At 38.3% G+C, this 267,761-nt stretch overlaps 5 protein-coding genes across 8 annotated transcripts in view; 4 read left to right on the top strand and 1 right to left on the bottom strand.

The window, feature by feature from the left end:
- Window positions 1–2,056, top strand: part of LOC115436949 (C-C motif chemokine 20-like) — a 3,384-nt gene extending 1,328 nt beyond the window's left edge. Inside the window, exons 3-4 of the mRNA XM_030159973.1 lie at window positions 193–270; window positions 369–2,056. Of these exons, the coding sequence (XP_030015833.1) occupies window positions 193–270; window positions 369–495 (205 nt within the window). The 3' untranslated portion in view covers window positions 496–2,056. The remainder of the gene's footprint in view (window positions 1–192; window positions 271–368) is intronic.
- A 9,139-nt stretch (window positions 2,057–11,195) lies between these two features.
- On the top strand, window positions 11,196–12,205 carry LOC115436952 (eotaxin-like). Its single transcript, XM_030159978.1, has 3 exons — window positions 11,196–11,378; window positions 11,490–11,598; window positions 11,778–12,205. The coding sequence occupies exons 1-3, from the start codon at window positions 11,312–11,314 to the stop codon at window positions 11,902–11,904; spliced, it is 303 nt and encodes a 100-aa protein (XP_030015838.1). The 5' UTR covers window positions 11,196–11,311; the 3' UTR covers window positions 11,905–12,205.
- A 916-nt stretch (window positions 12,206–13,121) lies between these two features.
- Window positions 13,122–16,150, top strand: LOC115436951 (C-C motif chemokine 2-like). 3 transcript variants are annotated; one of them, XM_030159975.1, is made up of 3 exons: window positions 13,122–13,275; window positions 13,387–13,495; window positions 15,529–16,150. In XM_030159975.1, exons 1-3 carry the CDS (start codon window positions 13,209–13,211, stop codon window positions 15,767–15,769), a joined length of 417 nt encoding a protein of 138 aa, XP_030015835.1. In that variant the 5' UTR covers window positions 13,122–13,208; the 3' UTR covers window positions 15,770–16,150. The 3 variants fall into 3 exon arrangements, 2 of the variants coding, with proteins under 2 accessions (XP_030015835.1, XP_030015836.1); XR_003937888.1 differs by lacking the exon at window positions 15,529–16,150 and adding an exon at window positions 13,674–13,686 and having other exon boundaries at window positions 13,126–13,275; XM_030159976.1 differs by lacking the exons at window positions 13,122–13,275; window positions 13,387–13,495 and adding exons at window positions 14,873–15,129; window positions 15,241–15,349.
- An 8,169-nt stretch (window positions 16,151–24,319) lies between these two features.
- Window positions 24,320–25,795, bottom strand: LOC115436950 (eotaxin-like). The gene is made up of 3 exons (XM_030159974.1): window positions 25,445–25,795; window positions 25,248–25,362; window positions 24,320–25,135 (listed from the first exon to the last, which is right to left on the bottom strand). The coding sequence occupies exons 1-3, from the start codon at window positions 25,509–25,511 to the stop codon at window positions 24,898–24,900; spliced, it is 420 nt and encodes a 139-aa protein (XP_030015834.1). The 5' UTR covers window positions 25,512–25,795; the 3' UTR covers window positions 24,320–24,897.
- Window positions 25,796–44,651: 18,856 nt separating this feature from the next.
- LOC115436924 (ephrin type-A receptor 3-like) lies at window positions 44,652–172,366 on the top strand. 2 transcript variants are annotated; one of them, XM_030159928.1, is made up of 19 exons: window positions 44,652–44,822; window positions 70,842–70,906; window positions 80,339–80,539; window positions 82,255–82,362; window positions 82,960–83,311; window positions 107,280–107,435; window positions 114,172–114,507; window positions 117,238–117,350; window positions 122,260–122,425; window positions 125,928–126,036; window positions 145,955–146,022; window positions 146,944–147,069; window positions 147,434–147,619; window positions 159,020–159,081; window positions 162,815–163,024; window positions 164,912–165,061; window positions 167,011–167,204; window positions 168,869–169,006; window positions 169,191–172,366. In XM_030159928.1, the coding sequence occupies exons 1-19, from the start codon at window positions 44,708–44,710 to the stop codon at window positions 169,288–169,290; spliced, it is 2,955 nt and encodes a 984-aa protein (XP_030015788.1). In that variant the 5' UTR covers window positions 44,652–44,707; the 3' UTR covers window positions 169,291–172,366. The 2 variants fall into 2 exon arrangements, with proteins under 2 accessions (XP_030015788.1, XP_030015787.1); XM_030159927.1 differs by having other exon boundaries at window positions 168,866–169,006.
- Window positions 172,367–267,761: the final 95,395 nt, after the last annotated feature.

Raw genomic sequence — 267,761 nt, 5'->3', positions numbered from 1 at the left:
CTCTAAACAGGCTGCAGTTTGGTTTGTTTTATTCAATCAACCTTATTTTCTTATTTATCATTTAACAATTTCTTGTTTTAATAACTCTAAAAGATAAAGGAATAAATAGTTAAAATCCTCATGAATTCTAACCATTTCAAAGCTTTCATCATACATTTTTACATATTTCTATATTTGTCTGATCCATTACAGTTTCTACACAGTTATGAAGAAAGAAATATGTGCGACTCGAGAGGATGAGTGGGTGAGGAAAATTCTGGCATCACTCAGGTATGGCACTAAAACCCACTTTACTTTCAATTTTCACTTTACATATTAAATGTTGCGTAAAGAATTGTGAGTACATTTTTTTTTTTTTTTTTTTATAGCACAAGACTGAAGAAGATGTCAAAGGATGGCAAGGATGAAAAGGAAAATGCGATCAAGAAGAATCGCAAAGAAGCTTTCCTCACCACCACGGAGAGCTTCCTGAACACAACTTATAGTTTCTATTAGCCCAAACTTTGAACAAATGCAGCTAAATAATATGATTCACAAAGAAGGCAGCTTAATGTGGTCCAATTTTGTTGGACTAAGCAAATAAAAGAAGACCTGAAAGTATCGCACTGTCGCACTGAAAAAAACAGCTTTAGATAGATTTGCTTAATCATTCAGCATCTGTGAAAAGTTTATTTTTTCACAATCATATTTTTATCACTGCCTTATTTGCTTATTTACTTAATTAATCATGAGTATGTGCTAGAATATTCCTATAGCCATAAACAAAACTTATTTACCCTAAAGCTTCAGAAATCTTGCTGTTCAGGAATAAACTATTGACCAGATGTTAAGTCAAATAAAAGAATGAGACTCCAATTATTAGAAATGGATTAAACTGCTTCTTTGCTTTGTATGTCATTTATTTATATGACCTGCGCTTATTGGACATGTAAAGATGCAACCAGTACATGAGCTGGAAGGTGTCATTCAGATGAACCATCCCATCCCCCGAGCTCATGTTAAAGCATTGCATGAGTGACAGGGAAGCAGACTCTTGTGCTATTTCAGATCAACACCCAAAGGGGCTGATGCTCCACTCAGACAAGGTGACTCCCTCAATAACACATTTCACTACAAGACCTGCAATAATAACAATCCTCCACTAGATGGCAGAGTCAACCTATAAAACGACTACTTCTGTCAGACATACCATGAAATCTTGACCATCACCCCATCAAGTATTTGTGAGCTCTAGTATTAAACAAAAACACCAACAAATTGCATAGTGAATAATAACATTTATTGAATTTGTTCAGCTCTATATATAAAAAAAAACTGCACAGAAGGAAAATAAAAATAAAGAAATTCAGAAATATAAAGACAAGACAATAAATACACTAATAAATATTAAATATCACAGATGAACATCACAAAGCATTTTAAATATATTATGTTATTTCAAGACAAATGGCATTAGATATAAATGATGTTATGCTGTGGTTTCATGGGCTCAAGGTTGTAGCGGCCATGGTGGTGTTCTTCTTTGCTCTGCGGGCTTGCCTGTTAAAACACACAAAAGTCAGCATTTCAAAACAGAAAATTGTCAAAAATTTGTATATTCAGTCTCAGAGCAACCCAGTGTCATGAATTAGGTCTAAAGAATGAAAGGCCAACTTACTCTAATTCCCTGATCCTGTCAAAGACCCAGTCCTGTTTCCAGTGGCTGCAAACATCTCCTTCTGTGGTCTCAAAGCTAAACAGAAAAAAGAAATACATTCAGTCTCAATTTCTGGTTCATTTTCTTTTTCATATTAAAAATTTTGGATGATCGCTGTTTGTAATGGACGCTGGCTCTTACATGACGGCACGGACACATGGTGGGTTCCTCCTCTGGATCCTATAGCCAATGATGGGAGCAGTGATGTTCTGCGAACTGACCTGAGTACAGCACTTGCTTATCTTGATTTCTGTTTAAGAAGAATCAAATATGATGTTCTGTTATGAGTAAACATCTTTCATATGTAATTTAAAACAAATTAATAAATGAGACATGAATTTTTACGTTTCTTATCAAGCATTGTTGATGTTCAGGATGAGTCTTACCTGTATTTGCTGCTACTATTGCAAGAAATCCAGCAAAAAGAGTGAGGCACGCCAGTTGTCTGATGGACATCTGCATGGTTCCTGTGTGAGATGATCCAGAGGGTCTTTGCAGAGACTGAGTGTCTGGTCTCGCAGAAGGAGATGGCTGATCTCCTCTGGCCAAATGTTCAAGTTTTATTCCGTAAAAAGAGGAACTAGGAAAAATAACCGGATGCATTGTTTGTTAAGGTTTTCTTCGTAAGTGTCAGGGTGGGGGCAAAGAGTGTAGCTGATCATTTCCTTTTTTTTCCCTTTTTTTGTAAATTCGTGATGACACTGGCAGATCCATATGAGAAATTTATGGTATGATTGAGGCCTCTTCTTAGGAAAGTATCTGACCTGGTGCAAAAGCTTTCCTTATGATCACTGTTCAAAACCTCCAATAAGTGTTCAATAAATAATATTAATCAATAATAAATGAGCTACTGCTGATCTACCCAATGCATATAAATGCTGCAGATACAGATAAGGCAGTTCCATAGGTCTCTGTGGCCTTTGGGTGTACCCCACAGCTGCCATGGGGGATGTTCCTCATAGAAAATTGATGTTCTTTAAGTATTTTATTACTGAATGTCTGAGTATGAGAAGACCCAAACATATCACTAAGGGAGTGGGGATGCTCCTGCAAGGCCAATTTATGTACTATTGTTTAGGGCTATAATAATAATTTCTATTATCATTACCTGTCTTGGAAAGTTAAAGTACATAGTAAATAAGCATCTTAAAAATTTAATAACAAAATTTGCTTAGGCAGTCATCTACAGCCATTCAATCTGGGAAATGCAATTTAGTTTTCATGCTCCACAGGTTGATTTTTCAGTGATCTCTGTGGCAAAAATTGCTTTGGTTCCATGGATTAGCCTAATAATACTATGGGAAACCTTGAACCAAGTGGTCGATATTAAGTATATTTACCTCAGATTCATATTATTGTATTATATTTTATGAAGTTAATTATGGCATTAGGATGTGAGCTTGTTCCACTTTCTCACACAGCCTCCAGGTATGACCACCACTTCAATATACTGTCTCTGTGTGAACTAATCCATTTGTATTGTTATCCTGATACTCTGGTTCTGAAGAAACAATATGTAGGATACTTATATTTACTGTAAATTACTGCCTTATGTTACATATGTTGCTGAACTCAGCAATAAGTACAGGAAGCATCATGTGCTGGCCACTCTGCCCAATGTGTCATCTTTTTCAGCCAGTGCGGAGGTCAGAAAGAGGAAGGAGATCCCAAGGCTTTCCACCACAAACCACAGTTTCCGATCATCCCCCAGCCAAACTTGGTCATTTGTCCCTGCATGCCTTTCCTCTTAAATTACAAGTCTCAACTTGTTTAACGGCCATTTGTGGTTGAGTCGATAATATTGATTTAAAAAAAAAATTAAAAAAAATCAAAGTTACTTGGCAAACAGACATGAATTTCCTGATATAGTGAAAATCCTGGACATGTGGTTCACAACTATGTAGGTGTTGTGAGATTTTTGTTAGAAATAAAAAGCTATTATTGGCTGCCAAAAAGAACAATCTGCTGTTTTGCTCCCAGTTAAATAGTTTTGCCAGTTATTTATTGTCATACAAGGCCAAAATATTTTTTTGAGAATCATTAACACATATTATGTCTTTAATACATTAGTAATTATGTGTATTATTATGATGGCATTCAATAAAACCAAATATTATAGTCTTAAATAAGGGTTTTGAAAGGACATGTGATTAAATTATTTTATTTGCCTCGCGGAGCTGATTCACAACTGATCAGTCCATTTGGTCTCACTCTTAAGTAGGAAAATATGTAAAGTATTTGTTGCTCCTGTGTGAAATGACTATGTTTATCAATGTTCACCTGTTGATATAAAGAGTAGCCCCTTTTTTTGTATCTAAGCCCCACGTCATTTACAAACTTATCTACTTTTTACCAAAGCACATTTTAGATAATCACCGTCCAACATACAATACTTTTGTCAGTGTTTGCTCATACTATAGGAGTACAGACAACTAATTCACAGTCATAGAATGAGGTGAAGAGGGAGACGACACCCTTTCACTGATGGAATATTTATGAATTCTAACAATCTGACAACTGCACTTAAAAATAATGTACTCTTGCTTTTGTAAATGGACAATTTTGTATAATACACTTTTAAGCCAATACTGGCATTCACAGAAATAACTTTACTGGATTTTGTATTTTTGAATAAAACATGAGAATCTTTGTCTGTGGAAAGCAGAAATGATCTCTCAAAATGAGGAAGGAAGCATGAACTGTCTGATTAACACTGAAATGAAGAGTTGCTTTCGAAACCGACTACAAAAGTCCCCTTTTTTATATGCTTCATTCACAAGTTTCTCCAATTGAACAATGTGGGCAAATTGCTAAATTATTAATACTAATCTGAGAGACTCCATGTGCTGCCACATACTGGTACATAACAAAACTCAGTGTTCAAGCAGTTATATGTAGCATTTCTACTTCAAAATATTCAAAAATGTCCTAAAAGTATTATTGCAGTGTTTGGAATATAAGGTTAGAGGGAGTAGTGAATCCCTCTGCCAGTCTCCCATGATGCTTAAAACTAACACAAAGGCCACGCTGAAGATCAGAACCACTAAGAAGCAACTTTCAGAGACTGACAAAATGTCAATGTGATGCTGAAATCACAACATTTTTTTCTCCACTAGTGAGTTTGACTATGAAGTTTACAAAGATATAAAGTTACAATGTTGGACAGTGCAAAATGGATCTTTAGTCCAACTACTGACAACACGAACTGCACAGAAAACAGAGGCGATTTGTTGTTTTACTGTGGATGATTTCCACCTTAAAACAGAGCTCATTTAACAGAGTTATAATGTGAACTATCATCTGACACAGCTCAAGAAGACTGTTAAACAGCAGTGCTAATTTGACCAACTGAGACAGTGACTGAAACAGAAAACAATGTATGAACAATGAACTTCAGGCTTTATTCAGTGTGTGATACACTCTGTGGAGACATGGCGTCAATCCATTGGTGGTTTTAGTAGCTGTGGGTGCATTCTGGCACAGGACTTACACATACGGTTGATAAATGTACACTACATACTATATGCACTGATCAGCCATAACATTATGACCACTGACAGGCAAAATGGTATTAATTTTGATAATGCCATTCCAATGGGGCCTGTCAGTGGATGGCATATATTAGGCAGCAAGTGAACATTTAATAGGGCGTCTCATTTTTGGGACTTCTTTTCCAATCAAGCTCTTAATTTGACCAGTTAATCTCTTATATATTAGTAACTCCCCCCAAAAATTTTGGCCCAATCCATAAAATTTTAGACCCCCACCCCACCCCCACCCCCGCTATCTTTAGGGTGCCCGTTAGCTGAGTGCAGAAAACCCATTTTTCAGTGGAAAATCATGCATTTGTCGGTTAGTTATGCCATATTTTCTCATGCAAATGTCATATTAGAGGTTTTGGGGCATGCTACTGTCATTTATGAAGGTCTCAAATCATGTATAGGTCAAGGTCACATGATTTTAGGCAAGGTCAAGGTCATTTGACACTGAAAAATGGGTAAAATCACACGTTTTTGCTGATTTCTTTATTGCCTAGTCTTATTTCACAGATATCCACTCAGGGCTTTCACTGGAGATCATTTTATCCTAGATTACCCATCTGGTAGCCTGCCTTTTCTTCAGTTCAGCAGGTACCAGATCTCTTTTTCCAGAGAAGGGTAACACATTTTCAGTGCAAATATGCCAAGTCATCCTAAAGGCAAAACACCCAAGAGTAGTGAAGAGAAGAAGGTGAAGCACCCTGGGGGCCCTTTGAAGAGAAAAGGTGGCCCTGCAGATGAATGGGAAGAAGTTATTAGCCCTTCACTGAATGCTATTCCAGCCACTCAGCTTCCTTTGGTAAGAAAAAGAAATCTGGAATCTGCTGAACTGAAGAAAAGGCAGGCTACCAGATGGGTAATCTAGGATAAAATGGTCTCCAGTGAAAGGCCTGAGTGGATATCTTTGAAATAAGACTAGGCAATAAAGAAATCAGCAAAAATGTGTGATTTTACCCATTTTTCAGTGTCAAATGACCTTGACCTTGTCTAAAATCATGTGACCTTGACATGATTTGAGACCTTCATAAACGACAGTAGCATCCCCCAAAACCTCTATTATGACATTTGCATGAGCAAATATGGCATAACTAACCGACAAATGCATGATTTTCTATTGAAAAATGGGTTTTCTGCACTCGGCTAATGGGCACACTAAAGATGGCGGTGGGGTGGGGGAGGTGGGGGGGGGGGTCTAAAACTTTACGAACTGGGACAAATTTATAGGGGGGGAGTTATTAATATATAAGAGATTAACTGGTCAAATTAAGAACTTGATCGAAAAAGAAGTCCCAAAAATGAGACGCCCTAACATTTAGTCCTTGTAGTTGATGTGTTAGAAACAGCAAAATGGGCAAGAGTAGGGATCTGAGAAACTTTGACAAAGGAGAAATTATGATGGTCAAATGACTGAGTCAGAGAATCTCCAGATCTTGTTGTTCATTAGAAATGACCAAAAGCATCTAAAGAACAACAGGATTTCAACCAATCAAGCATCTGTGGGTGCATAACATTATTACAGGTATAAATAAAGTCACCTTGAACCTTACCCCATGTACTGTGTAGTTCCTCTTTTTCCACAAAGACAGCTCTGACCCGAGGCCTAGACTCCACCAGACCTCTGATGGTGTGCTGTGGTATCTGGACCAAGATTAGCAGCAGATCCCTGAAGTCCTGGAATTAGAAATGGACCTCCATGGATCAGATTTATACATGCATCTCCCATAGATGATCAATAGACCTAAGATTGGGATGTCCTTTCTTAGTCTATTTTTGGTCGGTACTAACAATTGCAGACCAGGAACAAACAACAAGACCTGCAGCTGTGGAGATGCTCTGACTCAGTCATCACTGTTACAATATGGACCTGGTCAAAGGCACTCCGTTCCTTATGTTGCTCATTTTGCTGCTTCCAACACATCAGCTTCAAGGACTAAACGTTCACTTGCTGTCTCATATATCCAAGCCAGTGAAAGGTAGTAATGTGATGTAAGTACCAATATTATTACCACTTCTCCTGTCAGTGATCAGAATATTATGGCTAATCACAGTGTATAATCCCTTCAAAGTGAAATTCTCTACTGCATCCTTTGCATGCAAAGTGTATTTACACTCTTTGTATAAGTTTACTAGTGAGGCTTTTGTAGTTACAGTAATAGAGCTTTATCTAAGTGCAATAAAGAAGATGGTAAATTTTATAACCTACTAATCTACAAAAATAACTGTATACAATAACAAGTGGTGCCAAGCACAACAAACCCCACCCCTCGAACATATTGTAACTTATTTTGGCATCGATCCAGCTGATGTCAACATGTCTATGCATGTGCTGATGTTAGCCTATCAATTGCCTCTATATACAGGGTGGGGAAGCAAAATTTACAATATTTTGAGACAGGGATTGAAAGACAGTGTATGACCAATTAGTTTATTGAAAGTCATGAGAATTTAAATCTTAAAATCATATTTTACTGCATTTCTAACGGTCTTGTTGTCTACCTCAAGTTCAATTGCCATTTTTCTCATGGATTTGGTTGGACCCTTTAGGATTTTGGATTTGAGAGCTTTAATAAAAGCTTTGGTCCATTTTTTGTTGCTTCCTCCACTTCCAGACTTTCTTGAAATAGTTTTGCTCATAGTCATTCTTTTCTTTACATAATAAACTGTCTTTATGGACACTCCAACTATTTTTGAAATCTCCTTTGGTGTGACGAGTGCATTCAGCAAATCACACACTCTTTGACGTTTGCTTTCCTGATTACTCATATGGGCAAAAGTTTCTGAAAAGGTATGGATAATAGTGTTAGGTATGATTATGACTTCAATATATGTTTGGTTTCAAAACAATTGACGTAGTGCCTGCTGAGAAAAAAACAACTAAATGTTCACTGTAAATTTTGCTTCCCCACCCTGTATGTGCCAAGTTTGAAGTAAACTGAAACAAAATTGATGTTTTAATAGACATGTGAAATCTCGCCCATTCTAAGTAAATGGCAGGGGGAAAAAAAGATGTAAAAAATTCATAAAAAAATGTGAACTTTGACCTACTTTTCCCAAAATGTAATGACATCTATTCTGGGTCACTGGCAATCTGTAAACCCAATTTGGCATGAATTCAACCAATAGTTTTGCTGCTACAGACATTTGAAATGTTGCCATTATAAGCAAATGGGGAGGAAAAAAAGATTTTAAAAAATTCCTAAAAAATTGAAAATTTGACCTATTTTTCCCTAAATGTAATGACATTTATTCTGGATGACTGGTAATATATAAACCACATTTGGTATGAATTCAACCAACTGTTTTGCTGTTATAGTGTTAACAAATAAACAAACAAATTAGCAAACAAACAAACTGAAACCAAAACAATACCCATTGCCTCCCCTTCAGGGGGCAGGGTAAATAATGTTTATGAGGATATTGTACCAATAAATCATGTGAGGCAGAAAACCACATAAGTTAAACTATCTGAACTGGTATAAGGTTTTACTTGACTGAACCAGTTCTGATGCTGTAATTTTAGAAGCAGACATGTGTGTTTAAAGCTTACTCATCATCCTAGTGAAGAATCCAGGTTCACCACATCCAAACCATGGGATCAGGTGTTGTCCTCATCATGTGGCATCATCAGCTGGCATCTGTCTTACAACAGGTTCCAAACAACAATATGTAAACCATACAGGTACAGTCATTACCTATTACAACCAACAGCTCTATGAATATTGCATTACATCATCATTTTATTGCCTTCTGTTCTTTTTTTTTTATTAACAACTTTATTAACAACATTTAAGTATACAGTACAAAATTTTAAACATACATCAAGAAGTCAAAAGAGAAAAAGCATTTGAACATATAAGTTTAAGAAAATAATGCATAGATTTAAAAATACAAAGCATAAAATACAAATAATAATTTTTAAAAAAGTAAATAAGTAAATAAATAATACATCTAACAAATATAAATAAGTAAATGCAACAGAGAGTTCAGTCAGAATTGAAAAATTGTTTATAAATAGCCAATGTGTTAGTGCTTTTTTTTATTATTATTATTATATATGAATTCTAAAGATTTAATATAAATTTCAAATTCTAATAGGAAGATTTTAAAATGTGGGTGTGTTTTAGTATATTTGTTTTTTTGTATATGACATTTTCCAAATAATATAAATAAATTTACAATAAATTCTAGATTGTTAGTAACATGTTTAAAATAAGTAATTACATTTTGGGATGTTATATTTATTTTATTGTTACTTTTAGATATGATATAATTTTCAATTTTGGACCAAAAATTAGAAGAACGTTCACATAAAAAGAATAAGTGTAAAGTAGATTCAGATTCAGATTGACAAAAGTTACATATTCCCTCTGTTCTATTTTTCCAAGCTAACAGGAATGGAATTACATCATATGGTATGCTAGGCTACAAATGGCTAATAACACACATTTCACTCTCTTAACCTCTAATTCTTCAGAAACAGCTAATGCTTGCAACATTTTATTTTTCACCCCATTTCCACCAATACACTGCATGTTAACACTATGCTAAGCTAAATTTAGCACATATACTTACAATTAAAAAATAAGGTAAATGTGTATCATGATGCACAATACAGAAAATCTTTGATGACCTCAATATTTACCTGAATCTCAAAGTCTTTCCTGTACTATAATATTATATTATTTTTATATTATATATGTTTTAGCCACATTCTATGTCTGGTTTTAGCTAATTTACATCCATATGGAGTCATTTGCTTCCCCCTGAATGACTGTGGATATAACACCACCTGTTGGCCATTCATGAGTACTGCAACATCAATTCATTTAATCTCTTGTTACTGCTGAGAAAAAAGCAGTGAATTGTGTATGTTTTTCCAGTTCAGATAAATTATTAATATTAATCTGATGCTGTTACATATTGTTACAGTATTTAGTGCAAAATAAGTTTAAATTAATAGTCATCTACCTTATGCTGGAGGGATTTGAGTACTTGTACCATATGTGCTGTGTGTTTACCGGACATACGTAGATGATAAGATACCTCTCATTTAAAGGCTGTTATTTTACATATGATTGAACACTAGGCAACTTTATGAGCAGTCGTGGGTAAAACCAGGGATCCTCCACCTTTCAGCATAAAAAAAGAAAATGAAAAAATCTGTCAGCTGCCATGCTTTTCCTCTCCTGCATGAAAGAACAGCTGACCACATGCCGTGTGGTTTACAGTGGAACAGTGCAACAGTTTAGTGTATTTCTGTACGTAGGCACATCCAACATTGTTTATAAAACTGTGTGCCTCTAAATGCCATGGGACCAACATTTGAGTATACACTTTCTCTTTCTACATTCACTGTGGTTGTAGAAAAGCACATATCAGCGTCAGTAGCACACAGAAGCACTAACCTCAGAAACCTAACAGTAGAAAACTGAAAAGTGAGATTAGTAATATTCTTTTTTTTTTTTTTTAGGAGTTCAACGTCGACTTTGACAAGTTACCCTTTGTTGAAATCGTTTTTTAGATGCATTAAATTTGACTTTCTCTGTTAACTGAAGCATGTTCTGCAGTGGATCAGAGTTAACAAAGAGGCTCAGTAGAGTCCACAGTAACTATTAGCTGTTTTAATATACATATCAAAGCGCATCCACCTATTTAGAGTAAAAGCAGATGAGTTTCAGTCAGTTATGTCATAACCTTGACTGACCATAGCAATCAAACTCAAGTCTGACAGTGTGTAATTTTAACAGTTTTCCATTCTTCAAGGTGTTTCCAGTTGTATGTTATATATTACAGAACAGTTACTATGACCAGTAAAGACCACATCCTGTAGAAGTGGAAACTGTACTAACACCTTCAGACCACTGATAATGGATGAGTTAAGAGGCGAAAACCACACCGTACTGATGAGCCGAGGCAAGAGGAAACATGTACTACTTTTCCACCCGTGTGCGTGTCTGTGGGTGCAGTACGCCTGAGTTGCAATGAGCACAAATGAATGTCTCCGCTGTGTTGATGGGCTTAAAAGAGCTCGCTGCAAAGACATACAGCTCATATCTGTTTTAGGCAGAGACCAGCAATGGCACATCTTACCCTTTTCTCTCTTCTCCTTGTAACTATCTTGGTGTCCAGCGTTGCATCTCAAGGTAATAATTTGTTTGTGTGGTGTATTTATTTATATATTTTTGTTGTAAATATTGCACTTCAATAGATTCTATAATAGTAGTGATGATGACTTTTGTGTCTTTATCTAACAGGTGGGATAGCGAGCTGTTGTCGAACAACCTCAAACACTCAAACCAATAGAGACCGGCTGAAGAGTTACTACATACAATATCCACCAGCCTGTCATCTGCATGCAGTTGTGTAAGTTATATTTTATTATAAATACAGAATTTTATTTGTATTTTTTAACATAATAACAGGCCTTTTATTGCACTGCTTTGTTGTTAGCCGAATGCACTCCAATCTGCGCTATTTTCAGATAATTATTCACTCCTTGAAATTGTATTTTTGATCAGTCTCTATGTTTTCATTTACAACAGATTCACAACAGTGAGTGATCGCAGAATCTGTGCAGATCCAGAGAAGGTATGGACAAAGACAAGCATGGCGTACCTAGATGGAAAGAACTGGCACATCCAGAAATTCATCTCAAAGCACCATTCGTGAGACAGCACTCTTCAAGTACCTTTCACTGGAAGCTCATGAAACCCTCTATAACTGTTTGGATTTTAAAGACTTTGAATGTTTCCTGCAAATATGTGACCTCATTTTATTAATGCCTATTTTTCAGTTTCCTTTCTTATCATATATGATCCGGTTACAAATATATATATATATATATTTTTATATGTAATGCTTACTTGATATTTCTCTTTGAATGTAAACATGTAAGTGTCTTATTACTACATCAAAATACAACTGACTGGCATAACCAAATAAAATATTAAAGCTTTACAATGGTTATCAGTTGTTTATTATGACCAAAAGCATGAGATCAAGTTTAGATGATCAACTTGAACAAACAACAAGACCTGCCGTTGTGGAGATGCTCTAACCCAGTCATCACCGTTACAATATGGACCTGGTCAAAGTCACTCTGTTCCTTATGTTGCTCATTTTGCTGCTTCTAACACATCAGCTTCGAGGACTAAACGTTCACTTGCTGCCTCATATATCCAAGCCAGTGAAAGGTAATAATGTGATGCAAGTACCAATATTATTACCACTTCTCCTGTCAGTGATCAGAATATTATGTCTAATCAGTGTATAATCCCTTCAAAGTGAAAAACTCCACTGCACTCCTTGTATAAGTTTACTAGTGATGTTGCTGTTACACACTGAGGCTTTTGTAGTAATAGTAATATAGCTTTATCTAGGTGCAGTAAAGAAGATGGTACATTTTATAACCTACTAATCTACAAAAATAACTACATGCAATTACAAGTGGTGCCAGGCAAAACAAACACCACCCCTCGCACGTATTGTAGCTTATTTTGGCATCGATCCAGCTCATGCTGATAGACATGTGAAATCTTGCCCATTATAAGTAAATGGGAGAAAAAAAAAAGATGCAAAAAAAAATTCATGAAAAATTTGAACTTTTACCAAAATGTAAAGACATCAATTCTGGGTCACTGGCAATCTATAAACCTAGTTTGGTATGAATTCAACCAACAGTTTTGCAGCTACAGACATTTGAAATGTCGCCCATTATAAGTAAATGGGGAAAAAAAAAAAGATTTGAAAAATTCATAAAAAATTGAAACTTTGATCTATTTTTCCCAAAATGTAATGACATTTATTCTGGGTGACTGGCAACTCCTACTACTTTTCCAGCCATGGGCGTGTCTGTGGGTGCAGTACACCTGACTTGCAATGAGCACAAATGAATGTCTCTGCTGTGTTGGTGGGCTTAAAAGAGCTCGCTGCAAAGACGTACAGTTCATATCTGTTTTAGGCAGAGACCAGCAATGGCACATCTTACCCTTTTCTCTCTTCTCCTTGTAACTATCTTGGTGTCCAGCGTTGCATCTCAAGGTAATAATTTGTTTGTGTGGTGTATTTATTTATATATTTTTGTTGTAAATATTGCACTTCAGTAGATTATATAATAGTAGTGATGATGACTTTTGTGTCTTTATCTAACAGGTGGGATAGCGAGTTGTTGTCGAACAACCTCAAACACTCAAATCCATAGAGACCGGCTGAAGAGTTACTACATACAATATCCACCAACCTGTCATCTGCATGCAGTTGTGTAAGTTATGTTTTATTGTAAATACAGAATTTTATTTGTATTTTTTAACATAATAACAGGCCTTTCATTGCACTGCTGTGTTGTTAGCCGAATGCACTCCAATTGGTGCTATTTTCAGATAATTATTACTCCTCGAAATTGTATTTTTGATCAGTCTCTATGTTTTCATTTATAACAGATTCACAACAGTGTATAATCGCAGAATCTGTGCAGATCCAGATAAGCTATGGACAAAGACAAGCATGGCGTACCTAGATGGAAAGAACTGGTACATCCAGAAATTCATCCCAAAGCCCCATTCGTGAGACAGCACACTTCAAATACCTTTCACTGGAAGCTCATGAAACCCTCTACAATTGTTTGGATTTTAAAGACTTTGAATGTTTCCTGCAAATATGTGACCTCATTTTATTAATGCCTATTTTTTCAGTTTCCTTTCTTATATGATCTGGTTACAAATATATATATATATATATATTTTTTTTAAATGTAATGCTTACTTGATATTTCTCTTTGAATGTAAACATGTAAGTGTCTTATTACTACATCAAAATACAACTGACTGGCATAACCAAATAAAATATTAGAGCTTTACAAGGGTTATCAGTTGTTTATTATGGGCCCAACAAGACCTGCCGTTGTGGAGATGCTCTAACCCAGTCATCACCGTTACAATATGGACCTGGTCAAAGTCACTCTGTTCCTTATGTTGCTCATTTTGCTGCTTCTAACACATCAGCTTCGAGGACTAAACGTTCACTTGCTGCCTCATATATCCAAGCCAGTGAAAGGTAATAATGTGATGCAAGTACCAATATTATTACCACTTCTCCTGTCAGTGATCAGAATATTATGTCTAATCAGTGTATAATCCCTTCAAAGTGAAAAACTCCACTGCACTCCTTGTATAAGTTTACTAGTGATGTTGCTGTTACACACTGAGGCTTTTGTAGTAATAGTAATATAGCTTTATCTAGGTGCAGTAAAGAAGATGGTACATTTTATAACCTACTAATCTACAAAAATAACTACATGCAATTACAAGTGGTGCCAGGCAAAACAAACACCACCCCTCGCATGTATTGTAGCTTATTTTGGCATCGATCCAGCTCATGCTGATAGACATGTGAAATCTTGCCCATTATAAGTATATGGGAGAAAAAAAAAAGATGCAAAAAAATTCATGAAAAATTTGAACTTTTACCAAAATGTAAAGACATCTATTCTGGGTCACTGGCAATCTATAAACCTAGTTTGGTATGAATTCAACCAATAGTTTTGCAGCTACAGAGATTTGAAATGTCGCCCATTATAAGTAAATGGGGAAAAAAAAAGATTTCAAAAATTCCTAAAAAATTGAAACTTTGATCTATTTTTCCCAAAATGTAATGACATTTATTCTGAGTGACTGACAACTCCCACTACTTTTCCAGCCATGGGCATGTCTGTGGGTGTAGTACACCTGACTTGCAATGAGCACAAATGAATGTCTCTGCTGTGTTGGTGGGCTTAAAAGAGCTCGCTGCAAAGACGTACAGTTCATATCTGTTTTAGGCAGAGACCAGCAATGGCACATCTTACCCTTTTCTCTCTTCTCCTTGTAATTATCTTGGTGTCCAGCGTTGCATCTCAAGGTAATAATTTGTTTGTGTGGTGTATTTATTTATATATTTTTTCTGTAAATATTGCACTTCAATAGATTATACAATAGTAGTGATGATGACTTTTGTGTCTTTATCTAACAGGTGGGATAATGAGTTGTTGTCGAACAACCTCAAACACTCAAACCAATAGAGACCGGCTGAAGAGTTACTACATACAATTTCCACCAGCCTGTCATCTGCATGCAGTTGTGTAAGTTATATTTTATTGTAAATACAGAATTTTATTTGTATTTTTTAACATAATAACAGGCCTTTTATTGCACTGCTTTGTTGTTAGCCAAATGCACTCCAGTCGGTGCTATTTTCAGATAATTATTCACTCCTTGAAATTGTATTTTTGATCAGTCTCTATGTTTTCATTTACAACAGATTCACAACAGTGAAAAATGTCAGAATCTGTGCAGATCCAGAGAAGGTATGGACAAAGACAAGCATGGCGTACCTAGATGGAAAGAACTGGCACATCCAGAAATTCATCTCAAAGCACCACTCATTTGACGACCGTGGCTCAGCTGGTAGAGCAGGTCGTCCAATGACCACAGGTCGTCCAATGAATGCAGGTCGTCCAATGACCACAGGTCGTCCATTGACCACAGGGTTGACGGTTTGAATCCTGGCTCCAACTGTCCACATGTCGAAGTGTCCTTTGGTAAGACACTGAACCCTACATTTCTCTCAGTAGGGCCTGGCAGCATCTTGCATGGCAGCAGCCACCCACTGGTGTATGAATGTGTGTGTGAATGTGAGGAATTGTAAAGCACTTTGGTCACCATGAAGGTGTAGAAAATATGCTATATAAGTTCAGTCCATTTACCATTTATACATCAGTACTCTTAAAGTATCTTTCACTGGAAGCTCATAAAACCCTCTACAACTGTTTGGATATGAAAGACTTTGAATGTTTCCTGCAAATATGTGACCTCATTTTATTAATGCCTATTTTCTCAGTTTTCTTTCTTATCATATGTGATCCAGTTACAAATATATATATATATATATATATATATATATATATATATATATATATATATATATATATATATATATATATATATATATATGTATGTATGTATGTATATATATGTATGTATATGTGTGTGTGTGTGTGTATATATATATATATATATATATATATATATATATATATTTTTTTTTTTTTTTTTTTTTTTTTTTTTTTTTTTTTAATGTAACACATACTTGATGTTTCTCTTTGAATGTAAACATGTAAGTGTCTTATTACTACATCAAAATACAACTGACTGGCATAATCAAATAAAATATTAAAGCATTACAATGGTTTTCAGTTGTTTCTTATGGGCTCCAAAAACATAGGGTCAAGTTTAGATGATCTTTTTCTTCTTCATGTTCCATCTCAGCATACAGAAACCACATCAGCTTGTCTCCATATCCCATCTTCCATCACAATATAGATGACTATTTTCAGTCAAACACAACAGAAACATCTGCCTCAGTAAGACAGGAGGCTTTCAAAGCTTGTATTAGGGGTCAAATGATAGGATACACAAGAAGTAAATCTAATAAACAATATTTTGAGATATTGGAGCTGGAAAGGGATATAAAGGAACTTGAATTGAATTGGAAATAACTGGTGATAACAGTAGACAACAACAATGGAAATGAGCAATTCTAAAAGCAAAGTATAACAGGTTATCTACTAATAAAGGCCTGGCAGGCTTAATTAGACTGAAGCAGACCTACTATGATCAGAGAGAGAAGGCAGGGAAACTACTTGCACGGTGCTTAAAACACAACAAAATGAACAAATTATCACAGAGACTGTGACTGTTAACAGAGATAAAAGATCAGATCCTCAAATAATTAACACACTTTTTGAATCATATGACTCATTACTCATCGGAGTGTTTACTAATGAATCTCTTCAAGATTTTTTCATCAGTTTACACTCCCTTTACTTAGTGAAGAAGATTGACTGATTGACTGATTTAGATTCCCCTACCACATGAGCTGAAATGTCTAAACCAGTGGTTCTTAACCTTATTGGAGGTACTGAACCCCACCAGTTTCATATGCGCATTCACCGAACCCTTCTTTATTAAAAAATACAATATGATTTTTTTCCAAATTCAAGACACAGGTATATGTTTTACTGGTGCACAAAATGAACCGTGCATTAACATCACTGTGTTCAAAGAACAAAACCAATACAGTGCATGAACTCACAACAAATTACATACCTTTTCACAAAGACATGACCTTTTTTAATACTACCACACTGAAATGGTTTTAATTTTTGTATTCCAATAATGAACTTACTGTATTTATGCTATTTATCATTTTTAACATTTTAACACACACCCATCACCTAATTTCCATCAGGCTACAATAATAATGAATATTTACTGCAAATCAGTGTGACTTCTGCTGTTGCCTTTGAGAGACCAGTTCAGAAATGCGTGGCTTCACCTTGGTAAGTGCCACTCTCTTGCCATTTTCACAGCAAAGTCTGTTCCTTTTCTTCGTTTTTATGTCCAGCATCCTTATTACGGCACTAGCTCGGCTTTAGTGTAATATGATTTCTCCATCCGCGACGGTGCGTCGGTCGTCACATGATTGTAACTGACCAGTGCAGTGACCGAGAAATGTAAACAAACGCTACACATGGCTGCCTCCGTGGTTAACAGGAAGTAGCAAAAGTCATAACAACGATGTGGAACATACTCAAATAATTCATCGTCAGACGAGTGGAAGAGATTATAAACACTTCCGGATGTGTTGTAGTGCTATAAGCAACAACAATACACCGCGTATATTGGATGTCAATCAGAGAAAGAGTCTCCGAAGCCGTTTGTTTACATACATGGACCTAGCCCGACACACACACCTGACTAATGAGTCGAGTGTGTGTCTTGACCTCCGCCGAACCCCTGAGACTGACTCACCGAACCCCTAGGGTTCGATCGAACCCAGGTTAAGAACCACTGGTCTAAACCAACTGACAAAATGAAGGCAGGAAAAGCCCCTGGCCCAAATGGGCAAATTGACGTCTATAATGTTTTTAAGAACAATTATTATTATCATCGTTAGATGTATTTGTAGAAAGCATTAATTCCAGCAAACTTCCACCATCCTTGCGTAATGCACTTATAATTTTGATACTGAAACCTGGGAATTCAGCAACAAAATGTGATAACTTTCGACCAATGTCACTGGTTAATTCTGATGCTAAAATAAGAGCTAAAATATTGACATGAAGGCTTGAAAAATACCTGCCTTGTCTCTGATCCAGACCAAAATGGTTTCGTTAGGGGATGTCAAGCTTTCCACTGTGTCCACAGGGTTCTAAATATTATTTATTCAAAGACAGAACATCCAGATACAGCAGTACTATTGTTGGACGCAGAGAAAGTGTTTGATCAACTTTGAACATCGGTATCTCTCAATAAGTACTTGCACGTTTTGGCTCTGGTAACTATTTTTCTAATTGTATTAAAGTTTTGTATAATAACTCGGTTGCATCAGTATTAACTAATGACATTACATTCAAACCCTATATTCTTTCAAGAGACACATGCCTAGGCTGTCCCCTTTCACCTCTTCTGTTTGTGATAGCAATCAAGGCCCTTTGCTATTGACATGAGGAGTAATCAGAATATTACCGACATTAAAATAAATGAGACTGACAGCAAAAAAGGCTTATTCGCAGGTGATATCTCTTTTCTTGCCGAATGCCATTAGCTCCTTTAGTAAGCTCTCTGGTTCCAAAATTAATGAATCAAAATCTGCTATTCTTTTCCTTAAGCATCCTGAAAGAGTAAATCCCCCAGTTCAAACACCATTCAAAATAGTTAGAGCTAGCTTCACTTATCCTGGTTTTAGAATTACCTCTAAAATTGACAATTTATTAGAGGCAAATTATAATCCAGTGATAGAGTCAGTTTGTGAATCTAATAATAGATTGCCCATGTTGCCAATTCCCACTATAGGGCGTATCAATATACTTAAAATGAATGTTCTTCTGAGATTTCTTTACCTCTTTCATTCCATTCTTCTTGGTCCTCCTATTCATTTTTTTTCAAAGGTGAAAAGCATGTTTTGTAATTTCATTTGGAACAACAGATGGGTTAGGCTTTGCTTTTCTTTGCTTTACCTCCCCTATGGTAGAGGAGGCTTGAAACTCCCAAACCCCCAGTGGTATTATGGGGCTGTCCAACTTACTACTGCCCCTTATTGGTTCTCTCAAGAAACACCATGCTCCTGGATGAGTATGAAAATAAATGTGATATCCCCTCTAGTGCTTAATTCATATTTATATTCAGCTAAATGAAATAACTAAATAAAGGTCAATTTCAAAAGATCTTTTTCTTTTTTCATGTTCCATCTCAGCATACAGAAACCACATCAGCTTGTCTCCATATCACGTCCTCCATCTCTTTTCACAGGTCCTTAACCTTCATAGCTTGCAAAACACAAAATTTCCCCGTGGTTACATTGTTGACCTGATGCACACAGACACAATGAGTCTTGAGTTGTCATCACAGAGAGTTGTTGATAACTATTGGTGAGTTAAAGGCAAATATATTTTAAGTCTGCTGTCAGAATGCCAACATGTGTACAGCATATAAGAAAAGTAAATCTAATTTATGAAAGAATAAAGGTTTCTTTGCTTTAAATCTATAGATCTAATGGATCTAATTATAGAGCAAAGTCCAGATGTGGCAGCTGTACTCGATTTAGACTCCATAATGATGTTTATTTATATAGAAGTCTATGCACTTATTGAGGGCATGATTTATAGTATAAAAAAATTATAATATGTCCATAAATATAAATAACTGACACAATAAAGCACCCACACTCAATCCTGAAGTCAGACATACTTTAAAAATAGACATTACCTTTAAATGTTAATAAAATGTCAAGCCCAAACAGAATTTTCCTCAAAGTAACGTTTAAAGTCTGTGCTATTTTCATTAAACTATGACTGAGTCATTCTGTACAGTCATTTTAATCATTTTCACATAGCCTGGTGACCACCATGTTCCATCTCCCCTCATAGTGATACATGGTGGGCTTCTCATTGACCAGGTGGAAGCTTTAGGAGATTCTAATTAGCGTGTCTTCATTATTTCCATCGTTTGGTAACAAGCCAACGGGTGCCAAAAAAAAAAACATTAAACAAGCTGCTGTTTACTATGCGTAGGCGGAAAGAAAAAGTACATTTCCGTTTCAATGTGTTACAGCTGGGGGATGTTCGGGGGGTAGAGAATGGAGAGTCCTTTGTGGTTGCTGCAACATACTTGAACCACAAAGCAATGGTTTTCCCCCACCCATCGGGTAAATTAGTGGTCCACACTTAGTGATGCATGCATGGGGGAGCTGTTGAACACAAAGGTATAACAGCTTTAGCTTTGACTACATCAGGGTGTGAAGTAAAAGTGTTAAAACATTTTTTGTTCTTTTCTTCATTATCTATTTTGTACATGTTTTCTACTGGCATATATCATTATTTATTATATTGTTAAATTACACAGCAGCGTATACAGAATATGCATTAGCTTCTGTGGTGTTTAGAACATATTTTAATTGTTTACATGACTGCAATTGAAACAGTTATGGATTATGAAATATACTGTCACATGGGAGCTGTGGGATGGGAATATTCAGATACTTTTGTGTACAAAAGTGATGAACATATACAATACACTGTATCTTCCCATGCCCACGTGTGGAGTTCAAAGAATCAGCATGAAACTGTACTTTCCTCCAAGTAAACCACAATCTCCTGTACCTACACACGACCATGTCTTACACACAGCAGCGTACACAGAATACGCATTAGCTTCTGTGGTGTTTATAACATATTTCAATTGTTTACATGACTACAGTTGAAACAGTTATGGATAATGAAATATACTGTCACGTGGGAGCTGTGGAATGGGAATATTCAGATACTTTTGTGTACAAAAGTGATGAACATATACAATACGCTGTATCTTCCCATGGCCACGTGTGGAGTTCAAAGAATCAGCATGAAACTGTACTTTCCTCCAGATGAGTAAACCACAATCTCCTGTACCTACACACGACCATGTCTTATACGCATGACGTGAATATCAGAGTAACAAGTTGTATTATGTCTTTGAAATTATCTGTAAAAGTATCTGTAAAAGTGAAAGTTCATCTATACAATTATGACTCTAATCTCAGTACAGTGCCCACGTTTCCAGAGCTTTTAACACATTCACTGACAGAAGAAAGAGGCGCCCCCTACAACAAAACATACCCCGGCTATTAAAAGGTTTTGTTTGCCTGGCAAAGGAGTCACCTTTTGTGTGTTCTTATTTAGTTTGGGGACAATGCCTTAGCACGATTGGCTGAAGGCCAAGAGTGATTGACTGGGTAAATATGTGTATTGACAAATATGAAATGGTTTACATGAGTTTGTCCTATATGTGTAACTCAACTTAAATGGAACCTTGTTCATGCTGTTTGGTGTGAACCCAGAGCTCTGTAAAGGTACTAAAAAGGACACATGACAATATCTTGCTCCTTGGTAATTATTTCTGACATTCACTTTATCAGTGTATGTGAAGTTAACTGTGTGTACTTTTCTATTGTACTGATGCAAATGCATTTATTCACCACTTCTTCCAAAACATATGAATGCCTCTTTGAATAGCAGGTGAAGTCTGTAGAAATACAACAGGTTAGAGTTCAGTTTATGTTCAAGATCACTGCTGATGGAAACTGGCATCTATACAAACAGGAATGTATTTGCTTTGATATGTGAAAGTAAAAAATGGAAATGTAGTTGTAGTTGTAGCAGCTTTACTTGAATTATTAGTGGATGATTGTAGAGATGGATGCAACAGGATGTACTTAAGAACTTTCAAAGATATTTTGAGGGCATTTTTATGCTTCTACTTGATTGTTGAAAGCAGAAAAAGACAGGAAATGTGGAAATGACGTACAGAAAATGGTCCTGGCTGGATTCGAACATGGACTTACTGCTCAGGGCATTTGCCCCCATGTTACATGCACTCTAACCACTTGACATTCAAGACTGGATGAGCTCTGATTAATGTATTTTGAAGGTTCAAGGCAAAGGATAACTTCAGTGTAAAGGAGATTATTCATGTAAAAATTTGACCCCAGATCCTGTGGGGGGAGGTTTTCCAGTGTTGATTCTGCATGCTTATTGTTCAGCTATAGTACACGACAGGATATGTTTCCCAGAGCAGTTTCACATTTACGATATTTGTTTTGTCATTTCAATGTACTTCTGTAAGAACTGTCAGACATGTAACACATTTATTCTGCAGTGCTTTGAGTTGTTCGTGTTTTGTAGCTCATTGCACATTGAGTGTCACTGCAGCTTTATGACATGAGTCACCTGTGGGTGAAATGTGACAGTGGTTTAACATATCAGTGTGCATACTGATATGTTCAGGTGTATGCTTGTAAACCATACTGAGAAACAGTGAAGACTTTTGGGAAATTGGTCCATGTTGTTCAGCTGAGTGTGAAGTAAGTGTGAAGAGTGAAGAAATGCTAAAGTAATGATGAAGTTTCAGTTATTATTGTGGTCAGCTGTTTTATTACATGGCTTTAGAGGTGTGCTACAGCTGAAAAATGGCTTCAGTTTTCTTAGAAGTGAGGAAACGGTACCACTAGAGGACTTCAGCTGAACTAGGGCCGCAACAAACATAAGCATGGTAAACTATGTGAGTGTTCAGGAAGTGGTGACTGTGGTGGCATGGCAGCCTCAGAGTTTAAATAAAACCAAACACAACACCGAAACAGAACAGTATAATATAACAAAAGTGTCACTATGCACTATTCATTACTACATACACTACATCACTATTCTATTCCAGATACAACCTTACTTTTTCTGCTTTGTTCTTATTAATAAACCTGAATGTCTTTACCTCTTTGCATCTTTCAGCATGTTTATTTTTTTATTATTCCTGTTACAGTTTGTTGCAGCCTCAGATACCATATTTTACCTTTACGATCTTATGAACTGAAAAATAAAAGCAACTTGAAGATGAATTAAATCTAAATTTGTTATCAGATGCATTAAAACGCATGTTGTTTTGTTTATGGTTACATGTACAGTTATAATCGAATTTAATATTCATTCAGTCAAACATTTTCAGTGTAGCCACGTTAAAGGAGCACACATGACACACATGCGCAATATTAAAATTATTAGGCAATTAAAAAATAATAAAGCTTTAAAACCAAGAACACTTGTAAAATGTGATGACTAACTCTCCAAATGGGACATGAGTAAACTATGCACCTACATAATGTCAACTTTTACGTTTAGTCCCCCCCCCCCCCCTTTAGGAAAGTGTTGCGTTTTTTCACGTAGTGTTTTCACATTTAGTTTGGTTATGTTCCCAGTCTAAAGTGATGTTGAGCCTATCAGGTTTGAAATAATCAGACTGGGCCTGCTGATACATTTGTCAGTTCATACTCTGTACTTGAAGTTGAGTCGATTTGATTTTGCAACCACATTCAAGGTTTTGCGTCACCTCCTGCTAATGATCGTGTGTTGGGGACTTTTACAGTCAGAGGGAGTTCTTTTTTTTTTTGAGTTCTTTAGCAATGAGATCAAGATCTGATATGCCTGTGGTTAATACCTAATATAAATATTAGTGATAATGCGTTGCAGCATTTTCCAGCATACCTCAACAGAGAACAGTCACATTTACTGCAGTCGCCTCTTGAAACCTCATACAATCTGTTAACGGAGTATAAACACTCTTAGCTTGGATTCTAACCCAGACAGAAACAGACTAGAACAGGTTTTTAGAAATGATCCACTCTCATCTGTCCCCTGTGAGATGTTAATATGACTGTCAGTCAGAAATCATTGATCAATGCAATAAAACTGCGATCAATTACAGACCTCTAGCACTTTGGATCCCAACACCTCATGCCTACATTTTCTTTTTTTCTTTTCTTTTCTTTTCTTTTCTTTTCTTTTCTTTTCTTTTCTTTTCTTTTCTTTTCTTTTCTTTTTTCTTTTCTTTTCTGAAAGCACTGCACAGTTTGCTTCCATGTTATATAAATTCATGTTCAAAATATATAACATCACGTTGTAAAAGGATGGCGCACCATGCTAGAAATAATAACACAGGGTACCCATGCTCTCTTGTGCATTACTTACTTTTTATTGTAGCAAAATCTGTTGGACTTTGGTCAGTTTTCTTTACATTGCCATACACTACTTGCACAGTACGACTTCAAAGCAAATTACCATCCTTTTTCATGTTTATCTGGCTGTTCTTGTCTATTACTATGTGCATAACTATTACACTCATGGTGCATTACATCTCCTATCTGTTCATCATTGCATGTCTTTGTTATCTCTGTTTGGATGTATGTCTGCGTTGATTTCCTTCCTGTATGTTGAACAAAAACCAGAAACAAACGCGTTGTCACACAACTGACAGATTATCTGATTTACAACCATTTCTTCACAACAAAATCATAATTTTGTATAAGACTTTATTTACAATATTCAGTGGGAAAGTTCAACATATATGATCTTTATGAATACATACGAACAGTTATGAAAAAGGTACAAGTCAATATATGTATATTTAAATATATAGTGATCTACCAGAATAATAGGATGTTTGTATAGTTATAAAATACAGTAGGAAAGGTTCAATAATTGCAATAATAGTATATTTTCTGACTGCAGTGCCTTATTTGGTTAATGATTCCTCAGGCACCTTTTCACTGCATCTTCCTCCCTTTCCTTTTCTTCTGCCTTCTCTTTCCATTCCTGCCTTTTCTCTGTGGTGTGTTTTTTGATGAAATGGCCATAGCTGGTGTTATGATGCCACTTGCTGATCCTTCTTGATTCTGTCCCTTCTCCAACAGGGCTTTTGTGTCCTTGTCCACCTTCATCATGGCCCTTTTTGCCCAATCAGTGCTGGGGTCGGAGCAAATTCTTTTGGTCTTCGTATAAAACCTGGAATTGGTTGACATTTGTTAAAGTCAATGCAGTTTTTAAAGTTACATTGTTAAATTATGTGAAAAAAGGTGTTTAAAAAAAGGAAAAAAAAAAAAGCAGGATCACTTACACAATAGCAGTGATAGGACAGGGGCTTTCAGGCTGAACAGTGTAGTTCATAATTTTCTTCGGATGAACTCTCGTGGTTGACCAGAACGTACAACAATTCGCTGCAGGTCCATTTACTAACAAGAAAAACAGTTTTAGTTTTTATGCATCACTCATATTCAGAAACTCATTAAAAAAAATCCTGCTCCTTCTACTCACTTGTGTGGACTGAGCTCATCCATGTGGTGAAGCACAGAAGAGTGGCTAGAACCAGGCTGAATGTCATCTTCACAAAAACCCTCCGGCGTCGTCAGTTAACGGCTGAGTGTAGTATATCTCAGCCCAAACCTTTATGATCTAATTCGCTCACAGAAAATGATCTCACTGGCTGACTGATAGATATCAGAGCCCTGGATAAAACCAGTCTTACTCACACAGCAGCAGCAAAAGCGTCTTACCCACTTGTAGCGTTTGTCTGTATGATCATACACGTTTAAGACTAGACTCTTATAGAACTCAACCCTTCCGTCTCTTACCTCTCTCACCAGTCGCAATGGAGAGCAGTGACAGTGACCACAATGTGGGGAGGGGAAAGTATGAGTTCACCTTTAAAGTGTAAAAAATAACAAACGGACCCCACCACAGTTCTACCCACAATGCATCTGTAGCATCATTCACTCAGTGGTATGTATACACACACATTTATATTACAGGCTTTAGGACTTTCATTCTTACTCATGCTAGAAGCCACAAGTTGTAGGCATGTTGAGAAATACTGCAGTTTGGAAATGGTGGGGTTTTTTTAGTTGGTAACCGAGTAAAATGCATGAATTACTTGTTCATTACTTTTAAACCACTGAAGTGCTTAAAACTTGTGACTAAATTTACTTTTGGCATCTTGGATTATTTTTGGACTCTTCAAAATAATAGGTGGACGTGCCATCTCTGTTGTCCCAGACTGTTTGTAATTTGTTGGAAACAAGTGTTTGAGAAAAGCTAAAAAAAAAAAAAAAAAAAAAAAAAAAACCCAAAACAAAACAAAAAAAAAAAAAACAGGTGTGAATCATGAAGAAACCAAAACCTGAAACAGAAACAGGGCCATTGGCAGATGCCAGCCAGCAGATCATTATACCATTTCTACAATGACAGCCAAAGTAAACACCTGACTGGCCATCCACCTGCTGTCAGGATGGAAGGCAAATGTTTGCTTCTTGCCCTTGACTCTTTTAGTCTACAACAGCAATTCCCCCAAGACACACAAATGGCTGTTGTCTCACATGTCCATTAAAATCAGTGAAACTTGGCTGGTGTATGCCTTTATAAACAAACACATAATGCATACAAAATATGTACAACATATACAAACTCTCAAAGACATTCAGGCACGCATTGTAGGAAGTATACACATAACCCACCAGCACTGATGTTCTTGGCACACACACATACACACACACACATACACATTTCTCCACACCCAATATCCCATGCTCATCATTACCATCCCTGTGGCAACCTGTTTGTCAGAGGAGAAATGCCTCGCTGGATTATTCGTTCCTCTCTTATTCATTAGTTGTTGTCCTGGGCAGCAGCCAGAGCTGTTGGTTGGCCGACAGCGTAGCTGATAGGAATTAGTCTCCTGATAAAGCAAGAGAGTGGAATGTGGCGTCGCAGGAAATTACAATCAATACTGACTCTCATATCCTCATCCTATATCGACCGCAAATAAGAATAAGCAACACACTGTCAAGACCCTATACATGGACACGAGGGCACGCTTAAGAACATACACACAAACTAAAACAAGCAAACACAGAGAAGTTCCCATTCAGGCTGGAATATGAATAATGCATTGCAGAATTCCATTTAATAATCATTCACACAGGAAAGGTGACAAGACGAATAAAGGAGTCAAATTTCTTCTGCCTCAAACCACAACTTTCTGAGCTGTGGACGATTCACACCCACTCAGACATGATTCACACACCCTCGACAGCAGTTGTATCCTGTGTGTTCATTACTGTGCTACTCTATTGCAGTAGATGTAGGCTTTTAGCATCAGATTGGGGAGGTAGAGGAGCCATTCTCGATATGAAAGACTGTTTGGTGTATGGTTCAAGGCAAACACACCTGAAGTACCTAAAGGCAGACACACACGTGAGAGGCATCTCATAAATGAAAGCACTAATTAAAGAATGTTTCATCAGATGGATATATTTTTCTGTCTGCTCACTCTGTTTAATAAAGAATCAAATCCAGACAGATCAAGGTTTCATTTTATCCTTTATCAAACAGTGATGAATTTTATTGATTAATTTTCGAAGCTAGAGATAAGTTGATTTTTTTTGATCAAACAATCTGATTAACTCCGTCTTTCAACTGCCCTTTTCTGTGTCTGTGTACATACATTGATAAGTTAATACTGAGACAGGAAAAACAGCCAGAAAACTTCTATAAAGAACAAAGTGGCTGTAACAAAGACTTATGTGTCTGGGTTTGATTCTGAAAGACATCAGTTCATGAGCGTGACAGGCCAAACGTCTGTCTGGGGATGGACTGTTGTAAAGAGCAGAGTACGTCAGGTCAGTGTTGGAACTAGAGGAGTGTTGAGAAGAGCAGAGATGTTTTGATATGTAATAGTGGAGCTATACACACCGATCAATACACCGACCTTTTTCAGACTGATTGGATGATGTTCTGCTGTGCCTCCACTACCAGCACCCACCAGAGGTCCATCAACCGTCAACCATTGTAATTCTGTTCCAATAGTCCAGATATAGGCTTAGCTCTGGTCTCTTATTACTGTTAAGGACTGTTTCTTTGATTTTCATGGTTACACCACTATGCTTTTGCAAACTTCAGAAAAAAAGAAACCAGAATAGGTTGAGCCTCAACAAATGAGGGTCTCTGACCAAGTCCCTGAGGCATCTATAGATAGATCACATAGATGAAATTCTGCTTGATAACAAGGGGATTAATAGAAATCCCATGTGGAGTTGAAAAATGCCATTTAGTTTCCAATTAATATTTCAATTAACTATGTCATTTGCAATCATTTCCTGAGACCGGTGAGGTTGAAATGAAACTGACCTCCTGCCCTGGTATCAATCTCCTTGTTATTGACCCTTTAACACAAAGCTTCAATTGTGGATCAACCGTCCATTTAGGAAGGCGTCAATAATCGACTTAAACCGGGGGCTATATTACCATAGACATTAGCATAGACATTGGTGTCGTGGCTGTGAGTCGTTGTGGATGTCTGTGAGAGGGACTGACCCGCCCCCACCCCTGCGCCTCTGGCTCACGGTTCAGAGGACGCAGGAGCGCGTAAAGTCTAATCAATAAGCGCTTTAATTACAGCGGCTCTAGGCCCGCACTTCTTCACGGTTGGGAGACGCGCAATGCCACAGCTGATCCGACGCGATCATTTCAGATGGAGTGGGTTTTCACCGCTTCACTAACCTGTCTCTTTTGGCCAGTGCCATTATAGACAGCAAATTGTCCACTCCTTTCCTCAGCTGTGTTAAAAGAGGCCCATTAGTAGGGAGGTGGCTGCCGCTACTTCCATTGTACTGCAGCTTAGTGCTGTTAGTATGTATTAGAATTATAATTTCTTCCTTAAAAATGTTACTATTGGTCAAATTCTGAAATGATTCTGAAACCATTACAGTTATGTCATTGTGTATTTTATAGAAGAATGGAGCCTACAAAGTACTGGTTCATATATAGACTCATAAATGCATTGGATGTCAGATCTCTGAATGGTAATGCAATGAAAGAAAGTAATATTTTAGACTAATTATAGGGTGGGGAAGCAAAATTTACAATGAACATTTAGTTGTTTTTTCTCAGCAGGCACTACGTCAATTGTTTTGAAACCAAACATATATTGATGTCATAATCATACCTAACACTATTATCCATACCTTTTCAGACACTTTTGCCCATATGAGTAATCAGGAAAGCAAACGTCAAAGAGTGTGTGATTTGCTGAATGCACTCGTCACACCAAAGGAGATTTCAAAAATAGTTGGAGTGTCCATAAAGACTGTTTATAATGTAAAGAAGAGAATGACTATGAGCAAAACTATTACGAGAAAGTCTGGAAGATACTATTAAAGAAGAATGGGAGAAGCTGTCACCCGAATATTTGAGGAACACTTGCACAAGTTTCAGGAAGCGTGTGAAGGCAGTTATTGAGAAAGAAGGAGGACACATAGAGTAAACATTTTCTATTATGTCAATTTTCTTGTGGCAAATAAATTCTCATGACTTTCAATAAACTAATTGGTCATAAACTGTCTTTCAATCCCTGCCTCAAAATATTGTAAATTTTGCTTCCCCACCCTGTATATGAGTTGTAGTCGTTTTACCAGTATCGTTACACAAGTTTTATTTACAGTGCTTATGTTCACTGATTCCGGTTGAGGCAGCATTTTAATTTTACCATCTAAACCAGTGTTTTTCAACCTTGGGGTCGGGACCCCATGTGGGGTCGCCTGAAATTTCTAGTAATTGATAAAAATAAAAAAAAACTTACCAATAAAAAATATATGGTGAGTTGACGGAGACAATCCCAATCCATAAAAGACATGACAAACTGTGAAGCTGAAACTGAAGCACTGTGGTTCTGTTTATCTGTCAAATGATCATTGTCGTCAGTTTCAGATGCTGCAGCTCTTTCATAATTCATAGTTTTTTGAGTTATTGTTTGTTCAGTATTAATTGTCAGCCTTATAAATACAAGATGGACTGACTGTACATATCCTGACCAAGGAAAATAAAATTCTCACTTTGTGCAGTAATCTACGCCTGGCTTTTCTGCCTCCGTCCAGAATAATATACATTATATAGCCTAAATGTCATCTAAAATTAACAGTTATTTGCAACATAGCATAGCAAACTATTACATGATCAAAACAAATTAATTTTAGCAAAAAAAAAAGTAAAATTCTCCGTTTTGAATGTCTGGGGTCGCCAGAAATTTGTGATGTTAAAATGGGGTCACGAGCCAAAAAAGGTTGGGAACCACTGATCTAAACCTTTATGTTCTTTTTTCCACTGATTGGCAACTTCTGTCTTAGACTTATACCATAACCACACTCAGATGGATATTTTTATAAAAAGATATTTTTTTTCCACTGTACACATGACCTTTGTTTTATAAGCTATCGCTATCCACTTGGCAGTTGGTACAAACCTACAGGCTGTGTTCACACTGCAGCCAAAAGTAGCTCAAATCTGACTTTTTTGTCCATATGTGACTCATGTCTGATTTTTTATGAATGTCTGAACAGCACAAATCCATTTTTTTTTTTAAATCAGACAGTCTATCTTCATATGTGGTCCTAAATTGGATAAATATCTGTTGTTTTTCAATGTGACTTCAATGGTAATGTCGCATTTCAGTGATGTAAAAGTTCTAATCATTCTGTGCTTGAGAATGTGGGATCCAGCAAGATCCAAACTTACTTGAATAAACACAGTGAATTGCATGTGTTACATCTTCTCTGCATATGGGTCACAGACTGGTCATACATGACTCTAATGCTGGTTAAATGATAATGCGAACAACCACACACAAAAAAAAAAAAAAAAAAAAAAAAAATCCTATTTAAGTAAAAAATTTAGACCTGCCAAGTGAACATAGACAAACCATTGGATAACACTGGACATAACAGATGGATATATCATTTATAAAATCCTCTCTCTTCCCACACATGAGAAAGAAACTGGAGCCCTTTGCCAAGTTGTAATGTTATATATATTCAGTGAATTAACAGGTTTTTGTTGAACATCAAATTGTAATCCAGTATAGATGAACCTGATGTTGTTTCATGTTGTAATGGAAAAGCCACTTTTCCAAGATTCCATGTCAAGACACAGCAGCAGAGTCGCATCCAGGTCACGTCTCACACAATACGATCAGCAATAACTAATTAGAGCTGTCAATCACAAATTTATACCCCCTACCTGTCTGAAAACGCTTGTGATTACCTAAAATCAGGGCACCACAGGGTAGGTTCTCTACATCCCAAAAACACAGGCAAGAAATAGATGTAGGAGTCTCACATTATCTCAGACCACTTGAATTCCAAAATGCAGAAAGGTAATTATAGGATTTTTGCTCAGTGATGCTAAATGCAGTGTGGTTTTATATAATGACCAATTCCTGCTGGTATATTTTCAGTTTCTTTTGTGTGCTTCTTGGCGATACACTAGATGGCGTCCTGTCCCTGCAGTGACTGAAAGGGGCGCGCGAGCATGACAGGCTCTAAGAGAGTCATCCAAATTTAGCCCTGTACTCTATAGAGTGGCAAAAACACAACTACTGCAACCCCTAGGCAACAGTTGACATTATTCTGCTCTTCATGGTAATACACTAAGTTGCAAGGCTAAAGTGATAAAATGTCAGCTGTGCCTGAATAATTTAGAGCTCCATTCTTCACACTACAGATCTTAAATATAGCATACTTTGACATATTAATTAGAAAATCCACATCTTTTAGTTAGGTTTCTATTTTTTTTTTTTCTTGTTTGCTTTTTACAGTCAGGTAACAAATCTACCGATTGATTTTTCTGTCTGATCATCAGTCGTTTCTCCCCCTTTTGTGGTGGCATTTGAGATATGGCGCTTGAGTAACATTATTAGAAGAGGATCAAAGACCATGTGTCCTTTTTAGACCAACAAGCTCATTCATGACTCATGAGTGCAGTAAGGTCTGCCTCTCTCTTCATGTCTCTATTTATTTGTCTGCTTTGATCATACAGTCCACTCTGTCCATATCTCACCCTCCTCTATGTTTCACTGGGCATGCATAAGCTTTCTGTCTGTCAAGCACATGTCCTATGATTGTCCTTTTCATCCCCCCACCGTCATATTTTGTCTTTCTGCCCACGTAGACTCCCCCACCCTTTGAAACTTTTTCTCCTGCATTTCATCCCCCTCTTCATGCAACCTCTTTCCCCCCTTGTGACATCCTACCATTCGCTCCTCTATTGGGTTAAGCAGGGTCGTATCAAAGCCTTAATCCCTAAATGTGTGTGTGTGTGTGCAGGAGAAACCATTGTCCCTCCTGTTTGAGCTAGATTATTCTAAGTTTCTGACCTCTGGGTGGTGAGAGGGGCCCATGTTTGGAAACACAGGCACTTGTCTTTGTCTCCCGAGCCCAGTGGGGGAGCTCCGCCAGGGGCCTCTCTTGTCAGGCGAGTGCATGGACGCTCTCTCAGCCCGTTCAGGGGGCTGCAGGTCTGTCTTCTGATCCTTACCGCCATCTTATTATTAATATGCCGTGAATAAACGGACAGCTGGTTGGGCAGGCAAACACTCCCCGGACACACACTTTTAAACACACACACACAACAACAGGATGAGTTTGGCTTGCAAGCAAAAACATTGATCCTGACTTCCCTCACTGTGAGTCAATCTGGCCCCAATACCCATTCAAGTGTATCTGCTTGATCTGATGTTTCCCGATAAGAGAGATTCCTCCCGGGGTGTGTGTACATGTGTGTGTAAGTTTATGTGAGGAAGATATTGATTGTTGAGTGACACGGCACTATAGATCCAAGGCAGCTGCTAAGAGTTTAAATTAGGCCTATAGCATATCATTAAATCTTTGCGATAACGTCAAAGGAGACCACAATTAAATGTTTTCCTTTTTTTCAACAGAATAATGCATCACGTTGCAGATGGCATCCTCTCCTCATTGCTAACTCTCATGGCGTAAATCCACCCGTACTAAGGTTACCATTAAGAAAGACCAGTTATAACAGGTCCAGATTGATTGCCCCCTATCCGATTAGGTCACTGTGGCCTTCACCTTATAGGTTCAGAGGCTCCGTTCACTCTGACCTTCATTTTGTCTGCTGCGTTTAGCAAGAGAAGCACAAATCGAGCTTTGTAACGTTCGAGGCAGACACAGAATCAGATTTAGTCCCAAGCCCCATCAACTTCAGTCAGTCCCACATCATGAACACGCTTTATCACAGCGGTGTCATTCATTCTACACATTCTGTCCTCCTACTACATCAGGTCCATCTCCCCGGCCTCATTAGCAAAATTGTCGTCTTTGTTTATGTGTCTCTTCCTTCAAACAGTGTGAATGTCAGGCTCTTTTGGGGGTTTTGTGATGTGAAAGGCTGTCTGTGTTATGCTTGGTCAGATTGTTACATCATTTCACTTGAGCAGAGTCACTATAAATGAAAACTGATGTCAGTCTGTGCATGGTAATGGTACGTCTGATGTACAAAATTCAGATCTATATGCTCCAAAAGTCCCTAAGTGCTCAGACAGACACTGTGAGTGACACCTTTCTCTGCATTAGATCAGTCAACAGGCCGTACTGTTCAGTCTGTGAAAATCTCTCTATAATTTCTTCAGTTGCTCTGGAGAAAATCTGACAAAAGTAACTAAAGATGGAGCTTGGGTGATAGGCATGAAAAGTCAGGATATCTCAGCCTCTGCTCTGACAGATTCTGATTCTACTTTCAAATATGTCTTTGTGGAACCCCCTCCCCCCCCCCCCCCAAACTTTGGAGGCACAGTACTAAACTGCTGGAGCATCCCTTGAAGGTGTAATATGTGAGAACAGCTTGTGCTAATGTGAAGTTTGTGTTGGAGTCTGTGTTGTGCATGGAGCTGACTGTTCAATATTAGTTGGCTCCTTATTTAAACCAACAGTAGAAACACAGAAGCAGATGTCCTCCACATAAAAATCACTATACATATACATTACTATCCATTCACAAGTGGAATAAATTAATCAAAAACAATTTAGGATTTTTTTTTGTAGATGTAACACATTGAACCTTAATGTATTGTTTTAGTTTTAGACAAGCCCTTTTAAGACTAATTGATATGATTGTGACTTTCAAAAGCTTGTAATTTAATCAAAACATGAACATCACAGCACTACTCTACAAACACCGCCTTATGCAGCAACAGGCTTTTATGAAAACCTGATGATACAACTCTGCACTCACATTATGAAACTATATTTAACACAGCATTTTCATTGGATGGTCTACATGAATTCATTCAGTACGTGAGCGCTTAAAAGCATCAACCTTTCACTTTATACAACACAACTACAACACTATTTGACTGTAGTAATTCCAGAGAAAACATTCAAGGCCACTACAGAGGGAAGTCTTTATACTTCTGCTTCTATTCACAGTGTCTGTGCTGGGAACACATTTATGAAGGAGCTTGAGCACACACTGACACGCACACACACTTCCAGATGGCGTAGGTGCTGTGGTTATGAGTGGTGTTACCACAGGTAATATGATCACAGTACAGACAGAATGATGTGTTTATATTATCAACAGTGAGGCAGGGTGGAGAATGTATAGAAAGGAGAGGAGGAGAGGAGGAGAGGGGAGGAGAAGTATGATGTTAGAAAGAGGTGAAGGGATTGAAAGGAGTAAGTGACAAGAGGAGGTGAGAGGGCATAAAACGAAGCCACAAATGTATTCAGCAGAGGGAGACATGAGAAATGGGATGAGGAGGAATGAAGATGATAAATGATGGCAGAGAGAGGAGAAGACAGAGGAGCAAAGGAGGAGGAGGGAGGCTGCTTGTCAATCAGATTATGAACCAATCATTTGACTGAGAATTGGTTTGACCTGAAACCTGGCAGATCACATTCACTTCTACACACATACACATCTTTGCAGATGCACTCAGTATCGTTTCCACACAGTTGCATGGAGATAAATGTGTCTCGCTCTCTTCCAGTCTGGTGTTAAGTGCACGTATTAGGGCGTATCAGCATTCATGTATGTGCCTGGTGCATGTGTATGTGTGTGTCTGAGTGTAAGTAAGTGAATGAGTAATGAGTGAGTGATGGATGGACGATAATGCACATTTACCCACTCTCACGAGGACTCGAAGCGCTTAGATGTCTAGTCTGGCTCACACACTTAGTGTCTCCTTGACACACATGCACAACATAGTGTTCGATGGCAAAATTCCTGTCTCACTCATTGTAAACTATGCCTAATTCTCATCTTCTCCTTTTTCTTCCTATGATTGCTTTTCGGTACATTTACCCTGCTCTGTATCCCTTATCTTGGATATTTGGTTCCCTCTCTCTGTCTCTCTCACCCTCGCTGTCTGTCTCTTCGTAATGGAGCTAATTTGTTTAGCACACAGAGTGTCTGTCCATTAGTGTGGGCCTGTCTGTGCCAAGAGAGATGGTGACAAATCACACACATGTGTATCTACTGCATGTTTATTTATGTGTGTAGGAGAGGCAGAAGAGGGGCGCCCGATTCCTTTGTGAAGAATAACTGTGATTTTGTCACATTAAATGTTATGTAATGTTAATGGGATTTTTTAAAATTTGTTTTGCGATACGCAGATATTTGCAGACAGACGAGTGTTTTCCACACCTGCACTCCATTGTATTGAATTAGGATGACAAGCAGGAAATCCAGCTGCTACTGCATTTGCAACATATCAGTCATTTTCACAATCTACTGTTGCTTCAATAACTGCTGTTTGCTGCATTTTAACAGACAGAAATGACTTAGAACAGATTTAGTGACTCAAAACAACACTTCGTATTGTTCGGTACAACATATTTATCCAAAGTCAAATGTTTCTAACTGAACATGTAAAGCACAAAGTGTGTTTATAAAGGATTTCTTATAACTACTGGAGGAGTTAGATATAAAATCACTAATCTTTCATTTAACGAAAAACTTTGCAAGACACAGTGGCCTCAACTTGCTGTTTTTGTACTTCAGGGTCATATCATTAAAGAAGTTTCTCAAGTTCTTGTTCTAAGAATAAAGAATTACTGTTTCCTTTAACTTCTTTGCTTAGTTTACTTTAGTTGTGAGTAAGTTTCAGTCAATATGACTGTACTTTTCCGGCAGCTACAATGCACATTCCAAAGAAAACAGAGAGACCTTGAGGTTTCTTATAAAGACTTGAATACTAATGCTCTGTTTATTCAGTCCTATTTTTCTATGACTGGGAATAATGCGTATAGCCCGGCTCTTTCCTCAACATGTTTGAGAAATTTAAAAACAAGTTAGGGGCTAAAAAGGTTCATATGTTTAAATGATCTTTTACTGCTCACTGGACACGTTCTGCAGACAATCATGATTCCATTACCAGTAAAGTGTGAATTCATCTAAAACATTTCCCTAGTGGCTGGTGCACTCTCTGTCATTGAGGTGGGCACTATTGGACAAAGGATTAACTGTCACTAGGGGATCAGGTAAGGCAGATCCTAATAAGTCCAGAGAGATATTAAACAGCTGCAGCATATACACGGTTGTGAAGTGAAGTCTAAATCCTTATACGATTCTCGATCTCGGTCAGACTATACGGCATTAAGCAAGCTGGAAATGATTGAGTTGGGCATCTCTCCCTCCTCTCCCTGCCAACCGACTGTCATTGTTTGGGTGATCTCCAATTCATCATGATGACTCCATCTTTCTTTATATCCCTCATTTCCTCCCCTTTAATGCCTTTTATATGATGTGGCACTGGCTGAATCAAATTCCACACATTTCCCATCTTGACAAAAGATTTAGAATTTTCTTTTTAATTGGACAATAGTTTTGCTAAAGGCCTTGTTTGTTCTTAAAATTTAGTTCACCTTCCCAGTGAATCTGCATGTTTTTCTCATCATCGGCTAATAGGTCAGCTCCTGTGGGAATGTGATACAGGAAGGCAAGGTCAGTTTTCATTGATTGTGAAATCATTCCTCTGTTTGAGAAGGACACAAATTGAGACGGTAAGACACTGACTGCTCTTCCCCCGTAGACTTACGGTAAATATCTTTCCTCTGCCCTCAGCTATAAGCCAGACAACATTCACTTTGCCTAAGAGTCAGCATTAAGTCTGTGTGTATATGTGTGTGTATATGTGTGTGCGTGTGTGTGTGTGTACCCCAACAGTTCGGCCTGGAGAAAATCAGGTGCACAAATAGGGCTCAGATGAGAAAACACTTGGAACAGTGTGAATATCCTCTTTTTTCAGCCTCTCTATCTGTCTGTCTGTTTGTTTGCCTTGCTGTCTGTGGAGCTGGCGTCAGTCTCAATGAGAGCCTCCTTCTCTTTCCCGTTCTCTTTTTGTGGGCAGAGCTGGCAGAGACCGGCTGATTTTCCTCCCTGAATAGCTGTTTTTATCTCCTCCTCCCTCCCTCTGTTCCTCCGTGTCTTCCTCCCTCTATCTGTTTGGCTGAACGGCTGTCTGGACTGAACTAAAGGGTTTTTTAGGAGCTCTGGGGACCTGATGTTTGAGATATTTGGTGCATATTGTACATGAACTCATATATTTTAAGATTGGTAGCCACAGTAAAAACCTCCCTCCTGGCAGTGTTAGCACCTTGAGATACGGTATTCAGCACTACAAAATGAATTAGTAAGACCGGGGTATTAAGGTATATGCATAGATTCAGAGAGATTGGCTGTGTTTTTAGAGATGGGGGCCTTAAGAGACTGGGTGGGGGATGCTACTGGGGATCCTGGCCTGCGTATGCAACTGAGACAGTGAGACAGACGGGGGCAGGGAAGGCTTTGTGCACCAGCCCTTTCCCACACTCCCTTTCACCTTTTGTTGTATGGCAGCACCAGGGCTCTCTGACATGACGAATCGCTCTGCCTGCTTAACTGAGACGGTAGTGGTAGGAAGTAAGAGTGCAGAGATGAGGAATGATGTGAATGTAATTGTGTGTGGAGTCCTGTCCTCTAATCTTGAAACTGTCCCCGCTTTTCCATTCCCTGTCCTGCATTTTTCTGCTCATCTGTCACTGGTGTGGAGCAGATGAGCTGAGGTCTCAGTGCTTCAAGCTGTAGATGGGCAGATTCCACAGCGGATGAGCCAGACCCAAGTACACACACTCGTGCACAAGCTCATATACACACACATGCCTCTGCCCAAATGCCAGCACCAAGCTGTTGCCCATAAAGCGTTCAGGCTGTCACAATAGAGACATTACCACATGAGTGAGTGGCTTTGAATAGGGCTAAGGGTGAGTGTGTATATAGAGAGTGGTGGCTATGGGGGGAGTTCCTGGCAAGGCAGACGACCCTGTCATCACCTCTGCCCCTTGTCAAACAAGCGATCACCGTCAATGGCACACGCATGCACCACAAGCATTTATACCCACTCCTGCTGCTCTCATTGTTACATTTATCAAACCTCACATTTAACTTCTGCTTTTTTACACAGAAGCCCTGAGTATGTATATGTAAGTAAACAACTGTGAATGAAGAAACAGAGTAAAAAGGTGGCTGGTTAGCTGAGCAACGCAGAGAATGTGAATAGTTGACCCAAACAGGCCAAGCAAGGTGAGAGGTGAGAGTCTAGGGGTCGAAAGAGGAGGGAAAGCGGGTGAAAGAAGAACTTTTTCAAAATGATTCAAGAGAAAGGAAGAAATATGGCCTTCCTCACAGGAAGCTGTAAAAAGGGGGAAAAAACAGACAACATGTAACATGTTTGTCTGAAGCTACTGTCAGTGGATTGTCACTGGCATGTGTGTGCCTGCGTAGTCTTGAAATGTTATTATGCAAAAGTGATGGTTTACACTGGCGAGATCACTCTTCCACAAGGCATGCAGCATGTGTGTGCATGTTAGGGTGCATGCACATGTGTGTGGCAGAGGGAGTGACAAGGGTTTAAGGGGCCATGTCACATTGTCACTTCAGGAATGCATGACAGCAGTGTTTTGTCACCGTACGGATCAATGCAGTGTCATGGCAGCAGAAGAAGAAGAAAGGAAAAGGAGGACGGAATGAGAGGAAGGAGAAGAGAAAAAAGGACTAGTATTTTTCCCCCCACTCTACACTCTGTGAGGAAATTAGGTCATCCAAGTAAAGCCATTGCGGGGAACAAATCATCACCATAATTGGACTCTTAACAAATCGGTGGAGGTGGCTGCTTCACGCACACACACATAGAAAAAAAAAAAATACTAAAGCTGACACACGCTTCTGTAGCTACATGCGTGGCCGGGAGGGGGTAAAACGGAATTCCAGCATAAATCAGGGTTTGTGCATGACAGTTTTATAGCTCTTTCAGGAGCCTCATTTGGGACAGAAGTGTGATAGAGGAACGTTACTCGTGGTAAATATAATTGTGGTCATGATCTCGCCATAAATCATGATGTGGTTACATCACATCTGCCTGGTGGCTGAAGGGATAAATCCCAGTGCATCAGGTGACCTATAGGTCTGTTACTCAGTTTCTTCAGCTGTGTTGGCAGTGTAAGAAACTACCAAATTAGATATTAATTGGTTCTAATTTCTCCCAATTTATATTCCAGACTAAATAAATATGTTTAACCTGTGGTGGAGACAGTTGAATAAAGACAAATGGTTTTCAGGTTTTTCAGTGTAATGTTGAATATCTCAACCTGTTGGTAATTAAACTGATTTGAGCAGAGCCAGAATCTAAAAGAGGAGGGACCAAATGTGCTTCTCCGAATAAGGACACAGACACAGGCATGCACTCAAAAACACAAGCTTTTAAGTGGGAGAGGTAACATGTTCCTGCTTAAAGGCTTCTACTCTGGTCTGTGAAAGGGTTTTAACACACTGACATGAGCTTTGTCAATGTGTTAAAGACGTAGAAGATTGAGAGGTTGACCTTGCATACTCTTAGCTCTTCCTCACACATTTCATATGACAGGCTGTCCACATCATTTATTCATGTGTAAAGACAGTTTCCCCAACACACAAACACACACATCGCCGGCATCTAAAATACAGTCAAATGCATGCAATGTAGTCTGAATAAATCTCCATAAAGTGTTTTATTAGAATCTGCTGTGCGTGTCAGTGCTGGTTGCATCTGCAGGGACAACATCAACAACTAGGCAAAGACAGAGGCAAGCCAGAGTGACACTAATCCAGTAATTGCCATGTGCCCATGTCGCTTATCAAAATAATTGACAGAATTTTCTACAGTGATATACAAGTGTTTATCCTAGTGCTATACCCAGACTGTGGATCCCAACAACTCTGGATCAGTAATGAGATGGCTGGCTTTGTTGCGTTTTGTTCCACCCACGGATGGTGCTGAGTAAAGTTAATTTAGTCAATGAACATATTTTTTTTCTCTTCAAAATGACTTCACAAGGACACTCTACATATTCTAATGCAGTCACTACTATTATTTATTTATGCATTTTTATACTGTGAATTTGGTGTTTTAAAATATATAAGTAGATATTGTATTTTATTTATTTGCAGTGAATGGAAGTTGCTTGTTGTGTCTTGATTTGTTGATTTTTAATCTCAGAGAGGTTTAGAATAAATGCACTGATGCCCTTGAAGTTGGAATCAAATATTTTAACCTCTTTTTGTGGAATAATTGCAAGAATGTTATTTATAGTTGATAAATAAAGTGTAAATAGGACTCATTACGTCATCATTGCACCCGGTTAAATGTGATTACTGATGTGTATGAATACGAATAAAAAGAGGAATGTGTCCGAAAACAAAATGAGTCCAAATTTATGGGCAACAGTGTATTATAAATGACATGCATGTATAAAATCTTCACTTGTGGGATGCCATAGTTAACCTCAGCCATTAACATTGCTCAAAAATGTGTCTGAGTGTGTTTCATTTTCATTAATTTTAGTTCAGGGGTCACATTCAACCCAATATGGTTCCAAGTGGGTCAGACCAGTAAAAAAATAACATAAGAACCTATAAATGACAACTCCAACCTTTTCACTCTACATGTACAAATTATTCTTTAAAAATGTTTTTTTTAAGAAAAATAAATCCAATTATAACAGTATTATGCCTCAGGTTATCATATATACATGTGCATTACAATTTACTGATTGCAGCAGATCTACAAAGGCACAAAACATTTAGTGACAGGCATAATATTGCTAAAATTGTGCTTATTTTTTGTAACCCATAAAGACCTAAACAGCCACCGGCGACCAAAACCATCTATTGATCTTAAATATTTAATACCTGTTGATCCATTAATCCTAACAATACATAGGAATAATTCAGGTAAAATAAAGTTTGTCATCTTTTCATGGTCATCAGATATGACCCATTTGGATGTTCAGAGGCTCCGTAGTGAACATGGAAACATCATCATCTTCTACAGCATTGATTCACCAGTAAAACCCATGGACTTTGATCAATGACAGTGGATGGAGACACTTGTTTTAACATTCAGTTAATTAGATATTTGGTGTAAAAGTCCCTTTTTCTTCAGTTTTCTTTGTTTTTTGTTTTTTTTTATATAATAACCCTTGACTTTAATCTGAGCTTTTATGAACATTTACATGATCAACAAATTGAATATTGGAAAAAAAACTGATTTTGACTGAAAATACAGAGAATTACACTATAATAAACGGTGATAAATAACTTAAGAAAGGTTAAATAGAGAGAAACATTCCTTCACTAATGTAGCACGGTTCTTTATGGGTTACGACATTTCAGATTGTACATGGTTGTTCATCTTATTCCCTTTTTTGTGAAAGGCTAGTAGCCCATGCAAGTGTAAACATTTTTATGTCTTTACTTTTTTTTCACTAAAACAAAGAGAAAAAAATTGTGTTGTCATTATTAACAGGTTACTTTATTGGTCTGACCTACTTGTGATCCCATTTGGTTGTATGTGACCTCTTCATTGTTATTGTCTTGAGTGTACTTTTTGCAAAAACTAACCCATAAAGACCCAGATATCCACCATCAACCAAAAGCATCTACTGATCTCAACTGTTGCTCCATTACTGCTATCAATACATGTAAATAATTGGTGTAGAATACATTTTGTCATCTTTTCATGGTCATCACATATGACCCATTTGGATGTTCAGAGGTTCTGTAGCTACTGTGGAAACACCGTCATCTTCTACAACATTGATTCACCAGTAAAACCCATGGAGTTGGATCAATGACAGTGGATGGAGACACTGGGTTTATGTTCAGTTAATGAGAGATTTGACTGAAAAAGTCACCTTTTCTTCAGTTTTTTCTGTTTTGATACAATAACCTTTGACTTTAATCTAAACTTCTATGAACATCTACATCACAGGCGTCAAACATGCGGCCCGGGGGCCAAATCCGGCCCGCCAAAGACTTCAATCTGGCCTGTGGGTTGAATTTGTGAAATGCAAAAATCACACTGAAAATATTAACGATCAAAGATGTTAGAATCATTTCAGGTCAATTCAATCTAAAGTGGGTCAGACCAGTAAAATACTATCATAATTACCTATAAATAATGAAAACTGCTAATTTTTATCTTTGTTTTACTGTAAAAAAAAAAGTTACATTTTGCAAAAATATTTACTTTTACAGACTAGCCTTTTACAAAAAATATGAATAACCTGAAATGTCTTAATAGACGTATGTGGATTTTTAAAAATATTCTCCGTTATTAAATGTTTTGTGTATTTGTAGAAAAACTGATCTGTATGTTGTGATGTACATCTATAAATGATAAACTAAGGTGTAATATTGTTAACATTGCACCTTGAATTTTCAGGTTGTTCATATTTGTTAATGTTATGTTCAAGTACAGTTCGTAGATTTAAACATTTTCATTACAGAATTTTACTTTTTTCACTCAAAAGTTCTTATCCTATTATTTATATTATTTTATGGTCTGGCCCACTTTATATCATATTAGGGTGTATGTGGTCGCTGAACTAAAATGAGTTTGACACCCCTGATCTACATGATCAGTCAATCATATCAATATTTTCACAGAAAAAAAAGCTGAATTCAGAGGACAATATTATAATAAAAAGTGATAAATCACTTAAGGAAAGGCTAAATACAGAGAAAAATTCATTTGAGAACTGCCATAAAAGTCACACTGGGTCTTTATGGGTTAATACCATGGGCCTAATTCACTGTTTTTCAACCTTGGGGTTGGGACCCCACATGGGGTTGCCTGAAATTTCTAGTAATTCATTAAAAAAAAAAAACAAAAAAAACTTACTAATAAAAAGTATATGTTGAGGTGAGAGAGACAATCACAATACATAAAAGACATGACAAACTCTGAAGCTGAAACTGAAGCACTGTGGTACTGTTTATCTGTCAAATGTTCATTGTGGTTGGATTCAGATGCTGCAGCTCTTTCATAATTCATAGTTTGAGTTCTTGTTTGTTCAGTATTAACTGTCAGCCTTGTAAATCCAAGCTGGACTGACTGTACACATCCTGACCAAGGAAAATCAAATTCTCACTTTGTGCAGTAATCTACACCTGGCTTTACTGCCTCCGTCCATAATAATATATATTACAGGGTGAGGAAGCAAAATTTACAATGAACATTTAGTTGTTTTTTCTCAGCAGGCACTACGTCAATTGTTTTGAAACCAAACATATATTGATGTCATAATCATACCTAACACTATTATCCATACCTTTTCAGAAACTTTTGCCCATATGAGTAATCAGGAAAGGAAACCAAAGAAAGGAGATTTCAAAAATAGTTGGAGTGTCCATAAAGACTGTTTATAATGTAAAGAAGAGAATGACTATGAGCAAAACTATTACGAGAAAGTCTGGAAGATACTATTAAAGAAGAATGGGAGAAGTTGTCGCCCGAATATTTCAGGAACACTTGCGCAAGTTTCAGGAAGCATGTGAAGGCAGTTATTGAGAAAGAAGGAGGACACATAGAATAAAAACATTTTCTATTATGTACATTTTCTTGTGGCAAATAAATTCTCATGACTTTCAATAAACTAATTGGTCATACACTGTCTTTCAATCCCTGCCTCAAAATATTGTAAATTTTGCTTCCTCACCCTGTATATAGCCTAAATGTTGGCTAAAATTAACATTTATTTGCAACATAGTACAACAAACTATTACATGATCAAAAACAAATTCATTTTAGAAAAAAAAAAAAAAAAAAGTCTCTGTTTTGAATGTCTGGGGTCACCAGAAATCTGTGATGTTAAAATGGGGTCACGAGCCAAAAAAGGTTGAGAACTACTGGCCTAATTGGTTTTGGTCCGCTTGCCATATATTTGACAGCTCTGTTGTAAGGGTTTGGGAAATTACACCTTTTATTTATGAAGGTTGAGTTGGTTTGATCAAGAGGAAAATAGTTGACACACTGCACAATAATAACACAGACTGCAAGAAAAAAACAGAGTCAAAACCACTTCTCCTGTGCTCCTCTATTTAGGACAAACTATTTTGTCAAATAACTGGTTTTCAGGCTAAAGGATGCGTTCAGATGAGTGTTTTTTCCACTATGTCCCTGTGTGCTCAGTCTCCACAGGCCCACTCTCTTCCACCCAGGAACCAGGCGACTGATTGACAGAACTTGGCTGGCTGAGGACCCTCCTTCCCAGCGTCTCCTCCTCTCTCTCTCTCTCTCTCTCTCTCTCTCTCTCTCTCTCTCCTCTCCTGTCCTCTCTCCCCCGCTCTCTCTCTCTCTCTCCTCAATCGCAGGGCTGCGCTCACCGACTCGACACCGCCAACAGGGATGCAGCCAGGGCGCAGCGCAGCCTGAAAATGGCACCACCACGCGTCCTGTGGATCTATCCATCCTTTTTCCTCTACTCTACCCTGCTTCTTTTTCACGCGTTGTCACCGTGTCGAGCCTTAAGGAATTACCCGGAGAATGAAGGTGGGTGTCAGGCAAGGTTGTGTGAATCCATAAGGAAAAAAAAAAAAAAAAAAAAAAAGTGGAGTGGTATCCTGGTGGGTTGCGCGCTGAGCTGGCGGATGAGGAGCTCCATCCGCCGGGGAAGGAGCGGCGGTGACTCCCGTTAAGTGCTCGGCTTGGGTATGAATCATGCATAAAGAAAAGCAGAGAGAGGGAGAAAAGAAAAAAAAAAACTGTTAGTCACGTTTTTCTTTTCCCAGCATATTGGCATTAAATTTGTATGACATATACACACACAGCCATGCTGAAGATGGAGAAGGCTGATGTGGATATTTCACTTTCTGACATCTGAAAAGCTTCCTCACGTTTTATATTCTTGCAGAGAAGTCTCCCAACTTATAATGATTAAGACATAACAGCATTAGTGACTGCCATCTCTGTATTAATTAGGTTATATATACACATCTAACATTAAACTGTTTTTTTTCCCCCTAATGTAGACTATACTCAGTCTGCAAATGAGCAGCAGCAATTACATTAAATTTGTCACACGCTGCTGCTGAGCCTCTCTCTGTTATTGTATTAACATTGATGCTCAGCCTGAAATTACCCAATGTATTTACTTACTAACTACTCCTGACTGCTTGCTGGGCTGAATCATGGATGCAGGCTTGTTTAATAGAAACTTGACCATGCACTAAATGGAGAACTCAGTGGACAGAAGTTTTTACTTGTAATACAGTCTGTATGTGTTTAGATCTTACTGGAAATATATGTATTTTTTTGCTTTCTTAGTGTTAGACAGTTGTGATGTGACTGTCATTGTGTGAGTCATTTCATTCAGGGTCCCCCAAAGCTCCAGTCAGTCCTGTTCTGTAGCTCAACAAAGCTCCATGTCTGTTATGAGTTGGATGATCTGCCGTTCTCTATCTCAGTGCTTCTCAAAGACACACATACGCACACAGACTTCAACTCTACACAATTGCCGGGGACAGACAGACAGCACAATCGAATGACACAAAGTTAAATCAAACATACAAACGCAAAGCGACAGACCGCGCGAAGGTTGGTTGGACCTCCTGCCTCTGGGTGATTAAACAGTATAGGCTGCATGTACATACATCGTTCCAAATGTATGTCACAGCCCTGAGGACTTCACACAGAACAAAGACTCAAGAGGGTAGATAGGCAGCGAGCGAGATAGAGGAGAACAGAGCAGAGAGGAGAGGAGAGACAGTGGAGGAGGAGTGTTTTAACAGAAGGAGACAATGCATGTGAGAGACACTAACACACTGTTGAAATATTCATTGAAATTAGCATGAATGATGAAACCAACTGGAAGCCAAAGGAAACTCCTGTTGATTTAGATAAACACCAGGGTATCTGAGTCGCTCTGTGTGCAGTTACATGTGTTCATCTTTATTTTTGAGGTGGCTGAAAGGTAGGAAGTAATTCAATTAGTAATACACAAAACAGACGGTCTTTGCTGGCATTACTGAGTGAGTCACTTGTCTTTCATCCTGCAGCCATGTCTGTGTCCTGCTGTGTCAGGCCACTGGCCTAATTGGCACTTTTAGGGCTAATGCCCGATGTGTGGGCGTCTGTGTGTAGATAGAGGGTGTGTGCATGTTTCCATTGGGACTGTCATCAAATGAAGTCCTATTGGTCAGCCACTCTGTGCCCTGCTTTTTACCTTTCGGCCTCCTCTCTCTCTCTTTACCTTTGCCACTTTCCCTGCTGTGACCGAACATTTAACAGAGGGATTGCTCTCTTCTTTGTGTCAGTGTGTGGGTATGTGTGTGGATGTGCACCTTGTGTTTGTCTGTGAGTGTGCATATTCTCTACCCACGCATCATGGTAGTTGTGTTATTCCAGGAAATCCTCCCTCTGAGTCTGTCTAGTAGCAGAAGCAAGACTGTCATAAAAAGAGAGATACAGCTCTCAAGGCTCAATTAAGAACACAGTCCCTTTGATAGAGCGGATAACAGTAGCAGAAAGCAGTGTTAAGTTGTCAACAAGCTTAGTTTACTACCAGAGCTATTGATCGCCTCCAAAATTGTTGGCATTTACAAGAAATGCTGTTATGAGGACAGACTTGGAGAATTGATAGAATTTCTCAAAATTGCTGCTAAGTGGGGAACACAATCCATTGTGCAAATGGATTCATTCACAAGTTGCTGTTATGAAGAACATCCTCAAACAGCCTTTGTTATGATGAGTGTGAATGGATCAGTCTGTGTGTGCCAGTAGAGGGAGCTGTGCTCATCCTCAGTCTGAACCCTGAGGGCATACTGATGTAACAGCAGGGTCGATGCTCACAGGTCTTCCCTGGGCTTTTTTTTTTTTTTTTTGCCTACACTGTCCTTCCTCATATGTCTATTCTATTTCTCTATTCACATGCACACAGTGACATAACACACCTTCTTATGATCTTGCTGCACCTTCTCTTTTGTGCAGAATCAGAAGAGCAGACTATCACTGCTGTCTATTTTTGTGTCTCGCCCCTGTCTCTAAATATACCTCCTCAATCCTAGAAAATATTGAACGTGATTAGGGGGCGCTAATGCTTTCCTCCACTGCAACTGAATGTGGATTAGAGCGTACTAACAGAGAAAAATGAACAATGTAATGTTTAATTCCAACTGAGAACTGCAGTCAAAAGGACCTACTGTACAACTGAATCGATTACTAAGTAAGGACACAGAACCAGAAGAGAAACAACAAAACATGGAGAAAATCATGACTCAACTGTGGTTTATTTTATAGTCCTGAGGTTTACTGTAATCTCTAATTCATCTTGGAACTACACGTGAAGGTTTTCATTGGATTGGCCTAAGGGGGCTGTGGGAAAATTGCTTATTGCTTCTGAGGGTTAACATGAGGGTGAGCAGTTAGTGCAGAGGCAAGCATATGTAAAGTGTGTCCTCTACTTATACACACACATACACACACACACACACACACATACACACAACTTATGATTCACACAAGATCCTGACTGCGGTATAATGTTGGGTCAAAGGTCTCCTCTGGTTTAATTGCTTTAATCTATAATGGTTGCTTGTAGTTATCGGCAGAACCATACCTCACTAAGTGTGTGTGTCCGTGTGTGTGCGTCCGAGAGATTGCCGTGCTCCCATGTAACAACCGTGACCTTGGACAGAAGAGGATATAGATCTCCGCTTCCATCAGAGAGCAGCAAAGAGAGACAGCAAGGGAGCGCACCCTCCTGTTTTCTGTTTTCTACCTCCTCCTCTCTGTTATATCTCTAATCAATTCCTTCATATCAGCCTCCCTCCAAGGCTCCATCTCTCTCCCTCTCTCTCCTTGGTTGTTTTTCTTTTAGTCTCCTTTTTTTCCCTGTCACTCCGACTCTGGCTCTGACCCCGAATAGCAGCGTAACAGTTGGACAGGAGCCTCAAGCCACTGTATGTTTTCTGTAATGAGGTGGAGCTCCTATATCTGCTTAACACAGGCCCATTCACAAGCACACATACGCACACATACGCACACACAGGCACACACAGGCACACACAGGCACACACAGCCGCATACACTCATCCTCTCCTAATGTATGACTGGGGGGCAGTTTGGTGGTCTTGGTCCAGAGAATAGTGTCACGTATTCCCGGGGCTGGCTGATAGATGGGGTTATAAATACAGCACAGTGACAGAGAATGATTCTGCTACAACGGCTTCACCTTATGGATCACTTTTGTGTGAGTGTGAGTGAGAGAAGGAAACAGAAACCTCAAAATGAGAATATAAACAACAAGCGATGAGGTAAAAAAAAAAAAGCGGAAAAGCCTTTCTGTAATATTTGACTTGTAGCAGAAAGAGATGGGGAGTGAAATCTAACAAAGGTCATTTGGAGTTGGAGTAAAAACAGCAGTGTTAGTGCGCTGAACCACTCAACTCCCATCCCTAAACTTTTCTTTTTTTTACTTTAAGTCTGACACAATTAACATTTTAACCTATTTCTTAAAATTAAAGTGAATTTGAACAACATTTACTGTTTTTAAAGTTTCTACCATTTTCCCCTACTGTTAATGGCTTTTATTTGGAGGCATTTTCCTCTAATGAAAGGGGGTGTTGTATTTGTTTTTGTATTTTTAAAAAAAAATCTTTCTTTTTTTGTTACAAATTGTGATGCTCTTTGAGGCAAATCAAAGTATAAATAACATTTTAAGCATGTATGCATTAAAAAAAAACAAAAAAAAACATTTGTTCTTTTTAATTCTAGGTGTAAAACTGTGCTAAAGTAAAGACGTAAAATACAAGTTGTGCTTTTAAAGAGTGTGCATGTATACATAGTATCTACTGTACATGCAATTGTAAAACAAACGGAAGCGAAGATGAAAAAAAATGTCCCAGAAAAAAATTCAGTTATTTTTCCTTTTTTCCTAAGAGCAGTAGATTTAGTGAATTGCAGATTAAATAAATCTATAACTGAGCATCGGTTTAGCCATGGAAAATGTGGGTGGAGAAATGTTTATCGTTTGCGGTCAAATTGTTAGTAATTGCAGATGAGAAGCCTGATATTGACCACAATTGGAGCCAATGATCAATCAATCTGTCTCTGGAAAGAACTCAGTTAACTTCAGGATTGCATTGTATCAGTTGGACTGTGGAGACACTGTGAACATCATGTCACATGGTTGCACATGCCAGTTGGATGACATTACAACATAAGCACTGCAAAATTTTACCAAGTGTATTTTTCAAATTTCTAGTCAAAATATCTCATCACACTTAAAATAAGACATAATCACCTAAAGAGTAACTTCTAAGTGAGATGTAATAACTTATTTTTAGACAATAGATCTTGAAAATCTTATCTCAAGAAATCTTACCAAGATATTTTTCACTTGTTTCATTGGCAGATTTTTTTTTGCTTGAATTAAGCAAAAAAAAATCTTGAATTAAGCAAAAAAAAAAAAAAAAAAAAAAGCCAATGGAACAAGTGAAAATGATCTTGGTAAGATTTCTTGAAATAAGATTTTCAAGATCTATTGTCTGAAAATTAGTTCTTATATCTCACTTACTCTTTAGGTGATTATGTCATATTTTAAGTGTGATGAGATAGAAATGAGAAAAATACACTTGGTAAGATTTAGATTTTTGCAGAGAGGCAGCATTACCCCTCAAATACAAATATTTGTATTTATTAGAGCATGAAGGACTTTCCCAAAAAGAAATGGATAGGATAGAATATAATAAAAAATATATATATATATACAAGGGAAAAAATATTCGAACAGAGCTTGGAACAAGAACAGATAAAATGTAGATAGTTGTAAAGGTACTGGACTGAAATGTTCCTGTATCGCTTGTATGGTGCATCATACTGCAGAAAAACTCTTGGAGGATGATCTGTAGAGACCACTAGGAGCACTAGGAGTACATTGCGTTTGTCTAACTCACAGTGAACTGAACCACCAGAATATTTTCCACCCCTTGCATTATTTCAGCTCTGTATATGTGGATGAGCATCTGTATCCTCAGATTGAACTATTTGGAGGCTTGAGTGATTCTTGTTGGATTTGGAGTTCATTAATGTCAAAGCAAACCTTCCCTCAGTGTATGATGGCTGTAGTGAAGTTTGGGTGTAAGTGGACCCCCCACCGCCGCCGTCACTACAGCCTGACAACCCTTAACAAACGATCGCTGGGCCTTGACCCCACACTCCCTTTCTCCTCAGTTTCCTCTCACTTCCCCCCTCAAACCTCACATATCCCACCTCTGCACCTCCTGCTCTGACCTTTAATTTGGCTAAATGCAGTTTAGTCGTTTCTTTACCTCCACCCTCTTCCTCCGTCGCTCCTTGTTTCTGTTTTTGTTTGCTCTGTGGGCTTGGCTCATGCTGCGGCTGTGAAAGACAGCATTAGGCAGCTTTACAAACAGGCCAAGATTTAGGTCAGCTGTAGATATCTAATGTTTGCTGACCAGTGCTCCGATCTTTTTCTCTGCTGATGAATGACTGTGAAGATATTATGAAAATAAAATACCTGAGATTCTTTTTTCTTTCCTTTTACAGAGCTATTTTCTATATCTTTACACAGTTTTCAGCTAGAATCAATCTCACAGTGTTAGATGAGATATGCAGTAGGTGATAAATCAGAAAATGCTTGTGCTAACACTTTTATAACCTTAGATACAAATGAAGTGATATCAGGGCACTTGAAACGTACTGAAGTCAATAGTAAACATGATTGAAATGATTTTTTATTATTTTGATAGAAGAACTCCTGCGAGCCAAGTTACTATCATGCTTTTTGATCTGTCATTTACAAACCGCTGATGTGGAGAACTTAAATTACACAGCCATAATATTAAATGGGATTTAGAGTCCTGCTGTTTGTCAGAACGGCAGCAAACAATCTAGTACCCCTCTCACACTGGACCCAAAACCCCTAACACAGTGTTTTTCAACCTTATGTGGGGTCACCTGGAATTCAAATGGGGTTGCCTGAAATTTCTAGTAATTGATCAAATAAAAATAAAGAACTTATTCATAAAAAAAAAAAAAAAAAAAATATGGGGAGTTAACAAAGACAATCACAGTGCATAAAAGACAAGACAAACTCTGAAGCTGAAACTGAAGCACTGTGGTACTGTTTATCTTTCAAATGTTCATTGTGGTAAGTTTCAGATGCTGCAGCTCTTTCATAATTCATCGTTTTTTGAGTTATTGTTTGTTCAGTATTACTTTGCAGCCTTGTAAATCCAAGCTGGACTGACTGTACATATCCTGACCAAGGAAAATAAAATTCTCACTTTGTGCAGTAATCTCAACCTGGCTTTTCTGCTTCCGTCCACAGTAATATACATTATATAGCCTAAATGTCATCTAAAATTAACATTTATTTGCAACATAGAAGAGCAAACTATTACATAATCAAAAAAAAATTTAATTTTAGCAAAAAAAAAAAAAAAAGTCAGTCTCCGTTTTGAATGCCTGGGGTCATCAGAAACTCATAATGTTAAAATGGGGTCACAAGCCAAAAAAGGTTGGGAACCACTGCCCTAACATTTGGCTTTTATCGTCAGTGTGAAAGTGTAATCACCATTTATTCCTGCTAGAAATACTCTGCAGCCATTACATGCACTTTTTCAGCTCCAGTATAGCCAACATTTGCGATCCTATATCATGCATTAAAGTTCAGTGTCATGTATGGAAGTGTAACATTATTGTTCTGTTGGCGATTTTCTTCTACATATTGTGCAACATTCAACACTAGTAAAACAGTGAGGTGAAAGAGCTAGTCATGGCTCAAGGGCATCATGTATCCAAGGTTTAACATGTTAATCTCTGGTGTAAAAAGGGTAGACAAAAGGGATGCACCGATACCGATACCAGTACCGGGTATCGGTCCGATACTGAGTGTGTGTACTAATACTCGTACTTATAAAAGTGCTCCGATACAGACACACTTATACCACTTGACGGTAGCATGATGTTCACCTGATAGTGCAGCAGGTATGCGGCGGAGGAGTAATGTCAGCAATGTGGAGATTTTTTAAAATAAACAACGGTGACTTCAAGTTACGGTAAAGACACAGACGGATACGATGGAGTGTATTGTCTGTCCTCTGTGTACATTCCACATATAATTCTGTCCATTTTCCGGGAGGCTACGAATGCGTACCCAGAACCATATAAAGATCATCATATTATCTTATATATAAGGCTCTGGGCGTACCCAGATGGAGAAGCAGTACCACCGGGAACCGTGGAGGAAGTGGATATTTTCAAAGAGCGACTGTGTGAGTTAGTGAAAAACTACTGACATATGTATGAAAACTATCCTCGTCAGTATCAATATTAGTATCCACATTAGTATTACCTCCTCTGTCGTCACCATGTTTGTTATTACTGATTTTCTTCTTCTCAAAAAAATTTTACTTTTCTTCGTGGTATTCTGTCAGTGTGGTTAATTAAGAGTGGCGCCCCCTGGTGGATTAATTGAAAAACGCTCATTCCAACGCATTAAATGTCAGTGGCAGCACTTTGTTACAGTCAGACTAATAACAACGACAATAAAGCACATTTACAAAAGTAACTAAGAACTGTAATGGTATTATTAAGTACTCATATCGGTACTTGGTATCAAGCAAGTAATCAAATGTAAGTACTTGTACTCGGTCTGGAAAAAAGTGGTATCGGTGCATCCCTAGTATAAAGTCTTCTGATCACACATGTCCATGTCTGAAAAACATCCTTTCACAGTTAGGCTCGTTAGGCTTTTTCAGTCTGCCTGTTTTCCAGCTGGTGATGTTTACAACAGTGCAAATTGGTTTATGTTTGACGTGATAAGAGCATCACTGCAGACTTGACAATTACAGCAGATGTGTCACACCTAGAGAAGCTGAAGTGCACATATAGTCTGTATGTTATATTTTTGTGTGTGCGAACAGTAGGGACCCGTCGAAGTACTCCTGGATCTGACATGTCTGACATGTTGTTTCCTGCCCATCTCACTCCTCTTATTCCAGGCCAATTTACCCTCCTGTGACCAACCACTGTGTGAAGGCTGCATGTGTGTGTCCACTGAGTTTCTTTGTTGCTGTCATCAGAAGGAATGACTTAACCCTATAACGCCAAATGTATAATATTTAATACATGAGTTTTGAAGCACTCTACATGATCACTGTGATATTTTTTTCAAAGTGGCTATTGACACAGTACTGTGGTACGAAATATTGGTTTGTCTATTACCGCAGAGCCAATCAGTGCCCTCCTTATATCATGTCTAGACCATCATGTATGCCCCGAAAAGTACCAAGGCAATCATATGGCAAATAGGTCAGTTCTAGATACAGTGGATGTTTAGCTCATTTGGTAATGTATGGGACTACAATGTGGAAGACTTGGGTTCAATTCATGGTCAGAGTAGCTTTTTTTTTTTTTTTTCTTTTTTCCTTAAAGATTTTCAAACAGAACTGAGAAGTCACACTGCACACTACCACATCTAACATGTAGCTCCACCCACTTTCTCCAGCCTCCAGAGCAAAGAACACCATAAAACAACATATAGAGTATTTACAACAATAATTCCTATTCTATACTATATATTATCACTAATTTGTTTTTTCTTCCATCAACTGCCACAGTATTGTGATAGCAAAATGCGTAAAAGAATGCACTGAAGTATATGCTAAATATCACCACAGTACTGTGGCAACAAGAGGCTAATGAGCAAAACAAAAAACAAAAAAACAAGAGGCGAATGAGTTCATGTAACAGTATCCCTGATTAGCTCTAGTACAAATGCTAACATTTGATCTGTCTGTGGCAATAGACAAACTGATATTTTGTGCCACAGTACTGTGGCAGTAGTCACTGCCTATTTTTTTTCTTGAAAAACCTGATGTATACTATTAGATACATGTAATACACAGATAATCCACCAGGGGGGAGGAATTTGTTCACCAAACGCCTTTGCAGGGACACTACAAGAGTGTGATTAATGAGGAAGGAGGCAGAACTTTGCCAATTTTTAAAAATAATTACCAATTTGTTCAACATGTTTGTGTTATATTATGTTTTTGTTTGTTCAAAAATAATAATATTTGAGCATTGAGACCCAATGTATCAAATATGATACAAAATTGAAACTCATACATGGAAATTGATATTTGAAAAAAAAAAAAAAATAGGTTGTTCAGAAGGACCAGTAAAGGCTCTAGTTTCAAAAAACTGGAATTTTCTGTCAGTGATTTAATGGTTCAGGCTTTACAGGGTTAAACACTAACAGAGCAAAAAAAAAAGTGTTATAATACTCATACTTAAAAAGCAAGACACTGTTTCAGATTCAGCTTTTTGGTATCTTGTTAAAATAAAAAAGGCTTTATCTATCACTGCTCATTCACTCTATTCATCCTTCTGAAGATATTTTAATTCATGTCTTTAAATGAATGATGGGATGCGTCACAGTTTGAGTGTGTGGGTAGGTGCATGTGTGGAGGCGTCTGTGTCTGTGTTTTGTACTGCCGGTTGTTTCTGGATCCTCAAGGTCTTTTGAGTGCGCTCGACTCTATGCTCGTGTCTGCGTTTGCTGCTCTTTGCCCTTGATGAGTTGTTGGCATACTGGTGGAAGAAGCTTATTAAAAAAAAAACAAGTGTCTAGATGTGACTGGGTGTCACAGTTCAACACTGTAAGCATTCAACCAATGCGCACAGACAAACCACACACTCACACACACTCCAGAGCCTCTTCAAGCGACAAACTAGGGCAGTGCTCTTGTCATAGTGTGTCAGAATGGCATCTTTTCTCATCTGCTCGTGCTGCCACTGTACGTGAAACAGCAGCGTAGACTAATATACTTTCTGCCATGGTGTAAAGGAGAGGAGGCTGGTTCAAAAACCACCGAGTCAGTTGACGAGGTAGAGTTCATAATGTATTTTAAAAGAATATTTTCACATGAACATTTTTATATTTTTAGCTTGCTGCAACATCTGCCTTTGGGTTGCTGAGTTTTTTTCAAAGCGTTGGAGAAAGGTTTTCAATAAACCATGTGCAAAAAGGAAAAAAAAAAAAAACAACAACAACACCAAAGCAGTTACTTTGAGTGGGAGCTTCTTAACAATCATCACATTTTTTCCCATTTGACTTCAGTGTAGAAGACATCTTAAGGCTGTTATCTTGAAAAAATATAGACTGTAGATTTGTACATATGCAAATCTTGTTTTTTTTTTCTGTTTTTTCAGTGTATTTTATTTATAGTATTTATTGCTTTTATCGCTTCACATTTACTTTCCTTTTTTGTTTTCTGCTAGTGTTTTTTCAATAGTGTTTTTGTACGCAGCTGAGCTATTATGACCAAGTATTTTCCCTTGTGGATCAATAAAGTTGGTCTAAGTGTAAAATATACTCTTTTTGCCCAAATGAGATTAAATATGTCTTATATCTGTGATGGCTTATTTAATATTCAGTCCACACTGTGTAGATGTATAGTCAATGTTTTTGCCTCGTCTATAAAAATCTGGTGTGTTAGTACTGGATTTAACCCATAAAGACCCAAACATACTCTGGCCATCATTATTATTACTGATATAAAAGGTTAAATAACTGTTAATACACTGATCTTATCAATACATGTAAACACTTGGTGTAAAATGCAGTTTGTCGTCTTCTCATGGTCATCAGATATGACCCATTTGGACGTTCAGAGGCTCCGTAGTGAACGTGGAAACACCGTCATCTTCTACAACACTGATGGCATTTGATAAATAACAGTGGCTGGAGACGCTTGTTTTTCTGATAGATTTTACTGAAAAAGTCACATTTTCTTCCATTTTCACTGTTTTTGATATAATAACTCTTAACTTTAATTTGAGCACTTATGGACAAAAATCATAACCAGTAAATTAAATATAGGAAAAAATGTTATTTTCACTCAAGAATGCAAAAATACTGAACATAATATTAGAATAAATGGTGATAAATCACTTAAGAAAAGTTAAAAATAGAGAAAAAATAATTTAGGAACTGCCACAAAAGTAACACTGGGTCCTTATGGGTTAAATGTGTCGAAATAACTGCACTAAAATAAAAAAATAAAAAATAAAAAAAAAACATGAACAGAAATAAATGAGTATGATTAAAAGTTATATGTTTATTACAGAAACAAAGGGGTAAACTAGTCATCTCACAATTTATACATGAACATTATTTAGCCGTTTTCTGCTTTTATTGCATTTCAATCCCTGACATCAGCTGCTATCTGTCATTTCTGCTCCAGCTCAGTCAGCACTTCAGATTTATGCACTTTGGTTTTCTGGCTGCGGCATAAATAAACTCAGCTGGAATTGAAGTTTTTCATCTTATCATACGTTGGAAAACAGCAAGAGCAGGTGATGAATTGTTTTCAGCAATATGGCTTCAGACTTGTTCTAGAGGATTGTTTTAATGTTAATATCGCTTATTTTTTAAAAATAGTGTAGAGCAGTGGTTCCCAAACTTTTTTGGCTCCTGACCCCATTTTAACATCACAAATTTCTGGCAACCCCAGACATTAAAACCAGAGACATTTTTTGCTAAAATTAATTTGTTTTTGATGATGTAATAGTTTACTATACAATGTTGCAAATAAACGTTAATTTTAGACAACATTTAGTCTATATAATGTATATTATTATGGGGAATCAGTGGAAAAAAGAACATAAAGGTTTAGATCAGTGGTTCCCAACCTTTTTTGGCTTGTGACTCCATTTTTAGATCACAAATTTCGGCGACCCCAGACATTCAAAATGGAGACTTTTACTTTTTTTTTTTTGCTATGCTATGTTGCAAATAAATGTTAATTTTAGATGACATTTAGGCTATATACTGTATATTATTCTGGACGGAAGCAGAAAAGCCAGGTGTAGATTACTGCACAAAGTGAGAATTTTATTTTCCTTGGTCAGGATATGTACAGTCAGTCCAGCTTGGATTTACAAGGCTGACAATTAATACTGAACAAACAAGAACTCAAACTATGAATTATGAAAGAGCTGCAGCATCTGAAACCGACCATAATGAACATTTGACAGATAAACAGTACCACAGTGCTTCACTTTCAGCTTTACAGTTTGCTATGTCTTTTATGTATTGGGATTGTCTCTCTAAACTCACCTTAACCTCCTGAGACCCAGCAATGCATTTTTGTCCTCTGTAGGGGACAAGAGTTTCTCACCTTTACTTAGAAAACAAAATCCTGTTCACCACAAAGGACATTTCATAAAAAAAATTCAATAAAAATAAAAATAGTATCTGAAAAAACTGTTGGATTATGCTTCTTCCCATCAAGACAATAATTTAATGTAATTTACTTTCCTGGGTCTCAGAAGGATATATTTTTTTCATCAGTCAGTTTTTTTTTTTTTTTTTTTATCAGTTACTAGAAATTTCAGGTGACCCCATTTGAATTCTAGGCAACCCCACATGGGGTCCGGACCCCAAGGTTGAAAAACACTGGTTTAGAGACTTGGTGTTGGAACATTCATTCACTCATTCATTCATTATCTGAACCCACTTTATCCTCACTAGAGTCATGGGGGGGTTGCTGGAGCCTATCCCAGCTACTGGGCCAAGGTGGAGTACACCCTGGACATGTCACCAGTTCATCGCAGGGCTGACTTCAGTGTAGAATGAATGAATGAATGCTTACTGTGTTGGAACATGATTCAAAGATTTTTTATTGTTAATTCACTAGATCACAGGTGTCAAACATGCGGCCCGGGGGCCAAATCCGGCCCGCCAAAGGGTCTTGTCCGGCCCTTAGGATGAATTTGGGAAATTCAAAAATTACACTAAGATATTAACAATCCTTTTAGTTCAGGTTCCACATTCAGACCAATTCAATCTCAAATGGGCAGTATTCAGTAAAATACTATCATAATAACATATAAATAATGACAACTCTAAACTTTTCCCTTTGTAAATGTAAATATTTTCATGTATTTACACTAAAACAAAGTATAATTTCACAAAAAATGTGAATAACCTGAACAAATATGAACAACCTGAAATGTCTTCAGAGAAGTAAGTACAATTTAAACAAGATTCTGCCTGATACTAAATGTTTTTGTGTATTTGTAGATCCACTGTGATCTGTAAGTTATAATGTACATATGTAAATGATAAACTGAGGCAGAATATTGTTCAAATTACACTTATGTTTTTCAGTTTTTTCATGTTATTCACATCTTTTGAAAAGGTAGTTTGCAGAAGTAAACCTTTTCATAATGTAAATCATCTTTTTTTGCTCTAAAACATAGGAAAGTTTGGAGTTGACATTATTTATATATAATTATGTTATTATTTTAAAGGTTCGGCCCACATCAGATCAAATTTAGCTGAATGTGGCCCCTGAAATAAAATGAGTTTGACAGCCCTGCACTAGATGCACAGGACGTACAGAGAATGAGATGCTGTTTCTCTCACTTTGTTATTAAAAAAGAGGTAAAACTAGAACATGAATATATAGGACGTTTAAAGAATAAACTATAATAGAATATAAAGTGTATGCATTAGTATATTTACTATGGCAGTAGTAGTGTGATGCCGTAATGGTTATGAGGTGAATAATGAATCAAAACAGCAGCAGATATGACAATAGTGCAATATTTGTAATAAAGTGCAGTAGAAAGTAATATGAACTGATATCCTATGAATCGCAGGGCTGACATATAGAGTCAAACAACCATTCACTCTCACATTCACACCTACAGATAAATAAGAATGACCAATTAACCTCTTAACCGTATCTTTAGTCTGTGGAAGGAAACCACAGTACCAGACTGCGTTACCCTGAGTTACCCCTATGGAGTATCAGATGTGAAAAAGTTCAATTAAAATGAATGAAAATAAAAGTTTAAGCTTTTATTCTACTGATGAAAAATGAAAAAATGGCACGATACATGATGTATGAGTTCAATAATTCCTGTTACACTGACCAATTTAATGAGAGAATTCCACTATGAGAGAGGCTTGTGTTTAATATAATAATGGAAAGCGAAGGATGCAGACGATAAGGATAAGAAGGACATAAAACATAGTTTCAATAAAAGAAGTGGAAGAGGGCAGATGGAGAAAGAAAACTAGAGAAAGAACAACTGATCGAGAGCCTCTGGTGTTTTGCGGATGAGTGGAGAGATGACTGATGAAAAGACAGAAAGTGAGAAAGTGCAGCCGCCTGGTACGAGGCCAGTTTGTTCCTAAAGTTCAGAGCTCAACTCCTCTCACTCCTTCATCCTGCTCTTCGTCCGATTGTTGCCCTGACAACACTCTCGCTCATCGAGCTGCACTCTCAGTGGAGTGGAGGACGAGGAAGGTCTGTGTTTGAGGACGCACAAATGCTGATACGGTGTGTGTGTGTGCAGAGTTGTATAGCTGTTTTAGTTTCTGCATCTCGGCGCGTGTGAATCATAGTGCATCAAGTTCCTCTCCAGACTTTATTCATCACTTACTGTTGTGCTTTAGGAGCTGTATAGTCAATCAAGCTTTTTAGAGATAGACGGAGTTAATTAATCTGTGCTGATAGGATGTTTTACCGTTCGAATCAGCAGAACTTCTCTCCAAAAGCAACGGCTGATGGCTAATATTAGGCTTTTAAGTAGAATTACTGACTTTGACTAAAAACTTGGCCTCACAAAACAATTACTTCCTAACGGCTTCCTCTTTTGCAGATTTGTTCGCATCTGAATTGCTTTAACTGAGATGTTAAATTTGACAGTTTTCAAATTTGTTATAGTCAAAAACTTTTTTTGGGGGGGGGGGTTGAAAGTGGGTAATAGCAGAATATTCAAACTCTAAACCAGGGGTCTCAAACTCACTTTCTTTCAGGGGCCACATTCAGCCAGATTTGATCTCCAGTGGGCCGGATCAGTGAAATACAGGGTGTCCCAGAAGTCTCCATACATAGGAGACATAATACATATGGTTCTAACATGTATTTCTTTATATTTCTTCTTTATAGTTCTTCAGCAGTGGAGGAAACGCATTAAAATGTGTTCCCGACAAAATGGTAGTCATATAGAGCATATTATATAAATAAAAATGGTTTATGTAAAGAAACATTTATTTTTCCTATGTATGGAGACTTATGGGACACCCTGTAATAACATAATAACCTCTAGATAATGACAACTCCAAATATTTGTCTTTGTTTTAGTGCAAAAAAACCCCATGAAATTATGAAAATACTTACTTTTAGAAACTATTCAAACAAATAAGATGTGAATAACCTGAAAAAACTGAAATTTCTTAAGAAAAATAAGTGCAATTTTAACAAAATTATGTCTCAGTTTACCAATTCTACATGTGCATTATGGATCGGATCTACAAAGACACTAAACACTTAGTAATAGACAGAAAACTGTTAAAATTGTGCTTAATTTTCTTTAGACATTTCAGATTGTTCATAGTTTTTCAGGCTATTCACATTTTATTGTTACAGGATAGTTTGTAAATGTAAATATTTGCATAATTTAATGTTATTTTTTGCACTAAAACAGACTAAAATTTGAAGTTGTCATTATTTATAGACATGACGTAATATTATTTTTTTTCACATCAAACCGAGAATCAAACATGGAGTCATTATTTTTTGTAGGTTATTTTGCTGTTATTATTTTATTGTAGCTCATATTGGTCTGTGTGTGGAACTTGAACTAAAATGAGTTCCACAGCCTTGACTGTGGAATTTTTGCACTTTGCAAATTCATCCCACGGGCCAGATTGGAATCTTTGGCGGGCCGTATTTGGCCCCCAGGCCGCATGTTTGAGACCCCTGCTCTAAACTGTTGTTATTATGTCAGATTTTAATTGTCCAATATTGGCAGACCACTACTATTTCTCAATCTAAAGAGTAACAAAAGACATTGTGGTAGATGACGTATCATATATAATTATATTTAATGATTTATATGAACATTGTGTCATTTCAGAGTCTTATATTAATGTTAATGAAGGGGATTTAGCGTCATTGACTAATGGAAAAATGAAACAAGACTTTACATAATACACATATAAGCTCACAAGTCAACAAAATATGAAACACAGGCCTCGTAAATTTTTAGATGAATTTAATATTGAGGTGTGACATATGTATTAACTGAGTTTTGAAAGACAGATGGATGTATATGTTGAACAGATTGTAAAGCCCATAGAGGCAAATGTGTGATTTGTGATGCTGTTTATAAATACTTGACTTCATATTATAACTTCAATGGCTCTTACACTTGTACACAGATAGTTTATACATTATAAAGTGTGAACCTTTTTTAATGTTTAAGTCTTAGTGTGTTTGTAGGCTTTATTGTGAAGCTTTTCTTCTGTTAAACCTTAAAATATAAAGAAAACAAGGTAAAATCTTATTTCAAGGCTGAGTTTATACCTAAATCATTCGGGAATCATTATTTATCTTGTATTTTCTCTCCACTTTTCTTTTTCCAGGAGATTTTCAGGCTATATTTTTAACAAGAGGCTTACGGTTGCTGTGAGACACGTACTATTAAAGGTCAACCAGTGGTGTTTGTTGAAGGCAGATATAATAAGATGGTTTGGAACAGGCAAAAGCAGATACAAAATGAATCATCTGATATCCTTACTATACCTCCACCTAAAAGATTTTGACACAAAATGTTTGATGCATGCCCAAAATCTTTCATTTTATTAGATACTGGTTAATTCACAGCAATTAATTAATAAGCATGGAACTGATTATCAAACTTACCAACTAATTTAAGTGGGACTGAGTTTTATCTTTTGAGCTATTATTATTTCCCTCACAATCTGTATTTCCAGTTTATGTGGGTATAGATCAGTGTTTCTCAAACTGTGGGGCGGGCCCCCCAGGGAGGGCGCAAAGACGTGCAAGGGGGGTCATGGTATCTCTCATGGGTGTTTTTTTTTGTTCTTCAGGTTAGAACATGTGGCAGGTGGAACTAATGTTTTAGCGTTGGAGCACCCTGGACTCATTTTAGGAACGTAAAACAAACAAATCTACTGCCATGGTGATCTGTCACTAGACCAGACAAAGAGTTTAGGTTTGGACAATGGACAAGGACTGGACTGGAAAAGAAAAATGTGCAGTGTTTTTTTTGCACAGTTTGGACTTTAATGTTCCGAAATGTGCAATGGAAACGGGCTCATTGCAGCAATTGATACTGTTCAAATGTTCATCGTTATTACCAAGATGAGTTTGTTCTAAAAAAGTAACTTGATTGTCATATTTGTAAGATAATTGCTCATTTCCTATTTTTATTTGGAAAAACATTGTCTCAGGGAGCAGTCTGGTTGAGTTTATCTGAACTGTTGAAGCAAAAATCTAAGTAATTTTTTCATTTTGCACAACAAATTATTCAAGGAAAACTAAAAAAGTATTGTTATGATGTTGATGTCTCTTTCAATAAAAGTTATAATTGCAGCACTGTTACAATGTTGTTGGGGTTGAGGGGGGGCCTGGAGATTTTTTGTCCTCCAAAGGGGGGCCCCACAGAAAAAGCTTAAGAACCACTGGTATAGATAATTTGTAAAATGTGAGCAGAAACTCTGGGTATGTAGGGACGTATGTAGAACTGCAACAATTAATGATTTGATATTTAAAAAAAAAAAAAAGTTGTCACCTTTTAGATGAACAGTTGATCAGTTTGACTGATTTTTTTTTTTAAGGGAAATAAAAAAGCTTTCTGGTTTCCCTTCACCTCTATTACACACAGACTAAATATCTTGGGGAGTTTGAGACCAACTAAGACATCTGAGGATATTATGGGCTTTGGGAAATATTGATTGGCATTTTCTGACATTTTATAGACAGAACAATTAATTGAGAAAAGAATCTGCAGATAAACCAACAAAGAAAATAATAATAATAAAAAAAAAAAAATTAAACAAAAACAAGCTGTAGCCTGAATGAGGACACCTGGGTGGAAGTCTGTTAGTTGATATCTGTTTCCTATTAAAGCAATATTGGTTTTACAAGCCCTTAAATGAGCACTATCAACATGTTAAATATAGTGACAGCAGCTTTTCATTATGGAGTATAATATGAACTCTGTATGCATGTGTGTGTTTCATTATGTAGTCACATATTGTTTCCTGTACTGAGTGTGTTTGGTGGTCTTATTTCGCCGGGCTTGTCTTTGTGGCACTGGCACTGAAAGGTGTGTGTGTGTGAGTTTTGTGTGTCTAAGTGTAAGCTTCCTGGTGTCTTTGTGTGCCAGTCTGGCTGTTGGCAGCGCTGTTTGATTCTTGGCAGGTGGATCACAGCTTCTTGCAGCCCAGCTGAAGTAGTGGATGCCGACCAGCGAGAGAGTGGCAGAGACATTACTAGTCTGAGAAAGACAGAGAAAAAGAAACAGAAACAGACACCCCAGAGGGAGGAAACAGAAGTGAGAAGAAAAATAGACAGACACAGAAGGAGATGGAGAGACAAAGAGGGGGGGGGGGATGTTTTAGTTCTGTATATGGCTCTATAAGAAAATCATGGTTTCAGCATTTTACTGCAATTATGGAGGAATTTCTGATCCAGGAATTTACACCGCTCAACCTTCCGCCTACTCATCTTTCACTCTGAAAATGTAAACCTAACAGTTTGGTGCTGAAAATCAATACGACAGCATGTCTCCCTGTAACCGAACAACTCTCACAGTAATCGGGTCACATGTGTGAGTGAGTGTGGATCTGTACATTTGGGTCCGTCGATGAAAGTGTGGGAAACATTTCTGCGTATGTTTCCATGTTTTAATGTCTTGCTGTAGATGGAGTATTTTTAGGTACAGCGGTTGGGTAAAGCCAAAGTAGATAGATTTTTTCCGGTGATGTTTCGCAAGCAGTGAAATTTGGAAATTGCTCCATTGTGGGAATGAAATGTCATATTTGGCGTTCCTACGTGTGTGAGCGAGAGACCGGTCATTAGACTGAATGAGAGCCCATCCTGAGTGACTGAGTGATGAGCTTGGTGTTTTTGTTCCGGCCCAAATCAGGCCAACACCGGGTTTAGATTTCACACACACACAATTTAGCCTATTCCCAGGAGAAAGACAGAAAAAAACAGAGGAAGAAACAAAGAGTTGAGCAGAGTAACGAATGGAAACACGGACTGAGTTGTGGCTTCATGTTTCTTTTGCTTTCTCTTCTGCGTTCACACCAAGGTTATAATAGTTTTGGATTTTTCATTATAGTTTACTTTTATTTAGTTTGACTTTTTTTTCCCCTCTAATTCAGTTAGTTTTAATTAGTTTTTAGAGCAGGATTGCTAGTTTTTATTAGTTTCCGTTATTTTCTAAATGCTTTGTTTTAGTTTAGTTTTAGTTTCTTTATATCTTTTATCTTCTTCGCCGTCGAATTCAAATAAATCCCAGACAGGACTCTGCTGCTTTCTCCCAACTTTAGTCTCCATGTTTCCAGGTAGAGTGGGGATGAAAAGACGACTGTAAACCACAAATGACGAGAAGTGACGGACCGTTAAATATCATATGGTGCCATATCATATGAGGGAAATGAATCGATTTTATATCAATCCGACATTGACAAAGACGAAAACAAAGGAAATTTTATCCAGAATTTTTATACATTTTAGTTAGTTTTGTAAACACACAATACAGTTTCAGTTAGTTATAGTTTTTTTCTTTTAATTATAGTTTTTATTTATTTCAGTTAACGAAAATGTTTTTACAATTCTAGTTTTCGTCATTTTGTTAGTTTTCGTTAACGATAATAACCTTGGTTCACACACACGCACATATACACACAGACACATATACATACTAGTCGCGTCAGCATGCAGGAAGCTATAGTTAATACATAATTGATGAGCCAAGTCATTGATTACGAGTGATAAGTGGTATTGACAAGAGGTGTGAGGAGAGGAAAAAAAGTGTCGATGCATAGGTTTATGTATATGTGCGTTTTCCCAGTGGGCAGGAAAATGGCTTTAGAGGATATAATAGCTTCGATAACACATTAGCTTACTTGTCAGAACTGAAATGTGTGGTCCCTTCAATGAAAAACACCATGACACCAGACATAAAAAGGTCTCTTAATGGATTAATGTAACAAAATTGATTCGGTTGATGTTTTAGTCTCTTAAAGTAAATTTATACAGCATGCACCTTAATTTAAAGTAAATTATTCCTAAGGATGTGCAGATGTATTGGCGGAACATCAGTTGATGACTAATATCAGCTGTTGGTAAATAAGATCCCATTTTATAGATGGAAGTGACTGATGTTCATCTGTTATGTTAACCCTTAAAGATCCAAACATCCACTGGTGAGCAAAATCATTTACTGATATAAAATGTTAAATAGCTGCTGATCCACTAATCCTATCAATATACTGTATGTAAATAATTGGTCTAAAATGCAGTTTGTCATCTTTTCATGGTCATCAGATATGACCCATTTGGACGTTCAGAGGCTCTGTAGTGAATGTGAAAACACTGTCATTTTCTACAACAGTAGTGGCTTTTCCATTGGACATATGCGCAAAACTTTACCGATATTTACTAAATGTCGAAAAAACAGAAGTGCGTAATGTCAGTTTTTCCCTTAAATCACAAATGCAATGATTTGTTTATTTATTATCGCAAGATGACACGAGAAGTCATTCCATAAACATGGCGTTGAACGTAAATATGCTGTTGATTTACAGATATATTCATTATTATTATACATTACCCCTCTATCTCGTACTAAATTAAAAAATGATTGAGTTTCCTGGTGTGTCCACACATACCGTGACATGTTTCTTCTTCTTCTTCTTCACTTGTTGTAATGTCCGTCAACATCTGTTTTTTTTTATTCACCTGACACCTGAAAAACCACCTCCTGCCAGCGCAAAAAGTTTTAATCGAAAAATGAGACTTTTGGCGAAATTGTCGTTTTTCCATTAGGTTAATTTTTATGTGCAAGTTATATTTGCGCAATTTGAGGGTCAATGGAAAAGCGACTATTGATTATCCGGGTAAAACCCATAGAGTTTGATCAATAACAGTGGATGGACACACTTGTTTTTATGTTCAGTTAATGATATATTTTGTTGAAAAAGTCACTTTTTCCTCCATTTTCTCTCTTTTTGATATAATAACCCTCGACTTTAATTTCAGCTTTTATGGACATCAATCATGATTAAATTAAATGTAGAAAAATACCTGATTTTCACTTAAGACTGCAAAATACTGACCAGATTATTAGAGAAAGTATAAAAAAAATATATATAGGAAAAAATCATTTAGGAACTGCCACAAAAGTAGCACTGGGTCTTTATGGGTTAAAGTCAAAGTTGTTTATTGTCATGTTTGATTGAATTTGTGCTCATTCAGAGATAGTGTGAAGAAGGCTTGAAACATTCCAGAGAAGATTTCTTTTACTTGACAGACAGAGGTAATAAATATCGACAAAAACAAACTAAACAAACTGACTTACAACTCTGATTTGTACTGGCATTTGTCCTGAACTTCACACTTGGTACATTTTTTAGGATTCTGATTATCTGTATACTTTGATCCAGTATCTGATAAAATGAATTACAAATGCCCTGCCTATACCATCCATTTAGCAGAACTTATTTATAATTCTTCCAGTTAAGTTACATTTGAGCTGGGAGATTGGACTAAAATATTAAATATAGATATTTTTTCTGGTGCTATGGATGATTTACAATTTTGATCTTTTTCGCAGCTACGTGAACTGACAAAATCTGATTCAAAAATGCTTTTTCTTTACTAAAGCTATATACCATATAGGACTGAAGAAACACATATACAGTTACATTTACAAGAAACAAAGCACAAGAGCAAGAAATGTCTCCAGAGGAATGATCCTGATTTTGCAATTCAAGCATGTTTCACATTTCTCAGCAAGAAAAACCCAAGTTAATTGATTTAATGTGATATATTACAGAGCCCTAAATGACCCCTCATTCAGACATCAGGCAGCAGAAGTGAATAAACATGCTCAATTATTTCTTTAAACAACTAGGCAGCAACTTCACTTCCACATTCAGTGTTGCCCTTTTAGAAACACAAACAAATGAAACAAATCTGCCTTGTCTGAAACAAGACCTGAAGCTATCAAGACTATACTCTGTTATATCTGATATGAGCCTGGCTTGAAAAGTAGTAAATAGTAATTCAGTTAAAGAGAATATTACTGGAATAAATGACCATATTGGTACAATTTAGTAATATCCATATATGTTGTTGAGAGCTTGTAGGCATGCATGAAAATATGTGTGCAAGTCTCTCCATTGGATCCTGAAATCACACGTTATTATGCTATTATGTCCCATTTCTGTATGTCACTCAAATGCCAGTGAACTGAGAACAGTAGAGGTCTGCATGGTCTTTAGTTTCTGTGAATACACACATGGGCTGGACACCTCTGACCTTTTGCTCCTCAGCACCTCTCCTCCTCTGTTTCCTGTTCATCTCATTTAATCATCCATCACTTTATTCTCTTTCACCCTGCTCTGTAGCCTCTCTCTGTTTTATTACACCATTATTTTCTCGCTTTTCTCACACAGATGCCGCAGCGTAGACCCAGGTTGCACGCATGTGCACATAAACACACGCTAATACAGCATGACATGCCACCCCGCTGTCACGGTGTGCTGAGCTGAGGCGAACGGCTAGGATTCAGTTAGGGCTGATGAACAGCATGAGTGTAAGAGGAAAAGAAAGAAGAGGCAAAGATAGAAAAAGAGGAGGCTGGGCCGATTTTACAGTTCCTCTGTTATACCTACAGGCAGTATGGAAACATGGAGAGGCTTGTAAACAGGCACTTTCAACCACTTTCAGTTAATTGATTAGTCTCATTTGCATTCAGGAGCACAAACTCTGTTTATGTTTTACTTTGCAATAGTTTTTATTTCCAGGTCAGTGCTGTTACCTTATAAAAATTGGATAGAATATCAAAGTGTGTCGCTCTAAAGTGATGAAGTTAAATCAGTGATTCAGATGTCTGATCTGATGAGTGGATTGAAAGGATATGTTATGATGGAGGAAGGATAACCTGGGTGAGTCACAGTGTGTGTGTGTGTGTGTGTGTGTGTGTGTGTGTGTGTGTGTGTGTGTGTGTGTGTGTGTGTGTGTGTGTGTGTGATTGAGAGAGAAGAAAGAAAGAAGCAGCGGTCTCTGCAGATGGATACTGATTAAATATTGATGGTCAGCAATGTTGAAGGCTTGATTACGACCTGACTGAGCCAAGCCTCAACAAGCACACACATACGTGCATGCACACTAAAACATGACTCACACACACATACACACACACAGGTGGAGAACCTTTTTCCACATTCTTAGCAGGTTTTCATTATGCCTCCTGCTTGGTCAACCGGCATCTTTCCTCTCTTCACTTTTCATTCTCACCTCCCTACATCCTCCTGCCACTTCCTCTGTCACACTGTTACCGCCAACAGGAAACAACATGTGCATTTCAGAGTCAAAAGTAAATCCACTTTACTGCTGCACATGGCCCCAGATGACCTGCAATGGAAATGCAATGAAAAAATGTTCGCTTGTGTGCGTGATTAAGTTGTTGAAGAACATATTTAACTACTAATGCTAGCCATGAATTTACCAACTAATTCTTTGGTCATGCGTTCATAGAAAGAGAAAAAGGATTTTCCAGATTATCTAAACTACGTGAAACAACTGTTTCTGTTTACTCTTGAAACAATTGCTTTCAAAGCTGTGAGCACCGTGGTTATAATCCTATCCGACTTACACGAAAGTCAGACTGTATTTTTATGGCCACGTGTACATGAATGCCACACAGTCAGGAAATGAAAATGAATTTGATCCACATGAGCATTTTCAAAAAGTTGCAGGAATAATCTCAGAACATTTTAAAACACCAGAAACACAGATCAGATAACCTACTGGACACAGGAATTATCGCAAATTACTCAAATAACTCGCCATCTGAGAATGTACCTAGGAGATAAAATGCAAGAATAGAATCGGCTGTAATTTAGTATTCCTGTTGAATTTACAGTCAATAGTCAAGGGTGACGTCATCTATGCCTCCCAAAAGGTTCATGTGAAAGGGGTGCAACGAATTAGAAAAGTACATGAGCCAGTCAGATAGCAAGTGCGAGTGTCTACATCAGTGATTCTATAAGTCTAATTTTTATCTGTTCATATTATTTCCAAACTAAAACAGTGTCAGCACCATGTGAGAACGTAAGAACACCAGAATAGAGCAGCTGTCGGTACTAAAATCCAAAAAAAAGTGATGCCTTTTGGAACAAAAGTCTATTAATGTGGACACATAGCCCAAGAGAGAAGGTATATATGCCATATATTTCAAGAAATGTGTAAAATTATTTTAAAACATATAGACATATACTTTGGAGTTTTAAAAAAAATTGGGAATAGGTGTGGGTAAGGTGTTTTTTTATACCTTAAACCTTACTCAGGAGAACTAAAAATGGGATGCTAGTGTTTCAGGTACTAACTTTACTGAAACAACAGCAGAAACCTTGGATACATACAGTACCTTATGCAGTACATGGCATCTCTCAGTTAATATGTTTTTGTGAATTATGTGAACTGATCCTTTAACGGACAGTCACTGTGGTCAGCTGGGATACAAAACAGCAACAGATTTCTGTATTGTATTGTTTTATTTTTTTGAATGACAGCAGCTCTGACCAAAATGTGCTGAAATTTAGCCAAACCAACACATGTCTGCTCATAGGCTTAACCGGATTGTGCATGACAGTTAAGACAAAACCTGTGTATTTACCCATATTTTGGTAAAAATGAGACTGTTTGGAACTTAATAATACAAAATAGATGTTTATTATGAGGTAGAAATGGTTTAGGATTTTCCTATCACCAAACACCTGTCACTACTGGAATCCACCAGCTCACCTTAGCATTTGTTCCTGAGGAATGAAACTGCAAAATCACAGTCACTAAATAATAATATACAAGGACTGATATGAGGGCTTATTTCAGTTGTTTCATCAGTTTAATGTTTAGAGAATAAAATCAACTTTTTTGTGTTGATGTTGCTTCCTTTTTGGTGACTTTTGGTCCCCTTGAATCCTCACAGCTGCAGCACAACCAGTAATCCTAAAGTTGAAATTATAGGTTTACCACTTCTTGGTGATTCCACTGCTGTTGTACTTAAACACAACAAAGGACACTTGTAGAAGTTTATTCAGTGTGTTCAACGCATCAATATGTCTGCACTAGCCTTGAAAGAAATACTGTCAGAGAAATAAAAGTGAACTTAAAGACTTTTTTACCTCTGCCAAGGAGGTTATATTTTTGCCAGGGTTTGTTTGTTTGTTTGTTTGTTTGTTTGTCTGTCCATTAGTGTGCAACATAACTCAAAAAGTTATGGACAGATTTGGATGAAATTTTCAGGGTTTGCTGGAAATGGGATAAGGAAGAAATTATTAAATTTTGGTGGTGATCAGGAGTGGGGGGGCCCACGGGGGGGCCACTGATCAGCCTTGGCGGAGGTCTGCGCTCTCCGAGTGCTTCTAGTTTCAGTATGTGAATGCTCATGTATTTCTTTTCTATCCTCTTCTTACAGTTACGTTGCTGGACTCCATGTCAGCTTTGGCCGACCTGGGCTGGGAGGCTTACCCTAATGAGGGGGTGAGTATATGCAGCACAAACCAAACACACACAAACACCCAAACCAAAATCATCCCTGGCACTACAAGTATAAATCTGATCACAACGAGCAGTTGCGTTGTCATGTTTTATTTTCAGGGAACAAACCAGGGCTCCGACAGCACTGGAGTGTGTGTTCTACTGTAGAGAGTGCTGGGTTGTTGTGCACTCCCTGCTAAATCGGGAGTCTGCAGGGGGAATTTACAAATTATTTCCGCTGCGCTGAAATCACTGTGGCACTGGAGCCTCTATTTATTACGGGTTGCGATTTTGGGATGGAGCGAGGGGACGGGGTGTAGGGGTAAATATTCTTACGTAAGAGATGATGGTCTGTGCATGTTGGGGTTATTTGCATGTGTGCATGTGTGTGTGGTGGGGGTTGTGTAACCAGGCTTTTGCAGGTAGAGAGACCAAGGGAGTCTGGAGTGCAGCCACGATGCATCAGAAAATGACAACAGAGACATGAGAGGACAGGAAGGGGGTGAGAGCGTAGAGAGTGAGAGCGATGCAGAGTATTCATTGCACAACCTAAGAGTGGGTTGTGTATGTCACTCAACACAGCAACTAGCACAGGAAGCTGTTGAATGCACTGAATTAATTCTATTTCCCCTTGAGCCACACTGCCTCTCCGCCATTCAGCATCAGTGTGTTAAATTGCAGCATGCCACACGCAGTTTCATGGTTGTGCGCAGCAGAGAAGCAGGGTTAGAGCTAAAGTAAGCAGAGCTGAGAGAGGTTGTTTTCTCACAATCAAGGGTATCAAGTTCACGTAATTGAAATGGTCTGATTGTGTAGCCGTATAGTGTTTGTTTATGTTTTCTTCGCTTACAGAAGTACAAAATGTATTCCATCTGGAGCTAAGCTAAGAACTTCAATCTAATTTTGAAAACCAAAGAGGACACAAGTTATTTTTATTGGAAGTATGGTTCACTGAGGTTGCTTAAGCATGCCATCGAAAGGAACATATGTTGTTAGTTTACCCTCAGAGTAAAGTTTTGCCCGAATCGGATACGTATACTATATAAACTGTCCTGCATATCTTATTAACTGTCAGGTAGTCAGGCCTCTACCTGGAAAAAAGAAAACTTTATAAAATGTTAAGTACCATTACCAATAAAACTAGACATTTCAGGACTTGATGAGTCTGTTAAATAAATCCTGAGATCACAGAGTATCCATGGAGACTTTGTTAGAGGAAACATTGTTTGTTTGAGTTTACTCTTGGTTGGGTCAAGAACCGGCTCTATCAGCTGCTTTATCTGACTGAGGAAATTGTTATATTGAATAAAGCTGGTTAAGCCTTTGCTTTCATGGTTGTAGTCATTCGGTCTTGCGGTACATGAAAGTGATGCTATCTTCTTCCTAAAATAAGCATGATCCTCCTCCTCTTTATTTTTATTTTTTTCTGTGCGGCTGCTAATAGAGGCACGCAGACTTTCAAAGTGAGCTATGACTTTGCCATGAAATTAAAGTCATGCTTCTTTTTAACAGCTAGAAGGCAGACATGCTTGAAAAAACTTTAACTAATGACAAGCAAACTGCTAGAGGTGAACTGAAAGAGTAGAAATAAGAATCTGCTGTGTACTGATTTAGACAGTCGGTAAAAAAAATTACAAATTAGTTGTGACACGGCACTATTTTTACAGCTCAACTGCTGTTAGAACTGAAAGCTCTGCTGTAAGAAACCTCTTCCTTATAGAAATATTTTCATTTTTCAGTGCCCTTTGGTTTAGATGGAACTTGGTTGTGCATGTATCTCTGTTGTGCTATGAATGAAACAGGTTCCCTCAGAGATCTAAGACGATGCCAGACAAAATATATAAGAGTTAGTCTGCTGGAGACAGGAGCTGGTGCTTAGGTATGTGTTAGGGCTGGGCGATCTGGCCAAATGATCATATGATGATGTAGAATTGGGATGTAATATCTGAATATTTTTTTAACCAGAAGTGAGAAAGTGAGTAAGTTACAGATGGTACGGGGTCTCTGGTGGGCTTAGGCTTTAGTATGATGCCTTTTTGTAGATAATTGACTCTTAAAACTCTCCTTTTTTAAACCATCTGGACTTATTTGATTAATTGAAGTTTTGCTTTATGAAAATAGCAAAAAATACATAAATGTCAAATGTCTGGAGACTTTTCTTACGCCATAGAACTTGAAATTGCCATCTGTTTTCTTCTTGTAATATACTAATTGTGAGTATGTTCGTACAGTTGAATATGGCATATATACAGTTTTAGTCAAGAAAGTGCATTTTTATTAGGGATGCACCGATACCGATACCAGTATCGGGCATCGGCTCCGATACTCAGTGTGTGTACTCGTATTCGTACTCGTAAAAGTAATCCGATACAAATGCACCAATACCACTTACGGCCGTGTGACATTCACAGTTCAGTGCAGCAGGTACACAGCGGTGGAATAATGTGAGGGGAGTGTGAAGAGTGTGGAGATTTTTCAAAATAAATAACGGTGATAAAAGTAACGCTGACTGCAAGTAACGTTACAGACACAGACAGATACGGACGCAGAGTTCTGTCCGTCCTCTGCGTACATTCCATCCGTTTTCCAGGTACTGGCGGATGCGTACCCAGACGGAGAATACCACCGGGAGTATGGAGCGGTGCGGACCACCGCCAGCGGAAGTGAAAACGAAACTTATCACTTATTTCTCTTTTCTCTACCTGCTGAAGCTAAGCTGTTAAACCTTATCAGAGAAAACGTTGCAATATTAGTATCACATTAGTGTTGCTTCTGTCGTCTCTTTACTCTTCTTCGTGGTATTTGTCCAGTATGGTTAATTAAGAGCGGCGCCCCCTGGTGGATTAATTGAGAAACGTTCATTCCAACACATTAAATGTCAGTAGCAGCACTTTGTTCCAGTCAGACTAATGACAACGACAATAAAGCACATTTACAAAAGGAACTAAGAACTGGAATGGGATTATTAAGTACTCGTATCGGTACTCGGTATCAGCAAGTACTCAAATGTAAGTACTCATACTCGTACTTGGTCTGGAAAAAAGTGGTATTGGTGCATCCCTAATTTTTATTCTAGTTGTGGATTCAGTTCATGATGATTCGTGATAGTCGAAGTAAACTCTGTTCACATTTTCTTAACTGTGCTCCATACATCTGTGCTGCGGGGGTTTCCATTGAATATCTAGACTATAATGGCCTGCTATAGTCTAATTTCTCTCTACAGTTTCATAATAACCAGAACATATTCTTACATTTCTCATAATAACCTAAAAGTTCTCTAATGTTGTGTTTCACATCATTGCTTCTGTATCTGCATAAACCAGACTTACTGCATATTGGACATCTACAACCACATAGTGTTTGTCTCTCGCTATGTGAAGTCCACATTTTGTCATTATTTCCTCAGTGGTAGCACATCTTTACTCAAGCTCCTGCAGGTTAAAGTAGACTTTTTGTGCTGACAGACTCCAAGGAATCACTATAAACAGACTTAGACTTTGTAGCTCTGCAACATTAATGCTACAAATGTGATCTGTATGATGCTTCTTCAGTAAAGGAGATCAAATGGTGAATTAAGATTTTCCACTATATAAGATTATGTGTTAATTTGGATCTAATGCTGTATTCATGGACATGCTTTGTGAATCACATTTGATGAGGAGAAAAGGGAAACAGAGTGATGTAGGAGCGAGAAGGGAAGGTGGCAGGGATACAAGGTCTTATGTTTCATATAAGGAGGGATTATCTAGTTGACCTTTGAACTTTAAGACTGAAGATTTGGCTCAACAAGAGGCATTTCCCACCAATCCGAGCCCACTGTCTACCCGAATTTGTGTAAAACCACACTTGACCCTCGGAGGTCACATTTAATCCAAGCCGTGCAGGGCCGGATATGCCTGAGACTGAGTGGAGCGACCCACTTCTGTCACCAGGCAGGGGTGTTCCTCGTGAGGGACATAAAACAGATACGTCCTAATGATGTTTGAAAATGGGAGGCCCCACAGCATCTCTCCTCAGCCCACATGGTTCCCCCTTTACTCCGTCCTCATCTTCCATTTCTGTTTTCTCTCCCTCCCCTTCCCGTCACTAAGCCAGAGCGTGTTCCAAAGTTTTTAGGCCAATTATGTCCTCGTAGGTGTACCCATCAGATGATTGCAAAAAGGAGGGATATTATGTTGAGCTGGTGAATGGTTGAACTTAAACCCTGATCCGACGTCTCTGCTTCACTTCAAAGCAATCAGGCAGGTTCGACGCTGATTGGCTGAGGTGATTGAGGGTTCAGGGAGGAGGGTTATTTTCTGAATGCTAATTGGTATTCAGACTGAACCAACGCAGCCCTGCTTTACTTAATGTGTGTGTTTATGTGTGTGTGTGTGTGTGTGTGCATATATAGACATGTGGATTCCGACTTAAATTTAGAGAGCAAGAGAGGGGGCTTAACCTCTTCAGCCATGTGTTTTCAGTAGGATTTTCCCTCTTGGGGCTGGTGTATCATGAGCAAATCTGCAGAAGAACAGGTTGTGTTGGTGTTCATAAACACACCTGTGCTTTTCACCAGGCAAAGTGACAATGAACAGACTCGCCAACAAGGGAAATAAGTCGCTCACCAGGAAGTGGCAGTAATCCAGCCACTCCAAACTCTGCGTACAAAGAAATAAACAAAGACATCATAAAGCCCTCTTTATCCCTCAATGACTATTCCCATAAATGCTTTAATCACCACTCCCTGGGGACTTAGTTTGGTGTGCATGTGTGTGTATAGTGTGTGCATGTGTGGGTGGGTGTGTGTGACCGTCCTGTGATGTCCGACTGGTCTCAGCTCTGCACAGATGGGTCTATTTAGCTGCCAGGCGCGCCTGTAATTTTCAAACATTCATTCCTCTCTTTTCTTTTCTTTCTCTCTCTTTCTCTGTCTTAGTCCCTCTGTCTCCTGTTTTGTTTTTTATTGAATCACATGCGGTTGATCACAGTGACTCTCAGTTGTTGTGTACACATAATGTCGAGCAGCATTTCAGTGATACGTCCTTTATATGTAATCTTCAAACTCTGAATTGGCTGTCAGAGACATTTGTCCCAGCTGACTTCAGCAGCTTAAACAATCTTCAGCCTCCTCTTCCTCTCCGTCTATTCCCATTTCTTTGTTTCTGTATTTGAAGGACTGTTGGGTCAGGATCAAGAGAGAGCTGGTTTTGTTCAAGCTCCAAAGCATACACAGTAGACCTTTCAGTGAGCGCTATAGAGATTAAAAGCATCTGAGTGTTTGAGGGAGCTGGAGAGTGTATGCAAGTCAATGTGAGAATGTATGTTTTTCTGCTCAGGACTTTGAAATGCACCAAGCTTTTGCCGGTTTGTTGGGCCATCGCATCATATTAACATCAAGAATCCAAACGTAGATTGAACCCCACTTGTCTCATAGATTCTTTTTGCCTTTTTGCTGAGTTGTTTGCATTTATGTTGGACTGTCTTCTCTCTTTCCATCTCTGCGCATCTACCTACTTTTGCATCGGTAAGGGTGAGAGGTAGTTACTCCTGTAGGGCTTGGTATGCATCAGGTGTGTATGATGCACATATATGTATGATGTATGTTTTCAGAGCCGTATTTGGACGTGTATTTGCATGGCTGAACTTCTGTAAGATGATATGTGCTCATCACTCTGGAGCTTAAAGTCTCAGTCTTAAGATGATGACAGGAGCTCAGAACAAAGATGGTGGTCCTCTCATCCCTAACCACAATTGAGGACTCATCCAGTTGTGTGTGTGTGTGTGTGTGTGTGTGTGTCTGTGCACATCTGTGTGGAGACTTTGGAGTGTGTATCCAAGAGAATCCAGTTAGCTTCCCCTTGAATGGATCAGATATCTTGAGACACTGAAACCACATTGGTTTATTTTCATTTTCTTTAAGGAATAGAAATATGCTTTCTGTGTGTGTGTCTATGGTATATCTGCGTATATGTGTGTATGTGTGTGTGTCTATGTGTGTGCAGATAGAAATGTTTTCCTGCTCATGCGAGAAGTGTTCTCAATTACTGCCTTAGTCAGAAGTGGAAACAGATGGTAGCAGATGACGGGAGACAAAGTAGCTCTGTCCTACCTACTCCTTCTCACTCGCTCTCTACTTCTTTCTCTCTGTCTCTCTTGCATACACACTTATACACACACTCCTACCTCTTAAGTGCTAAATAACGCATTCCCTTTACAAAAATATACTCACTCAATGCGCACGTGCAGCAGAGACAAAGACAGTCCTTCAGTCATCTGGACACAGATCATCACTCATAATCACTCAGACATGAAAACAGAACATGCAGGATAGGATTGGTTTGCACTGAAGCAAACTTCATTGAACCAGAGCCCAGTTTCTCATGAGTAGTCACTAGTCAGAGCTCTCCTTTGTCCATTGACCAGTAATTAAACCAGATGATCTTACAGCTGAGTTGTGTTGATGTCAAACTGGCCCTCTGCTTCTTGAATGAAACTCTACTCCGGCTGGAGGGTTGAGTCTCGGTCTTTGATTTGAAATTTATGCTTTAGTTGAATGGATTTTCCAGTCAGTGCAAACAGTCCTCAGCAGCCCTCACTTTTCCTGTTTCCTTTTTTCTTTCATTGCATTTTTTCAATCCTCTCATGCATTTTCTGCCCCTTCACTTCCTTTACTTCTCTGCTATATCACTTTCCTAACTTCTCAATCGAGTATATTTTCTTCCCCTCTCTTTCTTACTGCTGTCACAACATCGAAATTTGAGATGATGATGGATTGTCATACAAAAAAATTGCAGTTTAAAATATTTTCTACCCCCTTAACTTTGTCATCTCTTTAGTATCAGAGTAATGCTGCTTTTCAACCTTCACTGAGGTTTAAGTGAGCCAAAGTGATGCTAAACATGATGTAAAATCATTGTGGGTTAACCTCAAATTGTTGCTGCATCAATATGTATGTTTATCAGTATCTTCTGATGTGCCAAGTTAGCAGAAAATCTTTGAAAATGTCAGGGCAAATTTCCAAGTAGTCTCTATCTGATAAAACGACAGCAAATTTGAAGTCTACAAAACACTTTTCTTACTTGGAAAAAAAAGGAAAAGGAATTCTAATTTAGAGTTAGAAGTCAATCCTGGTGCTGCGGTTGAGCTGAAGACAATCTGATGAAAGTTTATGTGTGTTGCTATGACGATCAGCTGTTCTGATAAACGTGCAACGTGCTGATTCCAAAACGTGCCAAATCGAGCTACGTGTAGGTGTGCTAAGGTGATTCCATCAGTGGCACAATAATAGTTCGAGAAAGGAAGTGCCATTTATAGACATACAGTATGACAAATGACAAATGACAAAGACGTTCATTCATTTGTTCATCTTTCATTTTCCCAACTGCTTAGTCCTCAATAAGGTCACAGGGCTGCTGGAGCCTATCCCAGCTACCAGTAGGTGAAGGCGGGGGACACCCTGAACGTGTCGTCAGTTCATCACAGGGTCAATACATACAGATGAACAAACATTCACACCTACATTTGACTTAGAATGACCGATTAACCCATTAACGTGCATGTCTTTGGATGGTGAGAAGAAGCTGGAGAACCCAGGGAGACACAAAGAGAACATGCAAACTCTAGACAGAAAGGGAAAAAAAAAGACAAATGAATTATATTTTTGTTTAGTGATCCATTTAACTCATGATTAGAGGAATGGAGTGCAACAAGATGATGTAATTAACCCTCAAAGATTCAAACAGCTACTGGGAACCAAAACCAACCGAAAATCTACTGATCTAAAATGATTAACAACTATTGATCCACTAATCCTATCAATACATGTAAATAATTAAGGTAAAATGCAGCTTGTCATCTTTTCATGGTCATCACATATGACCCATTTGGACGTTCAGAGGCTCTGAAGTGAGCGTGGAAACACCGTTATCTGCTGCAACATTGATTCACCATTAAAACCCATGGAGTTTGATAAATGGCAGAGGTTGTAGGTGGTTGTTTTTATATTCAGTTAATGATATATTTTGCTGAAAAAGTCACTTTTTCTTAAGCTTTCTATGATATAATAACCTTTGAATTTATTGTGAGTTTTTATGAATATCTACATGATCAGTGAATTAAATATAGGAAAATACATGTTTTACACTGAAAAATGGTAAAAAAAAAAAAAAACACCAAAAAAAAAAAAAAAGGATAATGTAATAAATGGTGACAAATCACTTAAGAAAGGTTAAATGGAGAGAAAAAAATAATTTGGGAGCTGCCACAAAAGTACCACTGTCTTTATGGGTTAAAAGAGCCCTTGTAAATAATCAATCAAAATGTTTTCCTGAGTGTTTTTATTCCTCTTTAGGCATGAAAAAAACAAGGCAATTGAAAATGTTCTTCTGAAAATAAATAAATTAAAGAATTAAATAAAAATAACAAAAAAAATTAAAAATTAAAAAAAAAAAAAAAAAAACATTAAAAAAATAATAATAATGAAAAAAAAAATCTTATGAACCTATTTTTCATGAAGTTGCAAAAATGTCCACTCAGCTGGACACCACACGTTTAATTTTTGACACACAGAAACATGTATTTACTGATAAATTGTGTGAAAACTATGGGGAGGGCTTGTGATTCTGGGGGTTTATGCTGAGGAGAGATCTACATAATGTTACCAATTCATGTCAGAAAAGATATATAGTGTCTTAAAACTTTAATAAAGATATGTGTAAAATAAAACAAACAAACAAAAAAAACAACGAAAAGAACAACAAAATCCATGAATATACAAGAGAACAGCTGTAGAATAGCTGTCTACTGTGGTGACCAGTATGCATGAAAGGGTTAATTTTTGATGCAAAGAAATATGTATTTACTGATACTCTGTGTGAAAACTATGACATAATTTCTTAAATGTTTTTAATCTGATGTTTTGTCACATTTTAACATACTTTATGGAGATTATATGCAAAAAAAAAAAAAAAAATAATGTTAATGACAGTCTAACAGCAATAACAGCCGCCTGATTCACACTCAAACATGTTACTACAGGTCAGGTTTATCAAAAACAGCAAAGTTACAGTACTGGGATGAATGGCAGTGTATGAGATGATGCATAAGCTTCCATTGTGTTGGCTGATATGGAACTAAAACTAAATCCATGAAAATACAATAAGAGAACAGCTGTACAATAGCTGTCCACTGTAGTGACCACTATGCATGAAAGGGTTAATTGAGGTGAAATGAGACGGTTATGTGAAATAATCAGAATTATTTCAAACAACTGTGTCACGGAAATAATATAATAGTCACACACCCTACTTATCTGTTACTATGTGTTTTAAAATGATATTGACCATTCCGAAATTGTGGTGAAGACACGAAAGTAAAGGTATTCCAGTACGCGTACATGTTTCATCTAATATTCACAACTTTTTCCTTTGTCTTTCTATCTCCTTTGTCTCTCAGTGGGAGGAGATCAGCGTGATGGATGAGAGGAACACCCCGATGAGAACCTATCAGGTGTGTAATGTGATGGAGGCCAATCAGAATAACTGGCTGAGGACACGCCACATCAGCCGAGAAGGAGCACAGCGGGTCTACATTGAGATCAAATTCACCCTGAGGGACTGCAACAGCCTGCCTGGGGTCCCTGGTACCTGCAAGGAGGTCGGCATCATTTAACACACTCTGCATACTCAATTTTTAACACAAAGGCACGACGAGACAGACACTTTTGAATTCTTTGGAGATGTCATAGAAGTGATTAATGTTATTCATGATTTTTTTCAGTTCATTTTATGCCACTAATAACGGATAAACGTAAAAAAAAAGTGCCACTGTGGTTAAATCAATGATGTTAAAATGTGGTTTTGTCAAATATTAAAAGCTAAGCACCAACAACGTCTCAAATGATGGAAAATAATGTGGAATTTAAGCAGCTCTGTTAGTTTCATCCAGTTGTTTTTATACAGGGGAATGAAAATGCAAAATGATCACAGTCAACCCAACTGTACGTGTAGATTAAAGGGCTGCTGTTTTGCTGCTGCATTTGTGCTGCAGGGCATTTTTGCTCTTGGCAAACAAGACATCAACTAGTATTATGGCTGTTTTCTACCTGTGTGGAAAATCTTTTTCAGGAAGCAAGGAAGTAAACAGATACAGTCCTTTTTTTGGAGCCCAATAGTACAGTCTTAGAGAATATATTTTTACTCTGCAGTACATCCTTTGGGATAAAAATAAGAATGTTATCTGCATTTCCATGTATTTTTTTGTAAAGTACAGCTTAATAGTTGCACATTGAAGTTTTGATTAAATTAACTACATTAATCTCTTGTAATTGTATTTAGAGTTTGAGCAAACCCACTAAAACCGCTAATTTACTTTAATCTAGTTTTATTAAAACGCCTGATCTTCATGTTTTTTCTGATTCAATTACTCTGTATTGTTTATTTTGCCGTTTCTTTTTGCCAGTGCTCAACATGCAGACATTTATGACAGAATGTAGTCTAACCTCAAGAAAGAGAGCCTGTCAAGTGATTTTTGTCTTCCAAGTAAGGCTGATTACAAGACTGTTTCTTGTGGAATGCCTAAATTGTATTTAGATAATAGCTCATACATATGAACATCTTGGAAGTGGTAGTGAAGTGAAAACTCACATTTCACAGCCAAAGCCGCCCACAACAGCAAAGTATGGGTTACGAGATTGAAAGATGTAAACAATATGAATTGCTAGTCGTAAATTCAGTGCTTAAAATAGACTTTACTATTAAAAAGCTAGACAACTGGACCCTTTAAATACAGACATTAAAATGGAAAAACAGAAAATAGAAAAAGGCGTTTCTCATTTATAGTGCACAAAACAAACTGAGGTTATTACACGTTAAAGGTTGAGAAAAAGATAAACAGAGAAGACGGGATAAGAATAACATGAGAGAACAGGAAAGGCTGAAACAGACGATGCTCCAGAGGTTTTTTTGTGGCTCCTCATATATTTTAACTTGTGATATACTTTTTTTTACAGTCCCCCTTTCTCTCATATCAGCCTGATATGACTCCTCTGTATTCATTCGTCTATCCTTTGTGTGCTTTCTGCACCTTGTCACTCTCATTACTTCTGCAGAATGAACGGTGGGAATCATATGAGACAGAATAGAGCTGCAGTTTTGTGAAACTTCAGTGCTGCTGACTGGTCATCGAGACAGATGGACTGAGATTTGAAGAGAAACAGCAGAATAACTAGCGCACCACTGGGGCCCTGTTAAATTCTCACACTGGAAGGACTTTCTCACTTTAATCTGTCTTGTTTTACTTTGCATTTTATTTTCTTGTCTGAAAACGTCCATTTCTAAAGTCTGACAAATGGCTGACACTTTGTTCTGCAGACATTCAACATGTACTACTATGAGTCCAACAATGCCAACCTATGGTTCATCAAGGAAAGCCAGTATATGAAGATTGATACGATCGCTGCTGATGAAAGCTTTACACAGGTATTAACTGTACACACGGACATACTTTACATCGACTGTTTGCACATATGAAGGCACAATATAAAACTCAGAATAACTTCGCAAAATAATGCATTTAATGTCAGTATGGCCTATTAACTGTCTATGAATTAAATGTCACCATCCATTATAGTCTGCCAATTTATACCATGGCAGATTTTGTCTATCTTTCCCCCATTTTTTAGAAAAAAGAATGACTGTCTATCACTCACATAATTATACTTATTTTGGAATTGAGCTCTGTCTGTCTGCATATCCCATTTCAGAGTAACAGTTCATTTTCATTAACAGATAGTCACTATTTGCCACCTACTCTAAGGAAATTAATATGGGTTTAAATCTGGGTTAAATTTAAGTAGTTATTTTACTCAGTCTTCTTGGGAGTATGTCAGGATAGAGAGAACATAATGATTTCATAATGTTTCTGAAATGCAGACAGCTGAGTCACAGACTGCAGCATTCTACAAATTTAGAATAATATCTTTTTAGGAATGAAACCCCACAGTATATGATTCCAGTAATATCTGTGCCACTTCCTTTCAAATGGAGTAATGCAAGTGTAACAAACCCTGTCCACAGGTGGACGTAGGTGACCGTGTGTTGAAGCTGAACACCGAGGTGCGGGACATCAGCAACCTGAGTAAAAAGGGTTTCTACTTGGCCTTCCAGGACCTGGGGGCCTGTATCGCCCTGGTCTCGGTCAGGGTCTTCTACAAGAAGTGTCCTCTCACTGTGCTTAACTTGGCCCAGTTCCCTGACACAATAACAGGCGGAGACACAGCACTGGTGGAGGTCCACGGTGTGTGCGTGAATGCCTCTGAGGAGTTTGAGGCTCCCAAAATGTACTGCAGTGCAGATGGAGGTTGGCTTGTTCCTATCGGGAGGTGTGTGTGCAAACCAGGCTTCGAAGAAAACAAGGACGTCTGCCAACGTAAGTGGGCTGGGAAGTATTTGTAATGTGTGAATATGTGTGTGTTGGTGACGGCATGTGTGCAACAAAGAACAAAGAAGGACAAATTAAGAAACCTAAAGATAGAAACCTGCGTATGGTGCTGTCATGTGTTTGTGTTTGTGCCTGTGTGTAAAGAAAGTGCCTTTTCTACTCAATGAACACCTGCAGGTCGTGTTCTACAGTGTGTAGCAGTGTGTTGTACGCAAGAAAGGCCGTTGACATATGAGGATTCCTCAGGAGACAGACGGTCTATGAAGTTTTGCTGTGACACTGAATGATTTATGAATGGTGTGTAATGATATGTAATGGGTTGTGATTTAATTTTATTGACTTTGATTAACTTAATTGATTCCTTAGAGAAAATCCAATTGCATTTTGGCTCAAATGAGATCAAATATAATTAAAGTTAAAACAAGTGATTATATGATTTACAGAACAGTTATAGACATAAGAAGAAACATACACACTAAGTCATGTCTGTTTCAGATGTTCAGTCTATCTGTTATACAGTCTAATGCATAGGTGTCAAACATGTAGCCCGGGGGCCAAATCCGGCCCCCCTAAAGGGTCCAGTCCGGCCCCTGGGATGAATTTGTGAAATGAAAAAAATTACACTAAGACATTAACAATTATTTTAGTTCAGGTTCCACATTCAGACCAATTCAGTCTCATAATAACCTATAAATACTCACAACTTTAAATTTTCTCTTTGTAAATGTAAATGTTTTCATGTATTTACACTGAAACTAAGTATAGTTTTGCAAAAAATCTGAATAACCTGAACAAATATGAACAACCTGAAATGTCTTAAGAGAAGTGCAATTTTAATAATATTCCACCTGTTACTAAATATTTTGTGTATCTGTAGATTCACTGTGATCTGGAAGTTATAATGAACATGTGGAAATGAAAAACTAAAGCATAATAGTGTTAAAATTACAATTTTTTTCAGTTTGTTCATGTTATTCACATTGTTTGAAAGGATACTTTGTACATGTAAACATTTTCATAATGTAATTTTACTTTTCTTACTGTAAAACATAAAGAAAAGTTTGGAGTTGACATTATTTATATATTATTATGTTATTATTTTACTGGTTCGGCTCACTTCAGATCAAATTTAGCTGAATGTGGCTCCTGAACTAAAATGAGTTCGACATCCCTGGTCTAATGGCATATTTACTGCTGTCCTTTTGACTGTTTCAGACTAGTATGAGGTTAGGAAGTCCGGGTTTAACCCTGAATTTTCAGTGTCACAATAGTGTTCCACTTTTTTTACTCATGTAAATCGTCATGCCAACTTATGCTACGCACCCACCCTTATTGAGACAGGTTATGTTTGAGAAAGTGTAAAGAAGCCATTCAGTTCTCTTGGGAAATGGCCTTACCATTCTTAGCAGATCCGTCATATCTCAGTGAAAAGATCTGAAAGAGTCTTACAGGAAGGCACTTCTTAGACCAGGGGTGTCCAATCCTGGTCCTAGAGGGCCGGTATCTTGCATGTTTTAGATATTTCCGTCTTCCAGCACACCTGATGGTCATTATCAGGCTTCTACAGAGCTGGATGATAGGCTTATCATTTGAATCAGCTGTGTCGGAAGAGGGATACATCTAAAACATGCAGGATACCGGCCCTCGAGGACCAGGATTGGACACCCCTGTCTTAGACGGTCTCTGTATGTGCAATAAAACACTAAAACAGAGGCTTTTTAATATTTTTTTCTATTTGTTTGTAGACTGTTTAACACCTCCAGGGTTGCAGCTGAAGGAATAAAACTCAAATTGTTTCACACATCATAAGAATACTTACAAAAACATTTAATTTAACGGCGTACACACTTGAATTTCTAGTCAGATCTACTTGTGCCTTAATCATGGGGCAGTGATATCAATAAGCCTATTAACTTAACTTGGGCATTCACACATTTGACACTTTTCTTCATGGCCCTCTGGCTTTAACTCAGCATTAAATGTAAAAATCCTCAACTTTTTAAGCTTATAGTTTATTCTTATGGGAAATATTTTTGCTCTAGACTTGTTTGGGTTTTATTTTCTGATGCCAACACTTGCCTTTTTACATGAACATCTTCACAGTTAGATTCAGAAAACTGGGGGTTGACTTAATGAGCTGATCACCTCAACACCGCATGTGTGATTGCCGTTGTTAGGCCTTAGTGATGCCGCCTAATGAAAAGATATCATGGGTGTGCTGCACTCACTTTGCTGTATAGGCCTGTGGTGAGTCAGTGTGGTTGTCATCACTGTCAGCGACTTTTACACAGCTCCCAACACTGTGAGGACAGTTCTTGCCAAGAAAAGGGTAGGAGTTGCTTTGAGGCATCTCCTCTTATTCTGAGTGTGTGTTTGTCAGAAGCGAATATCTCTTTTTCCCTGCTGAGTATGAGTGTAGGGGTATGAGTATGTGTGAGAAAGTGCTTATTGATGTGTGTTTGTGTTGTAGGGGGTGAGGAAAAGGTATGCCTTAGGTAGCAGATTATTGAGTCGTAAAGCTCCACAGATGGCGTGTGCAGTATGTGTGTGTGTGTTTGTACGTGTGCTATGTGTGTATATTCTGTGGGTGCATGCATTTGAGAGAGCAAGCTGTATTAGACTCATGCCGTCACCTGTCCCCATGGGCTCACTTCCTTCCCGAAAAGAAAATAGATTCATAGATATTCATCACGGCAAACTTGGAATTGCTGCACATAATGCAATTTCAGTTGTTTTGGAGAAGCAGCCGCCAAGACGCCCAGAAAACTTGGCAGTTGGGCCTTGGAGACAAGTGAATAAGAACAAGCTGTACTCTGCAGTTTGCAGACTGGTAATGCGCACAGATTGTGGCAGAACTCTGGCTGAATCTCAATCAAGAAAACACAACTGTTGTGTTACATGTCTGTGTTATAAAATGACATGTTGTGGTTATTTGATATGTAGCTGAGAGTTCTCAAGTGATCTCAGTCCTGCTTGAACCGAACAATTAATTGAAATATTGAAATGGCAATATGGTCAAGTGCAATAGCCAATCACAGGACTTGCTATCTTTTAATGAAGCTAAAATGTATCACAGTAATGTAGAGCTGCACAATATATCATTTGAGCATCGTCATCATGATGTACGTGTGCGCAATAGTCACATTGCAGGTCCTACAATGTAGGAGCCAAATGAACTCAACATGTTCTTATCTAATTTCAAGGGTACTTGACACACTGCACGCAGCGATCCACCAATCACAATCGTTCTTAATCAGTTTGGAGTGAGTGTCTGGTAACAATATTGAAAAATGAGCAACGAACAAGAGCAAATCACCGTAAATGAAGACTTGGTGCCAAAAAGAAAAGCAACATCAATTATCTGGAATTATTTCAGCTACAAGAAAGATGATATTGAAACATGAGTTCTGTGTCGACAGTGCTTTGTATCTGTTGCCACAACAAGAGGAAACACAACTAATTTTTTTGACCATTTATGTCGGCAAAACACAGCTATTATATCCTCCTGAGTATTTTTTTTATATCGCAATATATACCGCAGGGTTAATAAAATCACAATGTCAGTTTTTTCCAATATTGTGCAGCCCTACAGTATAGTATTACATTAACCACCGTAGTGTTATGACAAATCATATTCCAGGACACAGGAGAATGTATCTCTTTTGTACAACAAACAAACAACCCTGCAAAAATTACATCTCTGACAGCTTTAGACATATATATATGAAATTTTTACCTCCACCAAGGAGGTTATGTTTTTTGCCGGCGCTGGTTTGTCTGTCTGTTTGTCTGTCCATGTGCAAGATAACTCATAAAGTTATGGACAGATTTGTTTGAAAATTTCAGGAAATGTTGATACTGGCACAAGGAACAAATTATTAAATTTTGGTTGTGATCAGGTGGGGGGCACTGATCTGCCTTGGTGGAGGTATGTGCTCTCCGAATGCTTCTAGTTTAATTTAATTTTTTATTTTTACATATATATATATATATATATATATATATATACATATATGTTGACCAGTCTCACTGAACCTGCAGCTGATGTAGCAATCATATCAGTTAAAATAAGAACTCTTTAATGAAAAAAAAAATCCATATTATTCGTCCCTACTACCCTACTATTAGTCACTGACACAGATCTGTATTTAAACTTTATTAATAGTCAGTCTGTCTGACACAGCAAAACGGTTGACCTCTGTGATCTCCATGACCTCATCAGTCTGCTGTGTGAGTTTTATCTCTCTGCAGAGAATAAGTTGAGCAATGTAAGCATGTTTAACAAGCTAGGTTCAACTCAATAACACTGTGTTTGTGTGTATGTGGAAGTGTGTCTGTGTGCTGTCGTCGTGGGCAGAGGTAATGATGGAGTCTTCTTGACAGTCTGAGGTCAGAGGTCGTAAAATATATGTGTCCCTCGTCTTGTGTAATAAGTTATGGTCAACACAGATGTGGATGCATGATGTCCGTCTGTGTCTGCTGGTGAAACAGACCCCAGAACAGGAAGGAACACCATTTTTGTTTATTTCAGGCACTTATTCTGGAAGCAACTGTACTGTATTTTTCAATAGATTGTAATCCCTTTGAGCTGAATTCTCTGCAGCAGGCTCATATGAACCACCTACTCAGCATTAGGAAAAACACTTTAATGGGATGTAAAGAGGGATTGGCGTAGTATTCTCATCCTCAAAGGGGAATTTGTCCCACGTATGTCAGTCACACAGTTACACTTCACATTTATTTTCGGTCGGTGAAATAATACCAAATTCACGCGCTAAACCATCTTTCTTTTGTTAAAATTACTTCGCTGCCTGTGCTATTTAATCGGCTTGTGCCTCTCTTCTAATAGAATTCCCTTTCCTCGTCCAAATTTCACCTCGCCACCTAATGTAACTGCATCTGTAATCAGCCCGCTTTTAACAAAGACACAGGAGGGCACAGTGAAGTACGACAACACAGTGTGTTGTGTTTTAATGTGTTCCTGAGAGAACAAGGGCCAGGCTTTTAAAGAGTCCTCTCAGCGCTCGGCATCGGGTCCCAACAAAAGGTCCCTGCCCTGACACAGTCTGAAGGTCTTCCATAGGGAAAACACACTCTGCTAATGCATTTAAATCACCCTCTCTTGTTTGCTGTCACACAAAGAGATGATGGGGTGAAGTGGGGGAGAGAGCTGGGTAAAAAAGACTGGAGGGGCATTTGTAATTATCATCACCACCCAGGTGAACAAGCCTTTTAATGGACGCCTTGGAGTCCCTTTTTGTGTTCTCTTTTTCTTTTCTTTCTTTTTTCATCATTTACCTGTGCTTATGCTCATTTTCTTGCTCTGATATTCAGTGTGATTCCTGTAGTGTTTTGCCTTTGCTCTTCTACTCTTTTTGTCTCTGTCATACCCATTCTCTCCCTCTCTCTCGCTCTTTCTATGCCCCTGTCTCTCTCTCTCTCTTGGTGTGAGGCGCTAATGGAATCATTACAAGCCTCTCCGTGTTAGACAAACACCAGACACCTCCAATTACAGACCTTTTTTCTCAATCTCTAGCTTACTCCCCTCCTCGCTGCTATTTTCTAACCTTGCTCTGGTGTCTGTTTCTATAATGGGACTGTTCTTCCTTCTCTCCCACTACATAACCCCCCCCCCCCCCATCCCCATTTTACTCCTCACCCATCCTTTCTGATACTGTCTTCCTTTTACACCTTACCATTTTTCTTTCTGTCTCCCTACCTCCTCCTCCTCCTCCTCCTCCTCCTCTTCCTCCTTGCTGCCCTCATCTCCTCTGTCTGCACTCGTTAAACATTTATAGATCACGGGTTCATCTTTCTCTTTTTCTATTTTCCCACCCCTTGCCTGTTATTCCCCAAAGTGAAGCGCAAAGTGTGTTTAAATGTGAGTCTATGTTTTGATGTTGTTAATGTTGGGCATTGGATTGGATTAAATCTGATATTTTATGGGAAAAAGGGATGCTGACAGTCTCTTTAGTGCAACCAAAGCAGCAGACTGTCTGACAGAATTCATGCATTTTTCAGAATGCGTTTTGTCTTTTGTTCTTAGTTAAAAGACGAAAACCAGTAGTGTGTTAGTCAGTCACGTATTCTGGACAAGATAATGTTTCTATGTTCATTGTAGAGAAGAAACATGTTTCCAGTCCAATAGTGTGGCTAACTCATGCACTTTGACAGCAGGTCCAAAGACATAGAGAATGATCATGCAAATTGGACTAAACGTCTAATTCATTGTACTTGTTAAGGGTGAAAACACGGTATTCGAGATCTCTCTGACAAGACATTTTAGAGACAATTTGACAGATTAGTGTTGCTAAATGACCCACATTTTTACTTTTAAATTCATTTTTGCTTTAGTTAGACCATAAGGGATTATCCAAAACAAGGAGCTACTTTATATTGAAATAAATGTTGGAATGGCAATCAATTCAAGTTCGCGCTCTGACGGGACATTACTGTGCTTTGACCCTTAAACAGAATAATGTTGAATTGAGACTTAAAATTGTGTTTATCTTTAGGCTAGTCCTGAATCTCTCAAGGTTCTAAAGAGGTGAAATCCTGTTCATTCTGGTTGTTTCCTATGGGGTTTCATATCGGAAAAAATGAAATTACAGTCAGTGGTGAGAAACAAGTACATTTTTGATCCCATATGAATAATGCCATCATTTACACATACAGTGCTTATCAGCTCTAAAAAGGTACCTTGTGAAGAAAAGTGAAGAAAATCACAGTTTGAGGTAAAGCTGTCTAGTTATCAACCTGTGAAAATATATTGAAATTCTACACACATGAATGTTGTGCAGATGATGTAACTGTGTCTCATAACTGTGTCTCTGTTCAGAGCAGTTGAAAAGGTTTCTGCAGCTTCAACATGATCAGACATGTAGTGATTTGCACTTATTTTAATACTTTCTTGCCTCCCTCTGGAAAAAACGAGGTGAAAAATGTGAAGCAACAGAGGTTTTAGTGTTGGTGACATGTATCACATGCAGAGAGAGATTCAGTCCACTGAGCTGTTTAACACAAAACAAGATGTTACTTCATTATTTTTATCTAATACGTGATCTAAATTGCATTTTAAACTAGAAGCACTCGGAGAGCGCAGACCTCCGCCAAGGCTGATCAGTGGGCCCCCCCGTGGGCCCCCCCACCCCCGATCACCACCAAAATTTAATCATTTCTTCCTTATCCCATTTCCAACAAACCCTGAAAATTTCATCCAAATTTGTCCATAACTTTTTGAGTTATGTTGCACACTAACGGACAGACAAACAAACAAACAAACAAACAGACAAACAAACAAACCCTGGCAAAAACATAACCTCCTTGGCGGAGGTAATTAACAAAAATATGTGTAAATGGAGGAACAGTTCTTACGGCATCACCTCTGATCGCTGTTCACATTTTTTGGGTCACGCCAGAAGGGGCACTACAAGAAATGTTGACAGCTGAAGTGAATTGACTACATTTACCAGCAAAAGTTTTGAAGTAATAAAGATATAAGCGAATGCTCATCGGCTAAAATTTGCTAAGAGATCTTATTTATGTCTTTGTGCATAAGAAATCAATATAAGTGAATCCCCAGAGGAACTTTGTGTTGGTAAATGCAAGTTATGCAAATTTACAGGATTTCAGTTCTGTTGCAACATGTTGATGGTCATATGAACTATGTTTTCAGCTCAAAAATGTCCAATTTCATCACAATTAATGCTATATTTTCATGTCACAAATGGCCAAGTTATATTTTAACTGAATTTACCTGAAAAACAAATATTCTGTTCTTTTAGATTCCCCATTTTTTCTTACAAGATTATATACTACATATCACATTTTATTTTTACAGGTTGCAATATGGAGTATGGTGCTGATCCATCCTGCTTATGTTACACAAATACATACATTAAGAATGTCACATGTCACTTTTTAAATCAACAGTTTTCTAATAATAAGCATTTTTATAAAGAAATAACAATTCTATATTGTTATTTACTCTTTAGTATGATGATAAACTATACAATAAATAATTATGATCCTAGTTTTTGCACAGGGATCATTAGTGTAAACGGTGACATGGCTGCCGAGCATCAGTATGATGGGATCCGTAATGACCATGTCACATCCGTCCACTGCCACATTTTGTGTTTTTGTGTCAGCTGTTATTGTTTTAGATCCACAATACTAACATTTATGAATAAGAGGAGAATTAGCAATAGTAAGTATATAAGTTTATTACTAATAAAGTACTGGTACTGACCAGATCATCATGGGTAATGTCACGTCCGTCCACCAGCAAAAGTTTTCACATACACGTGCTATTCAAAATCCAATATTTCTGAAAATAGAGCTTCCACTGTCAAATAATATCAGTAGTCTGTGCACAAATGTATTAGCATTATTTCAACACAGTTCTATGCATTTCTTACAACTTTTTTTTTTGACAAAAATGGCCACTCATTTGACCCCCTAAGTAAATTTTAGTCGTCATACATAAAATGTTTAGACAAATCGAAAGGTCCCGTGTAATTTATAGGTAGTTTTGGTATTTATGGTCAAGATGGAAATACCTGTAATATCTAAAATTAGACCGCTGATTTCTCGTCATATGGCCTCATGTTGCCTCATTCATCATTGTTTTCTTGAACGGAACACACTCATGCTCAGATGGCCACCGCTCTTCTGTTCATTCACATCAAATAACACTCATCTGCTTTGTCATTGCTGGAGTTACATAATCTCTTTCTTTCAAACACATACAGCCTTGTCACTTCTCCTCCATCTCTCCCCACCCCATGCAGAGCCCTCTGTAGCTGAAACCCCCTGCCTCGTTTGGATTTCTTTTCGCTGTGTGTCTTTGTCTCCTGTGCATTCGGTTTCTGTTCTGCTTCTCTGTGTCTGTCTGCCACTGTTTCCTCTACCCCTTCCATTTCCACCTCGTACTCCCTTGCCCTCCCCCGCTGTCTCTCACAGCTGGTAGGGAATGTAGTGAATTCTCCTCTCAAACATCTCCTGCCTTAAGCCCTAGGGGTACATGCTGAAGGGCATGGAGTGTGTTTGTGTGTGTATGTGTGAGCAGCTGTGACTAGGTGTGTGTCTGTGTGTGTGTGTCCTGTCCTTCTCTGTGTGTCTGACAGCACCAATTACTGCCTCAGATGCCTGAGAGATGGAGGAGACGAAGTGGAGAAGGACAGACACCTGTCACCTCGACACAAGTTCTCCTGCTCTCATCCCTTCCCTCTCTCCCTCTCTTTCTCTTTCTCTCTCTCTTTCTATGGGCAATAGTAATATAGGTCAGCATGACATGTTTCCAGTCTGCCTGTCTGTGCAATGGTCTTCTCTCACTTTCTTCTTATTCATTTGTCTGTTTGATGCTGCCAATACAAGGTTTACTTAGTTTACCAGAGGAACTTTTCAAAGTCACACAACACTTTTTCATACAGCTCTCACATAGGCCTCCTGCTGTTCTTTTCACTTCTCACATTGGACCATAACCAAGACTGTGAATCACTGAGAAACAAGTCCAATGTGAATTCAATCCAGTGTGAATTGGTTTATTGACAGTATGTTCATTTCAAATAGAAACACGATGGGTAAGATTTTAAGACTGCTACATGTCATTACTATTACTTGGAGAGCAAGTGTGTTTACAAATTGGAGAAAAAAAAAAAAACGCACTGGTGGGTTATCCAAATCTGGTGCCATGATGCTATGGAGAGATCATAAACAAAACCTTTATTCACCAAATATGCTGGGTTAGTCACACTATATCTTAAAGCACAGCTCAGAGGTAGTTCCAACGGTAAAACATATCCAAGAACAAAGCCAGGAAAACTTGTTTTAGTCCCTTACAGACTTGACACCCCATTTCACCACTGCTATGAGATCATACATTTTGAGAGGTGCAACTAAGGCCTGTACAATATCGTTTTCAGAAGTAAAAAAAAATCGGATTCGCTTGATATTTCTGGAAAACATTGCTCAACATAAGAAGGGTAATTCAGCTTTCTGTCTGCCAGTGACAAGCAGTGATCAAAGGCTTGTGGCTGAGCCATTCAGTTGATCAGACCTGGCCTTGACCACAGTCCAGCAACAGCAGATTTCAACTAAAAGTATGTTTGTTCACTGCAAAAAAAAAGAAAAAAAAGAAGGAGAAGCACATTCTATAACAATAAATCAAGTTATATGATACAAGCTATTCACTGAGATTCATATAATGAACAAAACAATATGACCATGCATAAAGACACGAGCTTAAAAAGACTAAATGCACATACACACACACAATGCATCCTTACGCTTCATAAGAGGATTGCAGCCTCTGTTCATAATAAAAGGTTTGAGCAGGGAACAGATGTAGGAAAGGCTAATCTTTGCACCTGTGAAAGAGATTGAGCTCATTTAAAGGGCGCAGTGTGTGTGGAAGTGTGTGTGCTGAAGGCTCTGCAGGGATCCTGCCTGTCTTTATTGCCTCTCCAACACAGAGCTTGATCTCTGGCTAAGTCCTTACAGAAGTGTGTGTGCACATGAACATAGGTGTGTGTATGTGTGAGAGAGAGAAAGAGAGAGAGATAGAATGTGGACAGTTGAGATTGGTAAAGGGAGCATTTTTATGTTGATCACATACAGACTTCTGAAGGTCAAGGGCTCCCTCCTGCATGTAGTATGTTCACATGCACACACACATATACACTCACACACAGTTTCTCATTTCTTTGCTCTTCTCCTGGTGGCAGCTCAGGGAGCTTGAGAGCATGAAGGTGTGGGTCGGCGCAGAGTGGGCGGCTAACAGAAGGATTTAGACAGCGAGTCAAAAGATTTTTGTGGGTATGCAGTGTGTGTTTGTATGTGCATGTATGCCCCTTGCTGCAGGCGTTAGGGTGTTAAGCTGCTGAAGTGTAGGGCAGCAGGGTGTTATATTACCAGCCAGATGTTCTGAAAGGACAAATGGATATATGGGCCAAGTAAAGGCCGGTCATCATTTCCTCTACCTGTCTGTGTCAGTGTGATCCTTTCTGCCTTTGGACCTGATCTCCTTCTTCACTTCAGTTTTCATTTATTCAGATAATGACGGCCACCCTTTCCTTCATTTTTCCTTTATTTGCTTTTATCTCTTCTCTCTCACATGTCCCCCCCAAATTCCATCCCTTTTCCTTCCCTCCTTTTCTCATCTCCTCTCTTTTGTGTTTGAATAAATGACACACAAAATCACAAAGACTTAACACTCACTATATCCTCTACACACCATAGTCCCTTTCTACATACCCACACAGCACTGACCCAGATAATGTGTATTCACACAGAGGCTCCCAGCACAGTTTCTCCTGCCATGGCGGATCACTTGCCAGACAGAAGCTGAGTTGCCAAAAAAACACCTTAGCGCCAAGACGGTGTCCACACTGTTTATAAGTGTTAGCCTCAACAGGCCCGGAGACATAAGGCGTCGTAGGGAAAGACAGGACCTAGTCAGCTGAGTCTGGTGCAGTGGGGTGAGCTCTGCAAGCAAACCTTAAGAGACATTAAGGAAAAGCAGGCCAAGGACTGAGAAACTGTGAATGCATGTTTCAACTCTTCAGATCCTTATTTAGCACTATTCCCAAAAGACAGAGGAGAGGAGAGAGGGTTGTAGAGGGGAAAGTGTGTCCTTTGGGTACAGTTTCTATTAATTGGCTGTGTTCCATATGCAGTTGAGTTTCACTTAGGGATAAACATGTGTGCACTTGTGGAAAAGTAGGAGATCGTACTTTTTGCATTTCTCAGTCAATGCTGAGATTGTTCCATTTAAGATCCAAAGGTTTCAAGAAAGGTGTGTGTCTGTGTGCAGCAGAGAGCAGACGCTACATGCAGGAAGCCAGCCGGCCTGCTGAACTGAACAGGAAACACAGGAACAGGAAAACAGCCATTGACCCTTCCCCTCACCCCCTCCTGCTCTTTCTTTCTAGTTTATGGATGGCTTCCAGATGTACGATCAGCCTGTCAGACTGATTGGGTCTGCGCGTACAGGCATTAGTGCTCAGTTCCAAACGTGACATACAGATGTGGTCAAAGACCAATTTGTCGGTGCTTTTGTATGTAGTACAGCTGCACTATTGTTCTACGGCCAAGAGTAACCATTCACAGAATTCAAATAGACTTTTCAGCTCCAGCCTCGGGCACAACAAAGAACGGTTACGTAGAACCTGATGAATGATGTGACAGATTAGTTTCAGTTCATGAAATTGCTGTTTACGCGAGCAGCTGCGATGACACACATACAGCGTAAATGGGAAATGTCTATAGTGTCTGCATGTTGGAGGAACATCCACACACCTGCTATCAAAAGAGTTCTGCTGACAATGATTTCCTGCTCTAAAAACAGACCTGAATGGCTCTATTCTTTTTTTTTTTTTTTTCAACCTGTCACCACTACCACCCCTCTTCGGAGGACAACTTTATTTTTAATTACAGCTTGTATTTAAGTAACAATCTCAAACTTTATATCAAGGTTATAATAGTTTTGGATTTTTCATTATAGTTTACTTTTATTTAGTTTGGACTTTTTTTTTTCTCTAATTCAGTTAGTTTTAATTAGTTTTTAGAGCAGGTTTGCTAGTCTTTATTTGTTTTCATTTTTTTCTAAATGCTTAGTTTTAGTTTAGTTTTAGTATTAATTTTAGTTTTTTTCATATCTTTTCTCTTCTTCTCCGTCGTATTCAAATAAATCCCAGACAGGACTCTGCTGCTTTCTCCTAACTTTAGTCTGCATGTTTCCAGGTAGAGTGGGGACGAGAAACCGACTTTGAACGACAAGTGACGAGAAATGCCGGACCGTGAAGTACCCTACGGTGCCAGCAGCTAAAATTGCTAGAGCGAAATAAATCGCTTTCGTATCAATCTGACATTGACAAAGACAAAAACGAAGGGAATTTTATCCATAATTTTTATACATTTCAGTTAGTTTTGTAAACACACAATACAGTTTCAGTTAGTTATCGTTTTTGTCTTTTAATTATAGTTTTTATTTATTTCAGTTAACGAAAATGCTTTTTCAATTCTAGTTTTCGTCATTTCGTTAGTTTTCGTTAACGACAATGACCTTGCTTTATATTCACATGTTCATCCATTCCTTGCTTGTATACATATATATAGACGGAGGGCTCATATAGATGAAAGTGCACAGGGACAGGACGAGATGAGATGCAAATAAACTCAGATAACACATTCGTACTCAAACATCACAAAGATCTTTGCTCTGTACTTGCTCTTTAGCTCCATCCAGTGCTGTAATGAAAGGGCAACTTTTAGGTCTGTGACTGCCATTACCTTTCAAGGCTGCTCCATAATCACGACAGCCTATAAAAGTGAGTGTTTTTTTGTTATTTTTATGTGTCAGTTGAAAAGTTCCTGCAACTAAAAGCAGCACATAGTGGAGAATTTTTGTGCAGAACACTTGGTGATAGTAGGAGGTGTGAGAGGGGAAATATTATTAATAGATAATAGAATACTTTACTCATAAGAGGATATAAGCAATCTGTTAGTCATAGAGGGAACATGGGGATATGTAAATATATTGTACATGTATTATTTATACTGCTTTGAAGATATTACGGACTTGAATTGTATTTCTTTCAAAAACCACTGACTAAAGTTTTTGTAATCTCCTGTGAACAAGAATAAAACACACAAGCACAAATTGTCCTGCTGCCGTCAATTTTCCGTGAAGTTGGCTGATGAAGTCGGGCCACTGCCCACCCACAGTTCCAAGGCAGTGAGTATACAGCCTCCCACTTGACAGGTACATCTGCACATGTGTGTGTGTGTGTGTGTGTGTGTGTGTGTAAAAGACAGCAATAAGTGTGTGACTGACACACACACAAAGAAAGAGACAGAGAGAGAGAGAGAGAAAGAGAGAGAGGGAGGGAAAAAAAAGGGCACGGGGCTCTCCTTTTCCTCCTCTGCCTGAGAGAATGAATTATTGAGAGTGATGAACTGAAAATAACGTGGGTGAGGAAAAGAGGTGCACAGTTCCTCCTACACACACTCAGCTGGTCACGGGGCCGGTCGATGTGGGCACGTTTACTGCTGGGCTGTGTGTGTCTGCGAGTGTATCTGGGGAGATGAGATCTGTGTGTGTGTTTATAGTGTGTTAAAAGTCTGTGGGATGGGTTTTATAGAAGATGTTTAAGCTACGCGTGTCTAGGGAAAGAGAATTGGAGGTTATAGCGGCGGTTTAAACCTATATGTGCCTGTGTCGTGTGTGTGTGTGTGTGTGTGTGTGTGTACGCCGATTGGCCTGGCTGTGTTTATAAAGTGATGCTTTGTGCTCCTCTGGCCTTTTTATCTGGATAGCAAAACAGACAGACAGAAGAGTAAGTTATTCAGACTGCGAAGCAAACTCCCAGTAGACTCCTTCCAAAGGCCTGTCATGCTCTTTCCCCCTCTCTCTCTCTTTCTCTCTCTCTGTATCTCGCTCTCCGTCCCTCGCCCATGACCTATCTCACACTGAAACACACATGCACCTGGTATCTATTTAATCTGTTTTTAGACTGCAGGATAATCACCCCCGCTCAACATTAGTGAGCCATCAGCTTGGGTTACCACTAGAAACGTGTGAGTGTGTTTGTGTGTAGATGTGTGTTAGATTTAATTGCACTGAAAATGAGACACCATGACCCTCTACTTTTTTTTTTTTTTTTTTTGGATGGGTTTGTGTCTATGTGTGCGTGTGCCTGTCAGCGAAAGAGTAAATATTTGCGCAGGAGCTCTGGAGAAGGTCAGGGTCAACGTATGACAGACAGCCCACTGGGAAATAAGACACACATACAGAGACACACACACACACACACACACACACACGGACATAGACATAAATAAGAGGATAAAGTGGAGATGGTGAGTGGGAAAAGAAGAATGTCAGGGAGCAAAGAGATAGAGGACAGAGGCAAGAAAGTAGAAATAAAGAGACATGAAAGGAAAACAGAGCTATGGACGGTAAAAAGAAAGAACAGGGAAACAGGGGAAAGACAGAGATGGACACAATGAGGAGGGGGCCGAGCATCATCCCATAGTTCCCCTTCACCGCTTTCAGTAATTGGCCAGTATCCAAAGGACAGAGAGTAGATCAGAAAGCAGGCAGAGTGTACTCATGTGCTTCATGTACTGGACATTGCAAACCATTTCATATCCGGTCTGATCGTGTGTGTATGTGTGTGTGTATGCGTGTGTGTTTGTGTTTGTGGTGGAGAAATCATAAGATCCTATAAATACACCAAGGGTCTGTCCTAAGCTGTCAATCATAGAGGCCTGTATCTTCTGTGTGGTCACGGCTCACATCTCACGTCCTCACTTCAACCATGTGGCGTGATGCTGCCTTTTCTTTCTGTAGTAAAACTCAAGAAAAAGTACTCAGTTCAGAATTTGAGCTTTCAGTGAGTTCATTCACTGCATTCCTCACCATGTGTCACTGTGTGATAAGTGTTAGGTTGTGTGGAAAAAGATTCTCTTTCTGTTTCTAAGGTTAATGCTTAAAACCTTGAACTATCTTTGTGGCAAGTTGTAAAGGATTTTTTCTTTTTTTTTTCTTTGTGACTTATCACCGTTTATTATAATATATTATACTATCCTCTACATTTTGCATTTTTCAGTCTAAATCAAACATTTTCCTGTATTTAACTTACTGACCATATAAATGTTCATTATATAAAAATGGAGAAAAATAACTTTTTCAGCAAAATGTATCCTTTAATGAACATAAAATCAAGAATCTACAACCACGGAATTGGTGAAGCAATGTTGCAAAAGATGACAGTGTTTTCATGTTTAGAGAAACTATATTTTATGTGATATATATATTTAACTGCATTGACTGGATTAGTGGTTCAAAAGTTATTAAACATTTGAGATAAGTGAATGCTTTTGATCACTTGCAGCTTGTAGGTCTTTAAGGGTTAAGGGGTTTCTGTAAATGTATAGTTTTTAGACAAAAGTCACTTACGGCAGCAGAGTAATAATACGATTTAAAACAATTTAGTCATAATTACTGTATTTTTTACATTTTATACATGAATCATTCTTACTCTAAAAACCTTCCTCCAAATTGGGTTCATACATTTTAAGATTACTTAACCATGGAGTAAAGCAGCTCCATTTTCTGACTGCTGGGATAATGATTGTCTTTTGGCATCACTTTACATAATCCATGCTTCAATGTTAGTAGTAAACGGCAGCAGACGAATGATCCTGATGTCTGGGTCTATTGCTAATTTAATCGCAAAGTCAATCAAAAGGGCATTCCCTCCAAAATGTGGAACATTAGTGGAGAACGGACGCTCATGATGCTGCTTTCTGATTGTTTATACAGGGCAAACAATATGAGGTAATAAAAAAAGGAGAGCAAGGAGTAAAGGTAAAAAAGTTGGGAAGTGGAAGGAAAGGAGGAAACAGATGTACGATACAGTGTAAGCAAGTATGAGCAGGACCTGTGTGTTATGTGTGTGTGTGTGTGTGTGTTTGTGGGATTAGTAATGATAGCGAATATTAACTCTGATGTGGGATTAGAGCAGGGGTGTCAAACTCATTTTAGTTCAAGGGCCACATTCATCTAAATTTGATCTGAAATGGGCCGAACCAGTAAAATACTAACATAATAATAGATAAATAATGTCAACTCCAAACTTTTCTCTATGTTTTAAAGTAAAATTAAACAATGAAAATGTTTACATCTACACACTATTCTTTCAAACAATGTGAATAACATGAACAAACTCAAAAAATGAGTGTAATTTTAACAATATTATGCTTCAGTTTATCATTGTCAAGTGTTCATTATAACTTACAGATCACAGCAGGTCTACAAATACACAAGGCATTCAATATCAGGCAGAATATTATTAAAATTTTACGTACTTCTCTTAAAACATTTCAGGTTGTTCATATTTGTTCAGGTTATTCACATTTTTTGTGAAATTATATTTTATTTTAGTGTAAATACATGAAAATATTTACATTTACAAAGAGAGAGATTTGGAGTTGTGAGTATTTATACATTATTATGACAGTATTTTACTGATCCGACCCACTTGAGATTGAATTGGTCTAAATGTGGAACCTGAACTAAAATGTTTATCAGTATCTTCAGTGTAATTTTTGCATTTCACAAATTCATCCCAAGGGCCGGACTGGACCCTTTGGTGGGCTGGATTTGGCCCCTGGGCTGCAGGGTTAACACCTGTGGATTAGAGGGTCTCAGCAGGGGTGGACATCACTATTACACACACACAAATGCATTTACATTGTTTCAGCATCAACATCACAATACAAAATGTCATATCAGGCAAACAAGTAATGCTCGGTTTTTGCTTCCTGATGAAAAAAACACAGGTTCTCACATTCCAACTACTTCACAAGAGAAGTCTGATATAACATAATTTAGTCTAATTTAACAGTTTATGGATCAGGGTCCCTACAGGTTTCTATAAGTTAAAGGCTAAGACTTTTCAAGACCTTTTTTTTTTTTTTTTTTTTTTTTAACTTTATTGCCATTATCAGCAAAAGACAGGTAATGACCAGTATACAAGATTGCCTTGTGTAGCTTTCACCTTACATAAATGTATGGATGAGATGTCATCATACAATAAGAAAAAAAAAAAAAAGAAAAAAAGAAAAACAGCCTTTCATGTATATATCTCCCATTCATGTAACTGTACATTCCTCCGGATTACAGTGTGAAGATAAATGTACATTCCCATTATATATATTTCTACATTGTCCACATTTAGACATACATATTATAGTTATGATGAAACCTATATGTACATATACCATCATAAATATATATATATATATATATATATATATATATATATATATATATATATATATCCACCTTGGATTACATCAATGGGAAGAGAAAGAGGCAAAAAAAAAAAAAAAAACCCTAACTGAGATAATCAAGGATTAGAGCCCATCTCCTTTTAAAAGTAAGGAGTTTTATTTGTAACTGGGCTGTTAAGCACTCCATCATATACACACGTTTGACTTTTTGTAACCATTGAACAGTTGAGGGGGGGTTGAGCTTCATCCAGTTGATAGTGACTATTTTTCTTGCAGTCATCAGAAGAATGTGTAGACTATAACATTCATCTTCAGTGAACCTGTGATCCAGAATTTTCAAGACCTTTTTCAGACTACTTATAACAGAATTTAATGCCCTTGTCACGTTCATACTGGCAAAAATTTGTGACACCTCATATTTAGGAAAATATATTAATTCACTCCATCGCCACCATTCCGAGTGTTTTCTCACTAGGGGCTGCAAAGTTAGTGATAACTGGTTCCTTTTTTCAATATAAATTGTTGGATTGGAGCTGAGTCAAACAAAAGTTCCTTTCTTTGCAGCTTGGACATTTAACAGACACATTTAAACACAATACAGTGAACAAGTTTATGGCAACATAACTTAACCGACCATATCAAATTTAACACCTTTTAAAGACTTTTTTTAAGATATTAATTGCAGATTTGTAAATCCAAGACTTTTAAGACTTTTTAAGACCCTGCGGGAACCCTGATGGATTCATGGAGTGACATCAGTGTTACTAACAAAACTCATAATCTTATTTGTCCTGCCACAGTCTCATAATCATACAAGAACATTTTTACACTTCTCATAATAACATAAAACATCTCTAATGCCATTTTCTTAACTAGTTACCTAATTTGCATCTATAAAATCCCTTCAAAAACCTTGTCACAGCACTCAGATGCTCTTGTGTTTGATGGGTTGAAACTAAGAGTAGAGCATTAAAGCTTTTAAAAATGATTATTCTTATTTTTCATGCAGATGTACTCCCACAAAATCACCCGTGGAATGATTAAAATACAGTTGAGCAAGTTATCTGGTAAAAATTCCCATGCTTTTGGAATTGCAATAGCTTATGGGTTTCAGACAAATAAAAATAATGCTGCAATGTGTATTTTATTTTAATATCATGCAGCTTTATGTCCACATATATGACAAAAAGACTTTCATTCTGTTCCACTTTCATGCTTCAGCAGATATTTGTCCCTTTATTTTTCCCTGAATATATGTTTTTTTTTTTCCCTTAAAGGTACAGTTTTGTTTACCATGAAAACATGTCAATTCAACTGAGTGCATGTTTCACGGGCATGTACACATGAGCACAAACACACAAACACACATACAGATGCGACCCTGCATAGGACGTCAGATTCAATCTCGTCACATTTCTCCGCTGACGCTTGATGTATCAATTTTTTAAGTAGCTGGCCTCAGAGAGCGCCTGGATAGCCTACACACACACACACACACACACACACACACACACACACAGGCTGCTCTGTGCTCCAGGAGCTGTGGCACTCGAGGGGTACTAGAAGGGTTCCATCTTGAAAGCCTGTTGCCATGGTGACCATTATGGAGTTCATCTCCCGTGGGCCAGCAAGCTTTACACAACTTTGCTCTCAAAAGAACACACACATGCACACACACAAATACTCACTATATCCCACCACCCACCCACCCACAGACACAGAGTTTTCTCGTGTCTCTGCCCTTTATGTTCAGGTCGGATCGGAGCCAATGTTTGACTTGAACTAAGTGTGGCAGAAAGCAAAAGAACAGAGCAATTAAGAGTTAAACCAGCAAGAACATTTGAAAGGGGACGTGGAGGAGAGGAGAAGGCGCACCGCCAGGCAGAGGAAGTGTTTGTTTCAGCAAAGTGCAGCTGATGTGATTTTGCATACTTACAGAGCAGCCTTGTTGAATGTAATTAGAATGTAATGGCCGCAGCTATGAGACGCTTGCATTGTGTTTTGTTTTTGTCTAAATCTGCACAGGCCCTTTCGAACAAAACAATACAGCAGAATACTTTTCCTCTTATTCTAAGCTTATTTTACCCTGCTGTTACTATATATCTGAGTGTCATCCATCGTGACCATAAATATCTCCATTTCAAGCAACCTATCAACTGAAATTAAAAGTAAAAAGGACAGCTTTAATCCATAAAGACCCAAACATCCACCAGCGACCAAAACCATCTATTGATCTATAACACAGATGTCAAATATGCGGCTCGGGGGCCAAATCCGGCCCTCCAAAGGGTCCAGTCCAGCCCTTGAGATGAAATTGTGAAATGCAAAAATTACACTAAGATATTAACAATCCTTTTAGTTCAAGGTTCCACATTCAGAACAATTCAATCTCAAGTGGGTCAAACCAGTATAATACTATCATAATAATCTATAAATACTCACAACTCCAAATTTTTTTCTCTTAGTAAATGTAAATATTTCCATGTATTTACACTAAAACACAGTATAATTTCACAAAAAATATGAACAACCTGAAATGTTTTAAGAGAAGTAAGTACAATTTTAACAATATTCTGCCTGGTATTAAATGTTTTGTGTGTTTGTAGATCCACTGTGTTCTGTAAGTTATAATGAACATGTGGAAATAATAAACTGAGGCAGAATATTGTTAAAATTACACTTATTGTTTCAGTTTGTTCATGTTATTCACATTATTTGAAAGGATAGTTTGTAGATGTAAACATTTTCATTGTTTAATTTTACTTTTTTTACTCTAAAACATAGAGAAAATTTTGGAGATGACATTATTTATATATTATTATGTTATTATTTTACTGGCTTGGCCCACTTCAGATCAAACTCAGCTGAATGTGGCCCCTGGAATTAAATGAGTTTGACACCCTTGATCTAAAATGTGTAATAGCTGTTCATCCACTAATCCTATCAATACATGTAAATAATTGGTGCAAAATGCAGTCTGTCATCTTTTCACGGTCATCAGATATGACCCATTTAGACGTTCAGAGGTTCTGTAGTGAACGTGGAAACACCATCATCTTCTACAACATTGATTCCCCAGTAAAACCCATGGAGTTTAATAAATAGCAGTGGATGAATACACTTGTTTTATGTTCATTTAATATATTTTGATGAAAAGGTCAAGTTTTTTTATATATATGTATATATAATAACCCTCAACTTTAATCTGAGCTTTTATGAACATCTGTATGATCAGTAAATTAAATAGTGGAAAATACTGGATTTTTACTGAAAAATTGCAAAATACAAAGGTATATTTTATAGTAAATGGTGACAAATCACTTAAAAAATGTTTAATATGCAGGAAAAAATCATTTGGGAATTACCACAAAAGTAGCACTGGGTTTTTATTGGTTAAAGAATAAATACTTAAATGAAAGGTGGAACATGAAATAAAACAAAATAGAACTGCAAGTAAAATCAGATTTTTTTTTATTTATTTTTTTTTTACCCCAGTGTTAATGGCTTACATTGTATTGGACTAAAATGGCTTTGCACAAAATGAAACCTTTACATAATAAACAGTGGTTTTGAAAATGTCATATCGTCTTTCACCCTACCCTTTTCAGCTTCCATAAATCAAGGTTTTACTCAATAATAACTAAAAAAAAAACAAAACAAAACAACTAACATTCAGCTAAATAAAAGCTATTGAGCGCAAGTAACATTATCTAAAACTTCACTGACAACAAGACTAAATAAATAAAAACAAAGGCCATTTAAAAACTATGTAGACTCAGAATAGAATAGAATAGAATAGAATAGAATAGAATAGAATAGAACATAATATTGTTTTCCCATAGGGCTGTTCTCAATCAGTGCGTGGCGACTGAGGGTGTGTCTTGAGTAGCAGTACTATATCATATCTAAGAGCTATCGATTGGCATAAATACAGTCTCTCTGGTGACCGGATGAATATTTAATAAGACACTGGATCTGAGGCCACTCTTTGTCTTTAGAAGAAACACATACACCCAGATACACACCCTCACCATACAACATTGCAAACTGTAACTTTAAAGATTATGCAAATGCTGGAGTTTGCTCATAGTTTTACAACATTCTGTAGTTTTTGGGTCTAAACTTTTACTCTCTTGTGTGTCTGCTTGGTGTGTGAGTTTGTTTGAGAGAGATGTTTATGTGAGCACAGTCTTACCTTACCGCCTATGCCTTCTTGTCCCTTTTTCATATCTGTGGTAAATCATTAATCATAAGGGAACCCAGTCAAGTAACAGGTTCCCATGGGGCAGACACTGGGAGTAGCTTGAGAAAAAAAAAAAAAAAAAAAAGAAGAGGCAAGTAAAAGTGGGAGAGAGGAAAAAAGGGGACTGTGAGAGAGAGAGAGAGAGAGAAAAACTAGAGTGAGACTGAGGTGGCTAAGCAGAGTAGAAAACAGCAGATCAGGAGAAGGAAGCTCTACTCCGCCGCCGCCAAGACACTATTCTTGCACAAAGTTTTAGATCAGGCAGTTGCGAGGGTGCCAGGCCTGGCATGGGGCAACCTGTCCGTCCTCCAGCAACGGGGTCCTTTGTGCCTCTGTGGCTGGCCAGCGCCCGGAGCCAGGACTCTCCGGATGAAACATCCCCGGAGAAAAGCTGCTTTTCCACCCTGCTCCTACCGCCCAGCCAACAGGAGCGCACACACACACACACACACACACACACACTCAGAAACACACACAGCACATGGGCACCCATTACCTCAGAAGCTGACAGGAAGGAGGGAAAGAGAGCAGAAACCCTTTGAGAATTATCACTCGCTTTCCTTTCTTTATTTCGTTCTCTCTCTCTTTCACACCTACACACACATATCCCTTCCCAGTGTTCTTTCAGGCCTTTTGGGGATTGTGCTAGTGGACTTTGCTCCCCTATGATGAATGATTTGCCTAAAAATACTGTCTGTACATGAGCGAGCGCAGCATCCAGGTGGAAGAACTTACCTCCACAGTGAGAAATCACACTACTTTTAGGGCACTTTTCCATTCCTCTATCTGTAGGTTAACTACGGCTTTGGATGTATGTGTGTCTGGAAACCTATGTGTGTGTGTGTGTGTGTGTGCGTGCGTTAGCGTGATAATTTACAGCCTTTCTGGGGCGAGTGACGTGTAGCTTGATTAAATCCATGACCTTCACCACCAGCACAAGCAATCAGCGGCAAACACACACACAATCACAGCATACTTAACACCTTCTTGCACACAAGCGCCAGGCACACGAACATGCAATCAGCACCTGGCGGATCCTATCGCATCATTGATCCAACCTGTTCACAAACACACATATGCATACACATGCGGGGCATCTATTGAATTGCATTTGAGAAAGCCTAATTTTCCTTACATGGGGTTTTGTACACTGTAATACTATTTACCGCTTGTGGCAGAAAAGGCTTATGAGAATGGGAATACCAGGCCTATGAATGTATAAATAAATACATGCGTAATCTATATTCAGATTACCAAAGGGAAAGTCAGGAATTCCATTTTACTGCCTAGGATGCAAAAGGGAAATCATTCAAGTCCCCAATCTATTTCCGCAGACTGCTGTTGAGCAGTAGCCCAGATTTCCCTCCCCAGTTTTATGACTCTACATAATGACTAATATGCAGCCACTGTAACAGCAGTAGCAATAGTCATATTATGTTATTGTGACTATTGCTGTGACTGCGGCTGTGTATTTTTGTTCCCCCAGTTGCCTGAAGATCTAATGCTTATATAACAGGAATGACAGTTGAGCTGCTGTTGCACTGTGTTATTGTACTGTACGACCCTGTGGTTACACAGATCTCACGTACACCTAATGTCAAAATATATTAAATCAGATTTTGATTTTGTTTTCTGTGCCATAGATGCTACATGGTACATCTTAGGACCTATCTGTGTCTGTAGTACCTCTGTTGTGGCGTAGCTCCCCGTGTTGTGTTTTGTTGTTTTTGACATACATGTTGAATCTCAGCTCTGTAGTTATTTTCTTCTCTTTCAACTTTGTGACTGTGAATAACTGTACCAATAACCTCAGTGGAACAAGACATCTTTCTGACTGATACTACCTGCGGTGTATGTTATTGTAGTGTCACACCTATAACTCTGTTTTCTTTTCTCTTCTTTTCTTTTCAGCTTGCAGACCTGGTACCTACAAGGCTTCAGCCACAGATGCCTACTGCACCAAATGTCCTCTTCACAGCTCGTCTCCTCAGGAACAAGCGGTTGAATGTTTGTGTGAAAAAGGCTTTTACCGAGCTGAGACCGACCCACGCTCCATGGCCTGCACGCGTGAGTGATTTATATACGGGTAGAATTTAGAGTTGGGAATCTTCACAGACCTGATTTCATGATGATTTTGCGGTCATTTCTGTTTTAAGAGCTTTAAAAAGTCTACAACAGCCTATATTATAAACAGTTGCATCTATACCAACACCGGTATGTAAATATTTATTTATTTATTTATTTATTAGGGACAGTGCATATTAATGAACATCTAGAACACAGGTGTCAAACATGCAGCCCGGGGACCAAAACCGGCCCGTCAAAGGTTCCAATCCAGCCCACTGGATGAATTTGCAAAGTGCAAGTTAAGGCATCAAACTCAAAAGTAATATCATAATAACCTATAAATAATGAGAACACCAATTTTTTCTCTTTGATTTAGTGCAAAAAACATTAAATTATGGAAATGTTTACATTAACAAACTATCCTGTAACAATAAAATGTGAATAACCTGAATAAATATGAACCTGAAATGTCTAAAGAGACTTAAGTGCAATTTTAACAATATTCTGCCTGTTACTAAAGGTTTTGTGCCTTTGTAGATCTGATCTGTAATGCATATGTAGAAATGATAAGTCGAGGCATAATATTGATAAAATTGTATTTATATTTAACAAATTCCATTTTTTTCAGGTTATTCATGTCCTTTTTGTTTGGATAGTTTGTAAATTTTCTTTAGACATTTCAGGTTGTTCATATTTGTTCAGGTTATTCACATTTTATTGTTACAGGACAGTTTGTCAATGTAAATATTGGTATAATTGAATGTTATTTTTTTGCGCTAAAACAATTTTGGAGTTGTCATTATTGATTGCCTTTTTATTGCTATTATTGGACTGGTCCGGCCCACTTCAGATTAAATTAGGTTGAATGTGGCCCCCAGAAGAAAATGAGTTTGACACCCCTGATCTAGAACAATTGCATTGTAAATATGCCAGATTGTAGCAGCAGTGTTAATTTCCATCTGTAGTCCCTAGACAGGTGACAAGGTAGACAGTTGACAAAAAGGCAAAACATCATAAAAACACGCAGAGCAACACAGTGAGGACAATCCACTCATGTTCACAGGCTTGGTTTTCCTTCATCTAATGTTTAAGTTGTGATTTGAAGGAGGCATATGATTGTGAGTCTCTTATGTTAAGGGGTAAACTGTTCCAATACAGTGGTCCCTCGTTTATCGCGGGAGTTACGTTCTAAAAATAACCTGCAATAGGCGAAATCCGCAAAGTAGTCAGCTTTATTTTTTACAATTATTATATATGTTTTAAGGCTGTAAAACCCCTCACCACACACTTTATACACTTTTCCCAGACAGACATTCACATTTTCTCACACTTCTCTCTTGTTTAAACACTCTCAAAGTTCAAGCCTTCGCAGATTTTCAAAAATAAGTACAGTATTATCAAATGAAACCAAAGATCAAAACCTGTTTTCAGGCCCTTTTCAGTCAGCATCTTCCTCTTCGGTATGGGTGCGACCGCAGGTGCCTTTGTCAGTGCAGAACATTTCGTCGACATCGTGGGTTTTGTTGGGGAGAAAACTTGCAAACATACAGCACTTCAGAGTCACACTGCTAGCAATCAAACATTTATGTAAATTTGGCAAGCCGAACGCATTCTGTACTGTACAGGAGACACGACACGGAGGAGATTGATTGACAATGGTCTACAATCCCTTAACCAATCAGGACGCAGAACACAATGTACGGGTTCTCCCTTAGCCAATCAGGATGCAGAACATAATGTGCGTTCATACGCTGTAAAAAAAAAAAGCATGCAAAATTGCACCAAAAAAAATCCACGAAACAGCAAGGCCGCAAAAGGTGAACAGCGTTATAGTGAGGGACATCTGTATTCAGTGCCAGTGACTGAAAGTGTACAGGGTGGGGAAGCAAAATTTACAATATTTTGAGGCAGGGATTGAAAGACAGTGTATGACCAATTAGTTTATTGAAAGTCATGAGAATTTATTTGCCACAAGAAAATTGACATAATAGAAAATGTTTTTATTCTATGTGTCCTCCTTCTTTCTCAATAACTGCCTTCACACGCTTCCTGAAACTTGCGCAAGTGTTCCTCAAATATTCGGGTGACAGCTTCTCCCATTCTTCTTTAATAGTATCTTCCAGACTTTCTCGTAATAGTTTTGCTCATAGTCATTCTCTTCTTTCCATTATAAACAGTCTTTATGGACACTCCAACTATTTTTGAAATCTCCTTTGGTGTGACGAGTGCATTCAGCAAATCACACACTCTTTGACGTTTGCTTTCCTGATTACTCATATGAGCAAAAGTTTCTGAAAAGGTATGGATAATAGTGTTAGGTATGATTATGACATCAATATATGTTTGGTTTCAAAACAATTGACGTAGTGCCTGCTGAGAAAAAACAACTAAATGTTCATTGTAAATTTTGCTTCCCCACCCTGTAGTTCATCCAAAAGTAGTGCACCTGCGTGGTACCTCACAGTCTCCTCGAGCTGTGGCCCTGGTGACCATCCCACTGACAGAGCGAGCTTTGATAAAATCTGTCAAAGGAGGAGGGGCAAGTCCATGCAAGACTTTAAATATCAGGCATGCATTTGTAAAATTCACAAAATATTACAAAACATGAATTTGTCTGCAGCGCATTAAAAGTAGAGATGCCTTACAATAGCCTACATCCAGATAATCTCCTTGCATCTAATAAAAAAAACTCAATACCAACACATACTTGTTAAAGGTAATTTTATTAATTGATTTCACTGTAGATATTTACATTTACTGGTTTTGTTTTATGCTATTAAAGGCTTTAAGTTGCAATGACTGAATCATATTTCATCTAATTAATTTGAATTCAACTTTGACCTTGAAACTGCTTTGCATTTGTCATTTATATCTGTAATCTATGCATGCATTTTCCTCTTTTTTACAAAAACATTACACTCACTTAGTCACACACACACAAACAGAGATCATCATCATTGTCTGTCTCTGTTGACTGTGGTTATGGTCCACAGATGCCGCAGATGAAAACACAGATATGAATGATACTCTGGTAGAAAGTCACTGATATTTCCTATTATTTAGCTGCATCTCTTTCACACACATGAACATACAGCCAGAGGGACAAGACCGCATCCTCATAAACAGCCAGAGGAGGACAGAAAGGATGAGGACGGAGGACTGAGTGAAAGGGTAGGGCAGAAAGAGATGGATTAGAAGAGATGGAGCGATGGGGGGGTAGTGGGATGGTCACATGGCAGGGGGCAGCAACTGAAAATGAGAAATAGAAGACACACACCAGCATGCACACACACATACGCCAGCCCATTATCAGATTACGGTAGATTACACTCATTAATCGTTGTAGCAGGTGAGATGTGACAGGTGTTATCAGCTGGAAATGAACGGTTCTTTCGAATATGTATGGGCACACAAAGGCTTTCCTGAATGGTGAAGAGCTCCGAGGGGAGGGGGGCGGGGAGGGTGGGAAGGGAAGAAAAAAAATGAGAAAAGGTTAAAAAATTAGTCAGTGACATGTGACATGGAGAATGACACTCAAAACCTGGGGTAAAAATAGAACACTGGACGAAAATGTAGAGAATCAGTCATATAATCTAAATATCATAAAAGGCAAATCAGCAGAAATGATGATGATGGACAGTTAAGTGTGGGTTGAGGAAGTGGGGGATGGAAAAAAAAAATAAAAAGGCAGAATTAGCAGGATCAGTCAGAACACCCTTTCAATAGATTTATGACCGACAGCCTCAATTATCCCCAGCATGGCCTCCATCCCCCATGCCCAGATTTCCCCCATCCTTCCTTGTCTTCTGAGGGGCTCGCCACTGGGAAGGCTAATCAGGAAAGTTCCAGGCCCTGCTAGGGGCCCCCTGGGGCTCACAGCTCAGCCAGGCCCTGATGATATGTCAAGCATAATGGGCATCCACTGCCAGATTTCCATATAGTTGAGATACCTGCCTTGCACCATGCTGTGAATAAGAGTAGCCATAATCAGTGATTTTCCATATGAGTGGTTCTCATACAAGAGGAATGGTAATGTAATGGCATACCATGACATGTCCGAGCTTTGCCGCTCACAAGGCAATCCTTCTAGACTATTTAAAACTTGTCTGCCAGCAAAAAGACTGGAAAAATGTTAAATTTCTATACTATATTGGAGTTGGAATATGGTAGCAAATTGGATATATGTGTGTCAAATGATAAATCAAATCAAAATCAAATAAAATTTTATTTATACAGGGTGGGGAAGCAAAATTTACAATATTTTGAGGCAGGGATTGAAAGACAGTGTATGACCAATTAGTTTATTGAAAGTCATGAGAATTTATTTGCCACAAGAAAATTGACACAATAGAAAATGTTTTTATTCTATGTGTCCTTCTTTCTCAACAACTGCCTTCACACGCTTCTTGAAACTTGCGCAAGTGTTCCTCAAATATTCGGGTCTTCTTTAATAGTATCTTCCAGACTTTCTCGTAATAGTTTTGCTCATAGTCATTCTCTTCTTTCCATTATAAACAGTCTTTATGGACACTCCAACTATTTTTGAAATCTCCTTTGGTGTGACGAGTGCATTCAGCAAATCACACACTCTTTGACGTTTGCTTTCCTGATTACTCATATGGGCAAAAGTGTCTGAAAAGGTATGGATAATAGTGTTAGGTATGATTATGACATCAATATATGTTTGGTTTCAAAACAATTGACGTAGTGCCTGCTGAGAAAAAACAACTAAATGTTCATTGTAAATTTTGCTTCCCCACCCTGTATAGCGCCAAATTATAACAAAAGTTATCTCATGACACTTTACATATACAGTTGGTCGAAACCAAACTCTGAAGCCAATTTACAGAAACCCAACAGAATCCTCCAGGAGCAAAAACTTCCCTTTAACAGGCAGAAACCTGAAGTAGACCCTGACTCCTGGAGGATGGACGTCTGCCTTGACCAGTTGGGGTTAAAGAGAGAGTATAGGAGGAGAAAAGAGAGAGCGATAGAGATAGAGAGAGACTGGGGAAGAGGGGGAGAAGGGGGGAAGTAGGGGGAGACACAAGGATGTAGTTGATGCACAGATAATTGAACTAGAACCGTCAAAAGTAGATCAGCTGGTGTTAGTATAATTACTAGAAACCAGAACAAAAGTCCATGACTGTTAATACTACTACAAATGCAAGTACTAACAATGGATATACTACTATTACAACAGTTAGTACAAATAACAGAAACCTCTACCATCAATGGAACTATGTAATAAACACTATCATAACTATATGGATAAGTGAGTGATGACAATCAAGGCAGGAGAGAGGCAGGACCACAGCAGCAGGTCCAGAGATGATCCTGGGAAAACCTGTGAGGTGATAAAGCACAGAGACTCTGGGGAAGAAGTCAAGATAGAAAAACATGTGCGTTTGCTTATTAAGCTTTATCAGTTATACTGTTTTTAGCGCAATATTTCTGTAGTGTAGGTGTAATTAAAGTGCACATACTCCAGTCATACAGTATCTGATGACAAGATGTTGATAATTCTTTTAGAAGGCAGAGTCAAAAAAACGTTTGTCAGCTCCTTCAAATGAGTAGTGTTATCATTCCTGTATATTAACCGCAGATCTTATAATATATGCATCAGTACTAAACTTTTTTTTAAAGGACTGACGAAGATCATTTGTATCCTGCCATGGTCTGCATCTTTAAAAGTGATTGCGGATACACTTTTTGGACTGTGAATCTTTCATACACTAATCATCTCATCTGAAGTTCAGAGTGATAGTAACAGCTTCAACAGTTCTAAATCATCAAGTGTGACTGATTTATGAGAAAGAAAATTACTTTGGGCACTTTCTATACATCATTGTTGACTCACTATTTATTATCTTCATCTTTAGAGAGCATCAGTTAACTCCCGAAGATGGATTTAAACATTGCATCTATACGTGTCCTATTGTTTCATAGGCCATTACATTTATACTGAGCCAACTCTTTTACTCAGTCTATTTCAAAGCTTTTCATTAATCAAGAGCAAAGTGTCTATCCCTTGGCTGGAGTTTAGTTAATTCATTTTAAGTTTAATCAATGTGAACGAATTGATTTGGTAATGAACATGCAAGCAATGCATGTTTTGGAGATGTACATTCAGGAGAAATCAGTATTTGGAATCAGTATTTCATTCAGTGGCACTGAATGAAGGCCAAAAGTGAAGATACGAGTTTGGCTACCTCAATCAATCAATCAAACTTTATTTCTATTGCACTTTTCATACATGTTACATGCAGCACAAAGTGCTTCACAACAAAACCCCCCGCTGTCCCGTGGTTGCAAATAAAAATACAAGCAACAAAGTAAAATTTACAGTAAGAGTTTAATTAAAAGCTAGCCTAAAAAGATAAGTTTTAAGTTTACTTTTAAAAATATGAACACTCGCAGCGGACCTCAGGCCCTCAGGTAGGCTGTTCCATAGTTTGGGGCCATAAAAGCTGAATGAGGCCTCACCATGAGTCTTAGTGTGGACTCTAGGAACAGTTAAGAGATTACTACCTGAGGACCTGAGGGTCCGAGAGGGCTCATATGTTAAAAGCAAATCAGATAAATAAATAGGGCTAAGACCGTTAAGAGTTTTAAAAACCAATAAAAGCACTTTAAAACCTATGCTACCTACTGTTCTAATATAATAATCAATAACTTTATCAACTTGTATGTAACAGTAATTTTTTTTAAAGCTGTGCCCTCTGTCTTTGCTCAGGTCCTCCATCTGCTCCAGAAAACCCAATCTCCACAGTGAACGAAACCTGCGTCACTCTAGAATGGTCGCCGCCACGGGACACGGGAGGCCGCGGAGACATCACCTACAGCCTCCACTGTAGGAAGTGCTTCGGTGACGGCAAAAAGTGCACGCCGTGTGGTAGCAGTGTCCATTTTATTCCGCGACAGTTTGGCCTCATGTCAGCCACAGTGTTGGTCACAGACCTGCAGCCAGACTCTAACTACAGCTTCACCGTCGAGAGTCAGAATGGAGTGTCAGACTTAAGCCCCATCCCCAGAGGAACTGTGGTCATCAATGTCACCACGTCACAGACCGGTCAGTTAATTTTATTCCTTAGACCCAGAGATTTGTTTGTGGGGAGTTGCAAATGAATTTTTCTCTACATTTAACCTTTCCTAAGTGATTTATCATTGTTGTTATAATACTCTTTCAGTGAAAATCAGATATTTTCGGATATTTAATTTACTGATCATGTAGATCAGGCGTGTCAAACTCATTTTAGTTCAAGGGCCAGCCCAATTTAATCTGAAGTGGGCCGGACCAGTAAAATAATAACATAACAATATAGAAATAATGTCAAATCCAAAATTTTATCTGTTTTAGAGTGAAAAAAGTAAAATTAAACAATGAAAAAGTTTACCTCTACAAACTATCCTTTCAAACAATGTGAATAACATGAACAAACTCAAAAAATAAGTGTAATTTTAAGAATATTATGCTTCAGTTTATCTTTTTCCACGTGTTCATTATAACTTACAGATCACAGCGGGTCTACAAATACACAAAACATTTAATATCAGGCAGAATATTGTTAAAATTGTACTTACTTCTCTTAAAACATTTCAGGTTGTTCATATTTTTTCATTTTATTCACATTTTTTTTTGTGAAATTATACTTTGTTTTAATGGAAATACATAAAAATATTTACATTTACAAAGAGAAAAATTGGGAGTTGTGAGGATTTATAGATAATTATGATAGTATTTTACTGATCTGACCCACTTGAGATTGAATTGGTCTAAATGTGGAACCTGAACTAAAATGATTATTAATATTTTAGTGTAATTTTTGCATTTCACAACTTCATCCCAAGGGCCGGACTGGACCCTTTGGTGGGCCAGTTTTGGCCCCCGGGCCGCATGTTTGACACCTGTGATGTAGATGTTCATAAAAGCGCAGAGCAAATTCAAAGGTTATTTTATTAAAACAGAGAAAACTGTAATAAAAGGGACTGTTTCAACATAAACTGAACATAAAAAAAAAACGTCTCCAACCACTGTCATTTATCAAACTCCATGGGTTTTACCGGTGAATCAATGCCACAGATGATGACGGTGTTTCCACGTTCACTACGGTGCCTCAGATTGTCTAAGTGTATCGTATCTGATGACTACGAAAAAGCTGAGAAACAGCATTTTACCTCAGTTATTTACATGTATTTATAGGCTTATTGAATCAGAAGTTATTAAACATTGTAGATGAATCCATGCTTTAGGTCGTCGGCTGCTGTTTGTGTCTGTACCAAGGTTATAATCTTTAACAAAAACTAACGAAATGACAAAAACTAAAATTGAAAAAACATTTTCGTTAACTGAAATAAATAAAAACTATAAAAGAAAAAACGATAATTAACTGAAACTGTATTGTGTGCTTACAAAACTAACTAAAACGTATAAAAATTATGGATAAAATTCCCTTCGTATTCGTCTTTGTCAATGTCAGACTGATATGAAATCGATTTTTTTCCCTCAAGCAATTTTAGCTGCTGGCACCATATGATATTTAACGGTTCGTCACTTCTCGTCACTTGTGGTTTACAGTCGTCTTCTGGTCCCCACTCTACCTGGAAACATGGAGACTAAATGTGGGAAAAAGCAGCAGAGTCCTGTATGAGATTTGTTTGAATACGATGGCGAAGAAGATAAAAGATATGAAAAAACTAAAACTAAAATATAACTAAGCATTTAGAAAATAACAAAAACTAATAAAAACTAGCAAACCTGCTCTAAAAACTAATTAAAAATAACTGAATTAGAAAAAAAAAAAGTCAAAACTAAATAAAACTAAACTATAATGACAAATCCAAAACAATTATAACCTTGGTCTTTACAGGTTAAAATACTTTACATTGTTAAATTTAAACATGAATATTAATATTTATTAAAATAAACGCATCCTTACCTGTTTAATAATAGTGTGTGCCGGAGTCAATTTCAGATTTCAAATAATGATAAAAAAAAAATCTACAGGATGTCATTGAAATCCACTTTTGCAGCCTGGTAACAAACAAAATAATCTGGGAAAGAACACTTTCATATGTCTGAACTAGAAATGTGTTGAATTCATCACAGAACCTATTTTGCAAAATTGTTTCATGATTGCTCTGTGCACACAAATGCTAAGCTTTTACACGGCAACTACGAAACTGTTCCTGTGCCAAACCACAAAATGACACCTCCGCCCTAACACATAATCATATTTGCATCTTTCACAGTGTGGGACTGGGGGGAATTTTGTGCAAGAGAAGTGTGTATGACAGGGTGCTGATGACTAATAGGCCTCGTACTATGAATGTGTGTGTTAATGGGGGAAGTGGGTAAGGAGGGGAGGAGTGGAAATGGTGTAGGAGGTTGTTAACCTCATTAAGACCCCACATGTCACACACATACTGTATATTTTTATACACACATGTGAAGAAGACACACTTTTAGTCCACAAAAGCACGTGTCCTATTGTAGGAACCCTGGGTGGAAGTCACAGGATTTTCAAGTATGCATATTAATGACACATGCAGATCACACATCGCACGTACACACACCCTACAAATGCTGTAATCACACATGTATAAATCACAGCAGAAGACCTCTCATTAGTAAAACTACATCAAATAGGAATCGACTTGTTATAGCACAGTGGGTATCCATCTAAACACTCTCTCCCCACCCACTCTTTCTGTCTCTCATTTCTTTTTCTGCTTTTTTTTTTCGTCATCTTGTTGAACTTCACGCTCTCTTTGTTGCCTCTCATTTTTTTTTTTTCCACAGTGAGTGTTGTGTTGAAGGAGAGACGGAGCAAGGACAGTGTGACTTTGGCCTGGCAGGGTCCAGAGAGACCCAACGGAGCCATAGTGGAGTATGAGGTCATCTACTATGAGAAGGTGAGAGAGACACATTTTTAAAGGGACACTCATTTTTAAAGGTCGGTTTACTTTTACCAGAGACACTGCATTAATAAATGGAGGTAAGGAGCACAAAAACAGGTTCACACAGGTTAACCCTTACTTTCTGGTCCTGTATCTGAATGCAACTCAAATGGACTTAATAAATCGGCTAAAATTTGCTTAGAGGTCTTATTTATGTTTTTGTGCATAAGAAATCAATATAAGTGAATCCCCAAAGGAACTTTGTGTTGGTAAATGCAAGTTATGCAAATTTACAGGATTTCAGTTCTGTTGCAACATGTTGATGGTCATATGAACTATGTTTTCAGCTCAAAAATGTTCAATTTCATCACAATTAATGCTATATTTTAATGTCACAAATGGCCAAGTTATATTTGAACTCAATTTACCTGAAAAATAAATATTCTATTCTTTTAGATTCCCCAATTTTTCTTACAAGATTATATACTACATAGCACGTTTTATTTTTACAGGTTGCAATATGGAGTATGGTGCTGATCCATCCTGCTTATGTTACGCAAATACATACATTAAGAATGTCACACGTCACTTTTTAAATCAACAGTTTTCTAATAATAAGCATTTTTATAAAGAAATAACAATTCTATATTGTTATTTACTATTTAGTATGATGATAAACTATACAATAAATAATTATGATACTAGTTTTTGCACAGGGATCATTTGTGGAAACGGTGACATGGCTGCCGAGCATCAGTATGATGGGATCTGTAACAACCATGTCACATCCGTCCACTGTCACATTTTGTGTTTTTGTTAAACTGTTAATGTTTTAGACCCACAATACTAACATTTATGAAAAAGAGGATAATTAGCAATAGTAAGTATATAAGTTTATTACGAATAAAATACTGGTAGTGACCAGATCATCATGGGTAATGTCACATCCGTCCACCAGCAAAAGTTTTCACATACACGTGCTATTCAAAATCCAATATTTCTGAAAATAGAGCTTCTGCTGTCAAATAATATCAGTAGCCTGTGCACAAATGTATTAGCATTATTTCAACACAGTTCTATGCATTTCTTACAACTTTTTTTTTTTTGACAAAAAGGGCCACTCATTTGACCCCCTAAGTAAATTTTAGCAGAAATAAATTTAAGTCATCATTTCTGTTACATTTTTATGGTTTAAGCAAGGACCTCATTTCCAAAATGAAACCAAAACAAAAGTAGTAGTTAAGTTGTTATAAGACTGATTGGTTCCAAAAAAGGCCTGGTTTCCATAGACTTTTGTTGAACTTCTTTGAGTCAATAAAAATATTCTCTTGTAGGTTATGTATGCATTTTTATGTATTTATTTATTTTTTGTTTGTGTAATTAACCTTAGTTTTTTATCTTTATACTATCACTGTGTTCACTTCTTTGGTATCCCATAACATGTTCTTATATCTTGGACTCACTGTTGGTATTCTTGCTCTGAGAATCCATTCCAGTAATACTGTATAACCTGAAATATCTTTGTTTGATTTAATTTGTTAAATGAAAATGAAAATAAGAATTTGATCGCAAAAAAATAAAAATACTCCCTTATATTAAAATACAAAGTCAGTAATTTTTTCCCAGATGTATTCCAGTCCAGTCTGATCGGTTTTATTTTTTCAGCCTGTAACAAATGTTCTTTAATTTTTTCCTCTATTATCGTTTAAAGACGTAGAACTATATTGTGGTAATTTCCAAATAAATTTTTCTCTACATTTTGACTTTTCCCAAGTTATCACAATTTATTAATTTATATTCTGCATTTTTCTGTGAATAGCAAATATTTCCCAGTATCTAATTATCAGATTCTATAGATGTTCATAAATGGTCACAGTAAATTCAAAGGTTATTATATTAAAATAGAGAAAAACTGAAGGAAAAGTGATAGAAAAACAAGCCTCTAACCACTGTCGTTCATCAAACTATATGAGTTTTGTTGGTGAATCAAAGATGCAGAACATGATTGCATTTCCATGTTCACTACGAAGCCTCTGACCATCCTAATGGACCATATCAGATGCTGCTGAAAAGCTGAAAAATTGTAATTTACCTGAATTATTTAAGTGTATTGATAGGATTAGTGGATCAAAAGTTATTAAACATTTTAGATGGGTAGATGCTTTTAGTCGCTGGCGGCTGTTTAGGTCTGTGAGAGTTAATAGGATCTGTCTGACAGGTCACTCGCCTGCTGAGCTGGACTTTCAGAGTTTCATTTATTTAATAAAACACATTTATTTCCTGGCAGACAATTCAACTGAAGTTGTAAAATGACTTTGTTGTGCAATATTTGATGAAGTTTTACCATTTTACAGAGTCAGTAAACTAGTGTTTAGCATTAGCTCACCTTTGACCTCTCAGGCTCTCATAGCTCTGCCCCTTTTGTCCAAATATGGTCATTAATGGCTCCAAAAAGCTAACATGGTGATAGCCAAATCCCAAAGGCTTCAAAATTCAGAAACTACTGGGTAACGTCATTGTCTCTCCATCCACTAATCATAGTCTATGTTTTAAAGTAAAAGAGGACATGGTGTTTGTACTAGTAGAGGCTTTTTCCACATAAATGCTTTGTGAGCCCCCCCCCCCCCCCCCCCCCCCCAAAAAAAAAAACATATCGGCTAAAATTTGCTTAGAGGTCTTATTTATGTTTTTGTGCATAAGAAATCAATATAAGTGAATCCCCAAAGGAACTTTGTGTTGGTAAATGCAAATTATGCAAATTTACAGGATTTCAGTTCTGTTGCAACATGTTGATGGTCATATGAACTATGTTTTCAGCTCAAAAATGTCCAATTTCATCACAGTTAATGCTATATTTTCATGTCACAAACGGCCAAGTTATATTTGAACTGAATTTACCTGAAAAACAAATATTCTATTCTTTTAGATTCCCCAATTTTTCTTACAAGATAATATGCTACATATCACATGTTTTATTTTTACAGGTTGCAATATGGAGTATGGTGCTGATCCATCCTGCTTATGTTACGCAAATACATACATTAAGAATGTCACACGTCACTTTTTAAATCAGTTTTAAACAGTTTTCTAATAATAAGCATTTTTATAAAGAAATGACAATTCTATATTGTTATTTACTCTTTAGTATAATGATAAACTATACAATAAATAATTATGATACTAGTTTTTGCACAGGGATCATTTGTGGAAACGGTGACATGGCTGCCGGGCATCAGTATGATGGGATCTGTAACAACCATGTCACATCCGTCCACTGCCACATTTTGTGTTTTTGTGTCAGCTGTTATTGTTTTAGATCCACAATACTAACATTTATGAATAAGAGGAGAATTAGCAATAGTAAGTATATAAGTTTATTACTAATAAAGTACTGGTACTGACCAGATCATCATGGGTAATGTCACGTCCGTCCACCAGCAAAAGTTTTCACATACACGTGCTATTCAAAATCCAGTATTTCTGAAAATAGAGCTTCCACTGTCAAATAATATCAGTAGTCTGTGCACAAATGGATTAGCATTATTTCAACACAGTTCTATGCATTTCTTACAACTTTTTTTTTGACAAAAATGGCCACTCATTTGACCCCCTAAGTAAATTTTAGCCGATATACTCTTTCTGCCCCCTGAAACATTAATTAAAAATTACCCACCCAATTATTCATTTCAGAAATAGAGCTATGCTTAGAAATCTGGTGTAGATACTTGTTTTGAGGGGATTCTTAAACTGGGTCAAACTGTAATTATACCATACAGTACATGAAGATAGAAACAGGGTTAGAGAAAATCAGAATAGATTTTTTAAGAGAATTTTAAAGATGGTCATTGGATAGTTGGTTACTTTAAGAATTTATTTTTTTTTGTCATTTTAAATTTAGTATAACACTGAACAGGATTAAGGAAATGATTCATTAATCCTACTTAGAATGCTTTTCCATCTTTAAAGATTGATTTCAGAGGTTTTAAAACCAGTTAAGGAGTATTTAGATTAATGAATTCAGTGGCCTTGCAGTAACCTTACAAAAAGGTAAAGTCGATTACCAGTTAGAGATGCTCTCATCATCATGGCAAGTGTAGGATTCTCTTTTTCCACAATGTCTGCTGCTTTAGTTTTTTTTCTTTAAATTCACCATTTAACGTTCTTAATTCTCCTCTTGTTTTCTTCAGCTACAGCTCGTCTTGGCTGTGGGTAGCCTAAAGGCATTTCTAATGACTTGTTCATCAAACGCTCACTCTCTTTCAGCCTATCTCTCGGTCATATCTCTCATGTCTCCCCTACTGCTCACACCAAGCCAATTAAACGCACATCTGTCGAACAAACCTTGTAAAACACAGCCAAGGTGATGAAATTAAGCCTCTGTATGTGCTGGCTGGCATTAGCTGTAATATAGTGTTAATCCGTGCTGTAGAGTGTCTTCCATTAGGTAGAGTATCAGCCTCTCTGCAGGGAATCAGCTTACTGACAGACACACTTATTCTTTATTCATCCTCCTACACACACAGTTGGAAGTGCACACACATACACACACACACCTGGGAGGTAGTCGAGCACAGCGGGATGTGTGTAACCACATTTTGCCCCCAAGTGTAGAGAGGATAAGATTTGGGACTTGACAGATGCTCATGTATAAATGCGACCAAATGGTCCAGTGATGAACAAATGAAAACTTAGTGAGGTGTATGTGGCCCCTGGGGACCTTTAAATTCAACAATTTGAAGTTTCTATTATTTTCCGACTTTCTTATTATTTCCCGTCTCTCTTGATACCACAGTCCACTGCTGTTAAAATAACCCTTACAGTTACACAATCACTTTATGTCTCTGCCACTTAACCATATCAACTGGAGTTATTGATTTACACTGTATGTAATTCTCTGCTCATTTGGCACTTTCCTTCGTTGCAGAACCAGCGGGAGCAGAACTACACGGTTTTGAAGACTCGCTCTAACATGATGACGGTAGATGGGCTTAAACCAGGGACCACGTACGTGTTCAGGGTTAGGGCTCGAACCGATGGAGGCTACGGGAGCTACGCACCAGGAGAGATTGAATTGGAAACCAGCCACGAAGGTAAAGAATAATAAATATTTGTTTACTCTAAATGAATAAGTAATTCTGCATTGCTTGTTTCATTATTTTTAGTTTTCATTGGTTTGTTTTTGTATTTCCCTGTGGTGTTCAGCAGAGAATTACAATAAAGCGTTGGCTGCAGCGAGGATAGAATGTATTCTAGTATTTCAATCACAACACAACATAAAATTAAATTTTGAAGGTGAACGAGAAGGACAAAGATCAACGTTATCCTGTTTGTTATAACAGAGTGTAGTAAGATAAACCTATTCAGTAGATACAGTAGGTATAAAATAGCTTACTTATCAATCCAGGGGGCTTTCTTTAGTTCTGCTGTCAGACAAAACTGAACATATCTGAACGAGAGGCTGTAAACTATCACAGAATACTTATCAGCTTAAAGGAATACGTCCACATTTCACAGAGACGAATAAAGAACTAAAAGCCAAGCTTGCATTCCAGGACTGTGATGCTTCCTGAAAAGATGAGAGAAGTGGTAAGGACGTTCAGAGAGACCTCACAGACCCCCCCCCCCCACTCCAAAGTATTATCAACTCACAAACCAAACACAAATTACAACCAGTGTTTTCATCCTTTCTGTCCATTGATGGCACTGGTTGGTTTAACTGACTGTAGTAACAAAAGTCTCACTTATAACTTTTCATTTGGTACCAGGTGGTGGTTAGTTTTTTAATGCGGCTTTTAACGTTCTAGTTCTAAACAGGGGTTTTGAGAAGGTGAAAAACGTTTTCTGCTCATGCCCTTTTTTAAGAATCTTCTCCAAAACAGAAGCAGTTCATCCTTGATCCATGCTCTAGTCCTCCATCAAAAGGAGCTAGTTGTTACAAAAGCTGTAGTTTTTACATAATCCTGCTCATAGGCAAACGAGATGACAGACGAAGAGAACAGTCTATTTAGTAAATCGTTCTATTTGTGCTACAATAGCAACATTAAAGGAAATGCATGTCTAGGCTGTAATCTAAAAATTCAAAGCTTTATGTGGCGTTTATATCACCAAGCAGATAGCACAACAACATCTGAGCTTTCACTGAGTATCTGACTGCACAGATATTAACTCAACTCTGATGGAACAATGTCTGTCTGTCGTCCTTTTCATTTGTTTTCTGTCATCCACTCTCATTATCGCTTCATTGTATGTTCTGAGATTTTCTGGTTCGGACCAAGGTTATTATAACGAAATGACGAAAACCAGAATTGAAAAAACATTTCGTTGACTGAAATAAATAAAAACTATAATTAAAAGATAAAACAATACCTAACTGAAACTGTATTGTGTGCGTATAAAACTAACTAAAACTTATAAAAAATTATGGATAAAATTCCCTTCATTTTCGTCTTTGATTGATAAAAAATCGATTTATTTCGCTCGAGCAATTTTAGCTGGCGGCACCATACAACACTTCACGGTCCGTCACTTGTCGTTTAGAGTCAACAAATACTACAACTAAACTAAAACTAAGCATTTAGAAAAAAACTAAAACTAATAAAAACTAGCAAACCTGCTTTAAAAACTAATTAACCCTTTCATGCATAGTGGTCACTCCAGTGGACAGTTATTCTACAGCTGTTCTCTTGTATATTCATGGGATTTTGTTGTTTTAGTTTCATATCAGCCAACACAGTGGACGCTTATGCACCATCCCATAAACTGACATTGAAAACATTACTGTAACTTTACTGTTCTAGATAAACCTGATCTAACATGTTCGAGTGTAAATCAATTCCTTGTTATTGTTATTAGACTGTAATTAACAACAAAAGTTTTTTTCTTTTTTTTTTTGGCATTTTATGTTCATGAAGTGAGTAATGACTAGTATTAGAGTACACTACAAAGAAAAAGTTAAGGATATTTCTTTCTCTTTTTTTGTCTTTTTTTTTTGTTATTTTTGCCATTTGTAAAAAAAAAAAAAAAAAAAAAAAAAAAAAAAAAAACTGTCTGGCCATTAAAAAAAAAATGTGTTTCAATTCAATTCACACACAAAAAATTAAAAAGCATTGTGCAAGAATCCCAACTGAAAAAAAATAGCCCAAAAATTAAAAATATCCATAATTTTTTGTTTGTAGTGTATGTTAAAATGTGAGAAAACATCAAATTAGCAGCATTTAATGTGTTTATTTCATAGTTTTCACACAATATATCATTAAAAATACATGTTTCTTTGCTTCAAAAATTAAACACATGGTGTCCAGCTGAGTGAACATTTTTGCAACTCCATGAAAAATAGCTTCATAATTTATTTATTTATTTTTCATTTTTTTAATGCCCAAAGAGGAATAAAGAAAAAAATCTTGATCAATGTTCTCATAATTCATGCAGGAAAGGGTTAAAAGTAACTGAATTAGAGAAAAAAAGTCAAAACTAAATAAAACTAAACTATAATGAAAAATCTAAAACTATTATAACCTTGGTTTGGAGGCCTCATAATGTGCTCTTAAAGACAACATTGATTCCCACATAGGCAGAGAGGGATAAATCAGTTAATGCATACCACTATGCTATAGGCTCTTTATGAAGACTACAATAGGCACACATTAACCCTCTGATCATTCACAAATCAATAATAATAATTCAAAGTACAGTGCGATTCTATTCTGAAAGATACAAATGTAATGTTGTGTTTTTGCCTTAAATTTCCCATAACAGCCTTAGTTAAAAAATCAGGACCCATATTTGGGCATCACTGTTGGAAAGAGCTGTTACTGACTTACAGATGGTTCCCAGTCAAGTTCAGCGTTATAAAACATAGCATCTGCCACATTCAGTTGACCCAGTAGCAATCATATCAAGGTTATCTAATCAGATCAATTCTATTGATTCTTAAAAAAGGGTGTGTATGTGTGCGCCAGTAAATGTAATAGGAGATCAATGCTTATCTGTGCCTGCCTAGGGGCATTAATTTGCCTCTTCAACACACTCACACACATTGGTATATACATATACACACACAGGCACACGCGTCTGCTCATGCTTAGCTAAGCCAGATAAATGGGGTATTTGTTTTGAGTAATGGCTCGATTGGTGTGGCGTAAAAATCGATGCATCTTTGCAGAAAGTTCTCGGCAGTAGCCTTGTTATGTGCAATGTTAACATATCCATTTGGACAGCATAGCCGAATGGGAATGGCTTTCACGTCCACTCGCATACCCTCATAGGCAATGCAGACAGGGAGTGTGCTTTTCATCAAGGACCTTACTTACTATTCAATCCACCTCCCTCGCTCTCTTTTACTTGTTTGCCATTTTCTTTTCCCACTCCTTCAATCTCTGTCTTTTATCTCCTTTTCTATTGCTATCATATTTCATTCCCTCTCCCTCTTTCTACCGTTACACACACCATCTCCCTTGCCTCCCTTGTCTTCGGTTAGTCTTTTATTTCCTCACTTTCCTCATGCAGAAAAAAAAACAAAAAACCTGCACTTCATTTCATCTGCTTTTGTGTTTGTGTTATTAATCCACTGTGCTCCCCTTGTCTCCTTTGCAGATGTTTTGGCTATTGGGGATCCTAATCAGTCTACCATTCTAGCTGTCTCAATCGCTGGAGGAATTGTTCTTCTCATCTTCCTGGTGACTTGCTTCGTTGTCAGCGGAAGGTACAGTCAAAAAAAAAAAAAAAAAAAAGTGACATTCTCTAAACGTGAAAATTAGAAACACATTTGTAGTAGGTGGCACTTTTAATGTACTGAACATACTACAAGTAACCAAAGCTAATTTTGTGTCGTTTACGGACATTTTCAGAATCACACACTCATGAAAACAAGTGCAATTAAAACACGCGAGTTATTTTTGCTAAGTAGACCTTGCAATTATCTAAACTACAATCTAATATCATAATCACAAATCTTAAAATTCGTTCAGTCATTTAGGCGTCTGCACATACAGGGAATTAGTGATCACACACACACACACGCAGAGTCCTGCTGATGTAAATACACAGCAACACATTCAATTTGCTGCTTAAAATCACCCTCATGTTTAATATGAATAATTGGCCCAGCAGCCTAAAAATTATTAGCATTTTTAAAGATTTTGTCCTCAGTTGGAAGCCAGTGGTGTAGAGGCTGAGTGCCAAACACAGGCTACGGTCACTTACAGGTTACACCACTGACAGGTATAATCTTATTGGTTGTGCATAATAGGGTCACAAGTTAAGAAGATTAAGGTTGAAACTGACTGAATTTTGAGTGCAGCTGCAACACATTAACATCTCAGCACTGTAAGGTTGGCTGTAAAGTCTGTAGATCCGCTTTCTCTGTATTAAAACAATACCTCGTGCAGGTGCAAAGCAAATCTGTCACTTATCATGTGTTAGTGGGCTGAAATGAAATGTACATGTGCGTAACTGTACACACAAGGATTAACCAACACATGCACACACGAGCAACCTCTATTTTCCTTCTTGGACTCGCTTTGAGGGATTACATGTGGGTGTGCCAAAGCAGAGCCCCCATCTTTGACATTTATACGTCTGCCAGCACCTAACCAAAGGTCCGTGTTATTCTGTATATGAAGAACATAGACTCCCTATGATCAGTGTCTTTGAAGGTTAGGCAACTGTTAATGCTCTGGCTCCAAAAAAAAGGCCAAAGAGGACAAGGAGATGAGAGGGAGGAAGGAAAATAAAAGAATGGCAATTGGTGTGGGGCAAGAAGATGAAAGCATCGGGGTAGAGTGGGCTCTTTGGAAGAAGAAAGGGAGGAGAGGAGAGGAGAGGAGAGGAGAGGAGAGGAGAGGAGAGGAGAGGAGAGGAGAGGAGAGGAGAGGAGAGGAGAGGAGAGGAGAGGAGAGGAGAGGAGAGGAGAGGAGAGGAGAGGAGAGGAGAGGACGACAGGACCTGTGATTTGTCACTCCAACTCTATGTCCACAATGAGTTTCGACTAGATTATGCACATGTTTAGAAGTGCACGCTCACATCCACGTGCACACAAACATGCACACACTAATGTACACACTAAAAACATTAGTATTGATTCAGGTGATTGCTTATCAGGCTGAGTGCTCTATTCACTATTGACTAGGAGGGATGTAATCAGTGGAGACTGTCCTGCATGGCACACACACACATACACACACATACACAACAATAACACACTCACACACATCCACATATTTTTTTAATCAGGGGAATTATAAAGCTGTACGTATAAGCAACAAAACAACCTGTTAAACATGTTGTGCCTTGAGCACACACGAGGACAGAAACACACACTCAACTAATCAGGTTTTACAGGCTAGGGAGGTGTTAACTAGATTTTACAGAAGGGTCGATGCACTCCCATCAATTTCAGGTCTCTCTCTCGTCCTCTTTCAATTTTTTTCTGTCTCTATCTACCTATCCCCCATATAGAGGTGAGGACACTTGGGAGGAAGTAGTGTTGATTACTGCTTTCTATTAAACAACATCTGTCAAAATGGGCTGTGTGTACATAGGTGGAATGGGTTTATAGGAGGGGAATAAAGTGAGGATCAAAGGGACACTACAATAGAGATGTTCATGGGTGAGAAAGATGGACAGAAGTGAGGTAAGGGACAGAAATGAAGGATAAAATGACACAGTATTAGTATGGGCAGTGGGGATGGACTGATTGCAGCAAGGGAGGGGGGATAGATGGGGGGGGTAGCATCTGAAGTATTTTTGCGGCACTTATAGAGCTACATTTTGAGATGGAGTGATAGAAGACAGGGAGGGGGCTTGAGAGATTGAGAGAAAAGAATATTGATGGAGGAAGAAGGAGAGCCAGCAGCACAACTGGAAGATAGGAGAAGTGCCGGGACGAAAAGATGAAAAGGTAGATTACAAGTGTGTTTCAAAGAGGACGTGGTGGAGTGATGGCGGGTGGGCGATTGCACTGTTAGGTGCAATAAGGGTGTCATCCTTCAGGTTTTGGGGGGGTTTAGAAAAAAAAAAATTAAAAAAAATAAGGATTGGTCCCTCTCTTTCTTGTATAGTCCTCACCTCCCTCCTTTCATCTAGTAAACCTCCCATCTTATCTGTCAATCAGCCCAGAGTCCATTTTTCTTCCCCTTCGTGCTTTCGTTTCAGCGCTGTGTTCCTGCTTTTCTCTTCACTTCGCCTTTCTTTTGGCTCTCTGGCTCTCATTTCCTGTTCTGTTCTTGAAATTTACATTTGGATGAAAAACCCTCCCTAATGTATCAAGAATCTCGTGTATTTGCTGAGACCGACTCAGTGTGGACAGTAATTAAATTGGGATTGAAATTGACACTCGGAGCCGGAGCCGCAGCTGAGATGATTTCCCACTAGACAATTTTAAGACTTTTTTGTCTAAATGTCAGCCATTTCAATCATTTCACCCAGTTATAACTAGAGAGCTTCTTGTATTGTTCTTGTTTAACCCGCTGAATCACTGATCCTAACCACACTTTAAACAGCCTAATAGAGGGATTTTATCACTGAACTATAAAACAACAATGCATGCACGTACAGTTTGTGTGTCTTTGTGCAGCTCGCTTTCACATTTACTCATGAAAGCACATACGCACAAGCTGCAACCAGTGCTGGCAGGGTACTGAACAGCTACGCCTCATAAACGAGCTGATTTGCAGGCCACTCTGTTCTGTCCTGTTCTCGTTTAATAAAGTGCTGTTATGCTATTGTTACCGCAGGAGGGAAAACATGAAAAAGTGTCGAAAGCTCCTCAGACGCAGCACGGCGCTGACAAATCACACCAGTTATTGCTGTGTGCGTGCCATTATTGCTCTGCGAGAGCATGCGTGCGGCTGTGTGTATGTGTTCGAAGTTGGTGCTTTTGTCCTCCTGAGGGTGCTTTGGCAGGCTGGCAGGTGCGAGCGATGGGAAGCTAGCTAGAGACTGGCATAGCCATGGATTCAGCAGATGGCCTTTCACTCAAAAAGCTTTCTCCCCTTCGGTCCTCACTTTCTCTCACTCCTTGTTAAACATGTTACAGCTCCTGCCTCCCAGCATCTGTGAGCATGTGTGTGTACGAGCCTCTCCTTTGTCTGCGATCTAATGATACTCCACACAGCTCCGTTTCTAGATTGCTGCAGGCTTTGGTTATATGCCAGATTCCTGTGTGTGTTTTTCTATGTTCGTGTTTTTAATGTGGGAGTTTTGGTGAGAAGTCAGCGTGAAGTTGTTCCATCTATGAGCTTGTTCTTTCATTTTTGTTATTTATTTATTTATTTATTTTAAAGCTGTCTCATCTGCTGTTTCACACAGTTTGACTTTGTGGGGTACATCTGTTGTCAGATTTGAAGATATCTAATACGGAATCCAGAGCCACAATCTGTTAAAGACAACATCTCAAACTCTCATCATAAAAAGCTGTGATTCATAGGATGTTTAGTGCAAAGGATGCAGTTATTTACTAAACCCAGCTTTCTTGTTCCACCTGGATGAGATGAGCATCGTCATAAATTTCTACTGATCACCGTGTTGTTGGGTGGCTGGTTTTAATTTTTATTCGTGACAAAAAAGCAGAAGACATAGATCACAGGTGTCAAACATGTGGCCCGGGGGCCAAATCTGGCCCGCCAAAGGGTCCGGTCTGGCCCTTGGGATGAATTTGTGAAACGCAAAAATACAAATTAAGAAATTAACAATCATTTTAGTTCAGGTTCCACATGCAGAACAATTCAATCTCCAGTGGGTCAGACCAGCAAAATTCTATTATAATAGTCTCTAAATACTCACAACTCCACATTTTTCTCTTTGTAAATGCAAATATTTTTATGTATTTACACTAAAACAAAGTATAATTTCACCAAAAATGTGAATAATCTGAACAAATGTGAAGAACCTGAACTGTCTTAAGGAAAATAATTGCAATTTTAACAACATTCAGTCTGATACTGTTGTGTTGTGTGTGTTTTTAGATCCACTGTGATCTGTACGTTATAATGAACATGTGGAAATGATAAACTGAGGCACAATATTGTTCAAATTACACTTATTCTTTCAGTTTTTTCGTGTAATTCACATTGTTCGAAAGGACAGTTTGTAGATGTAAACATTTTCATTGTTTAATTTTACTTTTTTCACTGTAAAATATAGAGAAAAGTTTGGAGTTGACATTATTTCTATATTATTATGTTATTATTTTACTGGTTCGGCCCACTTCGGATTAAATTTAGCTGAATGTGGCCCCTGAACTAAAATGAGTTTGACACCCCTGACATAGATATATCTTCAAACAGCGAGTAGCTTATAGCAAATTCACATTTCAGAGACTTGCAGTATCTTACAAGCCGAGTTTTCTCTTCAACAAACGTACAAAGAAAGAAAGGTGCACCCTTCTGAGCAGAGTTTTTAATAATACAGAGAGAAAGGCAGAGGGTGGAGGCCATCCAGGAAAGTGAGATGTCATTATGATCTGGCTGATACTTGCAGAAAGACTTCACTGTCTCTCTAATAGAGAGCGAGAACAGCTCTACCTCTTCAACACAATAGCATGTCCTGTTGATGTGCATGTTTGTGCATGTAAGCTTCTTCTACCTCAGCGGCATCTGCTGTGCAGCCTAAGGTTATTCTTAAAAACTTAATGACACCAAAGAGGAGGGAACGTTAAAGGGAAGCTGATGAGAACATGCAGTTGAAAGAGGAGCAAAGTTAAGCAGCACTGAGAGAAGGAGATTTGAAGCACTACCACAATAACAGCAGCATATGCCTCGCCTGTATTGCAATAAAAGACACTGAAATTAAAACGGCGCAAGATAAAGAAAGGGGGGGGGGGGATGGTTTTGGCTCTTGGGAATGTTGTATTGAGCAAAGAAGCAGGAAAACAAGAACAAAGACAGAAATAACAGACCAGTATTTGCCAAATGGGACTTATGGTAAATTCGGTTGAGGTAGAAATCAGCCAATGCATACTGTCCCTGTGGGTGGTGTTGGCTTGTTTGCTTGATGATAGAAGTATAGTGATTCTGCAGCCAGCAGATTCTGAACACATGAATATGAAACAAAGCAGCAAACGTGGAGGGAAGTGTGTGTGGCTACATGAAGAAATGATGTGTGTAGTGTCATTAGACAGATTTGTATGTGTTGCTTGGATGCTGGTGCTTTCAATTAATGTAGCTAAGCTGTAGGGTGTAGCGAAATTCAGCTTTGTCTGCAGAATGCCTCGAAAGTAGCTTACAAACTGTGCAATAATAGCAGCTACTTGCCGCAGGTGCAAAAATATTTCACACAGACTCTATGCAAATGAGCAGATGTTGCAGTGGGATACATCAAATGTCCTATAAACATCAGACAAATTCACAACAGTTTTCGGCTGCGGTTTTTAAACTTTATAGCACATTTAAATACATTTGTTGGACGCGCGTACACGTGCACATATTACGGTCATAGCCTAATCAAGTCTTGTCACCGCAGTAACATCATTAGGGGAATTAGTCTCACACTCATCTACACAGTGATCTGTTAGCAAATATATAGATACACTTCACTTAATTATACAGATGACATGCTCCATGCCTCCTTCCCGCTCTTATTTGACCTTTTCACCAGGTTGTTAAGAAATCTGCTACATTACACCAATTACCCTAGCCTCCCGCCCCTTTATCCTCTATCCTCGACTCCTTTCCTTTTCCCTCTCCCTTTCTTTTATCACCACCGTCTGTACCGAGCGGGAGCTAAATGAAATGTTTCCAAACAGGGTGTTAATGAAACACAGACAGATTTATTAGCCATAACTCTTCAGCTGATCATTTCTCCATCCTAATAATTAGCCCGAGTTGAGTAAATCTTTTTACACTGTGGTCAGAGTGCTGAATTGATGCCAAACGCAGGCGCGACAGAAGAAATCTTACTCACTTAAATTCCTGAATACGCTCTTAGATCACCCAAGCTTTTTGTCAGACTTTGTTTTTTTTTACATGCTGTTTGGACTCTTAATTAATTATCCACAATCAGCTCTTATAAACCTCATAGTTTACGAGCACCCTGGCAGTGAATTGCTTTGTTTTTTCAGATGGTGTACGGGTCTTAATTTTGGTGTGAAATAATGACAGTGAATTTAATCCATTGATTTCATTCCCGGTAATTATTTTTATATTTAATAGCTTAATATTAAACGAAATAACCATTAACATGAGTAATGATGAGAACAGATACACACAGCGGGGTGGATGTGTGTGCGTTTTGTGTGGAAGACGAGTTGATGAGGAATGGAGGATGGATGTGTCATTTCATTGTGTCATGCTGGAGGGGTGACTAATGATTTACTGATTTCATTTTTCTAGTCATTCTGATTAGCAGGAGGAAAATAATGTGAAGTGACAGGAAATGAAACAGGAGAGAAAGGAAAGGAGAGGGAAAGAAAGGAAACAGGAGAGAAAGGAAAGGAGAGGGAAAGAAAGGAAAGGAAACAGGAGAGAAAGGAAAGGAGAGGGAAAGAAAGGAAACAGGAGAGAAAGGAAAGGAGAGGGAAAGAAAGGAAATGAAACGGGAGAGAAAGGAAAGGAGAGGGAAAGAAAAGAAAGGAAAGGAAACAGGAGAGAAAGGAAAGGAGAGGGAAAGAAAGGAAATGAAACGGGAGAGAAAGGAAAGGAGAGGGAAAGAAAGGAAACAGGAGAGAAAGGAAAGGAGAGGGAAAGAAAGGAAATGAAACAGGAGAGAAAGGAAAGGAGAGGGAAAGAAAGGAAACAGGAGGGAAAGGAAAGGAAAGGAAAGGAAAGGAAAGGAAAGGAAAGGAAAGGAAAGGAAAGGAAAGGAAAGGAAAGGAAAGGAAAGGAAAGGAAAGGAAAGGAAAGGAAACAGGAGAGAAAGGAAAACAGAGGGAATGAAAGGAAACCAGGAGATAAAGGAAAGGAAAGGAAACAGGAGAGAAAGGAAAGGAAAGGAAACAGGAGAAAAAGGAAAGGAAACAGAAAAGAAGGGAAAGAAGAGGAAAGGAAAGGAAATAGGAGGAAAGGAAAGGAAACAGGAGAAAAAGGAGAGGAAAGGAAAGGAAACAGGAGATAAAGGAAAGAGGAGAGAAAGGAAAGGAAACTGAGAGAAATTAAAGGAAAGGAAAGGAAAGGAAAGGAAAGGAAAGGAAAGGAAAGGAAAGGAAAGGAAAGGAAAGGAAAGGAAAGGAACCTACCTATCTGTGTGAGTGATCCCGTCTGACTCTTACTTGTCCTGGAGTGTATCAGTTTCTACTTCCTGCCAGCGGCCTGCCTCTAATCCTATAAAAAGCAGCCAGTCATATAAAACAACCTGGGTGATACCACAAAGCTCAGAACGACACACACTTTATTGGGTCTTTTCACGTCTCAGGTTAACATTAGTCCAAGGTTATTCGCCAACATGAAGACAAACAGTTTGCAGCTCCTTCCACACACAGCTTTGTCTTTGTCTTTATAAGTACTGTAGTTAAACTCACCATGCAGTCCCACTTTGTTTCAAGGTCTCCTCTTCCTTTCACCTTTCTGTATGTTTAGTGCATAATCAGAGCTTTTATTCTGCCCTGCCAGAGTTTCTCCTCTTTTGATCTCCTCTTTGCCTCCCTCCCTTCTACTTTTCATTTTCCTGTCTCTCTATTTTGCCCTTTTATTTTAACTCTTCCCCTTGTCTTTCTTGCTCTGCTTCACAGGGTCCTATCCTAAGTTTTTCCTTTTTTCCCCTTCTTTTCTTGCGCTCCCTCTCTCTCTCAGACAGGGGACTCTAGTGGCTCGGGAGACACTTTTGATAAGATAATTTTGCAAACTGCAGGCAGTTACATTAGTGAGTTGAACAGAGAACAAAGCAGCATTTAGGTAATTTGATCACTATCTATATCTGACAGGGGTGGTTTTCTAATTTTACATTGGCTTTTTAGAGCTGTGATAGCCCTTGCAAACTACCTGACAGAATGACTGTTTTTAATTATCAGAGGAAGTACAAATCAGACCAACTCAGCAAAGTATGTTGTTGTCTTGCTCTGTGTTTCTCTATTGCCTGCAGTTACACTAAAGGGAAGAACTGGAAGCAGCAACAGAGCCCGAGGCTAATCATTCAGTAACTGAAGACAAGGCGCAATAGTGTCAATGTCAGGATAAGGAGGGCAGCTTTGTTATTCATTTTTAAGCTGATAAAATAGCCTATTATCAGGCCGGTGTACTCTCGTGTAATCAGATACGGACTTTCTATATTTACATTTGGTTATTCCATGCTACACTGTACTGTGAGGCCCAGTCTCAATTCACCCCTTTGCCCTCCTCCTTACCCCTACCCCTTGGCCCTTGTACTTGGCACTACCCCTTGAAACGGAGCTGCGAGGGGTACACTCTCAAAAATACAGGTACGAGATCAGAACATTTATGTACCTATAAATACATTTTTTTAAGAATGTTCTCTCAAAAGTACAATATTGGTCTTTAGGAGGCCAGAATTGCACCTTTAGACTATGAAAAAGGGTCCAAAGTTCTGTAAAGTACATATTTGTACTATAAGGTACCCTGCAGCATTAAAAAATGTGTGTAGACCATGAGAATAGGCTATAGGCTAGGATAACTTAACAGTAGGCCTAATTATAGTTAAAACATTAGGCTTAGCACATTATTTATTATATATCATACTGTAATTACTCTATATTATATTTAATAATAATTTGTGTTTTAATTTAATAGCCCAGTTAGCTCAATGATAATAGCCTAATAATTTATTTATCTTATTAGAACCTCTGATTATTGCCATAATCTGTTTTATCAAGTTTTCATTCACACCTCCATGTCTTGATGCCGTAGCTTGCCTATGCCGTTTTTTTTTTTTTTTTCTCAATTAGGCCACCGGTTCAAACTTTAAACATCATGGCATTACACTGTAAGCCCAGATAAGTAGAGTTTACTCAAAAAATTTGAGGCAAGTGATTGCACCCAAATGATTTGAGTAATGATCGACTAATCAATTGGTTTAAGTAGGTTCAACTTTAATGCTAAAAGTATTGAACTTAAACTACTAAGTAGAAAACACTAAAAGACAAGTTATTTGTACTTTAAATCTGTTGTAAAATCAACCCCACTATCCAACCATTCAACTCAGCATTTTAGGTTACACTGACTAATTTTCTCAATTGCAGCCAGATTAATTTATCATTGATTAAACAACTTTTTTTTAAGAGAATCAAACTCAAAATCCTATTCCTGACTAAAATAGTTATGAATTTATTCAACTTAATATATTGAAGCATGAATGGAAGTCAGCTGAATGTCATTTGTCAGTACAAGAAATGTTTTTAATTTGACAAGACATTGAGATTTCCATTGTACAATCACAGTCTTAGATGAACAGGAAAGCCATTGTTCTTCCTATGGCTCTGACTCATGGTGCAGCTCTACAAAAATACAAAAACAAACACAAAAAGGCCAATAAACACTGCCATACACACATTAAATCCAAATTAACACTAACACCACAACCCCGCTGAACCCCTGCACATAAAAAGAACACATTTTCAACAACATGCCCAATACCCACAATGCAATGCGAAGATAAAAAGGTGCACTGTAAGCCCGGAATTTGTATTTACTAAAATGCTTTAATTACAATGCACTTAAATGATTTAAATTTTATCATGGTCATGACTAAAACTTAGTGATTTAATTCCATTCAACTTAAACTTTTTCGTGCTTTCAACTATGTCTACAAATTAGTAGAATATACTTAACATTTTATAGTAACATCATAAAACTTAAACCATTTAAGTGCATTGTAATTAAAGCATTTTAGTAAATACAAATTCCGGGCTTACAGTGTATCAACTATATGAGAGTTTTCGTTCTCTGTAAAGTACTTAAGGTACAAAAATGGACCATTTCGAAAGGGTATAGAAATGTCTCTCACAAAAGTACACCCCCAGCGACAAGCATTTGTACCCTTTTAAGTACAAGCTGGTACCTCTGTTTTTGAGAGTGTAGGGGTCGAAACAGTCCCCTATGAAATGGGACAACCCTTCACGACCTGATACATCATCATCAGTCATTGATGCCGCAATAAACAGATGCAGCAACTTTGTTTCCAAAAGTATTCACCATGCCGTCAGTAGCTGTAACCGTCTCTGTTGCATGGGCTTCGGTCGTCTTTTTGCAGCTATCAACTATAAACAGCAGAAATGCGATCTATAACACACTGAAACGGCATTAAACAGTCGATCAAATGATTAAGTTGTTTACGAAGAAAATACATTCAGTTATGTGTTTCTTTCATCACACTGCTGCACGTTTTTGCTGTGTTTACCTCCATCTGGCCAATGATTTGAACAGAATTATGGGAAATTTCTCCTACCCCTTTGTTCGTAGTATGGTCCTGGAAAATCTCCGTTACGAGGGTTATACAGCCCTCCACTTTAGCCCTTCCCCTTCGTCTAATTGAGAATCGGGACAACACTACCCTTTCACATGTACGTGCAAAATGGAGGGATAGGGGTAAGGGGGAGGGCCAAGGGGTGAATTGGGATTGGGCCTTCATGTCCATACACACAAAATTCTTTAAAAGGAGTGATGTTTTGCTTTATTTTAAATGGAATTATGCATTTTAAAACATTTCCCTGTGGTCTACATAAACTGTAAATGCTATACTTGGGTCTGAATTCTTCATTAATTCAACTCCGCAGGTCCATCTTCAACAATACTTTTAAGTAATGACATGAGAAAGGTCAGTTTGATCGCTGCCCCTTTAAAAATAAATTAGTCACTTCAGACCCCACCCCCACCAGGTTGTTGTCCGTGCTTTATGTTCCGTTCAATCACTTGTGTTCGTTAATACAACCAACAACTGAACATTTTAGGTCATCTGCTCAAAGTTTGGACATATTTTCAGTATGGACTACAACCGCTGCTGCTGATAAACAATTATGACGTACTCTAAGAAATGTTCATTGGAAGTCTTGACCTTTTATGTGCAAATGTCGTGACGTAACAAGTTATATACATAACAAATTAAGCAGGAATTAAAATAGGTTGTAGAAATCAACTCAATTTTTGCCAAAATGAATATAAAGATAGCTTTGTAGCATCTGGAGGGTTTAAATTCAAACTTTTGGAACTATTAGGGTCCAAATACACAAATAAATGTACCAAAGACTAATAAAAGTGGGTTTAGCAAAATATGATCCCTTTAAGTTTGGATGAGGGTATTTTATAAACTATCAGTAATGACAGAATGTGGCTCCAATAGTGGTCAATCCCTCATACCAGGCTTCTCAACTGGAATTCCTGACTTTGTGTTAAATTAAAAGCTCAAAAACTAGCCTCCATTTCAATATTATAAATGTTTTTCGCACATTATTTTCAGTTACAAATAGAAATCAGCAACTGCCTTTATTGTCACAGCATGGTCGCCTATTAAAACTATAAAAAGGGCGACAAGGACCGTTGCAAAAAATCAATACTCATCAGGGATTGTGTCTCTATAGGTATCAGAGTAGCTCAGACTGTGGTATTTTTGCAACGCTTACTTCTTTTTTTACATTGAAGATTGATTTTTTTTTTTTTTTTTTTTTTGCCCTTTTAGTATTCATACATTCCGCCCCTTTTGTTGATGAGCACCTGATTCCTATGTATGCATTTACATGTTATGTTCAATGACTCAGTGAAGCACCTACTACGAGTTTGTTTTTTTCTTTTAAAACTATACTTCAAGCTATTTCTGCATCAAGTAAATCACCGACAGCCCTTTTTGTAGTGGTCTTCCTCCAATAGGTGTTGAGGCATATTTTTTGTAGATTACTTCCTTATACTTAGATTACAGGTGTCAAAGCCTGGGGGGGCAAATCTGGCCCGCCAAAGGGTCCAATCTGGCCCGTGGGATGAATTTGTTAAAATTCAAAAATTACACTGAAGATATTAATAATCGATGGAGTCAAAATCATTTTTATTCAGGTTCCATATACAGTCCAATTAGATTTCAAGTGGGTCAGACCAGTAAAATATTATCAGAATAACCTAGAAATAATGACAACCCCAAATTTTCTCTTTGATTTTTTGGTAAAAAAGTAAAATTACATGAAAATGTTTACATTACCAAACAATACTTTTAAAAAAATGTGAATAACCTGAACAAATATGAACAAACAGAAATGTCTTAAGAAAAGTAAATGCAATTTTACCAATATTCTGTCTGTTACTAAATGTTTTGTGCGATTGTAATGCACATGTGTAAATTATAAACTAATAAACCGAGGCAGAATATTGTTAAAATTGCACTTGTTTTTCTTAAGACAATTCAAGTTGTTGATGTTATTCGGATTTTTAAGGAAACTTTGTAGACGTAAACCTGATCATAATATTATTTTACTTTTTTCACTGTTATTGTTTCAGTGGTCTGGCCCACTGGAGATCAAATTGGGCTGAATGTGGCCCTTGAACTAAAATGAGTTTCACACCCCTGACTTAGATGTTCAGTCCTGTTATCCAGTGTCAAATAAAGACATAATGGGTGATACTAGTCAATTGTATCATTATTATATTAAGACATCTACTATTTTGGATGGATGTATTCACTTCACATTCGGTTTTGGCTGCGGTGTTTACCCTTGGCACACACTCAGACCCTGTGCTTACCCCGTGTTCATCTGAGTTGACCTCTGGTTGCCAGTTATTTTCCCACATTCTGCTGGAATACTTGAAATTGTCTGTTTGACTGAAAATAAGTGAGTTTATCCATCCATCTTGTGTTAGCCTTGTGATCTGCTCTGACTATCGGGAAAAACATGCTGGGATAGGATCCAGGTTCTTGTGATCCTGAAGAGGAATGCATGGGTAGAACAAAGAACAAAAAGAGTATTAAGATTTTGACTGAGGAATAACATTTAGGTTTCAATTTAACTCATTGTTTTGACGAAATGGCATCATCTTCTGGTATTTACTCATTCTACTGCCCAACCGATAACAGTCCCCTCTTTGTAATTTTTACTTAAAATGTCTATTTGTATCTGTAATGTCCTTATAGGAGAAGTAAAAATTTCCCATTCTGTGTCGATCCGCTGTCTTTCAACACTCCACGCATTGCAGCAATATCCACTATCTCGTGCTGACCTTGTTTGCCATTCTTCTCTCTTGCATTATCTCTGTTGTAGTGATTTCATATCTCATTCTTGCTTTCTTTTTAAATTTATTTCCAGTCAGCCCTATCGCCTCTTTCTCCTACTCTTTTTCATGCCCCACCCTCTCCATCCACGTTACCCCTCGAGTTGCTATTCCTATGGCTGCTCCCCCTCTATCCTCGCTCTTTCACTCCATCTGATTGCTTGTTAGTTGGTATGCAGGCTTGGACCCCCATTGTGCATTCTTGCCTGTCAGCACTCTTTTTCTGTTCCTCACTCACTTTATTTCTCTTTCCTGCTCCTAGTACCCACTCATTCTCTTAAAAAAATCCCCAAAAAACAAAATCAAAGTGTCATACAGGCCCTTTTGGGGAATGGATAAACGAATAAAAACAGGAGAAGAAAAAGATGATGTATGGGTTATTGGACAAGAGAATGTTTTCCCTTAAAGTAAGAATTAAAGAGAATATAACACCCCAGAGAGATAAAGGGCAGCGAGGAAGCGAATGAGAAAAAGAGAGAGGGAAATGGGGGAGGGGCTATGGCTACGATAATATATGGATGGAGTTCTATGGAGGTGGAGGCTTGCTACCAGAATGACAAATGGGTCTCGAGTGACAGAGTATTATATTAAAAAGTAAATTGATATGCAAATGTGGACTGTGTGGCTTTGGAGGACAGGGATAGCCTGTTGTCCTCACTGAAGTGGAACAGAGAGAGAGACAGAGGGAAAAGTGAGAGCTCGGGCGTGATAGTGATATCCCAGTCCGCTAATATGAGTGTGTTGTTGCATGATTGGTGCAGGTGTGTGTTGCTTAAATCTGCATGAATATACATCTGTGCGTGCAGGAGTGTCTGTGTCTGTACTTACTCTATGGGACAGTGTGGTAAAGTGCACAAGGATGGCAAGTACATGGAACAATGACTCCTCCAACACCGAGAGATAGTGCTAACTTCACACCGCAGTACAGCAGTATAAAGGAGCATCTTATTATACAGTCTGTTCCAGCTCAAGACTCTGTGAATGTTTCTATTATAAACTGTGGCATTCAAATCAAAGCAGACAACTAGCCATTTAATGACTTTGCAGTGACCATAACTACGTTAATAAATACAAATAAATCATAAAAGCATCGTGGGATATTTTCTGCAGTCATATCCCTTAGTGTTTTTTTCAGATATAGAAACCATGACATACCTGTACTGTACAAAAACATGATTTAGGATTAGAGAGAAGACATGCTTCTGTGTAATACATCACTGCAACACATGGAGATTTGTTATACATTTATGTTGAATTTAGGTCTGAACACACAAAGAATAAAAGTTGGATGGATGCATGTCATCTCAGTGTTTCTCAACTAAAAACAGCTTTTGGTTCAGGTTAGGGAAATATACACTGTAAAAAATGACTGTAGAATTAACACCAAAAAGTTGTAAAATTGCAACATAAAAAACTGTAAGTGACAAAACAATGCAAAGTTGTTTATTTGAAAAGATTTCTGTGTAACGATTGAATCAAATATAGCTGTAGTTTTTACAGGAAGAGTATGTGAACAAAACCAGATTGGTATGTAGAAATGATGTATTCCTGTTGTTTTCAGAAAATAAAACTGTAAATTGAAATACAATGTGGTGCCGTTTAAATTGCAAATACCATAATGTTGATATATATATATATATATATATATATATATATATATATATATATATATATATATATATATATATACACACACACAGGGTGGGGAAGCAAAATTTACAATGAGTTGTTTTTTCTCAGCAGGCACTACGTCAGTTGTTTTGAAACCAAACATATATGATGTCATAATCTACCTAACACTATTATCCATACCTTTTCAGAAACTTTTGCCCATATGAGTAATCAGGAAAGCAAACGTCAAAGAGTGTGTGATTTGCTGAATGCACTCGTCACACCAAAGGAGATTTCAAAAATAGTTGGAGTGTCCATAAAGACTGTTTATAATGGAAAGAAGAGAATGACTATGAGCAAAACTATTACGAGAAAGTCTGGAAGATACTATTAAAGAAGAATGGGAGAAGTTGTCACCCGAATATTTGAGGAACACTTGCGCAAGTTTCAGGAAGCGTGTGAAGGCAGTTACTGAAAAAGAAGGACACATAGAATAAAAACATTTTCTATTATGTCAATTTTCTTGTGGCAAATAAATTCTCATGACTTTCAATAAACTAATTGGTCATACACTGTCTTTCAATCCCTGCCTCAAAATATTGTAAATTTTGCTTCCCCACACTATATATATATATATATATATATATATATATATATATATATATATATATATATATATATATATATATATATATATATATATAAAGTTATGAAAAAGTAAACATTTAACAATGTAACATTTTAAACTTGTAAATGAATGGGTTGGTAGAGTTGGTAGAGTGGCTCGTCCAATAACACTGGTCTACAATTTTTTAGAAATGATTTGCTTCAGACATTAAATGTGCTAAAAGTTACGTATTTTAATAAGATTAATTGGAAAATAAATGACAAAAGTGCCGGTTTGCTGATGTTTTCAAGGTATATGATAAAGTGTTATTACACATATATATTGGTTTATGTACATTTATATAATAGTTTTATAAATCTTCCACTAAATAGAACCTGTAAAGTGAATGTATTCTAATGTGCAGACAGTGTTTTGAAGTAGATCTTGTAGCTCTGAGACAAATATTCCTTTTGAGTCAAACCCATTCTCTTGTTAATTCTTGAATTTCACATTTTGACCCAAGGCTGTATCACGGAAACTTCAGCCAACCAGCATTTTTGACTTGACTTTTCTTTATCAGTGACTCTCATGTGGTAAAATTTCATTACTTTTATTCTGGAAGCATTTTCCTTGTAGACCAGTGTAATCAAAAGGTTGGTGGTTCGAATCCTGGCTCTGACTGTCCATATGTCCAAGTGTCCATGGAAGACACTGAACCCTAAATTGCTCCCAGTCGGACCTGGTGGCTTTGGAAAGTGCTTTGGACACCATGAAGGTGTAGAAAATGTGTTAAATAAGTGCAGTCCATTTACCAGTTAAATCTACATGTTTAAACTGTTAAATCTACATGTTACTCTGCAAATATGTTTACAGTTGGATGTGTTTTTTACAGTATTGTTCTGGAAACCACAGCTGCCAGTTTTTTTTCCGTAAAAACAACAGGGCTTTTTTTGCAGAGTACTAGGGCTTGGTTTAATACAGAGAAAGTTGTGAAAGATGTGGTAAAAAGTGGATTCAGTAATACGTGAGCCAAATTACACTCTTGTCCTACCCCTACCCAAAGGCTTGAAGACTAAAAACGTACAGGAGTCCTGGATTTTGTGGCTCCTGTCTATTGAGGAAAGACTAAAAACATAGTCTATATTACAAAGAAGCCAAACATTTTTAACATGAGACTGAGTTAAAAGGAACATACAATAGGGAGTGGTTATCAAATAAATGAGAAAATGTTGCAACATACAGTACATAATAAGTAATATAATAAAACAACTACATGTGGTGTGAGAGTATAGCTGCTGCCCTCCTGAATAACTTAATTACAGGTCAGTTGCATTCAGTTGAAGGTTTTAAATAAAATATCAATTTCAAACACACATTCAGACACAGCTGTCGGGGGAAAACAAAAGCCATAGCCATGTCAGGTTTTGTGCCATGTTTAAGACTGCAGCGCTAATGATTCATGACACTTCTAACTGGAGAGGAGAAATGAGTTGCTCTGTAATTACTATGGAAATGTGTTCATTTCCCATCAGACACATACACACACATACACACACATATGCAGCCATGCACCCATGGAGACACACACTAACTGATACACATCCAGCAGTGATGAGGAAGTATCTTCAACATGGGTTGGGGTGTTTTCCAAAATGGGCTTTTTGCATGTGTGTGTATGTGTGTGCACCCCCGTGGGATTATCACAGTCGGAGCAGAGGTGTGACCCATGTCCCCATTCCCCATATGCTCTAAACACATGCCCAAAAGCAGTGTGTGTGTGTGTGTGTGTGTCGAGGGGGTAATGATAGTCCCTTGGTGTTCAACTGTCTCGAGCCCAGCTGATAACCAGGTGGGGCCCGCTCCTGCCCCCAACTCCCCTTTCATAATCCCCCTCCTCTTTATCCCCAAATACCAGTAACCAGTCTCTATCCTGTGTGTGTGTGTGTGTGTGTCCGTAACTGTGTGTGCATTCCCAAGACAGTCTATTGACGTCTAGGTTATGCCATGCATTCAGCTGTGTAAAATCAACACTCGGATTAAACACCAAATGAGTGAGTCTCTGAGTCTCAGTCAAAACACCCTGTGTCTGCACCCAGTATTCCTACACGTATTGATATTTGTTAATGATTCTAATTTGCTGATTTGCTTTTTTTTAACCCTTTCATGCATGAATTATAAGAGCCTTAATCAACATTTTTATTCGTGAGTGTTTTTATTCTTCAAGGCATTAAAAAAACAATACGATTGAAATTGTTTTTATGAACCCATTTTTCATGGACTTGCAAAAATGTTCACTCAGCTAGACGCCATGCATTTAATTTTTGAAGCAAAGAAACGTATTTACTGATAAACTGTGTGAAAACTATGAAATAAAAACATTTTTAATGCAGATAATCTGATGTTTTCTCACATTTTAACAAACACTAATACTAGTCATTACTCATTTCATGGAGATAATATGCACAAAAAAAAACATTAAAAAACCAAAAACTGTTAATTACAGTTTAATAACAATAACAAGCAACTGATTTACACTCAAACATGTTAGTGCAGATCAGGTTTATCAAGAACAGCAAAGTTACAGTAACAGTATGAATTGCAGTGTATTGTGGGATGGTGCATGCACTGCAAAAATCTAACTCTCACCAAGTGTATTTTTCTCTCATCACACTTAAAATAAGACAGAATCACCTAAAGAGGAACTTTTTTTTTTTTTTGCTTAATTCAAGCAAAAAAAAAAAAATCTGCCAATGGAACAAGCGAAAATTATCTTGGTAAGATTACTTGAAATCAGATTTTCCAGATCTGTTGTCTATAAATCAGTTCTTATATCTCACTGAAAAGTTACTCTTTAGGTGATTATGTCTGATTTTAAGTGTGATGAGATATTTGGACTAGAGATGAGAAAAATACACTTGGTCAGAGTTAGATTTTTGCAGAGTGAGCGTCCACTGTGTCGGCTGATATGGAACTAAAACAACAAAATCCATGAATATACAAGAAACAGCTGTCCACTGTAGTGACCACTATGCATGAAAGGGTTAATCAAATCCCTTTTTTCCCTTTAAATTATTTGGTCACTTGGTGTTTTAGGTAATAATAATAATAATTTAGGTTAATATGCATGCAAAATAACCTGATTTACTAACCGAGAGACCTGATATACGTATTTTTATCTAATCTTATGTAATCTACTCTTGCATAATATATTTGTCTGTAAACAATTAAGACCGTACAGCTGGATATAACAACATAAATCTCAGTCGGGTCAGCAGTGTTTGTAGTTTGATTCAGAATCACAGTTACTTGTGGCTCTCAGCCCACATCAGTTTCTCTTTATGATGCACAAATTGAATGATTACTGCTTCAGCTGAGAACTCGTTCAATTCTCCAAGGAGACGAGAGGAGAGCTCTGTAGTATTTACTGTGTGCTGTGTTTAGTACCTTGTTACATAAAAGCTATAATTTCATTTTCCTGTTTTTGGCCTAAATGTTTGTGCTGAATTTTAAAGGGCAGTAAATCTCAGAGACAGGCTTATTGCCATTTAGAGCTTTTAAATGCTTTTCAAGGCTGAAACACAACAAAAGGGAGAAATGCACTGACATAAGCATATGGCACAGAGACATTTTATTCCTGTGAGGTCTGTAAGGCAGAATAAGTTTAACGTTTCCTTGCAGCTGGATGGCAGGACTGAGTTGATCAATTCATCAATATTTTGTCTTGATCCCTGAACTGACCCACGCTCCAGGATGTGTGCATGTGTGCACAGGGGGCTAGAAAAAGGGGAGTATGACCTATGATAGTGCTGGAGGCAGTGGTTAATGGGCGTAAGGATCCACAGACGGGTAAAAAGGAGGACTTTAATGAATGGATCTGTTGGAGGCTCTATAGAGATATCTGCAGGACACATAAACTCATACTCACTCAACCCCAGGCATAAAACAGCTTAGAGGGAAGTGTGGAATTGACAGGTAGAAGCAGAGCAAAAGAAGAATAGTTTGTTTCATCCCTCCAGGCTTGACTCACACAGAGGAGGATGCATGTGTGTTTGTGTGAGACAAAAGGAAATATGTGGCTGTTCATACACACAGTTATTGGCTGTGCACAGTGGAGCATGGGATTGTCCTGGAAATATCATAGATTTGATGCAGAAAACAGATGTGTGCAATTTCACATACACACTCACGTGTATAGAATACCTGAATTGAACAGGTTTGCTTTAAAGCCATACTATCTGTGCGGTCACACTCCTTTTTCGCTTTCTTCTCAGGCACTGTGGATATATCAAAGCAAAACAGGATCCGGATGAAGAGAAGATGCAATTCCAACACGGTCGAGGTAAGGAAACAAATGGTTCACACACTCAGAAATGGATACAGAAGTAAATGTGTCTGATAACGCTGTCATTACTTGCTTTTAGAAATAGGAATGTTTCACTTGTTTCTCATAAGATACACTACAATGCATCACTTTATGCAGTAAGATTCCATTATGATGGATATAAATGTAATTTATTTGTCTAATGTGTTTTCTTTTCAGTTTTTCAAAGAGATTAAATTTGTAATTTATATGATGGCTTAGTTTGAACTTATGTAAGCACCCACACACACACACATGCACACACATACACACACACACACACATTACTTGTCTTTAAACCAAACTTCTCGCCCACCTGCAATGAATCATACTCCTGCTTGTATTTATACCTTCATACAACAGACAGAATGGGAGGGGGGGGGGGGGGGGGGGGGGCATTTAATCAATTCAGCACTACAGGAGCAAAAGCTGTGGTGCGACATTTTGTTTATTTACAAATGTACCTCGCTCGTACTTTGTTTACAGAGTTTCAGATCTATCATGAGTGTGAAACAGAGAACAGCATGTAGCTCCACAACATTCTCAGCTGAATATACCGTATTGTTTCACACATTCATGAACTAATGTTTGCTGGCAGAGTGACACGCCTTATGGGTTCTTGTTAAAATTCTTAATCAGTTTAACACCATGGCTATGTGTTCAATTACGCAATAGTTTATAATATCACCCAAACAGACCACCCACTCTGATTTCTGCATTCACACTACAGAAATGCCCAAGTATTCATCAGCCTTAGTTCTGTATTCACATATTTACTACGTATGTGCTATATACAATATGTACCATGCGCAGCAGACGATGACAACATTCTAGTAGATTTAAGAAACACTGCATCATACGCTATATGTTTTCAATCTCTCCATATTTGCATTTCTACAGTCAAGCTTCCAGGCAGCAGGACTTATATCCATCCTCACACCTACGAAGACCCAAACCAGGCTGTGAGGGATTTCGCCAAAGAGATTGACGCTTCCAATATTCGCATAGAAAGAGTAATTGGAGCCGGTGAGTTGGCAGTAAAATACCATTAGGTTGGATTAATCGCTCAACGTATAATTCAACTGTATTCATTTCTTTTTTTGTTTTTTTCTTTGATTTTGGGCACTTCTGTTCTATTAAAGTAATAGAAAGTCTGGACGCTGTTAAGTTTTACACGTACATTATATAAGAGGCTTTTACATAATATATGTATAATATATGTATAATAGCATTTACATGTGCTAGTTTGTGCAAAAGCTGACAATTCATTAATAAATTAATTGCTCATGTGAGTCCAAAAGAAACACAGTTATTATAAAGTTGTCCAACCTTCTATATTTTGTCCTGGTGTTTCATGTTTTTTGTGTATGTGTGTGTGTGGTGTATGTAGGAGAGTTTGGGGAGGTGTGTAGCGGTCGATTGCGTGTTCAGGGAAAAAGGGAGATTTATGTGGCCATCAAGAGCCTGAAGGCGGGATACTCGGACAAACAGAGGAGGGACTTCCTGTCTGAGGCCTCCATCATGGGACAGTTTGATCATCCGAACATCATCAGGCTGGAGGGAGTCGTCACAAGATGTAAGCGATGAATACAAATCTCATTTTGCATGTGAATGGTGTGTGTTTGCCTAATCATAATCATGCACTCTAGAGCTGTAGCTATTGATTATTTTCTTCTATTCAATTTGATTAAAGGATTATTTGATTAAAAAATAGTAAAAAAAAAAAAAAAAGGACATGTCTGAAAATGACAAACAACTTGTCCTTTATTCCAGGACCAGCTGAAACATCAACTACAAAGAGTATAAAAGTAAAAGAATGTATAAAAAAAATCTATATAGAAATAACAACAGCAATAACGGAATAAAAAATATCTATATATCCTCTTAAGCTAAATGACCTCTACGAACAATATCTGCACTGCAGTCTACAGCTAATTTGTATCCAACTTACTACCAACTTAAGATGGAACTAACATACAACTTTAAAAAAAAAAAAGCCAAATATTTTTAATGTTTGTGTGAATGTGTAAAATTTTAAAGGAGTAAGTGATGTTTACAATGAAGAAAAGTGAGCATATGGACATTTTCTGCCTTTTTGTCCTTGTCTCTTCTGAGCTACACTCCACATTGTTCCTGGCATCATGTGTGTCACAATAAGCGTTTGTGTGAAACACAACAGGAAAAAAGCAACTGTAAAATTAAGGAAACAAAGCTTCCATTCAGGAAAAGTTAATCAAATAACCTTTTTAACTCTTTAAAACCTGAGGCGTCACCGCTGACGTACCCTGTGCATATGTAGTTTGGATGGCTGTAACTCTTTCACTGTTCCAATGGTTTCTGAAACCAACGACATTGTACTTTATACGTATTATTGGGTCAGTACGGTAATTTCTTTCATACTTGTACCAAGGTTCTAATAGTTTTGGATTTTTCATTATAGTTTAGTTTTATTTAGTTTTGACTTTTTTTTCTCTAATTCAGTTAGTTTTAATTAGTTTTTAGAGTAGGTTTGCTAGTTTTTATTAGTTTTCTTTTTTTTTCTAAATGCTTAGTTTTAGTTTAGTTTTAGTATTAATTAGGGGCTCGGGCATCGACACGAGCACCTCTCCCCCATTGCAAAGCAATGGGAGAGAGGTGCTCGTGGCGAAGCCACGAGCACCTATTGTTCTTCCGCTCGTTTATTAATATTATTTTAGTTTTGTTGTATCTTTTCTCTTCTTCTCCATCAAATTCAAATAAATCCCAGACAGGACTCTGCTGCTTTCTCCCAACTTTAGTCTCCATGTTTCGAGGTAGAGTGGGGACCAGAAGACGACTGTAAACCACAAGTGATGGACCGTGAAGTGTCGTATGGTGCCGCTAGCTAAAATTGCTAGAGCGAAATAGATCACTTTCGTATCAATCCGACATTGACAAAGACGAAAACGAAGGGAATTTTATCCATAATTTTTATCCATTTTAGTTAGTTTTGTAAGCACACTACAGTTTCAGTTAGTTATCGTTTTTTTCTTTTAATTACAGTTTTTATTTATTTCAGTTAACGAAAATGTTTTTTCAATTCTAGTTTTCGTCATTTCATTAGTTTTCGTTAACGATAATAACCTTGACTTGTACTAGAAGCTGGAGAAGAAGTGTCTTCAGCAGAATTATAACATGCAGTAAATTGTAAATGACTGCGAGATTTTGAAAGTTCTAAGTGAAGACTGGAGCTAAAAGTACTGAAGTCACAAAAAAAGTCTGTTATATACTGTATGTATTATATTTACAGGGTGGACGTAACTAAACAAATACAGCATGTTCATATGCTCAGTTTGAATTGTCCAAACATGTGACTTCAGTACTTTTAGCACCAGGGTCTTCAAAGGTTCTGGAAAGATGGGCAAATGGACTCACTCACAGCATATTTTCTAACCTTTTTATAGTCAAAATAAGAAAGAAAAGTCCAGAGAGACTATTTTAAGCTCAGAGTTTAATTGATTCGAGTTGCTTAATCATTTGAGGTCTAATACACTGCATTTTCCTTATTGATGATGTGTGTATTCTACTACACTGAGTGCTGTAGTAGGTTTGTGTGTGTGCCTGCTCTCCATATACCGGTGTGAGACACAGCAGAGTTGTTGGAGTAAATAAGAGCTGACCCTGGATCAGATAAAGCCCTATTACCATGGCAACACTACAATGACGCAATGACAGCGTACATGCGAGAGGCGACTGTCTGCCACTAAAACGGCCACTTGTTTACCTCACATGATTGTGTTAGGCAATTAGAGCGAGTGTGTGTTCATGTAGGTGAGACAGATAGAGGCCTGGTTCAACAAGATAGCTGATTTCTTATCACCGGGCCTCGCTCTCTCAATCACAGTCTCTGTTTCTGTCCATTTATCCCCCCTCTCTCCTCTTATATCCCTATCTCACACTCACTTCTTTCCCTCTCAGTCAGTGTCCATCTAATCTTCTCATTCAGTTGCCTCCCAGTTCTCTGGTTTTCTCTCGCTCTCTGTCTCATTCACTCAGTCTCCCTCTAGTTCTCTCCCACTCTCTGACTTCACTCAATCTCAGAGGATGTCAACACAAAGGGAGCTCAAGATGAAAACCCATCTTTTCCCCTCGATTTTGGTACTAAGTTGACACTAATGATTCATGTGCGCACTGTGTTACGCTATTTTGAAGGATCGCTTTTTGTTGACTGTTACCCATCAGCGGAACTGCTACTTACTGTTAAGTCTCAGCGCAATTCTTCTTTCAAGAGGACATTTTTGCTTGAAGGAAATGGACGGTAGTCGCAAAACAGCATGAAAGAACACCGAGTCTTTGTTGTATCCAAGTATCCCAGTCCTCGCTGTCAGTCTTATCATAGACGAAATGAGAAGCTTAGTTTGCATACATTACTGTTATCAGAAACTAAAATGTCAGTCTTTTCCTTATTTGCTCCTAAATGCTTTATTTAGCCAATCTGTGCAAAAACAATATGAAAACGCTTTTGTGTTGCTACATTCTTTTAATGTATGCATGGAAAGTCCATTCTCTAAATTAGCCACATCTTACTGTCGCTGTAGTCTGTTACTTCTTTTCATCTTCTTCAGAGAGACCACTTTCTGCTCCTCCTGGTCTCACATATTGTTATGCAGATGTTTGTGAAAGATCTTCAGACAAGCAAAGAGGACACCGCCAGCACCGGGCGACAAAATTGTAAACACGCAAGGAAGACAAATAAACCTTTGCTTTCTCGAACGTCGCACACCCACACTTTGCCACAAAGACACAAACATAAAAGATCTTCAGTCCATCACACATCAGTACTCAGTGGCACTTAGGCCAACAACAAAAGAGCAAATGCATATGCATTGGCTTTTATAATGAATATTAATAATTCATAAAGTTAATTGGATGTGTTTTTAGCCTCATGCATATTCACTAACATGCATATTAAGAATGAGACCCAATCCATGTCTTATTCATTCCTTCTCTCTCTCTCTCATTGTCTAAATAATGTCTGATGTAAAGTGTGACCTTTGGCGCCCAGGATTGAAGCCATTTGTCGAGAACTACAGCAACTAAATCTAATGTGTTTTTCATTCTGACAGGCAGACATGTAAATTATGGTACTTTCTTTTCACTGGTACAAATTCACACATTACACTATACTATTCTAAAGTAAAATACTCATTTCAGGAATTGCTGCTAAGTCCTTGAAGATCTCTGACAGAGGACAGTTGTCTTGGAAAGAGATAAACACAGTCTTACAAGCAGTGTTATTTGAACACAATAAGATGGCCCGTGCTGTATTATATGAATATAAAAATATGTTTTTGGGTGGTGTTTTTTTGGTGTGTGAGCGTGTAATAAGTGTCTACCTGCTTTTACATGCATTTCTTTGTGTCTCTCTTCTCACCTGTCTTCACGGCACATTGAGAAGCTGATAGAGCCCCTCAGAAACAAATCTCACTAGCGGAGCAGTAATTTCACAGGTCACAGCCCAGGGTGTATATCTGCGAGTGAGGGGGTGAGAGTTGAGATGGGTCAATAATTCCTTCAGGACTTTTTCTCCGACACCAGCTGGTCTCTTCACACCGCCCTCGGTCTAATCAGGCAGGCTGACCCTGACTGCTCTGGGCTCAGGTGTGTTGGATTGCTGTGTGTAGGTGTAAGTAATAGTAAAAGCGGCAATAGCAGGAGTAGTATTTGTTTGTTGGTTGGGTTAGCAGGAGGAACGATTGCTGTTGTCACAGTTTTGCTGCAGCTGAAGTGGCAGAGCAGTTCGCTTTAGTAAAATGAGCTGTGGTGGCAAAAGGAGCAGTAGGGCAGCAAAAAAAAAAAAAAAAAAAAGAAAATCACACCATGATGACATTAGCTCTTGCATAATTGTTGAAATTAACCTCATAATATGCTGTATTTTTCACAGTGCCAACCCACACTGGTTGAAGGTAAAATCCAACCACAGTGATTACATTTACATGCACACTAATATTCCAGTTTATTCGTTTCCAAACAAATAAAATAAGCTGTTTGTATCAGGAATAAAAATAAGTATCACACTACAATTCCTGCTCATGTGCTGCTGTGTATAGCCCATTAAAAATGAGATTTTTTTTCAAAGATTTCCACTGGTCCCCTTTTGTTCCTTCAAACTTCTTCTGGAGAAACATCTACTTTTTGATATTTTCTCATATTTTACCTGTTGATGTGCTCTGTCACAATGTTTAACAGCAGCTGTGCTTCTTGCTCTTGTTTTCTTTGGAGCATCCATGTCTACCGGAGAGGATCTTTGTCTTGAGTGTAAACAGGGTTGTTGGTTGCAACCTGCAGTACAACACAAAAATGTGCAAAGAATCCTTGTGAATCAGAAGAAAATCAACATATTCCAGAAGATGTTCCATTTGGGAAAAAAAGCTAATTCAGAATATTCAGGTGGATAATGTTGTTTAAATGACACCCATAAAATAACCATAATAATAGATAATTAGTGTGAATGTAAACAGTGTGTGCTATTGCTAGTAACATTACTTCTCATATTCATTAAATAAATTACCGTTGAACTAAACATCTAAGTCAAAGGAATACATGCCTAAGTAAATCTGAATCACTGAACATCAACCTCAAATTAATTCATCATTAATTGGAAATTGAACATCAAAACAAATCAAAGTCAGTATTTCCATTTGAGAAGTTTAATGAGAGCAATCAACTTCTATTAGCACCGCGTTCTGCAAATACAGTTTGTAAAATGTCTGATTAATCGGTTTACATTCCAGACCTGAATGTAGGCATATTTTAATAGTTACGCACCAATCACGTTATTGTAAGGTTAATCTTAAAACCATTTTAAGGAATTAAAGTTTCATCTGGAATAAACAGTGTGTCAAAAAACACACATTTGTCCTGATTTATATATATATAAAAAATAACAAAAATCAACAAATCCTCTACATAAATTATCTACAATCAGTGAACATCAAGAATTTTCTTTGTCAAAATCACTGCTTATTATTTCACACCAAATTGAATAATCTGTTAATGGGCAAATTGTTTACACCATTACAGGAGGCAGAGCTGCCAGGAGTAGAATGTGTCCTTAATTTTGCAGAAAGTGTTATTGTAGTGGTGATGTAAGTGGTAGTGAGAGCTCGTGACGCTGGCACTTAAGGTAGTTCTAATGTTTGTAGTGTTATTTATTCAGAAAATTGTGCATGTGTGCATTTGTCTTCACTTGAAACAACCCCCGCCACGCGCCACTCCAATAAACCACCGCTGCTGTCTGTCACCTGATTGTCACTATTGTCATGCTAATTAGAACCCCACATGCAGAAAAGGAGAAAAAAATAGATTTTTCTTTTCTCTGTCTGTCTTTGCACATTGGAAGTGCTGCAAAAACCCCCTCCCCACCCCTACTTCCACCCCCCTATCTCCTAATCTTGCCTTCATCTCCCTCGTCCCTCATTTTATCCATCCTTCCTTTATGTGTTTTACAATCGCAGCAACAATCGGCTCATTTGGAAAACCCTCAATTACCAACCTCCGTCTCATCTACCCACAGCACACACACACACACACACACACACACACACACACACACACACACACACACACACACACACACAAAGCTACAAAGGTGCTGTTAACAGGCTTTTCCTTTTCACCCGTCTTCTGTTTGAAGAAACTAGTGATTAGTTTTAACTGTGTGTCTTTGTGCGAAGAACAATACATGTTTCAGTGTTTCCTGTCAGACTGTGGTAAAAATTATTCATATTTTCAACATGTATGCAGATTTTGAGATTGGACCGAAAGAGGAGAAAAAAAAAAGGGGGTGGGGGTGGGGGGGCAAAAGTGGGGAAAAGGTGACGAGAGGTGCAGGATGTAGGGACGAGTGGGGAGAGATGAGATAGGATACAAGAGCGAGGAAATGAGAGAGGATGGGGCTTGAGAACAAATGAGGGCGACGGGGAAGATGTGCGAAGAGATTTGAGCGAAAGAGGGGCGGATAAACGAGAGGAGAAACGGCGAGAAGACAAACGTGAGGAAATGAGAGGAGATGAGAAAGCGAAGAGGGGGAGGAGAGGTGAAGAGAGGAGAGGAGATAAGGTTATTGAGTTTCTGTCTCTCTGTTTCTACGCAGCCCCCCCCCCCCCGCACCCTCACATGGCGCTTCCCAGAACAGAGATCTGTCCTGTGTTAAAAGCATTGTATCATTTAGTTCAGACCCTTAACATTAATCAATACAGCAGTTATTTCATTTTCTCGTTTGTACCTTGGGCCGCCTCATTCAATAATGCGGTAATGCGGCCCACTGGCACACACACACAGATAGCCACTCATAATGTAATTGTCCAGTTGTATACAGTCTCTATCACTTTCATTTACACTCACACCAACACACAGTCTCTCTTAATGTAATTTGCCAGCTTTAGAGTATATACATGGACTCTTTCATGCGGGCAACACTCCACGTAGGATTACACACAAATTCACACCCATGTTGGTGGCCTAGAACGAAGCCAGTTTTATCCTGGAGAAAGGAGCAACAGTACTTTCTGTTTCACTTAATGAAGAGCTGTTAAAAAAAAAAAAAAAAAAAAAAAAAAGCAAACTCCTCTCTGCTCTGATCCATTCCATAACACACTCCACCTGGCACAACATCAATACCCAATCTGCACACACACATCCACACGCTGGGAGGTGTTTTTAGCTCGGCAAACGGCTGCGTTATTTCTGAAGGCGATGAAAGGCAATAAATTCGAATGAATATGAATGTGATTAGTTAATTATGTGCTTTCAGGAGGAAATTGAGGAGCGCTTGTGAATGTTTGGCGCAGAGGAGCTCCACAAGAATCTGAAGAGGCTCCGTCCTGCCATTCTGTGTGTTTGAAATGTGGATGGCATGTGACGAAGTCAAAGTGAAAGACACTTATTGTATAGTTGAGTGTTTGTGAGTGTGTTTGCGCTGGTTATTATGCACCTGACACAAAAAGACGGAACAAGTTAATATACAGCAGTGTGTGAGTGTGTGGGGTCGCTTTTATTGGTAACATCTGTTATCTTTCAGTGATGCAGGGATAATTCTGTATGGCAGGTGTCCAGATGATGGCTAGCGATAGCAGAAATTGTGTGTAAGTGAGCCTGTATGAGGACACGCCAGGATTAGAGTCTTCTGAGCCAAGACAACAGGATGAATGTGTTTCATTGCACTTTTTCGTTGACTGCGCGTAACAACGTGGGCCTGAAGGTTATATTCTCCTTCGTCTGTAACATACATGGGCTTAAACAATCACACACACATACATCCACATGCTCAAACATGTAATTGGTTTTCCAGGGGTAGTTTTTTAAAGCTTTTTTTTCATTTCATGGCTGTCTACTTACTGGAATATGACATTTAGATGTGTCCTGTGTGTGCATGTGTGTTCTGGATGGATACCCAAACACAGTAGCATACACGCATTTACAGACAGATGTGTGGTTTATAATCCGACACAATTATACACGTCTATTGGATTGAAGCCGGGTTGGGCAATATGACAGTATGTACTGTGTAAAAGTGTCTGCTGGTAGTGATTTGGCTGTAATGTTTCTAGTTGTGTGATCTTGTGTGATGTTATACAAGGGAACATGATATATTAAATAAATAAATCGTATCCCTGTTCAACTCGTAGCATGATTAACACACGCACGACTGGAAATAGTATATATAGCTTTTTCGATTTGTCTTTATTCTTTGATTTTGCACTTCTCTGCTCTTGTGTGCTTTTTGTGCTTCGCTGCTGTAACCTGGAATTTCCCCCTGTGGGACGAATAAAGGCATATCTTATCTTATCTTACGATGCTGCTGATTTGCGAATAACAAAAGAAAATGACAATAAACATGGAGGAGGCTAGAACTACATACAGAGCATTATATACTGTATGTGCCAGTGTTTTGTTAGGCTTTTATACTGAAAGATGAGCAAATTCAAGTCTCTTTGTGTGATGTTTGAACTGACTGAAGTCACGTTGGTGTTTATTTGTATAAATTAACCTTCAAACTTGCAGCACTTGAAATAACTATTCTTCTTTCGAACCTTGAAGCTTTCTTTTTCTCATTGTTATTGCTACTGTTTTGAGTCTGTTGCCTCATGTTTGACACTTGTTCTTATTTGTGTGGAAGCAAATAATGAAATGTGGTGATATGACAATGAGCTTTTACTGAATTTACAGTTGCTTTATCATGATATCATGCCATTACTGTGAAATTATTGGTCCTGTAATGGAAGGTTTTGGACATATCGCCCATCCTCTGTGAGTGAAAGCTGTGAGGATTCAGACCTCCTCTTAGGATCAATCCCATCAACTGTTTAATCTGACGCTGTGATAGAAGAGCCACACACACATGGTCCATCCGTGATCAGACAGAAATCAGCGGTCATCAATGTGCTGTCCCTCCCCACTTGCCATACCCTAAAACCAGCCGCCTCTCACACACACAGACACACAGACAGACACACACACACACACACGTCCGCCACACACAACACAAGCCCCGTGTGGAGATAAATGTGACCAGCAGTCCTCACCCCCAGCAGAAGAAAATCCAATTCTCTTTCACTTTTATCCCTGAGACTAATGTTACTGTCAAAGAAGACACCACCACCAGAGACCAGGCGACTCTGTGTTTGTGTGTGACCCCTCTGTGTGTGTATGTTGTGTTTGCTGCGGCGAGATAGTGAATTCATTTAAGGTGATGTATTGCTGTCTTTACCTACAATCTCACTGTAGGCCTCGGTGGTTTTGTTCTTGCCTTTCCATGACAAGCTTTTGACCTGTTCCTCCTCTCTCCTCCTCTTACTCATCCTCCTCTCTGCTCTCTCCTTCCCTTCCTTTTCCAATACAGCTTCGTCTCGCCCCACCTTATCTTCAAATGCTTTTCTGCTTTTTCCAATTCATATTTTACTCTAACACTAGATTACTTATGCCTCCTCCTCCTCACTCAGTCTGTCTTACTCTGGCTTCGAGGCAGAGATAGTTTATTGATATTGCATAATGATCAAATGCATGTTGTCAAAAATATAGAGTAAATAATGCATAGGGAGCTGGTAGTGCACTCAGAGAGAAAGGCCAACAGTCCACTCATCTGGTTCTGCAAGATTATCAAACCACAAACCAACCAAAAAATACTCACTATGTTTTTCTCCTTTTTGTCAGTTTGTGTAAAATAAGTTTTAATTCCAATTTTTCCAGACTCTCCAATGGTAAAGTTAAAAGTTTCATGAAAATCTGTGCAGTAGTTTTGTGCTACCCTTATGAATAGAAAAACATCAATCAATCAATCAATCAATCAATCAATCAATCAAATTTTATTTATATAGCGCCAAATCATAACAAAAGTTATCTAATGACACTTTACATATCGAGTTGGTCGAAACCAGACTCTAAGCCAATTTACAGAAACCCAACAGAATCCTCTGTGATCCTCAGTGATCATATAAACCTCATATAAAGAAAATAATGTTAAAAAAAGTGGTAATATACACTAGAAGGAAAGTAGAAAAGTAAGAAAAAGAGTAAACTTTAAGGAATACAAATTATAGCTTGGCAAGAGAACTATCTCAAAAAACAAGTGTAGTAAAAGTTTTTAATCAATGCCAATGTTTAGCTTTTATTCAATGTAGATAGATTTAACAGCCTATCACACAGAATAAATAAATGTGATGCCTGCCAAGTACGACATGCAAATTAATGCTGGAAGGATAATCGGTATACTTGCAGGTAAATGTTTGATCCAAAGTTGTCATGTAGTAAAAAAAAAACAAAAAAAAAAAACTATGCGAGCAGTCTCTGCAGTTTTGATTTAATTTACAGATATGTTGCCTCTGCTCCCACTGTCATCTTTGTTTGCATAAGGTGCATTCACTGGACCTTGTAAACTCTGAAATCTGCTTCTTTTCAAACATCAAAACACAAGAGCCAAAAGACAAAATGTTGTAACCATACACACCTTGTACACACTCAAATTACTGCAAATAGTTTAAAACAGAAAAGTCTTTCACTTTCTCCCTGTGTTTTATTACAAAGAGGCACATATGTCATTAAAACTGTGTTAATTCCAAAATGTACAATCACCAGCAACTTTCAGCAGTTGGCATTATCAAATTAGATATCAATACTGATCAAGTGAATGTTCAGAGACAGTCCAAGTATAAATCTGCTGCACATCTTTGGTGACATAACAAACTTCTGTTTTCACGTTGTCTATTTCCAAACCACATCTCTTATGCTGCTTTTATCTCTCCACCATGTTTTTCCCAGCATCTCCGAGGTCTGATTGTAGAAATGCAACCTATTCATCACAGCTGACATAGTCTGTGTGTTTACAAGCCCCCCACTCACACGCATACACCATCATTTGTGACTGCACTTTGCGTGTTTGTTTGTGATTGGCAAAGCTAGGCAGTAGGGGGGTTGTGCCTAGGGACAAGGCTGTAAAACAGGGACAACTGCTGTTTTTGGTGTGTGACTGTGTGTCTTTGTGAGAGTGTGTACATGTGTGATTGCAGGTACTTTGTTAATCATTTGTAAGCCCCACCAGATGCCATGCAGGGGACCAGAGTGCGCGGGGCCTGTCAGTCAAACACCCCTTCATCACACACTCGTGCAGGTGCAGGTGCACAGTGATCCAACCACAGCCCCCGTCCCCTTGAGGCTGATTAGTATTCATGAGATCTCAGGAGGCCTCCTTATACGCGCACATACACTCACACACATATTCTAGTGGACTGGTCCATTCTAATTATCTTCTGGCGTTTATGGAGAGGGCTGATTAGAAGCTGTCAGTGTGACTGATGACGATATGCCATGTTATCCCCTAGAGAGAGGAAAAGAGACAGAGAGGAAGCCTGGCCACAGCTGTGGACTTCACTTCTTCTCTGTCCTCATCTCTTTATAGTTTGTTGCTTTCTTCCTTGTTATTCTGCTCCTCTAACAGCTGCCTTGTTATGTCTCTTTGTAGGTAAGCCAGTAATGATCATAACGGAGTTCATGGAAAATGGATCTCTGGACACTTTCCTCAAGGTGAGTCATAACTGCACGGCTCTGCGGGAAGGAACACACAGCGCTCACATCCGCCCAAGGTCAGGGCCACAAGTCCTTACAAAGGCCATGTGGAAATTGATGTCCCAGCTGTAAAGTGCGGAGTTCATTCTCCAAAAATTGCTGTACTTGAGGGCACATTCTTTAAAAACTATATATACAAAGATATCTGACCAAAATTGTCTTTCATCTCTCAAAGCTGAAGAATTCAATCTATGAAAGTTTTACTACAACAATGAAGTTCCATCCATCAAGGACTTTAGTTAACGCCTATCCCTTTAAAATAAACTCAGCTATCACAGGCCTAGAGTTTAAACTATTATATCTCAACACAACACATATATTATAACAGCTTTACACAATATAAAACAGAATGCACTGTTAAAAATAGGACCAGTGGCCCTGTAGCTTACCGGCCAAATTCAAAGTTTTGGGAAATGTATCCAGATGCCATTTATTATCACCCAGTTATGTGTATGTATTATATTACAGAAATAGCCCATGTTTTAGTCATATTCCAGTCAGATCTGTAAAAAATTCAAATTCCAACTTGATATCATTGACACTTACTGATTTATTGGATCAATCCACTTCCTATCTCTTATAATGGGAAAAGTTTTCAAAGTAGCACCAAATCTAGAATCAGATCTGGATCGAAATAATTTCAATACCTTGTGTTGACATCATCATAAAGAAGCTGTATACCAAGTTTGAAGTCAATCAGAACTGTAGTTTCGGAGAAGAAGACGATTGAAATTTTTTCCCCATAAGAGTCCATGTTAAATTTTCCGCAAATTAATCCAGAAGAAGATCCTGATCAGCATGTGGCCATTATGTTTTGGTCATCTCCCCATCAGGGCTGGACTGTGGAAATTTACACTGGATATCATTCATATTTACTGAGTTACTGCATCGATCCACTTCCTATCTCTTATAATGGGGAAATTTTTCAAAGTCGCACCAAATCGAGAATCAGATCCGGATCGAAATAATTTCACTAATTTTTGTTGACATCATCATAAAGAAGCTGTATACCAAGTTTGAAGTCAATCGGAATTGTAGTTTTGGAGAAGAAGACGATTGAAAGTTTTGTAACGGATGACAGACGACGACAGACAACGGCAGACGGCAGACGACGACGACGTAGACGCCGAACGCCGCATGACGACAATAGTCTGTCAAAGTCAGCAGAATACATGCTTGGAAGAACAATGTATTTGATGATTTTTTCAACAAACAAATGCACAAATCTTAATTAAATGATACAGGGAAAGCCGGAGTAAAATGATGAAAAAGTAGTGTCTCCTTGTCTGAACTTCTGACTTGTTTTACCCCCTAAATATTCATCATGACTCCAAAACACATGCTGTCAAAAAAGATAAATAGAAGGCACAAGCCACTGAAAGTTAGCCATAGTAACTGTGGAAAACAAAAATGGATGAACACAGAAACATCCAGATGAATATGGGCCATCTCTGCACTTTCATCACTTGATGTTTGATACTGCTACTGAAATGCACTTAGTGTCCATATCCCACTGCAGACTGCTGACAAATGGGCAATTGAGGAAAATAATGTGTATTACTTTGTGTGCAGTTTAGCTCCCTTAAGAGAAACAAAAGTGAATAGTTCATATCAGATGTAATGTACCACCAAAAAACAGTCATATGGATGTTAAGAGCTGACATCAAAACAGAGACAGAAATAACCTGAGAATGACCTTCGAAAGGATACAGACCCAGGTTTCAAAGTCGGATCCAGTTATAGTATGAAAAAAAAAAAAAGAAGTAAATCCTGAAAAGACGACATCTTACTCAAGGTTAGAACCAAACTTTTGTCAGTGAACAGATTTTAAAATCAAAGAAGGGCTGCGGAAGTTTTGCTTTGTTATTGAAATCGACAAAATGACAATTTAGATGAGTCTGTCACTCAATATGCCATTAACCGAATGAATGTCCCGGGGGAATTAGTCCTTTAAACCTGAAACATCACAAAGCTGGAGTCATATTAAGTTAACCTTAGAAGTCTCACTTTTTTTTTTTAATTAACGGGAAATTTGGAGCATTTCTTAGAATATTACAAACGTGTCTTACTGCTTATTCAGTATCACATGCAGGGGAGAAAAATATAATGTTCTAAATTAAAACTAATGAAACCTGTTGAAAATATGTTGTGAAAGAAGCACATTTTTGTATAACCTTGATGAATACAATTTTGCAGGCCCAGTATGTCTCATATTCAAAGTCCCCCTGACTCATATTCAGAGCTGTTTGTCAGCCAGTAAAATCACTGCAGTGCTCCAAAGCCATTAAGCCGGTGATGATAGGCCCATTGCTAAATAGACACCAATCCCATCAGCAACACTGAAGCAAAATGAAATGAAATCTGACAGATGAAAATGGCTAAAGAATATCATACTGAAACACACAGTCGCACAGGCAAACACACACAGACACACACGCATGCTGTCTGTTACGTGATGGTTTGTGAGAAGGAGTCGTAAAGAGGGTCCGCAGCGGCTCAATATAATTATGGAAATAGTTTCATGGGTTTTTACAGCTCGTCCGTGCTACCGGCATCCATATGTGTCTTTAATTATACCGGACGTTTATTAAGCAGCTGTCCCTCAGAACTAACAAAACCACTCTTCTGTCAGCGAAGCTCTTTTCAGGCAGTGTCCCCTCTATTCAGATGTTCTATCATTCTGTTCTCCAAGTTTCCTCTTTTATACTTTGACAGCGGTAATAAGCTAAAATTTGCAGAAAAAGAATCTCATTTTCCATCTTTACCTTTGTCATCTGTCTCATTCATCTCCTTGTCTAACCTCTGTGCCCTGCATTTGTCTACTCTATCGGTCTCAGCCCTCCCCACCCTCTCCTCCCCCTTCCTGGCAGTCCAGTGTGGTGGGCAGATTGATAGAGGAAGTCTGTAGGTTTGTTAGACAGTCCAATCAATCAGCATCTCACAAAACCACCGGCTAATTAACTTACTCCACAGCTGCCTAGGGAGAGAGAAAGAGAGAAAGAAGTAGAGAAGGAGGAGAGGGTGCACAGATGCAGAAAGATGAGGGGAGATAGATAGATAAATGGAGACTGTATCAAAGTAATACTGAGACTGAGACTGAGTAGAGACAGAGATGAATGGAGAGGACAAAGAGACAGAAGGAAGAGATGATATAAAGGAGAGAGGGTGACCGATAACACGGATAGGTTTTTAACGGGGACCGTTGGCCCAGGGCAGAAATAATTGGCAAGGGAAGGTGAGCTGGACCGTCATCGATCAGCAAGCTCTGCTCTGTGCCAAAGACAGCTCAAATCTGGAATCTAGTGAGCTCTGCTTGGGCACACGGTTAGCAGCTGAGAGGAAAGTTTTGCCTGCTCTGTCAGATCCAATCCTCTTCAAGTAGGATTTTTTTTACTGATCCTCCATTGATCCCTGGTCGGAGAAATTCATCTTTTGCTTGCTGCCCTCCACAGAGAGGTCAATGCCCAGGGTTAGCAGGAGCTGGAAGGGATTCAAAGTCTTGCTCAGGGACACTTCAGAAGTGTGGATTCATACCATTACAGACTCTTGAATCCTGGCCTAAACCTTCACTTCCAGCTGAGGTTGTTAAAACACCCGGCCTTAATCACTATGTCACCCCGCTGCAGCTTAATGTCAGCATTTTTACCCTGTGTGTGCGTTGCATTAATTCATTATCCTCCCTGTCGTCCAGAAACATGACGGCCAGTTTACAGTGATCCAGCTGGTCGGCATGCTGCGTGGCATCGCCTCTGGTATGAAGTACCTGTCAGACATGAGCTACGTTCACAGAGACCTGGCTGCTCGGAACATCCTGGTCAACAGCAACCTGGTGTGTAAGGTGTCCGACTTTGGCCTGAGTCGGGTTCTGGAGGACGACCCAGAGGCTGCCTACACCACAAGGGTAAGACACTATTACAGGCTGTGGTTGGAATGAACTGCCAGTATATATATTATCATAATGACTGTAAGCAATTAAGGAGATGGAGTGTTTTAACCAGCATACATTTGCATAAAAAATGAAAACCTTCCTTCAGAAATTTATAACATAAACCCCAACACAAAACTTTCTTGAAGTGCCCTTAAGCATATATATGTTTAATTAAAAGAGAACTTTCCAACATCATCTTAAAACAAAAGCGCACAGAGCTCCAAGCCGCTTTTCTTATGAAGTGAACTGAAATAGCTCCCTGAAGTTTTATAAAGAAACAATAAATACACATAAATTTGTACTGAACACTAATTGTGTCTCAATTAGTAGTCCCAGTTCAGCAGCATGAGATCATGGTGCAGAAAGCAGTGTAGCTCAGTGGTAAGCAGCCGCATCAGAGCCAAAGAAACACATTATTAAATTAACTGATTTGATCAGATATATAAAAATGTAGAATATGAAGTGTGATAAGGGACCAGATAATTATAATACGGATTTTTTTAATATGCTGGTCTCTAAATAAATGACCCCTGGAAATTCCATCAAACCCAAAGCGGATGTATTTTTTTATATTTTCATATATAAATAAATATATACAGTGTATATATATAAAACCAATCCCAGATCTCAAGGAGATCTTAATGTGATACTGATCTGAGGATGCCTAGTCCTAATGAAAACTGCGATTATACATTCAAACAAATACACACAAACTCCTCCTCCACCTCCCATTTTGCCCAAATATAGTCAGATTAAAATACCAAAGCCAACATCAGCATCCACTCACAGAGCACAGACTGAAGACTGAAGAAACTCAAACGTCAGTGAGTTAAACCACTGTGGAGTAACTCATCTAAAATGCCCACAAGGATATGGCATTATTCATATTCATAGGAAGTGTTGGGGATGTTATTTTTAATATGGCATTAGCATTGCCCTGGGAGGAGTGTATCAGCCGCTGACTGCTCTATTGCAATCACATACACACACACACACACACACACACACACACACGCACTGATGTCAGGAGACCTAGATGGAGAGCTGCAGGCATTGGGGGGAGGCCGAGGCGGAGATGGGGAAAAGACAGAAAGAGAGGAGAGGATATCAAATAAGACTGAGATCGAGGGATGCTGAGAGGGAGGCAGAATAAGAGAAGGCAGGGGGAAGGATCCAGTGAGAGCAGTTAAGAGGAAAAAGAAGATGGGGTAGGGGTGGACAGGGGGTGGTGGAAACAAAAGTACAGTGCCGAGTGACTTGGCAGCTTTGTCTTTTATTTGACTTTGACCAAGCAGAGATGGGGGATGCTAGGTGGTGCAGAGGCAGCTGCAGCATGTTAAAAAGCTGAAGCCAACCCTATAGAGGTACAGCGCGCAAACACTGCATGTGTGTGTTAGAGCAGGGGAGAGGGGAGAGGGCGGGGGTATGTGGCTGCATATTGTGTCTATACAGTAGGCTTTATGGGATTCTTTTGATCTGTGCAACAACAACAAAGGGATGCAGTTGAGCAGCATGAAAGAATAATAAGAAAACTGATGGCAGAAGAAAGACAAGTGCAAGAAGAAACACTGGGCCAAAAGTATCCCTCCCTTGTGAGCGTATTAGAGAGAAGTGCTGTTTTGTTAAGTTGGTATATTGTCTCACCTGCTCTGCACTTTATGGAAGTGCTGCACTATTTCTCTGCAGGCGCCGTCTTATCTCTGTCATTTCTACAGTATATTATGATTTATTAAAGTTCTCATGCAGTAACCTACAAACAAAACACGCTTTAAATATTTACACTGTTATACACAGATACCGTAAAGCAGCGCCCATTGGATATACTGAAAATATGTTAACTGTTTCCACAACCATCTACAGGGAGGGAAGATCCCCATCAGATGGACGGCCCCAGAGGCCATCGCCTACAGGAAGTTCACCTCAGCCAGCGATGTGTGGAGTTACGGTATCGTAATGTGGGAGGTGATTTCATATGGAGAGAGACCGTACTGGGAGATGTCCAACCAGGATGTGAGTCACCAACACATACGTAACATCCAGTTACATTACAGAAATCTGTTGTCAGTATGTGAACTATACCATGGCTTTCAGGGGAGCTCAGTTTTTTTTTACTTTTTCATGGTCAGAAACAACATTTATGAAGCACTTTTTACATTTAACTTGTATAGTTTTTCTTAATGACAGAACATGAATGATAAGAATAAGAAAAGAGACAACTGATATGTTCAAATGAAATGTTATTTTTACCTCCGCCAAGGAGGTTATGTTTTTGCCAGGGTTTGTTTGTCTGTCTGTTTGTTTGTCTGTCCGTTAGTGTGCAACATAACTCAAAAAGTTATGGACAGATTTTGATGAAATTTTCAGGGTTTGTTGGAAATGGGATAAGGAAGAAATTATTAACTTTTGGGGGTGATCGGGGGTGGGGGGGGCCCATGGGGGGGCCCACTGATCAGCCTTGGCGGAGGTCTGCACTCTCCGAGTGCTTCTAGTTTAATTATATAAAGGTGAGAAAGAAAGACATCTACCATTTCTGTTGCCTTTTATTTGTTGATTTGGAGATGAAAATCAAGTTGCAGTCATTTTATTTATCTCATTTGTATTTCTATACATGTGCTCATAAATTACATATTTTAAGAAGACATGACATAGATCTTATTTTTCACTATTTGTATAGTAAGACTACATGATTTATCTGTAACTGCCTAATTTAATGCATGATGTATGATGATAAAGATGGCAAAAAAACTACCACATTGGGGAGCTTACATCTGAAATTGCCAGAGCTGAGTGAGCGGTGACCCTTGTACAGATTCAGACCAGTCAGGCTACAGTGGTAAGGGCAGGTCAATAGGCTTTATCTTTTTGTTAGTGGAAGTGTCAGCAGGTTGGATGAGGGTTCTGGATAAGTGGAACCAGGTCATCAGCAGAGACCAGGAGGTAGTGAGTGAAGAGTATACTGAGCCAAGTGTGGTGGAAGTGAAGGAGAGGACTCCAGAAACATTTTATCATGTGAGGTTGGACTATTTGGCAAAGGTGACAAAGAACACAGGGGATTTTAACTGTGGTAGATAGATGATAGAGTGTTGGTGTGTCAATCTCTGTGCTGCCACGGCCTTATGGGAAAAGATGGGGAGACAGTGAGGCCGTTTACATGTACACTAAAACTCCAATCAGTATCTGATTTCTGGTTATCAGATTATTCAAGTGATCATGCAAACAGCACAATCTGATTATGTGAAATGGGATTAACACACCTAGATTTCTCCCCAGTTCTCAGATGTTGTCATGCATGTATACGTGTTGATCTGATTTATTTTGTTCTTTTACATTTGTGCATGTGGAAAACAAACAAAAACTAGAAAAGCACTCGGTGAGCACAGAACTCCGGCAAGGCAGATCACACACCCCCCCCCCCCCCAATCACCACCAAAATTTAATCATTTGTTCCTGAAATTTTCATCCAAATCTGTCAATAACTTTTTGAGTTATCTTGCACACAGACAGACAGACAAACCAACACCGTCAAAAACATAACCTTCGTGGCGGAGGTAAAAATTGTGATGTAGTCATACGTGAGCGGAAGACAATAACAAGAGGTTCGAGTCTAACATAGCTACTTACATATGCACTTGAAATCCAATAATGGACTGAAACATCTAAACTAGGAGTTTTCCATTATCACATTTCTGAAGTGCATGTAAACGCATCAGATCCAATTATAACAATTATCTGATTACTTCCAGTCATCGAATTTTTACGGTTATGTAAATGGGCTCAGTATCAGTAAATACAAGGATCTGACAGAAGTTCCCCTGACTCCCCTTCGTCCTTCACAGCTTAGTCTTCATCCTGTAACAGCTGAGATCATTCCTCTGAATCAGATAATTAAGATAATTTTCCTGCACATTTCATCTCCCTCTCTTGTATTAATCATAGTGCTCGGTTCTCTGTCCTTGCAGGTGATCAAAGCAATAGACGAGGGTTACCGTCTTCCTGCCCCGATGGACTGTCCTGTGGTGTTGCACCAGCTCATGCTGGACTGCTGGGAGAAAGGTCGCAGCGACAGGCCAAAGTTTGGACAGATTGTCACAATCCTGGACAAACTCATCAGAAACCCAGCCAGCCTCAGAGACCTGGCCAACAGCTCAGCATGGTGAGTAGAGGGAAACATTGAATCAGAATTTTAAATTCACTTTTACTGATCGACCCAGTGTAGTCCTATAATAAATGGGTTTGAATACAGGATGAGGCATGAATTTAAGATACAGGCACTGCTTTAAATCTACATTCAGTGTTGAAAATTACATTGAATCATTTCTGTTAGCAAGAAGATACAAACACAGGATAGTGAACTGGCAGAATTCAATATCTCCAAGGAGTTGTATTGCACACATCCACAGAATATAAATATATATATATATTTACATTTATATTTCACTTGACTTACTTTGGCATTTGCTCTGGCTAATGTTCACAGCCAGACCTGCATACAGAATGTGCAAGAGAAGATGTCTCAGTCCACTTCATAGTATACAAAAGACGCTCTAAAGAGAGAAAAGAAGAGTCCCAGAACAAGGAATGAGGCAATATGAGCTCAAAAGCACTGAGATGAAAGACCTATACCCTGCAGAGACAATGTAAAGTGTCCAAAGAGGAGTCTTATACACTAGTTTAGTAGATGTTGAAAAACGTGGGCTGAATTACAAGCAGTACTGTCTGTAGGAGTATGTTCAATGTAAGTATATGCAACTAGTTCTGCACATGCATGATACTAATACCTAGAATACATCTGTGATGTCTTAGCCACTGCGCTGCTACATAAATACAAATATTTCATTTCAACCTCAAGCAGTCACATGATTATCATTCAGCCTTGAACAGAATAGAATATTGTCAATGTTGCAATGCAATGAGAAACAATTTAGCAGGATCTTCCTTGGTAGTCACAATAAAAAACATAGTGGAAATAGGTATTTAAGATAGGTATAACAAGAGCTAAAAAAGAGAAAGGATAAAAGTACACCGATCATTTGAACCACAGAGTTATTTATGACCATGACAGACAGACAGAGGGAGAGAACACACTGGAATAGTCTGTTACACATCCAGATGTGTCTAGACTTTGAAACCATAGTAAAAGGTCTCAGTTATGTAGAATATTGATGATATGATATGAATATGACTATCATTAGGGCTTTTCTCTGGCTTTTCTATTTTTGCCATGATCCACTTACCTCGTGTGAAAATAGGCGTCTGTTCTATTTTATAAATAACGCGCTGCCCTGCAATGTTTGACACAAAGCCAGTTTGGCCGCTCCAGTCTCTTAACAGGGTTGCCGAAATGAAAATCGACAGGTAATGCGACTGCACGGGAGTGGTAAACAGTGTGTCCCAGGCGACACTAATCTTGGGCATGCAAATGAATAAACACACAGATAATTTATAACAATTTATAGCAACAGCAAGCAGATAAATACAAGGTGAAACAAATCAAATATTTCCACAAGAAGCAATGTGGACTTAAATAAGGCAGGATCATCAATCACACTTACCATTAATGACCAATCTGTGCAGTTTCTATTTTCTTTTCTCTGTGGATTTATTTATTCTGCGGTTGTTGCAAAATTAAAACTATTCTGCCTGATTCAAGCACCATAAATGAGCTTTAACTAGCTTCCCAAGCGTGCAGCATGCAGTTTTTATTATTATGAATGCCCTAATAAGAGGTATGTTTGTAAATAAATCATTTTCACAAACTGTTAGGCGCTCAATTGGCCAAAACTTCACTAAATTATGAGTGTGCATTGTTTCCAGCAGGGAGGATCCATCCACCCCAGAGTTCAGTGTGAGCACAGTGGATGAGTGGTTGGAGGCCATCAAGATGGGCCAGTACAAGGATAACTTTTCCAGCTCTGGATATGTCAGCTTGGACTCAATCCTCTACATCAGCATCAGGTACAGAGGGCCAGTGTCTCTTATCGTTGTTAAAAGAAAAACTCAAAAGGTCACGACTGTCAGTACAAAGACATCTGAGTGGCCTTTGAAAGTAAAGAATTGGATTTATACAAACGTCTTGGACATGAGATAATGTAAAGATTTCAACAGTACGTAACATTTATGTCTATATTTCTTCCTCCAGTGAATTGTCTAAGATGGGTGTGACTCTGGCCGGACACCAGAAGAAGATCTTGTCCAGCGTGCAGAGCCTGCAAACCCAGGGGACGCATGTTCAAGTATAACAGTTTCCACAAAAACACACACTGAGACAGAGCCAAAATGGATGCTCCTGTGAAGAGTACCCCACTGAAATGAAGTTGTAACGGATACTCTGTGCTCGGGCCTCCATTGATTTTGAGACCCACCAAGATGGAGACAACATGGATGCTTGACTCCTTCACCTTCTTGCAGATTCACCATTATTCCCGTCTTTGATGGGCACTACCGGCTTTAGCACTCAGAATTCCAGCAACACAGCCACCATTACGGAGCAACAGAGAGACACATGTCCAACAACAAGACTACATCTAGAGCATCCCAGACCATTTCACATCATATCAGCTCAACAAAAGAAGGAAAAAAAAAAAGATTTTTAACAAAAGAATGACAAAAAAAACAACAACTTAGAATATAATTATCATCACTGTCTGTGAGGTGTACAGTTGGTTTTTACTGTCATTTTGTTTCCCTTTTGAGTTTTCACCTTAAAGAGTTTAAAAAGGGTCAGACGATATGTATATGTGTAGATATATGTTTATATGGACTGTGTGTCCCACAACCGTAGAAATGGACCTAACGTTTGTATTGATGGTGAGGTTTATATTGCTCAAACTTAATAAGAGTTATTACCTAGTACATGTAAGGCCCCTTTCATTGCTCTCTGTAAAAAGAAAGCAATGGATCGAGCCGGTTGAACGATGAATGTGTGGGGTATGGGGAACAGAAAAACTGGACCTTAAGAGATAGAGGGATGTAGATTTTGCTAGGTCATGTAGATGGAAGTATGGTTTGTTTAAATTGTGTATTTGACCAGTTCAAGGGCTTCCCCGGTGACTGCTCGCACTTCCATTGACGTTAGATCCGTACACATTTGTGCTAGTCTGCTTGAAACTATATGCGAGTACAAGTAAAAAAAAAACATCAAAAACTCAAGCGACAGTTAGCACTAAGGAATTTTTATTCTTCCACAACCGACAGTTTATCCCAAACAGCATTGTATAGCGAGATTTCAAAGTGTAACACTGCTGCGAATATTTCAGCTCAACAGTTTGCCTTCCTGTGATTCAGGTGTGATGAGAAAGTTGTAGTGTTTTGTGATGAGAAAAAGGTGATGCAAAGGTCACGTTAAGAGTTGACACTGTTAAGAACGTGTAGCTGTTTTTTTCAGTGTTGTGCCATGTACGGTAACCTTGAAACATTCATACCAACCATTTCAATAACACACTGTCTTTTAATCAGTTTCCATGGCTGTATTGGTACACAAGGCCAGTCGCAGTAATTACAGTGTTTTGTCCAAATATCCAGTTTGATGAAAGGACCTTTTATCAGCAAGATGCAATATACACAGTTAATTTTCAGCTGTGCCATGATGTGAGAGAGAATTTACCTAAAAAGATGATTTGTGTGTCTTGTACTGTGTCACTTTCGAGTTATCAGTCATGCCAACCTATTCCAACCATCCCTACTTTCACCCTTAAGGTGAATCTACAAAACAGTGTTGACGGTAAACAGCAAATAAATTGATTCACTGTTTTTTTTCCCTTATCAGAAACAAACTGCTTCTTATCATATTAATTACAAGTTAAGATATGATGGGACCTTCTTTTGTGTGCACTGCATTAATAGCACTGAACCTGCTTTTAGTGTATTCCTGAGCCCAGTTTTAATATATGTGGTACTCTATAGGACCAACAGTTGCATAAAGTACAGTATATATGATTGTATCATAGTGTAAATTATGTACAGTGTTGATTCCAATGTTAGAATGTTTGTAATGATAATGATGATGATGATGACTATGATGTACTTTTATTGTGAAAAAGAGATTTCTGAAGTACTCGTTCAGGGGCAGGTCATACAGGAGCAAAGTGGCGTGTTTTAACGGTCTGAACTAAGGAATGTAGCATGGTTGCGAAGCTTCAGTTTTGATTGACAGGTGACAGTGACTGCAGTTTGTACCATAGCGTTAGATGAGTAGAATGGACTTTCCTCTTGCTTAAGTTGCATACCTACTTTTAGGGTAGATTCACACTTTATCAGTTTGTTGCCTATGATGCAATCTTACAATGTTTGCCAAAGTGAGGAGACGGGGCCAGAGCGGACAGAAAATGTCTCTTTTCTAGGTTTTTTTTTGTTTTGTTTTGTTTGTTTTTTTTGGGCCCCGTTGTTTCAAATAATGACACTTGTAGAAGACAAAATGCTGCACATTTACAGTTTAAAAAAAAAGTTTACTCTTTGCCAAACCACTTTGCGTGCACACACAAAAATGCATCAGAGTGTCTGAACGTGTCAGTACATTCTACTCTTGCTAACTCTATGACTTCACACTGGCGGACTTCCCTTGACCGCTGGCCTTTTAGATGCCTTATTTGCCGAGCTATTCTTCTTTTCTGTTGCCCTCTAGAGGCGATATTAGGAGTAAAGTGTATGTACAGGTAGTATTTATCTGTGTTTTAAGATGACCTCACATCAACACCCTGGTTTTGTAAAATCCAAGAGACAGCTTCAAATAGCACCTTCACTAAATAGTCAGTAATTTGTTGTTTTGAAAGCGTAATACTCATAAAAGTGACGACCCAAAAAAAATCCGATACAGAAAATGAATGAATTCTTATTTATTTCCGTAATGATCACTCGTGAAAAATGTGATTGACTTGACTTGATATATTTGGTTGCACAATTGCAAAAAAATTAAGGTTAATGTAAAGGACAAGAAAAAATATGGGTAAATAGCGATAATGTCCCTTCCTTTTCACAAGCTTCTTGGACGCTCCCACCTTCCAGTGTGTTGAATTCATCTCCCACTTTGATTTCAACCTTTGACTCCCAGGTTTTGTAACACTCTTCACTCTCTCAAGGTTAGCTGTTGGTTGGCTTGCTTGATCTCAAATACAGTGTTTGTCCTCCATTTCCCACGCGGTCAGTATTGTCCATGAGTGATTCTTTCCTCCTCTATCCTTCTCTCTCTTTCTTTGGCCACCGAACAATGCTTATTTGTCCTCATGCCAGTTTCCTCTTTGTTGCTTGTTGTAAAGGGTGTAGGCATTCTAATGTCTTTCATGTTGCTGTAATAAATATGCTAATATTTCTAATTTCTCACCTGAAGCCTGCAATGTATTTTCTTTCACACATTTTCTACAGTTTGTTTTTTTTTTTTTTTGTCACACATACACACAAACCACAGTTTTTTACAGAATACGACTGCATAAAATTCACAGTGTGTCAACATGAAAGTATTATGATGAAGACTTATTATTTTTCTGTGGTGCTACAAAGCCTAAAGGTATCGCATTTTGTTTCGGTGAGACTGAAATTCACTGCATAACTGGGAAATTTTAGGATGGTTTCATTTGTCCCCAGCTCTGCTTTAATGGTGATAGTGGTGGTGAAATTCCCATCATAACATTCTTCAATGGTAAAATATGACCATGCTGCAACCACATCTTCATTTTCAGGGTACGTATGGTGTGTGTGTGTGTGTGTGTGTGTTCCTTGCTGAGAGATAATCTTCTCTCAGGGGAGTGGGGAGGTCAGTGACTCCTGGCCTTGGTTAACCCCTTAATGCACTGGCCCAGTTGCCGTCACTCTATGTTACCGCCATTACACCTCATTTAGCCCATCATATTAGGCTCCATATTCCCCTATCGCTCACTTGCGCCGTGTTTCTCGCTTTCACATACACACACACACACACACACACACACACAGGGCTAGAAATACCAAAATTCAGGGCCTATTCTCCATTTCCTCAGTGTCTATCTTCTCCTACTGCCCTCCTCTTAATCTTTCTGCTGGCCTCATGCATCCCCATTTTTCCCCCCATCCCTTCCTATCCATCTTGCGCAGACAGACAGAAAGGTTGTGACTACTTCTCTGACCTCGACTTCCCCATTATCTCCCCTCTCCTTGCTTTTTTTCTCTTCGCGCAGCTTTCTAATTTCCCCTACCTCCATCCGTCTATCCATCCAACCATCCATCCAAAAGTTTCCTCCACATGCAGCTCACTCTTTGAGGTCAATTGCTTCTTTCTGTCTCACAGCCATCACCACTGGGTTTCCTTTTACCATCAAAGGCCAATCCATAACTTTGGGGGTTTTTTATCTCTAGGTTTCTGAACGTAGAAAATGTCATCCCACGTATTTACTCCGGGTAACATGGAGGCTACTGGGAGCCAGAGGCTTAGGCGATTGATTCATCATACATCTGCTATTGGCATCATGTGAAAAGGTCAGGTGTCCCTATGGAGAACACTTTAAAAGGCCACTGGTGACTGATGAGCCTGTCATGTTTGTATCACATGTATGGACAAGCACCCTCGTGTCCCGTATTTCGTTCTGTGCTTCATTTCTAACCCTCTCCCCAACATACACACTCCCATGGGGATGGTAATTGGGGCCCTCTGTCATGCTGTCAGGTGTGGGCTTGAGTGTCCCCTCATGTGCAACAGCAGACATTAAAATAACACAAGAGACCAAGCAGGCATAGATCCACAGTGACCTCTGCAGGGTCAGCCATATGTGTATACGTGTGTGTGGGTGTGTGTATTATTAATGCATGATGTGAGCGGTGTGAGTATCAGGGCTACAGACAGAAAAGACAGATAAAATCTAAACTCAAGTAAAATTTCATCAGTCATTGGTTAAATTTACCAAAGTTCCTGCTTTGTCGCTTTGATTGCCTTGCGTGTGCCCTCTTTAATCAAATATGGTGAGCTCAGACGGGCTCCGTGTTTCCCTCGTCCGCACACACACATGCACACATCACTGCTTTTCTGTCTCATGAGGTTTTAGTTTGCTATCAAAGTGATTTCCTGTCTCAAATTTTCATCAGTAATCAAAGTTCCTGATTGAATTTGAAAAGTGAGCCTAGCTCTATAAATCACATTATATGCCTCACTCCCATCATGCCTGCTCCCATCAGCCACAGGAATGAGACGCCACCCTGTGTGTATGCCTGCATCATGGTCTCTGTGTGTGTGTGTGTGTGTGTGTGTGTGTCTTCGTGCATGAGGTGGAACTGGAAAATGGATGTTGGCAGAGCTGTGATTTGATCCATGTAGTTTTTTGTTGGGACAGATGAGAGAAAAAGAGAGAAGACTTAACAGTGAAAAAAGAAAAGAGATAACACACCTGGTTCTCATTGTCAGTGGAAACATTCTTAGTGTTTGTTTAATGTTCATTATGATCCGGTTTCCTCCGTCACATCACACAGACTGACATAATTTCCTCACTGGCATCAAATGAGAGAAACAAAGAAAAAAAAAAAGCATTTTCACATATTGTCATATCCAAGTCAAATAGGTAACCAGAAAACAACAACCAGCAATAATAAAGTCTGTTTTGGACGTCTTTTCACCACCTTTAATCTGTAGCAGATTCAGAAACGGAGCAGGAGCAAACAGACGACGAGGGGAAAAGTGGAGGAGACGGTGTTTGAGTTTAAAAAAAAAAAAAAAAAAAAGGTGAAGAAAAACTTGGAAGGGTTAGGGGGACTGAGATAATATTGACCACATAATCCCTCACAGATGTGTAAATCACAGTTTAATGCCTGGCAGACATGACATGCTGAACTGCTTTTGGATGACTTAAGAGGGACCCAAATCATGCTCTTTATCGACAGAGTGAAGATCTAAATTTAGAACAAACGCGGCGGCAACGTAGCCCATTTGCTCTTCTATAATTTACCCGAACGGATAAACATATGCTCCATGTTTTCCCGGGTCTCGGTGATCTCAATTTATTTTAATTTACCGCTAATGTGCTCCTCCCCAGAAAAACACACACCTTCGGTACAGTAGTTCTGCAGCTCTAACAGCTGATTGCAGTATATTGCACGATTGTTGCCTGTGTGTCTTTGTGTGTACGTGTGACAGAGACATGCCTGTTCTTTTGTATGCCCTATGTGTTTATGTGTGTTTCCTATCCACTATAATCAAAAGGCAACTCTTCAAGTGCCATCAATCAAGCTTTGATGTTACTGGGAAGAGCCTGGAAACCACATCACCCTCCTGTATGCGGTGAGGCTGGGCTCAGGGAATGCTGTTTTAATGTCGGTGGATCCATTGGAAATGTTTTTTAAACCAAACGGAGATGCAGAAACTCAGCGGACTTGTAACTCATCATCTGCATTATACAGCCCGTCCAAGATGTGGTCATCTCTGGGCAGTCTGTAATGTCTTTTCAGCTGAAAAATACATGTTTCCATGGTTTACAGCACTGTTTTCTGTAACATCAATGGGTCTATTCTGAGCATCTACATACCACTTTCATCATCCTGCTTTTGCTCTTTATCATTTTCATCTTTTTTCACGTCAGAAGAGCATATGTCGTGATGGTGGGAGTGAAGATGGATTCACAACAATCTGCTTTCTCACAAAGTTCAGCATAAATGGATCATCGTGTAAAGAAACCTAAACATTTACTATAGATATAACGACAGATCCTGCTGATACAACACCAGAGATTCAATATGGAAGGTTTGCTTGTGCTTGTGCGCTTATGCAAAGTAAGAAAGTGGTTGTTTTTTGACATTAGCTAACGGCGGCGAGCAGATGTGAACGGGGGTGTGTATTGGCAAGAAACTGGTGATACGATACAAATCACAATATTAGGACCACGATACGATATATCGCGATATATCACTATACTGTTAATAAGGCAATATTTTTTGTTTGTTTTGTTTCTTCTTCTAAGACAATATTTCCTGGAAAAAAATGTATTATACCAGAATTATGCACAGATACTAAACAATTTTTTATTTGATCAGAACAGGATTTAATACTATATGACAAAGCTTTCCTCGGTAAAAACACTTTTTTAAAAAAAAATAAATAATAATAATAATAAATAAAATTATGTTTACAGACATTACAGCTTAAGATCCTGTTCAAATGTTCATATTCTATTAGTTGCAAAAAGAATGGTTAGTGCACAGTCCCTGACTCATCCAACATCATAACATTATTGTTGTGCGGTTCCAACAAATAAATTAATATCTGCCTCTCTCAGACAGTAAAAAGTGCTTTTTGGATGATTGAAATAACCATTATTTAACAAAACAGTGTTATCAGTTTAAAAAAAAACTACATGCATGAGCTGCAATATCATAATAATACTTTTTTACGTTACTTTTTTAGTATTCAAAAAACAGAACAAAATACCCATGTGAAAATAGAAATAAAAAAAATCACAAAAAACAAAAACAACTAGAAAAGCACCTCCACCAAGGCAAATCAGTCCCCCCCAAAACATCACCAAAATTAAACATTTGTTCCTTGTGCCAGTATCAACATTTCCAGAAAATGTCATCAAAATATGCCACCCCCCACCCCCCGCAATCACCAAATCATGAAAATTCATCTTAAATTTTTGAGTTATCTTGCTAACAGACAGACAGACAGACAGAAGGACAGACAAACCCCGATGAAAACATAACCTCCGCCGTTACACTTGGTGGAGGTAAAAAACAAAAACATGAACCTCCGCCATATCTCCATTTGAATTAATACCTAAAAATATTGATACAATACTTTTTAATATTGATACAGTATCATGACATAAAATATCAGGATATATTGATATTTTATTGCACCCCTTGGTGTGAAGATTAAACATAAAATGTAACTATACGTAGAATGTGCCTTTATGATATCCTGTTAATGTTTGCATTTTGACCATAGTCATAGATTTTTTGGTGCCAGAAGTGACTATATCTGGACATAAGGGCAGACCTGGGGGAGTGCAAGGGGGGATAGGTGAGCTAAAGGTTAATCTTCTCTAACAAACAGTAAATTGCTAACTTTATATTAAACATTTGCCTCACAAAATCATTAGACAGTCTTGTTAGTGAAACTACATTAACATTAACTACAGCCACAAATGAGGTACCTTTATTGAGTAAACACAAAATGTCAAAGTAAGAAGGAAAACTATATGTATAGCACTTTTCAATACACGTGGTTACAAAGTGCTGCACACACTTAAAAGAAAACATTAAACTAAAAAAGGGAATGTGCATGACAAAACATTACAACATATAAGGACAATGCGCACACACACACACACACAAACACACACACACACACACACACACACACACACACACACTGCATGTTTTTGACAATAAAATCATTTGCCGACAAAGGTGAGCATTTACAAGCTGATTATAACAGTCCAGAATCTGTGTATCTGACACACAGCAAATACACACGCACGCTGATCAAAGCAAACACCAAAGCCCTAAAATCTTATTAAAGAAGGAATAATGTAACCGTTTTAAAATGAACTGAATGAGGCCAGAATGAAAAAAAAGACTGAATTAGAAATTTTAGAGAGAGGTTCATTGTATGTTTCTGAGAACCGGCATTTACTGTACACCAGTTGAACTTTAAGACACATTAACAAGCAAATCCTCAAAATACAAATCAGCGTATTGTTATTTTATGATGGATATAGAAAACTGTGGTGGCTGTTAGCTCATAAAATCCTATTAGTTGTGTTTAGAAGAATCTGGCAACTCGAGATTTGTCTGTTTGGGAAATTATAGCGAGTTTTGATCAGTTAAATGTACCACAGTATCATGTGTTAGCTCCTTGTAACCTGTTCCTTTTTGACCTTCCAGTTTACTGTTACCACCAATGTGATGTTCCTGGGGGATTTTTTTTGCTTTTCTACCTCTAATAAAATAAATCATGTTAATCCAAACTTCACACAAGCACACACTTGTATGAGCATCTTAAATATTGAACCTTTAACTAGAAGAACACTTTACCCACTGTTATTAATAAAACAGTTCTTCATACATTAAGTGGCTTTAACAGTGGTTGACAGTGATAAGTGGAGTTCACAACATACATTACAGAGTAGAGTTGCAGAAATTCCTTTGGGAAATGCAACTTCACTCTGATTAAAAATAAGAAAATGGAAGATTCTGGCAAACTGGTACCCAAAATAAATGTTTGACTGAAGGTTTCATGTCTCACATTCTGGTGATGAAAAACATCATTTGATACTGTGACGCTGCCAGGCCAAAGGATTCATTCCAAAGGTATGGGGTGGTCTCTAATTTTTTCCAGAATTCTGAATGGAAAAGAACATTTTAGAGGTGGGTTAGAATGAGTGGAAAGAGAAGGAATTAGTAGAATCTGGTTAAAATTTAATAAAGCTCCTTTGGGTTTTTTCTGGTTATCGCTAAGAAAATAATTGCCAATCCACATAAATGACATATAAGTAAGTAACACTGATTGTCACATGATGAAAAGGGTCTTACTAACTATTAATTTCTATGAAGACCACCTCCATTTACTGCCTTTCCACCTCCAGATCTACTCCTCCGCTCCCACCAGCTGGTCTGTCATCTACATAATGGTTCCCACTGACATGTGGGCATGTCTTCTTGGCATTGACTGGTGATGGCCTCTGGGGATATGACTTGACACAAGACAAAATAGAGCATGGGTAAATTGTGCTGTTGGTTGTGTGTGCGCCGTACATGGCTGTGTTTGGGAAATTACAGGGTACGAAAAAAAGTTCACAGTGTGCACTGAAATGGAAAACAGCGGATCGACATGATGTGGTAGATTAAAATCCCCTCATATATATAAATATATAAAAAGCACCTGAATTCTAAGTGGAAAAAGAAACCAAGGACTAAATTAAGGATCGAATTGTGTGTGTGTGTGCATGTGTGTGACACGCTGGTCAATGAGCTGGAGTTGATAAGAAGGATCTTCTCGTCTGGTGGTCAGAGGGTCAATAACCCTTCCACTGCATTCACTTCTTCACATGCATTTCTATTAGACCATCTGAGACGCTTGTAAATATTCATTTTGGTTTTTCAAACCCAAATGTTTATGTTTGTGTATTTTCATTCCAAAATAAATTATTCATTTTAATATTATTCTCAAATGGCCCCTGGCACCAGACTAAAGCGCAGGATGGATACTGGTCAGCTCAGGACCTTTGCACACAAAATAACAACATCTGTTGTTTGGTGAAAACCATTTAAATGTTGGTTCAGGAAAAAGAAAAATACACAGTTTAAACCTGACAACCGTGCATAATTGAGCTTTCTACTGGGTTTTTGAAAGGTTTTCATACCTAGAGGGCTGCAGAGGTTGTTTTTTTTTGTTTTTTTTAGCACAAGCAGGATTCATAATCTGTCAACTGATGTTAAAATAAAATCAACTTGAAAATGACTGTAGTTAAATGTATTACAGATGCAGATGCAGATCAGTTTGATTCATCCCCAAAGGGAAAATTCATTTTCCATCACCTCAAGAAAATACAACATAGGCAAATGAAAATAAAATTAAGCAAGTACTCATGAGTCTATCAGTTATCAGACTATGGTACTGTAGAGTCTGATAGAAATGAGGGTGAGGGGTCTTTTGTAATGTTCAAACCTACATTTTCATAAGGTGTATTATCCACTGCAGCTACTTCTCCAGTCCAAGATTTTCTGCCTTTTATTCAGCCTGTATTTCTCCCCCACAGTCACTGGTGAGTCCAGCTTCCAGTGTTTATTAATTTAAACAAATGGTTTAAGAACGAAAATGAAATCAAATATTACAAGTAACTGAGGTAAACCATCTAATGCTCAGATACAAGAGCTTTTTTTTAAATTAACGTCATACATGTGGTTTCAGAATTGCAATTAAGTCCAACCCTTTAACTTAGTTGCTGAAAAGTGCAAAACATAAACATTGTAAGTATACAGTAAACCAGCAGGACAGCCAAATTACAAGTTTAAGAGCAAAACCAGTTGGTGGGTTTTGTTGTGTAAAACCACAATCACATGGTTTGTAAAATGTCATGGAAAACTAACACCGTCTTTGGAGGCACACCAATACACACACACACACACTATCCACAACCACATGCAATACACACATGCTGTGATGGTTGATGGTTGACCACACAAGATGGGTTCCTAAAAAAGTGTGCAAGTGCTGACTCAAACTCTACTTGCGGTTTGCAGAAACATTCAGGCATTTCTCATCTCTCCCTGTCATATTTTCTGTTCCATATGAATGAATGTTTATATTTTTCCGATGCTACGCGGTAATAGTTGTTTGCACGTTCATGTGTTTTTATGTGCGCACACGTAAAGCACAAACTCAGCTAAGGGCAGGCGCTTGAGGCTCTAAATCAACCACATGCTTACTAACAGAGGTTTGACCCAAATAAGGGTGTAATTTATGAAGGCTTTTAGGCTCCTAGGCAGCCATGGAAATAGAACGGAGAATAATGCGAGTCTGACCGTGGCTACATCACTTCAGTTTATGTCCTAGTCTTTTACTAGGACACACGTCCATGGTTCTTAATGATACAGAGACAGTAAACACATTGTTAATGGATACTGGGTTTACAAAGATGTACTGAGCTGCAGATGCACAGCCGTACACACAGTTAAAGACGTGCTCGCAAATGAGGATAGTAAACAGGTGCAGGTACAGGCACAAGCAATTACAAACAAAGTTGCAATCAAATGGAGAGACTGGGTAGTAAATGAGGGCAATTTACTGATAGGGGCAGCGAGGTATGTGTGAGGAATGGACAGACGGATGGACGGACAGAGAAGAAAAGACAGACTGAAGCAGAGATCATTAGCACTCCACTGTAAGGCGCCGGCCCCAGGCAGGGTTAGAGGCTGAAATGGACTGTTAGCAGCTGCTGGAGGAGATGACATCTCAGGCGGACCCAAAGGACGAGTTAAGACATCCCAACCACTCGTATATCTGTGTGTGTACATGTGCGTGCCCGTGTGTGTGTGGACCTGCATGCATATAATCCTGTGTGCTACCTTCTCATGCTGTGGCGGGTCATTTGCTCGAGTGTTTGAAGTGGAGATGCAGCTTTGAGGATCAGGCTTCTGTCACAGCTCTACAGATCAGAGCACAGAGCGACAACAAGCCACAAGAGAGGAGGAGAGGGCAAAGAGACAAATGAGATGATATGAGACCTTTTACACGCACGCTTGTTATTCTCTTTCGATTGCTTTCTTTCTTGCTTGCTTGTGTATGTCTGGATTTGTTTGTGTGGGTGGGGTTAATGACTTGATAACACTGTTACTGCTGCACTTAACTGTGTTGGTTGCACCGTGTTTGTTTGTCTGTTCTTGTTGTTTTTCTTATGTACTTCTTCTGGTGTATGCTTCGAATTATTTCATTTCTTTTTTTTATTTTTTAATTAAATCCACTCCACATCTTCTCTTTACTGGAACACTGTGTGATGTTGTGTTCCAGTGTCCTTGGAGACCGGACATATATCAGTGTATGTTTCATCTTGCGCAACACACATGTTTTACTTTCCTTGAGTGACTACCATCTGTCTGTCAGACTTCATTAGTTGAGTTATTTACACCACACTGTACATGTTACTATGTGCCTTCTTGTCCCTTGTCCTATCACTCCAATGTCTGTCGTGACCCAGGGCAGAGAACTGGAGATCAGGTCTTGGAGACGAACTGGTGCAGCTGATGCCTCTGTAAGGCCAGGGGCGATCTCACCATATCGAGGATAGACAAACTGAATATATTCTCATACATAGGCCTATGTGTGTGTGTGTGTGTGTGTGTGTGTGTGTGTGTGTGTGTGTGTGTGTGTGTGTGTGTGGAGGGATGACACCCTTGTTACTTGTCAATAATCAACACAGTCTAAACTAGATTAAAATATTGGAAACATTCCTGACGTAATACGTGACCACGCAGGCATGCACTGTGTTAACGGAAGTAAATATGTTTTTCCCACCACTCCTCCTCCTGGGACGCAGAATTGTGACGTTGGTCGCATTTCATGTACTGTATAAACTGTCTTGGTTATTTCTATTGAAGTTTTTAGCTCAATACTTTTTACTTGTACTTTTTCCTATGTCAGTGTGCAATTGCATAATTAGCCTATGTATCTATCTATTTATTTATTTATTCTTCTCACGCTCTTTTTTTTCTTCTCTCTCCTTTTCTCCTACTCTTTCTTTCTTTTATATCTTATTCTTGCTCTTGGAAAGTTAGTGTATTTTTAGAATGTAAGCCTCATTTTATGTATATGGCTGAAGCTGTTCAGTCTGAGCAGACTTTCCTATTTCTGTCATGTTTAACGGTTTTCTTCCAGTATATTAGGACTTTGTCATCTACGTGATGTTTGTTATATTAGTCATTTGTCCGGGACAACAGATGGAAATTAGTTTCCCTGTTAATCTGGTGTATGCACCTTGTTCTTTGTAACTAATGCCAATACACACTGTCCTGTAACTAAATTTGAAAATATATATATATATATATGTAAAGGTCAGATAAATGCGACAAGGCAGTTCAGAATGAAGGCGCATTGCAAAATATCAGATATGTATCAGATTTAGAAAGGGAAAGTGGCCTGGCTCGGATTTGTGCTGTTTAAACTGTCTTTAACAGATCAGATACAGGTCACATATGGGCAAAAAATCACATTTGGGCCACATTTACCCACAGTCTGAACATAGCCATGAAGACATGACGTCACTCACAGCACACTGTGTTTACAGAAGTAACTACGGATCATGCTGGGTCCTGCCTCCTCCAGCGCAGAATTGTGATGTATGTCGCATTTCAATGACGTAAAAGTTGGATGAAATGTGCCATGACCGTTCAGACTGGAGTCAAATTGCAAAACATCAGATACGTATCTGATTTAGGAAAACATATGAAAAAGGCCTGTGTCTGATTTAAAAATAAATATACACTGTACATAAATAAAAATTTGATTTGTGCTGTTCAGGCTCTCATACAAACAATCAGATAAGGGTCACAGAAGGGCAAAAAGACAGATTTGGACCACTTCACCTGCAGTGTGAATGTAGTGTTAGATTTGTCCACTCCTTTTTCTCTTTATTTCCAGCTCCAAAGTGGAAGACTCTTATTGGTGGAAGAGTAATATAGTAGGGTGACTGTGGCTCGGTCGGTACGCTGTAAGCCCGGAATTTGTATTTACTAAAATGCTTTAATTACAATGCACTTAAATGATTTAAGTTTTATGATGTTACTATACAATGTTCAGTATATTCTACTAATTTGTAGATATAGTTGAAAATACGAAAAAGTTTAAATTGAATAGAATTAAATCACTAAGTTTTAGTCATGACCACACCTTTTTATCTTCGCATTGCATTGTGGATATTGGGCATGTTGTTGAAAATGTGTTATTTTTATGTGCAGGGGTTCAGCGGGTTTGTGGTATTAGTGTTAATTTGGATTTAATGTGTGTATGGCAGTGTTTATTGGCCTTTTTGTGTTTGTTTTTGTATTTTTGTAGAGCTGCACCATGAGTCAGAGCCATAGGAAGAACAATGGCTTTCCTGTTCATCTAAGACTGTTATTATAAAATGGAAACCTTAATGTCTTATCAAATCAAAAATACTTCCTGTACTGACAAATGACATTAAGCTAACTTTCATTCGTGCTACAATATATTAAGTTGAATAATTTCACAACTAATTTGGTCAGGAATAGGAGTTTGATTAACTTAAAAAAAGTTGTTAAGTCAATGATAAATTAATCTGGCTGCAATTGAGAAAATTAGTCAGTGTAATCTAAAATGCTGAGTTGAATGGTTGGATAGTGGAGTTGATTTTACAACAGATTTAAAGTTGTCTTTACAAAGACAACTTTAAATCTGTTGTCTTTGTAAAGACAAATAACTTGTCTTTTAGTGTTTTCTACTTAATAGTTTAAGTTCAATACTTTTAGCATTAAAGTTGAACCTACTTATACCAATTGATTAGTCGATCATTACTCAAATCATTTACGTACAATCACTTGCCTTAAATTTTTTGAGCAAACTCTACTTATCCGGGCTTACAGTGTAGAGTGGGTCATCCAAAGGGTCGGCGGTTCGAATCCTGGCTCCGACTGTCCACATGTCAAAGTGTCCATGGGCAAGACACTGAACCCTAAATTGCTCCCAGTACAGTAGGCTCTGGCAGCGCCTTGGATGGTGGCAGCTGCCTACTGGTCTATGAGTGTGTGTGTGTGTGTGTGTGTGTGTGTGTGTGTGTGTGTGAATGGGTGAATGTGAGACCAAGTAAAGTGAAGGTGTATAAAATGTGCTATGTAAGTTCAGTCCATTTACCATTTTAGGAAATAGGGCAGTTGGCCTATTTGTTCTGTTTGATTTCCTGATAAAAGTTTGAAATGCATTAAAATATAATTGTTTCATAGATGTAAGTTAACCACGCCATGACAATAAAGTCAATATAACATTTTTTTTTAAATTGAGAGTCCCTGGGAATTCTCTGTAATTTCCTTTGTACATGTTTATACATTTGTTTGATCCACTGGTGTACGTGTAACTGCCTCCAGAGCGCTCAGTATGTTACAGAAGTAATTTAGCAACTCTCCCCTTTTCTCTTTACTCTCCCTTTCCTTCACTATTTATGTTGCTACTGACCCAAAATCTAAAAACATTTTTTTATGTATGAAACACCAGTGGTTTCAGGCTGGTTTCATCCACAGTGAAATACCTTGAAACAAATCCGCTACATAGAAATGATTAAGCTATGAGGAAAAAAGTCTACATTGTCAAAGTAATATTATGGCACCACAGCCAAAATCTGGCAAGGAGAGGGCTTATGTTTGCATTGTCATTTTCCAAATCATCTCATGTTTTGTTTTGTTTTTTTTTAATAAGCAGTGTTGAAATTCACTCAGAAAAGCAGAACATACCCTCGCACATACAACTGACAGGTCATTGATAGAGGGCCGTGAGAATCAGGCGAACAAGCGATGTCAGTAATGAGATTAAACCAACGTTTTTTCATCTGATACACAGTCAGATGATTTACTTAATGCTGTCCACAGACTCATGACAGACAGAGGAGAGCGAGGGAAAACAGGCAGGACGGTCTAAGAAAGAGAGAGAGAGAGAAGAGCCAATTTGTGCGTTCACATGTTTTTCTCAGACTTATCATCACATAAATTAGGTCCTGCTTTTTGCTGATAAGGTCAGCTGTCAGTCTAGACCTATTTAGAGGACTGGATATGCACAAATAGACACAGACGTTGCCGTACACACAAAGTGATTTTTAAGCTGATTTCACATCATTAGTACACTTATCACACACATGCACATTTTTATTTCATTTAACACGATGGCAGCATAGTTTCACACACTGCAGCAGCATGCATAAAGAGCTTCACCAAACATGTTTTTCTTAACTTCCTATTGATTTATTAGTTAAATATTCGAAAACCTTGCATCTTGTAATCTATAAGTCGTAAACTCACCAATAAAATATAATTTCATTCATGCAACACCTTACATCACCCTGCTGTGAGCTGTACTGTGCAACAATGCCGCTGCTCGTCAGGTGCAGAAATATCCCCCTATGCAGGTGCCAGATGCTGTCATCGTGACATATTCATTCTGACTATGGCAAAGAGAGTGCATAAAAGGTATTGCCAAATGCTGAGCGTTTGTTAAATGAAGATGAATGGGATGGCTTGGATTGAAGGTGATATTTTATTTAGGATCAGACGCTTTCTGTTTGGTAATGCAACAGTCACTCTAGAAACAACATGACAGCCCTGGGAAATGGATATTGATTAGAAAAGGTTGATGCTTTTTTTTTTCTCCCCTCATCCTACCATCTTTCCTCATTCCTTCTCTCTCTCTCTCTCTGTCTGACTTGCTTTTTCCCCCTTTTTTTTATTTTAATACTCCCCCTCCCTCTTTGGCTGGCTCAGAATTTCCCTCCATCTCTCCATCTCCCTCTGTCTGTTGTCAGGCCATAATGTGTGATGCGTTATAAAGCATGATAGATGGTTAGAGCTGATTTTAGTGCCCCGCAGCTGAAGCTGGGGTCGGGGGACACCTGATCAAATTTCAGTCATGTACATGCTGCAAAGTGTGTATGTTTGCATGGTTGTGTGTATGTATGGAGAGATAGGTTATATGTGTGTGTGTGTGGGGGGGGGGTGCTTTGCAATACCAAAACCTGATGAAATGACAGTTAATTTAGTTACGTGATAAACTACATGATTATAGGCTGATGCTGAATGAAACAAAAATAAATAAATGAATAAATAAATGTTTTCTGTCACTGTGCAGGTGATTGCATGATTTTGACACATATTACTTAATAACAGCAAGAGGTAGCTTTGTTTTTTACATAGCACCAATTCATAACTAACTGCATTAAAAAAAGACAGTCTATGTGAGTGTGCATGCTTCTCTCCATCTCCGTATTTGTGTGTGGTCAATACAGACTGCACAGTCAGTGGTCTAGCTGTTTAGCAGATGTAGGGCTGTGGACTATTATACCATGTTCTCCTAAACACTCACACACAATTGTTTTTGTCACTTTAGAAAACATTAGATTCAATCCCTGGAGATATGCATGTACTTTGAACCATTACATGCGTCACACCTACCATCAACCTGAACTTGACACATTCTGAATCATCCAATGTAATCGGTTTACCTTGTGGGGATCAACTCGTCAACCAAAACTGGTGATGATGCGCCGTAAAATCACTGTGTGAACACATTGTCACTTCAAAATTAAAAAATTAATGCAGGAATAAAGACACTATGGTGCATTTTCACTGCATGTTACAAGCTCAACTCAATTCTTCTGTCTTTTGGCGTCAGGTACTTCCATACTACCCCTCAAAATGAGCTTAATTTCATGAACTGGCATAAAACTCTTGATATCACGTTAAACATAACACAATGTTGTTATTATTAAGTAGTGTTTTCTATTGCTGAGTTTTATACCCCGTCAAAACAAATAAAGATATATTTCTAAACACATATTTTCCTGATCAGTTTTGTTTTTTAGTCCATATGGCCTTCATTTTACAAAATATGTCTACGAACACTACAATACAAAACCAACTACACTGCAACACACACTGCATTCAGAGAATACTGGACATAGCAGATGCACTGGCTTAATTATCAGGTGACAAAACATGGGGGTGCACACCTACATGCAGCCGCTTTGTCCATCAATTATATTACATGGAATTGCACTTAAATTTCATTGTACATTATGCGATGTAAAATAAACTCATTCATTCATGAAATTGTGCAGCAACAACATAAGATTAAGTTTCCTTAAATGTTTATTTAAAGTGTATTCTTTAGCTTTTGTAGATTTTGTCACAGTACTTGTATCTGTTTCCAAATGTGTCGGTGCCAATCACAATCTACTGTTGGTAATGCACTGACATATACACATATGCTGGGTTTCCACTACGTGGTATCAGCTAGACTCAACTCAACTAAGCCTTTTTGCGTTTCCATTACGAAAAAGGGCCTGGAATCTGGTACCAGGTACTAGTTTTTTGGTATCACCTCCGCCAAGGTTCCAGGACTGGGGACCAGATACTAAAGCGTGATGTATAAACACTGCAGACCACTGATTGGTCAGAGAGTCGTCTCTGTGACCCGCCGTTTTACAAAAAACAGATGCAGAAGTTGACAGTAAATATAGCAGAAGGTTAATTCACATGATGACAGCCCGCAAAAATACACCATGGTTTGTTGAGGGGATTCAGACGTAAAAATTCAGCGTGAGCTTGACAAGACAACACGCAACGAGCGAGTTTATCAGCAACTCTCTGAGCAGACGACACGGAAGTAACGCACCGCATCGCTATGACGTCCAGGTACTGTAAAGTCGGTAGTATCCTGTAATGGAAATGGTCTCTTCAGTCTAAGAATGCTGGGTAAATGTGGATGTGGCATCTCTTTCTCATGTCTTCATTGTCCACAGATATACAGGGTGGGGAAGCAAAATTTACAATGAACATTTAGTTGTTTTTTCTCAGCAGGCACTACGTCAATTGTTTTGAAACCAAACATATACTGATGTCATAATCATACCTAACACAATTATCCATACCTTTTCAGAAACTTTTGCCCATATGAGTAATCAGGAAAGCAAACGTCAAAGAGTGTGTGATTTGCTGAATGCACTCGTCACACCAAAGGAGATTTCAAAAATAGTTGGAGTGTCCATAAAGACTGTTTATAATGGAAAGAAGAGAATGACTATGAGCAAAACTATTACGAGAAAGTCTGGAAGATACTATTAAAGAAGAATGGGAGAAGTTGTCACCCGAATATTTGAGGAACACTTGCGCAAGTTTCAAGAAGCGTGTGAAGGCAGTTATTGAGAAAGAAGGAGGACACATAGAATAAAAACATTTTCTATTATGTCAATTTTCTTGTGGCAAATAAATTCTCATGATTTTCAATAAACTAATTGGTCATACACTGTCTTTCAATCCCTGCCTCAAAATATTGTAAATTTTGCTTCCCCACCCTGTATACACAAAGCAGAGTTTTTAACAACTGCTGCCCAAACACAAAAAATCTGCATTAGTGTGGACCAGGTTCTAGTCATTTTAAGAAAAGATATGCCTTTATTAGTCCCACAAGGGGAAATTCCAGGTTTACAGCAGGAAAGTACAAGCACACAAGAGCAAAGAAGTGCAAAATCAAGATAAACACAATCAAGAAACTTATTTACAGCTACTTACACCGTGCACATGTTGATCATGCCACAGGTTTATTGCAGTTTACTGTATTTACTGTACAGTTATTGCACAGAATTTTTGGAGCAGTTCTTATTGTGGAGTCTGACAGCTGCAGGAAGGAAAGACCTTCGATACCTCTTATTCACACACTTGGGGTGTCTCATCCAGGATTCACAGTACTGCGAATGTTTCAAGAGTGTTATTCATTTAGAGAAGAACAAATTAGCCAAATTACTCAAAGCGTTTTCCTCCTATTCCATAATTCAGCCAGACCTGTCTCCAGTCCTGGTACTGCCTTAATAACATGTTGCTTGGCTGTTTAAAAAATACAAGTTCAATTTTAGTGACAATTTTCAGTAATTCATTCAAACTTTTATTTAAGCCTCAAAAATCACTAAGGTTTGACTCATTGGCAATGTTGGGGATACAACATTTATCAACAAAACATACAAAACTGAAAATGTTCTGATAAAAATACTCACAAGGAAAGTGGATTGAAATGAAAACATACTTTTTTTTTTTTTTTTGTAACTTATGTTTTATTAGTTTTAAAAGAACAACAACAAAAAGAAAACACAACAACATAAATAAGTCTGGGTAGCACATTCTTATCAATGATTTTGCTTGTATAATGTCTATTTTTTCCACTTTTTGTTCATTTGCGGTTCTTGTAGTCTCAATCTGCGTGTTAGTTTTTCCATTAGAAATATGTCCTCGATCGTAGTTATCCATTGATCCTTTGATGGTACGTTCATCTTCCCCCAATTCCTTGTTATACATTTTTTTGCAGCTATCAACATCACCTTTACCAAATATTTATCGTATTCACGTATAGTCTCATCACCAAAGTTGCATAAATAAAGAATTTCAGGTTTCTTTGGAATTGCGTATCCTAATACTTGACATAGGACATTGCAGATCATTTCCCAATATTCCGAAAGTTTTGAACATTTCCAAAAAACATGAGAACGGTCAACATCCATCTCCCCGCATTCTCTCCAACATTCCTGATGCCACTGTAACTGTTTACTTTTAAACTTGGGTGTAATAAAAAATCTTCTAAGGTTTTTCCAGGCAAATTCCCTCCATGTCCGAGAGCTAGTAGTTGTATGATGCAATTTCCGCATGTTTAGCCAATCTATATCATCAATTTCTATGTCACATTCTCTTTCCCATTTCACTTTTACATAATAAGTTGTTAGCTTATCGAGATTTATTAAGGCTTTATATAATGCTGAGATTATCCTAATGTTACTATCTTTATATGCTTTAGTCATGATTTGAACTAGGGCTGTGCAATTAATCGAAATTCAATTACGATTTCGATTATTACACGCAACAATTACAAAAATTATGTAATCGAGAAAAAACAATTATTAATTTTGAGTTGTTTTAATTCACGCGCACGCAAGCTACCATGAGCTGCTCTGCCCCGCCCCCCTCTAAGCTCCAGCTGCCTGCTAGCCAGCAGGTCCACCCCAAGAGGAAAGTTGTACCTAGCGGTCTGGAAAAATGGCAGGAGAATCCCAGCAGAAGTGCTTGGTAAACAAAAAAGGCAAGTCAAATTCAATTGTATGGAATCACTTTGGGTTTGATGAAGAAGACGAAGAGCAAAAACACATCACGTGCAAAAAGTGTTTCGTAGTTGTGTCCGCACCGACCGCTAACACAACAAACCTTTTTAACCATCTAAAGTTTAACCACCACCACCTTTATCATAATCTTATGAAAAACTAAAACACATAAAAACAACTTCGTCCGCAATGCAATCTTCAGTCTCCGAATCTCTTTACGCTGCAACTCCCGTATTAACCTAACCCTAACCCGTATAACCCTAACGTACGTATTCTAGATGGCTGATGTAAACAGAAGGCCTGAACTGAAACCTCACGACACGCCACTGAATTTACTGTTTCATACTACATTGAACATACTTGAATTTATAATTTGCACTTTACGTGAGTTTTTTTTTTTTTTATTGCTACAGTTCTATGGCAAGTCTATAGCAGTTTAACTACAGTGCACTATTTATTTACAAAAGGAAACATACTTGAATTTACAGTACACTTATTTGCATTCAAAGATTTTTTGTTTCATACAAAAGTGCGCATACTTTGTTTTAGTGGTTAAAAGCTTTATTTATGTTTAAAGAGTATATTTTACATTGCTTTGTAAGAAAAAAATAAACGACTTTAAGGTTAACAAATAATTGTTTTTAATAATCGTGATTTCAATTATTGCTAAAATAATCGTGATTATTTTTTTTTCTATAATCGAGCAGCCCTAATTTGAACCACATCGCTCTCTTCCATGGAGGGTAAAATGAAAACATATTTTGCTATAAATTATTCCATGTATTTCGTGCACAAAAACTAACAGCAGCCTTCTAACAGCAACTAACATCAGATTGTCTCTTCTCCTCAGCTTGTGTGAAATCTTGACAGAAGTGATACCAAAAATGTCCCAGGTTCACAACTCTGTGCCTGATGCAAAAAAAAACAAACAAAAAAACTAGCAGAGTCAAGTCAAGAGGAGCTGAAACCATACGGTGGAAAAGTGCCAAAACACACACACAAAGAGGGAGGGGGGGAGGAATCTGGCACAGACTATATTGTGTTTGTGAACAATAGAGTGCTCAACATTAGGTGCTGACATTATTAAAATTTCAAATACACACATATATGACCCACAGTAAACCACTGCAACACACACACACACACACACACACAGACATCCCAGAAACCTCCAGAGTTCAAACATGGTCAAATACACACTCCGTTCTCTAGTATTATCTCCTGTTCCCATGCACCCTCATTACCATTCAGCTCTGATCCCCGTTGATAACCTCTCCTGAGCAAACGCAGCCCCACGGTGACCGGGTTTATGCCTTTTGACAAGTCTAATTAATACAGACCTAACGACAACGATCAATAGCATTGATTAAACAAGGCAGGGAAATTCATAATTGCGTAGAGGTGAAAGGTTAAATAACCTATACAGAATCTTAATACACCATTAAATAAACCTGGGGCTCTTCTTTTGTCATTGTTTCTTTACGTACACAGTTCAAGGGGTAATTGACCCCGAATCTAACATGTCTAATTACTGCATTCTTTCTTTTTTCTCTTTTTTTTTTTAAGATAAGGAGAAGGTATAAACACAGTTTGCAGTTACTCATGACAACATCATCTGGATGTTACTGTGGTAACCAGGTCCTACAGTTGTCCACACAGGCCAATAAGATGATACAAAGGCGTGAAAAGAAGTGCGCTGATAAAGTATTTAACCTCACGAGGGTATTTCTTTGAACGGGATCATTTTCAGCCTCTGCAATTTATTGTCTCGTCCAACTGTTTATCTACTCAACACAACTGCTCTGGTTACAGGGACTCATTATGGATCCATTAATATAGCATAGTATTTTTTAACTAAAGATTTCCCACTTATTACATCTTTTATTTATTTTTGTTGATTCTTGCTTATTACATGTTGCTTGATCTTTGCGTAATGTTCACAGTCGCTGGAATAAAATGTTTTTACCTCCTCGTGAAATTACTGACTGCGATTTATTCTTGATAAAGTGAAATTGGGACTCAGCATGTAATCATTGCTCCTCATCAATGTTGATTACTGATGTGTATAAATAGAAATAAAGACAAATGTGGCTGAAAACAAAATTATTCCAATCATGAGCAACAGTGTAGAAACCCTATTTTATTAATATCTCCTGAAAATAAGAACGATCATGCTTTTGCCTGCAGCACATGAATTAAATGTCTTGTATTTGACCTGTTTTGGTGCAGTAGCATGAATCATTTACATATATTTAAAAGACTGGATTTTCATTTCTAGTCACTTCAGTTAGATCTCCGTTCAGTTCTGCAGTGCAAAGAATGAATCCAGTATTTTCACACTTCTGATCTTTTTTTTTCTACCTCAATGAACTCCTCAGCAGCTAACATATCAATCTTTACTCCAGTTATGCTATACTCTGCTGCAGCTCTGAGCACTCTCAGCAAGCGTTCCCCCTGCAGCTCTGTCTTCTGTACTCGGCTCTGTATAGAAAACCCAGGTTCAAGATGAACAAGATGGAAGGTGAGAAGCAGATACCTGCAAGGGCACGCTGGCCAACAGCCAGGCTTTGATCAACTCTGCGAGTCAAACACACTTAACTCCCTTTAGCAACCGGTGGGGGTCGACCCTAGTGTATCCTCTCCTCTTCTTACACTTTACTCACAGCATAATAAAATCTGCTGCAATATGAACAAAGCATAGAAGAACAAATATAGTGAAATAGGGATAGGTTCCACTTCAAAGGCAACATATTAGTCTTTATTTTAAACTTTCAGATTATACCAAAAAGTGCTGTGCTTTTACATAAATTACAATTTAATAAGAATACATGAATAAGGTGTGGATTGAAGTGCAAATACTTGAAATCAATATACACCAAGTACGTCCATCAGAACATTAAAACTGTGCGATATGTAGGGCTGGGTGATAAAACGCTAATAATATATATTGCAAAATTACTTTTCCTCGATAGAAATATGAGACATGCTCGATACAGTTTCGACAGAATTCATTCATCCATGTTTTGACAGACACACTGCAAAAATCTAAATCTTACCAAGTATATTTTTCTCATTTCTAGTCCAAATATCTCATCACACTCAGCTAATTTTCTTTTCCCCTACCTTCGGAAACCGGATCGGCCCCGATCTCGTGACTACATCCGATCCGATCTTCAAAAAAATGCCAGATCGGCAGCTGATACTGAGCTATAGATGAGATCGGGACATCCCTAACAGTTACAAATCTTGAAAATGGATGTGATGTGTTACATGCTTGGTTGAAAATTTGCAGAATGTTTCTAAATAAAAGGAAAAAAAAAAAAAAATTACTTTTCAACAAACATGTTTTTCTAAGTGGTCACTGTATATGGACTCTTTATTCAGTCATTTCACAGAGAACATGCTCTATCATTACCTCTGCCAAGGAGGTTATGTTTTTGCCGGCGTTGGTTTGTCTGTCTGTCTGCGTGCAAGATAACTCAAAAAGTTATGGACGGATTTGGATGAAATTTTCAGGAAATGCTGATACTGGCACAAGGAACAAATGATTACATTTTGGTGGTGATCGGGGGTGCCAAGGGGGCCCACTGATCTGCCTTGGCGGAGGTCTGCGCTCTCCGAGTGCTTTTTTAGTTACATACTGTATTTTCTGGTAATGAAATGACTAATATGAGGATGTGAAATTTTGTCCACATTTGGTCACTTTTTTGTCCTGGGCTACAACTTACAGCTTTCTTTTCTTGTCCCATTCTAAAACAAGAAGCACTTGGAGAGCGCAGACCTCCGCCAAGGCAGATCAGTGCCCCGGATTTGGATGAAAATTTCAGGAAATGTTGATACTGGCACAAGGAACAAATGATTAAATTTTGGTGGTGATCAGGGGTGGGGGAGGTGGGGGGTCCACTGATTTGCCTTGGCGGAGGTCTGCGCTCTACAAGTGCTTTTCTAGAAAAGACAACACAGACCTCCGCCAAGGTAGATCACCTCCCCCACCCCCGATCACCACCAAAATTTTATCATTTATTCCTTGTGCCAGTATAAACATTTCCTAAAATTTTCATCAAAATCCGTCCATAACTTTTTGAGTTATCTTGCACACAAACAGCCAGACAAACAGACAAAGCAATGCTGACAAAAACATAACCTCCTTGGTGGAGGTAATCAGAGAACAGCCTGTTCTATTTCTCACTGATATGTGGTAAGCAGTGCCATTTTCATTGACTCTCATCAGAGTGAGGGCATTGTGTGGAACAGTGTCTTTATATAAATCTCGAAAAATTATACATTCTCTTTACTACGCCTGAAATCGGTCCTCTTATCAGGTGACTCAATGAGAATATTATCCTTGTTACTAGTATGAGCATTAATGCAAGTGTGCCAGTGACGTCCCCACAGCAATATGAGAGTGCAGTAAATTGAAAGAGCATTTGCCAATCTGTGCATGTACTTACTCTGCTGAAAAGCATCTACCAGATTACCTCTGCCTCGCACAATGCAAATGAGTAATGTACGCTGTTCAGGAGAAAGTAATCATTTGGTAAGTGGTGTCGGGGTGGATTTATATTTTAGAAAGCACTATGCTGTGTCTTTACTCACCTAGCAAAAAACGTACAGTGTACTTTTACAATGTAGAACCACCAGCAGTATGTTCCATTTTAAAATAGGCGTCATCTGCTGTGATAGTGTTGAATATGGGTGTTCATGTGTGTGTGTGTGTGTGTGTGTGTGTGTGTCTGGTTTGGTTCTGTGAGCACATGCACATTGCACTGCGTCTCTGCCTCTGCTTGTGATTCACTGGGGTTCCTTGTCAGAGAAAGGGCAGGGAGGGTCCAAGAGGTGTCAGAGGGGTCTGCAGGGAACAGACAGAGGTGATGCAGGAAAAGAACTCTGGTGACATTTGCACAGTGGGAACTGACCGTCACAGCGCAATGACAAACAAGGTCTGCTTTTACTAATGAGCAAAACAATAAGGACAATGTGAGCACAGACATGGCCTGACATCTGCAGGACTATTAGAATCAATTCCTTTTTAATGCTAATATGCACTCAGTAATTTGGACCCTATGTGGAGTATCGCACAAACACACCTGTGCTAATTCAAACACACACAAGTCCAGGCCGACACACACACGTATTGACACTGGCTGCTGGGGAGCCATGGAGCAGTATCAGCTTAGACGAACCATTGGTAGTCTGTGTGCATCTCAATAACAGATGTCTCAGGGTCGTCAATGACTCACACCAGCTAGTTATAAATTAATAAGAAGTGTACATGTCCTTCTGACTGCAGACAGATGCATCAGTGTGTTTGTTTTAGGAACACTTAGTTTGATATTTGATCTAACATGTGCATATTTTGTTTCAAGTTATATTTCATTTTCTTAGAAAACGCTGTTTCACAGAGCAGTGATTAATTCATCAACATGAATGAATGTAGACATTTTTGTTGGTTGCATACATATACACAAGATTATTTCAACAAACATTTTTCTCACAATCAGTGACTAAAAAAGGAATAAGCTGAAGACAAAGGCTTATTTTTGCTTATACTATTTTCCTCTCTTGAATTACACGGAATAAGATGCATAAGAAATAAACACACATAAGTAAGTCAAAATTACACAAATAAAGCACTCGGAGAGCACAGATCTCCACCAAGACAGATCCCCCCCCCCCCCCCCCCCCCCCCCCGGATCACCACCAAAATGTAATAATTTCTTCCTTGTACCAGTATCAACATTTTCTGAAAACTTCATGAAAATCCGTCCATAACTTTTTGAGTTATCCTGCTAACAAACAAACACGCAAACAAACACACAAAGCAAAGCGATCACAATACTTCCTGGTGGAGGTAATTATACTCCTCAATTATGGAACCATTTTGTGTTCTAAGGCTTTTTTGAAAGTCAACAGAGAGCTACACAATATCAACTCATCAAAGTTCATTCCACAGTTTGACTCCAAAAGAAGAACTTTGTAAGTTTCAAAGACAAACAGCCCTCTTAAATTAATTTCCTTTCTCTGAATTCTCCAAAAAGTATTTAAGTATTTATTCTTTAAGTATTCTAAAACCATTTTTAGATGGAAATTAGATAGAAATTTCATGGTACAAGATCCTATATTTATCATCCTAATACCTTTTTTTTTAAGTTTAATTATAGCTTTTAGATTTGTTTTATGTTTCCCCAAAATTCAACACAGTATCACATACAGTATATGGCTTTACAAGTGAACAGTATTTTTTTTTTTTTTCCTTTCTAAAGTTGAATATGTCTTATCTTAAAGTTCATTGGAATCAAGATCTATATTTGGGTGCTTCTATGAAACTGGTCCCTAAAAACAGGACAGAGGGGCTAAAAATTTTAACCAGATGTAGACTAATATTATGAAGCAAGTTTGGAAGAACTTTGGGTCAATTTTCAAAATAAATATTTACTGAGATAAAAGAGAAACTATTTTTCAGATAAAACACATTTTTATATATTTTTAATAAAATTTTTTATACAAAAATCTGTATGTAACCCGGTAAAAAGGACACAAAAATTATGAGCTATAATTTTTTTGAATATCTTTTTATTCTCTCACAGGTACATTTTGGGAATTGAACTAATTATGCTAGGCAGAATGTTTCACAAAAATGACTGCTTTTTCAAAATCACTCATGATTTATTTGTGTTTACCTGGGCGGCTTCTGTACGTAATGCAAGTGGACACGATGGGTTACATGTGAAACCTGGAATGAGACTGAGATTCATGAAAAACCTGCGTGCCTGGATTAGAAAAACCACTAGGATCATCAAATTTAACACCGTGTCTTTATTTATAGTGGTATATAAGACCATTTACAGCCATGTTTTCCAGATCAAATGCACTGACACCTAGGTAGCTTTTCATGTCCAAATTTTGGTCCTATTTTTGGCCCCAATATTTCATTAATATTCATTACTTTTAAGATGGCTCAGAGCAAGAGTATTATTATTATTTTTTTTTTTTTTTTTTTTTTTTTGCATTAATCTGAGGTTATCATATGTACATCCTGGGGAGAAATGTGTCTAAATTTCTCTTTTATTACTGGGTCTAAAAAGCTGGCAAAGTGCCAGATACCAAAATAAACTCAGTTTCAAAGAAGCACCCAAAAAATATACACATGAACACCCTTATAGAGAGTATAGAAAGTTTTCAGAAAGAAATATAGACTGTAATGACAATGCTCTGAGAGGGTTTATTTGCAAGAAAGTTCTAAGTACAATTCAAGGCCAAAAACTGCAAACACTAACAATCTTCTTCAGACATTTTGATATTTATACTTAAAAATAGGACCAATGGCCCTGTAGCTTACCGTCCAAATTAAAAGCTTTGGGAAATGTATCCAGATACCATTTATTATCACCCAGTTATGTGTATTTATTAAATTACAGAAATAGCCCATGTTTTGGTCATATTCCAATCAGATCTATAAAAAATTCCAATTCCAACTTGATATCATTGATACTTACTAATTTATTGGATCAATCCACTTCCTATCTCTTATAATGGGAAAATTTGTCAAAGTGGTGCCAAATCCAGAATCAGATCCGGGTCAAAATAATTTCAATACCTTGTACTGACATCATCATACAGAAGCTGTATACCAAGTTTGAAGTCAATCAGAACTGCAGTTTCAGAGAAGAAGACGATTGAAATTTTTTCCCCGTAAGAGCCCATGTTAAATTTTCCGTAAGTTCCCGGATCCAGAAGATCCTGATCAGCATGTGGCCATTATGTTTTGATCATCTCCCCATCAGGGCTGGACTGTAGAAATTTACACTGGATATCATTTATATTTACTGAGTTATTGCATCGATGCTCTTCCTATCTCTTATAATGGGGAAATTTTTCAAAGTGGCACCAAATCCAGAATCAGATCCAGATCCAAATAATTTCACTAACTTTTGTTGACATCATCATAAAGAAGCTGTATACCAAGTTTGAAGTCAATCGGAATTGTAGTTTCGGAGAAGACAATTGAAATTTTTGTAACGGACGACAGATGACAGACGCCGCCGCCGCCAGATGCTGCATGACGACAATAGCTTATGGCCTGTCAGCCGGTAAGCTAAAAATCACTTCTTGACCTCGACTCATGAACTCTTGTGTTTCTCTAATGTTGAAATATGCAGCAGAGAAACAATACGACAGTTTAACGATTAAAAATAAGCCTGATGTATGATCTTCAGGTTAACTGCCCTTGTTATTGTTATTCCTTCAGGTGCTTCTATCTCTTTATATTTAATGTAGTGACATTGGATATTGCTATTGCTGGGCTGGCTCACATGTGCTTTTTAAAGATGCGCTATTGTTGATGGTGTTCGAGCGTTGATATCCATACAGATGAGTACGTTACTGTCAGTTGTAGCAGCCAAGGTTAGAATCAGCCGCATAAATAGGTAGTTGTGTTTCAATGTCTCTCTTATTTAAAGATATAATATGTATTTTGCTGCCTTTTAACATCAGCCGAGAGACGACAGGTGAAAATCATCCCTGTTTACTAACTCTGGCTCATTTGTAGATTTTTTTGTGTTTTTGTTGAGTGTTTGGTTGAGTACTGACTTGCTCCAGTCAAATGGAAATAAATTAAGTTTTCACTATAAAATACTTAATACATATAGGACTATGTAGGGCTGTGCAATTAATCGAAATTCTGTTACGATTTCGATTATTACACGCAACGATTACAAAAATTATGTAATCGAGAAAAAACGATTATTAATTTTGAGTTGTTTAATTCACGCGCACGCAAGCTACCATGAGCTGCTCAGCCCCGCCCCCCTCTAAGCTACAGCTGCCAGCTAGCCGACAGGTCCACCCCAAGAGGAAAGTTGTACCTAACGGTCTGGAAAAATAGCAGGAGAATCGCAGCAGAAGTGCTTGGTAAACAAAAAAGGCAAGTCAAATTCAATTGTATGGAATCACTTTGGGTTTGATGAAGAGCAAAAACCCATTACGTGCAAAAAGTATTTCGTAGTTGTGTCCGCACAGACCAGTACCACAGCAAACTTTTTTAACCATCTAAAGTTCAACCACCGTAACCTTTATCATAATCTTATGAAAAACTAAAACACATAAAAAAAACTCTGTCTACAACTTCGTCCGCAATGCAATCTTCAGTCTCCGAATCTCTTTACGCTGCAACTCCCGTATTAACCTAACTGAAACCTCACGGCACGTCACTGAATTTACTATGTTTCATACTACACTGAACATATTTGAATTTATAATTTGCACTTTACGTGAGTTTTTTTTTTTTTTTTTTGCTCCAGTTCTATGGCAAGTCTAGAGCAGTTTAATTCCAGTGCACTATTTGTTTACAAAAGGAAACATACTTGAATTTACAGTATACTTATTTGCAGTCAAAGATTTTTTTGTTTCGTACAAAAGTGAACATACTTTGTTTTAGTGGTTAAAAGCTTTATTTATATTTAAAGAGTATATCTTACATTGTTTTGCAAGAAAAAAATAAACAACTTTAAGGTTAACAAATAATCATTTTTAATAATCGTGATTTCAATTATTGCTAAAATAAACGTGATTATTTTTTTTTCTATAATCGAGCAGCCCTAGGACTATGTTATATATTTGTGGTCATGTGTGCTTAATTTACAGGAAATATTCCAAAGACATGAACCTTAATAAGTTAAATCGCCCATAGGTAGCCATGGAAACATGATTTCCTGATCATCTTTCCACGCAATTCATCACAGAGAGATGAAACTGCTTCTTTTGTGGGTGTTTCTTTTTCTGATGTTTTTTTTAACATCAGCTGAGGGACAACAGATGAAAATCACCCCATGTTTGCAAACTCTGGCTCATTTGCTGTGTTTCTGTTGAGTGTTTGGTTGAGTAATGAGTTGTTTCAGTTAAATAAAGCAACAAATGGAAACAAATGAAGTTTGCACTATAAAACACCAAATATATATAGGACTATGTTATATATTTGTTGACATGTGTACTTAGTAGAGGCCAACCGATATGAGACTTTTGGGGCCGATGCCGATGCCGATACCGATAGTGGGGGCTAAAAAAAAGCCGATATCCAATATATCGGCCGATATCCGATATTGGCCGATAACCAATATACTGGCCGATATATGAAATAAGAACACTGATCTACACAGGATATAATAATCTTATATTAGATAATTATGGACAGGTGGATTAACAGTTGCATGAATCTTTGTTTATCTCACAAATATAATTACACAACTTTCAAATGCAAACTATGCAATCACAAAAATAATTAGAGCGAAAAATATTACTTACCCCAAAATTATGTTTTCCCTCATGAATTTCGATGTGTGTGCCTCACGGCACTACAACTTCCCATGTGGACTAAGGACTAAACTGAGCATGTGCAGAGTGAATTAGGTGAGTCCTAAGTTGTTCCTGATTGGAGCAATTGCAAGAGTTACAACTGACCCGTGTTACAACTGTCCCCGGTCTCCCCTATGCTATTAATACCCATGCCTGCCTGCAGAATGAAATTGTGAGGTAGACAGGAAGGGCACGGACATGAGTGTGTGTGTAGGGGGGTGAATACTTCATAAGACGAGGGGGGGTCCGTGATTTTCGGAGCTGGGGAGTCGGAGCGGGGGGATTAGCAGTCCATCCTTGTCAGAGCAGGGGTGTAGCACCGTGATTATGTGATTGTGTGTGTGTGTGTGTGTGTTTGTGGGGGTGATAGCGTCATTGTCCGAGCAGGAGTGAAAGTGAAACTAACTCGCTTTACTGTTCCTCTAACTCTCCGGGCAGCACACACACACACACACACACACACACGAGCAGCGAGCAACAGAATCTTCGCGCAGCAAAAAAGTTAATACATCGGCTACATATTGGCTGATGTAAATTAATCAGTGATACGCTACAAACGCCCTATAATCGGGCTCTAGTACTTAGTTTATATGAAATATTCCATTCCAGATAAAACATGAATATACAGTATCTCTCTAAATCTAATATGAGTAAAATGTTGCTATGAAACCACATCTTCAAATGGCTTCTACTAATAACAGTTTTAGTGATATAATAACACTATTTGGCAGAAATGAAAAAAGTGAAATGTGAGAAATATAATGGGTATTTATCAAACAAAAACATGCTGTATTATTATTTTTGCAGTGATTTTGTGGACCGATTGTTGGCCAAATGGATACACAAGCATTTTTTTTTTTTTTTTTTTTTATAAGAAAAGGAGGTGAAAATGTTGAGGGAGTCAGAGACATGCAGAGATAAAGAGACAGTATGAAAGGCTGTCTGAGTGGGATTTTAGTGCTGTGAACAGAGACAAACAGACCCACAGACAGTGAAACACAGGAGGAGCCTCTGGCTATACAGCCGGTACAGGACTCAGGCCAGAGAGACGAGCTCAGTATCGATCTGCAGAGTTTGAGTTTCTTTGTGAAACAGGATCTGAGGACACAAAGCAAGAGCCTTATTTAAGTCTCCTTATTCACATCCATATCTATTGATCCATGCACACTTTCATCCAGCTTTAAGCAACTCTCTAGTTCCCCTACTTCTTTTTTCACATCTTGTCTCCTGTTTCTTTATTTTGTCATCATTCTGTTTTGGCTGACCAGGTTCAAAGTATGCCTTATTTTCTTTCTCTCACTCTCACATTACTTCCTTTATTTGTCTCGCTCGCCACCTCTTCGAGACTTTTATGACCTTTTAAGAGCATACACTATTTCCTGATCATGTTTCCACGCAATTCATCTCAGAGTGATTGAAACTGGTTCTTTTGTGGGTGTTTATTTTTCTAATGTGCTTCCCATATTTCACTATCCTCACAATCCCTTATCTCTGACAGCAATAAATTGAATGGATCAACTCAATATAGCTCTGTCACATCCACAGAAGCAATGACAACAGCAAAACACGCACACACACACAAGCACAGAGTAGAGATAACAACTTTGTTCTGGTGCAGATTTGATTGGCTGTGTGGATACTGTTGTCAGACGGCAGCCGTAAAATATGGCTGTCGTTATTGTGTGCTGTCATAACTTGGCCTGTAAATCTCTCCTGAGTGGAAGAAGAGAAGAGGGAGGAGAGAATTGATTCTCTTGTACTTCATTTTTAGCCTCTCTGCCGTTGGTGTAGAGCCAAAGGCCATGGAAGCCATCTTCATTATGTGTCCATCTACAGGAGGAGATAATGTTAGTGGTCCCTCCATCTGATGTCATTTTAATTAGTCTGCTTTCATATCTGCCATGTCACTTGCTTCTCCTCCATTCTTCAGTCCTGACTTTATGTCTCGGCTAAGGTTATGTACTTAAAAATCCGATACGGAAGTACTGTGGTGGAAAAAGGTTTTGAACACCACATACATTTGTGATATATTGAATTAAAGGTAGAGCAGGAGATGTTTTCCTAGAGCATTTTTTCCTATATTGCTTAAAATCCCCTTCACACCCCGATTGCAACCAATTAATGAAATACTTTAACACAAAAATTAAAAAAAATAAAATAAAATTGTCATCTGTGGAACGGACAGGACTGAAAAAACACCATCCAATCATTTTTACCAGCCCATCGAAATGATTGAATGGTGATATGTCTATCAAACTCAACTGCCATTTGTCCCTCCCCCCTCCCCCCTCTGGAGACGTGGCTTCAGAGGGAAGTCTGAATAAAGGGGTTTGGACTTTGGAATTTAGCATTTTCAAAATGTAGCTTGCTCGAACCATTCTTCCAGGATCTCCTAGTCATTGAACATTGAAGTCATTGAACTCTGACAAGTATGGTTCCATTCTCCAAACCCACATGCTCCCTCCTGCACATGCTCTGTTCCATCGAGGTCAAAACTGGATGTTTCAGCCAGAAAATGAAACACATCCAGGACATGATATGTTGAAACTGTCAAGAATTTAGTTCTGTTATTTTTTCTTGTTAACAATAAACAAAAATAATAATAAAAATAAAAAATGCAAATTGTTTGTTTCTGATGCAGCTACATATTTGACACAAAACAAATTTTTCCACAAATACTTCATGAATATTTGAGAATTATTATCATTATTATTATTATATTACATCTTAGATTCTAACTTATCTGATTTTAAGGATATCTGAAAATGTTTTTTCTACTACTGGAGAAGTTATTTTATTATTTTTATTTTTTATTTTGATTGTACAATTTATGGTCATTTTTATTCTACCCTATTTACCATTTATATATTTTATTTTAGATGTTATCCTTTTATCTTCTATGCTACAAAACGGAGACCTGTGTAACTATATTTCATTCTATCATGTACCGTTGTTTGATAATAAAGCTGAGTCTGAGTCTGTAGTTCTCATATATTCATCTTCCCAATAGGGGTGTAAGAAAATATCAGTTCTGCAATATATCATGATATTTCATTTCACGATACTGTATCAATATTAAAAAGTACTGTATCGATATTTTTAGGTATTTATTCAAATGCATATATGGTGGAAGTTCATTTTGTTTTTTTGGTTTTCCTTATTGTTTATATTTTATTTATTATTATTTAACACTGTTTTAGTAAATAATGGTTATTTGAAGCATCCTAAGAGCACTTTTTACTGTCTGAGAGTGGCAGATGTTAGTTCCTTTGTTGGGATTACACAAAAATAATGTTATGATGTTAGTTCTGAACTAATATAATATGAACATTTGAGCAGAATCTTAAACTGTAATGTCTGTAAAAGATAACTTAAGTTTTAACAGGAAAATTTTGTGATATAGCATTAGATTCTGTTCTGATCAAATAAAAATGTGTTTAGTATTTGTGCATATTTCTGGTGTAATTCAACTCTTCAAGGAAAAAATCATTAAAAAAAAAAAAAAAAGAAACAAACAAAAAATTGCCTTTTTAACAGTATCATGATATATCGTGATATATATCGTGATCCTAGTATTGTGATTTGTATTGTATCGCCAGATTCTTGCCAATACACACCCCTACTTCCCAATGAATACTAATGCAGACTTAGTTGACTCAAAAAATGCTTTAAAACCACTGTGTGTAAAGGAGACTGTATCAAACTCAGGGAAGCATCTCATAATGCATAGGTAGCCCTTTGTAGCAATGACTTTGAATGATTATTTATTTATGATGCGTGATGTAAATGTGTTTACTCCACTGGGTGATTCTCCCTTAGAGACATGGTGAGGAGTTCATCCCTCCAAAAAGGGCTCAAAGTACAGATGCTGCTCCTCCGCATCGAGAGGAGGTGGTTCAGGTGTCCGGTCAGAAGATCCCCTGAAGGCGTCCCTGGTGACGTGTCAGAAGCACCTCACCAAGGAGGTGTCCAGGTGACCTCAGCTGAGAGGAGAAACCATGTACCGGCTCTGCCCCAGGGTCTCCTCCCAGTTGGACATGCCAGAAACACCTCACCAGGATGGGAGGATTACATCCCTTGGCTCGAGGAGGCGGCTGATGAGAGGGAAGTCTTGGCTTCTCGGCTCAGATTGCTTCGACCATGTGACCTACACCCATGTAAGTGGAAGAAGATGGATGGAGTTCAGAAGTCACTGCGCAATATCTCAGGAATGCCTTGACAGAAATTCTTCAAATTTGACAGAAATATTCACTCAAGCATGAACTGATTTTGGTGGCCTCAGGTCCAATGTCAAGGTTGCTCTATAAATAACCTGATGATCACTGGATTAAAGTCTGTTCCTATCTGTAGGGCGCAAGTAACAAAATGAATAGTTTATGATGCAGAGTGGACACAGCTGACCCTATTATTGTTTTCTTTGATTCATTTCTATTTTCTATTAATTTGTACTTAGAGATAAATGAGAAGTTGTTATATCCATAGTAGATACTATATATTTACACTGTTAATTACTTGCACTATTTGCACAGAACCATAACCAGTACTGTTATAACCAGGGGTCTCAAACTCATTTTCTTTCAGGGGCCACATTCAGCCCAATTTGATCTCCAGTGGGCCAGACCAGTACAATAATACCATAATAACCTATAAATAATGACAACTCCAATTTCTTGTCTTTGTTTTAGTGCAAAAAACCCCCATTAAATTATGAAAATACTTACTTTTACAAACTATCTAACAAAAAAAAAAAAAAAAATATGTGAATAACCTGAAAAAAATTGAAATTTCTTAAGAAAAATAAGTGCAATTTTAACAATATTATGACTAAACTTATCATTTCTACATGTGCGTTATGGATCAGATCTACAAGGACACTGATGTTTGTCCATCAGTCTCGATGACGACCTTGACTTCAGTTTTTGTGGGTCCTGGAGTGGCTTGTCAGCCCTATTTTTGCCCTGAAGTATCTGCCACAAAGAAGTAACAGGCAGAAAAATGTTAAAATTGTTGCTTAATTTTCTTTAGACATTTCAGGTTGTTCATATTTGTTCAGGTTATTCACATTTTATTGTTACAGGATAGGTTGTAAATGTAAATATTTTCATAGTTTAATGTTATTTTTCACACTGAAACAAAGACAAAAATTTGAAGTTGTCATTATTTATAGACATAATGTAATATTTTTTTCACATCAAACCGAGAAGAAAATATGGAGTCATTATTTTTTGTAGGTTTTTATGCTGTTATTATTTTACTGTAGATCATATTGGTCTGTATGTGGAACCTGAACTAAAATGAGTTCAACAGCCTTGACTGGAATTTTTGCACTTTGCAAATTCATCCCACGAGCTGCACTGGAACCTTTGGGGGCTGCATTTGGTCCCCGGGCCGCATGTTTGAGACCCCTGGTTATAACACTTATATCCATTGGTTTTGTGCACATTTTATATTGTATATTTTGCAAAATTTGATAGTCCATTATAACTCTATCTTACTTGTTTATTTATTTTATTTTATTTTTACTGCATGCTTTTTACTTACTCCATGTTCTATGTATGCACCAAACCACTGAAGCAAATTCTTACTAATGTGAACCATGTTTACATATATGGCAATAAACATTACTCTGATTCTACTTCTAAAAGAGCAAAGAAAAGAGGACATATGTACGTCTTCTGTTTCTTGTTATTTTTCCATCCACTATAGTTATAACAACTTCCTATTTATTTCTACTCAGAAACAAAAAGCACAAACTAAAAAATCATCAATTTGTTTTCAGCAAGCGCCATTATGTTCTTCTACAGCAGGTCCCCAAATAGCACTGTTAATTTCCTCTGGCATATTTTAATAATTACATGCTAAAATATACCCCATTTCATACATTTTGGCCAGCAGAAATATGTTAGATGTTTTCCAGCCTCCTGTCCCCTTGGCTGGTGTTGAAAAGTATTGATTCAAGCGCCACTTAAGCGCCAGTGCTGTGTTAAAAGCATTGTTTTAGCGACAGTATCAGATTTTCAAGCCTCGTCCCTGCCTCCTGTATTCATGTCTTTAATCGTCCCGCATTTCACTTTTCTGTCTTTTTCTGTCGCTATCAACTTACCCCGAGGTCCCATCGTCTCTATCCCCTCCCTTATTCTGCTCTGTCATCTGACTCCTACCCAGCAGCAGTTCTGAGCAGACCTACACCGTTAAGCGGGGTACAACTGATAACGTCAACCATGCTGTCTGTGACTGACAGTTGGGGAAAATGGCTGTGGCAGCACACAGAGGCATGGAGAATCCATTTTCAGGCCGCACTAGAGCCGGTCCCTGTGCCCATCTGTCAGCCGAAAACAGGAACACGGACTATCAGTCACAGCTGACCCTCAGTCCGCCACGTGAGGGAATCGTCGGGGGTGGGGGGGGGGCGGTCTCACAGCGACACAAACAAGCATGAAGATCAACAGATGGCTCTCTGTCAATCATCTCTTTCTTTAATCTCACCATACCCCTCTGTGTTCTCCAACTTCATTTACTCACTCTTGTTTCTTATTTTAGCCATCCAATATATTCCTTGTGCCTTTCCCTCTAACTCAGGGGTGTCAAACATACGGCCCGGGCGGCAAAACCAGCCCTCCAAAGGGTTCAAAGGGTCCAAAAATCACACAGAAGACGTTAACAGTCAAGGGTATCACTGGGTCTTGACAATTTATATCAGTGTTTTTCAACCTTGGGGTCTGGACCCAACGTAGAGTCGCCTGGAATTCAAATGGGGTCACCTGAAATTTCTAGTAATTGATAAAAATAAAAACTTACTAATAAAAAATATATGGTGAGTTGAGAGAGACAATCCCAATACAGAAAAGACATGACAAACACTGAAGCTGAAACATGGTAGTACTGTTTATCTTTCAAATGTTAATTGTGGTCAGTTTCAGATGCTGCAGCTCTTTCATAATTCATAGTTTCATAATTCATCATTAATTGTCAGCCTTGTAAATCCAAGCTGGACTGACTGTACATATCCTGACCAAGGAAAATAAAATTCTCACTTTGTGCAGTAATCTACACCTGGCTTTTCTGCTTCCGTCCATAATATACATTATATAGACTAAATGTCATCTAAAATTAACATTTATTTGCAACATGCACATGATCAAAAACAAATTATTTTTAACAAAAAAAAAAAAGTCTTCCTTTTGAATGTCTGGGGTTGCCAGAAATTTGTGATGTTAAAATGGGGTCACGAGCCAAAAAACGTTGGGAACCACTGAGTTATATACAGGGTGCAATTTGTTGGGGGGTGGGTGGGGGAGATCAACCCCCCTCCTCTGGTTTTTACATTCATACTTCTGCAGAATGAATTTCATCCTCGGGGGGGACAACCAACCAATTGAAATACCAGACAGGTTGGGACTGAGTTTTCTTACATCTCTAGCCTACCGTGCTGGCACTAACTTTCACTTTCAGGCAAATGTCCCCATGCACATAAATACATTGCATACCTTACCTATCTCTCTCTGTATATCAGCACCTGAATTCAGAGGTATGCACGGATCCACAGACGGGGGTGGGGGGTCTGTTCTGTACGAGTACACGCAGACCATACGGCCGCTTATCAATAAATCCTAAAACGGGGGGGGGGGGGGGGGGGGGGCTCGAGGGACATGAATAAAATGGGGGAATAATACGTGAGAGCAGGTGGAGGGAGTTCTCCCTGAGTACCGTGACGTAACCCTCTCTCTGTCTCTCTGTCTCTCTCTCTCTCTCTCTCAGGTGTGCACTGTTATGACACTGGGTCATAATTTGTCTATTTGTGTTTTTATGTCTATGTGTTTTCTGTATAGTGTGTGTTCTCCCCCAGTCCTGTAGGTGTGCTGTGTCTGTCTTGTGTCTTTTGTTTTGGGCAGGAAGCTGATTGGTGGAGCATGATTGCCTGGCCTCTTTAAATGGCCCTGGATCCAGCTGTTCGCTCTCTCCTTTTCTACTGCCAGCTCCCAACTGTGTTTCCTGTGTGTGGTCGTCAGTCTTCGTGCTTTCGTGCGTTAATTCACAATTTTGTAAATAGTTGTAAATAGAGTTTTTTTGTAATTCGATCCTTTTTCTGGTAGGGGAGGTCGGCTCTTTTGTTTTCCCGTTTTCTCCTGTTTTTGGTAAGGGAGTTTAGGTTAGTTTTCTGTATTTTATTTCTTGCATTTATTTTGGATTAGGAAATTTAGTTTTGAACATTGAAGAAGATATTTTGTTTGTTGTTTTAGCCGAACCCTCCCCTAACCCTCCTTTAGTTGTTAAAAAATAAATATTGTGAACTTTAGTTTTGACTGACTTGTGTGCTTGGGAGCTGGGAGGGGACAAAGTGAGCGCATATTTTGTTCGCCCCAGTAAACCCCTAGGCCGGGGCGTACCAGCACAACCATACAGGATGTACACCTGCAGGCGCCAATGCAGCATGTTCAACTCCATCTTTAGGGTTTAGGTTTTATGTTCCGTTTCACAGTCTAATTGAGTTTACCATTGGCAATAAATCATCTCCCATGTTGGCGTGATCGGCCCTAATCCATGGACCTGAAACTTCATTAGTCCATCTCCCACATCACAGGCGTGGTCGCCACAGAAACCTAAATGTTTCATGTTTTGTTTTGTTTTTTTACCATGAATGTTCAACTGTTCAACATGTGGTAGGACCTACCGTTAACTTAAAAAGACTTAATCCTGTTGATTGCCTGTTTTTCCATCTTAAAAAAAAAAAAAACAAAACAGCCCCCACCCCCCCACCTCCGGCATTTTGACAAATCACACCCTGGTTATATATACTATATTGTCAGTTCCAGATTCCTGTTACTAATTGTTTTTTACGTTTGTAGATCCACTGCCATCTGTAAGTTGTAATGCATGTGTGTAAATGATAAGCTGAGGCATAATGTTGTTTAAATTTTTGTTGTTTTTTTTTTGTTTTTACTATTGTTGGTATGCAATTATTATCATGTTGGTATGTAATTATTATCATGTAAGTTGACGGTTAACTGTTACCTGTGGTAACACCATCAGGAATGTACTTTGTTTCTATTTATTTTTATTTTTTTCACACACATTTTGGTTATGCAATGTAAATGCTGTCAAATTAGTTCATTCTAATTTGGTATAGGCCTATTATGTTCATTGTTCTGGCTTGAAGTCAAAGGACAGGAGTGAGTATTTACAATGTTATTATGTCAAGTTATTTGATGATGAAAATGGGGGTGGGATTAAATAAGTTTTTCTTCTTCCCACTCCTTTTCGAGTATAGATGAATGATTTTTTTGGAATTTTGAATTTGCATGTATTCTGTAAATGCTTGAAATAAACAAACAAATGAAAATTAAATGAAATGAAAACTGTACTTATTTTTCTTCTGAAATTCCTGGTTGTTCATGGATGTTCAGGTTGTTCACAATTTTCATGTCAGGATAGTTTGTTAATATAAACAATTCATGCTGTAATTTTACTTTCTCGCACTAAAACAAAGAGGAAAAAGTTTAAGTTATTATGCTATTGTTCTATTGTTCTGGGGATGTATGTGGCCCCTTTTACATCCGTTTTAACTACTTCTTTCACCAGGTTTCCTCTATGTCTTCGTTCGTCTCTGGGAGTTAGAACTGAGAGTGTGACATGGGCTCAGTCAGGTGTTCTTCTTCTCTCCCCCGCATGGCTTAGATTGGTGTCATTACCTTCACTCCATGCTTTTTCACTCCCTCTGTAATTGGAGGTGCTGGGGACTGAAAACAGGGTCCTTGATTTCATACTTTGAAGATACTGATAGCCAGCGGTGTACTTACGAAAGAGAGGTGTATGTGTAGGTGTGTGTGTGTGTGTGTGTGTGTAGGAGTCAGTAAAACTTAAGTTATTATTAAAGAAAACGAGAATGAGAAGAAGCGGCTGTGCAGATAGTGTTGTAAATGTTTGTACGACTATGAAAAGTACTTCTCATTCATAGCGATTCTCCCAGCCTGGTGTTAAGAGCTATACCGAGGCACTGACATACGACTACTGCACAACCTTTCCTTTCTCAACTCTGTATTACAGCGGAAAGAGGATAATGTCTAACACCTTGTTAATGATCTGCAGGCTGAACCCCAGAGACCGGAGCGCATATATGAACCTCCGGACATAGACACTATGTTCCTTTTTATGCTTGCAGATAAATTCATCTACATGTGAAACCATAATTCTGCTGAAAAAGGACAAAAAAAAAAAAAAGTACTCTTAGCGAGGAGGAAAAAAATCATTGTGGCAATTTAATTTAGTGTAGACTGAACAGTTTTACATATTACTGTACAAGATGCAAATGAGATTTCTCCCCTTGAATAATCATCTGTCTAAAAGGCTGAACCTCTCTGGGAGGTAATTACACCGCTCTGATCATTAAATAACCCCTGTTCCCTCTTTCGCACTCATTCTTTCATGCCTCCATCTTTCTCTACAAACTCTCGACACTTTTTTTTGTTATACCCACCACAAATATAACACCAGTTCACATGAAAAATTACACTAGTATCACTTTACTCACACAAACTCAAAGTTACAGACACAAATCTATGAAAAGTGTTTCCACAACATCTGAAAATTTACACACCTTAACTCTTATATTCTTTTTTGAGGAGTTTACTCAGTTTACTCAGAGAAGACATTAACCCATAAAGACCCAGTGCTACTTTTGTGGCAGTTCCCAAATGAATTTTTCCTGTAGATTCAACCTTTCTTATGTGATTTATCACCATTTATTATAATATTATCCTCTGTATTTTGCATTCTTTTGAGTGAAAATCTAGTATTTTCTTATATTTAATTAATTGGATATGTAGCTGTCCATAAAAGCTCAGATAAAAGTTGGATATTATATCAAAAACAGACACTTTTTTGTAAAATATATTATTAACTGAACATAAACCAAGTGTGTCCATCCACTGTCATTGATCCAACTGGTGAATTAATGTTGTAGAAGATGATGGTGTTTCCACGTTCACTACGGAGCCTGTATTTTACACTAATTATTTACATGGATTGATAGGATTAGTGGATCATTAGGTATTAGACCAGGGGTGTCAAATTCGTTTTAGTTCAGGGGCCACATTCAGCCCAAATTTATCTCCAGTGGGCCGGACCAGTAAAGCAATAGCAATAACCTGTAAATAATGACGACTCCAAATTTTTCTCTTTGTTTTAGTGCAATCAAAATTAAATTCTGAAAATATGTACATTTGCAAACTATCAAAACAAAAATGATGTGAATAATCTGAAAAAACGGAAATTTCTTAAGAAAAATAAGAGCAACTTTGACATTATTACACCTCAACTTACCACTTATACATGCATATTACGGACTAAAATCTACAAAGGCACAAAATATTTAATATTGTTAAATGTTAAAATTTAGTAATGTTAAAATTTCACTTTTCAGGTTTTTCACATTCAGGATAGTTTGTAAATGTTAATATTTTCATAATTTAATGTAACTTTTTACACTAAAACAAAGAGGAAAATTTGGAGTTGTCATTATTTAGAGGTGTAATGTAATATTATATTTTTCATATTAAACTAAGAAAATTTGGAGTCATTACTTATAAATTGTTATGGAATTATTTTAGTTGAGATCACATTGGTCTGTATGTGGAACCTGAACTAAAACGAGTTCAACATCCTTGAATTTGAATATCTTAAGTGTAATTTTTGCACTTTGCAAATTCATCCCGCGGGCCAGACTGGAACCTTTGGCGGGCCGGTTTTGGCTCCCGGGCCGCATGTTTGACACCCATGTATTAGACATTTTAGATCAGTAGATGATTTTGGTGGCTGGTGGATATGTGGGCCTTTATGGGTTAATTACATTCATTCTTTTATTAATAATGTAGAACTGAAAATTATGTATGGACAACACTTAAAAAGCGCTTCAAAATCACATTCTAAAGAGTTGTATCAGTGCCTCTGACAGTCAACCAAAAACCTGACATGATTTCATTATTTAACAGCAGCAGCATTCACTCTTTTACTGTAATATTGATAATGCAGCTGAGAAGTAATGAAGTTGGCAATGTTAATGTTTAAAGAGGTGTTTTACAGTGCATTAAAACTGTTTGTGTCATATATTTATAGCATAACTTTCCACCCTTTTGCACAATAAGTAAGCAGGTGAGGCCAGTATTAGTTTATTTGTGACATTACTGCAGCTCACTCAGACTAGCCTGACCTGTCTCACTGTCTTAACTCAACCAAACAACTCAACCTGGCACAGTTGACAGTTTCCCTCGCCAAGATCAAAGATTCACCAAACCGCAGGCATTTTCCCTCACTGTAAAACTGCTGTAGTGTGTCAAAGCACAGCTGCTCAGTATGAATACAGGTGTTTTGAGATACCACTTTATACACTGCTGCCTTTGTGACTTGAATGACTTGACAGGTATAGGGCTGATTCTGATATAACAAATAGTTCAAAGAAAAGTGAGATACTTTAAATCATCTTGCTGCAGCAGCTTGTTTCAGATGCTATAACCTCTCACTCCCTCTTACTTTCGCAGGGTTAAAATATGATAATGCAAAGGTTTTGATTTTTTACAATAGATTTGGCTCTGTGCCACACAAGCTGCTTAATGGAAATGTGTCCTGGACTGTCGGTTAAAATCCCAGCCTTAGATCTATAGAGATCAAACAGAAAAACTAGATTGCAACCTTGCTCATTCATGGAAGGCATTGCTGTTCCAAAACCCATTATGCTAGTTGTCAGGAGAAGGTCAGCACTATGACACAGAGCTTCAAGCTGCCTGGAGGAATTTAGTATGGATCACCTTTTGCCATGCAGAGCTCAATTCCAGCTGTCATCAGGCTGGAGGAGGCAGAAATGCATTACCAGCCAGGATAATATGCTTTATTATATAGCTTATATGCCAGCTCACGCTGCCTCGGGCCAATAAGAGGAACAATTACAAGGACAGGAATATCTAGTGTGTGACTGCATGTGTGTATATGCACATGCAGTCAACCACACCTGCCAGCATTTACCTCTCAAAGCCAATAAACTCCTAATATGTTATTTTCAAAGTTGCATCAATGTTTAAAATGCTATCAGCCCTCGACCATGCGCCACTGCTTACTGATGATCTCCAGTACAAGGACATAATCCTTATCCAACCAGTGTCATCTAAACAGAAGCATCTACTTCATCACACACTCATCCTAAAACTGTGCAGTAGCTGCTGCGCTAATTTTTTGTTTATCACATGTATTCTTGGATATTACTTACACTGACACAAGTCATTTACAGTGTGAAGCTCCAGTAGCAATTGTTACTTTAAAAGACTGAGCACAAAGACCCTCAAACACCTCGAAGCCTTTCCTTCATTCAAAAGGGAACAAAAGCCCAAACTAAAGTCTCTGTTAGATGAAATGTAATTTCACCATGATACCACCAATAGAGCTTTTCCAATGGCTCAGTAACGTTGACAATTGTCAGCTTTTATGTTCAATCTAACAATAATTCTCTGCGGCACCGTTGAACCCTGGCCCTGCATGTTCTTAACACACCAATAAAACAGCATTATGTATTTTCAGATAAGAAAACATCACAAAAGACTGAATCAAATATTCATCCTGTGTTACCCACTGATCAGTAATCTCCTGTTTTCATTTCAGCGCTGTCGCTTTCTCCATCCCCTCTTCCCCTGCTCTCTTGTTCTCCAGTTTCGTCTGCACGCTTTTTCCGATGTAATCTTTCTGTGGATATAGCATGAGAAAATAAGAGAAATAATGATACCTTAACAATGACACAAACCCATTTGCCATAGTGCTGGAGTTGGAGATGATGCACATTTCCTCTTATCTGCGGCTGGAAGTGTACATGTGTACTTGTGCATGTGTCTATAAACTATACATACACAGTATATATATATATATGTATATATATATATATATGTTTATATATATATATATATATATATATATATATATATATATATATATATATATATATATATATATATATATATGTATATATATATATACACACACACACACACACACACACACACAGTGTATGTATAGTAAGAGGAAATGGGAGTGACAAACAAAATGTGAACAAGCAATTTATTCATCAGCCAATCAAAAGTTTAAGACCACAGCTTCAAAAAAAACCCCAACCCCCTTAAAATAGAAATAAAAGTTTCAAAAAAGGACTCAGCAATAAGTGGCTCAAGCATTCTTGTTGATCACTTCAAAAATTCACTTCAGCATGCTTGATCATTATTATTATTATTATTATTATTATTATTATTATTATTATTATTATTATTATTATTGTAGTGTTTCCAGAATGCTAGTGGGAATGTTGCTCCACTTGGTGAAGATGGCTTCACAGAGGGTATCCACTGTCTGTAACTGATGTCCATTTTTGTTCACTTCCCTTGCCATTCATCCCCAAATGTTCTCAATTAGATTTAGATCAGGGGAACATGCAGGATGGTCCAAAAGAGTGACATTATTCCTTTGTTCTCAGTCCTTTGTCAGGTGGATGTTGTGAGCTGCAGCATTGTCCTGTTTTTATACCCAGTCATTACCACAGACCAGGGCCCTCAGTCATGAGGGATGCCCCCTGCAACATCTCCACACAGCCAGCCTTAGCCGTTGGACGCCCCTGCACAACCTGAAGCTCCATTGTTCCACTGAATGAAAAAGCACCACAGATCACGATGGCCACACCCCCTCTACTGTGCCACCTTGAAAACATCTCCAGTGGGATCTCCTTGTCATGCCAGTAATGTTGGAAGCCATCAGGACCGTCAAGGTTACATTTTTTCTCATCAGAGAATAAAACTTTCTTCCACCTTTCAGTGTCCCATATTTGGTGCTCTCTGTCAAAGTCCAAACAGGCAATTTTGTGTCTGCGTTGAAGGAGACAAGGCCTTTGAAGACGTTTTTTGGTCTTAAAGCCCTTCTCTGACAGATGCTGTTTGATGGTTATTGGGCTGCAGTCGGCACCGGTAACGCCTTAATTTGGGTAGAAGATCATCCCGTGTCTTGACAGACAGCCAATCAGATCCTCTAGCTCACTGCAGGTGAAATTTTTTCGGGTCAACCCCTTGACTTTTTTGTTCCATAACCCTCAGGATCTTTTAAGAAATTCAAAATGACTGTCTGACTGTGTCTAACCTCAGCAGCGATGGCATGTTGCGAGAGGCCTTGCTTATGCAGCTCAACAATCCAACCACGTTCCAAGAGAGAAAGCTTTTTTGCCTTTGCCATCAGGAGGTCATGACAGTGTGAATACCTGACAGAAAATGACATTGAAGATTTTGGCTTTTAAAGGCTGTGGTCTTAAACTTAATGAACAGCCTATTTCAGTTTCATTGCTGTTTTCAATAAATTACTTACTCTTTTTCTTTCTTTTTTTTTTTTTTTGTCTCACTACCATTTCTTCTTTTGGCATTTTGAAACTCTACTTAGAACCTTCTTAAGGTCCAACAGTGCAAAATGAAAATTCATCCAATTTTTCAAGTGGTCTTAAAATTTTGATCAGGTGTATATATAACGGCTAAAATTTGCTTAGAGGTCTTATTTATGTCTTTGCGCATAAGAAAAGAACTTTGTGTTGGTAAATGCAAGTTATGCAAATTTGCAGGATTTCAGTTCTGTTGCAACATGTTGATGGTCATATGAACTATGTTTTCAGGTCAAAAATGTCCAATTTCATCACAATTAATGCTATATTTTCATGTCACAAATGGCCAAGTTATATTTTAACTGAATTTACCTGAAAAACAAATATTCTATTCTTTTAGATTCCGCAATTTATCTTACAAGAGTATATCCTACATATCACATGTTTTATTTTTACAGGTTGCAATATGACGTATGGTGCTGATCCATCCTGCTTATGTTACGTGAATACATACATTAAGAATGTCACACGTCACTTTTTAAATCAACAGTTTTCTAATAATACGCATTTTTATAAAGAAATAATTCTATATTGTTATTTACTCTTTAGTATGATGATAAACTATACAATAAATAATTCTGATACTAGTTTTTGCACAGGGATCATTTGTGGAAACGGTGACATGGCTGCCGAGCATCAGTATGATGGGATCCAGAACAACCATGTCACATCCGTCCACTGCCACATTTTGTGTTTTTGTGTCAGCTGTTATTGTTTTAGATCCACAATACTAACATTTATGAATAAGAGGATAGTTAGCAATAGTAAGTATATAAGTTTATTACTAATAAAGTACTGGTACTGACCAGATCATCATGGGTAATGTCACGTCCGTCCACCAGCAAAAGTTTTCACATACACGTGCTATTCAAAATCCAATATTTCTGAAAATATAGCTTCCACTGTCAAATAATATCAGTAGTCTGTGCACAAATGGATTAGCATTATTTCAACACAGTTCTATGCATTTCTTACAACTTTTTTTTTGGACAAAAATGGCCACTCATTTGACCCCCTAAGTAAATTTTAGCCGATAAATGTGTCATATGTATTTGTGCCTGAAATGAGTATCACTCAAGAAATACTGAATCCTCTCTATCTTTTATCTAATAGATCAGCTCAGATCTGAATGTTGCACGATGAAAGGCCTTGTTCTCAGCAGACAAAGAAATAACAATGACCATAAACGATTTTCCAAAGGCTGCAGCTCTATTGGGAGCACACTGCAGCCTTGTACTTGTTAGCGCTGATAACTCTGAATCATGTGTTTGTGTGTCTGGCCTCTGCTCTCCATGAACATGTCTCCTGTTGATTGGATCGCCCCCCCCACACACACACACACACAGAGCAGCCAGGTTAGTCCTGCTGCTAACAGCTTTTGGCAGCATAGAACAATAGGCTGCTCTTTAATAACACATAGAAAGACACTCAAAGACATTATGTGTGGCACATAATTAGCTCAGGTCATTGTTTTCACAGTTATTTGAAAAGCATACTGTGGTGCTCATGAATGAACAAATGAGTTTCAACCAAAAGCCAGGGAAACATCTGGCAACGCCTGGATTTGCAGTGCAATACGTCTCATCTTAAACCATTAATGGTTCTTTCAGGTATAAATTCCATACCTCATTGGGAATTTTCCTTTCATTCTGAAGTCTGGAGAGATTTTCTGAGCTGCCATCACACGGCAATGCTGTTTACTGTAATCCTTGACGCTGAAAACAGAGTCCTAAACTGGGCATATTATGCACGTACATGGTTTATTCAGAGACTCTAGACTAGAATGATGTTGCATGATTTACAGTTTTTAAAATACCACCATGTTTTCCTCAACATAATGAAAAATACTCACACAGTTTCTCTCTTTGTTTTGTTCTTTTTGTTCTAAATAGACAGTTATAATCCATCTATATTTGTCTGAGTCTAAATCCAATCCAGATTAGGAATAACACAAAATCCAGATTACGATGGGAGGCAACACATTATCTTTCTATAATGTGGAAGACGATGATTAGCCATTTGGACATAAGCAGGATATTGGGTGTGTGCAATTTGTACAGAAATAACTATTTATGTACATCTGTGACAAGCTGACGTCCGGTCATCACAAGCATAAAAAAACAGAGAAAGCTGCATCTTGAGCTTTCGATTTGGAGGTATTAGTTTGTACACGGTTATGTCATAAACAGAAACTTTCACTTCATGTATTGACCACATTTGATATCAATATCCAGTATTTAATTAAGAGGTCATAGCTACTGGTTTTCCTATTTAAAGTACGTTTTTGAGTAAAATAAACATCTTTGTTTATTCTAAAAAAAAAAAAAAAAAAAAAAAAAAAACTGGAAAAAATAACTAAATTTCTCCCAATTCTGAATAAAAAAGTGTGATTCATACTGTTGAAAATGACACATTCAAAAATTCTAGCAACAATAATGTAACTTCCACATTTTTTTTCTGCATTTAACTTAACATTTTAGTTTCCTAAGAGAACTACCACCATTTATTATTAACAAAACTGTATATTTCTGTGAAAATCAATTATATTCCTATATCTACTTTACTGACTATGTAGGTGTCCATAAAAGCTCAGAGTAAATTAGAAAGTCATTATGTCTAAACACAGAACATAGCGTGTTGCCCACCTTTAATACCCAAATAAAATGTAAGATTCTGTTGAAAGTTACTGCCCTATAATTTAGATTAGATTGTCTTTGTGTGGAATTTATTACATACATTTATATTTGAAAGTACTCAGATATTATAACTGCACAAGGCCATTTGACCTTGAAAAAGTAGCTCATGGTCACCTATTTTCAACAGGCTTCTGCTCCATGCTAAGATGCATCCACAGTATAAATTTGGTGCAGATATCTCAATGCATTCATTGAATGGACAGACAGATGGACAGACGACAAAGCGATTACGATTCTAGGATTAAAGGACTGATGTCGTAGCAGGACCTTGAAAAACTTTTCCATGCATTTATCTTTAGTGGAGTTGACTACTGTAACAGTATCTTCTCAGGTCTGCCTAAAAAGTCTACCAGACAACTGCAGCTGATCCAGAATGCTGCTGCTCGAGTCCTCACTAAGACCAAGAGAGTGGACCACATCAGTCTAGTTCTGAGGTCTCTACACTGGTTCCCTGTCTCTCAAAGAATAGACTTTAAAATTCTCTTGCTAGCGTATAAAGCACTGAATGGTTTAGGCCCAAAATACATCAGAGACCTTCTAGTCCAGTATGAACCATCCAGGCCACTCAGGTCATCTGGTGCAGGTCTGCTCTGTGTTCCAAAAGTCAGAACTAAACATGGAGAATCAGCGTTCAGTTTCTATGCTCCGTATATCTGGAACAAACTACCAGAAAATATCAGGTCTGCTGAGAGTCTGAGTTCTTTTAAGTCAAGGTTAAAGACTCACCTGTTCACTTCTGCCTTTGACTAAAAGGCTTTTCACTTTTTAAATGTTATATTCTCTTTCGAAACTCTGCACTGCAACTCATACTTTAATATGTGTGTGTTATTTTTTATTTTTGGGTTTTATGTTTTGTTTTCTTACTTACTGTTTTTTATCACCTTTTACATTTTTCTTTTATAATGTTTTAAATGTGTTTCTTTTCCCTTGTCGTTGTATTTTAATGTCCTGTGTGAAGCACCTTGAATTGCCTTGTTGCTGAAATGTGCTATACAAATAAACTTGCTTTGCCTTACCTTGCCTTACAATACCCCTTTGGCCAAAAGTTGGCAGAGGGGAAAAAACTGAAGAAAAAGTGACTTTTTCAGCAAAATATGTCATTAAGTTAGAGTATAGGTAATTGTCTCCAACAACTTACATTTGTCAAACTACATGGGTTTTATTGGTGAATCAATGTTGCAGAACATGATGGTGTTTCTGCATTCACTATGAAGCCTCTGAACGTCCAAATGGGTCATTTCTGACAACCATGAAAAGATGAGAAACTGCATTTTACCTGAATTATGTACATGTCTTAATAGGATTAGTAAATACAAATGTATTAAACATTTTAGATCAATAGATGCTTTTGGCTGATGGTGGCTGTTTAGTTCCTTGTGAGTTAAACAACATGATGGTTTAACTGAGGGAAAGTTGATTTTCTGAGTTTTTGACATTGCTGTTTGGTGCTTTATGCCACTCCTGGCGAAAAAAATACAAGCTAATTGACATTGTGTGATGGTTTGCCTTCCTCTTGATCACACAGCTTTTCATCTGTTCAAGGCTGGACATTTGGAGTGGTCTTAATTTTTACCAGACCCGTTTTTGATAGAAAACAACAAAATAAACATTGTGCCTCCTTCAAACACGAATGTATTATTGCTATCCCTCTGTTAGCTTCATCATTCCTTCTCTGTCTATCCTTCTCCTTGCTCTCTTCCTTCATCACTCCCTGCAGTCCCACAGGTAATTATGAAGAGTTTCAGACAGTGGTTCTGGAGACCTGGGATTCTCAACCAACCATTATTCTCCAGATCAATTGCTGTGGACTAAACTGCACACACACTCTCAAAAGCACAGAACAATTAAAAGTCAACACAAGGGAAAATTCTGCACACACTCAGGTAGTCACATAAATGCATGTACACAGACCTGAACAACCTTATGCACACACAAGAACATATTAAGACAAGCTAGAAATACATGCACAAGAAGACACCTACAATAGAAAATGGGTGCGTTTTGTGGTTTCATAGCCTTTCTCTGCCTTGCAAAACCACAAAACCTAAGTACATAATGAAGTGGAAGAGGATTCAGCTGAGATTAAAGCCAATCTGGAGCTAACGGAAAGTAGCAGATGAGAAATCTTACTTGATAACAGCTTCAAAACAGCCTACTACTGTGAGGGCCCCATGGAGCCAAGTCGGGCGACAGCACCAAACAAACCTTTGCTCCAAGCACAACAAACGTTTTCATGTTTTCTCTTCAAAGGATCACACACTAATACACTCCACAGTCTGTCTTATCAAAGCTTACGAACTGTGTGCACATGGAAGCATGAATCGGTCCGTATATGTGTTTATGTGCACTTGCTTTTCCCCCTGAGCCGCACAAAGATACGCACACTTTCCTTTTCACTCTTTAAAAGGAGGCGCAAAGGGACTCGACAGGAAAAGGAAATTAACAGTGCAGATCCTAATTGAACATAAACAGCACAGAAGAAAGAAAACGTCCACAAAGTCAACTGAAGGACATGTTTATTTAGTGTAAATCTCATTATGAAGTGTGCATCAACAGTCGAAAATAAGTAAAAGCAGAGTTAAGTGTGTTTCATTAGGAGCCAGTATGTCGTTTGTAGACGTTAAGGACACCGTTTGAAATCTAACAGTAATGACTGTTGCACCCAGGGGAGTCAGAGACAGCGAGATACACCCAAAACCTCTGCATGGAAAAGGAAGATGCTCAGTTTTGATTTACTGTGTCGGGAAAACACTCCTAGTTGTCATTCTACCATTTTCCATATGATGAAAAAGTGCAAGTTAAGTGAAGTTACAATTCCTAAAATGAAACATAATGTGCTGTGCACTTTTAATACCCCTCAGCCAAATACAGTGTAAGATTCTGTTTAAAGTTATTGCCCTATTATTTAGATTAGATTGTCTTTGTGTAGAACTTACTACATACATATTTATATTTGAATCTACTCAGATATTATAACTGCACAAGGCCATTCGAGGTCAAGGTCACCTGTTTTCAATAGGCTTCTGCTCCATGCTAAGATGCATCCACAGTATAAATTTGGTGCAGATATGTCACTGCGTTCTTCAGACAATGTGATTATGTTGTTGAATGGACAGACAGATGGACAGACGACAAAACAATTACAATACCCATTGGCTGAGGGGTAATAAAAAAAAAGAAAAAAAAAAACAAAACAAAAACCTCAACATTAGTCCCCACTAGAGCTGCACAATATATCGTTTGAGCATCGTCATCGCGATGTACGTGTGCGCAATAGTCACATCACAGGTCCTGCGATGTTGGAGGCAAATGAACTCAACGTGTTCTCATCTAATTTCAAGGGTACCTGACACACACTGTACACAGTGATCCACCATTCACAATCATTCCTAATCAGTTTGGAGTCACTGTTAACAATACTGAAAAATGAGCAACGAACAAGAAAAAAAAAAACACTATAAATGAAGACTTGGTGCCAAAAACAAAAAAGCAATGTCAGTTGTCTGGAATTATTTTGGCTACAAGGATGATATTGAAACACGTGTTCTGTGTCGACATTGCCTTGCACCTGTTACAACAACAAGAGGAAACACAACTAATTAGTTTGACCATTTACGTCGGCACCACACAGCTATTATATACTCCTGAGTAATTTTTTTATATCGTATATATATTGCATGGTTAAAAAAATCACAATGTCCATTTTTTTCCAATATCATGCTGCCCTAGTCCTCACTGCATCTACCATAACAGACTTTTATGGATTCTCTTGATACAGAACATGACTTTTACTATTTTTCCCCCACATCTTCAAACTTTGTGATTCGTTTGTTCTTTTCCTGGGATCTCCACTTCAGGGGAGGGTAAATAATGCACAACACATGGTGATGCACTGCTGTAAATGGGTTTGAACAGTATTTTAGACACTTAAAAAGTAATAAAATCAATGTCTGTTTAACTGTACGTTACATTCAGATTAATAGTGTGTGTGTGTGTGTGTGTGTGTGCGTGTGTGTGTCCCTGCAGACAACAGATAAATCCAGGCTATGGAAAATTACACTAATCACTGTATTTGAATTTAACCTCTTCTGATCTCTATCTGATACCTTGCTAAAGGAAAAAGTTATTGTAAACAAGCATCAACGCTGTTGTTGCATATTTGTACGTGGAAACAAGTTTTATGGCAACGTGATGACAGCCTTAAGCAGATATTCTACTATCTACTACTGTCTGGATTTTGAAGCTACTTCTGTTAATGGTATTTTAGAGTTTTTCCACTAAAATAGCAAAAACATTAATGCCTCATCCTCCACTATGGTGAGTATACTAATTCTGTATCCAGTGAAGTGGTTTTTTTTAAATGTTTATGTCCCTGCAGAGGATCTACGAGCTTAGCAAGTAACACAGTTGTCTGTGAGTTGTAGGGTTGTTGTGATGGATGTGTTTTTAGAACTGGACTCCTGACACCAAAATGGACTGTAAACTGCAGCGACATCACAGACTTTTCAAATCTATTTTTGGGAGTAAAATCTTCATGTTGTAAAAATTGATCATTGCTGAAGTTTCTAGTTGTAGGTGTTCTGTCAGCAGTTTTACAGAGGTCTCTACTATCACTGTGGTCTCTGGGGAAAATACTTTTTGGGCCACAGAGGCTTTTTTTTTTTTTTTTTTTTTTTTTTTTTTTTATTTTAACTGCAGTACCGTGAGTGTCCAGTGGGGGAATGGTGACAATTCTGAGTGGAGGCGCCATATCTGGTTCTCTTATATTCATGGTTCTTGCTCCACAGATGGAGATTGATCCTTGCAAAGAGGGGCAGCCTCTGTCAATTCACAAAGGAAACACATCAAGTAATATGGAAACTCAAACACTATGATGCAGGATGATTTGTTGTTCCATTTCTGTTTTAAAGAGATATAAAATAAATGCTATAACAATAGAATTAAAAAGTAAATGATGCATGTAAAGTTCTTCACATAGAGTAAATATTGAGCCTAAAAGCTGGTGGCTGTAAATAATCATAAAGGCAGACATACTACAAAGTTGTATGGGTCGGCTATTGAACGCCTAAGAGACTGTAATGTATTGCTGAGCCTGTGTATGCACAGTTGGATGCTGGGAACAGTCTCTTATATGAATCTAAATATAGGAACCTTTCTCTTGCTGTGCGTGGACTCACTTAGTCTCTCTCTTTCTGTCTCACTGACTCGAACACACACCACACACACACACACACATATCTCAATAAACACTCAGGGTTATCACAACTTTTGTCTCACGCACACAAACTTGTGCATTTATGTGTGCATGTGTCTCGTGAGGACTCTGGTGAAGTAGGGCAGGCTGCAAGAAAGTGGGGCGACAGGGGGGCGGGAAGCGAGCCCAGTCAGAATATCAATAATGGATAAACATGTTGCCATCAGGAGGGACTGAAGGAGAGGGAGACGCAGAACGAGAGAGGAGGGAAGATGGGTGAAGGGGTAAAGAGGAAGGACAGAGGACACAAGGAAGGAAAGGAGGAGGTGGAAAGAGACAGTTGAAAATGTACCAAAGTCAAAATAACTTGGATTTAAAGGACAAATTCACCAAATTACTAAAGATATAAAAACATTTTCTCTGTAAAGTGGTTTGAATTTATCAGCACAGCTATTTAACCCTTTCATGCACAGTGGTCACTCCAGTGGACAGTTATTCTACAGCTGTTCTCTTGTATATTCATTGATTTTGTTGTTTTACTTGCATATCAACCAACACAGTGGATACTTATGCACCATCCCATAATACACTGCAATTCATGCCGTGACTGTAATATTCTTGTTCTTGATAAACCTGATTTCCAGCAACATATTTGAGTGTAAATCAATTGCTAATTGTTATTAGACTGTAATTAACAGTTTTTTGGGTTTTTTTTTAAGTTGTTGTGTTTTGTTGTTTTTTGCATATTATTTGACTGAGTGACAACTACTATTATAGTATATTAAAATGTGAGAAAACATCAGATTAGCAACATTAAAAAAACATTTATTTCATCGTTTTCACACAGTATGACAGTAAATGCATGGTTTTTTTGCTTCAAAAATTAAACACATGGTGTCCAGCTGAGTGGACATTTTTGTAACTCCATGAACAATAGATTCATAAAAAAACAAAAATTTCAATCACATTATTTTTTTCCATGCCTAAAGAGGAATAAAAACACTCATGAAAAAATCTTGATTAAGGTTCTCAGAATTCATGCATGAGAGGGTTAATACAACAATAATTTAATACAACATGAATTAAATGTATTGAAAATAAACATGATTCTTATTTTCAGTTGATTATATACTAAAGCAAACATAATTATGAATAATTACTTTTCCCCCGCCCCTTTAAACATGACGTTTAGTAATTCAAACATCACTTTTCATGGTTTTATTCCTCTGTATGAAAAACTGCATTAATATAGAAAAGAGCACAACAAACATAACTTCATTCAGTTTGTCATTATTTTAATTTTGAAGAAATACATTTATTCATTCTGGGATTTAAAATCACATTATACAATGATTTCTATAATCCAACCCTTCACATAGTATGACCAAACACAATTCAATGATAAAATAAGGGAGGAAAAACCCATTCTCATCCATCACTTCAGTTTTTCGTGTCGTGTCAAATAAAATAAACTCAAAACACTCATGTTAAGGATTTTTCCTTCGTCCAGCCTTTTCTTACTACTCTGTTTAACCATTTTCATTTCTCTGTGCGTACCAGCCACATACAATAGCATGGATGGACAAAATGTGTAATATTCAGTTTGAATTTTACAAAGAATCCTTGAGTCAGTTGTGGTGAGTGATGGAGCGAAGGTTAGTGAACAAATACAGAAAAAAACGATAGAACGTAGGTTGGGTTTAGAAATGTATCATTTTTTACATTTAAGTAGGCAACCGGTGTGAGAGGTGAGCCATCCAACAGTGTTCCAAATCCATTTAGCCCAAGGTAAATGATGAAAATAGGATGCACAGGGCTCCACTCTGCACGCTATTGTCACCCCTGATTCATACTTATGCAGCCTGCAGCATAAAATCAGGTGTGTGAATGTCTATGCATCTGTGTGCTAGGCTCCGTTTTTTTCAGTTTTGTTTTTTTTTTCCCCTCTGTGATAGGGGCAGTACAAGTAGGAAAGAATATAGAAAGAAAGAGGGTTGTTAAGGGGCTTTCTGCTAAAGGGCATCCTAGCACTTGCTTTCTTCTAAGTCTTGGCTCATGAAACCCCTGCTACATGTAGCGCCCTAGAAGGGGCATGGATTTATGAGGGGGTTTATAAAAATTCATGACTAAATGTTTGCGTCTGTGTCTTAAAACCAGTTACTAAGTAGCTCCTTGGCTCCTCTGTTCAACAGTCCACCCAAGGCATTTTTGGGCATCTGAGTAACTCCAGGTTTCCAAGGGAGCCTGTTGCTCATGGCAACTCAGCTGTGTCCACTTTTGTCTGCACCACTTTGACTTGAAAAGACACGATCACAGACAAAGACAGAAAAGGAGGCATATTGTGTTCCATGTAATGTGTTCAACAGTAAAATATTGATTCAATACCACCAGGACTTCCCACTCAGAGTAATACATTACTCTTCCTCGAGCACATCGATGACCACCTAGTTTTGTTTCAATTCTGGGAGGAGTAGTGAATAGTGAGTGTGCCTCCTATGTGTGTGTGTAAACACACTGACAGCTTGCCTCAGTTCTTGTCTCTACGTACAAGCCTCTCTATTATTCCTTCCTTAATGACACTAATTAGACTGTTCCCTTTAATTAATCTGTCCTTGCTGTGTGTTGGTGTGAGAGTGCACAGCGGTGGATGTGTGTGTGCACATTGTTGCCAATGAGGCATGATAATCAGACTGCTAATCCGACTGATCCTGATACTCTGTGAATAAGTGATAGAAAACAGAATGTTAGCCTGAGTTTGCATGTGGAGCCCCTCAAATTCTCTTTACTGACCTGCAAACAAAACAGAGCCAACCCATACATCTGCAATTATCAAGGTGGAGGGAGTACAAGTGGAACCCATTATAGTCCTCTAATTATTAGCAAAGGTTGCAATTAGTCCATTGGGTTTTCATGGGGAAACACGAGAGGGGAAAGTCACAGGCTGATTTGGAGGACTACCAAAACCAGCCTTTCTCTAATAAATATGATGAGGCAGATTGTTTCTTTTCTCTTTGTTTCCTCTTGACTGTTTCTTATTTTGGTTTGCCCGGGGCCCTATGCAAAACCCAGTCCACCTCAGCAGAGAAAATGAGACAATGTTTCTGCCTATTGACTTTCTGTTTTCATTCTATAATTGTTGCCATAAAGCATAATTAAACTTCATTGTTCATTCCTTCATCCTCTCTCTGTCTCTTTGCCTCACTCTCTCTCTGCTCTTCGTGTGTTCGAAAGTAATTATATCTCGGTGTGCCTGCGAGACAGCACACTCCTGATCCACTGATGAGAGCAGGCTGGGAGGTTGAATATAATGAAATGGAATACATTAGGATGCTATTGCACCAAAGGCCCGGCCTTCCAGATCTGCTTCAACATGCATTGAGAGCTTCACAACAAATTCTGCTGCCATTTCAGGACAGACTTTACTTTTAAAATCAAATATCTCCATTAGATTATAGTTAACAACAAACATAACTCCATTATGTTGATGTCTGAGTTGAGATAACCTTATTATCTCTCTGCATCCAAATGTGGTAAAAACTACTTTTCTGAGGCAATCGGATTGCTGAGTTGTTAAGGCACTTCCCATATAAGTGCAGCTCTGTCTCTCAACTTTTACTCTATCACAAAATGTACATAATCTTCAGGAATAGTTTTTCCTTGCTTTCTGAAGCTGGTGTCATGTTGCTACCTAGCTCTCCATTGGGTTTGTGAATGAAGAATGAAACAAGGATAACTTGTGCCTTGCTAATGGGGAATTTATTCTGTACAGAACACATGAAAATCAGTACTGTAACTTCGCATGACCAGTACATCTATAAAAAAAACAAGAGAACAAAGGGAGTAAAAAAACTAATGTGACACTACTAAATTGACAACCTAACATATTGCATAAAAAGGCTGTACTAGATAAAAGTAAATAGATAAATCTGTAATTTAAAAAAAAGGAAAATATGCACCTCTGTTTAGTGTTTTTACTGCATTTTAACACTCTACAAACAGGAACACTCTTCTCACAGTGTCCGTAAACTGAGTGAGGATGATAACACGGATCTACAGGAAATACTGACACTAAAAGGTCAGAGGTCACACAATGAACATGTCATTTACCAAAATAAAAGCTCCCCAAAACAGAATAACAGAATATAAACGAACATGAAAAATTAATTTGCTGAAATATGAACCTATTTCTGTCAATTATACATTGGTTTCATTAGCATCCAATGAATTTATCAGGTAATAAAGGAAACACATCTGAGTCATATTCTTCCATTCATTTCAGTTTTGCTTCTTGGAATTTTTCCATTTCATTTCTGTAAAACAAATCTTTCAAGCCACATGAAGAATGACAACCTTAACCTATGTGTCCGTTTTCAGAGCAGAAAACTCAAGAGTGGGTGAGGTGGGAGTTGTTTGCTTTGTTCCTGTAATTATGGAGCCCCCGCCTCTGGCAGTCATGCAGATGTAGTGGATTTAAGGTGGGCTACAGCCATTAAAACCTAATGACAGCACACGGAGAAGGTATGCAATACACTTTAGCCAGAGGGTGCAAATATACAGTAAGAGTGACAACAGGTCATAAGACAGAGGTGAAAATTAAAATTAGAATGGGTGGAGGCAAAAGTTGTGAGAGATACATAAGATTAAAAGGGCAGGTATAGTAAAGGTTAAGGGTCAAGTAGAGAAGTTGTCTCTTATCTCTGACGCTGTCTCTCATGTAAACTCCCTGTGTGAGGAGCTTGGCAAGTTTGTGTATCTTTCTTTCAAAGAGATAGAAGCTTAAATACAATCTGCCTTTGGGCTTTGCTATCCAAACATAAGACAATGAGCCTCCCGCACACATCCACACTGCGAACACAGATAGATAAGAGAACAGGCTGTGTCAGGGTCTGAAGCATTAAAATTTACAGAAAAAGAGAGATGGGAGAAAGGGCTTAAAAGAGAATGAATGACAAAATATGAGATAGCTTAGGGAGGTGCCACCTCTGCAGTGACTTCTCTGTCACAGAGCGAAGGAGCCTGCATCACAGCATCAGCATACAAACACCTCAGTAATGAAGCGCCAGCAGTCCTGGGCTCTAACCACGCAGACCTATCCATCTCCCCCATGCATTATTCACCGCACACAGCCATTTTACCACCCAGCGCACCCGGCAAAGATTGGTTCCACTTTTTATTTATCTGTTTTTCATCCCCTCCCTCCTCCTTCCTTTCCGCAGCTTTTCAATTAAATTAAGGCAAGCGCGACACTAAATCCATGCGGCAGAGGCTGCCCACATGACAATTAGACTGTCAGCCAGACAGAGAAAGAGGGAGAGAAGAGATAGCGAAGACAGTCCAGGTAAGTTGGCAGTGCTGAAATGCTCATTTGGGGCAATGAACCAAAGCCCAGACAATAAGCCCCAGTCAGTGCATTGTACTTTGAGACAACCCCACACAACCAGCTGCCTCTAAGCTAAGATAAGTTTTCAATATTCAGATTTTAATTTTAGACTATATGAAAAGAAAAATTCAGACCCTGAAGCATCAACTTGATTTTAATTACATTTATTTCAGCTAGGAGAAACTAACAAACAATTATTATTTTAATTTTGACATCCATCTGTGATCAATCCTCCTAGGCACTAATCAGTTCTGCTATGTATCTACTTTGAAATATTCAAATATGACACAAAAATCTCTGAAGTTGTGCCAAAGAGTATTGAATTATAGAGCTATACACTGAATATATTCATACCACCAGACAGTCAGACTTATGTGACCACTAGAGGGAGTAATGAGCCACTCTGTCGGCCCACCATTGTGAGGAAAACTAGGGGGCTTTTGACCAAATTCTCAGACAGTGACGGCATGGAATGAAAAAGGCTAAGGAAAAACCTTTTGGAGTCAAAGAAAGTGATAAAAACTTGAAGCACAGTTGTTTTCACTACTGGACAAATCTGTAAATGGAGATTTGGAATGGAGCTTAATGCTGAAATTGCAGTGTTTGGGTTTCATTATGAGACTAATGAAGATCTAAACTTTCTAACACTTACTTTTAGAGGTGGGTAATCCCAGCTCCATAGAGTAAAAGTCCTGCCATGAATTGGATCTACCTGTTCACCAAATACAGGTGATTCCAGTAATTATCCATCTACCTGGATGTTGTGCTCATCAAACTGGGCTGGTTCAGTGAGTGGTTGGAACAAATACATGGCAGGACTTTTACTCTATGGAGCTGGGATTACCCACCTCTGCTTACGTCATAATGTGTAATAAGTTCACTGATTGTCAACCCATGACTAAGACTAAAATACGACAGTTCTGACCTTGTTTATATGATTCCAAACAAATATAGGGGCTACTGACAACACAAACTGCACAGAAAACAGAAGTGATTTGTGGTTTTAATGTGGCTGTTTTCTTCTGAAAAACAGAACTAAACAGAGCTATAATGTAAACTATCAGCTAACGCACAGTGTTACATTGAACGGCTGTCAAAATACCTGGCTGTGAGTTTTTTATTTGAAGGAAAAGACGAGATGATACCATAATACAGATGTGTGTAAAGAAGCTTCAGCTAAGAGATACACTCCGCGTGTATTTGGTGGTTTCTGTAACTCTAAGGGGCATGCATCCTCTCCCTGCGGTTGAGTTTGGAATGTCAATACTACATAAAACCCTTTTAACGTTCCTAATTCAATTGTTTATATTCACAAGATACATAAATACACTGATATCCAATCAGTCTGACCATATTTGGAGGTTGTCTGGGAATATGGCCATACTCTATATCTATTTTCCAAGTGCATCACACATGCAATCCTGCCTGAAAACACTGGAATGACATTTCACCAGTTTTTTTTTTTTTTTTTTCTCCAGGCAAAGACACTGAACATCCACAGTCAGCACAATGCAGTTATATCCTTATATATTTTAAGTGCTTGAAGATCCCTGATGTCAGTATCATTCCAGAGAACCACTTATATAAATAAAACAGTCCAATGTTTTGACTGACATTTAAGTTGTATTGATTGATTTACAAAACTCGTGCACTGTGGAACATGCAAGCAAATATTCCACATGTGAATTCTTGCCAATAGCCTCTGGACAGCACAGTGTGAAATGTTCTATTTTCTATATCTATTTTCCATCAAGTAAACATTAACTGGTAAAACTTTCATTCCTCATTACCTTTTCTGGTTGTTTTTTTTTTTTTTTTAATAGTTTTTGCTGCATCCAAAATCCCAGCAAGTACAAAACATGTGCTGTTTTAGCCTTTTTGAGCTTATTTATTTGCACAGGGAGACGATTCCTGATTGAGGTGAATACAGAGATCATCCTAAGGTCAGGAGTGAACAAGGATTCTTCAGAAACACATGTTAATGCCATCCTCAACAAGAGCCTCATTTCAAAGAAACATTGTAATCGGTCAGTGACTTAACACCACAGCTTGTTGGAGGTGCTAATGTTTGGATGTTGGCATCAGTCCTGGGAGCTGGAGGCTGTGTGCTGCACAGTGGGTGCAGCTAATGGGCTTAATAAAGAGCAAGTTGATTAGTCACTGGCTCTTGTGTGGGCTACGACAGAAAGGTAGTAGTTTGGGTCTCACTTTATTGGAAGGGAATTGCTTCTTGTATCTGAAACTGAGAAGAAAAGATAAGAACAAATAGGAGCCAAGAGGCACGGAGTAATGAATGGAGGAGCAGAGGAGAAAGAATTAAGAATTTAGAAAGAAGTAATCTTGAGCCTTTTTCTTTTCGCTGCTGATTGAACAGACCTTTTTACTCCTCAACATGCCTCAACTCGATTGGTTCTCAGTCTGTTCTCACAAAATCTCCCTTCTACATCGCAATCTCATCTCTACTGGCTCGCTAATTCAGTTTTAGCAAACACTCCAGCAGCATCATAGTAGCCTACAAGGAGATAAGTGCTCCTCCCGACTCCTCCAAGCAATTTTTGGAAAATGTTCCTGTTAATTCCTTTTCACAAAAAAGCAAGATTCAGCAGAACACCAACCTAAATATTTCAAAATATTGAATAATGAAAAGACTACACACTTAATCACTGCTAGATTAACTCTCGGTCTGTTTAGACTTCAATGCCCATTAATCCCACCTGGTTTTTATGAATTAGTATTATGTTTAACAGCTTGTTTAAACAAATTCATTTCCAAGTTTTATTGTTAAAGCTTCAGTAGGCGGAAATCCAAGGATAAGCACTAGAATTGGAAAATACGCACCGTGCTTCTGCTGTCTCCCTCTGTAAGCATAGGATAAATGTGTAAATGAAAGATGTGTCATTTCATGCTGTTATGTGGAAAATAGAAGCCAAAATATCACTGGATGAGGAAATGCTATGTTGGGTTGCATGCAGTATTGAAATTCCAGAATCTGAACAACAGGAGAAAGTAGTAAACCAGAGCTGACACCTATATCTACCAAAACCACCAATGACTCAACGCTACGTATTCACAGACTGTATCAGTCACTGACTAAAGTATAAAGCTCATTGTCTACACACATTTGGATTATGGTATCATCAAGTTTTCTCCTTTGAATAAAAAACTCACAGGCAGTAATTTTGACAGCTGGTCAAAACACCACTGTGACAGCCAATAGGTTACATTAGAGCTCTGTTAACATATCCCTGATTCTAAACACAAAACAGTCACAGTAAAAGTGCAAATCACCTGTTTTATGTACAGTTTGTGTTGTCAATAGCTGCACTAAAGATCTGTTTCGAATCGTTCAAAGAAGGTCAGAACTGTCACAGTTTAGTCTGAGCCATTTATCAACAAACAGAAAATGTAGCAAAGATAATATCCTCACATTACCTGCGTAAGCCTTGTAGTCAAACTCATCTGTGTAGAAAAAATGCTGCCATTTCAGCATCAAAACCAGTGAAAACAACAACAGTGCTTCTAGCTTTTATCAAGTTACTTTCTTTGACTCTAACAGTTGTTTCTTACTGGTTCTTGTCCCATCTCATCACTTTCTGATGCTTTGTTCAAAGGTCTCATGGAGTTAGTTTTCCTCACCATGGCAGACCAATAGAGCGACTCACTACTCCCTCTAGTGGTCATATTAATCCCCAGCTTGTCAATGCAAATATATTCAGTGCATACCTCTACAATCCAATACATTGGTGTCTTTAGCATGACTTTAGAGCTCTTTATTCTACACAATCTAATTATAATTTTAGCTCATTTTTAATATTTGAAAGCAGAAATACTACATGCAGCTCCTTTAAACCTTTATGTTAAATAACAACAACTAACAGTGGAAAATTTGCCATGTGAAAGCAGTTATTTATAGAATTCTAGGCACTGGATGTCAAGGAACAGTCAAGAAAAAGGTCTGATTCATCAACTAATGTGAAAAGACTTGCAGTCTATTCAGTTCTTGAACAGCCCTGGTCGGAGGGCCTGTACTTTTTACTGTTATCATTGTTGTAACTGGATTTCTACCAGGTGTCCACATGCTACGTGCAAAGTGTACGAGGCCAGAAAGTTGAGATTTTTCTTGCAAAGAGAATTACAAAGAGGTGAGCCCCATGAAATTTTGTGCCACCTCCTGGTCTTATCAAAACTCTGATGGTATCTCCATGGAAAACATTATTTTCTAATAAGAACTATATCTTTACTGGTGTAAAAAGGAGGATTTTAAAGTATCTTGAGAAGCGCCCAGTGCACTGAACTTTTTCTTAAAGATGTTAAAAAATAATGACTAAACTGTAAGATATAATATAATCAGTGAATTTACAATCACAGTAATTAATATTCACTGATTTTGCGTAGAGTAACATTAAAAATAATTACCATACAGATTTAAAGCAGTGGTCATTTTCTTTTACTCATTTGGTCATTGGGTCAGTTGACTTTAATGCTGATGCCACCTCTGCCAGGAAAAATCCTTGGACGCGTATCAAACATACTGTTAAGGAAGGTTTAAGGGATATCAGCAGGTCAAGGACAGAAACCACTGCCAACACACATCAGGTGTGGTTCGCACTGTTTTTATGACCATGAGTGATGCTGAAGGACAAATTGCCTTACTTTTTACCTTCGCTGCCAATGGCTGATGCTCACCTATGTCTTTGCACCTCTGGCTAAATGGGTGTGTTTTCAACTGCAGGTCTATGGGTTGTCAGCAGCGACAGGTAAAGAGAGGTTTTGCCAGAGACAATTGGGAGTCAGCAGTCATTTCAGGGAGACCGCTGTTCCTGAAATGAGCAGAGACAGAACTCGAAGCAAGCAATTAAGGAAAAGGTCAGACTGGATAGATAGTCTCCCATTTCATGAGGGAAGCGCACACACTTACTCACATTGTAAGTGGTACTACTATGCTTGTGAGGATTCTCCATGAATATATTCATTCCTTAACAGCTAAATCTGATGTTAACAGCCTACCTCACATGTGTAATTCTAACCCTAACCTAACCTTTGTTTAAATCAGATTTTTTTTTTTTTACTAAACTCAATGTGTATCTTTAATCTCTAGCTAACCTGCAAAACTCCCCGTTTAATATTCTCATTAGGTCAGCCCTCTTAAGGTCAGATAAAAGGATCTGCAACAGAAAATGTGACAGTTTAGATATATAGGCAAATGCATTCACACTTACATGCACAGACACACATCACATTTCTGCATTTGAAAGCCAGTGTCCCATGTCGAAGGGTAGTTAAGATGCTGACATTTCACCAGAAGGCCTTTTAATGAGACGTGAATGGTGCAACTGAAGCAGAGAAAGGGGGTTCCTGCATTCAGTGGCATCAGCTAACAATGGAGAAGGGGAAAGGGAGGGGCTGGTGAGCTGCATAGGTGCTACGAGATATTAGAAAATGCAAGGGCAGGCGGCAAGGAAAAGAAAGTGGGTTAGTTAGGGCTACTCTATATGCACAATAAGAAAATGAGAGTGACTGGGAGGAAAGGAGGAGGGAGGGAGGAGAAAGACAGAGGGGGAAAACGGGAGAGACACTCAGCTGAGTAAGAACACAGAAAAGTCATAACCCAGATTCAATTAACGTCTGATTGCTGTTCTATTGCTGTAATATTATACAGCTGAGAGCGGTTTCATATTTCAAACAAAGGCCAAGCGTCAGCCTCATTTATGATCTCCAACACACACTAGTTCTCTCACACACACTCGCAGAGATACGCAGAAAAACGCTTAACTTCCACTCCAGAGGAAGGGAGAGCAGAATGGTATTAGAATAGCAACAAAAGAAACGATGACATCGGCAAAAAAAAAAAAAAAAAAAAAAAAACTATGTGTGTGAGATAGAGAGGAGAGATGGCACTCAGTCAACAGGAGTTTTGGAAGGCTGAGTGACAGCCTATTTGTTTGGGATGATGAAGACATTTCCATCCAGGCAGCCATTTGTAGCGTTAGTGCCTAGGACAGCCTGTCAAATCTGCTTTAGCTCTCCGTCCCGTCTGCACACTGCTGCTATCTCACACATCAACACACACTGTCTGTTTCCCCACAGACCACAACAGGTGTGTATCTTTGTGACTGCAGCTATGTGTATTTTTTATTTATTTATTTTTGAAAGAAACAGAACTCGTTTTTAGGGCACCATTATCAGTACATCACCTCTGGGCTAAATTATTTAGGCCCAATACACACATGTACACACAGGGTAAACGCATTACCCTCACCTTTTCTATCTGCTAGAAAAGTGGCATTACTCTCACCCCTCCCTCAAATTCACCCAGTGGCAAAACATTACACGGACAGACGGGGGAAAACATGGCTGATTTCTATTTAGTTAGCAGGTTGAATGCTGCTGTGGTAGTTGAGAAAGTAATGTTGTTTGTCAAACGCCACACATCCTTCACATGTTTAATGGCAGGAAACAGAGCTGAAAGCATAATGTCACCATGGGCCATAAAACAGAAGCTCAGGGGCAACGACACACAACCTTAAGATGTCAGATACTGGACGTTTGCCACACATGCATGCCTGGGTAATACATGCTGTAAATACACATACAGTATGAGCAGGTACACACACACACACACACAATTGTCTCTCTACACACAGTCATAACTTTATGAGCACATAAGTGGCTTTTGGGGAGACTGGAGGCAGAGAACTGAAGACACACACATACACACACACTCTCTCTCTCTTTCTTCCCCAACACACACATTAAGTGGTGTAGAGGAGACGGTGAACTCTGGTTGAACTCGGGGTAAAAGAGAGGTGAGAGGCAGTGCAACTCAGACACACACACGTGCATGAAAGGATACCTGTAAATGCAAACTGATATCATAGTAAATACAGTAATACTAACTGTAAAGGTGCACAGAAACAATGCATAAATGTTTTTTGACAGGTATAATCGTAATTGTGATCACAAAAAATAGCTTTGAAAAACTTGCCCTCAGAATCCCTTTATCCTTTTCAGACCTACCGTCCAAAAATACAGTGTTTCAGATGCTCCATCAATTATTTAATTGAAGACCCCACCCACACTGTATTTACCTTTGTGTATATTATGTAAAAAATAAATAAATAAATAAATAAATAAAATATTAATAATGATAATAATAATAAATAAATAAATCTGGGTACATTTTTTAAGGATGAAAATTGAAAATACTTTATGTAAAAGATTTATTGTGTCGCAAATTATTTAATGCTTTAAGGACTTCTTTCCTCTGCAAATTCCTGTCCATTGTGGCAATAGTGACGGCGGGGTTCCCTCTAAAAGATTAATGTGTAACTTTGTGTGACCCTGGTTCACTGACTCACTACGTCTCATTGGCAACCTTGGACCGGAGTGTTCACCGAGAGCTGTTAGCCATGGCTCATCACACACACGGACACACATGTGCACACACAAAGGGCTAGACATCGATGCAACCACATACAAGAAAAAATGTTTTGGCCGCAAGACGCACAGATGTATGCTCCAATGCACGTACACATGCTGGTTTATAGATGCATACGCACATACACAGTGAGATAGACCTTCACACACATACCCACGCACACACACACACACATACACACACATATTGGATAACTGGTGGCTGATCAAGCCAATCTAAATGCTAAACAAGAAACGGTCTCAAGAGTAAACTACTAGCTGCTGCAAACTGTCTTTTCTCTAGAGACACTCAACAAGGGAATATAAAATTGATGTACGTGCATGTGTGTGTGTGTGTGTAGAGTCCACTCTACTTCTCATTTCAGACCCCTTTGGTCACAGAAGATTTTGAGGCTTTTTTTCCCCCCCATCAGTAATTGTCAGGTAGAAAGAAGAAAAATAACTCTGGTATCAAAACAAACACACTCGGGCAGAGAAGGATGAATAAAAACACACTGCATGCATATGCACACAATCACACGCTATATATAGACTTAACATCAGGTAGCCACACACAAATACATACATGATAATAGCGGCTTTGAAACAAGCTCCCTGATTCCGTGTCTATATGATGATGCATCTTCGCAAACACACAAACATGGATTATATGCATGCATGTTTCCTTACTTGATATTCTGTGTAGTTGCTATACCTTCCCATAAGCCCACAGCAACAGAGCAAGGGGAATACAGATAAATAAACCTGCAGCTACAGCTTAACAATGGGTTTCAAGGAAAAGACAACAAGCTCTACCCTACCAGTGTGTCCATTAAAATATCTATGCAGTCTCAGTGCAAAGATGCCTCTAAAGACCACACAGCTCAGTCTTCATGTAACATTCACATTGTAATTCCAGACATTTTCTTTTCCCATTCCCATTTCTGTAGATCTAAACATGCCTAATCAAAATCAAAATGCGTGCATTAATAGACACTGTTTAAGGACATGTCTTAGAAATCACATGTTTGAGCAGGAGTGCATGCAGGCACCGTACACCTGTATGCCTTGGAGTGTGTGTGAGTATGTGTGTTTTAACCAATGAGAGCACACAGAGGACGCCGTGATGAAGATTGACTTGTTGAGTAATGAAAACCCACTGCAGCCCTCCTCTGAGAGACGAAGCGAGGGAGAAGAACGAGAGAGTGAAGTAATGAAGTAATGAAGGAGCAAAGGGCTCAGAGGCTTCCACTTTAGTGAAAGGGGGCGTCTCTGGGGACAGCGAGAAGAGGCACAAACAGAGGGAGCTAAAGAAAAAAAGAAGAAACTAAGAAAAAAAAAAGGGAGGGGTGGGCTAGAGTGCAAGAGGTGGTGAGGAGAGGCGCTGGGAAGACAGAAGGTATGATGGATTGGAAGACATTTGCATGCATTACACATTTGGGGCAAAACAAGAAAGTAGACTACCTGAAGAGTCTGAGGAAAATGAAATCCTGTTTTGTGCCAGTGACTCATCAATTTGGGACCCAAGGCATGTGGTCATCTGGCTTTTTGTGTGACAGATTGCTTCAAAAGTTGCTTCTACTTGCTACAACATAGAGGAGGGGGCTCAGGTGTGTGACTGGGAGACTCTGCAGCCTTTATCATAAATCCCAAGGTAACCCTGATCTATAATTCATACCAACAAATGGAAGCAACACTATAAGGAACAAAGCACCACATCTACACATACACACGCTTATAAAGCCTCACAATCGGCTGCCTCAAACACACAGTGTCATTCTTTCAGGCAATCTGTGGAATGACTATGTCTCTTGGGGTGTAGGCTAAACACCCATTGCTATGGTGATGGAACTTGGGCTCTATCCAAAGAGACAGAGATGATATATAGAGCAGTTCATCCTTCATGGATGGCCATGAGGGGAAAACAGCAGCCAAATAACACCAGCGCCTAAAGGGCTGCAGGGCCTTTCAATTTGGGGGAAATTGTTGCTCGCGGCAGCCTATGAGGATATTTGTCACGTCACTGGATGATCCAAAGCAACATATCACGATCGATTAGACTGCTCAGGTTTGACGTGACACAGCTCACACAAGGGTGTTGCCGTATGAAGTTGGTCCTTCAGCTCAAATGTGTGTGAGAAGAGAAATTAGAGTATATTAACCTACACAGTGATGATGCTCTTTCATTACTGTCAATAATGTCTGATCCCATTTCCCGACAAAGATATACACAAACAGAAGGCGCACTGATCCCTGTGCAATGTGCATGCATCTGTAGCTCTGACTCTAAATGTATTATGTGGGTTTGTGCGGCTAAACAGATTGGAGTGTACAATTAGGCACATATCTTAGATATGAATAGCTCAAGTGTCCGTAGGTATTAGGTTCTGTGAAGTCTCAGGATTACCATCCGCCATCTTTTATTCCACCCCTCTCTTCAGGGTGAGAGAGGAGCGAGGATTGGAGAAGAGGAAGGAGGAGGGGGGAATATGATTTATCCCTCACGCTACTTGATGAATCTGCTCTGGGTGGCTAAACTATTTATGAGCCTCATAGCTAAATTCCTCCATGCGTCTCTTCCCTTTCTCGCCTCGGAACCCAAATCTAATTCAGCACCGCAAAATACACACATACATGTGCGTACCCGTTCACATACACATACTTACACAGAGTCACTAGAATTTACACACGCGCACTTACACACTTGCATGATGATTAGCATTTGTGCCCGCTTGTACACAAATCCATATTTCATGAGGAGAGAAGTGTTTAGTGTGGCAGGTTTGGCTCTTGTGAAGACCAAAGACCAGCACACAGACGGGTGGAGATCCTATTATCTTAGCATGCCAGGGCCTCTCCTCTTGGTGATTTTCATCTCTCTTTAAGAGATTGAAAGTAACTCAGAATTGCTTTGTTTACTATAAAAAGCAGGTCTTCAAAACATTGAAAAGTGTGCTCTGTCATGTGTGTACAAAAAACACGAAATGGCACTTTGGTGTGAAATTAAAATCACTGATAGTGCAGAATATTTATGAGCCTGTTACATTAAAGTTTGGTTATACGTATTCATCGCCATAAAACTTGCATATTAAAATTTTGGGCGAGGTAGCTAAGTAAATATCTTGGCAACAGAGAGGGAGGCAGAAGAAAATACATTTGCAAGGTTGATAAGTTTGTGGAAATTACTTTTTAAAGTTTAGTGTGCTTTTACTTGGGCGCATCGGAAAAAGGAATATATAAATAATACAAATCATTTGTGTGACGATACACATATAACAATACAGTATGTATAGGGTGGAGCAAGGATAAAGTGTATTAGTCAAGTCAATGTGAGATTCTAAACCCTGACTCTGTTTACATCCACAAAACATTATTTTTGTCTTCATTTAATAAATGATAATATTCATCAACATTCATTTTCTGAGCCACTTAGTCCTCAAGACAGTCACAGGATTCCGGGAGCCTATCCCGCCTACCAATGAGCAAAGGTGGAGTACATTCAGGATGCATTACCAGTTCATTGCAGGGCTGACAATCACAATATTCTACTCACCATACTACATTTCCATAGCAAAAATGAGTTTTTCATTGGCATTATTCAGATCAAACCCTCAATGCTGCAGTTTAAGTAGGACGGTTTCACACAAACTGTTAGCATGTTAGCTAACAAACATCAGTTCCCATTGCATTTCCAAAACTGGATCTGTATGGATTACCATGACAAAGAATAAGGGTTTTATGAGGAATTTCACATCTTGACACTTTGTGCTGCATTTGATGGCTGTCTAACTGTTGTCATCTACCTCAGTGGAAGGTAAATAAAATAATAATTGATGTCAAACCACAGCTGAACATGATGTGAAGAGATGCACAGCTGTAAAATAAGGTGCTAAAACAGTATTTATGATTTAAAACTGCAAATTACTTCAGATAAATCACTGATTGTGGGAAACTTCACTAATCACTATATTTTATTTGATTTAAATAAATTACTTTAGCCCCTTCTGTTCGCTAAATGCTTCCTCATTTAGGAAAGATGTTATAGTAAATGAGTGTACAGGCTCCACTAATCATTGGACTTGGAAATACAGTTTATGGCATAACATCAGACTTAACCAGACTGATAACTGGGGTTGGGAAACAAAACATCGTTCTAAGTTAGAACCAATAACAAAATGGTAACTCAAGGATACCCCTAAAAAGATCGAAGTCATGCTTTGCTTATGATGGGAGTGGCCATTTCTGTCCATCTCATCCACTAACAATGTGTAAATTTACTAACATGAGATGTGACTTATTGTAGCATCACAAGTATGTGTGTTTCTCCTTCTGAACAGAAAAGTGGCCTTTTCTTTTGGACATGCATCTCTACCCCAATCCCGATCAAAATTGGCCTGTTTGTTTGATACATATTCCAAATGTGTTATGCACATGTCCAATGAATCTGAACACCAAAATAGTCCCAGCATATCCCAGATATCAGATAGAATATGAAATATCCAAAGGAATGTGCTCATTACATGACCCATATTGAATTCGGGATATTGTAATATTCAGAATAAAATCAGAATATTACTGCGCATGTAAATTTTATGACTGTACCGATCTAGTGCATATACCCCTCTGAGCAGCACTTGTACACTGTGGCCTCTACATTCAAAGAGGAAGTCAGCTGGAGGTTGACTTACTGGATTTTCCCACGCCCTTGACTTTGTAGATAAACAGCGGCACTAATACAGCATGCACCCAGCACTGCAGATCAATGTGTAACAATAATACATACCAAAGAGCTTCAACATCCATTTCATAATCTCCTAATCAGCTCAAAATCAAAAGCATGCTGTGAAAATCTGGTGGGAGTACAGAACATGCTTGTGATTAAGATTATTTTGCTTATCTTGTAGAAAATACATTCATAAAGCTGTTGTATTGCAAAAGGCGATCTGAGTGCTGAGGTTCAGTCACAGTAATTCAAGCCAGAATTGTAATCATTAAACAATGGGTGTTTGTTAACAGTGTTGGATTGTACAAGAATTATTCAAAATGATCCTGATTTAATATGACTTTTGTGTTGGGTTGAGCACAAAAGTAAAACCCATGCAAATCACATGGTTGGGGGCTACTGGTGACTCACCTGTTGAAGTGTGTACCACATGGGCCAAGGCCTTACAGCAGCAGCAGTCTCAGTTCAATTCTGGTCTAGGTGGTTTGCTGCATGCCACCCCCATCTCTATTGTATTGATAATAAAAGCACAAAAGAGCCCACAAATGTCTAAAGGGTCCAGTGTGATCCATGATATTAACCCTTTCATGCATAGGTCACTCCAGTGGACAGTTATTCTCCAGCTCTTCTCTTGTATATTAATGGGTTTTGTTGTTTTAGTTCCATATCAGCCAACACAGTGGACACTTACACATCATCTCACATCCTGACATTCATACCATTACTGTAACTTTGCTGTTCTTGATAAACCTGATCTGCAGTAAAATGTTTGAGTGTAAATCAATTGTTATTTGTTAGACAAGAAGGTTTTTATTGCACATTATCTCGATGAAGTGAGGAATTGATAGCATTAGAATATGTTAAAATGTGAGAAGACATCAGATTAGCAGCATTAAACATGTTTTTATTTCATTGTTTTCATATCCCTCTCTGATATTTGGTTTTAAACATGTTTTTTTACTTCAAAAATTAAATGCATGGATATTTTTTGTAACTCCACAGAAAAAAAAAACCTTGATCGCATTGTTTTTTTCATGCCTAAGGAAGAATAAAAACACTGAAGAAAAAAATCTTGACTAAGGTTCTCACAACTAATGCATGAAAGGGTTAAGTAACAATCATGTAGTCACATTTGCACATATACAACAGTAATCTGTATGCACAATCATTGTACCACATGCTAAATCATTTTCATATTTTTGTTACAGATTTCTTCATCTAAACTAAACTTTCTTAAACAAAGTGGATATAATGTATTTTTACTCCTAGGGGGACACCCAGTCAAAACAATGATATTGTGAAGGAGCGTGTGATTCCAAATCTACCTGATGTAATGCAAGCAGAAACCATGTTTACAGATGATGAAATGTATTAAAATTCTATTCAGATTGCAGTTAGTGGCATATATGCACATCACGTAAATGTATTCCAATGAAACAGCTGCAAGAAATGTTAAATGTTGGTAATGAAAGTATGCTATTGACAGATAGCCAACCAAACAAAATGGCATTAATGAAATGAAAAAAGGTCGTGTTTCAGGTTTTGTGTATTGATAAAATTACAGCACAATAAGCAGGACCGAGCTGGTGATGAATTAATAAACATATCATGAGGAAAAAGCATTACTGTAAACGTGGTGAAATGAAAGTGAATAAGTCAACACAATGCATAAAATAGTCCTAGTATTTTTTATACATTTACTTTAATACAAAAATGTGGCACAGGCTAATGACGTTCATTTGTCTTCTGTTAATGTAATTATACTTTTCTTTTTTCTTTTGTTATATCTTGTCTGAACAAAAGAAAAAAGAAAAGTATAAAAACGTGGCATATCATACAGGGGTTGGACAAAATAATGGAAACACCTTAAAAAATCAACAAAATATAATTTAATATGGTGTAGGTCCGCCTTTTGCGGCAATTACAGCCTCAATTCTCCGAGGTATTGATTCATACAACTTGTGAATTGTTTCCAAAGGAATTTTAAGCCATTCTTCAGTTAGAATACCCTCCAACTCTTTTAGAGACGATGGCGGTGGAAATCGACGTCTTACTTGAATCTCTAAAACTGACCATAAATGCTCAATAATGTTGAGGTCTGGGGACTGTGCCGGCCATACAAGATGCTCAACTTCATTAGAATGTTCCTCATGCCATTCTTTAACAATTCTAGCTGTATGGATTGGGGCATTATCATCTTGAGGTGAAGGTGTTTCCATTATTTTGTCCAACCCCTGTAGATTGTAGTGAATTCCATGTTTTAGTTTGGTGACTTCTACCTGTTCTCTTTTTAAGATGTATTTATAATATTTGATTATAAAGTCTAATTATGTCCTGCACCTTGTCATATTGGACCAGATCTAGTGATTCACAGAATAAAAGTACACTTCCCAGAAAAAAAAAAAAAAAAATCACATTTAGTTCCATCCAGAGTTAATTAAATTTTTTGCCAAGATGTTGTATCAATGATGAGAGGGTCAAACCTCTTTGGAGTTCTGTGTGGAATTTGATGCTGATGAATCCTGGCATTGTCATCTTGGACTATGCCTGTGCCATCATGGAAGGAAAAAAATCCATTGATAGAAAAACCTGGTCATATTCAGGTTCAGCTGACCCCATTTTCTGCGGACATCAAGTGATGAACCTTGACCTGACCAACTGAACCAACACCAGATCACAACACCGCCCCCACAGGCTTGTACTGCAAGCACTAGGCATGATGGGTAATCTCTTAATCTGGCTCTTTTCTCACCCTGATGCGGCCATTAGTCTGGACTCATCAGACCACATGACCGTTTTCTATTGAAACAAAGTCTAATCTAAAGCTCTGCTGCAAACTGATGGTTGTTTAAGAAATTTGAAGCTACTCGCTGCATCAGTTAGGGTGAAATAACTTGTTGCCTGAGCTCCAGTTCCTGCTGTAACAAATTAGAAGACAGTGTGTTCACCGGGGGATGTGGGTCGGCTTTCTTTGGATTAGAAAACGTGCAAATCCGAATCAATAACCGGCAAGAACGTGTCAGCCATGTCAAAGTGATTAGAATATACAGCGATTGGGGGAAAAGGACTGAGATATGGAGGTCTAATGTAGCCTGCTATGTGGTGGAGTGATAGCAGGCTTGCAGAAAGTGATTGAGAGAGACAGAGAGAGGGAGAAATTGAATGCCGCAGAGTGACAAGGAATAGCAAAAAGGGGTGTGACTTAGGCCCAATCGCAATTCACCCCTTGGCCCCCCCCTTACCCCTACCCCTTGGCACTACCCCTTGAAACCGAGTTGTGAGGGGTAGGGGTGGAAATATTCCCCAACGAAATGGGACAACCCTTCAAGACCTGTCACATCATCAGCATGGATGGATCTCTCCTCCACTGTGGTTCTCCCCGAGGTTTCTCTTTTCCCACTGGGTTGTTGGAGTTTTACGTTGCCGAGAAGAAGGGTCTAAGGACGGGGGGATGCCCAGGACCTTAATCCATTCCCTTCTTCTACTGTTTATTTGACTTATTTTCATACTAAACTAAATTGTTATTATTATTTATTTTATTTTTTTTATTTATTTGTTTTTATTATGTTTTTTGTTTTTATGTTATATACCTGTTGTGAAGCATATTGACTGCCTTGTGCATGAAATGTGCTCTATAAATAAAGCTGAATTGAACTGAATTGAAACAGCAGTCATCGAAGCTGCTAGAAACAGATGCAACAACTTTCTTTGAGAATGAATTCCCCATGCCGTCAGCAGCTATAACCATCTCTGTTGCATGGGCTTTGGGCATCTTTTTGTGGCTATCAACCGCGAACAGCAGAAATGCGATCTATATTACATTGAACTGGCATTAAACGGACAATCAAATGATTAAGTTATTGATGAAGAAAATACCTACATTTATGTGTTTCTTTCATCACACTGCTGCACTTTTTTGCTGTGTTTACCTCCAGGGTGAGATTTGTTTCTCTCGGAGAAGGTGGGGGGGTTAGCATATATATACGTGGGGATGTGTTCCATAACAAATGTAAACGAAAGTGAAACTTTACATATTTTTTTACATCCAACTCCCGGGTTCTATTCCTCTATTATACAGCGGATCTTAACCCTTTCATGCACAAATTATGAGAACCTTAATCAATTTTTTTTTCCTGAGTGTTTTTATTCCTCTTTAGGCATGAAAAAAACAATGCGATTGAAAATTTTCTTCTGAAAAATAAGTAAAAAAATAAAATAAATAAAATACAAATAATTAAAAATAATAATAATAATAATAATAATAATAATAATAATAATAATAATAATAATAATGAAAAAAAAAATCTTATGAGCATATTTTTCACGAAGTTGCAAAAATGTCCACCACATGTTTAATTTTTGACACACAGAAACATGTATTTACTGATAAATTATGTGAAAACTATGGGGAGGGCTTGTGATTCTGGGGGTTTATGCTCAGGAGAGATCTACATAATGTTACCAATTCATGCCAGAAAAGATATGTAGTGTCTTAAAACTTTAATAAAGATATGTGTAAAAAAAAAACAAAAAACAAAAACAAAATAAAACAAAACAAAACAAAAAAAAGAACAACAAAATCCATGAATATATACAAGAGAACAGCTGTAGAATAGCTGTCCACTGGAGTGACCACTATGCATGAAAGGGTTAAACAAAATTTTCACAACTTCTAACCTGTATCCACTGGACCCCCCTCCACTGCTCTATGCACCCCCCACAAATGTTGGGCCCCATGAATTTGTCACGTTTACCCCCCCTTTACAGTGTCCCACTGCATGGGGATGTTTGTGAATTCTGAGACTGCTGACAGTTCAGTTAAGGTGAATGTTAGTGGCAGTAATGTAGGATTTAGGTGTAAGAAAACTGTCACAACCTGCCTGTTATTTACATTGGTTGGTTGCCCCCCCCCCCCCCCCCCAGGATGAAATTTATTGAGCAGAAGTAGGGATGTAAAAACCAGAGGGTGGTTTGACTCCCCCACATCCCCCCAACAAATCGCACCCTGTTTACCTCCATCTTGCTGATGATTCGAACAGAATTATGGAAAATTTCTCATACCCCTCCGTTTGTAGTGTGGTCCTGAAAAATCTCCATTTCGAGAGCCAAACAGCCCTCCCCCTTAGGCCTTCCCATTAGACTCACTGAGAATTGGGACATCCCTACCCCTTCACATGAATGCCCAAAATGGAGGGGTAGGGGTAAGGGGTAGGGCCAAGGGGTGAATTGGGATTGGACCTTAGAAGTTGAAAGACAGAGAGAAAATTACAGTGGCAGGGAAAGGTGAGCGGCTATTCTCTGAGGTGCATTGATCATGTGGAGAGGTCATTACAGCCAAAGCAGACAAGCAGATAGACAGAGGAACAGACAGGCAGACAAACTGGCTGGTCTCTCTCCTCATTCTCTCCGTTTCCCTTATCTCACATTCTTTGTGTCTTCATCTGCACTCCACTCTGAACAAGGTTTTCAGGGACACTTGGCAGGTTGCAAGGCATGGGACTGAATTTCAATCAACTCTGTTTTAGTTAATACGCAAGAACGGAGGGGACAGATGGAGTACATCATTCAGCCAGAATTTAATTTTTTTCTGCTTGGGCTTTGTTTGTATGTAATCGCACCTCTGAAGCTAAATAAAGCTTAAAAGGGAAATCAGATGCGTGAGGTTAAGACAGAGTGAAGGCCATCGCAAGAGATTTCGAGAGAAGATTAAACAAAGGTAGTGAGACAAAGAGAGAAAGTGAAAGAGGATCAAATGAGTTGCCACAATGTTGTTTAGAGGATATGCAAACAAGATGGGAATGATGGAAGAGTAAAGGTTAAATGCAGAGACAGACTACGCTTGCCTTTAGAATAGCTACAATCAAACAATCATCTGACGCTAAGGAATGCTTTCTATTATTTTTCATCCGTCCTTTTGCTGTCAGTCTACCCTCCTCATCATTAATATCACACATCTTGATTTCTGCTTGTTTCTGTCTGTCTCACTGCCTTCCTCTTATACTTTGTGCCTGTCTCTCTCTCTCTCTCTCTCTCTCCTCTCTCTCTCTTACTCCCTCCCTCCCACTGGAACATTTGTGTATTTGCATCTCAAATATTCTAAACGAAAGGGTGTTGTTTTATTCGACAGGTTGGGATTGCTTGCAGGCATGCTGTGCGTGTGTGTGTAGTGCGTGTGCAACACAGCAGTGCATGGCAAAGAGGTAATGAATTCCTCAGTGAAGCAGCGACACACAACAGCTTGCAGATCAATTTTTAATAAGAACTCTGCAGTTCACAAGCAGCGCAAAAACTGTGTATGCGTGTGTGTGTGTGTTTGATAAGAACCCTGCAGTTGGCTTGCAGAGTAATAAACATATTGTAATCAGTGGCTTCTGACCGAAAACCTAATCCCTGTGTCTGAATTTGTGTGTGTATGTGTGTTTGTGTTATTGTGGGCACCGACTGGGAAAGAGGGAACAGCTAGCCACTTCATCTCTTTATGCAATTTTGGGATATGAGTGTAATTTTGCAAAACAGAAATTCTTCATTAACCATGGCAGCAGGATCATCTAATGGAGCCAGAAAAGTTTTCAATAGCTGAATCATCTCAAATCGCACATTTTCATTTACATTCTCTGAATTTGAGCATAAAAAAGTAATGGTTTTGTTTAAAATATTATATTTTAATAATAAAATAGTGAATATTAATATTTAATCTGCAAATTATGAAAACATGTAAATTTTCTATTTCATAAATAACTGCAATATTATTTATTTATACGGAGCCCTTTTGCATCTTTTATACAGTGATGCACACTTACATATCACACTGTCTAGGCCATTTAACTGTTTGTATAATGGCATGAAATAACTAATAAAGAGTCAGCTGAGGTGCTGTTAATGCTAAGGTAAATGTAAGTAACTGAAACTGAAAGTTATATAAATGCACCTATAATTTTCCATAAAACAGGTTGTCTCTTTTAGTAAGTAATCTATGATAGGTTATCAGAGTCAGGGTGATAGCCTCCTAGTAGAAACAGGGAGTTAACAGTCAGAGCACATCTCTGAGGTGTAACTATGAGCCTCGTTCAAGCCAGGTGACTGCAGGGAAGGCCATTCATATTCAAGCCTAACACAGCCCCTCTGTTTCCATCCATTATTCATAAGATTCTTCCTCCTGCCTGCCTCACCGCCTGGCCCTTTGGTCTAACCTTCCCCGCCTCCTACGCTGTATCACACCTGAACTACGCGTAAAAACGGTTATTCGCCAAACATTAGAGGAATTGGATGTGGGCAAATGCAAAAGGGAGGGAGGTGCTCAAGGGCATTAAATATGGAGCCCCAATTTGAGGTGTTCGACTCATGAATCACCCTAAGCAAAGGGAGCAAAAGAGGAATGAACCCTGACCCAACAGCTTTTCTCCTTTTCTCTTTTTTGGCTCTTGGTTTAGAAGCAACTGCAAAATAGCTGCAATTCTTACAGCTCAAAAACACTTGACACGCGCACTTTTACACACCCCTCAGTTTGAAAAACTATAATATTCATCATTACAATATTGAGTGCTGCTGGCCTTCTATTAGCTACTACAATAGCTAACATATTGTACTAAATCACTCTGAATCCTCCTGTGAGTGCTGGTCTGCAACGGTGGTATAATAGCACCACAAAACTGCAAAAAGGACACCTATCTTTGAAAAAGTAAAGCAGGCCACCATTTCCACAAGGTGTTCAATTTAACCCTTTATAGGATACTCATATATATTATTAAATACTCTGGAATTAAAAACTTCAACCTTAGTGTGTTACTGCAGGACATTTTTTTAGTTCTGTGAAATTTTTCAAAATGTTTTACTGTCATGTAGAAAATCAAGGTCAATGAAGTTACCATATTTGGTTCCTTTCCAGCAACTGGCAAAAAAAAAATCCAAGAAATATATATAAAAAAAACACAAGAAAAATGCATGTAAAGGTGAAAGGAACATGTGTTTTAGAACATTACAACAACATAAATGCTGAGCCAGACACCTGTCACTTTGAAGATCATTCCTTACATTAGTACCATTACTTCATGGTACCGAACAAAACAGGTACACTCACTGTTCATGCAGAGGTGGGCCTTTCAGACCCTGCAGACCACATCTGACCTGAGATTGTTGCCTCACTGTCCTCACTAGCGATGGGAATTGATAAGAATTCAACAATTCCAATTCCATTACCAATTTTGCTTACCAATCTGATTCTTTATTGATTCTCTAATCAGTTCTCTTTGGGTGAAGGAATAAAAAAGTACCAATGGGTTTGTTTGCATTAACTGTCTTTTATATTTCCATCTCTGCATAGAAAATATAACATATACAGTATGCACAAATAATAATAACAGCTGATGCCGGGCGTGGTTCGTGGAGGGGACCTTACGACTGCACAAAGTGAAACTTAAGATGCTTTACAAATTCCTCTATGTCTGCCACTGTTGTGCACCTCATTTTCCTCTTCCTTACCTTCGGAAACTTTTATTTGAGGGGGCAGGACATTTGTTGCCTGCCCCCCCAGAAGCGGGCCTGGATGACGCCCTGGTGTTTGCTGTGCCGCTACATTCACAAGCGTTAAGTAGCGTATCAAACACGTGACATTCCTGCAAAGGAATTACATGGTGTTTGGACAAATGTTTGAGCATATTGGAGGTATTTCCCCCCTTTGAAGAAATGTATGTTTTGCAAAGTTGTTACAAGTGACCCTGGTGTCATCTTTTCGCATGGAATATAGTCATACTTTGGAGCGCTTCTGCCTTGATGCCATGTTGGCTACGTTCTAAAGCGTGTGATGTCATCACACATGCGCAACGAAGGCGGAATCAATAAGCAGAATCATTAAGCAGACAGGCAAACAAATCCAAGGAATCGAGCTACTGGGAACCGGTCCTCAAAAAGAACCGGTTCTTGATTCCCATCCCTAGTCCTCACTGTAACTGTTGCTGTTACTGTCTTGCCAAAATGACCAAAAATAGTCACTTGCCCGATAAAGGGTTAAAGATGCTACTCAGCATAAGTATTCACATTCAAGTGTCTACATCACAAGACTCACCGGTCTGACTGCTTGTAAACACTGACACCAAAACCACAGACGCTTAATCAAGCACACAGTAAAGAAACACTACGACTCCTTTATCAACTCCCAGTGGAGCATAAAAAGCACTGATGGTCACTTTATGCAAACACAGTTTAGTATAAAGCTATCTGCACAGCCCATCACATAAACAAAGGCAGAGAGGGGAACGGATGTGCAGCTAATCACTTAAAGCAGCAAGAATAATTGTCCAGCATTGATTGTGTTTATCTGGTCCTCCATAAACCCAGCTACACACCCAGCATACGTGTTAGTTCTCCTGGAGTTTTCAGTCTATTGGCTGATAAATCTGTCACTTTGTGGACAATCTAAGGGTCACTTTAAGGAAAATATACATTTCTTTTAAATTTTGCTTCTTTATAGTAGAAACAGATTTCCTGGGAACTGGAAATGGAGTAGCATCACATTCAGTAAACCATGACAGCGATAAACATTAGGTGAACATTGATTTCAAACAAATATTCACTTGTTTATATCTGACCCCTGGCATCTTCTATATCTTGTTATATTTCCCTCTGTGAGCTCTTCTTTAAAAGGGTTATATACAGTATTGACATATAACTCAACAGCATGGGGAAGTTGCATTATGATTACCAAAACCACCAACAAATCAACACTATGGCTACGTTCAGACTGCAGTCAAATAAGGCCCAAATCTGATTTTTGCTGCTATTTGACCTGTATCTGACCTGTTAAAGACAGTTTGAACAGCACAAATCCGATTTTTTCAAATCCGACCCAGGCTGCTTTCATATGTGGTCCTAAATCCAATAAATATCAGATATTTTACAATGCAATGTCAGTCTGAACAGTTAGGTCACATTTATCCGACCTTTACGTCATTGAAATGCCAGTACAGCCTGACTACAACACGTTTGCGAACAGATATAGGTCGCCGGAGATAAGTGTCTTGTCGTGAGAGTGTTACGGAGAGGCGGTCACAGATATATTTAAACATTCTACTTGTCATTTGAAAATGATGAATGAAATCTGTGTCAGTGAAGCCGCTAACACCACCATCCCACCACTCCTGGCTCCGACTCCACATCCAAATACTCTGTTGTACAGACGTAGCAGCCATTGCATCACAAAAGGCCACAGCAAAAAACCTGGTTCTCCAAATTATTTGACTGTAATGATGCTGACTTCGGTTGTAGAGAAACTTCATCAGTGTCACACACACGCCAATACGAGATGCCCCCATATTTACTTCCATAAACACAGTTCGTGCTGCGTGGTCAAGTATTATGTCAGGACGTCTTTTGCACACGCGGGTCACTGCAGGGTCGCTTTCAGTTCATACTGAGAACTGATAGAAGTCGCATTTAATTTGTAATATGAACGACAACGCAAAAAAATCAGATTTTACAAAAAAATCCAAATTGTGCATTAAGACCTGCTGTCTGAACGTAGCCTATGATTCCACAGACTGTATCTCTCACTGGATAAAGTGTAAAGGTCAGTGCTTACACATACCCATATTATTGTATCATCAAGTTCTCTTCTCAAACAAATATTAACAGCTGGTTATTTTGACAGTCAGTCACAATAATACTGTATTTTAAACTCTTCATGTGCTTCGTCAGCTGATAGTTTACATTATTGCTCTGTTAGCTTAGCTTTGTTTTCAGACGGAAAACCGCCACAGTAAAACCACAAATGTTTTCTAAACGGTTTGTGTTTTAATTTAATAGCTGAATCGTCCAAGTCAGAACTGTTAGTGTCTAGTCTGAACAGTGACTCTCAAACAGCAAACTTAGCAAACATAATAATGTCCCGTGTTTTTCTTGATGCCATTATGGTTGAATAGTTGTTATTGTGTTTTATTGTTCAGTGTATATCATGCATGTGTTTTATGCTGTTTGGACTTTGTATGGCTGCTACCTTGGCCAGGTGTCCCTTGCAAAAGAGATTCCTAATCTCAATGGGACTTCCTGGTTAAATAAAGGTAAAATTAATTAATTAAATAAATAAATAAATAAATAAATGCATACCTTCATAAACCACCATAAATCAATAAGCAAGAAGAAATGTTGTGATTTAAGCATTTGACTCTCAAAGACGTTTCTTAGGGGTTCTTATCCCATCACTTTGAGGCGCATTTGTCAAATGCCCCACAGCGCTAGTTTTCCTCACCACAGGAGACCAGCAGAGTGACTCACTACTCTTCTATGCCACCACTAGGACTGGTCTTTGAGGCTGCATCAGCCCATTGTTTTGCCGGTGCAGATATACCAAGTCCACATCTCTACAATCTGATACATTGCTGTTTTTGAAATAACTTTAGAGCTGTTTATTCTTAACACTAAAATGTTAAATGATAACTTAGGCCATTTTTTAAAAAAATGTAGTACATACACACCTTTTAAATCAGAAGATTGGGTTGTTTCTTCATTCTTTCACCAAAATTCTGCAATCTTGGCGTGATAAGCTCAAAACAGGCTTTTCTGACCCTATGTACTTAGCAATATGCCAACAAGTGTACCTGTATTGAATTCAATTGTACTCAATGTAATCTGGGAAAGCCAATTTCATACTGAGCCCATTTTTATATTGCCCTGAAGCTAGGCAAGGCTTACAAGGTTACAGGGAAATGGAGGTTTTCAATATAAGCAGGTAAACTTTAAGTATAAACAGCAAATTGGAAATTGAAGACAACCCAGTCTGGTACATGGATTTTGACATTTGTAAAAATACAAATGCATTTTCAGAAAAATGCTAAATTTCAGTGGTTTATGGTTCATGTCTACAAAATCCACAAAATGATGAGAGATGCTCTTAAATGCAGTGTAGTAGGTTATGGCTGGGGGGTGGGGTGGGGGGTGAGGGGGGCGGTGAGAAAGGAGGCGACTGTGTTTATTGAGAAGGCAAAAGAGCGGCGCAGACTCATGATTTAAATATGAAGTTAGAGTGTAATAAGTGTGTGTGGGTCTGTTTCAGCACTTTTCATTTCGAATTGAGAAAGGAACCATGCAAAACCCATTACAACAAACTGTACCCCTAAGAGATCTTTCCCCATCTCGCTCTCTATAACTGGGTCAGTAGAAGACTTCACTTTCCTCAATTGCATGATCCAAGTGTAAACACACAAACAACATTCAAACTCCCAATATTTTTGTTCAAGTCGTAACAACCACATGTGGAAAAAGTCACTGTGTGCAGTGGTAGCAGTGAGGATACTGCCTGCCAGTAGTCTGCATTAGTCTGCTTAAAAATAAAATACATTCATTCATTTTCTGAACCCACTTTATCCTCACTAGGGTCAAGGGGGTCGCTTGGAGCCTATCCCAGCTACATAGGGGCGAAGGCGGGGTACACCCTGGACAAGTCACCAGTTCATCGCAGGGCTGACATATAGAGACAAACAATCACTCTCACATTCACACCTATGAGCAATTTAGATTAACCAATTAACCTATCAGTGCATGTCTTTGGATGGTGGGAGGAAGCCGGAGTACCCGGAGAGAACTCACGCAGACACGGGGAGAACATGCAAACTCCACACAGAAAGGTCCCATCCCCTGTCGACTGGTGTTGGAATCGAACCCAGGACCTTCTTGCTGTGAGGCACGAGTGCTAACCACTGCACCACCGTGTCGCCCAATAAAATACATATATAGGTTATATCAGTTTTTTTTTTTCAGCCAAACTTTGGTTACATGTAATTCACTAAGAATTTTCCCTCAAATATATACTAGCCTAAGTGACAATTTGTTTCATTTTTAGTTTCTAACATAAGACATGATGTAAATTTATCAACAGAAAGAAAGAGGTACTGACTCAGTGCCCTCAGCACACACTCAGAAGAAGTAACTCTTCCTTGACATCTTATCTAGAAGTCTCAGAGACGAAAAGTAAATGCAACAGTAAACAGCAAATGCAACAAAGGTTGAATCTCTTGCCAAGTAACCATTACCACTGCCAGCTCCTGGCAAGAAATAACACTTGACAGCAAAAAACTAGAAACAAGAGAGATAGAAGAAAAATGAGAATTAAGACTGGCCTTACTTGAGACAGCTCTCAGCAGATGAATTAAGTTTGATGCTAAACTGGCGACATTGCTCATAGATTGATGTTGGCTACATAATGACAGCCAGCTTTGGCAGCAAGAGGTTCATTTTTTATTCTTATTCTTTATTCTTAATGACTTCTTTATTATTAAGTGTATTAATATAACTCTCATAAGATTTTGTTGGTGTGCCTTTAGCATTATTTATGCTACACAATACTCATGTAATGTCGCAGTAAATGTCACAACATTTACTTCCATCCAGAGTTGTGTACATTTTTTGCCAAGATCTTGTACAGGGTGGGGAAGCAAAATTTACAATGAACATTTAGTTGTTTTTTCTCAGCAGGCACTACGTCAATTGTTTTGAAACCAAACATATATTGATGTCATAATCATACCTAACACTATTATCCATACCTTTTCAGAAACTTTTGCCCATATTAGTAATCAGGAAAGCAAACGTCAAAGAGTGTGTGATTTGCTGAATGCACTCATCACACCAAAGGAGATTTCAAAAATAGTTGGAGTGTCCATAAAGACTGTTTATAATGTAAAGAAGAGAATGACTATGAGCAAAACTATTACGAGAAAGTCTGGAAGATACTATTAAAGAAGAATGGGAGAAGTTGTCACCCGAATATTTGAGGAACACTTGCGCAAGTTTCAGGAAGCGTGTGAACGCAGTTACTGAGAAAGAAGGAGGACACATAGAATAAAAACATTTTCTATTATGTCAATTTTCTTGTGGCAAATAAATTTTCATGACTTTCAATAAACTAATTGGTCATACACTGTCTTTCAATCCCTGCCTCAAAATATTGTAAATTTTGCTTCCCCATCCTGTATTGATGTAGAGTCTTCATCAGCACATCTCATAGATTCTCAATGTCGTACAGATCTGGAGTCTGTGGTGCCTAATCAATGTGTGAAAATTATGTCTCATGCTCCTTGAACCACTCTTTAACAATTTGATCCTGATGAATCCTGGCATTGTCATCTTCAAACATGCCCATGTCATCAGGGGGAAAAAAAAAATCCATAGATGTAAAATCCTGGTCCTTCAGTATATATTCAGGCACAGCTGACCTCCTTTTATAGACACATAACAGTACTGAACCTAGACCTGACCAACCCCACATCAACCCCACCAACACCTGATCAACCCCAGATCATAACACTGCCCCCACAGGCTTGTACTGCAGGCACTAGGCATGATGGGTAATCGCTTCATGTGCCTCTTCTCACCCTGGTGTATCCATCACTGTGAAACAGGGTCAATCACTGATCAGACCACATGACTATTTTTGCATTGAAACACAGCCCAATCTTTATGCTCTGTATGCAAACCGATGGATGTTTAAGAAATGTGAAGCAACTTATTGCATCAGTTTTTTTCACGTCTAAACATATAATCACTGCTGCAGTTATCCAGTGGATGGCTCATACCATAACTACCAATGTAACTGCACTTGTATACAAAATTAAAACTCACATAAAAGCTAAACTTGTACTCATTTAACCAAAGAAAAGCTCAGTACAAATATAGACCATGCTTACTTTGCCTATTTAATGTATATCTACTGTACAGGATATGAATCACAATAAAACCTCTGAGCAATCTCCTCTACCCTCTCCATGTAGCTACAAAAGTTACAAGACAACAAATTGAGCTTCATAAATTATGCCAGCTTGTCTAAGAATCCATGCCAGAGAGATGGGAGGTTAACAGCCCTCAGTGGGACATTTTAATGTAGATGAAGTGAGGTGTGTTAGTTCCTGAGCATAATGCTGTAAAAGGATTCACGCTCATATTCTACACATACAGACAGAAACGATAGCACATGAGGCAATAATTTTTGTCATTACTGGGTAAAAATTCCACAATAACCTTTCAGCAAAGTGTATGGATGGTAAATGAGAGGAATAGGGATGTGTATCATGTCAAATCCTGTTGTTTTTTTTTTTCTCTTTCTTAGGCTTTTCCTGATTTCTACCTACTGAAGCTTAAACAGACCCAGAGGCAATCAGCCACATGTTAGTTTGTTGATTTAACTGAGACCAACTACGAATAAATACATAATGACAGCAAAAACAACTAGATTTGATTCTTGATTTACAACTGTCATATAAAGTTTGCACATTTGTAACACATGTGACATACTGATCAAGTGTTAAAATGTTGCGTTTTAAGAAAAGAGCCAAGACTTAAGCTCACACACAGACGTGCGTGTTTATGTCAGCGGAGGCACTTTTCACTTCGCAATTTGTGTTATGACAGCTTCCTTGTAGATGGTTATGACCTACATTAACCGGACATTTACACCCATCTGCAGACTCACATACACAAACACACACTTGAGAGACGACTGTCACCAGAAATCAGTGGCCGCGAGTTAACCTAGTGCACCCTGGGAATCCTTGGCTCCATGCTGAAAGGGCAGCACGGATTTATCTGACAGACAGACAAAGACACACTATACTGTATGCATTACTATCATTTTTGCTCATCCTATTTCAATGAGCATACTGTGTTAAACCATTCCCCACCAAGAACACACACCACGTTATGGTTTCATTTTCTGTAGGGAGCCATTTCCAAAATTCTTCATCCTACATGTGTATTTATAAAGCAACCATGTTGGAGATAAGGGCTGAATAGCTTAGCAGGGCCTCTGCTTCTGCTGCCTTCATCTTGGCACAATTATCATCTAATGTGACAGGTGACATTTTCTACCACGCTGGGCCAGCCTCTTGTTGAGGATTCAAATACATGATAATACAGTGTAACTGAAAAGACCATTTACTACAGTCTGCACTCAAAAACACATTACATGCAGACGTCTTTTCAGTGTCTTTGTGACCGCTGTGTGTTTCTGCATAAGAAAGGAGGGAGTAATGGAAGGCAGGGTGATGATGCAAAATGGTTTCACGCAGATTTCAATGAGGCAATTAATCTAGAGGAAAAACAGCTCCCCTTAAGTGGCTGTTACAGGTTGTGTCTTATAGCCTCCCCGTAGGAAAAGTGTTAGAAACTTCCATCCATTTTCTAAACTGCTTGATCCTTGTAATGGGGTGCTGAAACCTACCCCAGCTACCAATGGGCGAAGGCGGAGTCCACCCTGGATGTGGGGCTAATTCAACTCAAGGCTGACATACAGACAAATAACCATTCATTTTCACATTCACACCTACAGGCAATTTAGACTGACCGGCTAACCTATTAAGGCGCATGTCTTTGGACAGTTGGAGGAAGCCAGAGTACCCAAACACAAACCACTCAGAAACCGAGGGAACATGCTAACTCCACACAGAAAGACCCACACCCGTTGGTGCTGGAATCAAACCCAGGATCTTCTGTGAGGTCATAGTGCTGCCCTGTAATATGAAATATATATTTGTGTTTCTGTTTCATCCAGTGTTTTTAGTAGTTGTTGAGATATTTTTAGTTTATCTAGGTGAATAAAGTATGCCAGTTGATGATAATAATAATATCACAATTATGCAAATTATTAAACAATTAAATCATTATAGTAGTTATTTTCTTTTCTACTGTTTAGGGGAGGGGGGTGTAAAATATAACAATACTTCAATAATAACAATAATAATAATAATAATAATAATAATTATTATTATTATTATTATTATTATTATTATTATTATTCAGCTTTTCTCCATCTCAGTCCTTCATTTGTTGACAACCACAATCATCCACATGTGCTGTTCTAAAATCTACTAGGTTGTACTACTATGGTTGTAAGGCATTGGTTTATATATGTGTGAATATGGCATATTTTTGTACATTTTAACTCATAAAGACCCAAACATCTACTGTCAACTAAAACCATCTACTCACGTAAACTGTTCAATACCTGTTGATCCACTAATCCTATCAATACATGTAAATAATTGCTGTAAAATGCAATTTATCATCTTTTCATGGTCATCAGATATGACCCTTTTGAATGCTCAGAGGCTGCGTAGTGAATGGGTAAACACTGTCATCTTCTACAACATTGATTCACCAGTAAAACCCACAGAGTTTGATCAATGACAGTAGATGGGCACACTTGGTTTATGTTCAGTTAATGATAGATTTGACAGACAAAGTCATTTTTTCTTCAGTTTTCTCTGTTTCTGATATAATAACCCTCAACTTTGAACTGAGCTTTTATAAACATTTGCAAGATCATCAAATAAAATGTAGGAAAATACTTGATTTTCACTGGAAAAATGCAAAATATTGAGAATTATTTTGTAACAAATAGTGATAAATCACTTAGGAAATGTTAAATATAGAGGAAGAATAATTTGGGAACTGCCACAAAAGTGGCACTGGGTCTTTATGGGATAATCAAGATATCCATCTTAAACTTGGATGAAGGATGACTGATGTGCAGTGTAAGTATGTATGTGTAGAACATGTGATGTTTGCATTATCTGTTGAATGTGTTCTAAAAATGTGAAAATTCAATAACGAGAGTTGTAAAAAACAAAAAAATTAAAAAAAAAAAAAACTACCAGGTGTGTTTTCACCTGCACAATGAGCCATGTGAATGTGTACAATGGGTAGCAAAGACACTTGACAAGCCAAAGCAGGCAGTGGTTGAAACACAAAGCTCTTGTGGTCCCTCTGTTCACATTAACACACAGGTCACCTGTGGTCCTCATGCAATTACATACACTCCTAATTAATGACATAAGAGGTAGGAAGAGGGAGGGAACAGCATGAGAGCAACAACAGCAGCGAGAGCAGGAGAAAGGGAATGCAAATGTGAGAGAGCAAAAGAAAGTGAGGTTAGGAAGGTCTCGCTGTACAACCAAGACGCCCTCATTACCAAATAATCTCTGAAAGGATGTGAAAAGAGAGTGATTGCTAAAAAAATGAGTGAGTTGGAGAGTTGGAGGAGATTCAATTTGCATTGACGAGGTGTCAGCGGAGCTCAGTGCTGGATGTTTAAACCAGCATCTGGGCTTTGGAAGCAGAGGAGGAAAGAGAAAAGGAGAGAACAGACAGACAAGACTAGACAGAAAGAGGGCAAAAGGTCTCGAAAACAGTGGTCATTAGCAGGCAGAACACAAGCACCAAGAAAGACATGCATGCACACGTGCACACACAGCTGCTCAGTAGGCTAAGCACACAGTCTTGATAGTGCATTGTAATTAATATTTCATAGGCCGTCTCATGTAGGTGAAGGAAAATGAAGACAAAAAGGAAAGACAAAAAGACAAAAGTACAAAAAGGGAGACAAACATGTGAATATTAGACTTCTCTGTCTCCATTTACCAGAAGTGTAAAGTATCTGTGTCTACAGAATGCATGGGTAGATATTTGTGCTAGTGTCTTACAGGTTAAACTGATGATTTATCCGAAAACACCATTTACATTTTTCATAACCATCCCCTCTGCCTCAAGTGTAGCCAAATAAAATGTCAAAAAAAAAAAAAAAACAAAACATCACAGTCTTACATCTGCCTCACAATGAAGCATGGAAAATATTTAAAAATTGACTGTAATTTGCAGCAAATTACTTCATTATAAAGACAGCATCACAAATATTTTCTATGTAGCTTATTCTGCAGAATATTTACCCATGGTTTCTTTTTTGTGAAAATCAGTCATCCGAGTAAAAACAGCAGAGTAAATAGGCGTAAAATGAAAAACAAGTTGGCCTTGCAGGGGCTTGGTCATTCACCGATGGCTCAGTTATGTTTCCAGCCCTTTGTTTTATGCATATTGTCTGATGCAGTTCCCCAATGACCACTTTCCTCCAGCAGCATTCATAAAAGATTGACACGGTAGAATCTGGCTGAGTGGCACAGGGTCTCTGGAGCTGCTTAGATCAATGGGTCTCCTCTGAGATTCCTCTGGTTTCGGGAGGCAAAAGGACCAGAGAGGGAGGGGAAGCCAGATTACCATAGCATTAATAAAACAAACTGTAATCTGAAACAAGAGCAAAAACAAAAGGCTGCTTCCATGTTTTCCCCGAGGAAGAGTCGGTGCGACTGCGTGTGCACCGTCGCCATGTGTCACAGTCGCACCGACACCGACACATGCACACACCCACAGACTCACAAATGTGTACACGCACATGCAAAGTGCAACGCATCCATGCTTGTAATGGCATTGTTTCTCAGAAAGGTTAATTCATCCCAGTTCAGCATTCTGTGATGGATGGAGGGAGAATGGGAGCAAAGAGGGAGGTTAAAGAGTGATGATGAAAGCCTCAGAATGGATAAAAAAAAAATGCCAGTGCAAAAAAGACAATAGGAGGCATCTAAAATGATCTGACAAAGAAGCTAGTACAACAAGATTGGGAAAAAGGTAAAGTGAAATCAAAAGAAGGAGAAGGTAGGGAGTCAAGAGAGAGATGGTGATAAACACATGGAATGGCAAAGGCATAAATCATGGCAAATGCAACAGCAGAAAGGAGTACACACAGGACTTGACTTTGACATTTTCATAGCCTGTGCACAGTGCACCTGCAGTGTAGACAGGAAGGATTAGGAGGAATACATTATCTGAGGATCTGTTATCAGTCACGGGTAATCAAATCAGAACCAAATGGATTATCTATGATTATCTGCATTTAAAGCAATTTCATGTTATGTTGTAGTGACATATTTATAATTAAAGGAGGGGTGAAAAAAAGCTTAAGCTTGGGACTTTGGATCCGATTCGTAGACTTTAGTTGGCATATACAAAATCTTATAATCTTCTACGTTTCTCCAAATACTTTAAGATCTCAGCAGGCAGTCTTCCTTTCTATTACCAGAACTAAAAGCGAAATCCTCAACAGCTTTCACTTAATGCTTGACTTTCTTTAGAATAACTACCAAACAACAAGGCACCTTACAAAAAATCCGAAAATCTCAAATCAAGTACATAGATATTCTCTGCATCTCTATATTTTTGGTAGGGATGTCCCGATCTGATCGACAGATTGGTATTGGCTGCCAATCTGGCATTTTTTAGAATATCGGATCAGATCGGATTTAGTCATGAGAGCCAGACCCGGTTGTGGGGGGGGGGGTGAACACACACCCTGCTCCCTTAAATTAAAGTTTCTGAAGGTAGGGGAAAGGAAAATTAGCTGCACAATAGTGGGAGGCTTAGAGGAATTAGTAAAACGTCTATAGGTTTCACTTTCACTTTACCGTGACGCGCGACTCAGTATTTTTTCAGCCCAGGCTTTTGTGGAATTATTTAACTCTTTCAGTGCCATGGGCCGATTAAATCAGCTTTATGAATACAACCTTTAAAGTGCCACGGGCCGATCAGATCGGCTTTGGAGAACACGCCATATTTGTGTACAAACAAACCATCCACCCCCATTTCTTTCTCACATTTCGATGACGTTCTTTCAAATCTTCTTGCAAATTACGATCAATAATGAATCGGCTGCGTCCGGTGCGTTTTGAATCTAAGTAGCAATCGGTCGGATGTTACCGAGCGGTTTTTGACCAAGGAAGAGCTCGCGTTTCGTTTTCTGCTTGGGAAATTTTATGAATGAATTTATGAATGAAATCATATGCAAATTAGATGGCCATTTTGTAGTAATATCGTAAACACAGCGATCTGTCAAAACAGTCCCATCTGCTAGAAAATGAGTTCTGATGACAACTCAGACTTCGATTATAAAAACGACGCGGAATACTGAAGAATGGCCAAATTCTGTGGCACTTTTAAGGCTTATTAGCCCCTTAATTGTCTGGCACCGAAAGAGTTAACCTGCCCCAACCCACTCCACAAATAAACTGACATTTTTTTGACCCGCCCCAACCCGACCCATGAGTAACCCGCTGATGTGCACATCACTGACGTATGGTGCACAACACACTCCCATATAATACCTGGACAGACCTGTCCATAGACCAGCTACAGCAGTGGCAAACATACAACTCATGGGCCAAACCCAGCTTGCCAAAGGCTCTAATTTGTCCCACAGTATGAATTTGGAAAGTGCAAAAATTATACTAAAGTTATTAAGAGTCAAAGGTGTCATACTTGTTTTAGTTCAGGTTCCACATTCAGCCTAATTGTGATCTCAAGTAAAATAATTACATAATAACCTATAAAAATAATGACTTCAAATTTAAATCTAAATTTTATTGTAAAAAGTCAGTATCAGATTGGTATCAGATCGGTATCGGCAAAACTAATCCTAAAAAAAACTGGATCAGAAGCAAAAAAATCCAGATCGGGACATCACTAATTGGTGGTGTGAGGTCTGGTGAACTTGCCAAACAGGTGGGTTGGACGGAGGGGTTTCATTGAATACCCTCTGCGTTCACCAGACCTCACACCACTAGACTTTTCTTTATGGGGACACCTAAAAGACAAAGTCGACGCTATGAGACCTGCAACAGTCGCTGAATTGAGAGCAGCCATTGAACGTGAATGCACAAAAAATACCAAGGGAATTGTTTGTGGATGTGTGTGATTCCATTGCTTGGCGTTGTCAGCAGTGTCTGGACCAGAACGGACGTCAGTGTGAGAACAGGCGGTGACAAAACAATAAAATGATGTTTGTAAATTCTATTACATTTTGAAAATTAAATGAATTTGAATAAATGCCTACTTTACAATTATTTAAAATATGTATAATTTTTTTTTTGGGACACCCTGTATACGTACATGTTTGTATTGGCGGGGGAAACCAGAGGAAACCCATGCAGCCACAGAGAAAAGCTAAAATCAACACAGAAAGGCAGAAGTGGTAACCACTGCGACAATGGTTTTCCAAAGTACTCCAGGACCCATGTGGCTTCATAATGGCCTTTTTTATGCAGCGCTGCCTGTGGGATTGAAGATCATCTTAAGCCTGTACTGGAAGCTAGTTCTGCCAAGTCATGATCCATTTACCTGTTACCAGATAAGCACTAATTGTGGAGTCTTATAGAACATGGACACTTATTATTTTGTCTTTGTATTAACTTTTTTGAGAGTGTTGGTATCAAAATCTTTGTGATAAAAAGTTAGATTATACATACAATATATGTTATTTATTGCTATGTAACTTGACATGATACACTTATTTTTTTGTGTTGACAGTTACTTTTATCTGTGTTATTAATTAAAACAGGTACCAATATTTTGTACCTGTTTCAGTAGCAGTGGGAGGGTTTGCAATGAGCTTTAGGAAAATTCTGACAGAACCTCTCAGTTTGTTGAGATACTCAAATGTGAAGACAAAGATGATGAGTTTTTAGTTAATTCTTACTTAATTTTACTCACATTTTTTTATTTGAAAACAGTTTGTATCATTATACCTGTCCTGGATGTTGCATAAAAGTAACAGCATTTGTTCTTTTTGTCTTGTTATATCTTTGAATCACTTTTTATCTTTCATAACATTTTCATCTTGGTACATCTTATGTCGCGTTTCCACTGCTTGGTACTGGCTCAACTCAACTCAGCTCAGCCTTTTTGTGTTTCCATAACGAAAAAGGACCTGGAATCTGGTAGCCGGTACTAGTTTTTTGGTATCACCTCCGCCGAGGTTCCAAGCGATACCAAACTGTGACATATAACACTGCAGACCGCTGATTGGTCAGACAGTTTTCTCTGTGACCCGCCATTTTACAAAAACAGATGCGGAAGTTTACAGTAAAAATAGCAGTACATTAATCCACATGATAACACCCCAAAACTACACCATGGTCGGTCGAGGAGATTCAGTCTTTGGTGGCCGACGTAAAAATTCAGACAAGACAACACGCAACGAGCGAGTTTTCAGCAATTCTCTGAGCAGACGACACGGAAATAACGCGGTGCATCGCTATGACGTCCAGGTACTGTAAAGTCAGTGGAAACGGTCTCCAGGAATATCGAGTCGAGCCGAGCCGAGCAGAGTCGAGCTGGTTCCAGGTAGTGGAAACGCGGCATTATATGTAGTTTTTGTCTTGGTACTTCTTTTAAGAATATATTAAAATCACTTATAACCACATGGTTTCTTTTTATTTAACCCTGGACCAAAAATCTGGCTCTAAAATTTAAAGAAACAATGATTTGATTTTCAATTGTGACAATGGATAGATAGCTGTTGGTCAAAATATTACCTAGATTCATGACAATATTGTAAAACGCAAGTGCGTGAACTTTTCTTGTTCCCCATTAACCTCCGACACAGATACAAAAGGGGAAAAAAAACTGCAATGAGCTGTAGGCAAACCATGACTTTACTTCTCCACTTTGGCAAGAAACCAAAATGTGAAGACAAAGATGATTATTGCACTTCTTAGCAAAAAGTACACTTTTCAATGCACAGGTGCTAAAATAGATCTCCAGTACAAACAGAGACAGACAGACCTCATGTGGTCCAGTGCCTCCACTGTGAGCAGAAGGGAAATGAGTTCATCTTCATTGTGATTCAGGGCTGCTGTTGCATTTTGGTTGTTTTTTGGGTCCTCTGCTGTGACTGGAGCATATGGCAAAGCTTAATCAAGCTAAAGACTCCCACCCCTGCCCTTGTCATTAAATATTACTAAATTGAATCTCATGTCATATAAACATACTAGCAAAAACAGCCACATTAATATTCAGCTAATCATCGTGAACACAAACCAGCAGGTCTGTGGCATTTACTTAACTAACTTGGCTGGTATTTCCTCCTATGACATAGGGGACCAGAGGAAGATGAGGCAGATGGTGCATCTAATTGTCTGAGCAGGATTCCATTTCTTAGCTGTCTCTGACTTAATTTTTAGTTAAGAATCGCATGTGTAACAGTCGTAAGTGGTTTTTCCACTGAAACAGGCGTGTGACAGAAATGAAAAGCTTTCGCAAAAAGACTGGGAAAACATGTAAATTACAGAAACTCCAGTGACTGTGTAGTCACTATCCATGTCTTTGTCTTGTGCTTTATAATGGAAATGATGTGCAAATGGGTTTCCGCAAAGCCAGTACAACCGAATGGTTCCCACACAATCACCGTCTCCTCTCCAATCATTCTTTCTGTTGTGCTTTTTAACTCATCTCTGTGGATGAGGAGCGTGTCCAGCTGCTACACGGTAAAACTCTGGATGGACACATCTCAGTATGGCATAGCAACCTTTTAGGAGTTATAAAGGGAAAAAAAAACACAAGTAGAAAACTTGCTTTTCCTTGCATTGTCAGACACAGAGGGAAAAGGATTAACAAAAAAGGGAAAGAAGACAAGGAGAAATGCCAGGGAAATGCGTTGGTCAGGGTGGTGATAGCAGGAGGGAGACATTTGAGGGAGGGGGCAATACACTTGGAACCAGGGGGAAATTAATTTAGCCAGGAGTGGGCTGTCAGAAGTGGTGATAGCAGGAGGTGAGATGATGATAGCCTTGATGGGGGAGTGCTTACTGTGGGCTGCAAAGGCATGCTCCTGTGCACACACGCACACGCGTACACACCCACACACAGACAGAGACACACACTGCAAACGGTGATGAGTAGTCTTTGGGTCGGCGCATGAATATTATAAAGTACTCACAAACTCACCGAGACGCACTCGCGCACGCACAGAGACACGCACACTTGAACGGCTCTGCTGTAGCAGTCCTCACAGATAAGTGAGCCCTTGCTGTGATGTCTTTTTGAAAATGGGATTTTCCACCATTTCCCTTATTTCACAGATGTTGCATCTAGTAGCAGGGAGGAGCAACATTAAAGACAGATCCTGAAGATAGCAGGCTCTGAGGGAGGCTACCTGTGTATGATGTATTATGACTGAGAGGGATGGTGAATAAGATACAGAAAGATGAATGTAGAGTAAACATGGTACGATAAAAAACACAGAATACCAAATGCATCTTTCCATTACTTTAACACAATCTTTGTCTGGCGTGTTTTTTTAAGCACATACTATCTGCCCAATTCAAGGAATATCTAATGAAAACACCTCTCTCACCTTTGTATTTTCGCCAGGTTTGTGCTTTTGTTCATGGGATTCACTTAGTGAGGGATGGCAAGTAAAGAGATGGTATCTAGTTTTCCAGATCATTACTACCCGGCATGGTGTGGTGTAATGTTGCGTTTCTAATGCCCACAGCCAGTCATGTTCACTAATGATGTTGAATCACCACCACAGGGTGCCTGCTACTCACTCTGGTGATAGAAGTGTCAGTGGTGATGATGTTTGTCACATGCACATTTAAGGAGAAACACTTAGACGGTAATTATTGCACTAGCACTGCAATTCTATCAAAGGGTTACAATGCTGACAGCTAGCCCTTTATAGCATTTCTCTCAGGTGTCAAGGTGTTCTTCTCTTCTTTGTTTTGAAGGTTTAGATGTTTTTAGACTTTTTTTTATAAAACACTTCAGGTCTTAACCCTCTCAACCATTTATATATATATATCTGTCCTTGCTCACTGGAGCTTAACAAGTTCACTGTTATCTTGCCTGCTCCTCTCTGTGTATCTTTCCACCTGTCTCCGTCTTCTTTGCTTTTCATCATGTCATTAAGTTGCACACTGTTTTGTCTATAGCTTCAAGATTCTGCTGTCTTCAGCAGTTCAGATGCCCTCGAGCTGTCTGACTGATATCATTAATTGCTCCGTTTGCCCTCATCCCCCCATTCCCTTTTGTCTCTCTCCTCTTCTTTTGGTTTCAGGCCATTATCATCCCTAGTTCCAGTTTCATATCATTCCAATTTTGTTCCTTTTTTTTCCCATGAGAAACCATTTCTAAAGCAGGAGAGCCAAAGAAGAACTCAGACAGCTTTGAACCGACAATGGTTTGGGTGCTGAAAGCAATCTATATTCCAAAATGCTGCCGTTCAAAGTCGGACTTTCATGCTAGGGCACCTTTTAACTCTGAGCCAGTAAAACTGTCATAAAGTTTCTACTTACATCTCCCATTCCCTTTTTAGCAGTCAGAAAAATTGGATATTAGGCTTTGAAAAGCTGTCTTAACATGAGTACAAGGCATTTCAGGGGTTAAGTTTTACAAAAAGCAGCAACCTCTGCTATTAATAAGAACAGTGCGCATTACGGCATACAGGGGCTGACTTTATATGATTGAAATATTTAAGAGTGAAAGGTAAGGGGACACAGAAAAATAAAAAATCTGCAGTTTTCACTTTGATTCCTTTTAAGAGCCATTTCCCAATAACT

Source organism: Sphaeramia orbicularis, chromosome 17 (genome assembly GCF_902148855.1).
Source record: "Sphaeramia orbicularis chromosome 17, fSphaOr1.1, whole genome shotgun sequence".
Lineage (NCBI taxonomy): Eukaryota > Metazoa > Chordata > Actinopteri > Kurtiformes > Apogonidae > Sphaeramia > Sphaeramia orbicularis.
Note: the sequence above shows the minus strand (reverse complement) of the source record. Positions and strands in the feature narration are given on the sequence as shown.

What these genes read in the sequence shown, in the direction of transcription:
- LOC115436924 (XM_030159927.1), top strand. Translation starts at nt 44,708, where the DNA reads ATGGCACCACCACGCGTCCTGTGGATCTATCCATCCTTTTTCCTCTAC. An exon ending in ATTGGAAACCAGCCACGAAG is followed by an intron (nt 122,426 to 125,927) that starts GTAAAGAATAAT and finishes TCTCCTTTGCAG; the next exon opens with ATGTTTTGGCTATTGGGGAT. An exon ending in GCAATTCCAACACGGTCGAG is followed by an intron (nt 146,023 to 146,943) that starts GTAAGGAAACAA and finishes GCATTTCTACAG; the next exon opens with TCAAGCTTCCAGGCAGCAGG.
- LOC115436952 (XM_030159978.1), top strand. Translation starts at nt 11,312, where the DNA reads ATGGCACATCTTACCCTTTTCTCTCTTCTCCTTGTAACTATCTTGGTG. An exon ending in GTCCAGCGTTGCATCTCAAG is followed by an intron (nt 11,379 to 11,489) that starts GTAATAATTTGT and finishes TTTATCTAACAG; the next exon opens with GTGGGATAGCGAGCTGTTGT. An exon ending in TGTCATCTGCATGCAGTTGT is followed by an intron (nt 11,599 to 11,777) that starts GTAAGTTATATT and finishes CATTTACAACAG; the next exon opens with ATTCACAACAGTGAGTGATC.
- LOC115436951 (XM_030159975.1), top strand. Translation starts at nt 13,209, where the DNA reads ATGGCACATCTTACCCTTTTCTCTCTTCTCCTTGTAACTATCTTGGTG. An exon ending in GTCCAGCGTTGCATCTCAAG is followed by an intron (nt 13,276 to 13,386) that starts GTAATAATTTGT and finishes TTTATCTAACAG; the next exon opens with GTGGGATAGCGAGTTGTTGT. An exon ending in TGTCATCTGCATGCAGTTGT is followed by an intron (nt 13,496 to 15,528) that starts GTAAGTTATGTT and finishes CATTTACAACAG; the next exon opens with ATTCACAACAGTGAAAAATG.
- LOC115436950 (XM_030159974.1), bottom strand. Translation starts at nt 25,511, where the DNA reads ATGACATTCAGCCTGGTTCTAGCCACTCTTCTGTGCTTCACCACATGG. An exon ending in GATGAGCTCAGTCCACACAA is followed by an intron (nt 25,363 to 25,444) that starts GTGAGTAGAAGG and finishes TTTTCTTGTTAG; the next exon opens with TAAATGGACCTGCAGCGAAT. An exon ending in TGTCCTATCACTGCTATTGT is followed by an intron (nt 25,136 to 25,247) that starts GTAAGTGATCCT and finishes AACCAATTCCAG; the next exon opens with GTTTTATACGAAGACCAAAA.